The following is a 266,418-nucleotide window of genomic DNA, read 5'->3' as shown; positions in this document are numbered from 1 at the left end:
GTAATATAGATAAAAATAGAAAAAAATCCTTTTCTCCTTTTCCTCTCAAGCTACTTTCCAGAGGCAACAGGAGCTGACTATGGTTATTAATAACACTTTAAAATACCCACTCACATAGCAAGGTACCAGTGGATCATGCCTATAATCCTAGCTCCTCGGGAGGCTGAGATATGATGATCAAGGTTCAGAGCCAAACTGGGGCAGGAAGATCTATGAGACACTCATCTCCAAGTATTTAGAATTAGTGCTGTGTCTGAAAGTGCTAGACTTGAGTGAAAAAACTCAGGGACAATACTCATAATAATAGTACCACCAAAAACAACCACTCATGTTTCTAGTGAGCTTATTGTGTGCCAGGCACAATTCTAAGTACATTTACTTTCTCATTTGGAGTTTATTATGTCTTGGGATGAGTGTTTATGTTCTACAGGGAAACAATACATGGCCTAAAAAGGATAAGGTTACAAAGGTAATAAAATTCAAATACTCCTACACCAGAGCCCAGATTCCTAGTCAGGCTGATTATTCTGTTAATGCCACAAACAGACATTTTCACATGTGTGTAAAACATAGGGCATTGACATCACCATTCTCTCCACAATTGTCTCTCTTTCCTAGTCATCATCTTATTTACGTACTTAGTTTAATTTAATTTAATTTTTATTAATTTTTATGCTAGTGCTAGGGCTTGAACTTGAGAACTGGGTGCAGTCCTTAAACTTTTTCACTCAAGACTGTCACTCTATCACTTGAGACATAAATCTACTTCAAGCTAGGTCTAGCTTTGAACCCTGATCCTCAGATCTCAGCTTCCCTGGATAGCAAGGATTACAGGCATGAGCCACCAAGACCAGATTCTGGTTGTCATCCTTGACATTGCTCCATTACATTGCTCAACATAAGACACTTAGCACTTGTCTGGGAAAACACTGGCGACATTCAGAGATGTCAGCCCTTTTACCTCATGGTTGAGCAACATCTAAAGCCTCTAGCAAATGGTAATAACCCTCAGATACAAGTCAGAGGACGAATGGACAAATGATGAGAGCAACGTAAGGGTATTGTTGAGCTTTGAATCCATTGGTCACTGGTTGAGAGTTGCCTGCTTCTGGAAGGAAGGGCCTGTTCCTCTGGTCTCAGTCTTATTTCCAGAGCCCTGTGCAGGCATGCCTGGCTGAGAGGAGATGTTTATTGAGTGAGTGCATAAACGGGCCAGTGTTGAATACTTTGGGGCAGGGCATCTAGTAATAAAACTCACCCTGAGTCCTGTACAGAGGACTCAGCCCTTAAGCTGACACAACTGACCTGAATTCATAAGCAGGTAATAATATTGATGTCATGCTGACGTTTATACAGTTTTTCCATGCAGCTTTTCTCATTCTTAGGAGCTGAGGTAGAACCCACACCTTGCATACAATGAACAAGTTTTAGAAGGGCGCATTGACAAACACAGAAGCAGTTCAAATCCTACCTCTGATATTTATTAGCTGTGTAGCTTTGAGCATGTGACTTACCTTCTTTATGGCTTCAGTTGCTCTCCTGTAAAATTAGGATAGTAAGAATATTTATCTAACCAGGCTCCAGTGGCTCACGCCTGTAATCCTAGCTATTCAGGAGGCTGAGATCTGAGGATCACAGTTCAAAGCCAGCCAGGCTTTGGGAGTCCATGAGACTCTTATCTCCAATTAACCACCAGAAAACCGGAAGTGGCGCTGTGGCTCCAGGGGTAGGGTGGTAGCTTTTGAGCTGAAGAGCTCAGAGACAGTGTCCAGGCCCAGAGTTCAAGTCCCACAACAAGAGAGAGAGAGAGAGAGAGAGAGAGAGAGAGAGAGAGAGAGAGAGAGAGAGAGAGAGGGGGGGGGGGGGAGTGGTCAAATTAATGACAATATGAAATTCTCCATAGTTTCTCTCTCCTGCTCCATAAAGCCAAATGTACTTCTGTATGAAGTATCATACATGTTGAGCACAGAATAGATTCTCTTTACTTGTCCTCATCCCTGAGTGCTGTTCTAATTTGTTCTTAGTTTCCTGGCAGTTAAAACACGTGCCTTTCTGGGTCTGGGCAATACTGCCAAATACACATAATCTCTTTTAATACCCACCTGCTGAGTGTACCAAGTCCCTTTCCCCTTGTCATCCTCCTCCTCTATGGAATCTTCTCTCCCATTCCCCTAAGTGGCTCAGCGTCATCTTATTCAGGAGGAGAAATGCCAACCTCTGCAGCTGTTCTGAAACTGTGTGCATGCCAACACTTATCTTTCCTCTCTTCCCCCAGGCTTCATTCAGCCAGCCGGCCTGTACTGCTTCTGTCTGTCATGGATGGCTGAGTGGCTGTTGTGAGCTTAAGAAGGAAATGTTTAAAATTCAGAAAAATTCCCGGAAAAATGCCTGTTGTTCTGTTTCCCCCTGCCCCACAGCCTGTTTATTCCTGGTTAATATCATTATTATTCTATTGTGCGACAATTGTGTGTGTGTGTGTGTGTGACAGATTTCAATACAGCTTTCAACACAACATTCGATGAAAATATTTTGAGTAATAATGCTAGAGGGCACTGAAAAGGCGGGTTCTGTTTTTAATAAAGTCAATAAATGAAAATGCAGGACTGGGAATGCAGCTTAGAGGCAGAGTGTAAACTTCACACCATGATTTATCTATACCTTCCCTGTCCCTGGCTTCATTTCCCCTTTCTGCTCCTACAAGCCCTATCTTTGATTCTGCCTCATTTCCCTTTCCTTGTTCCCTTAGTGATGGCTTCTTTCACCAGAATTCTCTAAGCTCTTCTCCCTTCAGCGTCTTCGAGTCCATTTTTCCTCCCAAATCGTTCAAAAGCGCACTGGTCAGTGGAAGGGACAAAGGTCTTCAATGCCTTTCAAAGGGCAGCTAAGAAACAGTGTCTCAGTCCAGTTACTAGTGCTGGGAACCCCACTGCTGGGGTAGCTGCCAGTTACGGGAATTCAGCCTCAGGCCTCACATTCTGCCAGCTCCCAGAGCCAACCATGCACCCGCCAAGCCTTCATCCCCCTGGGTAATACCTTATGGCTTCCATCATGTTAGCCAGAACATACCCCGAGAAATTATATATGGGAAACATGTAGCTCATAGGGTACGGGATGTTTTCTTTCCCCTCTCCCCCCTTGCTGGTAATGAGGGGCAGAAAAATACTCATGGGATAAGATCACTGAGCTGTTTCTACTTCTCTATGGGAATAATGTGTATTTTGAGAAACCTACTGCTTTAAAACACATAGAATTATCAACTATGTTATATTAGGATTCTGTCGCATGTTCTTAATAGTTATATATCTAAACATATTAAGCTCCCGCTGACATCTGTAATCCTAGCTTTTCGGGAGGCAGAAAGTTGAGGACTGTGGTTCAAAGCTACCCCAAACCGAAGAGTCTATGAAACACTTATCTCCAATGAATTACTCACAAAAAGCTAGAAATAGAACTGTGGCTAAAATGGTAGAGCACCAGCCTTGAGCATAAAGCTGAGACAGGACCCAGGCCTTCAATTCAAGCTCCAGTATCAGTGTACACACACACACACACACACACACACACACACACAATTAAGATTCAAAGATAAATTAGATATCACGAATAATTTGAATCAAGAAAGCATTTAGCATTTGTCTTCTATACAAATTGTCATACTATGAGTAACAGAAGGATGTTTTGGTCTATAAGTAAAAAATTTCCAGGTGAGACATGTTCCCAACAATTTAGGAAAATGCTATCTTTGCCACCAGCCCATTCCTAAATTCAGACAATCACGTTTGTGCATGCAGCTACTGCTTCTAATTTCAGATGAAAAATTCCTGCCATTCAAAAGCAGAGCCATTTGTGTATAATTCATGAACCTCTTGGGTTCCTTTAAAATGAAAAGAGTTACTGAAATACAAGTTATTCTTGTCACCATGCCAACAGCATGCTCACAACCTCAGCTCACAAACACACTCTGTCCTAAAGCCAAAAGCACATACCCTCACACGTTTCTCCATTTCCTTCTAGAACAAGCCTCCTTCACGTACCATATCCCTTCTCAGTAGTATATTCTTCTCTCGTCCTTCAGTAAGCTGGCTGGTGCACACACACACACACACACACACACACACACACACACACACACACCTCCCTCTCATTCCCCAAGGGCTGTGTTATGTGTGTGTGCCTGTGTGTGAATGTCTGAACTGATGACATATTGTGACAGAACACGCAAGAGAGTGAGGCACAGCCTCAAAGCAATGCAGGTCACGGCAATAGGCTTTATATAACTCAGAGCCACAGAGAGACCCAAAATAGCAGCCTCCCGCTGCTCAGTTAGTCTCCTCCATCAACCAGGGATAAAATTAGAGCCGGCGCTGACGCGCACCTGCGTGTGCAGAGGGACTCCAGGGAGACAGCGAGAACAGGCTCAACACTGCCATCGGCCACGTAGGCTGCCAAATTCTTCAGACCCAATCTGTCACCAGACTGAGCTGTCTGTGTGTGTGTGTGTGTGTGTGTGTGTGTGTGTGTGTGTGTGTGTGTGTGTGTGTGCTCTGAAGAGAAGAACATAGCAAAGGAGCTGGCATGTCAAAGCTTCAGGCCCAGGAGGAGCTGGCAGCCAGGAGCCAGGCTAGGAGAGGTTGGGAGAAGGGTGTTCCAGGCTTTTCAGGAAGCCTGGTTCCATACTACTGCTCATCTTATTCTCCAGTTCTTTTCCTTCATCCCCACATCAATTATCTCAGGTCAATGCTGGGTCAAGGTTGGCCTCTTTAAAACTTCATCCTGCAAAACAAACAAGCATTTCTTTCAGCCCAATGAAATGTACAATCTGGAAATGCAAAGGCTCTGGCCAATAAGTTGAGAGAGACAACTGGGGGAAAGTTCTAGAATGTTCTAGAGGCTTCAGCCTGCACCTTGTCTGGAAGCCAAGCTATTGCATACATGGGGACGCCACGATGCTGCTCAGGGGTGTGATGGGCAGAAATGCTGTCCAGCTGCAGCTTGGGGGTTTGTTTTTCTGCTTGAGAGAAGGTAAGGCAAAATTTCTTCCTCCCTCCCCCTAAAAATTGAATCCCTGCATTCACATGATCTCAAGTATCCTCCATCATCCTATACTAAGACCTGCAGTGTTCTGTTATCTATTCGTTTGGGGACTTTCTGTCCTTGGCAGATGTTTCAATAGGTGATAACACCGTAAACCATTTCACATGAAAGCATTTGTGATTTCTGAGCTACATTTACGGTAAAATTGTAGGATTTTAGGAAGCCCAGAATCTCCATCGTATCAACTTCCAAAAAATTAGACAATGCACAGCTGGGCACTGGTGGCACAAGCCTGTAAATTTAGCTCTTCAGGAGGCTGAGAGCTGAGGGTGGCATTTCAAAGCCAGCCTGAGCAGAACTTATTCCTAATCAGTGAAAAGCTGGAAGTGGAGATGTAGATTAAGTGGTAGAATACTAGTCTGGAGTAAAAAAGTCAAGCAAGAGCACAAGACCTTGAGTTTAAGTCCCAGTACAAACACACACACACGCACACACACACACACACACACACACACACACACACACAAACGCGCGTGTGCGCACACACAAAATAATCTAACTTTTTCTTTGAGACTGAATAGCTAAATAGCCCTGGATGACCTCAAATTTACAATCTTTCTGCCTCAACCTCTTTTTTTTACACCACTGCTAGGTCTGGTCTTTAAGTCAGGGTCTTGCGCTTTCACTAGACTGTTCATTCAGCGTGTCACTATCACTCAGGCTATACCTTTAGTTTTGGCTTTTTGCTGGTTAATTGCAGATAGGAGTCTCATGGATTTTCCTGCTCAGGCTGGCTTCAAATCATGATCTTCAGAGCATAGCCTCCTAAGTAACTAGGATTACAGCTATGAGCCACCAGCACCATGCCTGCCTCAAGTGCATTCACTTGGCTTGCACTAACTTTTAAAACAATGTTCATTTTTTGCCAGTTCTGGGGCTTGAACTCAGGGCCTGAGCACTGTCCTTGGGCTTTCTCAAGGCTAGAGCTCTACCACTTGAGCCTCAGCACCATTTCCAGCTTTTTTTATGTATGTGGTACCAAGGAATCGAACCCGGGTCTTTGTGCATACTAGATAAGCACTCTACCACTAGGCTAAACTCCTAGCTCCAAAACAATACTCACTTTTATACAGTAGTTTATCAGTTTTAAAAAAAAATCACCTGATTAAGCAGGGCGGGCGTGGTGGCTCACGTCTGTAATCCTAGCTACTCTGGAGGCTGAGATCTGAGGATCAAGGTTCAAAGCCAGCCTGGGCACAAAAGGATCTGAGACTCTTATCTTCAATTAACCTCTAGAAAATGTGAAGTGGGGCTTGGCTAAAGGCTAGGATGGTAGCCTTGAGCTGAAGAGTTCAGGGACAATGCCCAGTCCCAGGGGTAGGGCAGTAGTCTTGAGCTGAAGAGCTCAGGAACAGTGCTCAAGCCAGTTCAAGCCCCATGACCTACAAAAAAAAAAAAATCACCCGATTAACAGGGCCACATTCCTCTTAGGCTTCCTCTTCTTAACTCTTTTCTATAAACCTTATGGCTTCTTGGACCTTCTAAAACTTCAGACTTTGTGGGTATTTCTCCCTTTCCTAACTTCCCCCTTTGCTCTTTATTTTTGTGTTGATAGAGCAGCTCTCTGGCTTCTTCTGGTCTTCTCCATCTGCTTACTGTTTACCTTCTCTGTACCCATCAAAGGAATATTCAAAAGCCGATTTCATAGGGAAGTTGTATTCCCCCTTCCAAGTCCAGACAAGAGGAATGAAGGAGAATGTAGATACTCATCTTGAGAGGTTATCAGTGCCATGACATCCTGGTGGGTGAGGTTGACACCCTTGGAGAGAAAGTTCTCAGATTTTTCTAAAGGAGATGCGGATGGGGGAGGAGAGAAATGGAGTAAAGGATAATTGCCATTAGACACTCTTTGTCTTCAACCCATCCTGCAAGGTGCATGGCTGCCAAGCAAGTGGAAGCCTGAGATTGGTCCCTGCTAACAGCTACTAAAATGGCCTGGGCATGGTGGCAAACTCCTGAAATCTCTGCACCCAGGAGATTGAGCAGGAGGATGAGAGTTCAAGGTCAGCCTGGGCTACACAGTGAGATGATATTACAAATGAACCAAGCAACAAAAAACAGAATAGGGGCCTCAACAGCACAAATTCAAGGAACTGGATTCTATCATCAACTACCAATCACCTAGAATTACCCCCACTTCCACACATCCACACCTTCACAGATGAATGCTTCCCACAGATTCCTTGTGGGTTCCTGAGCAGAGGGTCTGGTTAAGTCATGCCTGGAACCCAGGACCTCTTTCTAAGCTGCTAATCGTGTCATTTGCTCCGTAGCAATAGAAAATCGGTATCACTTTCTCTCAAGTATTGATAGAATTAATCCTCCTTTAGGCCTCTCACATATGATTGTGCCAGTTTTATAACCCTTTTCATACTATGTTCTACCCGTTTCCTGCTCACCTACATACCCAGCCTTAATATTCTTTGGATCTGATTCTGAGAGTCTAGAAGCTAATAGGTATAGAGCAATAGATTTGTTGAATTAATAGCTTGAAAACTCCAAATGCTTTCGATCTTTATTCATTCAGTGTGTGTGTGTGTGTGTGTGTGTGTCTGTGTCTGTGTGTGTCTGTGTCTGTGTGTCTGTGTGTACACGTGTGTTGGTACTAGGGCTTGAACTCAGAGCCTCACACTCCTGTTTAACATTTTTTGTTCAGTGCTATCTCTCTACCACTAGTGTCACACCTCCACTTCTAGCTTTTGAGTAAATGAAGAATCTCTTGAATTTGTCTGTACTGGTTGACTGGATACTTTTTGTTCAAAGCTAGCGCTCTACCACTTGAGCCACAGCACCATTTCCGGCTTTTTCTGTGTACGTGGTACCGAGGAATCAAACCCAGGGCTTTATGTATTCTAGGCAAGCATTCTACCACTAGGCCATGTTCCCAGCCCTTGCCTGGATTTTTGTATGGGTGTGTGCCAGTCCTGGGACTTAAGCTCAGGGCCTAGGCTCTACCCATGAGCCTTTTTGCTCGACACTAGTGCTTCACCACTTGAACTCTACTGAAACTCTACTTTCTGCTTCTTGGTAGTTACTTGAAAATCAGAGTCAATGGAATTTCCTGCTCAGGCTGGCTTCAAACCACCATCCTCAGATCTCATCTTCCTGAGTAGCTTAAATTACAGGTATGAGCCACCAGTGTCTGATCCCACTGAGTATTTTAAACAGAGGTGCTTTATTTATTTTGGGACAGGGCCTCGATATGTACCCCAGGCTGGCCTCAAACTAGCATCCTAAGAATTGGATACAGGTAATTGATTGACCACTTTTCTTTTCCTTCCTTCCTTCCTTCCTTCCTTCCTTCCTTCCTTCCTTCTTTACTGTCTTTTTTCTTTTTGTATGCTGAAATTCAACCCAGGACTTGAACATGCTAAACAAGTACCCTATCACCAAGGTACATCCCTAGCTAATTCAATTTTTAACGTAATACATTCCATTGGAGCCTCTGAAACAAGATACTGTTCTCTCTTTTAGCTTTAGGTTCTAATGTTTCTCTCAAATGTTCTGGGATTATCATATACTCCCTGACATCTTTTAAACAGCCTGTACTAACATGAATTAATCAGTTCTGGGCAGCCTATGAGGTCAGTGTTTATGTATCAAGGCCCCAGTGCTTGCCAAACTATTGTCTCTCTTAGAGACTTCTAGCATGTTTCCCGAAGTATTCCAGAGCACTAGTGATGCCCTAGGCAGAGCATGTCTGCCAGACTTGTTAGCCAGCAGCCTCTGTATGTCATATAGAAGGCATTAGTTCATGGTATGTGTGTTGCCCCATTGCAAGCTGGGTGTCGGTGGCTCACATCTGGAATCCTAGGAAGATGAGATCTGAGGACGGTGGTTTGAACCAACCCAGGGAGAGTCCATGAGAGTCTCATATGCCAAGAGGTAGTGTTAGTCTTGAGCAAAAAATAACTCTGAGTTCAAGCCCTCAGATCTGTACAAACACATTGCCGTCAGGCACTGGTGGCTTATGGCTATCATCCTAGCTACTCAGGAGGCTGAGAGCTGAGGACTGAGGTTTATAGCCTTCCCAGGCAGGAAGATGTGTGAAACTTTTTTTTTTCCTTTTTTTTTTTTGTCAGTCACTGAACTTGATCTCTGGGCTTGGGTGCTGTCCTTGAGTTCTCAGCTCGAAGCCTTGAAGTTAAGCTTTTGTTCTTAAGGTTGGTACTCTATCACTTGAACCACAGTGCCACTTCTGGTTTTCTGGTGGTTAATTGGAGATAAGAGTCTCATGGACATTCAGACTTTCTTGTGCCGGAGCTGGCTTTGAACCATGATGCTCAGATCTCAGCCTCCTGAGTAGCTAGGAGAATAGTCATGAGCCACCAGCGCCTGGCCTGTGAGACTTTTATCTCCAATTAACCAACCAAAAACCAGAAGTGGCACTGTGGCTTAAAGTGGTAGAGTACCAACCTTACGCACAAAAGCTTAACTCCAAGCCCTGAGTTCAAGCCCCACAACTGACAAACAAAAAAAACATATTGCACTGGTTAGTATATAGATGGTTTCAGTCCAGAAACCCGGTCATTGCAACTATAGATGACCCTAGAAATAGAGAAGAGGCCTGTGAGGTTGACCTGTCTGATTCCTGACTCATCTCCCCATGGACACCTTCTTTATTGAATTCATTGGTCAGAGAAAATTTCTTCAATAGAGGATGAAACTTTTTATTTGTCTCTGTATAAAAGGATTTATGGCACAAACACTTCTACTTAGGACCCTGGAAACACCCAAAGAAGGCCCACATTGCCTTTACACCACTTTATCACTTTCCTTAGATCTTAGTAAAGAAGAGAAAAACTTTCTCACAGATTAGGGAGTCTAAGCCAAGACATTGGGCGAAACAGAAGAGGAAGCAGCCATGCTTGGCAGGTACTTCCCTGGACTTTTGATTCAGACCATCCTGGGGCATTCTGGGTATGAACACCTTTCTTCTCTCTGAGCTGGTTTTCTTGAATGTAAAAAGTATGTTAGAATCCTACACAGCTCCTGGGAGTGTATTACAGTTTATATAGGACAATACATGTAAGGCAAGTAGTTCTAGACCTGGCATACAACCACACAGTATCCTTTAGCTGTTACTATCATTTGATCTGTAATCAGGCTCAAAGGGACTTTTTTTAGGGTTTAAAGAGCCACCTCCATGCTGATCAACATGTTGGGGGTCTCTGAAAATTCAGTGGGTTTGACAGACTGTTCATTGTAAATCGTTGCCCAATTGCCTCGCCCTTTGTCTGGGAGTGTCAAGGAAGGCATTTGGCAAGAACCCCAGGAGTGAGACAATGGGTGTGAATGAGAGAAACGGAAGTCTGGTTTGGAAGCCAGCACCCACAGTAACCACCCATGAGAACACCTAACCTGATCACTGATTGGGTCATTGATTTGGTCACTGATTGGTGGCTGTGCCTTCTCTCAGATACAGCTTCCCAGGAAAGTTTTCATTAATGACCACAAATTCAACAATGTGTCACCAGGAGGACAGATGTCATTGGCAATCAAGGGCTCCCTTGAATTAGTTCTTGCTTTGATCTTCCAGGACCAAATCCTAGGTTATCTTCTGATGTTTTTCTACCTCTGAGAGACTCCAGGTCCTTATCTTTCAAAGGGGCAGAATTATTGGGAGAGTTGAGATAACATGCAAAGAGTCTAGCCCAGGGCCTGGCCTAGTCCATAAATGCTAGGTCTTCCCTCTGCCCCTCCTAGATTTCTGCCACTCCCCTTCCTTGTCTCCACACTGAAGACAGTGGGCCATGTTACCTGAGGATGACGCCAGTTCTTGATTACTTGATATTGCCACACATCTGGCCTTATCGCCAGTTATCCACTACGAGCCTGGCTGCCCTCTGCTTCACCTGGCTCCTCCCTGCCTGGTGGCTTCCCCTGACAAGCTGGGACAATGGTGAAGGATTGGATCAGGTCACATGGGAGCATGGAAGTTGATGGAAAAGGAGGGTTCTCACTTAGTGTTCTAAATTCATGGAAAAGGATCGCTGTAAAAGTGTGTACGTATGTATATGTCTGCAACATACAGCCCTGAGCAAGCCTGCCTCCTTAGGGCTCATGCTCCTGAGATTCCTGTGAGTGGGCTGCCAGGTCCTCCTGCCAGTTCCTGTTGTAGTACCCAGCCTTCGTCTCAGACTTATAGTTGGGTTCCTCCTCCTCAGCTCATCTCCTAAGAGTTGGTTTTCCCATGGGTTGTATCTTCAGCCTACCTTGGTCACCCTCTATATGTGACCTCAACTGCAACTATATTGATTTCCAGTCTATCTGTCTAGCTCAGACCCTCTGTCTACAGATCTGGATACAACTGTTGCATCTAGAACACCTCCATCTAGTAAGTCCCCTAGACTTAGGACATGTAGTATGTGCTCAATAAATTGTCAAGTGCTAAAATTAGGCCCACGTTGCCTCTATCAAACTGTTTTGCAGGGGGCCAGGAGCATGGCCTAGTGATAGAGTGTTTGCCTAGCATGCACAAAGCCCTGGGTTCGATTCCTCAGTACCACATACACAGAAAAACGCTAGAAGTGGTTCTGTGGCTCAAGTGGTAGAGCACTAGCCTTGAGAAAGCCCAAGGACAGTGCCCAGGCCCCGAGTTCAAGCCCCAGGACTGGCAAAAATTAAAAATAAATTGTATTGTAAGCCAAGCACTGATGGTTCACACATGTACTCTTACCCACGCAGGAGGCTGAGATCTGGAGATCATGGGTTGAAGCTGGCCTTGAACAAGAACATGGGTGAGCCTCTTATTTCCAATTAACCAGTGGAGAAACCCCAAAGTGGAGCTGATAGTATGATAGGGTGCTATCACTCAGCCCCCAGGCATTGAGTTCAGGCCCCAATACTGACATTAATTAATTAATTAGCTAATTGGCCTGACTGGGGTTTTTTCCCCCCATCAAGCCTGCCTAAGGGCTAGCTATGATCATATCTCTCCAATAATTTAAAAAAAAAAGCACTGGCTCCCTGCTGTCTGTGGATTGAAGTCCAGCCTCCCTAGCATACCACGTCTAGTGCTTGTCTCTGACTTTGCTCCAGATCCACTTGCCCTCTGCACCCCTGGCTGCGCAAACAAAACTGCTGATATCAACAGTATACTGTGTCCTAACATATGGCACGGCATGCAAACCAGAAACCCAAACACCACCGTAGGCATTAATTCTAGTTCATGTCTCTCCTTTGTTCCTTTTGAGTTTGTTTTGAGACAAGGTTTCACTGTGTAGCTTGGGCTGGCCTGGAACTCAAAATCTTCTTGCCTCAGCCTCTCAAATGCTGGGATTACAGGCATAGGGCACATGTCCGATTCCTTCTTTAGTGTCTCTTGGTTGTAACCCCTTATCAATCTGCAATCCATCACCCGCATTCAGGTCATCATTGGCTCTCACTGCAGCTGCTTCTCAAATGGGGATCTGACTGGACTCGGCTGCTTCCTTCCAGTCTGTTTTAACAGAGACTATTTCAAATAAAGAATTATTAGCTAGATCTAAAGTTTTCAAATAGGATAGTGCAAAGAAAAAGGGAACAGGTTTCAGGAAGGTCAAATCCCAAGAAGATCTAAGGACTCTTCTCCCTCCTACCAGAAGGAAGGAGTTGGGGTTGTTCATTTAGCAGCCTGGAGGAGGGCCTGTTGCCATAGTGATGAAACAACTAGCTTGCTTCCCAGAGTTTCTGGGTCTGTCTCCTGAGCATCTCTTTGCCTCTCTTTCCAGCACAAACTTCTTTACCCAAGCTGAGAGACTCAGCTCTCACATTTTTGTGCTTTTCTGCACGTCTCAGGAATGACTTGGCAATGGGCTACGGTATAGCTAACGGGGCAAAGAGCACTTGTCTGGTGTGCAGAGTTCAAAAATCTCCAGCAGTTGGGGTTGGGGGGAGGCTCAATGAGAATTCTAATGACTTGGAAACTTTTCTGATCATTGTCATTTTGTCACAGAGGTCTGTGGCCCTGAGGGCTTGTCTTGCTGTATTATTAGTGTCAGTTTAGTCATCTAGACCTCCATGGGGCAGAACAGATTGTCCCCTTTTCCTCTGTGCCTCTCCAGGGTTCAGTAGAATGCCTGGTGCAGTCTGTGCTCGATACATTGCTAAGCGTTAAAAATGGCTCCTCATTTACCATTCAGGGAAATGCTATCATTTGCCTGGTTTCTCAGAGAACTCATCCTTCCTAAGGGCCATCTCTGATTCTATCTCTCCAATGAGCAAAAAGTCTTCCATGGCTCCTCATTGTCTGAGGGATTAAGTCCAAACTCCGGAGTATACCCTATCTGGCGCTTGTCTGACCTTCCTAGCAGGCTCATTGCCCTGGGTGCACCCGGACTCCTCCCATGCCTGGCCACTCAGTACTTCCTCAACACTTTGGACTTGCTCCCTCCGGATTAGAGTTCACACCGCCTTTACCTGTGATAACCCCCATCTCCACTCCCAGTCCTCAAAGGTATTTCACTGGCTACCTTCCTGCAGATGGGGTACCCAGGTAGAAACTCAAGCATTTCATAGGACTCTGTGATCGCTGGGGGGGCTTAGACCTTTCTGGTCTAGCCTTTTCCCTCTTCTTTTTCTTCTTTTTGGTGCTGATCCTGGGGCTTAAACCCAGGGCCTTCATCTCTCCCGGTTCTTTTTTGCTCAAGGCTGGCTTTCTACCACTTGGGCCATATCTCCACTTCTGGCTTTTGCTGGTTAGAGAATCTCATGGATTTTTCTGGTCAAACAAGCTTGGAACTAGGATCCTTGGATTTCAGCCTCCTGAGAAGCTCGGATTAACAGGCACAATCCTGGCACTCAATCTCCCCCCTCCCTCCCCACACATTTTTAAAAAAATTATTTTTTAGAGCATATCTCAGACATCATAAGTCCAGTCATCATTGGAGGTTAATAAGTGTTATTCTTTTCCTACTTTACACAGAGCTTCTAATTTAATATCTGGTCCCCAGTAGATAAGAAATGTTTATTGAATTAATTAGGGGAAAATGTCATTTAACCACTTAGAAATTTATCCAACAAATATTTATTGAGAAATGGCTATGCCACTGGAAAGTGATTCTGGTGAGAATACACAGAGAAATAAATGAATGGATGATGGAATTTTGAAAGCCTAGTACCTGTAGACATGACACGAAGCCCATTAAGACAGGCAAATCATGAAGTGGTACTTGGCACACAGGTCAGGGGAATCCCCTCTGAAAAGACCACCTTTAAACTACAGCTGTGGGGAGCTGAGTGGGAGAAGCTGTCCAGATGGAAGAAACAGCCAGTGTAGGGTTCCTGTATCTACTGCCCGCCTGCTGAACTGAGAGGCAGGGGAGGGCAGCGCGACTGGAGTGAGGGCTAAGGAGGAGGCAGAGCCACATCCCGTGGAGCTTTGCAAGCCAAGGGAAGGAGTTTGTGTTTGGTGAAAGGTCTGTTCATTGGGAATCCATTGAAGCCTTTTAAGCAGGAGAGAGTGATTTCATCTGTTCAAAGATCATTTGGGCTGTGTGGGAAGATGTGAAGGACGAGGGAGGGAAGACGGAGTGTTGAGTGAATTGGGTGTCCGTGGTTGGATATGGAAGTGAGGAGAAGGGTAGAGGAGGATTCCTGAGATGGGAGGGTCCTCTGATAGAATGGGGAGCACTAAGGAGGAAGGAGGGCATCGGGAAGTGCCAGTACAGACAATGCCAGATGGAATCTGCTCTGCCCGTATGGCTTCGTTTCAGGGGAATCATGGCACCCTTAGCTTCTTTCTCTGTAAAATGCACATGTAATACCCTCTCTAAGAGTTCTTGCGAAGGTTAATGAGCAAGTGCGGGCACAGTGAGGGGGACTTCTTAGCCACTGCTCCTCCCTGGAACACACCCGGCCATTCACTGGCCACCCAGCCACCCGCCACACACCTGCCAGCCACAGTCTGCCTGAGGACCCACCCAGGAGAGTGGGTGGATTGCTCTCCCTCCCCTAGAAGTCTCCAACAAGAATCTCACTCACCTACTTGTTGGAAAGGTCTTGCACTTTGGGGATTTTGAAAAGGCAGGGCTGGCCCCATGGGGAAATGCTTGCCCCAGGGCTAAGGTTTCTTGGGGTGAGACAGACCAGAACTCCTGGGTAAGCTAGACATCCCCCAAAAGGGGTGCAAGGAAGAGAGGAGCCAGAAAAGTGGGAGACTATGGACATGACTCGTCTGTTGCATGGGAGAGTCAGAGAAAAAAGGACCCCCAGCAACTACTGCTCTTTCTTCCTTCCTAACCCCATGACCCCATGAGCACAGAGACCTCAGGATGTGGCTCCACTTGGACTTAGTGAAATACTTCTGGACTTCCCATAGCAGAACTGTGAGCCAGGTGCCCAGGCTCACACCTGGAATCCTAGCTACCTGGGAAGTGGAGGTCTGAGGAAATTGGTTCTGAGCCAGCCTAGGCAGGCAAATTTAAGAGACTTTTAATCTCCATTAACAAGCAAAAACCTGGAAATTAAGTTGTGGTTCGAGTGGTAGAGCACCAGACTTGAACTCTACCACTTCATTTATATTTGGAGAGGACAGGGGGAACAGAAATGAAGGGACAAAGAGTGAACAAATGCAGCTACAGTACTCACTAGATACTATGTTGAAAATGAACTATGCAACTTATAGGTGAGGACAGGAGGGGAAAAAAAAGAGAACAAGGGGGTGGGGGAAGGGAAAGTGGGAGAAACACATGGGAAGGGGTATCAATGTTTATCAAGTAATGTACCCATTGGGGCCGGGAGTTTGGCCTAGTGGTTAAAGTGCTTGTCTAGCATGCATGAAGACCCGGGTTTGATTCCTTGGTACCACATACATAGAAAAAAGCCAGAAGTGGTGCTGAGGCTCAAGTGGTAGAGCTCTAGCCTTGAGAAAGTCCAGGGACAGTGCTCAGGCCCTGAGCTCAAGCCCAGGACTGGCAAAGAAAAAAAAAAAGTAATGTACCCACTACCTGACAAATGTTACTGTAATCCCTCTATACATCACCCTGACAATAAACTACAACAACAACAAAAAAGATATCCTATCTGAAAACACCAACTAGGAATATGGCTTAAATGGTAGAATGTTTACCCTGAGTTCAAACATCAATATCACCCAAAAAAGTTAATGAACATGAAATGATGTCTTAAAAATGTTTTAGATTTTTTTGAACATTTTTTTTTTTTGCCAGTCTTGGGCTTGAGCTAAGGGCCTAAGCACTGTCCTTGGATTTTCTCAAGGCTAGAGCTCTACCACTTGAGCCTCAGCACTATTTCCAGCTTTTTTTTTTTTTCTGTGTACATGGTACCAAGGAATCGAACCGGGGTCTTCGTGCATGCGAGGCAAGCACTCTTACCACTAGGCCAAACTCCTGGCCTGTTTTAGAAATTTTTTTTAAAAAGTACATAATCCTACATGGGATATGAGCATATAGCAAGCTCTTTTTATGTTAATTTCACACAAAAGCCATTTTACTAACAGCTATTTTCACCATTTTTTTTTTTTTGCCAGATCTGGTACTTGAACTCAGGGCCTAGGCACTGTCCTTGAGCTTTCTCAAGGCTAGAGCTCTACAACTTGAGCCACAGCATCACTTCTGGCTTTTTTTTTATGTATGTGGTACCAAGCAATCAAACCCAGGGCTTCATGCATGCTAGGTAAGCACTCTACCACTAGGCCAAACTCCCCAGCCCACCATTTTATTTTATTTTTTTGCTAGTCCTGGGCTTGAGCTCAGGGCCTGAGCACTGTCCTTGGATTTTCTCAAGGCTAGAGCTCTACCACTTGAGCCTCAGCACCACTTCTGGCTTTTTCTATGTATGTGGTACCAAGGAATCGAACCCGGGTCTTCATGCATGCTAGGCAAGCACTCTACCACTAGGCCAAACTCCCAGCCCCATTTTATTTTTTTGAGGCAAAGTCTTGCTCTATAGCTCAGGCTGGCCTTGAACTTGTGATTCTTCTGCCTTGACCTTCCAGGTATTGAGATTACAGGTATTTACCACACTCACCTCAAATTTGCCTTTAAATGATATGGTTGTTGTTGTTGCCAGTCCTGGGGCTTGAACTCAAGGCCTGGGTGTTGTCTCTAAGCTTCTTTTGCTCAAAGCTAGTACCACTTGAGCACAAAGCCACTTCTGGCCTTTTTCTGTTTATGTAGTACAAAGGAATTGAACCCAGGGCTTTGTGCATGCTGGGCAAGCACTATACCATTAAGCCACATTCCCAGCCCATGATTTGGGTTTATAGATTCAGAGGCATTTCCTTCCTTTATTTCCCTCTTTCTTCTCATGGCAACCTACTCCCCTAGTACTCTGTAAGATGTTTCCTGCATTGACCCCACACAGGAAGCTACATCCAGATCCTAGACCCCAAGACAAACAGACATGTATTTCCTCTTCCTAAAGGGGAAGCAGAAGCTCCTGGTGTGCGGAGAGCAGGGTGAGCCCTGTCTAGACCACCATCCAGGGGGAATTCTGTCCACACAGTTCCCCATGGAAATCCCCAAGTCCCAAGCAGCTCTGCTGACTCAGGCTGCTCTCCTAGGGGTGCCTGAGCCCCAGTCAACCTGTCTTTTGCACACACCCATGTTCCACCCTTCCTGGGTTCAGGGACATCGTCCAGTGGAGAGTTTGTTTAGACAAGGTAAAGGCTTGCATTTGTCTCCTTGATTAAGCCATCTGTCAGGACCAACTTTGGGCCCTGCCTAGAATTAATCCTCTCCTCCCACCTCTGGGAACAGCTGCTAACTAGAGTGAGTTCTGAAGGGATTCAAAGATCACATGCACTTTAGCACAATAGGCTGTTTGCCTATTGAATGAAGACTCAACCCTAGGCAATTTTCAACTGTACACAATTTGCCAGCATGTATTTGGCAATGTCTAGTGACATTTTGGATTGTTATGACTAGAGGTGTGTGTGTGTGTGTGTGTGTGTGTGTGTGTGTGTGTGTGTGTGTGAGAGAGAGAGAGAGAGAGAGAGAGAGAGAGAGAGAGAGAGAGACCACTGACATAAATATGTAAAAGCCTGATATGTTGCTAAACATATACAAAATGGCACATAGTAACACACAGACATACATACATACACTCACACACACACATCTCCACTTCCACCAGCCAAAGAATTGCCCAGCTTTGGTTTTTTTTGTTGTTGTTGTTTTTTGTTTTTTGCCAGTCCTGGGCTTGAGCTCAGGGCCTGAGCACTGTCCTTGGACTTTCTCAAGGCTAGAGCTCTACCACTTGAGCCTCAGCACCACTTCCGGCTTTTTTCTATATGTGGTACTGAGGAATCGAACCCGGGTCTTCATGTATGCTAGGCAAGCACTTTAACCACTAGGCCAAACTCCTGGCCCCCAGCTTTGTTTTTAAAGTGTTATATTTTATAAATATTGATTTTCTTTTGAGAAAAAAAAAGAATTTAGCTTACTCCTATAATCCTAGCTATTCGAGAAGCTAAGATCTGAGAATCAAGGTTCCAAGCCAGCCAAGGTAGATGGGAAAGATTCTTATTTCCAATTAGCCAGCAAAAATCTGGAATTGGAGGCTCACATGCTAGGAAAAAATAAGGAGAACATGAGGACCTGAGTTCAAGATCAGTATTATTTATATATGTACAGTTGTAGGCACGCACGCGCGCGCACACACACACACACACACACACACACACACACACGCGCGCGCGTACACACTAGCCCAGGCAGAAAAGTCTGAAAGACTGTCTTCAATTAACTAGCAAAATGCTGGACTAGAAATGAAGGGGTGAGATTTATGGGAATATGTTGTAAACATGAGAAGAAATGTAATAGTGAAATCCCCTTCTGTATAATTAATGTAAGTTGATTTAAAAAATATACTGCAATGGAGGTGAAGCTGAAAAGGTAGAGTGTCCAAAATTAAAAAAAAAATGAGAAAGGGAAGAGAGAAGAAGAGAACTAGATTCTGGCATTTAATTTTGCTCAAACTCTTGAGCATTTTGTGATTAGATACAATCTTAACTAGAAATCTGACAAGTGAAGCCAAGAGTAGAATCTGATCTTGCCATCTTGATTCTTATGACTTTCTGGCACCACAGAGATAGCTCTTTGATGGCATCTAAAAGTATAGCACCAGAGAACAGTTATTTTTCAGTGACCCAGTAGGGCTGGTTCAAGGCCCACCACAGACACCAAAATCTAAGGGAGGAGTTCAAGTTCCTTATATAACATGGCATATTTGGGCTGGGAGTTTGGCCTAGTGGTAGAGTGCTTGCCTAACATTCATGACAACCCAGGTTTGATTACTCTGTACCACATACAGAGAAAAAGCCGAAAATGGTGCTGTGGCTCAAGTGATAAAGGATTAGCCTTGAGAAAGCTCAAGGACAGCATTCAGGCCCTGAGTTGAAGCAAAAATAACTAACTAAATTAATTAATTAAATGGCATATTTGCATATAACTTGTGCACATTTTCCTGGATACTTGAAATGATCTGTAGATTATAATATTTCACACGATGTAAATGCTAAGTAGTTTTAAGCTGCCCTGTCTAGGTACTCATGACAAGAAAAGGAAAAGTATGTGTAATCAGTACAATGTGAATATTTTTACAAAAATGTTAATTTTTTACCAATATTTTCAATCTCCAGTGGAATTCATAGGTGTGAAGCCCACAGATACAGAAAGTAAATTCATTTTTTTTCCCTGTTAGTGGTACTGGAGTTTGAACTCAGGATCTTGCTGGGCAGGTGAGTCATGTCTCAGCCCTTTTTTTCTTTAGTTGTTTTTCAGTTAGGGTCACACATTTTTACCTGAGGCTAGCCTTGAACCCTGATCCTCCTACCTTGGATTTCCACATGAACATGATCTTCACAGTTATGGCCTTCCACAGGAGTTCAATGTGTCCAGTGAGAAGCACAAAAAATAGAACCGTTGCCTCAAGGCTGACCTTGAGGAGCAATTCAGAGTGGAGAGATAGATGCAGGAAGAGAAACTAAAGAAGGAAATAACTAAGAACTATGAGAGAGCTGAGAGGGTTAGAGGCCCTGCATTTAAGACCCAGAACGAGTGGGAGGAAGAGGGGGGAAAGGAGGAGGAGATGGGGAGGAAGAAGGGAAAGAGCAGAAGGAAGGGAAAGAAGACCCTCTTATGCCTTTGTTGTTGTTAAAGACAGTCAAAAGATGTCAGAGTGTCCTTTGTACTGAGAAAAGGATTCTGTGATGTAGGGAGACCAACATGCGAAGTCTCTATTTTAGTGGTATTATAGTTTGAACACAGGCTCTTGCACTTGGTAGAGAGGAGTCATACCGTCAGCCTGTTACTGCTTTTTATTAATTTTTTCCTCTGGGCTAGTCTGGACTACAATCCCCCTCGCTATGCTTCTTGCATAGATGGGGTGACAAAAGTTGAGTATACATCACCACACTCAATATTTTGCTGTGTGAGATGATGTCTCCTAAACTTTTTGCCTAGGCTTGCCTCAGTCTCTTCACTCCACAGTTAGACTATAGGCGTCCAGCACTCACTTGGCTTCAACCATGTGAGTTTGCCCATTATCATCCTAGTTTTAGATCTGAAAGTCCCACATCCTGGACTCCATTTTCTAAGGTAACAGAATGGCAAAGATGTACTAAGTCAAAGCAATTTTCTTAAGCTAGACACTAACTGGGGCACCGACACGAATAGTTCAGCAGTCAGCAGTGTTGATACACTTGCTCCAAGAGACCACATTTAAACCATCAGGCTGGATTTGCCATATCCTCTGGGCATGACCCTGGCCTAGATACAAGCCAAGGTTAATAGACGTGAGCTAGTTGGATCCAGTCTTTGAAAACCTTTGATCACGTTTAAGGTTTGGGATCTAGAAGCATTTCCTATCATAAAATTCAGTTGGTCAAGGTCATGTTTGGTTCAAGCACTGTTTCTCTCAATTGCCTTCACCCAAGCAATTGCTTTTACTCAAAAGTCAGCTGTCAAAGTAGGGTTGATGGCCTCTCAGAAAAGAAAGCAAGCTTCAAAACTGACATACCTGACAGGAAGATCAAGGAAAATTAGCTCTTCTCATCAAAGCTGGAGATTTATGTAGGGGAAACTGCTGTAATTTGGGGATTATGGCAAGCTCTGGAGCCCACAGATTTTCTGAAGGCCAAATGGAAGGGGGAAAATAATACCAGGAGTGACACCGATCGAGCTTTGTGTGTGTGTGTGTGTGTGTGTGTGTGTATGTCAGTGCTGGGACTTGAACTCGGGGCCTGGGCATTGCCCCTTGGCTTTTTCACTCAAGGCTGGTGCTTTACCATTTGGGCCACAGCCCTACTTCTGGCTTTTGAGTGGTTATTTGGGGATTTGAGTCTCGGGCTTTTTTCTGCCTGAGCTGGCTTTGAACTGTCATACTCAGAGCTCAACCTCGTGAGTAGCTAGGATTACCACGAACCTACATTACAAATTGATGTGTTAAATTGAGAAGTAAAATAGTTTTTGTTAGCAACTGTTGAAAAAAATTCTTCAATGTTGTGGTATGGTGTTTGGAATAGAGGAAAAACTGGAAATGATTTTTCATGGTTTTTTTTAACATACTTTTGGTTTTTGCCCATTTCCTTTCAGCTGGATGCCAAAAGCTGGCAGCTTGTGGGTTAATTTCAAGCCTGTGAATGTGTTTTGTTTGGCCTATAGGGTATTTGTTGACATTTGGATTTAGCTGGCAACATTTAAAATCCAGGAGATTCATATTTTTCAAAAATAATTAAAACCTAAATTTCCTGTCATTTCTTGAAGAGAAATTAAAAAGAGGAACTGAGGATCTGAGGCTAAGAATCTACATGGCAACAGTTGGGCAGCTCTGAGCAGCAGCTGCCCCTTTTGGTACTTCATCCCCTACTCTACCCCACCCCAGTTGGCTCCTCTCCTGTCCTTTGCCTGCGAGGCCCACCCCGAACACTTCCAGAGAACAAGGCTTCCCAAAGGCCTTGATCATTAGTTCTGAACCACTTGCCTTGCCCTGTTTCCTGCCCTATATCCCAACATGTTCCCCAACCTCAGAGGTTCTGACGTCACAACTCATTTCCTGTTTGTGGATTCGACTCACCCCCCTGGCCTGATGCCGGGCACCATTCTCTCAGGTTACCAGGGCTTCCTGCCCACGTCACCCCTGCCCCCCCCCAAACCAGAAAGACTCACCAGTATTCCACGCAGCTGGCAACCACAAAAACCAAACCCACTTGGTTTGTTCTCCCTTTCTATCTGTTTCTGCTCTCTTTCGCACCCCTCCACTTCTTTGAGAGCCTACCTGGTAGATACCTGCAGACATTTTCTCCTGCTTCCCTCCTTGTACTCGTCAGAGTTCACCTCTTCTTGTTTGGACTCATGGCCACCTTCACTTGTACCTCATATTAACAAACTTTCCAGCTCTTCCACGTGACAGTAGCTCATACCTATAACCTTAGCTACTCAGGAGACTGAGATTTAAGGCTTAAAGCCAGGCAGGGCAGAAACATCTGTGAGACTCTTACCTCGAATTAGCCACTAAAAAGCTGCAAGTAGAGCTGCGGATCAGGTGGTAGAGCAGTGACCTCAAGCAAAAAAGCTCAGGAACAATGTTCAGGACCTGAGTTCAAGCTCCAGGACCAACACACACACACACACACACACACACACACACACACACACACACACACACACACACACACACACAAACATACACACAATCTCCAACTCCATCTGGCTCCAGTCCAGTGAAATGAATTAGTCAGTAAATGCTGGCTGTTTGTGAAGAAATCGGTAGCTTAACACAATACAAGTTTATTACTCATATAACAATCAAATGTGAGTTTTCCTGTTCTGTAGGTGTCTTAGTCCATTTCCTGTTGCTTCGACAGAGTACCTGAGGCTAGGTAATTTATGAAGAAACGACTCATGACTCTGGAGGCTAAAAGTCCAAGGGCATAGGGGACAGCCTCATGCTACTTCAAGCCCTGTGTACTTATGAGAGAACCATGAGCACCTTTGGAAGAAACAAGGGGAGTTAGGCTCAATTTATGACAAACTACTCTCATGAGAAAGGCATTGTCCCACTTGACTTTTTTTTTCCTGGTCCTGGGGCTTGAACTCAGGACCTGAGCTTCTTTGTACTTACGGCTAGAGCTCTACTTGAGAGACACCACCACTCCGGGCACTTTTTAAAAGCAGAGATCTGAATTTAGGGCCTCATGCCTGCTATGTGGACCCACTACCACTTGAGTCACTCTTGACCCCTTCTTGCTTTATGTTTTTAAGATAGGGCCTCATGGTTTTGTTGGCCTCAAATAGCCATCCTCCTACCTACAGCCTCCCAAATAGATCACACCTGTGCATCACTGCATCCAGTTCTTTGCTTGGGCTAGTCTTCAACCATGACTCTCTTGATCTCCTTCCTGAGTCACTAAGGCTATAGTCGTGAACCACTGCACCTGGCATAAGTAAACTGTAAATAACCAAATCACCTCTACTGACCCGCCTCCCAATACTGCCACAGTGGCATCAAATGTCAGCCTAAGTTTTGGAGAGGACAAATATATCCAAAGCATAGCTGACTCCTTTCAGCTTAATGTGACTCCACATTTTCTGAAGGCCTCAGAATCCTCTTTCCTCTGAGTGTGTGTGTGTGTGTGTGTGTGTGTGTGTGTGTGTGTGTGTCCAACTGCAAACATGCATGCTGGTATTGGGACTTCAACTCAAAGCCTTCACTTTTTCCACTCAAACTGGTGTTCTACCACTTGAGCCACAGCTCCACTTTTGGCTTTTCGTGGGTAACTGGGTAACTGGAAATAAGAGTCTCAGGAACTTTATTTTTCTGCCAGTTCTGGGGCTTGAACTCAGTTCCTGGGCACTGACCCTGAACTTCTGTTGCTCAAAGCTAGCAACTCTACTGCTTGAGCCACAGCTCCACATCTGGCTTTTTCTGTTTATGTGGTACTGAGGAACCAAACCCAGGACATCATGCACTCTACCACTAAGCCACATTCCCAGCCCTCTTAGGAACTTTATTGCCTGGGCTGACATCAAACCAGAATCCTCAAATCTCAACCTCTTGAGCAGCTAGGATTATAGGGGTGAGTCACCTGCACCAGGCTTCAGAATCCTTTTTATCCAGCCCAGTGGAAATCTCCACCTGCCACGAATTACACCATCACTTCCACAGTCATTTCCTTGGTGACAGCTATTAATGTAGCCCTACCTGAGGGAGAGAAAGGAAGAGTAGTGGGGAGGTTCGCTGCCAGCGGCAATGTCATGTATCACGTAACAGGAGGAAGGCCTGAGCTTCAGCACCCAGCACCCAGACCAGCTAGATGCTCACCTGCTGAGCTTCCTAGCAAAGCTGGCAGTGGCTCCCATCAGGAATGAGAATGACACTGCACATTTTTCTCAAACTCTCCATGGCAACCGACAGCAACTTAACTCAGCCTTTCCTAGCCATCAAGTTCTCAGGGTTGAGGTGGCCTGAAGTATAATGGAGCCTGCACTCACACATAAATATCAGGTCTCTTTTTCTATCTCCACAGCTAGGCTGAGCCCCCTTTCTCCTGCAGTTTTCTCCACATGACAAGGAAAGGTGTCTGACAGCTGCCTTTGAGTCACATCCTCCCGATTCCAAAAGGCAAAAGTCCCTTCTCTTTCAGCTCCAAGGGTTAACAACCACAGAAAAGACTGACTAGCCTGGCAGGAGGATGTGAGTTCCTTTCCTCCTACATTGAAATGGGTGAAGGGCAAGGCAAAGCATTAAGTACCCGACCTAGCCAGACCACTGTGGGCTGGCCAGACCCTGAGCCTCCAATTCAGAATCCGGGAGCAGCCTTCTGAGCCCTATACATGCTTGTTATGCATGACTATAGTTTTTGTTTTTGTTGTTGTTTGCTTGCTTGTTTTCTGGGTTGTGTGTGTATGTGTGCTTGGGTTTGTGCATGTACTCATGCACATGTGTGCAAATCCTAGGGCTTAAACTCAGGACCTCGGACTCTTGCTCAGTCTTTTCTGCTCGTGGCTGGTGTTCTACCACTTGAACCACACCTTCATTCCAGCTTTTGGCTGGTTAGTTAGAAATAAGAGTTTCTGAGATTTGTTTACCCAGGTGCCTTCAAATCATGACATTCAGATCTCAGCCTCCAGAGTAGCTACACCTGCAAGAGTGATCCTGCAGAAATGCTAGAAAGTGGGAGTTAATTATGTTAAATAAAGGTAGGGACTTGAACTGAGGGGTTATGACTTTATAGAGAAGCTAGCCATGTGCTGGTGGCTCACACCTGTAATCCTAACTACATAGGAGTCTGAGATCTAAGGATCATGGTTCAAAGCCAGCCTGGGCAGGAAAGTCTGTGAGATTCTATTCTCTAATTAACCACAAAGAGCTAGAAGTTGACCTGTGGATCAATTGGTAGAATGCTAACCTTGGTCACAAAAACAGTTCAGGAATAGTACCCAGGCACTGAATTTAAGTCCCGGGACAAGAAGGAGGAGGAGAAGGAGGAGGAGGAAGAGAAAGAGGAGGAGGGACCTGAGCTAGGATACTCTGTCTTGGGCTGGGAGTTTGGCCTAGTGGTAAAGTGCTTGCCTAGCATACATGAAGACTGGGGTTCGATTCCTCAGTACCACATACATAGAAAAGCCAGAAAAGCTCAAGTGGCAGAGGGCTAGCCTTGAGAAAGCCCAAGGATAGTGCTCACGCCCTGAGTCCAAACCCCAAGACTGGCAAAAAAAAAAATAGGATACTCTGTCTCATCACATGAAACCTAATATCACCTGAACTATGACCTGGGCAAACCATTATTCTTTTATCCATTTGTTTATTTTTGTGACTGTTTGTTTGTTGTCATGGGGCTAGAACTTGGCTACAGCCCTACCTCTAGGCCTGGGCCCTAGGTGCTGTCCCTGAGCTCTTCAGCTCCAGGATACTGCCCTACCCTTGAGCAAACCCCACTTCCCATTTTCTAGAGCTTAATTGGAGACAAGAGTCTTAGGTCCTTTTGTGTCCAGGGTGGGCTTTGAACCTTGATCCTCAGATCTCAGCCTCCTGAGTGGCTAGGATCACAGGCGTGAGCTACAGGAGCCCGTCGCTCAGCTCATTTTACCACTGTTTTTGTTTTGAGACATGCTGACATCATATGTCCCAGGCTGGCCTTTTATTCATGGTTTTACTGTCTCTTGCCTCCCAACTACTGGGATTATAGGCATATGTCAACCTATGGCTTAATTTTGCTCTTTATAAGTTACTTCATCTGAAGTGGTAGTACAAACTTGTAATCTTAGCACTTGAGAGGCTGAAATAAAAGATTTCAAGTTCAAGACCAGTCTGGTCTATATATTGAGTTCTAGGCCAGTCTGGACTCTGAAATACTATGGCTACAAAAAAAAGAAGCGTGGCTCAAGTGAGTAGAGCGAGAGGAGAGGAGAGGAGAGGAAAGGAGAGGAGAGGACTCAAGAGCCAACAGCAAACAGGATTTGCTAGAATTCATGATGTATAGCCAAGCACTTCTGGAATTAGGTAGCACTGGAAAGCTGCCTTGCCAGGTTTGCTATTGAGACCAGCCACTCTCTAACCTCTTTCTTCCTTTAATTGCCACTTGGGTTTGGTTAGATTCTTCTCTATGAATACGCTTCTCATTTTTTTCTTGCTAAGTCAATGGCAACTATGTTATATGTATAGAGACTTGTTTTGTGTTTATACACTATGATATGCAAAGTGAAAAGACTCGAAACAGTTTCACTATTGATTTTTTTAGTAAACTATTCATTTTAGAATAATTTTAGGTTCACTAAAAATTTTCAAAAGTAATACGGACAGTAGCACGTATATACTTTTCAAAATTTAGGTACTCTTAATGGTAACATTCTTACATTAGTATGTTATGTTTGTCAAGGCACTGAGAGCCCATGCTGATAAGCCTAGCCTAACTACTCAGGAAGCAGAGATCTGAGGACTGTGGTTCAAAAAGGAAAAGAAAAGTAACCCAGATAGAAAAGTCTATGAAACTCTTATCTCCAATAGCCAGCAAAAAGCCAGAAGTAGAGATGTGGCTCAGGTTGTAGTATATTCACCTTAAGTAGAAAAAAGGAAGACTGCAAGGCCCTGAGTTCAAGTCCTAGTACTAGCACACAAGGACCCAACACTAGTAGGTTACTTATGCTTTCTATTCTGACTTCACAAGCTTTTCTGTGTGTGTGTTTGTGGAAGGGGGGGGGAGGTAGAGTTGGGGGGGGGGATGGTGGTGTGAGATCATTCCAGAATACCACTTTGCATTTAATAGCTCTGGATTTTTAAACCTCTTTGATCTCCAAGCATGGCAATTCAGTCTCTTTTCCCCCTTACTGCCAAAGTTCTAAACATTCCATGGTCCATTAGCACCTCCACTAGATTGTGAGCAAAGGAAGGAAACAGGTTTGAAATGCAAATTAGCCAAATGTTGTTATTTATTAGTTTGTAACAGTTAGCTCAGTGGCTAATAAGGCCAAGGTTATTGGTTTTGTAAATGAGTCAGCTGGCTTCATAATGACAAGGGGAATTTTGTTTCTTGGCCATTATTTGCACCTCAAACCCTATGCAATTTCTCTTTAGATGCAATCCCTTTGTCACCAAGAGGAAAAAGCACACGTGCCTTTCCCTTTACCTGCTGCTGAAGTGTGGGTCACAAACCAGCAGCCCCCATGTCTTCTGGAATTGTTAAATGAAAGTGCAGTGTCTCGGCCCTTCCCCAAACCAAGAGTCATAATCTATACCCTAACAAGATACTGTTTTGGTTTTTTTTTTCAGATCAGACTAATCTTTTGTATTTTATCAAAGCTTCAGGTGATTAGGAATCATGGCTATGATATTTTTCATTGTGTTTTGTGATCTATATTACCATTTGCTCTCCATTGATATTGCTGGAATTTCAAAATTGGCCAAGTACTAAACATAGTAGTCAGTGGTAGAACTCTTGCCTGGCATGTGTAAGGCCCTGGGTTCTAACCCCAGCACAGAGGAAGAAGAGGCAATAAAGGGAGAGGAAGAGAGGAAGGAAGGAAGGAAGGAAGGAAAAGAGGAAGGGAAGGGAAGGGAAGGGAGGAAAGGGCCCATCTTTGTTATCATAGAACATGTAATTAAGTAAAGAACAGCAATGACAATGACAGCAAGAACAATTAGATGATGAGACCTAGCCAGGAGACAAAAGACAAGCTAGGGGCCCAGGAGTTTGGCCCAGTGGTAGAGTGCTTGCCTAGCATGTAAGAAGACTGGGGTTCAATTCCTTGGTACCAAATACATAGAAAAAAGCCGGAAGTGATGCTGAGGCTCAAGTGGTAGCAGGACTGGGGGGGGGGGAGGGAGGGAGAGAGGCTATTTTCTAGATTGACATATTTGAGCTGCAGAAGAGTAAGCTGGAACTACTTGAAAGGAAGAGGAACATACTGGATGAGAACAGAAAAACAAATCAAGGATGGGAGACAAGGGAGACACGGTGGTGTGCAAAGTGCACCACAGCTACAATATTCAATGCCATCCCAGGGAATTTGAAATGGCAGGTGGGCAGATTTTCTCTCCTCTGTCTTCATCAGGATCCTCAGTCCGTATTATGGAGCATCACACTGGGCCCCATGCAATGTACAAATAATAAATGTTATGTATGAATTCCAGTCTGGACTGGTTATGTATTGTAGTAATCCAAAGAACTAGAGAGAAGGAGTGACAATACATGGGAGGCCTCACAAATATGGATCGAGGTTCCCTGGGGTGGAACACTGCAAAGGGGAGTGGGCAGCTCAATTTTCACAGTTCACCTCATGCAACACGTGTCCCAGATATGCCACGTGAAGCTGCTGCAAATTTTGCTCTGCTGGGGTTTAGTCTTGCTTTGTTCTGGTTTCATTTTATTTTCCTATTCATCTCTTTTGTAATGGGAATGTTTTACTCGGTGCCATTTTATTTTGCAAGTATGTAACCTATCTCTGGATTTTTTTTTTTTTTTGCCAGTCCTGGGGCTTGAACTCAGGGCCTGAGCACTGTCCTTGGGCTTTCCTAAAGGCCAGAGCTCTACCACTTGAGCCACAGCACCACTCCTGGCTTTTCTCGGTGTATGTGGTACCGAAGAATTGAACCCAGAGCATCGTGTACCTGGTAGGCAAGCATTCTATTACTAGGCCAAACTCCGGCCCCTTGTCTCTTGATTTTTACAGTGCTTTTCTGTCAGGAATTTGCCTCGAGTATTGGTGGAGACTTTTAGCCATACTGGAACAGTTATGACTTCAAGGACTCTTAGTATTTTGGATTCTTAGACTTAAGGCATTTTGCGTTGCACAAGGAACATGAGCCTTTGAGGGCCAGGGGACAAAGTGCTATAGTAGTCATTCATTCATTTATGGTAGTACTGGAGCTTGAACTCAGAGCTGTCCCTGAGTTTTTCTCTCAAAGTTACCATTTGAACCACAGCTCCACTTTGGGCTTCTTTACTGGTTAATTGGAGATAAGAGTCTTACAGACTTCTCTGCCAAGACTGGCGTCAAACTTTGATCCTCAGATCTCAGCTTCCTGATTAGCTAAGATTACAGGCAGGAATTGCCATAGCCCTGCTAGTGTGAAATAGTTTAGATCTGAATGACTCTTCTGCCCTACCCCACCCCAAGGCCCATGTATTGAAAGTTTGGTCCTAATTGATGTTGCTATTAAAAGGTAATGACATTTTTACTAGGAGACTCCTTATGGGAATAACTTAGAACATGGAGGATGCACCCTTGAAAGTAGGTAGGCTTGTTCTGAGACCAGGTCTGGCTATGTATCCCAAGCTTGCCTTGAACTGTAATCCTTCTGCCTCGGATTCCCAGGTGCTATGATTACAAGCATGCACAATCAGGCCTGACTCCTTGAAAGGGACATTGAAACTCTGGCCCTTTTCCATCTCTTTCTTTTTGTTTCCCCCAGTCACTGTGATGAGATCTAGAGAGAGGTGAATCATTTCCTCTGCCTCGCATGGCTACCGTGGTGTGCTGCCTTGCCACAGGTCCAAAAGGAATGCAACCAAACAACAATGGACTGAAAACTCTAAAGTTGTGAGCCTAAATAAACTTTTCCTACTTGTAAGTTGTTTAGCTTGGGTATTTTGTCATGCCCATGGAAAATTGACCAAAATAGGAGACCAGGCTTGCATTCATACAGGGCAGTAGAATACGTCAGTATTTACCAGGGTGCCAGCTAAAGCATCCTTTAATAAAAGTGTACATGAGTCCCATAGAGGCAGAAGGTGCTGCCAGCATCAATACTGGGCAGATTACAGAAGGCAAGTTCATTTTCTATTGCTCCGTAACAAACTTAGTATCTCAGAATGACACCTAATTTATTAGCTTACAGATCTGTGAGCCAGAGTCTAGCCAGTTCACCTGGCCTCTCCAATTAGATTCCCATAGGGCTAAAACCAACATATCAACCAGGCTGGACTCTTATCTAAAAGCCCACAGGAAGAACAGATTTTGAACCCCAATTTTTTTTTTTGTGGCTGTCTATTCAGATTTCTGCTTTGTTATTGGCTGCCAACCAGGGTCTTTTTTTTTTTTTTGACAGTCCAGGGGCTTGAACTCAGGCCCTCCCACTGTCCTTGGGCTTTCTCAAGGCTAGAGCTCTACCACTTATGCCACAGCACCACTTCCAGCTTTTTCTATGTATGTGGTACTGAGGAATCAAACCCAGATCTATGCATGCTAGGCAAGCACTCTACCACTAGGCCAAACTCCCAGCCCTAGGGCCTGCTTTTATTACTAGATGCCACCTGAGTTCCTTTACAAGGAGACCCCTCATCTTCAAAGAAAACAATAAAGCCAGGAGCTGGTGGCTCATGCCTGTAATCCTAGCTACTCTGGAGACAGATTTGAGGATCAAGGTTCCAGGAAAGGAATATCTCTAAACTATTTTTCTTTTTTTCAGTCATGGGGATTGAACTCGGGGCCTGAGTGCTATCCCTAAGCTTCTTTTGCGCAAAGGCAGCACGCTACCACTTAAGCCTATGTGATTGGGTCAAGCCAGATGAATAATCTCTATTTTTAACTCTTCTGTGCCATGAAGCATAACAATCTATTCACAGGAATGAAATCTCAATAGGACATTAGAACATCTCGCTGGGATATCTTTGAAAAACCACTTTTGGTTTGGTTTGGTGCTGGGTTTGAACTCGGGTCCTGGGTACTGTCTCTGAGTTCCTTTTGCTCAAGGCTAGCACTCTACCATCTGAACCACTGTTGCACTTCTAGCTTTTTAGTAGTTTAATGGACTTTCTGCCTGAGCTGGCTGTGAACAGTGATTCTCAGATCTCCACTGGGCTTACAGGCATGAACCACAGGTGCCCAGCTAGGATCGCTTTTTATTTTGTTAGTTGGATGGCTGGTTGTTTTTAATGTTTTGAGATGGTGTCTCACTATGTACCTAGGATAGCCTTGTAGTCATGATCTTTCTGCCTCAGTTTCCTAAGTGCTGAGATTAAAGACAAGTAGCTCTACTCTCAGCTTTAAGAAGGGTGGCAGTTTGGGGCTGGGAGTTTGGCCTAGTAGTAGAGTGCTTGCCTAACATGCACGATGACCCAGGTTCGATTCCTCGGTACCACATACATAGAAAAAAGCTGGAAGTGGTGCTGAGGCTCAAGTGGTAGAGCTCTAGCCTTGAGAAAGTCCAAGGACAGTGCTCAGGCCCTGAGCTCAAGCCCAGGACTGGCCAAAAAAAAAGAAGGATGGCATTTTGTATTCGTTACTCTGACAATAAAATACAATTTTTTAAAAAAAGTTGGCATATCAGAAATTTTGGCTTTAACAGAAACTAGGAACAAGATGGAGGCTTGAAATTCTAATTATTAGAACTTTGTCAGCTACCAGAGTCCCCAAAGAGACTTGTGTGAGGTTGAAGGTAGAGTTTGCATTTTCATAAATGCCAGGTTAGTCAAGTCAGGAAGTGGACTTGGTGCCAACTGCATGCATTCAAGGAATGTCTCATACTCACCTATGACTTCTGTGATCCGGGAGGTCCTGATGATCTATAGTTACTTCTGGGACCAATGTCTTCCTTTCCTTCAATTAGGTTAGAATCTTCTCTTTGAGGGCTGGGAGTCTGGCCTAGTGGTAGAGTGCCTGCCTAGCATGCACGAAGACCCGGGTTAAATTCCTTGGTATCACATACGTAGAAAAAGCCAGAAATGGTGATGTGGCCCAAGTGGTAGAGCTCTAGCCTTGAGAATGGGTATTGAGAAGGCTCAAGGACAGCACTCCAGGACTGGGGGAAAAAAAAGCTTCTCTTTGAGTTCCCACATAATGTCTTCTGTTGCTTCTTCTGACAGCTCAGACCCTTTGTCTGGGCATAAAACTTGCTGCAGCCTTTGTGGGAGCTATAAAGGGTCTAACTACAGGGGTTTTTTTCCTCTCTTTCTTCTCTTCCAACTTCCCATAACTCACTATTTCCTTCTTCTATGCCTTCAAGGAAGCAATTTTGTTCTTTCCTGTATTGTATGCAGAGAAATATCACTTTCTCCAATCCCAGCCTTCTTAGCAGATCTGATTATTTGGCTAAAGCTTTGGTGTCTCCACTGGTAGAGATCTACCAGATTCAATTGTTACATCAAGACCACCCTCCTCTCAAGCCTTTGTCTCCTACTAGGAGTGAGGTTGTGGCAGTTTGGTTGGTTGGTTGGTTGTTTATTTGGTTTTGGTTTTGGTTTTTGTTGTTGATTTTTCTTGGAGCTTCCATGTTATGGATGGAAGTTCTGGGCACAAGGAGGAAGCAGGATAGTACCTCCAGGGGAGGCTACAGGGAACTGAAGAACTAAAATAGAATCCAGATCGCAGTGGAAGGGGAACTTCTTACAACTATAAGAACAAAGGAATGAAGCCTGTATTCGGGAGTGAGAAATGTGCACAGAATTGAGCCTCAAAGGAAGATTAAAATTAAAGTCAAGCCACGCGTGGTGGAACATGTCATCCTACTTACTCAAGAGGCTCAAGTAGGAGGTTCACAGTCTGAGTTCAGCCCAAGCAAAGTTAGTAGGAGACTCTAACTGAACAAAGATGCAAATAAAAAAGCAAACGGAGCCAGGTGCTGCTGGCTCCATGATCCTCGCTACTCTGGAAGCTGAGATCTGAAAATCATAGTTCTAGGTTAGCCCAGGCAGACAAATCAAGGTGATTCTTATTTCCAATTAATCAGGTGAAAGTGGAGGTGTAGCTCAAGTGGTAGAGCACCAGACTTAAATGCAAAAGCTAAGTAAGAGTGTGAGGCCTTAAGTTTAAGCCCCAGTACCCTCACACCCTCCCTTCCCTCATACACAAAGCAGAAGGACAGAAGAGGGTGTGGCTCAAGTGGTAGAGCACTCCATGAGCAAATTCAAACCCTGAGATGAATCCTTAAGTTAACCAAGGAAAAAGCACTGCTTTCCAAGCAGCCCTGTCAGTGGAAAAAAAAAAACCAAAAACAAAAAACAGAGAAAAACCTGTTTGGTTATTTCCTGGCCAATCACCGGAGCTCTTTGAAATTGAGAGCTGGCACATTACTTGCTACGTGTTGGGTGTGGGAGGTACCTAGGAGACTACTTGTAAAAGGCCCCAAGCAATACAAGGCTATTACTTTCAGAGGCAGCAAGGTGTCAATAAAATTTTGGCACATCATGTCAATTTCTGCCACCAAGGTCACTTGAATTGACTTAACCTATGGTTGCAAGTATATAATATGTGCCTTCATATTATATAAAACCTGACACACACACACACACACACACACACACACACACACACACCTATCCCCTTCCAATTTACACACAAATAAAATTTCCTGGCCGCATAAGAAACTGTTTTGGACCGGGAGTTTGGCCTAGTGGTAGGGTGCTTATCTAAGCATGCACAAAGACCCATGTTCGATTCCTTGGTACCACATACATAGAAAAGGCCGGAAATGGTACTGTGGCTCAAGTGGTAGAGCTCTTGCCTTGAAAAAGCCCAAGGACAGCATTCAGGCCCTGAATTCAAGTCCCAGGACTGGCCGAAAGAAAAAAAGCAACTGCATTTCTTTTTCTCTTTTCCAGAAATTTTCTTAGTTCATAGAGGCAGAGCTACCACTGACAGGCCATATGCTGGATGTGAACAACCGGCTCTCAGTATCCTTTGCCTTGATCCTGAGCCTTCTTACATTCTAAATGCTGGAGCTGTAAACTATACTTCTTAGACCCACTGGAAGTTAGGGTTTTAGATGATTCTGGTAAAGTAGATACACTCCTAAGAGATCTTGGATGCAGAAGGCAGAGATGGCTGAAACAAGATTTCTGTTCCAAATGCTTTGGCTCTGCAATCCTAATGTGTCGTGTGGAGGTGATGTGGAGATGCTATTTCTTTTTCTTTTTTTTTTTTTTGCCAGTCCTGGGGCTTGAAGACAGGGCCTAAGCACTGTCCTTGGGCTTTCCTCAAGGCTAGAGCTCTACCATTTGAGCCGCAGCACCACTTCCAGCTTCTTCTATGTTTATGTGATACCAAGGAATCAAACCCAGGTTTTCGTGTATGCTAGACAAGCACTTTATTACTAGGCCAAACTCCCAGCTCAGGATGCTATTTCTTTTCTTTTCTTTTCTGGTCAGTAATGGGACTTGAACTTGGGCCTGGGTGCTGTCCCTCAGCTCTTCAGCTCAAGGATACCACCCTACTCTTTAAGCCACTGTGCCACTTCTGGTTTCCTGGTGGTTAATTGGAGATAAGAGTCTCACAATTTCAGTGCCCAGGCTGGTTTTGAACCGTGATCCTTAGATCTCAGCCTCCTGAGTAGCTAGGATTACAGATGTGAGCCACCATGCCCAGCTCAGGAATGCTATTTCTATATCGACAAGTGTCATGATAAATCAGTGACCAGGAGCTGGAGGTGGTACTTAACCTCTGGATTAGGCCTTGTAGTGGAGGAATTATATGGAGGAATTTCAGGTGTCCAAGAACACAGGTATCCAAGATAAAGCTTAGTTTACAACCGTCCTAATAATTACAAAATTGTGAATCTCATTTTTGCTGAAGATACCCTAGACATTTAGTTTAGTTCCTATACTGAACTTTGACTTCTGAAGCAAGATGACATATAAAAAGAAGGAGTTTTTTCTTTCCTTTTTCTTTTTGGCCAGTCCTGGGGCTTAAACTCAGAACCTTGAGTGCTGTCCCTGACCTGAGCTTCTTTTGTTCAAGGCTAACACTCTACCACTTGAGCCACAGTGCCACTTCCAGCTTTTTCTGTTCATGTGATATTGAGTGCATGCTGGAGAAGCACTCTACCACTAAGGCACATTCCAAGTCCCCACCCAACCTTTTTTTTTTTTTTTCCTTGTAAGCAAACTTTAATTTTTTTTTTCCTCCTCAGAGTTGACTATTACTGGGACCACAGCCTCATCTCAGGCTTTTTGGTTAATTGGAAATGAGGGGCTCATGGACTTTCCTCCACAGGCTGGCTTCAAAGCATAATCTTCAGATCTTAGCCTCCTGATAGGTAGAATTGCAGTTATGAGCCACTCGTGCTCAGCTTTAAAAAATACAATCAATACCCAAAGTCTGATGACCTGAGGGGAAGGTGTCTGGAATCACCTACCTCTTAGAGACTTCCTCAGCATAGTGTTCCTAAATGGTGGTACTTATGTGTAGTGGTACATGAGAGGCTGTTCTGTAATACATGGCTGAGTATTACACAATTTCAGTGAGTGCTTGTTTTTATATGTACTCGAAAACAATGGAAAGTAACTGCGTATCAGAGCAAACTAAATGAATCAGTAAGTTCATGAAAATTATTGTTTATAACAAGGCTAGAGTGGATAATGATTGCTACGGCAAAACATGTTAATTAATTTAATGGAAAATAAGAAATAAACAACAGATGGATGGCACACCAATCTGGCAAAAATCACAAGGATCGTATTGAAGTGACTGCAATTTGGGAGACTCTTAGTTACTCATTCAATGAGGCCCCTCGCTGCAGGAATGGGGAGGAATATACTGGAATTAGAAGTCCTTTTCTTCTACCTGTGTCAGGTCTCCATTCCCAAAGACCACTGTTCATTCATTCACTCATTTAATTTATGTCAATACTCAAGGCCTCACGCGCTCACTTGACTTTTCTTTTCCTCAAAGCTGCAGCACTATTACTTGGGCCACACCTATAGTTCCGGCTTTTTGTTAATTAGCAATAACGCCTTTAATCCTAGCTTACTCAGAAGGCTGAGATATGAGGATCAAGGTTCAAAGCCAGCCCAAGCACAAAAGGACCTGAGACTCATCTCAATTAACCTCTAGAAAACTGGAAGTGGGGCTTGGCTCTAGGGGTAGGACGATAGCCTTGAGCTGAAGAGCTCAGGGACAGCGCCCAGGCCAAGTTCAGCCCCATGACCACCCCTCCCCCACCCAAAAAAATAAACTTTTCTGCCTGGACTGGCTTTGAATCTTTTTTCTTTTTTCTTTTCAGTTGAAATCTGGGCCTGAGGGTTGTCTCTGACCTCTTCAGCTCAGGGCCACTGCCCTACTCCTTGAGCCACAGCGCCACTTCCAGTTTCCTGGTGGTTAACTGGAGACAAGAGTCTCTCAGACTTTAGTGCCCAGGCTGGCTTTGAACTGCAATCCTCAGATCTCAGCCTCCTGAGTAACTAGGATTACAGGCACGAGCCACCATGCCCAGCTCTGGCTTTGAATCTTGATCCTCAGATCTCAGCCCCCTGAGAAACTAGGATTACAAGCATGAGGCAACAGTATTCAACTAGACCAATTTTTTTTTTAATTTTAGAACTCCAGCTACACTGGAAAGGCAATAATGTTGTGATGTCTTAGAACACCCAAATCTGTGGGTTTTCACATGCCAAGACTCCACGACCCAAGGGTGGGGAAGAAAGGAGAGGCTGCAAAATGAGCCTGGCTCCAGGAACAGTATGTTTCAGTACACAGCCATAAGTTCAAAAATACCAGACTTGGGTGTGTTTGTTATGGAGACGTGCTATAATGCAAGGGAGGTCATAGCCTGGGATTATTGTCCTCAAAGGAAAAGCTGACAACATCATCTCCCATGCATCCTTGTCAAGACCTCTCAGCCCTAGACATACTAACAAAATGAAAGGACAGCTAGGAGCCACTGACCCTCTCTGTCCTTGTTTTCATCCTAAAGACCTCAGAGGAGATCCTACAGATACATGACTCAAAATGTAATGAGTACAAATGGCAATTGCCCAGAAGCTATGCCTTGATAATGCTTAACTGCAACAGCAAAGAGATAAGAGAAACTAGAGGACATTTAGAAAAAAAGGTCTAAGAGGTCAGTTGTTTAAAAGGGCTGATCTACAAAACACTGTCTAGCTACTATAGAATAATCACCTCAAATGGACAATGACTGTTTGTTGTTGTTGTCTTGTTGTTTTTGTTTTTGGTCAGTCATGGGACTTGAACTGTGGGCCTGGGTACTGTCCCTGAGCAATTCAGCTCAAGGCTAGCACTCTATCATTTGAGCCACAGTGCCACATCCATTTTTTCTGGTGATTAATTGGAGATAAGGGTCTCATGGACTTTTCACCAGGGCTGGCTTTGAAGTGTAAACCTCAGATCTTAGGCTCCTGAGTAGCAACTATTACAGGCATGAGCCACTGGCACCTGGCTGAGTGTATGTTTTAAAATCAGAAATTCCATAAAATACTATAAATTTCATGCAGGTGTGGTGGCATGAGCCCATAGTCCTGGATATTCAGGAGACTAAAGCAGCAAGACCACTTGAGTCTAGGAATCTGAGACCAGTCTGAGTAATACAGTGAGACCATCTGGCATGATGTGACATGACATAGTATAACATGCAATACTAAAGACCATGCAGAGTTTTCTGATTCCAGTGGGAGATAAATTCCTATTGTCAACATCTTTTTTTTTTTACCAGTCCTGGGGCTTGGACTCATGACTGAGCAATGTCCTTGGGCTTTCTCAAGGCTAGCGCTCTACCACTTGAGCCACAGCACCACTTCCAGCTTTTTTCTATGAATATGGTACCAAGGAATTGAACCTGGGTCTTCATGCATGCTAGGCAAGCTCTCTACCACTAGGCCAAACTCTAGGCCTGGTCAACATTTTTAACAAACTATCCTGATGGTTCTAGTGGTTCATCAAGTATACAAACTACTTTCAAGTCCTTGAGCTTCACATATCTACTTGATTCCTTCCAGTCCTTATCACTCTACCCTGAGTCATTCCTTTCATAATAGCTGTCCTCGAGTTTCTATTTTCTCTCCTCTTCTTTCTTCTTTCTCTTTTTCCTTCTCTTCCTTTTCTTCCTTCTCCTTATTCCTCTTTAGCCTTTATTTCTCCCAATACTGAAGCAAACTCAATGATTCTAAAGACAGGAAAATCCATTTCATAGAAGAAAACAGAATTTAATATCCCTCCTCACCCCGAAAAAAAAATCTCTTGGGAAAAGTTATTTTACCTCTCAAAATATCAATTTCCATACCTCAAAAAATAAAGGTTAAGCTGGGCGCTGGTGGCTCATGCCTTTAATGCTAGCCATTCAAGAGTCTGAGATCTGGGAATCATGATTCAAAACAGCTTGGGCATTTCCAGCTTACCACCAGAAAAGCAGAGAAGTGGATCTGTGGCTCAAAGTAGTAGAGCACTGACCTTTAGCAAAAGAGCTCAGGGACAGTGCCCGAGCCCTGAGTTCAAGCCCCATTATTAACAACAACAACAACAAAATGGAGGGAGAGAATAAATAAATGTGCCTGTGTTACTGAGTTGTGAGGATTAAATACAGCTTTTGATCCATACCTAGTGATATGGGATTTATGTTGATGGTATCTATTCTTGTGTATTTTTTGTTGTCAGTCATGGGGCTTGAACTCTGGGCACTATCCCTGAGCAATTCAGCTCAAGGCTAGCCCTCTACCACTTGAGCCACAGTGCTACTTCTGGTTTTCTGGTGGTTAACTCGAAATAAGAATCTCAAGGACTTTTGCACCAGGACTGGCTTTGAACTGTGATTCTCAGATCTCAGCCTCCTGAGTAGCTAGAATTACAGATGTAAGCCACTAGCTCCTGGCTGATTGTATCTTTTCTATGTTCAGAAATGTCCAGTGGCTACTAGAATGTATAAGCCCTCCTGTGTGCCAGCATGAATTCTTTTAAAATACTGTCTTTATTTCTGTAGAAGTCCGGAAAAGCCAATCAGATTCTCTCCTGGGGATATGAACTGTGAGGAGAAATTTGGAGCTGAACTACTGAATTCTGAGTCATAAATTCATCCCCTGGAGATCCCCTTCTGCCTGGTCAGTTCTGCCTTCAATTCTACATACTTCTCAGTGTCTTTCCAGAAGATTGCCTCTTCTTTTTTAAATTTTTTTTCACTTAACCCAGAATTATTTCCTGTGTCCTGAAATCAAGAGCCCTAACAAACACAGTTCCCCACTGACTACAGAAAAGTTCTCATTCTGCATTACAGACTTCACATTCTTATTTCACACTTCACGCCCTTGTCCTAACAAAGCTTTAAACCATGAGTATCAAACTTCTGCAAACTGGCTATGAGATTGTCTGTATTCTATAGGAAATGGAAGGAATCTACTAGATGTGAGGCCCAAAGCTCTGCACTGCAGGGCATGATAGACTTGGGCCGAATTCCATCAAGGATGATGCCTGATGTTTAAAAATAAGGAAAGACATTCTACCATTTAGAAATAGTTACCAGAAACTAAGACAAGACAAAAAACATGGTAAAACATGAATTTAGGGGTCAGGGTACTTTAAAAGTACATTCTAAATAAACATCAGGAAGCAGAAACATGTTTCAGGGGGTGGGTGAAGGGAAAAAGCACAGAAATGGAGGGAGGAAGGATGAGCAAATAAATGTAGTCATTATATTCAATGCACATTAGGCAAAAAGGGAACTATGTCACTTCAGGATAAGGATGGGAAGGGGGAAATGAGAGAGAAGAAAAGAAGGGATGAGGGGCCGGGAGTTTGGCTTAGTGGTAGATTGCCTGCCTAGCATGCACAAAGACCTGGGTTCAATTCCTTGGTACCACGTATGTAGAAAAAAGCCAGCAGTGGTGCTATGGCTCAAGTGGTAGAGCTCTAGCTCAGACCTTGAGCCCACGCCTAGGACTGGCAAAAAATAAATAAAATAAAATAAAAAAGAAGGGGTGATACTGACCAAGAAGCATTGTACTCATAACCTAAATTATAGAATTATAACATCTCTGTACATTTACTTAATAAGAACAACAATAAATATGTTCTAAATATTCCATTCTATTCCTTTAGCTAGAAATTAAATTTGGAGGCTACGTTAGAGGATATAACTAACCCACTGATTCTCCATGAAGCCAGCTTGCAAATTGATGTTCATGAAAGTTATTTGTATCCTCAGAAGTTCCTGAGGACTTTCATGGGTGCTGTTTCCTGAGAACTCAACTTACACGTACTATATCTACTTATATATTTTGCAAAAGAAAAATAATGTAAATTTTTAAAAATTATTTTTGTGCCAGTACTAAGGCTTGAACTCTGAGCCTTAAGGCTAGGCGTGGCTTTTTTTTTTTTTTTTGCTCAAAACTCTGCCACCTGAGCCACACCTCCACTTTCTGATATTTTGTGGGTTAACTGAAGATGAGAGTCTCATGGACTTTTCTGTCTGAGCTGGATTCCAAACCACAATCCTCAGATCTCAGCCATTACTAGTAGGTAGGATTACAGGCATGAACCACTAAGGCCTGGCTTCATACGCAAATTTGTAATGGATCAGAAATAAAATAAGAAACAAGGTTACTTCTAGGTTGATCAGGTGGTAAGACAGGTAGAAAATTCTTTTTCCCTTCCTTATTTTCCCTATTCCCTCTGCCAAGTGATTAGCTTCAAAGACTAATTTGCCATTGCTAACCGGGGGTGCGTTCGCCGGTTTGTTCTTATTATTATTCCCTGAGAGGAAAGAGAGAGGCGGTGATCAAAGTAATTTCTCCAAAAACAATGCAGAGAATGAGACTTCCTTAGAGTCTAATAAACTGAGCTTGATATCCTGCTCTGGAACTTGTTAATAGCTTATCCTCAGGTAAGTTATTTCCCCTCTCTAAAACTCAGTTTCCTTATCTTTGAAACGGGGACCATAAAACTGGCTATTAGGATCAGCAGTTTGGCCTACTGGTAGAGTGCTTGCCTAACAAGCACAAAGACTGGGGTTTGGTTCCTCAGTACCACATTCATAGAAAAAGCCAGAAGTGGTGTTGCGGTTCAAGTGGCAGAGCGCTAGCCTTGAGAAAGCTCAAGGACAGTACTCAGGCACTGAGTTCAAGCCCCAGGACTAACAAAAGAAAATAAAATGTAAAAAGTGGCTGTTAGCCCCAAGATCCTGATTCTGTTGGCCCAGGGTGATTTGAATCCTTGGAAATTTATTCACAGTATCCAAAAGGTGTTATTGTGAGGATCAAATTTATGAAAAACTCAAGAACAGTGTTTGGGACCAAATCAGCACTCAATGAATGTTCCTGTCCTCTCTTCAGTGCTCCTTCCTTACTCTCATCTGTCCAGTTCCACTTTAGACCTTGAATTACATTACAAATAGGTGTATATGTATATGTATGGACATAAAAACATAAATTTTAACATCTCAGCATTTCTTACGTACTTACTCATTTATTGAACAAATAGTTACAGCAAATCCATTGGTGCCAAGCACTAGGACAAAGTTGTCATGGAATTACCATCCTGGATAGGAGCATTCCCAGTGAGAGGAGAGGGATAAATGTGGGGAAGTAGCACTGTGTAACTTATGCAAGTGAGAGATTGATTGATTGATTGATTGATTGATTTGCCAGTCCTGAGGCTTGAACTCAGGATCTCAGCACTGTTCTTGGGTTTTCTCAAGGCTAGCGCTGTACCGCTTGAGCCACAGCACCACTTCCAGCTTTTTTCTATGAATATGGTACCAAGGAATCAAACCTGAGTCTTCATGCATGCTAGGCAAGCACTCTACCACTAGGCCAAACTCCCGGCCCATATTTTATTTTTCATTGTTATTATAAAGGTGATGTTCAAAGGAGTTATGGTTACATAAGTCAGGTAATAAGTATATTTCCTTCTGGACAGTGTCACCTCTTCGTCTGTTCTCTCCCAGTTTTTCCCTCCCACTCCCACCCACATGTCGTATAGTTCATTTTCCACATGATATCTAGTTACTACCACTGCTGCATTTATTCCCTACATTTCTGTGCCCGCTCCACTTACCCTTCCAAAAACAGATAAATACACTAGACAAAGAGAAAAGAAAACAAAAACAACAAAGAAAAAAAAAAACCTGTTCCCATGTCCTGGAGTTCATTCATTTTGGTAAATACTATTTTATATGATCAGATGAAGCGTTAGCATTGTCTTTGTGTTCCTTGCCTGAGAGTATCCTGCTTTAGTTTCACTGTGTGGGAATGCCTACAGCCCAGTTTACATTCTTGTGTTTAGATCTGGCTTCCACCTATGAGAGAAAACATGGCCATTCATGTCTCTGAGCTTAGTTTTGAAGGCCAGGAAGTCCAAGGTTGAGGGATTCTCATCTGGCCAAGGCTTTCCTGTGCCATTGCAGAGGACAAGAGAGCATGCTTGTTCCAAGACAGAGAAAGAGTCAGAGACAGAGACAGAGACAGAAAGGAGGGAAGGAGGCATAACTTACTTTAAAAAAAAATTAGGAATCTACTTCAACAGTGAAACTAGTCCATCCTTGACGGCGGGGCCCTCGTGACTTAATCACCCTTTTTAGGGAACAGTGTTGGATATTGTCCTCAGGGCCTTCATGCTTCTTCAGTCTCTTTCCTTTAACTGGTTGTTTTTGAGGTAAGGTCTTGTCCGGGCTGGCCTTGTGTCACTACAGATGACAGGCCTGTGCCACTGTGCCCAGCCATTGTGGTTTCCCTGCAACTGGATAACAGACGTGTATCACTGAGACATCTCTAGAACTTTTCTAGATCTCCCTCCTTTTCTTTTCCAGGACTCTCTCCTTGGGCTAGCCTTGAAATGCACTCCTCTCATCTCTGGTTCCCAAGTAGCAGGGAGTACAGATTTGAGCCACCATTCCGAGAAATCACCTCTTACAAGTTGGTGCTTTAGGGGCTGGGAATGTGGCTGCGTGGTAAAGTGCTTGTCAAGCATAAATGAAGTTCTGGGTTCAATTCCTCAGTACCACATACACTGAAAAGGCTGGGAGTGGCGCTGCAGCTCAAGTGGTAGAGGACTAGCCTTGAGCAAGAAAAGTGAAGGAACAGTGTCCAGGACTGGCAAAAAAAAAAAAAAAAGTTGGTGCTTTAGGGATTAAATTCCCAACACGTAAACTTTGAAGGAACACATTCAAATCATGTCAGTCTTGAGAGTGCATCGGAGCCTCCATTCAGAAGATTAGGCAGGAATGCCTGGGTTTGGCAGCCTTGGAATCACCGATCTGTATCTCCAAGAACAAAATGCAGTCACCTAGGACACTTTACAAAATCCCAAGACTCCACTGCCAATATAAACAAACAGAATCAGAATTTCATAGATGGAAACCACGGTGTTTTATTGCATCCAGTATGGACACCATTAATGTCTCATGAACTCTCTGGGGCCTAGGTCCTCTGACATCCTGTTACCCACTATGTTCTTTCCCAAATGAGCTGAAATCAGTCTCTATACCTACCCTTTTACAGTCAGCCAGCTCCTCCCTCTCTCTTCTACTAGCTATCTCTCCCTCCATCCTTATTTCCACACAAGGGAATTCTTGACAGAGGAGAACCCAAATCTAAGAACTTTGGACTGGGAAAGGAAGGGTGCAGGGATTCTTCTTCTTTGTTATTGTTCATGTGTACTGAGGAATTGAACCCAGAGCCTCATGCATGCTAGGCAAGCACTCTACCAGTAAGCCACACTCCCACCTCAGGGCGCAGGGATTCTGACCTTCCCCTTCTCCTTGCTATCTCATCTAACAGGCTGTTGTACCCAGAGCCACTGACACACGTTGCTGGAAGTGGGGTAGCCTTGCAATAGCTGTGAATGAAACATGAACTGGTTCTGTCTTCACCTACCTAGTCCACTTGTTTTACCAGAGAATTTTAGAACTTTAGGGATTGTAGCATAAATAAATTCATTCTAATTTAACCATAGGTTGGCAGGGAGGGAGCCAGATGCTAAATATAGTGAGTTCTAATTTTCTAAGGCATTCCTAGAAGTATGAGACGAAGGGAGGGAATTTGTTCACCTACGTTCTGGCAGTCTCTGCATTATGTAATTTATACTCCATACAAGCTCTGTAAAACAGATGCCTTTGAAGATTCTGATTTAGAAATTAAGGAACTGAGGCTCAAAAAAAGTAAAGGAAGTAATCAGAGACACCCAGCCAGTCAGTGCTGAGGGCCCAGTGAGAACCAAGGTTGACCTCATATCAAAACTCATGCTTGACCCAGAGCTGGACTGCATGCCCTTTTGGTACTCCTCTCTAAAATGTTCCTTCAACAGAGGGAGAATCTTCATTGCCCCGTTTCTCCTGTGACCCCATTAAGCCCAGGAAAACTGGGGGCCCAGCTTTCCCATTTCTGACATTCCTTGTCTAACACTTAATAATCCCCCTTTCCTACTCCACTCAGTGCCTCCACCATCACCTAGGCCCTTATAGCTCTTCTGCTCTTCCCTTCCACGCTTCCTACAAACTGAGGCCAGTGGGTTAAGAAAGAACTAAACATGGCCTAACACCAGTGGCTCACACCTGTAATCCTAGCTACTTAGGAGGCTGAGATCTGAAGACCGTGGTTCAAAGCCAGCCTGGACAGGAAAGTCCATGAGAAGCTCATCCCCAATTAACGACCAGAAAACCAGATATGGCTTTGTGGCTCAAGTGGTAGAGCTGATAGCCTTGAGCTAAAGAGCTCAGGGACAGCGCCCAGGCCCAAAGTTCAAGCCCCATGACCTACAAAACAAAACTAAACAAGAAAACTAAACATTTCCATTTAAAGGTTGCCTTTTACTATTTTGATTTGCTGGAGAGGTGAAAGAAGGAACTTTTTGTGTTTATGTGGATCATGGGGCTTGAACTAGGTACTGTCCCTGAGCTCTTCAGCTCAAGGCTACCACTCTACCCCTAGAGCCTCAGCCCCACTTCCCATTTTCTACTGATTCATAATTGGAGATAAGAGTCTCATAATCTTTAGTGCCTGGGCTGGCTTTGAACCAGTATCCTCAGATCTCAGCCTCCTGAGTAGCTATGATTACAGGTGTGAACACTGAGCCTGGTGGAAGGAACTTTTTTTATTGTCTGTGCCTCGACACATTGTTTTGGATACTATGCTTGTGGTTTGTGTACTGATTCCTCAACATGGAGTGTGTCCCAACTACTTCAGGCCTGCAGTGATCTTTTCTTGATAGGTTGAACCCACCCAATTAGCATTTACCAAAGAAAGAGACTTATCCTAAAGTGCTCTGTTGTTGCAGATGGTTATGGCAAATCACAGCCACCACTCACTCACCCCTGGTGGATAAGAAGCTATGTTTTATACTTCTCATGTGGTTCCTACCATATCCAATAGATATTAGTTTTTAAGATAGTCTTGGCCAGGTGCTGAGGGCCCATGCCTATGATCCTAGCTACTCAGTAGGATGAGATCTAAGGATCATGGTTCTAAGCCAGTCAAGACAATTTCTTATCTCCAATTAACCATCAAAAAGCCAAAATTTAAGCTGTGGCTCAAGTGGTAGAGCACTAGTCTTGAGTGAAAAAGCTAAGGGACAGTGCCTCGGACCCTGATTTCAGGCTCTACTACTGGCATACAAACAATACTACTTCTACTACTAACAATAATAAATGTAATAATAATGATGCTAATAATAATAACACTATAGTCTTGTCTTCCTGATCATCTGACCTTATTATAGTAGGCAGGGACTACTTAGTGTACCTGAAAGGCAGTAAACTTTTGGTTCCTTGAGCTCGTCTCTATCCACACCCCTTGTGCAACATATCTTTGTTAATTCTATAACACTTCTAGTCAGCATTCTTCTCCTCCCACAGTGAAGCAAACTCAAGACCAGAAAAGGAAAACAACCTACTACAACATAAGGCAGTGGGGAGGGGGCAGAAATGGGATTCAAAAGTAGGTGTACTGTGCCAGGCCAGAAAGCATCAGAATATGTTAAGTGTCCAACTGTTTGCTTCATCCCTACCAGACTTCCACTCTCCTGGGTGGAGACTGAGTTCCCTATACAAGGCATTTGCATAGTAAATGTTTGCTCAGTAAATTGTCAAAGGAAGTTTACCTTGATTATGGATTGGGTGAGAACTGGTCCTGGGGAAGAGGAAGTGTTTACTCAGTGATAAGGCCTGTGTGCCCTATGCCCGGGGCCAGTAGGATGGAGGCAGCTATGCCAGCCAACATGAGACAACCTTCCCTGACAGAGGCTGAGAATTAGGGGCAGCCAAGAGACCTTGGATGTGGAGGGGAGGCTGGGAGCATGTGATTCTCTCCCCACCCCCCCACACCAGAAGTAGCTATTGAGATTGTGAAGGAGAGGGTTGCCTGAGGCTTATGAGAGGAGGCCAGCCAGAGAGGCTGTGAGAGGGAAAGCCTTTAGATAGGGTGCAGAGGAGGGATGGGGGAGGAAGGTCGGAGGGCAGATGTAGGGCTTAAAGGAACAAGTAGAAGACCTATGCCAGGCCTCTGGTAACTATGGTCTTTTTAAAAAATTATTATAAAGGTGATGCACAAAGCATACTCCTGTCTTGCTCATGTTTTTGTCTTCTCCCTCTGGACCACTTGCATCAGAATTACCTAAAGAGTTGGCTAAAAATATTAATTTCTGGGGGCTGGAGGAATGGTTCAGGTGGTAAAGCATCAGCCAAGGAGCAAAGGCATCCGTTACTAAGTCCCTATCTTAGACAAAAAATTTATTAATTTCTGTTCTTTCTGCCCTAGCTAGCAGTAACAGTACTGTATCAACAAACCAGTCTTGCTCTAACTGTCTCTCTAGGAAATTCCAATGTGCATGAAATATTAATATCCCATACCATGCTGGGAGCTACAAAACCAATTCCTGCTAGATCCTTAGATATCTTAGTTTTAATAAAGCTGATGACAGGCAAGAATTGAGTATATGGTCAAGAGGTCTGAATGCCTGAAATCTATCTTGAATGCCTGAAATCCAAGCTCTGATGCCCACTGACTGTGTAACTTCAGTCTAATTTCCTGTGCTTGTTTCCCTGTATACATGAGGGTGATTAGAATGCATACTTCTTCAGTCTATAGTGAGAAATGAATTAAATAAAGCATAGAAAAGGCTTAGAACAGCAGGGTACTGGTGGCTTACACCTGTAATCCTAGTTCTTCAGAAAGCTGAGATCTGAGGATTGTGCTTCAGAGCAGGAACAGTACATGAATGAGACTCTTATCTTTAATAAATTACCAAAAAGAGCCAGAAGTGGAATTGTGGCTCAGGTTGTAGAGCACTAGCCTTGAGCAAAAGAAGCTTAAGGACAATGCCCAGGCACTAGGTTCAATCCCCAGTATTAGAAAAAAGGCTTAAAGCAAAATCTGGCACATGTATGCACACAGCAAAGGTAAGTTGTTAATAGAACAGGTTGCAGATGGCTTCTTTGCTCACTATCTTCTTAGATCCCTTCCTCCCAGGAGTATATCCAGATCTTAAAGTGAGATGACAAAACACAACTATTAGTGGATATAGGCTCATAAGAAGTCAAGGAGCCAGGAGCCAGTGGCTCACGCCTAAAACCCTAGCTATTCAGGAGGTTGAGATCTGAGGATAGTGATTCAAAGCCATCCTATGAGACTCTTACCTGTAATTAAGCACCCAAAAAGCTGGAATTGGAGCTGTAGCTCAAGTGGTAGAGCACTGGCCTTGCCTTGAGCACAAAAGTTCGGGGACAGTGCCCAGGCCCTTAGTTCAAGGAAAGGTGCTATGCTTAGTCTCTGGCTTCACATTTTATAAAGGTATCAGGTATTCCAGAGTCTGGTTAGCGTGGCATTCCCTAACTTCCTGTGTAGATCATATATGTGTCCTTGGAGAGTCCATGCCATTAAGACCTTGTTAGGATAATACTGTATTGTTAATTCCCCCCTCCCCCAAGAAAGAACTGGTTTCCTCTAATGACTTTGCTTGGTGGTCTCATCCCTGACCAATATGTGGGCAGTGGCTCTTGACCTCTGGTTTAGAGACTCCAGTGGTTCCTTCCTCATAGATGGGTCTTCTGCTTTCAGGACATAAGTCAGAAGCTGTCATTCAAAATGCAGAAGTTGGCCATCTGTGGAACTGACAAAACTGGTTGTGGTTTATGAAACACCAAATGTTGGAGAAGTGTGTTTTTTGCAAAGTTATTAATACTTCCTTTGTCCATGTGCCTCAGTGACTTTCTGCAAGGGAGGAGGAAAAGGTCCAGCTCTCCCCTGTGCCCGTGGAGGGCACTTCCTCCTGCTCTGGAGCCCCGCTTCCCATTCGTCCCTCTCCACCAACCCTTGAGCTGGGAGCATGTGGCCTCCAGAGGAATGACCTTGTCCTCAAGCTAGTATTGCAGGCATGTCATTCCCAGAGGACACATTTTGTGTTGTTTTCTAGGTGAAAAGGTGACAGTACTTCAGCAGGAGGATGGAAGATGCAAGTCAAACAGGGGACATAATATTTATTGAGAAAATGCTACCTGAGAGGTTAGGTGCTAAAAAGAAGGATGCCTTTGTTTTCATACCTAGATGCCCACTGGGTCGAGGGATGCCCTGATGCTCAGGTGGCATACCATACTAATTACATCAGGAAGTCTGGATGTGGTGGCCAGATATAAGTTGTTGGTTTTGTTGCTGTTGTCATTTTTCTGGTCCTAGGGCTTGAACTCAGGGCCTAGGTGCTATCCCTGAACTCTTGCTCAAAGCTAGCACTCTACCACTTGAGTTACAACTCTACTTGCAGTTTTTTTTCTGTAATTAATTGGAGATAAAAGTCTGACAGACTTGCCTTCACAGCTGACTTTGAACCACAATACTTAGATTTCAGTCTCCTGAGTAGCTAGGATCACAGGCATGAACCGCTGGGTTGTTTTTTGTTTTGCTTTTGTTTTTTAGAGCCCTAGATGATTCCACTGTACAGCAAAGCTAGGGAAACACCAAAATATGCCGTTCCCTAGTACCATGCCTAGATACTGTTTTCACACTTCTATGTTGGCCATTGATAGTTTGGGGGTCTTTTTACTTGGTGATTAATTGGAAATACGAGTCACCCCTGCCTAGCTCATTGGTAGCTTGTTTTCACAGCTGTATGGGTGGCTCTGATATGCAGTTCTATTGGGTAATAAAGGAATAATAGTCCTCCACACATCACCAAACTGCCTGGACCTTTCTCCATCTGTGTACTCCCTCTCTTCAACATGGACTTCTTGTGGAAAGAGAATAGTTTTTAGCAGATTTCAAGCTAGGGGTGGTGCTAGACTTGAGATACTGACCACTTTGTAAGAGAAAAAATAAAACAGTCTCAGGACTAGCACTGATGGTTCACACCTGAAATCTTAGCTATTCAGAAGTCTGAGACCTTAGGGTTGAGGTTCAAAGCCAGCCTGGACAAGAACATCTCTATTTCCAATTAACCACCAAAAAACCAGAGTGGAACTGTTGCTCAAGTGCTTTTGAGAACTAGACGAGCAAAGAAAACTCAAGGACAGCACTCAGACTCTGAGCCTAAGCCCCATGCACGCGTGTGTACACACACACACACACACACACACACACACACACAGATAGAGACAGAGACAGACACAGAGAGACAGAAACAGAGACAGAGAGCGTGCCTATTTCAGAACCAGGAGCAAATGCCTGTATTAGGTAGTTCTCCACTCCAGATAACTATACTTTTGTTTTGTTTTTTTGGCATGGGGCTTGAACTCAGGGCCTGGACACTGTCCCGAACCCTTTTGCTCAAAGCTAGTACTCTACCACTTGGAGCCACAGGGTTTTTGAGTGGTTAACTGGAGGTAAGAGTCTGATGGGATCTTTTTCTTTCCTGGGCTGGCTTCAAACCACAATCCTCAGATCTCAGTCTCCTGAGTAGCTAGGATTACAGGCATGAGCCACCAGCGCCTGGCCTAGTAACTACATTTTTTTAAGTCCCAGAACTCTTGGAAGTCAGCTGAGCCCTCCCTGCAGAGAGAGAGCTTCAGGCAGCATGGTGCCTAGGAGCAGAGTGTAGCTAATGTTGATGCGAGACATTTGGATCCCACATTCCCTCTGGAACCACTTCACAGGGTCCTGAGTCATATCCCCATTTCTTTCTAAGTCCTTTTCTCCCTTCTTCATGGCACAAATGGCTATGGCATAAGGCAAATCAGGGATCTCTAAAGTCCCTCTCTTACTATATCTCTGGCCCTACATCCTCTTCCCTTAGAATTCCACTTTTTGTCCCTCAGTTCTTTTAATCCTGCTGGTCCAGTAGATTTCTTTTTATCTTATTCCTGATCTCATGTTCACCTCTCCGTACTAGGCTCCATGGCCGATATTCTTCATGAGGAAATGCAGCATGTGGGGAAGAGGAAGTGCCCCCCTTCTAGAACTTGTCCTTTCAACTTTGGTTTATTTCTAAAGCATGGGAGTCCTAGTGATGACTCATGTGATGGTTTTCTGACACTTGTGCTTTGGGGATGCATTTTTGCTTGTATCATCTCTAGAGTTTTTCGCATTAAAAATGGATACATATTTGTGAAATATAGTATTTTGAAATATATATTCAATGTATAATGATCAAGTGAAGACAATTGCTATATTCACTTTTTTTTTTTTGCCAGTCCTAGGCCATGAACTCGAGGCCTGAGCACTGCCCTTTGGCTTTCTCAAGGCTAGAGCTGCACTACTGGATCCATAGCACCATTCCCAGCTATTTTTCTATATATGTGGTACTGATTTTTTTTTTTGCTCTTGTTAAATACACACTTCTTTCAGTTCACATGCATCTTTAAAAGGACTTTGAGGGCCGGGAGTTTGGCCTAGTGGTAGAGTGCTTGCCTAGCATGCACGAAGACCCGGATTCGATTCCTCGGTACCACATACATAGAAAAAAGCCAGAAGTGGTGCTGAGGCTCAAGTGGTAGAGTGCTAAGCCTTGAGAAAGTCCAAGGACAGTGCTCAGGCCCTGAGCCCAAGCCCAGGACTGGCAAAAAAAAAAAAAAAGAAAGAAACCAAAAAAAAAAAAAGGGACTTTGATCCTGGTGATTCAGAACTTACAGGCTGGAGCATACACAAGGGAGCTAATTGCCATAGGATGTGAAAGAATTCATATTTCCCACTGAGAAGGTAAAGGTATAGTATCATAGGAATCTGGATAGGAAGATAAATCTTATTTTGTTCTGTTCTATTTTTCCCAAACAACATAAAGTGAGAGGATCCTAGCAGATGCTGTAAGTTTTGGTATTAACTACTAACATCTCCGTATCTGTTCTGGAACACTTATTTAAAATCTATGTAAAAACCACAAATGTACTTTGAGTATAAATGTGGCTAGAGAAAGATTACTCAGAAATCTAAAACTTTTTAATAGAGCATCAAATAATAAATACTATGTTTTATCAGATGTAATGGCAATTGTGTCTGAAGACTGGTCTACAGTAAAAATTTCTCATGTCTGTTTTCATTTATTTAAGTAGTTTTACCAAGGGGTTTCAATTCAACAAGTCAGATTATGAGTATAATTTATCTTGATCAATGTCACCCTTTCCATTTTTTTACCCTATCTTTCTCAATCTGAGGTCTATTTTCAACTCTATTATTGACTCATTATATGGTTTGAGGTAAATAAGTTAGCAGCTTTGGACTTCAGCTTCTCCATATTAAAAATGGTGATTAAAATACTGCTAGATAGAGGAACTAGTATTTATTGAGCAATACTCTATGTTCAGCCCAGCACAGGATGGCTTATTCCTGTAATTCTAGCTATTCAGAAGGCTGAGATCTGAGATTTCAGTTCAAAGCCAACCTGGGCAGAAATACCTATGAAACTCTCAACTAACCATCAAAAAAGGTGAGAAGGGAGCTATGGCTCAAATGGTAGGGTGTTACCCTGAGCACAAAAGCTCAAGGACAGCCCCCAGGGCCTGAGTTCAAACTCAGGACTGGTTCCCACCCCCATTCTCTTTCTCTCTCTCCCTCGCTCTCTCCCTCCCTCCTTACCAGGTTCTATATTGTAGTAGCTCATTCAATCATACACCAAATCTTCATTAAGCATCCACTATGTCTAGGATGTTGTACCTGGTCTCAAATATAGTAGGCCCAAAACAAAGCCCTTATTCTTTTGGCACTTAAATTCCAGTGGGATAAGGCAAATAAACAAGAAATGAAGCAAACAATATAGTGACAACTGTTATGCAGGTAATAAAAGCAAATAATATGATAGAAATAAATCTAGGGACAGGGTTACTTAATGGACAGACTGCAGGATCTAGAGTCCACAAGACAAGATCTGAGGAAGAAAGGTCCAGGGAGAGGGTAAGTGTAAAGATTTGGGTGCAAGAGGACCTTAAACTGTTCAGAAGGCCAGATAGCTGAAGAAGGTGAACAAGTAGGGAGTATGTGAAGTCTTTACTGGGTAAGATGAGATTAGTGAAGTAGCCAGGAGCCAGACCACACAGGCTTTTAGATTGGTTTTATTTTCATTTTTTGGCAAGTGCTGGGGCTTGAACTCAGAACCTAGGTGTTTCTGAGCCTCTGAGCCTCTACCACTTAAGCCACAGTGCCACTTTTGGCTTTTCTGAGTTGTTTATTGGAGGTAAGGGTCTCACTGATTTTTGTAACCAAGCTGTCTTTGAATCAGATCCTTTGATCTCAGACTCCTGAGTAGCTAGGATTACAGGTGCCAGCCACTGGTGTGTAGAGAGGCTTTTCTTTTTGATAGCACCAGAATTTCAACTCAGAGCCAGAGAACTCCTCACTTAGCTTTTTTGCTTGAGGCTAGGGCTCTATCATTTGAATCAGAGCTCTACTTCAGGCTTTTTGCTGGTTAATTGGAGATAAAAAGTCTCATACATTTTCTGGTTACGGCTGGCTTTGATTTCAGCCTCCTGAGCAGCTAGGGTTACAAACCTGAGCCACTGACACCCTGGAAGACTGTTTTCTTGTGTAGAAGAGACCTTTTCCATAAGGGGTCAAATGGTAAATATTTCATGGCTCTCTGTCACGGTTTTCTCTGGTTCCTGCTCTTCCTCTTTCTTTCTTTCTTTCTTTTTTTTTTAAACAAGCCTCTTAAAAAATAATAATAATCTTACCTCTTGGGCAATACAAAGACAGGAGGTTCTTTGTCAGATCTGACCTGACCTAGCAGATCATAGGCTACAAACCCTTTGCTGGGAGAGAAACTGATTAGCATCTATTTAGCACACCAAACTGATAAGACTTCCTGAGGAACTGGCCTTGTGTGAAGAAAGGGAAATAAGGAAGCAAGGGTAGTCACAGGGACCAGGTAGAAGGTTTACTTAGTTGGGAAGACATGGATTTGTTCATTTGGAAGTGGGAAAGAAGTTAGAAGTATGAACTGCCTGTAAGTTGTTTAACTAGAACCCAGCTAGGAACTCCATATTGACTGGAGCTTTGGGCTAGGTGAAAGATGGAGAGCCACATCCAGAAGTTTCATATGGACAGATTCACTTCAAGTTAAGGGATTAAACAGCATTGCCTGGAGAGCAGCACAAATATTCTGGGACTAGGTATTGGAGGCTCCAAAATTTGCAGGGCCCATAAAAAAAAAAAAAGTCCTTGGATTTACTCTCTGGGTCAGAGATATAATACATTACAAAATTGCCAAATCACTTCCCAAAGGGATCTTTTGGATCTTCCCAGAATCCATCTTGTCTTAGCTAGGTAAACACACAGTGTGGGAGAAGACATGAACAGGCAGGAACATTGGAAGAGTCAGGGATCCGGATGGCTTATGAGCTTACAAGTAGGTGCTGGGGAGACTTTCGCTAACACTGAAGGATTAGACTGGTTAAAGGTGACAGAAGAGGCCCCTATCCACAGAATCACCAAGGGAGCTTGTTACAAATGGTGTGTGTGTGTGAGTGAGAGAGAGAGAGAGAGAGAGAGAGAGAGAGAGAGAGAGAGAGAGAGAGAGAGAGAGAGAGAGAGAGAGAGAGAGAGTCCTGAGGCTTGACCTCAGTTGCCTGGGTATTGTCCTTGAGCTTTTTTTTGTTCAAGGCTAGAGCTACTACTTGAGCTCCACCTCCAGCTCTTTAGTGGTTAATTAGAGATAAGAGTCTCACGGTGCTCTCATGTGCTTTCCTGCTCTGGCTGGCTTTGAATGATGATCCTCAGATCTCAGCCTCCTGAGTAGCTAGGACAATAGGTATGAGCCACCCTTACCTAGCTCAGTTGTTGGGGTTTTTTTGTTTGTTTTTGTTTTTTGGTTTTTTTCAGTCATGCTTGAACTCAGGGTCTGGGCACTGTCCTTGGATGCTTTTTGCTCAAGGCTAGCTAGCACTCTGCCACATGAGCCACAGCACTACTTCCGGCTTTTCCTGTGTATGTGGTTCCAGAAAATCGAACCCAGGGCTTCGTGCATGCTAGGTGAGCACTCTACTAGGCCAAATTCCCAGCCCTTTAATTATTTTTTTTTGAACTTGTTTTTAAGGTAGGTTCTAACTTTTGGACTTTTGTATCCATCCATTGTTCAGTTTTAATAATTCTCCAAGTCATTTTGTCATTTTAGTACAAATATCCCCTCACCTCTGATTTACCTGAAGTCATTTTCTGCCTACTGACCTAACACAATCAATTCTTGCCTGTAAATTTCTACTTTTCCTTGTTATTTGAAATTGAGATTGATCTCTCTCCCCTACCAATTATTGCTGTATGTATGTATGTATGTATGTATGTATATATATATATATATCACCATAGTTTCTTTGAATTGGTCTCTAATAAGTGTTACAAATGACTCTTTAATACCAGGAAAGTTCCTTGGCTTTTCATATCCTCTAAACTTCCTTTCTGTAAAATGTCCAGACTGTTTCACAACTTTTTGGAAAATATCAAGTCACTAAAATATGTGAAAAAAAAGCCCAGCACACCTGTAATACCAGGATTCAGGAAGCTGAAGCCGGAGGGTTGAGACTTCTAGACTAGATTGAGCTACATAGCAAGACCCTGATTCAATGAGGGGGGAAAAGTAAAAATATCTCAAAATATATCCACCATTCTGTAATATAAGATGAAGATGGAAAAAAATGTAAATACCCATACTGGCATGTCATGGACCACAAATCTCTTACAAATAGTCAGTAGAGCCTCAGGACTCTGCAGAGTAAACCATGAATTAAATAACTGTACTGTTTCCCTCAGCATTGGCAGGGAAAAGGCCAATGCAAATTAGCAGGGTGTACTCAGTAGAACTAGCAATCTTATCTCAGATCAGGGATAAAACAATCAAACCAAATGTTCCTAAGTGGATACCTCATAAAATAATTATTATAGGACATTAGTCAAATTTAAAAATGTTTAACAACTCCTTTATATTTGTTCTTGTTTTGTTTGTAGTTTAGTTCCAGGAACTAGATGGACATAATAGAGTTTAAAAAAAAACAAAAACCAGCCAGCCCAGTGGCTTCTGGGTGGCTCATTCCTGTAACAGTAGTTCCTCAGGACGCTGAGATCAGAGGATCATGCTTCAAAATCAACATCTATAGATAAACTGAGAGATTCTTAGACCCAATAAACCAGCAAAAAGCCAGATGTGAAGGTGAGGCTCAACTGATAGAGAGCCAGACTTGCACAAAAAGCTAAGTAAGAGGCCTTGAGTTGGAGCCCCGATAATTAACAGAGTATGTCCATGTGTTCACACACATATTCATTCAGGTTTATAAAATCAGGTAGATCATATTTCTGAGTATTTCTGCTGATACTCAAAAACAGATTGATCAAACTGGATAATTTTAAGCATAGACTATTGTGTACTCCTTGGGTTTATTTCTTTTTTTGTTTGTTTGTTTTTTGCCAGTCCTGGGCTTGAGCTCAGGGCCTGAGCCCTCTCCTTGGACTTTCTCAAGGCGAGAGCTCTACCACTTGAACCCGGGTCTTCGTGCATGCTAGGCAAGCGCTCTACCACTAGGCCAAACTCCCGGCCCTATTTCATTGTTTTTAAGAGGTAGGAACTGGGCTTTTTCTCAGGCTGGCTTCCAACTCTTGGGATCAACACATCCTTCTGCCTCTACTTCTCCAATTAGCTGGGACTACTGATGTGCACTGATGAGCCTGGCTTATATTACTTTTATTCATATATTCTTCAGCTTTTAATCTGTGGTAGTAGCATCTCAATAATGATTCGCTAAATAAGCATGTATAATATACATACATAATAGAATGTCAGCACACCATGTGTACTCATCTTGGCTGAAAGAATGCAGGACTGCCATGCAAATCTGCTTGCTATACATTAGCCTATTTAAGCCACAAATAGTGAGTGCATTTGAAACACACTTGTCTCCCATGGCAGTAGTAACGTGGTAAATTGTATTTTATATCCATTTGTCAGACTGGGCCAAAACATGGTATTTTATTCAACTTAAATACAAAATTAAAATTTTCCTCAAATATAACCTGGCATAGAAGACACTCAATGTTAAACGAATAAAATTCCACAAAGGGTGAACAAATGTAGCAGCGGTACTCAGTAGACACTGTGGAAACTGAAGTATAGGACTTGTGGGTGGGGATGGGAGGGGAAAACTGGGAGACAGCAAGGCACAAGGTGTCATTACCTGATTTATGTAACTGTAATCCCTCTGTATATCACCTTCATAGCAACAGTGACAAATTAACATAAATAAATGAGATGCCCGGGGAGAAAGCCCCAACTCTAAGGCCCAGGGGTCTGAACCAGACGCCTGGCATTCATTCATTTGGTGACCTCTGTATCTTCTTCTCTTAAGCTATCACAAACTTTCTCCTCCACACTTTTCCTCTCCAGTCCTTTACTATCCCGGCCGCGGTGTCTTGGCTCTTCCGCGCCCCGTCCGCGGGCGGGCGGGCGGGCCCAGCAAAGGACCTTGTGGCTGTTCCCTATTGGGCCTTGGTTGCTATGGTATCTCGGGCCTTAAAAGTCTCCCCGGGGTAACTTCCGGGGGCCAAGATAACTGCTTCCGGGTCTGCCCATACTTGCCATGGCCGCCTCCGACGTTCTGAACCGCCACGGAAACCAAGCTGGAGCGGTCAAATCGAGGTACACCTGTTTTCACCACGAAGCCTCCTGGCCGGGACAGGGTGCCGCATCCTCTCCCCGCTCTGACATCAGCTGCTGTCCATGCTCCGCGGGTAGCCAGTCTCCAAAATGGCTCCGATGGCATCGGAAGGTCAGAGGTGAGTCACGTGGGAGCTCCCGGTTCCGGCGTGGCCGCGGCCCCGGGTGGAGAACGCGTCTCCGGCACCATGTCTGGTTCGTCCGACCCGCTGGCCTGGCTTTGCCCTCGCCAGTTGGCGTGGCTGTTTCTCTTGCTCCTCGGCCCTAGCTCGGTCCTCGCCATCTCCTTCCATCTGCCCGTTAATTCCCGCAAGTGTCTCCGCGAAGAGATTCACAAGGACCTGCTAGTGACGGGCGCCTACGAGATCACCGACCAGTCTGGGGGCGCCGGAGGCCTGCGCACCCACCTCAAGGTGCGGCCGCCGGGGCGGCGCGGCGTGGGAGGGAGAGGCGCGGAGTCCGGGACGTGGTGGGGGGGGAGGGGGGCGCGGAGTGGGGACCGCCCCCTCCTCGCGGGGATGGCGGGGCGGGACCTCCCGGGCGGGCTGCGAGGCGTCGGCGGAAGTGGCGGCCAGCGAGCCCGGGGCCGCCTGCGCGCCCGGGGCCGCCTGCGCGGAGAGTGGTCGCCGGGACCCTAACTGCTCGATAGGTCTGATAACCAGAAGAACCCTGCGTGTTGAGGATTCGGAGGAATTGACGTTAGGCCAAAGGGTATTTTACTGGGAGGTAACAGAAGACAATAAAACCTACCGCGAATTGATAACATTTTTTTTTTTATTGGGTTGTGTGCCCCCCTCCCTTCCTGTGCTGCTTTCTTTCGTACACTAGCCTAGGAAGTAGATATGGGTAAGGCTGGGGCTGGGGCTTAGTGGTTAGAGTACTTGGCTAGAATGCCTGAAGCCCTGGGTTCGATTCCTTAGTACCACAGAAAAATTCCCACGTGGCACTGTGGCTCACGTGGTAGAGTGCCAGCCTTGAGCAAAACAATCCCAGGGACAGTGCCCAGACCCTCAGTTTAAGCCTCTGGACTGGCACAAAAAAGGGGGGGGGCGGGGATAGGTAGGTGATTTGACAAGTGTGTAAACAGGCTCAGGTAGAATAAACTGGTGTTACAGATGGAATTGTCGATGGAGCCATACTGTAACTTTATTCTTTTATTCTTGTATATAGAATTCGCAGAATTGAAGTCCACCATTCCTTACAAAGTGATCTTATTTTCCATACCTTTCTTTGACTTGACTAAGTCAAAACTGGACCCTTAGATGGCGACTACTTCTCATAGTGCTAGTTTATCTTTTTTCATTAGAGTATTAGTATCCAGAAGACAGGAGTTACTTTCATATTCATGTTACTGCCTGATTTCTGGTAAGCACTCAGTAAAACTAGGACCATAGTGAAATCTCCTCATTGGGACATGGTACTGTATCCTTTCTCCCCTTTGAAATTATTTGCTGTAAATTCTTTGCCTGGAACCAGGAATAGTATGTGAATCTAAAGATGTTGAAGAGCCTTAAGGATGTTCAAGAGCATTTTTTGTGCTTTTACAGGCTGGCATTTCACTGTCACTCCGTTACTCTCCTATGTCTGTTTTCTACTAAACCAGTTTAAATGACTACTGGGGATCCTAGACCCAAATACAAAGTTGACAGCAAAGAAGAACTAATTGGACTTGATAAGCAGTGATGATGAATGGGAGTGGTAAAGACTTAATTTGGAATGCTTTTTTTTTTTTTTTTTTTTTTTTTTTTTGCCAGTCCTGGGCCTTGAACTCAGGGCTTGGGCACTGTCTCTGAGCTTTCTCAAGGCTAGTGCTCTACCACTTGAGCCATAGTACCACTTCTAGCTTTTTTCTATGTGTCCAGTATCAAGGATTGGAGTCCAGGGCTTCATGCATGCTAGTACTCTACCACTAGGCTACACTTGCTGGCCCTCCAGTTCTTTTAAAACAAACAACAACAAATGGCTCTACTGTAGTACTACAAGCTGGTCTTAAATTTGTTATATAGCCCAGACTGTCATGGAATTCTTCATCCTCCTGCTTTAGCTTTTCAAGTGATAGGATTGCAGCCAGGGTACCATCAACACTCAGCAGTACTCACTCCCTCCTCCCCCCCAGTCCTGGGCTAGAGCTCAGGGCTTGAACACTGTCCTTGAACTTTCTCAAAGCTAGAGCTCTACCACTTGAGCCTCAGCACCGGCTGAGACTTTTTTCTATGTATGTGGTACTGAGGAATCAAACCCAGGTTTTCACATGCTAGGCAAGCACTCCAACACTAGACCAAACTCCCTGCCCAGTACTCATTTTTTAAGGAGACTTGTCATGCAAGCACATGGGCCCTTTCATATCTGATTTTTCAAATGAAATTTGAAATCTAAATTTTGATGTTCATAAAACATTAATCAGGCTCGATGATGACAAGCATAGATTATTGTATAATCCTTGGGTTTTATTATTTTGTTTTTTCTTTTTGTGTCCTAGGGCATGAACTCAGCGCCTCAGTCCTGTCCTTCTGCTCTTTTGCTCAAGGCTAGTGCTCTGTCACTTGAACCACAGTTCCACTTCTTGCTTTTTGGTAAATTGGACATATCAGTCTCACAGGCTGCTGAGGCCGGCTTTGAACCTCAGATTATAGCCTCCTAAGTACCTAGGATTAGGATTATTGGTGTGAAATGTCGGTGTCTGTTCTTAAGAGATAAGTCAGGGCTGTGTTCATCAGGCTGGCTTCCAGCTTCTGGGATTAAGGCCCTTCTGCCTTGGTCTCTTGGTAGCTGGGACTCTGGGCCTGGCTTGTATTCCTTATTTATCTTCATATATTTCCAGCTCTTAATATATAGTGGTAAGTATCTCTAAAGTGTCTTTCATCTAGAGTAATCCATTATTCTTATGGCCTCCTTTTAATGCTTGCAGTTGTTTGTTGTAATCAATTGCCCTTGAAGGACACCCTACATTTTGGATTTATCTTGTTTTCTTTTGGATGTATCATTTAACCGATTTAGCCTTCCCACCATTTCTTATAAATTACAAAGACAAAATTAGATTCAGTTTTATCTTTTTTTTTTTTTTTTGTGGTTGTAGAACTTGAACTCTGGGCCTCAACATTATCTCTGGACTCTTCTAGCCCAAGGCTACTGCCCTACTCCTTGAACCACAGCACCACTTCGGGTTTTCTGGTCTCGTGGTTAATTGAAGATAAGAATGTCAAGGATTTTAGTGCCTGGGCTGGCTTTGAACCATGATCCTCAGATCTCAGCTTCCTAAGTAGCTAGGAGCCACCGCACTGGCTTCAGTTTTATCTTTTGGTCAGAATACTTAATGTGGTATCAGGATAGGAACATACTCTATTTGCATGCCTCTTTGTGCTTCTAAAATTGATGGGCATGTTCAGATGTATGGTAGGGTCTTAATGCTACAGTAATGAATTACCATAAACTTAGTGTCTCATAGACATTTAGAGGTCTGGAGATCAGAGTCCTAAAATGAAGGTATCCCATGGGCTGTGTAGTCCTTCCTTTGTCTAGCTTCTGTAATTATATGCATTCTTGGCTCTTGGCTAATGATTTCCTCCATCTTCAAAATCAGTGACCTACTGTTAAATCTTTCTCCCCTTTTTCTTTTTTTCTTTTCTTTTCTTTGCCCATTCTGGGGCGTGAACTCAGGGCCTGAGCACTGTCCTTGTGCTTTCTTAAGGCTAGAGGTCTACTACTTGAGTCACAGCTTTTTCTATATATATGATACCCAGGAATTGAACCCAGGTCTTCATGCATGCTAGACAGGCACTCTTAGCCACTAGGCCAAACTCCCTTTCTCCCCTTTTTCTGTCTCCTTCTCTCCCTCCTTTTTTTCTCAGAAAATACCTGATTCTCTTGCCTCCCTTTTATAAGTACCCTTATGGTTACTCCATCTCTAAGACCCTTAATTTAATCAAACCTGCAAAATCCCTTTTGCAGTAAAAACATTAACCAGTTTTGGGGGGTTAGTTTTGAGGGGGTCTTCATATATCTGCCTACCTACGTGGTGGAAACAACATGAAGGCTCCATTATAAAGTTTCCCATTAAGCTTTGACTTATACATTGCCTAATGAATTAATTTATTCATTAAGCTTATGAGAAGATGACTGAATCTAGTTATTCCACATTTAATAACTAGAATCATTCTTAAGTTTATTAGGTCTATTTAATTGTCTATACATGGTTAGATAAACAGTTTTAAAGAATTCCACATAGCTGTATCGGGAGTTTGGCCTAGTGGTAGAGTGCTTGCCTAGCATGCGCAAAGACCTGGGTTCAATTCCTCGGTAGAGCCAGAAGTGGTACTAAGGCTCAAGTGGTAGAGCTCTAGCCTTGAGAAAGTCCAAGGACAGTGCTCAGGCCCTGAGCTCAAGCCCAGGACTGGCCAAAAAAATAAAATAAAAAATGGCCAGGCACTGGTGACTCACGCTTGTGATCCTAGCTATTCAGGAGACTGAGATCTGAGGATCATTGTTCAAAGCCATTCCAGGCATGCAAGTCCATGAGACTTATCTGCAGCTAAATACTAGAAAACCAGAAGTGGTACTTTGGCTCAAGTGGTAGAGAGAATGCTAGCCTTGAGCCAAAGAGTTCAGGGACAGCACCCAGGCCCAGTTCAAACCCCACAACAACAACAACAAAAAGCAATAAAGGGTTGGATGCATGACTCAAGTAGTAGCATCTAGCCAGTGCATGGCCCTGAGTTCAAACCCCAGTACTACCAAAGGAAAACAAGATGTGTGTGTGTGTGTGTGTGTGTGTGTGTGTGTGTGGCAATAGATCTATTAATTCTGGCATACTAAATATAGGATGTATTATACGGGAAAAAAGGAAGTCATAGGGGAGAAAGTAAGAGAAGTGGTTACACTATCCAGAAAGAAATATACTCAGTACCTGACTGTTCTCTGCATCACCTCAACAAAAGCAATTATTTATTTATTTATTTATTTTAGCCAGTCCTGGGCTTTAGCTCAGGCTTGAGCACTGTCCTTGGGCTTTCTCAAGGCTAGAGCTCTATCACTTGAGCCACAGCACCACTTCTGGCTCTTTTCTATGTATGTCGTACCAAGGAATCAAACCTGGGTCTTCGTATATGCTAAGCAAGCACTCAACCACTAGGCTAAACTCCCGGTCCTAACAAAAGCAATTTTTTTTTTTTAAGTAAGTCATAGTATACTTAAAAAATGGTCTCATGTATTCAAAACATGTATACTTAGGAAAAAAAGTTCAGAAGGAGAGCACTGAACTTATCGGTAACTAGAGATGAGGAAAGCAGGGGGTTTTCAAACCATAAAGAAACATAAAAAATTTTTAAATTTAACAAACAAGATATCACTAAACAGCTCAGGGTAGCCTAGAATTTGTAATCCTCTTGCTTCAGCCTCTTGAATACTGGAATTACAGGCATCTACCACTGAATTTGGCAAAAATTTTACCTTTTTTTTGGGGGGGGGGTGGAGGTATCAGTAGTGAGGCTTGAACTCTGGGCTTGGGCACTGTCCCTGAACTTTCCAGCTCATGGCTACTGCTCTACCATGTTGAGCTGTAGTGCCACTTCCAGTTTTCTGGTGGTTAATTGGCGATAAGAGTCTTACAGACTTTCCTGCCTAGGCTGGTTTTGAACATAGATCCTCAGATCTCAACCTCCTGAGTAGGTAGGATTACAGGTGTGAACCATCAGCGCCTGGTTAAATTTTACCTTTTTCTTTTCTTTTTTTTTTTTTTTTTTTTTTTTTTTTTTGCCAGTCCTGGGCTTGAGCTCAGGGCCTGAGCACTGTCCTTGGACTTTCTCAAGGCTAGAGCTCTACCACTTGAGCCTCAGCACCACTTCCGGCTTTTTTCTATGTATGTGGTACCGAGGAATCGAACCTGGGTCATCATGCATGCTAGGCAAGCACTCAACCACTAGGCCAAACTCCCGGCCCCGTAATTTTACCTTTTTCTTCTCCAGGGGTGGGGGCAGTTCTGGGGCTTGAACTCAGGGCCTAGGTACTGTCCTTGGACACTTTTTGCTCAAAGCTAGCACTCTGCCACTTGAGCCACGGTGCCACTTCTGGCTTTCTCTGTGTATGTGGTTTCAGAGAATGAAACCCAGGGTTTCATGCGTGCTAGGCAAGCACTCTACCACTAGGCCAAACTTCCAGCCCTAAATTTTACCTTTTTAATGAGCATTTATTTTGAAATAAAGAAAAAGACCATTGTCAGGATAGCTAGAAAAGTACAATAGTTTGTATCCTCTTCTTTTCCCTTATTAGGGCTTGAACTTGGGGCTAAGTAGGCACTGTACCTCTTGAGACACAATCCCCCATGTATTTAGCTTTACTGGGGTTTGAACTCAAGGCATTGCATCTTTATGATAACTTCTGAAGACTTTAGTTTCTAGGAAGTGGGATAATGTATAAAGTAACTTAGAGGGGCACAGTAACCTTCCTTGGGTTTTTTGCTGTGAGTTACTGGCTGCTGGTGGGTCTTAAAGCCATCGTTCCCATATTTTTATGCAGCCAGCAGCATAGACAGTAGAGCCCTCTGTGAAATGAGCCAATTGGCCTCACACCAGAATTTGGGCTTCCAAACAAGCCTCGGACATGAGGGAGGTTGATGTCATCTGCTTTATCCTGTGCCCCCAACCTCATTGTTCAGTATAACATGTGGGAAATCAAGAGACTAGTTGTGAAGAAAGAACAAGGCTTTGTTTGTGCCTAAAAGGGTCATGCTGGAGGTTTTTACCGTAAATAACTTTGGATCAGTATGAAAAAAAACAGTTTGATCTGGCTTCACCCCCGCAATAGTATTGTTAGGACATTCTCATTCCCTTCCTCCCTTCCTCCCCTTTCCTTTCTCTTTCCTTCTCTGCATCCCAACCTTCCCCAGTGAAGAGTGATGTATTGCCTATGTTAAGTTAATGTAGCAAATGCTGATAGAGCAGGAAGAGAGCATCTATCCATTATCTTACCAGTGCCTGGAAATTTTCCATTTCTGGTTTTCAATGTTTCTATCAAGAAAGAAAAAAAACAGACTCCTTGATCAACTAAAAGGAAATATCCATGGTGAACTATTTTATATCCCTTCAGCTTTTAAATCTTACTTCTGCCTCCTTCAGGATTTGCCTCTCCTCTCTGCTCCTCCTCCTGCTCTTCCTCCTTCTCCTCTCCCCCCCCCCATTTTTTCTTTCCTTCATCTCCCCCTTCCCTACCTCCCCCATGCAGTAACCATAATCATTTGGTTTGGTGAACACAGCTTACTTTAGCTAATCTGTTAGTACTGGTAGGATAGAACTACAGTTATTTAATAAATATTTACAGAGTTGTTAGTTTTCACTAACAATCATCATAGTAACTTTTAACTGAGTGCCTGTTATATGAACTGCACCTAAGGAAGGCTGTACATAGCTGTGATTTGAACAGATCAGAATCAGACTCAAGAACTTACATTGTACTGTCTCTCAAAAGAAGAAGGCTAGGTGTTTCTATTTGGTTCATTTTTTATTTTGTATTAGAGCTTCTGTTCAGGAACTACAGGTTGGTGGTTTCAAAATAATTGTATACTCCATATTGTATCACAGATGAATCATAAACTGAAGAAGACACAGTGCAGGAATTAAATCCTTGCTTGTACCGAAGCTACAAGATGACTGACCTCTGCTCTTCCCAGCAAAGACATTTTGGTCTTTTGTTTCTTTTTTTTTTTTTTTTCCTTAGTACAAAGAATTGAATCTAGGGCCTTGTGCATTCTAGGCTATACTTGAGCCATGTCCCCAGCTCTGTTTTTCATTTTTTAAATCAATCGAGGGAGAAATACTCTTGGACTATTAGGATATAGAGCTGACCTTAGTGAATAAAAATGTTGTGCAAATAGGAAAACAGACTTGCCACCTCACCTGTGGTTTGTATGTCATCTTACATAAGTAAGTGTAGACTTGTCAATAAACTATTTGCATATACCTCAAAAAATATGTGGTCCCCATGGCTTCCTGAGAGGCTGAGAATGGGAGGACTATGGTTTGAGGCCAGCTCAGGCAGAAAAGTTCACAAAACTCCTCAGCCTATAGCTGGGTGCATTGGCACAGCTATCCTTAGCTGCACAGGAGACCGAGATGGGGAAGACTTTAATGCCCCCCAGCTTGGACAGAAATGTTTCGACCCCTTTGTCTCCACAAAGGAAAGCTGTACCTACTGGTGTGTACCTGTGGTCCCGGTAATGAAGGGAAGCCTAAAGTAGTTGGTGGTAGCTCTGCAAGTGACAGGGAGGGAAGAAGACCTACCTAGAAAATGACTGGTCAAAAACAAGGCTAGAGGCATGGTTCATCTGTCCTGTGCCAGCCTAGAAAGCTTGATACCCTGTGTTCAGACCCCAGTATCAACACACACACACACTGTGAAAGTGCTTGTTTATTTGGCTCTGGGATTACATTTGAGAATCTGGAGATGTATGTGTATTTGACTTGACTTTTTTTTTTTTAACTAATTTTAGAAGTTGGAAATTGATGGAAGTATAGTGAAGGAAATATGGTTCTCACATATCTAACACCCAATATCCTTGATTGTAAAGATAGTGAATCGTAGTACATCTATCACAGTGATCCAGCCAATATGGATATAGTGCTATTAACCCAAGTCCATACATTGCGTGTGTCTGTATGTGTCTGTACTGTGGCTTGAACTCAGGGCCTGGGTACTGTTGTTCCTTGTTTGTTTTCACTCAAGACTGGTGCTCCACCACTTAACCCAGGGCTCTGTTCTCTACATTTTGCTGGTTAATTTTAGGTAAGAATCTCACAGACTTTTTCTGCCTACGCTGGCTTTGAACTGTAATCCTCCAATCTCAGTTTCCTAAGTAACTAAGTAGAATTAGAGGTGTGCAACACTAGAACTTGACTCTTTTGAAGGGCTCTCATGGTATAGCCCATGCTGGTCTCTTTATGTAGCCCAGGTTGGCCTTAAAATTTTGATACTTGGGGCTGGGAGTTTGGCCTAGTGGTGCAGTGCTTGCCTAGCATGCACAAAGACCAGAGTTCAATTCCTCGGTACCACATACTCTTACCTTGGACTTCTGAGTAACTGAGATTATAGGTGTACACCATACCCAGCTAGACTTCATCCTTGGTCCAGATTTCCATGGTTTTTGTTGTTGTTGTTGTTCCAGGATCCCATCCTAGATACATTACATTTTACGTATCTGTCCTTGGGCTACTTTAGTTTGTGCCTGTTTCTCTTTCTTGTTTTGAATACCTTTCTGAATTTGAGAGGGACTGGTACAATGTTTGTGGGCTGACTCTCTATTGGTATTCTCATCATATGGTAGATCTGAGCCAAGACCACAGAGGTCAGCTGTCATTTTCATCACATTGGGCTATACTTGCATCTTTAGTAAGACTAGTTAAAAATGATGACTTTCCTAATAAATTAATGTTCATGTTCCAGGAAAATTGTCTTTGAGATAAATTGGTTAGCTTTCATCAGAAAACAAATGATGTGGAACCCAGCTTGTTTCTCTTTTATAGTCTTTTTTTTAAATCTTGGCTTCCAGAAAACTTGCTTTATTGTGCAAGTCTCATTTGTTCACTTCAGGCACTTGAAACACCTGTTTTTTCCTCCTGGTGACCTCCATTCCTCCTAATTGATTTTATTGACCTAAGCTACTTAAAGCTCCTTTTATATGAAGAGGGTTATTATAACTTGAATGTTTTGGTAAAAGAATTGGGTAGGCTTGAGAAATAGGATGTCAAGAACCTTCTAGTCAGTTCTTACCATGGTCCAAGAAAATGCAGTTCTAAGTGGGTTTATTTTCCTAGTGATCTCTTTTCTATATGTGACAATTTCAATATGAGCATTCACATGTTCTTTACATCAGCTACTCTGCGTATACAATTAACACCTCTTCTATTTCTTTTTTTGGGGGGTGCGGGGGGGTCAGAGGGTGTCGTGGGGCTTGAACTCAGCCTGGGTGCTGTTTCTTAAGCTGTTCAGCTCAAGGCTACCACCCTGCCCCTGGAGCTACAGAACTGCTTCTGTTTTTCTAGTGGTTAATTGGAGATAAGAGTCTCACAGACTTTAGTGCCTAGGCTGGCTTTGAACCGCAGTCCTTAGATCTCAGCCTCCTGAGTAGCTAGGATTATAGGTGGGCTCCATTGCTTTTTAAGATATGGACTTTTGTTTGCTTTTCTTGAGAATCTTCTAGAAACTAATTTTTACTACTTCCCATTCTTCGATGTTCTTTCTTTTTTTGCCAGTCCTGGGCTTGAGCTCGGGGCCTGCGCACTGTCCTTGGACTTTCTCAAGGCTAGAGCTCTACCACTTGAGCCTCGGCACCACTTCCAGCTTTTTTTCTATGTATGTGGTACCCAGGAATTGAACCCGGGTCTTGATGCATGCTAGGCAAGACTCTACCACTAGGCCAAACTCCCAGCTCCATGTGCTTTTTTATAGCTTAATATTGCCTTTACTTAAATAACTTTACATAGTGTAAGAATTTTAATTGTTTTAAAAAAAGTTTTGAGAACTTGCTTCTATATAACATAGGGAAGGCAACTGGTGTTTACCATGTAGCCAAACTAATTTTGTTTTTTAGTTCTGAGGGTCAAACTCAGGGCTTGTACATGATTTTAAGCTCAACCACTGAACTTCATTACTAAACCTTTATTAGAATTGTGTGTGCATGCATGTGCGTTCATGTGCACATGTGTGTGCGTTCATGTGCACATGTGTGTGTGCCATGCCAATCCTAGGGCTTGAGGTCAGGATCAGGATCTGGGTGCTGTCTCTGTTTTGTGTTCAATGCTAGCACTCCACCACTTCAAGCTTTTTTTGATGATTAATTGGAGATTTCCTGCCTGATCTATCTTCAATTAAAATCTTCAGCAAGGGACTAGGAGTTTGGCTTAGTGGTAGAGTGCTTGCTTAGCATGCGTAAAGACCTGGGTTCAATTCTTTGGTACACATACATAGAAAAGCTGGAAGTGGTGCTGTGGTCAGGTGATAGACTCTAGCTTTGAGAAAGCCCAAGGCCAGTGCTTAGGCCCTGAGTTTAGTCCCCAGGACTGGCAAAAAAAATAAAAAAAAAAAAAATTCAACTCTCAGCCTCCTGAGTAGCTAGAATTACAGGTGTGAATCACTGACATTTGGCTCTAAAACTGTTTTTTGAAGGACATGTTTAATGTCAGGAGAAAATAAATTATTTTGTTCTTCTAGAGAATAACGTAGTTGGGCAACTGTAGGCTGAATCCTGTCAAGCCTGTTAAGTTGTTTGTCCTAGGTTGGTGACCTGGTCACCCTTGCCTGAGGGAAGGGTATGATGAAACCAGTGCTTAGTCCCTGCTGTTCTGTACTAGTTTCACTCCTCCCCTCCCCCACCAATCCTGGGTCTTGAACTCTAGGCCAGGGTGATATCCCTGGGCTCCTTTAACTCAAGGCTAGTGCTCTACCACATGAGCCACAGTGATACTTCTGGCCTTTTCTGTGATTGATTACAGATAAGAGTGTCACAGACTTTCCTTCAGGTTTCTAACCATGATCTTCAGATCTCAGCCTCTTGAGTAGCTAGAATTACAGGCACGAGCCACCAGTGCCCAGCTCTCATTTTACCTTGAACAATGTTTAGCAGCCTGTAATTTCTACTTTTTTCCTTAAAATTTGAGTTCATGAGCAATTCTGGATGCTTAATGTTTACCTGAATTTACCTTGGAGAAGTAGTGTATTGTCTATAGCTTCATTTATAAGCATCAAACCAGATTAGTTTATAGTATGAAATGCTACCCTTCCTATAGTTGATCTTCCGCCTCCCCCCGCCCCCCCAGTCCTGGGGCTTGAATTCAGGGCCTGGGTACTGTCCTTGGACACTTGTTCAAGGCTAGTGCTCTGCCACTTGAGCCACAGCACCACTTCCAGCTTTTTCTGAGTATGTGGTACTGAGAAATCAAATTGAGGGCTTCATGCATGCTAGGTAAGCACTCTACCACTAGGCCATGCTCCCAGCCACTAGTTGATGTTTTCTGAGCTTCCTCTTAAGTGCTCCTAAGAGTTGTAATTGCATTTGTGGGATATGGGAGTAGGAAAGTAAGTGCTAGAGTGGGTGAGCTGATCTGAAGAAAAGAGTGGTAGAACACTGTTGACCACACATTATTTTCAGATTTGATTAGTTCTCAGACATGTTTGCCATGTGTTAGCTAGTGTTCTCTGTTAGTCTTTTTTTTTTTTTTTTTTGTCATGGGGCTTGAACTCTGGGCCTAGGCACTGTCCTTGAGCTCTTCAGCACAAGGCTACCACTCTGCCCCTTGAGCCACAGCACCACTTCCTGTGTTCTGGAGGTTAATTGCAGGTAAGGGTCTGGTTTTGAACTGCGATCCTCAGATCTCAGCGTCCGGAGTAGCTAAGATAACATGTGTGTGCACCACCAAGTCTGCCTTATTAAGTCCCTTTTTTTTTTTTTTTCCAGTCCTGGGATTGGGCTCAGGGCTTGAGTACTGTCCTTGGGCTTTCTCAAGGCTAGAGCTCTACCACTTGAGCCTCAGCACCACTTCCGGCTTTTTGCTATGTATGTAGGGTACCAAGGAATTGAACCCAGGTCTTCGTGGATGCTAGGCGCAAGCACTCTACCACTAGGCCAAACTCTCGGCCCCTTAAGTCCCTTTTTTAATGGTCTTTCTCTAAGTTGATTATTCAGAAAAAGTATCTTCCGAGCTAAATTTTCCCTTGTAGAAGTCAGCTCTTGCTGACTTCAGGATCTTTCTGTTGTGGCTGCCTGCTGATTTCTCAAGGTAAGGATGCAGTCTAGGCAGTACTGTTTTTCACATGGGAGGACACAGCTCTGATTTGCCCTGAATCAAAGAATCCAATATTAACGTCTGGCATTCCTCTTGACATTTCTCATATTTGCCATCTCCTCTTCCCTGAGTGTCTTTTCCCCTATTCGTCCTTTGATTAAGATTGGTGCTGTGGCTCAAGTGGCAGAGCTCTAGTCTTGAAGAAAGCCTAAGAACAGTACTCAGGCCCTGAGTTCAAGCCCCAGACTGACAAAAAAAAAAAAGGTTTCATCCTTCAAGACTCATTGCACTGCACCAGGAGTTTGGCCTAGTGGTAAGAGTGCTTGCCTAGCATGCATGAAGACCTAGATTCAATTCCTTGGCACCACATACATAGAAAAAGCCAGAAGTGGTGCTGTGGCTCAAGTGGTAGAGCTCTACCCTTGAGAAAACCCAAGGTTAGTGCTCAGGCCCTGAGTTGAAGCCTCAGGACTGGCCAAAATGACGACAACGATGACGACTCATTGTATGTTACTACAAGTATTTTCTGACCCACCATAACAGGGTACCTGTCTGTGTACCTCTCTTTAGTAGAGCATTCTTTACTTTGCAATGAAGCAGTCTCAGTTCTTTTTCTCCATTTCACTTGGTATAATTGATAATAGAAATTATATATATAAGTTCCAAGTAAGCAACTTGCTATCTTCATATGCATTGTGAAACAATTACCAAAATCAAGTTAATTAACATTTCATTGCCTCATATAAACAACCAAGAAGAGAAAAAGGAGCCCAGCCTCACTAATCATCAAGGAAGTACAAATCAAAACCAAAATGAAAATGCTGTTTTTTTAATCCCTCTCCTCATGTAGGATAATAGTCTTAGGCCCTTTGAAGACAGGAACTGTCTTATTCATTCTTTGGAACCAGTGATCAACATAGATCTAGATATTTTAAATATTTGATAAAATATGACAGAAAATACTAACTGCTATTAGAGATTTTAGAAGATGTATCTAAAAGCTTTTTATTAACACATTCCTTCAAATTTTTCAGTGGCAATTTTCTTTAGTTATTATGGAACTTCTTTAAAAAGTAAATAGATTTATTACTGTTTTTGTCCATACCTTTGATATACCTTATTGTGGAAAGTTAAAAAAAAAAAATAAGAACAGACAATCTCACCAGGCATTGGTAGCTAACACTATGTGTTCGGTACATTGAGATCTGAGAATCTCCAGCCTGGAGTAAAAAGGCATTGAGACTTGTATCTTCATTTAAACCAAAAGCCAGAATTGAAGGTGTGGCTCAAGAGGTAGAGAACCAGCTTGAGTGAAAAAAGCCAAGCAAGAGCAAGTTCAAGACCCATTACTGGCACACACACACACAAAATTTTAGAAAAAGCAATCTCATCATTCATAATTAACTACTGTTAGCAAGTATTTATAAACATGTAACTTAAATGGAGTACTGCTCAATTTTTGAATTTAAATATTCAAATAATTTAAATTTAAAAGAATTCTATTTTAACAAATAGTATCAGAATATCTTCTCTAACATAACAAAGCCACTATTGTTGTGTCTCATTGCACAGTAATTTCCATCTTAGATCATGAAATATGCCTCCCCTAACCTCCTACTCAGGGCTTCATGCTCTTGCTTAGCTTTTTGTTCAAGACTGATTCTCTACCATTTAAGTCACACTTCCATTTCTGGCATTTTACTGGTTAATTGGAAATAAGAATCTCTTGGATTGTCTGTCTGCCCAAGCTACTTTGGTGCCAGGATCCTAAGCCTCCTGAGTAGCTAAGGTTACCAGCATGAACTCCTGGCACCCAGTGAAATCCACTGGGATCAGATAGCCATGTGCTCTTAACTGGCATCCAGTGTCTGTTTGGTGGTGGTGGTGGTGGTGGTGGTCGTCGTGGTCGTGGTCGTGGTTGTGGTTGTCATGGTTGTGGTGTTGGGGCTTGAGCTCTGGGCCTGGGTGCTGTCACTGAGCTCTTTACATCAAGGCTAATGCTTTACTACTTGAGCCACAGCACCATTTCTAGTTTTCTGGTGGTTAATTGGAGATAAGAGTCTCACATACTTTTGTGTCTGGATTGGCTTTGAACTGTGATCTCAGATCCTCAGATCTCAACCTCCTGAGTAGCTAGGATTATAGGTATGAGCCACCAGTGCCCAGTCTGGATTTTATTTTATCTTCCAATCTAGTGCCTCTCTTTGTGAATGGTTGGAACATAGTTATCCTACAGAAAACTGTTGACTGTCTTTTTGTAGCTAAAACTTAAGTTTCTGTAAGTATCCTACCTCAGTGTTACTTGCTGACTTCTTACTTTTTGATTTTAGATCACAGATTCTGCTGGCCATATTCTGTACTCCAAGGAAGATGCATCCAAGGGAAAGTTTGCCTTTACTACTGAAGATTATGATATGTTTGAAGTGTGTTTTGAGAGCAAGGGTAAGAAATCAGATTGTTTCTGTGGTTTAGTATCTTCTCTAACTCTAGTGCTTCCTGCTGTAGTCACATATAGTATCATTTTGTAGCTCTAGAGCAGTTTTTCTTTTTCTTTTTTTCTTTTGATAGTCCTGGGGACTGTATTCAGGGCCCTGGCACTGTCCTTGGGCTTTCTCAAGGCTAACACTCTACTACTTGAGCCACAGTACCACTTCTGGCTTTTTCTGTATATGTGGTACTGAGGAATCCAACCAAGGGCTTTGTGTATGATAGACAAGGACTCTACCACTAGGCCATGCTCCCAGCCCTATCTTTCATTCTCTTTTTGAGCCAGGATCTTACTTACTATGTAGCATTGGCTCACCTCAACTCATGCTCCTGCTGCCTTAGCCTCCAGATTGCTAAGATTTCAAGAGACCTATTTTCAATACTGAAGTTTCTATTAAGTAAATACAAAATCAAACCACTCAAATCTGAGTGATTTGACAACATTCAAATTTTCAAATTTTTTTTTCAAAATTTTACAGCATTCTTTCCAAATGTGGAAATGTGTGTTTTCAACCTAAATTAGTGCCCACTGTTGATCTCTATGACAGTTTCATACTTGTGACTTGTTTTATTTCCCAGTGCATTAAGCCTATGTTTTCTCCTGTTCTAGTCCTCTGTGGCACCAGTTGCAATATCTGTGTGCCTGCTCAGAGTTGTCTGCCACCAGCATGTTCTTGCTTTCCAGCACCCACACAGATAGGCTTTGTCTGGAATGTTTGTGATTTTAGACTGAGCCAGGAATTTTCTGCTGCTGAGTAGGGGGAGGAGTTGTAGCTGTTTCCCTTTATTGAGTGGCTAGAATTCGGAAGAGGGAGGGTAGGCGGGTGATTTCCCGGAATTTTAAGTATTTTGTACAATGAATCTTTTGATTTCTTTCTCAGGAACGGGGCGGATACCTGACCAACTCGTGATCTTAGATATGAAGCATGGAGTGGAGGCAAAAAATTATGAAGAGGTATATGCTGTTTAACATCCAGAGGAGGCAATTGTGTGCTGGGCTATGAGCTTATGTGATCTAATCAGGTCAGCAGGCTAGTTAGTCTTTGCCCAGAAGGCTATGGCTTTCTCAGCAGTAGTAATTACCAGCTGTGATCTTAGTAACACAAAAAGATGTTTTAACAGGCTCGAACAGTAATTCTGGTATGCTGTCACCCACTGGGCTGAATAAAACTGTCCTGTACAAGTATCAATATGATAAGCACTCAAGCATATGCCATTAGATTAGATCTTTTGGGGGCAGAAGCCAGATATTCATGGCTACAATTTTTGTTGTTGTTGTTTTGTTTTTTTTTACCAGTCCTGGGGCTTTCTCGAGGCTAGATTCCTACCACTTAAGCCACAGCAGCACTTCTGGCCTTTTCTGTGTATGTGGTACTAAGGAATCAATCCCAGGGTTTTGTGTATGTTAGGCAAGCACTCTTATCTCTCCTCTACGCTCTCCCCAGAGAATTTTCTAAGAATGGTAGGATAGGAGAAATTGCTGTCTTTGGTCAGGACTTTGGAAAGGAAATATCCTAAAATGGGAAAAGATTCCAAGTGTTTGCTACTTTAGGAAGTAGCATTACATTGTAACTTTTTGGACCTTTTTTCTCTTTTGTTTTTCTTGTTCAAGAGGTCAATTGAATGAAATTGGGTAAGAATTATTTGGAATTAGGCTGGGAATGTGGCTTAGTGGTAAAATGCTTGCCTACAATGCATGAATCTCTGGGTTCAATTCCTCAGTACCACATACACATAAGAAGCCAGAAGTGGCACTATGGCTCAAGTGGAAGAGTTGATAGCCTTGAGCAAAAGCAGCTCAGGGCCAGTTACCAGGCCCTGACTTCAAGCCCCAGGATTGACCAAAAACATAAAACAAACAGACTTATTTAGAATCAGTAAATAGGAACAAGTGATACAGTAATGAGTAGAAGATAATCCCTGGTAGAGATTTTTCTTTTTTTGCCAGTCCTGGGCTTGAACTCAGGGCCTGATCACTGTCCTTGGGCTTTCCTCAAGGCTAGCACTCTACTACTTGATCCACAGCACCACTTCCAGCTTTTTCTATGTATGTGGGACCGAGGAATTGAACCTGGGTCTTCATGCATGCTAGGCAAGTAAGTACTCTACCACTAAGCCGAACTCCTGGCCCCCCTGATAGAGATTTTTGAATGGCTTCTTTTTCCTGGGCTAATAACTTAATTAGAATAAATCAAACGAGAGGCTCTTAATTTGGTTAACATAGCAATACATTTTTAAATCCTGTTGACTAAAGACTCTTAGTTATATGTAAGTAATGTATGTTAACATGCTGTTGTGCAATAAAGTACCAAGAAAAATGTAGTTACTATAAGGTTCAAGAATAGGTTAAAAAGGTAAAAAAAAAGAATAGGTAAAAAGATTTTCTGTGTTATTATTGTTGCTCTTCTAATTTATGAGCCATCTCTAAATCGGTGCCTTGAACATACCAGATCTCATCTAAATAGGCAATCATTGCCTTCCTACTGTATGAATTTACTCCAACAAAAGTTGGCATCTCGGTTGCTTTGCATAAAGAATGATGTGGACATCACTGTCATATCACATTTTACTCAAGCACTGTACCACTGAAATACAACCTCTGCTTCATTTAGCATTTTGAAACCTCTTTACCTCCCAGAATTTCTTTATTCTTTGGACTAACACTGGGAAAGGCTATATTTGTTTTGACCTTATGTCTCGCCCATAGGGGAATCCCTAGCAAAAAGGAAACTACATTGCTTCCTTTGCCTGCTTCCTGCTTTGGATGTCTGGCACGTCCTAAGCTTTTCTTTATGTACGTGGTTACAACACAGCTTTGAGGTTCTGCTTCCTAACCAAGAGTTTGTCTCCACTGCTGTTTAATGACCCTTTCTTCCAGCCTCCAGCAGCAGACCAGATTGAAAAGAAGTTAGACCAGTTTTTTTTTTTTTCCTTCAGTCTATGACTAGGCTTCCTTGAACCTTGCTTAGAAATAGCTGTAAAGAGGCCAGGAGCATAGCCTAGTGGTAGAGTACTCACCTGGCATGCACAAAGCCCTGGGCTCCATTCCACGGTAACACATACTCAGAAAAGCAAGAAATGATGCTGTGGCTCAAGTGGCAGAGTACTAGTCTTGAGAAAAATGTGTCCAGGGACAGTGTCCAGGCCCTAAGTTCAAGCCCCAGGACTCGCAAAGAGAAAAGAAACAGTTGTAAATTTTTCCTACACCAGTAAGACCCCTGACAAAAACATGGATTATGGAAGTGTTTTCTTCACTGATTAATAGCCAGAGTGCACTGAGCATATATGTAGTGTTTGAGGCAATTGATTTTAGGCCCTTAAGATAATGGATAACCTTTATCCCCAAAGCATTAGAATACTTCAGCATTACTACTCCAGAAGGCAGCGCATGAATTTTCTTCACTTCCACATATCTCTTCCTCAGATATGTGAGTTGTAGTCCTCAAATCCTTATGTACTCAAATATAGTAGTCAGTATCTTTCATGTTGAACCAGGGTCTCACTATGTCCTCAGACTGGCTTTCAACTCTGTAGCCCAGGTTGGCCTCAAACCCCAGTTCTCCATCCTTAGCCTCCCAAAGTGTTAGGATTACAGGTGTCTTAATAGCTGGACACAGTACGACAGTATCTATCTAAAATGTTATGGAGACAGACTTAACTAGTATATATGAAATATTAGCAATACCAATATGAAATGATACCACACTGGTAGATATTTTACATGTTATAAAGAAGCATAAAGTCTTTCCAGGTGCTGGTGGCTCATGCTTATAATCTTAATATCTAGGAGGTTGAGATCTGAAGGTAGTGATTCAAAGCCAGTCTAGGTAGGAAAGTCTGTGAGACACTTATCTCCAGTTATCGCCCCCAAAGGCTGGAAATGAAGCTGTGGCTCAAGTAGTAGGCCACTAACCTTGAACACAAAAACTCAGGGACTCTGGGCAAGAGGGTGCATGCCTGTCATTCTAGATACAGTGGCAAGTACAAATAGGAGTACTACTATGCAGACCAGCACTCGCATGAAGAAGAGGAAGTAAACCGTTGTCTCAGAAATAAGCAGATGGGGCCAGGAGTTTGGCCTAGTGGTAGAGTGCTTGCCTAGCATGCACGAAGACCCGGTTTCAATTCCTTGGAACAACAAACATAGAAAAAAGCCAGAAATGGTGCGGTCGGCTCAAGTGGTAGAGCTCTAGCCTTGAGAAGACCCAAGGACTGCACTCAGGCCCTGAGTTTAAGGCCAGGGCTGGCAAAAACAAATAAGCAGAGCAAAACTGGCACGTGTGCTCACACCTGTAATTCTAGCTACTCAGGAGGCTAAGATCTGAGGATTTCATTTTGAAGCCAGTCCAGCAAGAAAGGCCATGAGACTCTTATCTACAATTAACCACCTGAAAAGTAGCAGTGGCTGTATGGCTCAAAGTGGTAGAGAGCTATCCTTGAGCAGAAGAGCTCAAGGATAGTGCCTAAGCCCTCAGTTCAAGCCCCAAAACCAACAACAAATGAGTAAAAATAAGACTAAATGGTACTACTAGCTTTTGTCTGCCACCAAAAGGTTAAGCAACTTTAGTTTCTAAATTTGTAAAATGAAGTCTTGCTCCAACCTCTGATTTCTTAAAGTATACATGCATCAAGCAAGTACCACCCCCTAGTGGAGAAACTGTGGTATATAAACATTTTCACAGCCTGCCTTTATCAAACTGAAGTGGACAACATGCTTATAGCTGTAGAAGTGAGTAGGCTGGCATACTAGTCTGTCTTGAGGAAACGAATCATCTGGCATTCTTGAAAATAATTTGAGAATTAAATTGAATCTTCAGAAGAGCAGAACAACAGCCTGGGAATTTTGGTAATGAAGTCAGCTTCTTAAGGGGTGTGTGTGTGTACATGTATGTGTACGTGTACGTATGTACATATCATTCCCCTTGTCTCATCTTGGGCTTGACTTCAGAGCCTTGAGCTCTTCCTTGACTTTTTGCTTTTCTGCTCAAAGTTGATGCTTTATCATTTAAGCTATGTGTGGTCGTACTTCTAAGTTTTTGGTGGATAATTAGAGATAAGAGTCTCATAGACTGTTCTGCCCAAGAGGGCTTTGAGTTGTGATTATCAGGTGTCTGCCTCCTGAGTAGCTAATATTACAGGCATGCATCACCAATGCTTGGCTTGATTCTTTAAGCTTTTTTATGACTCTATAAAAAATCTTGATTGAAAGGCCGAGAGTTTGGCTTAGTGGTAGAGTGCTTGCCTAGCATGCATGAAGACCTGGGTTCAGTTCCTCGTACCATATACATAGAAAAAAGCCAGAAATGGTGCTGTGGCTCAAGTGGTAGAGCTCTAGCCCTGAGAAAGCCCAAGGACAGTGCTCAGGCCCTGAGTTCAAGGCCCAGGACTTGATTGAATGTTGAGTTTGAGAATATTTACCAGGGTTTATTTTAAATCTTAACCTGGAAAAGTAAGGCTGATGACAATAGGAAAGCTACAAAGCTTATTAGTCAAGTTTAACTAGTCAGACAACCCAAAAGGCCTGATGCTTCTGGCCTAGTTATTATAGCTTGTTTGGGATTATTCTCTAGTTTTAGAAAGGATTTGTTAGCTGGTGGCTCATGCCTATAATCCTAGCTAGTCAGGAGACTGAAATCTGAGGATCAAGGTTCAAAGCCAGCCCAGACACAGAAGGACTTGAGACTTTTATTTCCAATTAACCCCTAGAAAACAGGCTTGGCTCAAGGGTAGGATAGTAGCCTTGAGCTAAAGAGCATAGGGACAGCACCCAGGCCCAGGAATATGTGGTAGCTTGAGCTAAAGAGCTCAGGGACAACGCCCAGTCTGAGTTCAAGTCCCATGACCCATCCCCCCCCCAAAAAAAGAAAAAATAATTTGTTTTACAGTAATAAGATAAAGTAGAAGGATTTGGGAGTTAAAGATTCAAAATGTGGTTCTTCTCAGCCTTTATGCTTTAAAAAACTATGTCCTAATCCTTAGGCAATACTTTTGATTGGGTACTAGGGTGGAAATGGTGTCTAGGCCCACTATAGAAGCAAGGATACTTCCCTATCCTTTTACCCATTGTAAAGAGTATACAGTTTTTAACATCTCGAGGCTGATTCAGTTAGCCCCTTTATGTCTTTCATTCTCCTTAACATCTAAAAGTAGATATATTTATTAATCTTAATTCCTTATCTTTAACTATCCTGCTATAATTTCCCTCTAGACAGCGTTAGTTCCTTTTAATTTTAAAAGAGATTCAGAGGATTAGTGATCCATCTTTAGTAAGCTAAAGGTGGTTTGTTTACCTTAACTAGAAGAGGAAGACAAAAATTGTATACCTGTCTATCTTTTTTTCTCTTTCCTTATCATGAGCCTTAAACTCAGTGCCTGAGCACTGTCCCTGAGCCTCTCTGTGCTCAAGGCTACCACTCTACCACTTGAGCCACAGCACCACTTCTAGCTTTTTCTGTTTATGTGATACTGGGGAATTGAACCAAGGGCTTTATGCATGCTAGGCAAGCACTCTGCCCCTAAGCCTTCTACATTCCCAGCTCCTGCCTTGTTTAGAAGGCTACAGAGGAAATTCAGATGGAACCAAATTCAGTTGACAGGCTACCTCCGTCAGGACCAAAAGACTTCAGAATTGTTGTTGTTGTTATTTTTTTTCTAATCCTGAGGCTTGAACTCAGGGCCTAGGCGCTGTCCTTGGACACTTTTTGTGCAAAGCTAGCACTCTGCCACTTGAGCCATAGCACTACTTCTGCCCTTTTCTGTGTATATGGAATGGATGAATCAAACCCATGGCTTCATGCATGCTAGGCAAGCACTCTACCACTAGGCTATGCCCCAGGCCTCAGATTATTCTTTAACTTGTGAGATTCTGGTCTTGGTTCAGTCTTGCCAGTCCCTGTTACCAGATAATGGGTACGATATTCTCTCAGTTTCACAGTTTCCATACAAAATCACTGTTCCTTGAAAACAGCACATGAAAAGAGGTTTTACAATAACAAAAGTTTCACACGGTGGAAGTTTTATCAAGAATTTAATTTAGAATAACATATGTATGTGTTGCTTTTGCCTATAAAAATACTGTAAAGATTAGGAATAGTTGTTTTTAGTCTATAATCTACAGTTTAGCCATGCTTATGAGGACCGAGTTTAATTCTATCATGCTTTTTGGGTTTTAGGCTTTAGCTGGTTTCACTTCCAGTTCCTTTTAAGTTTCTATATAGAGAGCCTGAAATAATTGATGTCTAAGAAGTTTCAGGCCACTGCCTTTCTACTATCTCATTCAGAAAGCTTTGGGGGAGAAGGATAGAGGAGGGAAGACAGTAACAGACTGAGGTTCTGCTTGTGTATGATCTCTTGTATTATATGTTTTTCCCCCAGGGGATTTTCCCCCCTATATCTTTTTTTTTTTTTGCTAGTCCTGGGGCTTGAACTCAATGTCTGGGCACTGTCTTTGGACACTTCTTGCCCAAGGCTAGTGCTCTGCTACTTAAGCCACAGCACCACTTCCAGCTTTTTGCGGGTATGTGGTACTGAGGAATCAAACCCAGGCCTTTGTGCATTCTAGGCAAGCACTCTACCACTAGGCTATACTCCCGGCCCCCCTTGCATCTTTCATGAAATCAAACATTGACTATATTACCCTAGATTTTTGTCAAACCTGGCAGTTGGGGATTTTGCTTAGTGAATAACCACTGGTTAGATATTATCCCCACATGAGCTATTCTGCAGCTGCCTGTGCCCCCCCCCCCCCAAAATGGATTACCACTGTGAGCCACTGGTACTAGGCTTAAATATAAACTCAGTTTCTCCCCCCCTCTCCTTTCTCTCTGTGTCTGTCTGTCTCTCTGTCTCTCTCTCTCTCTCTCCCTCTCCCTCCCTTCCCCTCTCCCTCTCCCTCTCTCTCTTCTCTTCTCTTTCTGTATTTGCCTGTCTCTTTTTTTTTTTTTTTTTTTTTTTTTTGGTGAGGAAAGTAAGCTCTTTTGCTCAAGGCTATCTCTCTACCTCTTTCAGTCATAGCGCCACTACTACTTTTCAGGTGGTTAATTGGAGATAAAAGTTTCATGGCCTTTTTTTCTGGGGCTGGCTTCAAAATGAAATCCTCAGGAGCTCAACCTCCTGAGTAGCTAGACATATAGATGGGAGCCACTAGTGCAGCTTTGCTCTGCTTATTTTTGAGACAGCTGTTCACTTCCTCTTCTCCACGCACGTGCTGGTCTGGATAGTAGTACTCCTATTTGTACTTGCCACTGTATCTAGAATGACAGACTTGCCCAGACTTTATTGTAAGATGCGTATCTCACTTTTTTTTTTTGCCTAAGCTTCCCCGAAACTGATCTCAGACATGCACCACCATGCCTACCTGTTGGTTGAGATGATGTCTTGTGAACTTTTTATTCAGTTTGTTCTCAAACTACAATCCTCCTTAATAGCTGGGAATTACAGGAGTAAGCCACTGGTACTCAATTTACATTTTAGTGGTATTTGTAATTGAACCCAGAGCCTAGTGTATGCTAGGAAAGTACACTATCACAGAGCTATATTCCCAGCCCTTTATCACCATTTAACAGCTGTATCTAGTGTTATTTTTATTTTTTATTTTTTTTTTTGTCAGTCCTGGGGCTTGAACTCAAGGCCTAGGCGCTGTCCCTTAGCTTCTTTTGCTCAAAGCTAGCATTCTACCACTTGAGCCACAGCACCATTTCCAGCTTTTTCTGTTAGTGTGGTACTGAGAAATTGAACTCAGGGCTTCGTGCATAATAGGCAACCACTCTACCATTAAGCCACATCTCCAGCCCCTCTAGCTTTATTATAAACAATATCTTGTTCTTCAAGATACTGTCTCTTGAAAAATAGGTCAGTAAGTCTGGTATTATGGTGCATACATGTAATCCCAGCACTGAGGAAGCCGAAGCAGGAAGATCTCAGTTTGAAGCCAGCTTGGGCTACAGAATAAGACTCACTCTATGGATGATTGAATAAGTGAATGAGTAAATTATTTAATGAACTACTCTTAAACCCTTTCTGTTTATCCTGTGTTAATTGCTGTTAACAGTTAATAGAACAGTGTAGAAAATACAGGACATAAGAGATGAAAAATGGGAAATTTTGTAGGTAAGGTATAGCAAAAATATGCTGTGAAGAAGAAAACATAGAAAAAGAAGTATTCAGGGGCCGGGAGTTTGGCTTAGTGGTAGAGTACTTGCCTAGCGCATGAAGACCCGAGTTTGATTCCTTGGTACCATATACATAGAAAAGCCAAGAGTGGTGCTGTGGTTCAAGAGGCAGAGTGCCAGCCTCAAGGAAAAAGACCAAGGATAGTGCTCAAGCCCTGAGTTCAAGCCCCAGGACTGGCAAAAAAAAAAAATTTATTCAGGTCTGGGAATGTGGCTTAGTGGTAGAGTGCTTGCCTAGCATGCATGAATCCCTGGGTTCATTTCCTCTACCACATTAACAGCAAAAGCTGGAAGTAGAATTATTCTTTTCTGGTATAAAAGAGGGGTTTGTTGTTGTTGTTGTTTCCTTGTATTTTTGGTCATGAGGCTTGAAAGAGTCTCAAGGACTTTCCTGCCCAGACTGGCTTTGAATCACGATCCTCAGGACTCAGCCACCTGAGTAGCTAGAATTACAGGAGTGAGCTACTGGTACCTGCCTAGTTTTAAGATCTTGATGTCTTTGATAGTATCCTATTTTATTTTAGTTTGCTTTTGAGATAGGGTCTTGTTTTGTAGCATGTCTTGACCCCCCTCACAAATCTCCTCTCTTTGTTTCTTGAGTGCTAGGATTACAAGTATACACTACCACATGAAAAAGTTTATTCCGTTTTAACTCAAGTCATGAGCCAGGTGTACTAAGCATCTATAATCCCAGCTACTTGAGAGGCCACAGCAGAAGAGGATCCCTTGAGTCCAGGGGTTCAGGCAACAGAATAAGACCCTATGTCATTTTTTTTTTTTAAGTTTCTAAAAAAAAAACAAACAAGATTAGGGCGGGGAGTTTGGCCTAGTGGTAGAGGGCTTGCCTAGCATGCAGGAAGACCGGGTTTGATTCCTCGGTACACATACATAGAAAAAAAGCCAGAAGTGGTGCTGAGGCTCAAATGGTAGAGCTCTAGCCTTGAGAAAGTCCAAGGACAATGCTCAGGCCCTGAGCTCAAGCCCAGGACTGGCCAAACAAATAAATAAATAAATAAAACAAGATTAATAAAATAAAGCATGGAATAATGAAATATTTGTTCATGTGATATGTGCTTCTACTTATTAGTGTTTCTCATATCATCATCACACAGGGAAGGCCTTAGAAATTTCCTTTTTAAAAATTAACATATAATAGTTATGGGGGTTCACTTCTGAGAATGTTATACAATGCATTCCAATCAATCATACACATGCATCCATAGTTGTCCATTACCCCTCCCCCTTTTTTCTTTTTGGGGGAGTGAGACAGGGACCTGCTGCATATTCACGCTGACTTTAAACTGGCAAACCTTCCTTAAAAAAAACAATTGCCATAGGTTTCATTGTTCTGTTTTCATACATGTAAACAGTCTGCTTCAGCCACATTCATCTTCATTTTCTTTTGTTGACTAGCTGTGTCGTTCTTTAAAAAGACAATTTAAGGGGCCAGGAGCTTGGCCTAGTGGTAGAATGCTTGCCTAGCATGCACGAAGACTCAAGTTCAATTCCTCAGTACCACATGCATAGGAAAAGCCACAAGTGGTGCTGTGGCTCAAGTGGTAGGACTCTAGTCTTGAGAAAGCCCAAGGACAGTGCTTAGGCCCTGAGTTCAAGCCCTAGGACTGGCAAAAAACCAAATAAGAAAAAACAAGCTGGGCTTAATATTTGACTTTTCATTCCTATGTGCTATTAGAAATTCAGTGGCTGGGTTTGACCTAAGGCCTGGCAAGTCAGAATTGAGGCCAGCCCTGGGCAAAAAGTAAGACGCTATCTCAAAAATAACTAAAGTGTGGTTTTACCTCCCAATCACTTTGGCATCCATCCTCTCTCATATTGTTACCTGCATCACAACTGAAGGGTCTCATCACAGAATTTCAGTGTTAACATTTCATTCAAATAGTTTTGATCTTATTTTACAGAATGTAATTGTAACATAGTTATAAATCAAAATGAACATTTTTTAGGGCTGAGGCTTTGAAGGTGTTCTTATTTGACTATAATAAGGTTAATAACTTACTGCCAAAGAGTAAATAAATTCATGTTTTTAATCTTAAAAAGTAAAGCAAGGGCTAGAGGCATAGTTCCAAGTAGTAGAGAGAGCACCTGTCCGGTAGAGGCTTTGATTTCTCTCTTCCTCCCTCCCTTCCTCCCTTCCTGCCTGTTTTTCTCCCTCCCCCTATCTTTCCCTCTCTCCCCCCTCTCCCCCCTCTCCCTCTCTCCTGTCCCTCCCTCCTTCTCTCTCTCTCTCTCTCTCTCTCTCTCTCTCTCACACACACACACACACACAACAAAATTGTTAAATGTGCTAGGATACTTGACAAGAAAGAATTTATGTCTGGTAAACTTGTTTTGTTTTAAAGATTTACTATGTTGCTTTCTTAATTCCTTTCTTTTCTAGATTGCAAAAGTTGAAAAACTCAAACCATTAGAGGTGGAGCTCCGACGTCTAGAAGACCTTTCAGAATCTATTGTTAATGATTTTGCCTATATGAAGAAACGGGAAGAGGAGATGCGTGACACCAATGGTGAGAGGAAGGCAACTTATTTCTCAATAAGTGAACCAGGAAGGACACAGATCCCTAAATATTAAATTCTGGAGTACCCTTTACTCAGTTTTGGAATAGCAGGGTGTGGTATATGGAAAGAAAATTTCTTGCTTCAGTGCCATTGCTGTTGTAGATTCGCCTGGATAGATTTTCAGGAGGATGGATTTTTTTTCCCCCATGATATGCACTGACATTTTCTGTTGGCCTATAGGCCAACAAATAGATACCACTAATCTTTGTAATTTTTTGTTTTCAGTGTTGGGGATCAAACTCAGGGGCCTGTGCATATTAGGGAATCACTTTGCCACTGAGCTATCTCCCCAGCTCTTGATTTCTTGAGTTAATGTCTCTAGGCAAGGCTGGCTTTGAACTGACAGTTCTTTGCCTTCATCTCCCGAGTCTCAGGATCGTAGGCCTGTACCACAACACCCAGCTTTTTTTTTTTTTAATGTTATTATATAGGTGGTGTACAGAAAGGTTACAGTTACATACTTCATTTTGGACAGTGTCTATACCAGCCTTTTTCTTTTTTTTAAATCTGAAATTTTACTCTTAAACTAGGGACAGGATGAAATTAAATCAGTTGTCTTTCTAGACCGTAGAAATTAATCGATTACTCTGTAGTTAGTATTAGCCATCTGACTAGGCTCACTTCATTAAATTTCCAATGTTTTTGTTTTCTAGAGTCAACAAACACTCGGGTTCTGTACTTCAGCATCTTTTCAATGTTCTGCCTCATCGGACTAGCCACCTGGCAGGTCTTCTACCTGCGTCGCTTCTTCAAGGCCAAGAAGTTAATTGAGTAATGAGGCCCAGTCTCCTCCCCACTTGTGTGTCAGTCAGCAGAACAGCACTGGGACATGTGTGGCCTAATCCAATGCCATCCTACCACTAAAACCATCAAGGCAGTGGAGCTTTCTTGCAAGACCTGATCTTTTTGTGTGGGAGGACCCGGGGTGCTACCTACACCCAAAAGTCAGTAAGGGACTTCTTTTTAACTTGGTAGGATTTGGACTGGTTTTGCAACAATAAGACTATTATTAGAGTCATCTATGACAAAAAAAAATAATGAGGTAACCTAGATAATGCCAAAGCTAGCATTTGTCCCGGGTTTCCTCATGTGATCTGTTTGAACCATGTTTGCTTTCTTTTCCCACTTGTACTCCCTGCTTGGGCTTTCACTCTAGTTCTTTTACCAAGAAATGTATGACCATGTCAAACTTGTTTCATATTGATTGTCTGTCTTGGGCTTCCTTGTGAAAACATCCTGAACTTTCTCTTTGCCCTTAGGTGAAATGTTTACATAGCTTCTGGTGATGTCCTCTCAGAATTTTATGTCCCTAAAAGGGTCATGGATATGACACCTCATCATAAAAGTGAGCTTTGAACTGTAGATAAACCCTTAAAGAAAATCTCATTTCATACTATTAAAATATTTGTGCTCAACTGCTTGAACTTTTTTCCTTTCTTCTCCGTGTTTAGTTCTGTGCAGTGTTCTCATGTGTAGACTTCATGTGACCATTGCACAGTTCAGTACAGTCCATCACAGCCCCATCATGCCGCCCATTTACACCACAGTCACTCTCTTCCTTACCCAGTGACTTCAGCCTCTGCTATCGCTACCCTGCTCATAAGGTCCTATAATTTTGTTGTTTCCATGTGTCATATAAATGGAATCAAACAGTGTATAACCTGTTGAGATTGGATTTTTTTCAGTCAGCATAATTCCTATTAAATCCATTGAAGTTGTTGCACATATTGGTAGTTTGTTCCTTTTGGGAAGAGGTGTTGCTGTCCCTGAGCCTTTGTGCTCAGGGCTAACACTGTACCACAGCTCCACCTCTGGCTTTTTGGTGGTTGATTTAGAGAATAGAGTCTTATGGACTTTTTCTGCCTAGGCTGGCTTCAAATCACAGTCCTCAGATCTCAGCCTGAGTAGCTAGGATTACAGGTGTGATAAGCCCCCACTGCCTGGCTAGTTCCTTTTTATTACTGAGTAATATTCCTTCCATGGTGATGGATATCCTACATATTGTTTAGCCATTTTCCCACTAAAGGACATACGAACTGTTTTTTTGGGGGGGTTATTTTGTCCTAATAAAACTTCTCTGAACATAAATTTTCATTTCTCTGAGCTAAGTGGCAGGACTTGTGTTCATTTTGCAAAGAACTTCCCTACTCCTAGAATAGCTGTAATGTTTTACATTTCTACTAGCAGCATGTCACTGGTCCAGCTCCATATCCTCACTAGCAGGTATTAATACTGTCTTATTCTTTTGAAGGGGTGAGCATAATGTTACCATAATTTTAATTTGTATTTTCCTAACAGCTAAGCATGGTTAGACATCTTTTGTGCCCTTGTTTACCATCTGTACATCCTCTTCAGTGAAATGTCAATGCCCTTTGTCTATTTTCTTATTGGATCATTTCTTCTCTTTACTGTTAAGTTCTGAGGGTTTTTATATATTTTAGACACAAGTTCTCTATTAGATACATGGTTGCTTGAATTTTAACATCAAAAAAAAGTATAATTTACTGAATTTTCTTGTAGGATCAATCACTTAATGTTTTATCTAGTGAAATGAAATATAAAATGGAGATCTAGGAAGGTCATAAAAGAATAAATACTTGAAAATAAATACTTGTAATGAAATGAAAGCCAAGAATCACCTACGGGAGTTTTAAGTGCCTAAAGGCGAATACTAATATACAAAAAAGAAATTATGGGGCCAAGGTTATAGCTCAGTGTTACAGAGTTTTGCCTGTCGTGAACCAAGCCCTAGATTTGATCCTTAGCACCCCCCAACACATATACTCTTAAGTGAAAACAAATGATCGTGTTCATAATCTGGAAAAATCCTGGCATTTATAATTTCTTTCTAATCCTGTTGACTGTTATAACTTGCCTAGTTACAGTGACAAGAATTGCAGGATTTAGGCCGATATCAATTTCAGTAAAGAAATAGAATATTAAACTTGTCAGAGAACAGTGGACATTCTCTGTGTTGATTTGGAGGAAGTATGAAGATGAAAATCTCAGGCTATTCTGTTAATGTTACAATTACTGTGATCAAAAGGTTGCCTCTTTCTTTTTAAACTTGTAAATTTATTTTTCACCTTATGTGGCATAAAAGTGGTTCTCATTAACCTGTGCCGCACTGCCATCTGCTGTTTGAAGGTGGAAGATACTGCTTGAGAACTTGGCAGTGGATTCCTTGCCAGGAGTGCAGTTGTTGAGAAAGTCTTTTCTCCAATGTTACATATAATAAATGATAGAGAAGTGATTCAAGTGGGGAAAAGAGTAAACAAATTTGTTGGTTATCTTTAGACTTTAAATGTGAAATCCTAAACTGCACGATTAGCATAGTAAGAGATTCCTCCATATTTCTGACCTGTGCCTTTCCCCCTTTAAGAAGCAATGAAAGCTACTTGCTTAGTTCTGCTTTGATGTCTAGGGTAGGAAGGAAGAGAATATTTTACTATTGGTGTTTTTATTCCTAAGTATGACTCTAAACTTAAACTTTGTGAACTGAAATTATTTCATTTCCTTTTACTCATGCCAAAAAAAAAATTACCAACTTGAACATTTGTACTTTTTGGGAAAAAAAAGTGGGGGGTGTTAATTGATACTAACCCTGATTTCATCTAGAAAGTAAGAGTATTTGCCTTTGACACCAGGCTTGCAGAAAAACAAATCAGCATTAACAAAAGGATGTTACATTTTCCTTCATTTTTAGCTTAATATTCAAAATGATTTGTATAAGTGAAACAATGCAGTTTCAGTAAAATTTGTTATACATTGTCTTGAACCCCTGTCAAAACCATTTTTCTGTTTGTTTAATGGATATAGACCTGCAATTTACACGGCTTTACTTGTAAGTGTTGAATTGGAGATTTTTCTGTAAAATTTCTCAAATAAAGGCTAGCAGAAACCATACCAGGTGTATTTTTCTGATAAAGTATTTCATTTGATTAGCAGTAATCTCCATGTTTCTAGTTTGGGTTTTTTTGTTTCTTTTTTGTTTTGTTTTTTGCCAGTGGTAGGCCTTGAACTCAGGACCTGGCTCGGTCCCTGAGCCTCTTTGTAGAGCCACAGCACTACTTATGGCTTTTTGTTTATGTGGTACTAAGGAATTGAACCTAGAGCCTTATATATGCTAGGCAAGCAGTCTACCAGTAAGCCACATTTCTAGCCCCATGTTTTTTTAAATGACACCTGATAAATTAAAAGTTACTGTCTTTAATTTACTCCAGATGGGTAAAGTTAATATGAGCTAATAAATGCATATTATATATAATTTACGTTTATAGTAATAATTATAAGTCAGACTGACTAGGTTTCTGTAAGCCCACGATTTCAAATAACTTTTTTTTGAAGCCATTATTATAATTATTGCTTCAGAGAGCCTTTTCCTTGCTCTCATTCCTAAAATATTCCTCTTGGGACCTGGCTTTTTGTTCTATCACATCTATGCAAACAAAACCTCACTTCAGGAAGTAAAGACCATTTCCTCTTTTCTTTCTCAACTGAAGCAAGCACTCTATACCACTAGGCTATGTACCCAGCCCCTCTCACTGATATTTTCTTTTTCTTTTTTTTTTTTTTTTTGCCAGTCCTGGGCCTGAGCACTATCCTTGGACTTTCTCAAGGCTAGAACTCTACCACTTGAGCCTCAGCACCACTCCCAGCTTTTTCTATATATGTGGTACCAAGGAATCGAACCCGGGTCTTCGTGCATGCTAGGCAAGCACTTTAACCACTAGGCCAAGTTCCTGGCCCATCTCACTGATATTTTCGAGAACATAATTTAGCAAAACTTATAAATTAATTCTGTAGTCTCAGAATTATTGTATACTTGTTGGATGTTAATACAGGTTTTATAAGTCATTCAGTCTATTCCACTAATGTCCACTATGTGAGTCACAATTTAAATTTTTATAGTGCCACATTAAGAAGGTTAAAAAGAGAGGATGGGAGTTTGGCATAGTGGTAGAGAGAGTCCTTGCCTAGCATGCATAAAGACCCGGGTTCGATCCCTAGGTACCACATACATAGAAAAGGCTGGAAATGGTGCTGTGGCTCAAGTGGTAGAGATCTGGCCTTGAGAAAAGCCCAAGGACAGTCCTCAGGCCCCGAGTTCAAGGCTCAGAACTGGCCAAAAAAAAAGATAAAAAGAGCCAAGTGCCAGTAACTCATGCCTATAATCATAGCTTCTCAGGAGGCTGAGGTCTAAGGATCATGATTTGAAATAAGCCCAGGTAAGAAAGGCCCTGAGACTGATCTCCAGTTAATTAGCAAGAAGCTAGAAGTAGAGGTGTGGGTCAAATGGTAAAGCACCACCTGTGAGCAAAAAAGCTAAGGGAAGCATTCAGTGCCCTGAGTTCAAGCTCTAGTTCAGCAACCAAACAAAGTAAACTTAGGAAAATAAAATCAAACAATAAATGGGGCTGTGACTCAAGTAGTAGAATGCTAGCCTTGAGCACAGAGAGGCTCAGAGACAGCCTCCAGGTCCTGAATTCAAGCCCCAGGACCGAAAAAAAAAAAAAAGAAATTCTGTATTCTCATAAGATGCAATAGATTTTTTTCTGTTAAGCTTATATCTAAGCATTATAGCTAGAACAATTCATAAGTTAAAGCTAGTCAAGGTACAGAAAATGAGTTCCACATTGCAAAGTTACTGGAAAAAGAAATTTTTAGCTTTTGCAAGACCTCTGTTCAATTTCATGGACTGAAAAGTCAATATATACTTCGTTATGAATAATAGGGGTTGCATTCTTTAAAATTATACAGAGCTATCCTGCTAAACAGAACAGTTAGCAAAATTAAGCAAAGCTAAAATCTAAAGTTATTAGACAAGAGGTATCTTTTTTTCTTTTTTCTTTTTTTGCCAGTCCTGGGCTTAAGCTCAGGGCCTGAGCACTGTCCTTGGACTTTCTCAAGGCTAGAGCTCTACCACTTGAGCCTCAGCACCATTTCTGGCTTTTTTCTATGTATGTGGTACCAAGGAATCCAACCCGGGTCTTCGTGCATGCTAGGCAAGCACTCAACCACTAGGCCAAACTCCCGGCCCCAAGAGGTATCTATTTTTGAGGTCTCTTTTAAGGAATAAAAAAACCTCTACCTGGAATGATCTCCATTCTTAACATTTAGGGTATTCTTGGGGGAAGCCTTTACGTGCCCACCAAGTATAGCTTGGAAGGATCCCCACTTAACCACTTTGACTTTTTTGTTTTGTTTTTGGTTTGGTTTGGTTTGGTTTGGTACAGTGAGGAGCTTCAACTCTGGGGCCTGATTACTGTCCCTGAGCTCTTTAGCTCAGGGTTAACACTACCACTAGAACCACAATGCCACTTCCAGTTTTCTGGTGGTTAATTGGAGATAACAGTTTCAGGACTTTAAGTGCTTGGGCTGGCTTTGAACTGTGATCCTCAGATCTCAGCTTACTGAGTAGTTAGGATTATAGGCATGAGCCACCAGTACCCAGCTTTTCCAGATATCTCATACATGAATAGCATTTACTGGTTTGTTCTATTTTATATGCACTGTGAGCTCCACAAGAGTAGGAACTATGTTGTATTGTTATATCTAAGCAATCACACGTGTTAGTACTGTTCATTTCAGAGTGAACTCCAAAAACTACCTGTGTAATCTAGAGCCCCAGAAAGAAGCCAACAAAGAATAACATTCATATACAGATTTTTTTTTTTGTCAGTTGTGGGACTTGAACTCCGGGCCTAGGCATTGTCCTTAGCTCTTCAGCTCAAAGCTACAGCCCTATTCCTTGAGCCACAATACCACTTCCGAGTTTTAGTGGTTAATTGGAGATAAGAGTCTCAGGGACTTTAGTACTGGGGCTGGCTTTGAACCGTGATCCTCAGATCGCAGCCTCTTTAGTAGCTAGGATTATGGCATGAGATACCACACCCGACTACAGATTCTTTTTTAAGCATTAAAAATACATAAGATAATAACCGGAGCATTCAACAACTGGGTCTTGAGCCTCTATTATCATGCCAAGCACATTTCTTTGCACTGATGGTCCATAATGAACTTAAGAACAAAACCCAAGTTCTCATGGAGCATATAACTTAATGAGTAGAGGCAGCTGCTAAAAGAGATAAGCTGTCAACATTTTATAGTAAGTGTTGTGAAAAACAAATTAAGAAATGATGTGACAAGGTAGAAGAGCTATATTACTTTGGATTGAATATAAAAGAGCTAAAGTACTAGAGAAATGTGAACTCAGCCTTTATACCACTATCCCATTTTACCAATTCTGTCTTCCTCCTATATTTGCTATCCCTGTCTGCTTAACTAACACCCTAGAATGAATATCTTGAACTACATCTTTACCAGTCATATCTCAACGAATCAAGGTTTTTCAATGTTCCCCAGAGGGATTATTTTTAATCTGGACCCTGTTCTAAGTGATAATGGTCTTAGCATCTTTCAGGATATAAATTGGGTCCTACTTGATCTCCCTGCCTCTAGTCTTGATTTTGTACTGTGTCATAAGAGTTATACCGGGAGGGGAAGGTATTAAGACTTCCCAGAATAATTGGGGCTCCTTCACATCCTACTCTTTCATGGTTCCAGAGCCAAACTGCAAAGTTCAAATTCCTAGCCCTTTCTTAATCAGCTTTATCACATTTTGCAAGTTAGCCTCTCGGTATCAGTTTCTGAGAACTTAGCATAGTGTCCAGAACATCATACTTAACACGTTATGTTAACCTGCAATGTAGGTCATATTCCTACAGGTTTATAAATTGGGGGAAAGTTTGTAGGCAACGTGAAGCTGCTTAAGGTTACGTGACTTATGAAACACTGGTTGGGTGCATTTCAGATCCCTTGACGACTTGACGGCAGGGAGCATCCTCCTGCAGGTGATCCATTCTTAAATAATTTCTGGCACCCAGGATGCAAAGAATGCTTCCTGAGAACAGATGGCCAGAGATGGGGACCACGGTAGCAGAATGCTGAGTCGGTGGGCCGGGAGAGCTGACTTAAAGTATCTTCGGGATTGTAAGGAAGGTGGAGGGAACTAGAGTTGCCATCGACAAACAGCAGAAAGGAAACTATTTCGGCTTGCAATTCCTATGGCTGTTATTCTGGCTCAGGCGCCAGGTCGTCGCCAGGTGAGGCGGGACGAACTCTGGACCTCAATCAGAGGACAGAGGATGCAGCAAGGGAAGCAGAGAAGCTGTAGTCAGCAGGCCCCGGAGGACATCTTATCTGCGACGCCTTCGCCCCAGCGAACGAGAGCCCGGCGGTTCCCGGCGTCCTAACCCCGCCGCGGGCCAGGATTCCATCCCATCCTCCGCCAGGGCCCCGAAGGCAGGAAGCCCAGCCAGGGAACCGAGGCGGAGGGAAACGTCGCTGGGGCCGGAAACGCCGAGACCGCTTCCGGGTCAAGGGGCAGGAGCCACCATGGAGCCTCGTAGAGGCCGTAGGGCCGTCGGAACCGCGAACGGGCCTCTCAAGTGAAGCAGCCGCCGTGCGGTCAGCCCCTCCCGAGACACGCGGGCCGGTGTCCCGGAGCGCCAAGGCCGCCGCCATGTCGGTGCTGGGCGAGTACGAGCGACACTGCGATTCCATCAACTCGGACTTCGGGAGCGAGTCCGGGGGTGGCGGGGACGCGGGCCCGGGGCCCAGCGCCAGTCCGGGGCCGCGAGCCGGCGGCGGCGCGGCGGAGCAGGAGGAGCTGCACTACGTCCCCATCCGCGTCCTGGGCCGCGGCGCCTTCGGGGAGGCTACGCTCTACCGCCGCACCGAGGTAGCGGCCCTCGGCCCTGCGCCCGCCCCAAGGTCCCCCCCCCCCGCCCCCGGCCTGCCTGGCTTGGCGGCCCCCCGGCCCAGCCCGCGTCTGGAGCCTCCTCTCTTGTCGTTCAGACGCCCGCTGAGCATGTCTCGGGGGTTTCCGCACATCTGGTGCATTGACTAGATCACCCATTTCTGCTGCCCCGTTTTGTCAAAAACGGAGTCGCTGAGCAAATCACTGAAGCGTCTCTGACTTGTAGTCTTCCCCGTTTATAAAAAAATGGACTTAATGATGGCTACTTAAAAAAAAAAGCCAGTTTTAAGATTATTTTGAGAAGCAAATGAAGGCGCTTTGCAGACTGTAAATTAAAGCGTTGTAAGAACGAAAGGTATTGCCCGAACTTCCTTCCTCTCTAGGTCTCCGTGGTTGGGTTGGGGAAGAGGAGCATAGCTTCGAAAACTGGCCACATCCGCAGCACCTTTGCTAGTTCCAAAGTGATCGATCTCCTCAATCGTTCTTCAAAAATGACTAAGAAGATTGCCCTGTGTTGCTTTCTTCATTAGCATTTACCCTGCAACTTCCAGGCATGAAAAATGCTGTATTGGTGTGTTCTTAACTGTTAAGAGCAACCACTGCTTTGAGAACCCAACTTAAGCAAAGTGATCCCCTCCTCACCTTCATCCACATTCATATTTATGCATGTCCTTTGGAGACTCACTGATTCCCAAATTAAGAATGTGTACTGGTTTAAAACCCTGCAGTGCCAATTCTACTTCCAAAAGTTAACCATAAGTTGGATTTGATCACTAAAATCTGAAAACCCTAGCTTTAGGGCAAACATTTAATGAGAACTTGCTGAGGTGGCTGAAGGTGATTCATGCACTGGTGATCCAGCTGTAGGGCAAGAGTCTGTTCCAAGCCAGCGTGTGTTATTTGATTTGATTTTCTGTGCCAGGGAAGAACTTAAGGCCTGTGAATGCTAGGTAAATACTCAACCATTGAGCTACACCCTCTCCCCCCTCCTCCCTGCAGCAGCATATGTCTAAGGCTTAAATTAAAGATGGGATATGCAGTAGTTGTGAGCAAGTACTTCAAATGTGCTTTTTTATTCTAATACACATTGATAGAGTATTTCAGTCAGCCTTTTGTTAAAAATTTGCACTCAGTATAAGATGAGCACTGATGTTGGTATTTTCCGGAGAATCTCAGTGTATTTGAGCGACCTACCTACTTAAAGTTTAGAAGTAAATCTTAGACTAGAACTAGTTTCACATTTTTCTTCACATCCTATTTCATTATAATCATGTTGAACTTGGTTACTAGGATTGTTTTGTGTTGTTGTTGTTGTTTTTGGTGGGTCACGGGACTTGAACTTGGCCTGGGTGCTGTCCCTGAGCTCTTCAGCTCAAGGCTACCACCCTACCCCTGGGCCTGGGCATTGTCCCTGAACTCTTCAGCTCAAGGCTACCACCCTACCCTAGAACCAAACCCCATTTCCTGTTTTCTAGATGTTAATTGGAGATAAGAGTTTCAGGTTCTTTTGTGTCTGGGCTGGCTTTGAACCTTGATCCTCAGATCTCAACCTCTGAGTAGCTAGGATTCCAGGTGTGAGCCACCACATCTGGTTGAGATAATAGTTCTTTAAAAGCATAATCTGCCTTTTGTTGTTGTTGTTGGGTTTTTTTGTTTTTGTTTTTATTTTTGTTTTGGTCTTGAAGTCAGGGCCTAGACTCTGTCTCTGATACAGATGATGCTACTTCTTTTGAGTAAATATAATTAAATTTAACTCAAAACTAGTAACCAAAGCATTATATGTATCACCAAGTATTTATTAGGTCTATGAATTAACAAAAACTTTTCTGGAGGGGCTTGTATTGGGGTTTTAACTCTAGTCTTGGACTTGCAAGGCATGTGTTCCACCACTTAAATCATACCTTCAACCCTGTCAAGGTGTAATTACAAGCAACCCTTTTCCTCAAGGTTCAAATTCAGTGAGATGTTAGCCACATAGTAAATAGTGCTTCAGATGTTAATGTAAACAAATGAACAAGAACAGACATTATCATTTCAGTGTTTGCTGAAAATTAAAGAAATGGTTTCATTCATTAAATGGATAGTAAAAAAGTTCATCAAAAATTTCCAGCCAGGTGCTGGTGGCTCACATTTGTAGAGATTTGAGCTTCGGTATTTAAAGCCAGCCCAGGAAGCAAAGTCCCATGAGACTCTTACTCCAATTAGTCACTCTAAAGAACCAGAAATGGGGCTCTAGCTCAAATGGTAGAGTGCTATCCTTGAGCAAAAGAAATCAGAGACAGCTCCCAGACCATGAGTTGAAGTCCCAAGTCCCACAGCTGACCAAAAAAACAAATAAAAAACAAATTATTTAAAGGCCTGGCAGAGGCATTCAAAAAAGAGTGTTATATAAGTGAGGATGCTTATGAGCTGGGAAGAATTATAGGGATAAGGAAAAGGAATAGACTTGAGCTACAGATAAGTTTTTATAAATAGAGGGAAATGATATGCAAAAGGATTAAAGACTGCAAGGGTGCTAGCTGGGATACAACTTATTCTTATCCAGAAACGATGTATAAAAATAACTAGTGAGGTCTAAATTTATAAAGTCAGACAAGTTTAGCACTTCCATTTTACAACAAGTTATTGATATTTGTATACTGTTCTCTTCTTCCCCAAAATTCTAGCCATAATGCAGCATGACTACCTATTTGGGTTTTTTTTGCTTTTTGCCAGTCCTGGGGCTTGAACTCAGGGCCTGGGCACAGTTTTTATAATGGTATGTGCTGCTTTTTCTTTTTTTCACTGCTCTAGGCTAGCACTTGAACCACAGTGCCACTTCCAGCTTTTTCTGTGTATGTGGTACTGAGGAATCAAATCTAGGGCTTCATGCATACTAGGCAAGCACTCTATAAATAAGCCACATAGCCACATTCCCAGTGCTGATGCCTGTTTTATAGCCTCCCCTTTTAGTAGGATTTTTGAGGTCTGTATTTTTCCTGGTAATGACATGATTCAGATTAACTGCAATCTTAATTCTAAATCAACTGTAATTTTTTTGGGGGGGTAAGGCTACTGCACTTACCGCTTTGAGGCTTGAACTCTGGGCCTGGGCACTGTCCCTGAGCTCTTCACCTCAATGCTACCTCCTTACCCCTTGAGCCACAGCCCCGCTTCCTGTTTTCTAGTTGTTAATTGGAGATAAGAGTCTCATGTTCTTTAGTACTCTGGCTGGCTTTGAACCATGATCCTCAGATCTCAGCTTCCTGAGCTAGGATTACAGGCATGAGCCACTGTGTCTGGCCCATTTCTGGGTTTCTGTGGACTAATTAGAGATAAGAATCTCAAACTTTGCTGCCCTGGCTGGCTTTGAACCTGCAATCCTCAGGCCTCAGCTTGGATTATAGACATGAACCATCTGCATCCAGCTTTTAACAGTAATCTTAATGCTTTGTTTTCTCCAGTTCTGCAGTAAATTACTAGGGCTCAATTATATGTAGAACTCTTAAAGACTGTATAAAGGAAAAAGGAAAAGTCAATCAATCTTTGCTCCTCTAGGAAGTTTTCTTTCTAAACTTATAGGTATGGATTCTCTTACTGCCAAGCAAGAGAAACATACAATACACCATTACTATGTTGCAGGATGACTCACTGGTTGTGTGGAAGGAAGTTGATTTGACCCGACTCTCTGAGAAAGAACGTCGTGATGCCTTGAATGAGATCGTTATTCTGGCACTGCTGCAGCATGACAACATTATTGCCTACTACAATCACTTCATGGACAATACCACCCTGCTGATTGAGCTTGAATATTGTAATGGTAAGGTAGAATTTGGTGGGACTTCCTCCCCAAGTTATTTTCCTGCCCATACTTATTTGAGGGGAAGAGTACAAGAAAGCATATGCCAGGATAAAACTTTAAATGGATTTCTCAAGTCAAAAGACAGATGGTTGAGACCTTGCAGAGTTATGAAGAAGTGCTATACAAGTAAGGGGATGGATTCTTTCTTATAATCCTAAAATCAATATTCAAATTAGTTTTTCACATTTATTTTTCATGGCTTTTCATATTGAAATGACATTAGTTACATTAGTTACAAATTATAGATATAGTATGATTTAGATACACAGTATGATAATTAATGAAGTCATATTTATTTATTTAAACTTCAGCTAAAGCTGCCCTATTGAGAAATGGTCCCATAACTGAATAAATATGGTTGTAAATCACAAGCTTATTTTTCTAGTCTGTTTCTCTGAACTTTTCTTTTGCCAGTCCTGGGGCTTAAACTCAGGGCCTAGGCACTATCCTTGAGTGTTCTCAAGGCTAGCACTCTACCACTTAAGCCATAGCGCCACTTCCGGCTTTTCTGTGTATGTGGTACTGAGGAATTGAACCCAAGGCTTCGTGCATGGTAGATAAACACTCTATCAAGAGACCACACTCCAGTCCCAACTTTTCTTTTTTAATTGGATAACATATCTTGCTTAGTATCTCAGACTGGCCTTGAATCTGTGGTCCTTCTGTCTCAGCCTTTTGTGTACTGAAAATCAGGTATTTGCTACCATAACTGTTTTCATTTTCTATGTAAGATAGCAGTATTGGTTAGTTGTTAAATCAGGCCAACTTACATCCCAAGTTCTACTGCTTTCGAGCATTGTAAACAAGAAAATTTTGCCTTCATCTTCATCTTAAATTGAGTTTATTGATTACAGTGTCTACTTTTTAAGCATTATAGTAAATGAATGTGTCAAATTTACAGCATGACTTAGTATGTAGCAAGAGATTTATACCTATTAAACTATTTGTTACCCTTGTTATACAAAGAGAAGATCTAAAACCTTTTCTGAGCAATATGCTAAAGATATAGTTTTGGTTTTGGGGTTTGTTGTTGTTCTTGTTGTTGTTGTTGTTTGCCAGTCCTGTAGCTTGAACTCAGGGCCTGAGCACTGTCCTTGAGCTTTCTCAAAGCTAGTGCTCTACCACTTGAGCCACAATACCACTTCTGGCTTTTTCTGTGTATGTGGTCCTAGGAAATCAAATCCAGGGCTTCACGCTTGCTAAGCAAGCACTCTACCACCAGGCCATACTCCTGGTCCCTAAAGATATAGTTTCTATCAGCACTTACAGCTTTACTGTCTAGACTCTTGTGATTCAGAATTGTTTATGCTTCTAACTTACATAAGATTGTGTCACGTTTTTCCCCCCTTGCTGCTAGTCCTGGGTCTTGAATTTAGGGCCTGGATTCTATCCCTGAAGTTGTTTGTTTTTCTCAGGGCTAGTCTTCTACTTAATCCGTGGTTCCAATTCTGGCTATTTTTGGTAATTAATTGAAGTTGAGTCTTTTGAACTTTCCTGGTATTATTGGCTTTGTACCATGATCCTCAGATTTCAACCTTCTGAGTAGCTAGGATATAGGTATGAGCATCAACACAACTTTTTTTTTTTTTTTGGCCAGACTTGGGGCTTGGACTCAGGGTCTAGGCACTGTCCTTGGGCATTCCTCAAGGCTAGCACTCTACCACGTGAGCAACAGCACCACTTCTAGTTTTTTCTGTGTATGTGGTACCAAGCAATCCAACCTGGGTCTTTGTGCATGCTAGGCAAGCACTATACCCCTAGGCCACACTCCAGCTCACGACACAACTTTTTGAAATAGCAAGTCTTAAGTGGTTAACTTCCTTTGTAGTTAGGAAGTTCTAGAACAAATGATAGTTGTTAGAATTATGAGTTACTAAGTTAGAGTAGAAGAGAAGTTGTAGGACTTTAGCCCAGGGTAAAGTATAAACTGTAGCTGTGGGTAGGAAATAAAATGAATCATGATCATTTGCAGTCTGTGCAAAGAAAGAGAAGCAAATTCTCATTTAACCCACAGGGGGAAAAAATAGTAAAAATTTTTACTAATGATTTTTTAGTAGTGATTGGAAAATCTAGGAGTACCCCTAATTTTTATTTATTTATTTATTTTTTTTTGTGGGTCATAGGGCTTGAACTCAGTCTGGGCTCTGTCCCAGCTCTTCTTGAGCTCTTCAGCTCAAGGCTACCACCCTACCCTGAGCCAAGCCCCATTTCCCGTTTTCTAGAGGATAATTGTAAGAGTTTCATGTCCTTTTGTGCCCCTAAAATTTTAGAAGCTTTTTTAGTGGGAAGTGAAAATAAATAACCTGTATATAAGAAACAGTGCATCACAGATGTAACCCAAACATTTTAGTAGACCTACTTGGAGAATTATTACAAACCGATTGCAGATTTCTTAAAGTTCTACTAAAGAAATTTAACTTTGAAGCTGTTTCACAAATAGTCTTTACTTTTATTTTTTGGTAAATGTCATACTTTGGCATGAGTGATAGTATGCCTATAATCTCAGCTACTCAGGAGATAGAGACAAGGAAGATCAAAAGTTGAGGCCAGCCCAAGAGAAATAAAACCAAAGGGTTGGATACGCAGCTCAAGTGAATGTCTAGCAAGTATGAAGCTCTGGTTTCAATGCCTAATACTACTAAATTAATTAGTTAATTAAAATATCATACTTCTCATTTTTTTTGCATTTTTTATTATAATTAGTAAAAGGGTTCATACTTCTCATTTTTAACTGATTTTTTTTCCAGAAAGGTATTTCTAACACAGAAATAGAAAGAGTAGCTTTACACCTGAGTGAAAAACCAAGAGGATAGAAGTCATTTCCTTTGGAAAGGAAGCAGAATTCTTCATGTTAGCTGTTAAAACCCTGTAAGACTAAAGATCCAAGCTTTGATTTATGAAGCATTCAGGCCTGTTTTTTTTCTTGTTGAATTGCAGGAGGAAACCTGTATGACAAAATCCTCCGTCAGAAGGACAAGTTGTTTGAGGAAGAGGTAATTTATATGTTTGTGAAAGGAAACTGGAAATTATAATGTTTAATTCTGAATTCTGGTTCTGTATTTACTCTTCCAACAATGAAGAGTGTCTTTTTCCTTTTGTTCAGACTCCCTCCAGGCTCTGGTATTCATGAGAAAGGAAACATAACAAGGAAGCTGTCTATAGCTCCTTCCTAAACGTTTTACCTCCACAACATGATTCAGTATGAGCTTTCTTTCCTGGTTCTATTACTGCATACTGGTATGCCCAGTTTTCTATGCCTTTGCATTTTTCCTGGGTTTCTTTCCTTGAGTCTGCTTACCATACTATATTTTGTAACTATATCTGAACTATATAATGATGACCTGCTTTTTCTTCTTTCCTCCACCAGTTTTCTTTGTCTCCTCAAGCAAGCGATGTCAAGTCATGTTGATTTATAACCTCTAATTGCAGCTTCCTTTGCTTAGTGTGTGTGTGTGTGTGGGTGGGTATGCATTCGTGCGTGCGTGCGTGTGCGTGTGTGTTTATTTTAATGGAGTCTTTGCTTCCAATGTAAATATATTTTATGTTTGCAGATGGTGGTGTGGTACCTTTTTCAGATTGTTTCAGCAGTGAGCTGTATCCACAAAGCAGGAATCCTTCATAGGTAATAAATTGTAAAAAGTTGTGCAGTAGATTCTTCCCTACTAATCTAATCCCCATTCTGGGTACTTCCTATTAGCATTTTTATCTTCTTTTTTAAAAAATTGGTCAATTATGGGGTTTGTACTCAGGGCCTAGGTGTTCTCAAGGCTAACACTCTACCATTTTGAACCACAGCACTACTTCTGGTTTTCTGGTGGTTAATTGGCGATAAGAGTTCCTGCCTGGGCTGGCTTTTGAATTGTGATCCTCAGACCTCAGCTGCCTAAGTAGCTAGGATTATGGGCATGCACCACCAGTACCATCCATTTTAATGTTCTTGATTAAGGAGTCAAGGTTTTTTTTTTTTTTCCCCAGTGATAAAAAGGGTAGGAAAAAGTAAGTGTTGACAGATGTTATCTTCACTTTCTGAAGTTCAGTCTTTGTTGTTGTTGATTATGGAGCTTGCACTCTGGGCCTGGACACTGTCCCTAAGCTCTTCAGCTCAAGGTTACTGCCCTACCTCTTGTGCCACAGTGCCACTTCTAGTTTTCTAATGGTTAATTGGAAATAAGAGTCTCACAGACTTGTGGCCTGGCTGGCTTTGAAGTGCGTTCCTCAGATCTCAGCCTCCTGACTAACTGTTTTCAGATGTGAGCCACCAGCATCTGGCAGTTCAGTCATTTTTATGATCTACAAAGAATCTTCTCAGTAACTAAGTGCCACTGATTCCTAGAATTTAGTTCATTAATTAATTGCTGTTAAGACAAGGGACTCAGATATAACTCAGTGACAGAGTACTTGCCCAGCAGTACAATGTCCTGGGTTCTATCCCCCCATACCAATAAGAAAAAGGTAAGAGGACCCAGAGTGTGGCCTTGTGGTACAGTGTTTGCCTAGCATGCACAAAGCCGTGGGTTCTATTCCTGGGTACCACATAATCAGAAAAAAAAGCCAGAAGTGGTGCTGTGGCACAAGTGGTAGGGTTTTGTCCTTAAGTGAATCATTAACCATTGCTAGCAACTAATAATACCAGAATTTCGTTTTATTGGTTTGTCCGCTATTGCACACTGTTACTTTCTTCTTCTTCTTCTTCTTCTTTTTTTTTTTTTTTTTTTTTGCCAGTCCTGGTTTGAGCTCAGGTCCTGAACCACAGTACCACTTCTGGCTTTTCTGTATGTGGTACCAAGGAATTGAACCTGGGTCCTTGTGCATACTAGGGAAGCACCACTCTACCACTAGGCAAACTCCTGGCCCTTGTCCCTGAACTTTTGCTCAAGGTTAGTGTTCTACCGCTTGAGCCACAATGTCACTTCTGGCTTTTTCTGTGATGTGGTAGTAAGGAATTCAACCAGGGCTTCGTGCATGCTAGGGAGCACTCTACCACTAGGCTCTGCTCCCAGCCCCTGGATTATTTTATTTTGTTTTATATATGGTAATACATCTTCAAAAGATTAGTCAGTGACTTTCTTTAGGTAATCTAAAACAATCTAGTTATGTTGTTCTCCTGTCAGATTATTCGAAACTATGACACCAGGCAGGTACTAAATTACCTGATATCAAAATTCACGGAATCCCAGGCACATTCAGGGGATTGTTGGGACTGATAGCTCACATCTGTAATTCTAGCTACTTAGGACTGAGATCTGAGCATTGCATTTTAAAGCTAGCCCGGACAGAAAAGTCTGTGAGACTCTTTTATATCTAATAGACTACTCAGAAAAAGCCAGAAGTGGCACTGTGGCTCAAGTGGTAGAGCGCCAGCCTTGAGCACAAATGACTCACTGACAATACCCAGGCCCTGAATTCAAACCCCTCTACCACCACCCCCCCCCCAAAAAAAAAAAAACAACTCAGGGAATAAATATTGTTGGATACTCAAAAGTGCCTTACAGGATTATAGTTGACTGGGACACATCTGTTCAATCTTTTCTTAACAGCATCAGTGGTATGGGTGATAGTCTTTACTGTCAAATCCTAGAAAATAATATGAATTCTCTGCCTTTACTCCCTAAGTTCTCTCCTTAGTGTTAAAAAGTTTGTGAAAGGGCTGGGAGTTTGGCCTAGTGGTTAAAGTGCTTGCCTAGCATGCTCAAAGACCCGGGTTCGATTCCTTGGTACCACATACATACAAAAAAGCTGGAAGTGGTGCTGAGGCTCAAGTGGTAGAGCTCTAGCTCAAGCCCAGGACTGGCCAAAAAAAAACAACAACAACTTTGTGAAAACTATGTTATCTCTCATCATTTCTACTGTCCCTTGGTTATCTCATATTGTTACACTATCTCATATTGTTACCTGATATATCAGATATATTTGTATTTGGTTATCTGAAATTGGATAGGGAACGGGGGAAAACAAGATGAGGGGTGGGGGAGGGGGGAAGGGAAATGGGAACCATGACATGTGAAAGGGTATCAATGTGTGGGAATTAAGGCACCATTTATCTGGCAAATATCATGTAACCCTTCTATTAATTACAATAAAAAATATATTTAAAAAAAGTAAAAAAAAAAAGTTTGTGAAAGTGGGACAATTAGGACCCTTTTTATTCTGTACTAACCCTAGGCTGGGGGATAGGAATGAGAATTGTTATAGTGACTTAATATGCAGTATCTTTTTTCCAGAGATATAAAGACATTAAATATTTTTCTGACTAAGGCAAACCTGATAAAACTTGGAGATTATGGCCTAGCAAAGAAACTTAATTCTGAGTATTCCATGGCTGAGACGGTGAGTATAAATTGCTTCTCCCCCACCCCACAACTCTGTAAGATATAACTATGCACAGTAAATCTTGCTCAGTTTTCCAGTGTTCTTGCACATTTTACATATTACTAATTCAAGCCTTTAGATATCTTCTGAGTCTATTTGTCATTTTTATGAGTAGATGTTCTTTCCAGATTTATTGTCTATGTCACAGCTTTGATCTTATAGCTTTTCCCAACACCTATTAGACACTTTTCTAAAAGAAACAAAATGCTGTACTTTTTTTTTCTTTCAGCCTAACATCTTCAGTAGATTTCATTTTATTTCCTATTTAATGTTTGAAGCTATGGTGTTGGATGTTTCTTTGTGTTTCCTTTGAATGTTGCTTCTGGTTCAGAGACAAGTCCTGCATTGCAAGCTGGGGCTAATGCCAGAAAACAACCTGTTCTGTTATATATGGGTTATATTGGAGAGCTAGTTCTCTTCTTACCTGATTTGGAGAAAGACCATTGATTAAAAAGGAGACTTAAATTGATATAAGTTGGTGATATTATCTTTTAACAATTTATAAAACCCAATTATTACTCTTCTGGTTTTACAGTGCTCCTTAAAATAACTTGGAAATGTAAGTTAATAAAGTTAACTTCATCTTTGATAATACTAAGATAGTCTGTAGCAATTTAAACATTCAGTATTTAGAGTCTGTTTCAGGAACTCAGTTGTATGATGGTGACCAAGTTAAGCTTCTAAAGAAGCAATTGTGTCCTTATATGGAATTTTCTTTTTTTTTTTTTTTTTTTTTTTGCCGATCCTGGGCTTGAGCTCAGGGCATGAGCCCTGTCCTTGAACTTTCTCAAGGCTAGAGCTCTACCTCTTGAGCCTCAGCACCACTTCCGGCTTTTTTCTATGTATGTGGTACCGAGGAATCGAACCCGTGTTTTCGTGCATGTTAGGCAAGCACTCTACCACTAGGCCAAACTCCCGGGCCCTGGAATTTTCTTAAGAGTAATCTGAGTTGACTTCTTTTTAGCTAGTTAGATGCAATGAAGGAATTATATGAAAAAATACAAATGTTATATTAGCCATTTGAAAATTGCTGATTAAAAATATCAGTTTTATTAGAATTGCTGGAGCATATGTTGTCTCTTAATTTTTGGAGTGTTTATACAGAAGGTTTTTTATGTTTGTTTTTTTTGTTGTTGTTGTTGTATTGGGTCGGTTATATGGCTCAAACTCTAGGCCTGGGCATTGTCCTTGATTTCTTCAGCTCAAGGCTAGTGCTCTACCACTTAAACCACAGCCCCACTTTATACAGAAGATTTTTATTTCCAGTACCTTTCTTTGTGGGTTATTGTTTTTTGTTGTTGTTTTTGTTTTTTTGAGACAGATGTGGTATGTAACACAAGTTGGCTTTGAACTCAAGGTTCTTTTGCCTCATCCTTCCAAGTCTGACTAGGATTACATTGTAGGCATGTACCACAATATCTAGCTTCAAACCCTATTTTTGTTTGTTTGTGTGTTTGTTTGTTTGGCTGGTTGGTTGGTTGGTTGGTTGGTTGGTAGGTCAGTCAGTCAGTCATGGGGCTTGAACTCTGGGCCTGGGCACTGTCCCTGAGTTCTTCAGCTCAAGGCTAGCACTCTTCCACTGGGACCACAGTCCCACTTCCGGTTTTTTTGGTGGTTGATTGGAGATAAGAGTCTCAGAGACTTTCTTGCCCATGCTGGTTTTGAACCACGATCCTCAGATCTCAGCCTCCTGAGTAGCCAGGATTACAGGCATGAGCCATCGCGCCCTCCGGGCAGTGGGGCTTCTATGCCAAGTATGCTTGTTCTTAGTTCTACTCTGACATCCTAGGGTCTGCTGGGCTGATTGTGTTGCTTCTGGTTCAGAGACAAGCCCTGCACTGCAAGCTGAGGCTAATGCCAGAAAATAGCCTGTTCTGTTATTATGGGTTATATTGGTGAGCTAGCTCTCTTCTTACCTGATTTGGAGAAAGATCATTGGTTAAAAAGGAGACTTAAATTAATATTAAGGTAGTGATATTACTTACATTCCAGTTAGAACTTTTAACCCCTTTATTCAATTGCTATTTCCCCAATGCTATTATTTGACTATTCCCCATTGGTGAGCTTTCAGTATGACTCTGTCTATATGAAGTCTTTAGTGCACCTTGAATGCTATGTGAGGCCGATGTGAGGATTATGAGCAAGCCTATGTAGGATTCACAGAGCTATTGAACCTCCCTGGTCAAACAGTGTTTTCACCACAGATTATCCTTTTATAATTTGATTTGTATAAAGTTTCTTGTCATAGTAGCATCATCTCAAAACTACTTCACAATCTGTTAATGAGTGTTTTATGGCTATTCTTTTTTTTTTCTCTCTCTCTCTCTCTCTTTCTCTTTTTACATTGTACTATATAGTGGGGTTGCAGTTTTATTCGCCAGGTAATAGGTGCATTACTTCTCACACATTGATACCCCTTCTCATGTTTTTGTCCTCATTTCCCTCCCAGCTATTATTTCTAATTCTTGGAAATTTTAATTTAGCTGTTAAACTATTAATTTAGTTGCCTCAGAAAAGAAGTTATCTTTATTTTCTTTGTGTTTAGCTTGTAGGAACTCCATATTACATGTCTCCAGAGCTCTGCCAAGGAGTAAAATACAACTTCAAATCTGATATCTGGGCAGTAGGTTGTGTCATTTTTGAACTACTTACACTGAAGAGAACATTTGATGCAACAGTAAGTTGGTGAATTATCCCCATATTGTAAATGGTACCTGTTGGTTAAGTGATCGTTTATCTTTGAACTTCTGACTTCTTTTGTCAGGTCTTCAGGCTCGTTCAGCTTGCTAGCTCACAGTTGGCTCTAGCACTTGAGCCACACTTCTATCTCATGCATGAGCTTCTACATTTTTGTACATAAATCACCTAGAGTCAGACATTGAATTTGTAGTATATTAAAATGTAATAGGCCATATTTATCTCCAACTTGCATTCTTCATTGAAATGATCATAATCCAACAGTTTGAGTACTACACTTGAATTTATTGACTAATTTTAAAACTGGCTTTAGGATCACCTATTTGATATTGCAGTTAAAAATAAGTATTGTCATTTTCCACACTTCATCTACCCCTTTCTCTCTCTCTCTCTTTCTCTCTCTCTCTTTTTTTTTTTTTTGTTAAAACCCCGGCTTTTTAAGCCTTTTTTAATGGGAAAAAAAAATCACACTGTTATCAAAAACTCTTTAGTTTTGTACAACATGTCTCTCTAGGCATTTTTTTTCTTTTTTTTTCATAATAGTGTTCTTTAAAGAACATTGAATTTTTTTATTTTTTTATTGTTATTAATAAAAGGGTTACATGATATTTGCCAGATAGAAGGTGCATTAATTCACATACATTGATACCCTTTCACATGTCTTGGTACCCATTACCCTCTCCCCCACCCCCTTTTTTCCTACTTTTTTAACTAAAAACACGAAGCACATTTTGTTAAAATGCAGGTTGTTTTTTTAGCAAGAAAGAGTCAGGGAGAGGAGACAGTCAAGCAAACTCCTAGACAGTACTGGTGCCACCACTCCATGGGCTGCATGTTGAGTAGCTGAAATAAATATATTCCCATTCTCTATCAGCTAAGCAGGAATATGTAGACAAACCATTTTATTTATTTATTATTATTTTTTTTTGTGGGTCATGGGGCTTGATCTTTGGGCCTGGGCATTGTCCCTGAGCTCTTCAGCCCAAGGCTATTGCCTTACCCCTGGAACCACAGCTCCACAGCCCCTTTTTTAGTGATTAATTGAAGATGAAAGTATCACAGTCTTTGGTGCCTAGGCTGGCTTTGAACAGTGATCCTCAGGGATCCTCAGATCTCAGCTTCCTGAGTAGCTAGGATTGTAGGCGTGATCTACCAATGACCAGCTTCTGTGACATTTATCAACCAAAAAACCAGAAGTGGAACTGGGGCTCAAAGTGATAGAGTAGTAGCCTTGAGCAACTTTGCCAGTCCAGGGGCTTGAACTCAGGGCCTGAGCACTGTCATTGGGCTTTCTTAAGGCTAAAGCTCTACCACTTGACCCACAACACCATTTTTGGCTTTTTCTATGTATGTGGTACTGAGGAATCCAACCTGGGTCTTCGTGCATGCTAGGCAAGCACTTTACCACTAGACTAAACTCAGGTCCATTAGACAAACTATTTCTTTGATCCTCTGTAACATTATTTATAACATGGAAACAATATGCATCTCCTTCACAGAACTTTTCTGATATTTTCTGTGAAAATCTCAAATGTAACATAATGCAAATTCATCAACCTTTCATGAAACCTGTTTACTTTTCCAAATCCTGAAGTTTATTTTGGTGTATGGTGTCATCTAATTCTCCTGAAAGAAAAATAACTTTCAGGGCCTGGAGTTTGGCCTAGTGGTAAAGTGCTTGCCTAGCATGCACAAAGACCCAAGTTTGATTCCTCAGCACCACATATGTAGAAAAAAGCTGGAAGTGGTGCTGTGGCTCAAGGGTAGAGTTCTAGCCTTGAGAAAAAAAAAAAGTCCAAGGGCAGTGCTCAGGCCCTAAGTTCAAGCCCCACAACTGGCCAAAAAGAAAAAGAAAAATAACTTTCAGAGTCAGCTAGACTTTGATTAAAATGATGGCTCCATTCTTTTTCTGTGTAATTTTGGGCAAGTAACTTTGTATCTCTAAGTTGCATTTTTCTGTTGTACAAATTGAGTGATAATAACTTTAATGTGATGTAATGTTAAGGATTTAAGAGGATCACATATGTAATATGCCTGTCTATAATGATCTTACAGTAAAATGGTGATGGTGTTGCTAATGTGATAATACTATAATTCTCACCTTGTAACATGCTTTGTCTTTTGTGTTATTTATTGTTTTGCCTGTTACTCATTATTTGGATGTATACATTAGTAGGCAAGAGAGTTAAGGTCAAGAAGCTTGGATAATCATGCTTTCCTGTTCCTTGAGATTCAATCCATGAGTCAGATTATAATCAGAGCAACATGCTATTGGCCACACAATCATAGTTTTGAATTCCATGTTGACTGGTTAGCTTTATTCCATCTGATAGCATTACATTCCTAGTCTCTCACTGATAAATACTAATAATTATAAATTTTAATCAGAGCTTTTGTGGACCTATTAAAAGTTCTTTAAATAATGGCCATAAGTCCCTGCTGTAGATTATAATATATTATTATATAACCAGAAATAATGCAGTTATGATTCTCTCATAGAATCCACTCAACCTGTGTGTGAAGATTGTGCAAGGAATTCGGGCCATGGAAGTTGATTCCAGCCAGTACTCTTTGGAATTGATTCAAATGGTTCACGCATGCCTTGACCATGTAGGTAAAACTTACTAGTTTTAGTGTCAATTCCCACCTCAAACCACCCAAAACCGTATCATCCTCCCCAAGGAAGAATGTGTACGTGGCTATACCCAGAATAAACATTGGCAATTCATGATAGTTATACGCCTCAACAAACACAACATTCCTTTATTCTGTAGGTATTAATTTGTGAGACAGTTTTGATAGCTAAATTCTGCTCCATTTTTTTTTGGTGGGGGGGGGGCCAGTCCTGGGCTTTGGCTCAGAGCCTGAGCATTGTCCTTGGACTTTCTCAAGGCTAGAGCTCTACCACTTGAGCCTCAGCACTCCTTTTGGCTTTTTTTTCTATGTATGTGGTACCAAGGAGTCAAACCCCAGTCTTCGGGCATGCTAGGCAAGCGCTCTACCACTAGGCCAAACTCCCGGCCCCTCTGCTCCATTTTTTATGGCATGATTCATTTCTAAAGCTGGGTGTTAGTGGTTCATACCTGTAATTCTAGCCACTCAGGTTACTGAGACTTAAGGATCTTGGTTTGAAGCCAGCTCAGGTTGAATGTCCATGAAACTCTTATCTCCAATTAATATAGTGAAAAGCTGGAACTGGAGCTGTGGCTCAAGTGCTAGTATATCAACCTTGAGTGGAAAAAGCCAATTGAGAGTATGAGACCCCTCAGTTCAAGCCTCACGACGAGCATGGGAGGAGAGGAAAAAATTAATTTCTTTAACTTGATTTTTATAAAAATCATAGTGATAATTTAATATCTACAATATATAATTTAATATATACAAAATGTATATAGTTCTAATTCTGTTACTATGTATATAATACTAAATATTATTCAAAGTATTGTCAGAGAATCACTGATGCTACAATCCCCAATGGGTAGAGGTATTACAAGTAAAAGTGAACATTTCTGGGGCCCTCCACATGCCAACAGAATGTCAGGATAAAACCAGTAGTTTTATTTGTGATACGTTGGTACTATGTATATTCTGATGTGAGAGCTCTTCTAATTGAATAACGCTGGTACATTGTAGAACCTCATTCATGTACAGTGTTGATAATGAGAAGCATTAAATGTGGAATATGACAAATTGCTATTTTTAAAATAAGGAATAATATGCAGAAATCTTTAAATACAGCCTTCTTAGAGGAAAAATAATTCCTGATTAGATCCTATATTACTCATCCCCTTTAAGTGAAAATTAATATTATTTTGCTTTCTTAGGATCCTGAGCAGAGACCAACTGCAGATGAACTTCTGGATCGTCCCCTTTTGAGGAAACGCAGGAGGTGATGTACAAAAATCATCCCATTGTCTTTCCAGAGATGGTTGAGAGTAGTACAGGAGTATTTCCTAACTTAGAGTGCTATTTTCTATCACCCCTGTTATAATCGTAGCTACTTGGGAGGCTGAGATTTGAGAATCACGGTTCAAAGTCAGCCTGGGCAGAAGTCTATGAGACTCTTTAATTAGCCACCAAAAAGACAGAAGTAGAGCTGTGACTCAAGTGGTAGAGCACTTAATCTGTGTGTGTGCCTGTGTATGTATATATGTTTGTTGGTCATAGGGCTTAAACTCAGGGCCTGGGTGCTGTCCCTGAGCTCTTTTTGCTCAAGACTAACACTCTACCACTTGGAGCCACAGCTCCACTTGTGGCTTTTGCATGGTTAATTGGACCAAAGAGTTTAATGGGGACTTTTGTGTTCAGGCTGGCTTCAGACTTTGATCATTAGATCTTAACCTCCTGAGTAGCTGGCATGAGCCAGCAGCACCTGGCTTTAGAGCACTAATCTTTTTTTGTTTGTTTGTTTGTTTATTGCCAGTCCTAGGGCTTGAACTCAGGGCCTGAGCACTATCCTTGAGCTTTCTCAAGGTTAGTACTCTACCACTTGAGCCACAGCGGCACTTTGGCATTTTCTGTGTATGTGGTAGCAAGGAATTGAACCCAGGGCTTCATGCATGCTAGGTAAGCACTCTACCACTAGGCCAAACTCCTGGCCCCTAGAGCACTAATCTTAAGCAAAAAAAAAAAAAAAAAAGCGCAGGGATAGTGTGCCCAGACCCCCAGGTCTAGCAGAAAGCAACAACAACAACTGGAGGAGGAATCAGAAAGATAAAAGATAAAGTGGTTTGAGAGAAAGATAACAAGGGCAGGATTACATTTAGGGCAGCTGGTAAAGTAAATGGAGATGTCCATCACATGCATCAGAGTATCATGTGTTTCTTGTTTCAGCCTCTGTTTCTCAGAGATAAAAAAACAAGTGGCCCCAAACCACTGGCCATTTTGTATCTAATACCAGGCCTTAGTAACTGAGTTTATAGAGGTATTTTCCTAAAAGTATTGTCATATTGTAGGATGCTTGTGGTCAATAAGAGGATTTAGGGGCCAGGAGTATGGCTTAGTGGTAGAGTGTTTGCCTAGCATTCATGAATCCCTGATTTTGATTCCTCGGGACTACATATACAGAAACAGCCAGAAATGGCTCCGTGGCTCAAGTGGTAGGGCACTAGCCTTGAGAAAGTGCCTAGGCTATGAGTTCAAGCCCCAGGACTGGCAAAAAAAAAAAAAAAAAAAGGATTCAACTTAAGTTGAGGTGAGATATGTTGCAGTTTAGAAGTCTGTTATTTTACCCATCCTTTTTTTGTTTGGTAGAGAGATGGAGGAAAAAGTCACTCTACTTAATGGACCTACAAAGAGACCAAGGTAATGTTCAAATGATTCTATATATCCTCGCTTCCTACCATGGAGCTCTTAACTTGGGCCCCTGAATTAGTTGATCCCATTAGCCTTTAAATCCTGTCAGGAGTCAATGTCTACTTAAATGTCAGAGAGTCACTTCTGAGGAGAAAACCAGAAATCACCCTCATACTAAAGTGGATGTCATTCCATGGAGAATGATGGGAAATATAGATGTTACAGATCATACTGTAATCTGTGATGAAGCCCCGAGGCAGGCTTTGCAGAGCAAGGGTTGAAAGAGCATTCTTTCTCAAACCACAGTTGTCAGTATAATCAGCAGCCTTCTTAGGTACTATTTGCATCTTCAATGTGCCTTTGTTCTGGGGGTTGTTGGCAGGTCAAGTACGGTGACTGAAGCACCCATTGCTGTTGTAACATCACGAACCAGTGAAGTCTATGTTTGGGGTGGTGGGAAATCCACACCCCAGAAACTGGATGTCATCAAAAGTGGCTGTAGTGCTCGGCAGGTGTGCGCCGGGAATACCCATTTTGCTGTGGTGACAGTGGAGAAGGAACTATACACCTGGGTGGTAAGTGAAGCAGTGCTGTCAGCCTGGTTGCTTACTGGACCCAGTCTGTTCTAAGTATTTGTTAGTTTCCTGTGTTTCAGGACTGCAAGAGGGAGTTTGAACATCAGCCCATGTGAAAGCAAGGATTTGGTCTGTTTAGTTCATATGTGCCCTGGAAGGAAGGGAGGGAGGGAATATATGTTTAAAATCAAGCTGCCATTTACAGTTAGATGATTTCAGATAAATTTGTTACTGTTTATTAACATTATTATGATAAGGGTCAGTACAACTTGTGTCTGTGCAAATAACTTTGTTAACAAAGCATATACCATGTCAGGAAGCCTCTTAGACTGTCACCTGTAATTGGAGATGACTGGTATTATCCTCCATACCCATACACATTTTCCTTTGTTACTGACTAGATTCTGCCCTGCTCCTCTCCTTGCTGTCTATTTCCTTATCTCCCTTTCCTCACTCACTTATCTACAATAAAGCTCTATTCCCTGCCATTCAGCTGAAATGGGTCTTGACCAAATCATAAATTGATAAAGCAAAATAGATGCTTTTTAATCCTTGCTTGCCTGGACTTCTCAGCAGCCTTTGATAGAGTTGACCACTCCTTCCTTCTTGAAGCTTTGTTCAATGTTCTCTTGGTTTTCTCCTGTCTCTTTGGTTATGTTTTCTCAGGCTCATTTCAGGCTGCTTATTTTCTCTCTGAAAGAACTCCTCCACCCTCTCAGTGGTTTTAGATACCTTCTCAGTACAGAAACTAAGTCTTACTCACTGCTGTAGCCCCAGTATGTGAGAGTAGACATGCAAACTATTTAAATTGTTGAAATAATGAATGGTTTGGCTTGTTCTGGAATGATGACTTGCCACTATTTCCTAATACTTACCCCCTTAAAGAATTAGCCCCTGGGCAGTTAACAGAAATAGAGTGAAATTAGTGCTTTAAAAAACCATTTATAGTCTGGCACTAGTGTCTCCTGACTGTAATCCTAGTTACTTAAAGACAGCCCAGGCAGGAAGAAGTCCATGACTCATTTTTATATCCAATTGGAAGCAAAAATCTGAAAGTAGAAATGTGGCTCAAGTGGTAAAGTACTAGCTTTGAGCAAAAAAATAAAAGCTCAGGGACAGTTCCCAGGCCCTGAGTTCAAGTCTCAGGACTAGTATTAAAAAAAAATAAGCTGGGTTGTGGCTCATGCCTGTAATCCTAGCTACTTAGGAAGCTGAGATCTGAGGCTCAAGATTCAAAGCCAGCCCTAGCACAGAAGGACATGAGATTCTTATCTCCAATTAAGCTCTAAAAAGTAGGAAGTGGGGCTTGGCTCAAGGGTAGGGTGGTAGCCTTGAGCTGAAGACCTCCAGGACAATGCCCAGACCGAGTTCAAGCCCCATGACCCACAAAAAAAAAAAATTAGGTATGTGACCTAGTGGTAGAGTGCTTGCCTAGCATGCACAAAGACATAGGTTCGATTCCTCAGTACCACATATACAGAAAAAGCCAGAAGTGGTGCTGTTGCTCAAGTGGTAGAGTGCTAGCCTTGAGGAAAGCCCAAGGACAGTGCTCAGGCCCTGAGTCCAAGCTAGTTACTGAGGAGGCTGAGTTGTAAGGCTCATGGTTGAAAGCCAGCCCTGTTAGGAAAATCTGTGACACTCTTATCTCCAGCTAACCACCAGAAAATCAGAAGTAGAGCTGTGGTTCAAGGTGGTAGAGTGGTGGCCTTGAGCAAAATAACTCAGAGACAGGGACCAGGTCCCTGGTTCAAGCCCCACAACCAATTAAAAAAAAAAAATTATAGGGGCTAATAGTGTAGCCTAGTAGTAGAGTGCTTGCCTAACATGCGAGAAGCCCTAGGTTCGATTCCTCGGTACCACATATATAGAAAAGGCTGGGTATAGTGCTGTTGCTCAAGTGACAGAGCACTAGCCTTGAGCAAAAAAAAGTGTCCAAGGACACTGCCCAGTCCCTGAGTTCAAGCCTCAAGACTGACAAAGAAAAAAAATTATTGAAAGATTTATAAATGAGTCATTGAATGGAAATAATTATTTATATATATAAAACTGTTGAAAAGTCATGAGGCATGTACTGTGTAGTAGTTTCTTTGATATAGCAAGATTCTTTGTTGCTTTTTTGTGATTCAGAGAAAACTAAAGTAAAACTCCTAAAGGCTAGACTCTTGTCGAAATCAATCAAATTATACTTTATGATGGATTTTTCACCATCTTCCATGGTTAAATATGTAGTTTTACATTAGACTTGAAGAACAAAGACAAAATTGGGAATTTATCCTATTCATATCCTAATGAATATGAACATGAGTACTTTTATTTTTTGCCAGTCCCAGGGCTTGAACTCAAGGCACTGTCCTTGGGTTTTTCCCAAGGCTAGAGCTCTACCACTTGAGGCACAGCACCACTTCCTGCTTTTTCTATGTATGTGGTACCAAGGAATTGAACCCTGGTCTTCATAAATTCTAGGCAAACACTCTACCACTAGGCTAAACTCTCAGTTCTGAACATGAGTACTTTTAAAAATCTTTACCTGTTGGCAAAGCTTTTTATACTGCATAGTAAACAGTTCAATCCCCTTACCCATTATATCCTTATTCTTTTTGTATTATTTCAAAATTAACTAGCTTTTAGTGTGAAAAGTTACAACTTCACAACCTCTTCATTTCACAGAACATGCAAGGGGGTACTAAACTCCATGGTCAGCTGGGCCATGGAGACAAAGCTTCCTATCGACAACCAAAGCACGTGGAAAAATTGCAAGGCAAAGCTATCCGTCAGGTGTCATGTGGTGATAATTTCACTGTCTGTGTGACAGGTAAGCCATTAGCAACTCAGGGCCTGAGCACTATCCCTGTACTTTTTTTTTTTGTCATCAGTCATGGGGCTTGAACTCTGGGTCTGGGCGTTGTCCCTGAGCTCTTTAGCTCAAGGCTACTGCCCTACCCCTTGAGCAGCAGTACCACTTCCAATTTTCTGGTGGTTAATTGAAAATAAGAGTCTCTCATTCTTTAGTGCCTGGGCTGGCTTTGGGTCGAAATCCTCAGATCTCAGCCTCCTGAGGCTGGATTACAGGTGTGAGCTGCCGCACCTGGCTTGGTCCCTTTACATTTTTGGTCAAGGCCAGCACTCTACCACTTTGAGCCACAGCTCCACTTCTGATTTTTTGGTGGTAAATTGAAGATAAGAGTTTCACAGACTTTTCTGCCTGTGCTAGCTTCAAATTGTGGTCTTCAACTCCTCAGCCTCCTGAGTAACTAAGATTACAGGCATAAACCACCAGCGCCTGGCTGTTTTAGATAGGATTTTATAACAACAAAAAATTCAAAAAATTCAAAGAACCAAAAGACGTGAAACAAATTAACTCATTGATGACATTCCCAGTTTACTTTGCTATGAATTAGGAATAATGAAAAAGGAAAAGTCAGGTGTATATTACAGGTTATGATGTGGACTAAGGAGACATTTGTTGTATTTGGAAAATAGAAAAAGACATTTTGAAAATAGGAAAATAATCTACCTATTGACACTATGGATAGCACAAAATTAGGACCAAAAACTTAATCTGGTTTTGGTCTTATCATCAATATATGAAATCTTAGTGTTTCTCTTTTTATCTGTAAAATAGAGAGCTCTAGTAAAAATGTTAAGTCCTTATAAACCTGAGAGTACTACCTTTTTTTTTTTTTTAACACTTCATAAAACCTAATGCTGGTGGTTTATACTTGTAGTCTTAGCTACTCAGGAGGCTGAGATCCAGAGGATTACAGTTCAAAGCCAAACTGGACAGAAAAGTCTACAGATTCTATCTTCAAAACTACCAACAAAAAGCCATGCTGGCTGCATGGCTTACATGATAGAGCACCAGCTGAGCAAGCAGAAGGCCCTGAGTGCATACTCTAGTGCTGGGAAAATAAAAGCAACAAAAAAAATCTATTCATAATAGTAATATTATATGTGACTCCTTAACTAGAAACAGCTTTAGACATATATTGTTTATCATTTGGGCTTCTGATGGAATCATCTCACATGAGATCTTTGGTGGGGAAAGTCTTCATTCCTTCCTTACTCAGCTTTCATTCTTCTGATGAACTGTTTTTCTTCCTTGTGCAGATGAAGGTCAACTCTATGCCTTTGGATCTGATTATTACGGCTGTATGGGGATGGACAAAGTTGCTGGCCCTGAAGTTCTGGAACCTATGCAGCTGAACTTCTTCCTCGACAATCCGGTGGAGCAAGTCTCCTGTGGGGATAATCATGTGGTGGTTCTGACACGAAACAAAGAAGTCTATTCTTGGGGCTGTGGTGAATATGGTAGGTATAGCCCAGGTATACAACTTGATTTTGGGCTGTGTGCATTTAAGCACTTCACATAGACTCTGAGAAGTGTTCAGTAGCAGAATCATACAGACATCCTCATTGAGGAGATGAAGAGCCTCATCATAATGGCTTTCTATCTTATGTGTGTTTCAGGACGTCTAGGTTTGGATTCAGAAGAGGATTACTGTACACCGCAAAAGGTAAAGTCAGAAGCAGCTTCTTCCTAAAGCCTGTATAAATCATGTAACCCCTAAAAATATATCCTTTCGCCCATATCACTAACTCCTCATATTAAAGTGTTTATTTCTGAAGAATTTCCTGTTCGGAAAACTAACAATCTAAGACTCCTAATTCAGCTGTATGTAGTTGTGTAATTAAATAAGTCAGAAAGTTGAGTAGATATAGATACCATGAATATTATGGTATCATATTCCAAGTACTAGAACATATATAGCAAAAAAAAAAAGTCACATATAGCTGAACAGACTGTAGATAATACAGGAAATCAATATGCCTCCTAACCCATGACAAACATTTTCCCTTTTTATACAGCTGAATAGTAGTTTTTGCTTAGATTAGAGATCATGTGGTCTGAAACATCTGACTACGCTCAAGACTATCAGAGTTGGTTCTCTGAGCTCACAGGATCTCAGCTTAGTCACATCCCTCACTCCCTGAGGCACAGGTTTATACCCATTAGAAGATTGGCCATCAAGCTGGGCACTGGTGGCTCACACCTGCAATCCTAGCTAATCAGGAAGCTAGGTAGTAGTTCAAAGCCAGCTAGGTATGAAATTCCATAAGACTCTTATCTCCAGTTAACCATCAGAAAACCAGAAGTGGCACCATGACTAAAAGTGGTAGAACACTAGCTTTGAGCTGAAGAGCTCAAGGATAGTATCCAGGCCCACAGTTCAATCCCCATGACAGCCAAAATGAAAGACTGGCTATCATTCACTATACTGCTTACTGTTGCCAGATTTTATTTACATTCTAAACATTAACTGATGTTGTAGAGACCATTCTCAGTGGAATTCATAGCTGTTCCTTTTCTCCTAAAGAGTCTGTAGTATAAACTTGAGACTCCTATTTCATAAAGAGCAACATGGCCACATATGTCACCCTTTCATTCTTCAACCCTGTGGAAGGATGTATTTGGAAGTCTACTACTCTGTCACTTTGCATGTGTGTGTGTGTATGTGTGTGTGTAAGTCTTGAAGCTTGTTTGTGTTGTAAGTGCTAAATCTTGAACTTAGGTTCCTGAGCTTTTGTGATCAAGATTAGCAGTCTACCACTTGAACCACAGCTCTGCTTCTGCTTTTTGTTGGTTAGTTGGGGATAACCCAGAGTCTCAAAAGTCTTTCCTACCCAGGCTGACTTTGAACAGCAGTTCTCAGATCTTGGACTCCTGAATAGCTAGGACTACAGGCATGAGCCACAGACACCCAGCTCTGTCCCTTTTTTAAACTGTATTTTATTATTGGGGTAACATATAGTAGGGTTACAGTTTCATTCATCAGGTAGTGGGTACATTACTTCTTGAACATTGATACCCCCTTTTTTTTAATTAACAGATCAGTGGGCTAGAGGCATACTATGTCCGCCTAAAAATCATGAGGTCCTGAGTTCAAAAATTCCAGTACTAACCAAAATTAAGACCAGATCAGGATCCATTCTTTAAATGTCAAGGCCCTCTCCATCTCCTTAGACAAAGCAGTGAGAGATTAAAGTCAATCCTTTCCTAGCACTTTTAGTGCTAGTTCTCTGAATTTTCTTTTCCAGAGAAGTAAGACCTGTTGCTAAAACAGATCTACAGAATTTGTCTATTTAATAGTTGTCCTAGAACTGCCTGCCATCTTTTCCTTCATATTTTACAAATTGTGTTCTGTGTTACAATGAGTAGCTTTCAATCTACTGAGCAAATCTAAAGAGAACAGACCAACCGTATTTCCCTATGATCATTCTTCTGAATGTACCAGGTCATTTTGTGAAAGTCTGAGGGGTTTTCCTAATATGAATGAAGTAGTTGACATTTTTTTTTTTCTGATTTATTCTTTCCTTGCAGGTGGATGTTCCCAAGGCCTTAATTATTGTTGCTGTTCAGTGTGGCTGTGATGGAACCTTTCTGCTGACTCAGTCAGGGAAAGTGCTGGCCTGTGGACTCAATGAGTTCAACAAACTAGGTCTGAATCAGTGCATGTCTGGAATCATCAATCATGAAGTGAGTGCTCCCTTGGTGTCCTGACCACATTGGCAGAACTACTGTAGAGTATCTTTGGAATGCTATTATTGGTTAGTGACCATGTAGTTTGATTTAAGACTAAAGTAATACTCTCACACACATTGTATTCATCAAAAGAAGATAGCCACGAAAAAGGTACATACAATATGATTATAAATGTGAAATTCAGCAACATTCTAAATAAATGATGACACAAGTAATAGATGTTACTTCTTGGAAGAGTGTGAGTCTTAAAGAAGTGAGAGAGTTACCCATTATTTCAGCTGATGGGAATGGCTATGTTATAGCTCAATAAAATTGTAACGAACAGAATTGTAGAATTCAGGTTCTATCCTTATTAAAATTGAAACGAGAGGGTGGTGGGTGGGGGGAGGGTAATGGTTACCAAGACATGTGAAAGGGTATCAATGTATGTGAATTAATGCACCTTCTATCTGGCAAATATCATGTAACCCTTTTATTAATTACAATAAAAATATATAAAAAAAGAAAAAAATTGAAACAAGAAAATTACTGTGAAAAAGAAACATTCTAGTGACTGGAAATGTAGCCCAGTGGTAGAGTGCTTCCTAGCATGCACAAAGCCCTGGGTTCAATTCCTCGGTGTCATATAATACAGAAAAAGCCAGAAATGGCACTGTGATTCAAGTGGCTGGGCAAAAAGTGTTTAAGGACAATGCCCAGGCCCAGAATTCAAGCCCCAGGACTGGCAAAAAACAAATATTCTAATATGTTACTTCCGTGGAGAGATTTTTAGATTTATTGTTTCCAAATTATTATTAATTAGGTAATTGCCATTCTACTTCAAGGACATCACCAAATTAATCAATGATAGTAACTCATAGTTTCTCTTTGTGTAATGTAATGACTTTTTGTCATTTTTTTTTTTTTTTTGGCCAGTCCTGGGCCTGGGCACTGCCCCTAAGTTTCTTTTGCTCAGGGCTAGCACTCTACCACTTTAGTCACAGTGCCACTTCTGGCTTTTTCTGTTTAACTGATACTGAGGAATCAAACACAGGGCTTCATTCATGCTAGGCAAACAACTAAGCTACATTCCTAGCCTTTTTTTGTCATTTCTAAAGAGTCAGGAGACATGAATTTCCAGCCAGGTAGCAGTGGCTCACACAGTAATTCTATCTACTCAGGAGGCTGAGATCTGAGGATGGCAGATCAAAGCCAACCCGGGTACTAAGTCTGTGAGATGCTTATCTCCAGTTAACCATCAGAAAACCAGAAGTGGTTCTGTGGCTCAAGGGTAGAGCACTATCCTTGAGCTGAATTGCTCAAGGACAGTGCCCAGGCCCAGAGTTCAACCCCACAACCAACAACAACAAAAAAGAGAAACATGAATTTCCTCACCTGATGAAAAAAATGAGTTAGGTTTTTTTTCTTTTTTTTTTCTGTTGGTTGTGGGACTTGAACTCTGGGCCTGGGCGCTGTCCCTGAGCTCCCCAGCTCAAGGCTACCACCCTACCCCCTGAGCCACAGCGCCATTTCCAGTTTTCTAGTGGTTAATTGGAGATAAGAGACTCATGGACTTTAGTGCCTAGGCTGGCTTTGAACCACGATCCTCAAATCTCAGCCTCCTGAGTAGCTAGGATTACAGGCATAAGCCACTGCACCTGGCTTAGAGTTGATTTTTAAGTAGTCTTTAAAGTAGTGAGTCTTAGGAGATTACAAATTCAGGGCAAGGCTGAAGAGTGTCAATGAAATTTAAAGGTTTATTCAGAATTACTACTTGATTTTTTGTGTGCTATTGAAACCCTAGATTTATTGTGAAGTTTTAGCTTATGTGAAAGTATTTTTTCTGTGAACTCAAAAGATCGTATGGTTTTTTTGTTGTTGGGTTTGTTGTTGTTGTTGGTGGTGGTGGTGGTGGTGGTGGTGGTGGTCTTGGGGCTTGAACACTGGGCCTGGGCGCTGTCCCTGAGCTCTTCAGTTCAAGGCTAACCACCCTACCCTTGAGCCAAGCCCCACTTCCATTTTCCAGAGGTTAATTGGAGATAAGCCACTGCGCCCACCGGGCTCTTTTGAATTTTAAAATGTAATGAAACACTATTCTGTGAATGAGATTAAATCTCAGTAACTGATTACTTTTGGCTAGAAAGATTCTTATGATTTAATTCTTTTCCTGCCTTTGTGAGGTATGCAGAATATATAACCAAAACAAATGTTAAGAATTTCAAAAAAAATATATCTTCTACAATGATGTTCATGAATTACACAGTTAACTCTGAATATAAAAATGTGCTGTCAGAAAGTCCTGCTTCGTATGCTAAATTCTTGTTTCCATGTTGAGCTTATTTCTTTTTGTATCCTATTAAAGATGACAAGCTTCTGGGCACTTAGTGACATGGTTTGTTGAAAGACCTTTTGGTCACCATGACCTTTTCCCATTCTCAGTTTAATTTCACTCCATTTTTATTTCATGGATCTTTTTGTATTTTACATATTTCAGGCATACCATGAAGTTCATTACACAACCTCCTTTACCTTGGCCAAACAGTTATCCTTTTATAAGATCCGTACCATTGCCCCAGGCAAGACTCATACAGCTGCTATTGATGGTGAGTTGACTGGCAACTGTATCTCATGAATTAGGAGCTCAGGCTATGAAGTATTAGCTTTTCATAATAATACATGTTCTGACAGCTGTCTAATATCCACATTATTTGTGTGTGTGTGTGTGTGTGTGTGTGTTGGTCCTAAGTCTTGAATTCAGGGCTTGACACTGTCCCTGAGTTTCTCTGCTCAAGGCTGGCAAACTACCATTTGACTAGAGCTCTAATTCCAGCTTTTTCAGTTAGTTAATTGGAGATAAAAGAATCTCACAGATTTCCTACCTGGCTGGCTTCCAACCACAATCCTCAGATTTCAGCCTCCTGAGTAGCTAGATTACAGGCATGAGCCTGGCCACATTTTGGGGATAATCCCTATAAATGCAAGACAAATGCATACCTTAATAAGAATCTTATCCTTACAATTTCTGACTTTTGTTGTCTTTAAATGGTCTGTATGGTAAGTATTACAAGTTAGACAGTATCCTTTATCCATGTTAAAAATACAATTTTGGAGAGAAAACACAGTTTTCTGTCATTAGGTTCAACTGATTACAATTTCTAGATAGCCTAGCAACCAAAGGTCCAGGATCACATGGCTAGCATCCCAGTAATATCTTCTGTCAACTAGAAGTTAGTGAATGGAAGTCTGTATAAGCTGCATTTTCCTTCTGTTCCATGAACCACCAGAGCTTAATTACTTTTGCTTCTCTCTTAGAGCGAGGACGCCTTTTGACCTTTGGCTGCAATAAGTGTGGACAGCTAGGTGTTGGGAATTACAAGAAGCGTCTGGGAATCAACTTGTTGGGTGGACCCCTCGGTGGGAAGCAAGTGATTAGGGTCTCGTGTGGTGATGAGTTCACCATTGCTGCCACAGATGGTGAGTCTATGTGTCATTTCATGTTTTTTAAATAAATGGCTATGTTTTAATTTTTTTTTTTGCCAGTCCTGAGGCTTGAACTCAGGGCCTGAACAATGTCCTTGGACTTTCACAAGTCTAAAGCTCTACCACTTGAGCCACAGGCTCCACTTCCAGCTTTTTCTATGTATGTGGTACCGAGGAATCGAACCCAGGTCTTTGTGCATGCTAGGCAAGCACTGTACCACTAGGCCAAACTCTTGGCCCGTTTTAATTCTTTTGTTTTTGTTTTTGTTTTTGCCAGTCTTGGGCTTGGGCTCAGGGCCTGAGCACTGTCCTTGGACAATTTTTCCTCAAGGCTAGTGCTCTGCCACTTGAGCTATAGTGTCACTTCTGGCTTTTTCTGTGTATGTGGTTCTGGACAATCCATCCAACCCAGGTAGGTCTTTGTGCATGCTAGGTGAGCACACTACTGCTAGGCCATGCTCCCAGCCCCTAATTTTTCACTTTTTAATTATTGTTTTAATTGTCTTTAAGTAGTTTTACAAAGGAGTTGCCATTCAACAAAGCAGTTATGACACATGTATCTTGATAAAGGTCACCCTTTCATTCTCACTATCCCTCCTATGTTTTAATTCCTGCCTGTGAAAGGGAAAGACTAGTTTTGTATAACTAGATCATAGTTTCCTTTTTTTATTTGTTTGAAATTGGAGATCACCACCTGAAATATAGCATTTATTTATTTATGTATTGTTAGTCTCCCCATCTAAAAATGCCAGTTCCAAAGAAGCAAGGACTTTATTTTGTTCAGTGCTCAATCACTTAGCCTTGCCTATCATAAAGTACATTCCCAGTACATGTTTGAATGAGTGCCAGTACAAAGATAAGTAAATGAATGACAGTACAGAACAGCAGTAGACACTTTTGCCTAGAGGCAATCAGGAAAAATTTGGGCTTTATATAGGGAAATAATCGGCTTTATTTCAATTTGTACATTGTAGGACATTTCTTTACTTCTAGGGTATAAAGAGAAGTCCAAGAGTTAGGAAGCCAGCATTCTGTTAAAAATGGTCTACTGTCTATTTTTTTTTTTAAGATAATCATATTTTTGCCTGGGGCAATGGTGGTAATGGACGTTTGGCAATGACACCCACTGAAAGACCACATGGCTCTGATATCTGTACCTCATGGCCTAGGCCTATCTTTGGATCTCTGCATCATGTTCCAGACTTATCTTGCCGTGGCTGGCACACCATTCTCATTGTTGGTAAGTGTTTCATACATATGGGCTTGGGGGTACCTTTGTAAGAATTGACCTATAAGTACTGTTCACATTCTTGGAAACAGAAGTGTCACGAAGCAAGAGCTAGTTGTGTTAAATTTTTTTTTTTTTTTTTTTTTTTTTGCCAGTCCTGGGCTTGAGCTCAGGGCCTGAACACTATCCTTGGACTTTCTCAAGGCTAGAGCTCTACCACTTGAGCCTCAGCACCACTTCTGGCTTTTTTCTATATATGTGGTACCGAGGAATCGAACCCGGGTCTTCATACATGCTAGGCAAGCACTTTAACCACTAGGCCAAACTCCCGGCCCCTAGTTGTGTTAAATTTTATAATGGTCAGGGCCAAACTAAATGGTAACAACTGTAACTTTTGAGCTTTGCCATTTCTTTTTGTTTTGTTTTGTTTTCTGGTGCCAGTCCTGGAATTCAGGGCCTTGGAGCATTTTTGCTCAAGGATAGAGCTCTGCCTCTTGAGCCACAGTTCCATTTCTGGCTGGCTTTATTTATTTATTTATTTACTTATTTACTTATTTATTTTTTGTAGTTTATTAGAAAAAAGACTTGCAGGCTTTCTTACCTGGGCTAATTTCAAACACAATCCTCAGATCTTGGCCTCCAAGATGCTACGATTGCAGATATGAGCCACTAGAGCCCATTTCAGTACATGTTTTAAAAGAAAAGCTTAAGTCATAAATGCTTTTGCATAAAGATGACTTTGTTTGGACTTAATTTTAAAAGCCTTGGCTGAACATCAGAATCTTTTGGAGAGTTGTTACAAATTCTAGTTCTGACCAATTAAATCTTAACTTCTACAGTGTTACTTTCCAGTGTTTCCCAGATGATTCTAGTGGGTAGCAGGGGAGTGGAACATGCAGTTCTCTGAACGTACTTAGAGTAGCTAGTGGTATTTAACTAATGACATTAATTACTAAACCATAAGTAATCATACAGATAGATAGATAGATAGATAGATAGATAGATAGATAGATAGATAGATAGATAGATAGATAGAGAAAGATAACAGTTATCTTCCACATTGCCTCCTTATAGTTTCCTCTTATTGTTCTTGCCTGTCTCTGTACAAAATGCTTACCTACTGAATATTTTTCCTCAGAGAAAGTATTGAATTCTAAGACCATCCGTTCTAATAGCAGTGGCCTCTCTATTGGAACTGGTAAGTAGTGATACCTCAAGTAGCAGTAGTTTTTCTCATATATGGATCTTTGGGTTAGAGTCCATACATTCTCTAAAGCTGAAAGGAAATAAGAAGTGAGGGCAAATGAGGGGAAGTGAAGAATACAGTGACTAGAAAGGAGGATCCCATTTTGGTAAATTTCGCAATAACTCATGACTAGCATTGTCAGAGAGTACATATGGAAGTAATATGACGTATATTTTTTCTTTTTTTCATTTCTTTTGGTTGGTTGTGAGGCTGGAACTCTGAGCCTAGGTGCAATTCCTGAGCACCTCAAGGCTCAAAGCTACCACCCTGCCCTCCTGAGCCACAACCCCACTTCCAGTTTTCTGGTGGTTGATTGGAGATAAGAGTCTCACACTGATTTGTTTTATTTTGGTTTTTTTTGTGGGTCATGGGGCTTAAACTCTGAGCCTGGGCACTGTTCCTGAGCTCTTCAGCTCAAAGCTACCACCCTGCCCTTGGGCCTGGATGTTGTCCCTGAGCTCTTCAGCTCAAGGCTGCAGCCCTGCTCCCCTGAGCCACAGCCCCACTTCCCAGTGATTAATTAGAGATAAGAGTCTTACTTTCTTTAGTGCCAGGGCTGGCTTTGAACAGTGATCCTCAGATCTCAGCCTCCTGAGTAGCTAGGATTAAGGATGTGAGCCACCAGTGCCCAGCTGTATTATTTCATTACTGTCCTAGGGGCCAAGGATTTCCTTTACCCATTGTTTTATGATACAGTTCTAAGAGCATTCCATTCTATAGAAGTAGTCCTTCAAAATAAACCCTTAGTTGAGAGCTGGTGGCTCATGCCTATAAGCTGTTCAAGAAACTGAGATCTGAGGATCATGTTTAAAAGCCAATTTGGGCAGAAAAATTCATGAGACTTACCTTCACTAACCACCAAAGACTCTTAAGTGGAAGTGTGGCTCAAGTGGTAGAATGCCAGCCTTGAGCAAAAAAGCTCAAGAACAGCACTTCAGCCATGAGTTCAATCCCCAGTACACATACACACACACAATAAAAACAAAAGCAGGGCAGGGAGTGTGGCCTAGTGGTAGAGTACTTGCCTAGCATGCATGAAACCCTGGGTTTGACTCCTCAGTACCACATACACAGAAAAAGCCAGAAGTGGTACTGTGGCTCAAATGACAGAGCACTAGCCTTGAGCAAAAAGTGTTCAAGGACAGTGCCCAGAACCTAAGTTTAAGCCCCAGGACTGGAAAAATAAATAAATAAATGTAAAAAAAACATGAGCAATAAAAATTATGAGCAAGGGAAAGGGTTACATTGTCTAAAAAGAAAATGTACTCTATCTCACTTATGTAACTGTAACTCCTATATAATAAATAAGTAAATAAATCAGCTAGACTTTCAGCATAGTTAGAAGAGTCAGCACATAGCTCTCAAAAATTTTCCTTTGGCCACTTCTTTCATGATTATCTTCGTGTTCGGGTCTATTCCAAGAAACTGAATCTGTGTTCTTTTTGGTTGTCTACCTATCAGTCTATTCATTATTAGAACCAGTTCTGATATATAGAATCAAACATGATAACACAGAATAAATGCAGATTAATCCCTTAAAAAGAAACAATAAAAAATCTGATACAGTCTTGCTGAGCTTTAATTTATACATACACATACACTTAGCACAGCATTTATTGGTTTTCTGAAATTGCTCAGCATATCAGTTGGTACATATTAATGCCTGTCAGATAATTAAATACCTCTTTCACTAAATATATTCTTTTGCAGCTTTGCTGGAACAATATTTCATGGAAAAAGATAATATAAAGCAATAATATAATATAAAGTTGGTTGACCAGGAAATGTAAACTCAATAGTATAAAATTAATAAATAAAATTAATCTAAATAGCCTAGAACAATGCTTAGCCAATGGTAAACACTCAAGAAGTAGTTGTTGAACAAAAAAAAAGTGTTATACCCACAGGTTGGACTAGGTTTTATGTAGGAATGGAAATAAACACCATCCCTAAGTATTTTCCTTTTCTTTTTCCCCTTTTGTTTTTGGTCGGTTGTAAGGCTTGAACTCTGTACCTGGCTGGACCCTGTCCCTGACCTCTTCAGCTTAAGGCTAACATTTTACCACTAGAGCCATAGCAGCACTTCCGGCTTTTTCTATGTATGTGGTACTGAGGAATGGAATCCCCGCCTTCATGCGTGCTAGGAAAACACTATACCACTAGGCCAAACTCTTGGCCCAGTATTTTCTTTTTCTTCCTTCCTTTCCTTGTTTCTTTCTTTCTGTCTCTCTCTGTCTCTGTCTCTCTCTCTCTCTCTCTCTCTCTCTCTCTCTCTTTCTCTCTCTCTCTCTGTCTGTCTCTCTGTCTTTCTCTCTCTCTCTCTGTCTCTCTCTCTGTCTCTCTCTCTCTCTCTCTCTCTCTCTCTCTCTCTCTCTTCTCTCTTTCTCTCTTTCTTTTTTTGCCAGTCCTAAGGCTTGAACTCAGGGCCTGTACACTGTCTTTGAGCTTTCTCAAAGCTAGCACTCTACCACTTAAGCCACAGCACCACTTCCAGCCTTTTCTGTTTATGTAGTACCAAGGAATCAAACCAAGGGCTTCATGCATGCCAGGCAAGCACTGTACTGATAGACCAAACTCCAGGCCCCCCTAAGTATTTTCTTTTTGGGGGGCGGGGGCTAGTCCTGGGACTTGAACTCTGGGCCTGAGCTCTTTAGCTCAGGGTTACCCCTTGAGCCACAATGCCACTTCCAGTTTTTTTGGTGGTTGACTGGAGATAAGAGTCTCATGGACTTTAGTTCTCGGGCTGGCTTTAAATGACAATCTAAGAGTATGTAAGTACATGATAACATGAAATGAAGAGGAAATGGTAAATACAAAATCAGTAATGCTAGGTGTTGGTGGCTAATGTCAGTATTCCTAGAGGATAACAGTTAGAAGCTAGCCCCTCCAGTTAAGTCTGTGAGACTACCTCCAATTAACCACTAAAAACCCAGAAGTGAAGCTGTGGCTCAAGTGCCAGTCTTGAGCAAAAAGCTCTGGGATATCACTCAGACTCCAGGTTCAAGCCCCAGACCAGCACTCCTTCTACCCCCTGAAAAATCAGTAATTTTAATGAGTAGGAGACTAGAGGAGGAAGATGCAGTGGCAGATCAGCAGTATCCACTGACAGTGAGTATTCTATATCGGCTCTTTCCAGAATAGTAGCACTAAACAAAAGCAACTAGTATGACTGAGGAACTGAATTTTTAACTTTATTTAAATTTCAATCATTATATGCATCAAGTGACTGCTATCAGGGATAGCCCGGCTCTTTTAGTGATGGCATTTCATATGTCTTTTTGAGCATCAAATAAAAAATTGCACATGTGTTTAAGTTTCAAATGTAATATAACTACTTTTAAGTAGTTATACAAGTGGATTCCAGCTCAGCATGTCAGTTTATGACATTGCAACTCGTCAGCATCACCCCTGCCATCCAGTGCTCCTAACCACACCCATCCCCTCCAGTTACCTGGTTCCATTTGAACTCTTCACGCTTGCTTGGCATTTTTTGCTCAAAGCTTATGCTCTACTACTTGACCACACCTCTGCTTCTGACTTTTTGCTGTTTAATAGGGAATTAAGAGTCCCCCTGGCCAAGCACCAGTGGCATGCCTAGCTAGTCATGAGGCTGGCATCTGAGGATCAAAATTCAAAGCTAGCCTAGGCAAGAAAGTCTGTGAAACCTTTATCACCAAATTAAACAGCAAAAAACTGGAAGTGGTATGAGCACCATGCTTGAGTGAAAAACTCAAGAGACAGTGCGTAGGCCCAGTTCAAGCTCCAGTAATAGCATGTGTGCACATGTCCACGTGCACACACACACGTCTCAGATTTATCTGAGACTGTCTTTGAGCTGCAGTCCCTAAATTTCAGGCTCCTGAGTAGCTAGAATTACAGGTATGAGCCACCAGCACCTGACTTGTAACAGTTCTTTAAAACCATTTAAAATCAGGTCCTGGTACTTATAATTGTTTACTCAGGTGGTTGAGATGTGGAGGTTTGAAGCTTAAAGCCATCCCATTAGAAAAGTCCACAAGACTCCATCACCAAAAGTAGCTAGCAAAAACTGTATTGGAGGAATAGCCCAAGTGATAAGAGTATTAGCCGAGCATACAAGCTGAATGAAGGGGTGACACTACATTCAAGCCCTAAAACTGCCAGAAAAAGAAAAAGCTATTTAAAGCTAAATAACAAGCTTCAAGAGTTTGTTCTGTTCTTCTTTGTAGTTGGGCAGCTTCAGTTGAATCACAGGCTCACACAGTCAGTCCTCAGGCCTATGTATTTGGGGATGATAAATGGCCCTTTGTATTTAACCTTAAAATATGCCATGAACTTTTTTGTTTTTGTTGGATGACTTGTTTTATCTTTAGCAAATGCATACTTTTTATCAGACTCACATTAAAATTGAATTTTATTTCCTAATTAACGAGTCTCCGTTATGATAGCTTAGCATTATTAGAATCAACAATCATATTTTTTAAATTCATACAAGTCATCAAAGAATGTAATGCTCATATTTGATGAAAAATTCATCAGTATTTCTCTCAAACAGCATTACCAGTGGCAAATTTTTCTGGCAACTTTAAGAAATATTTGGCTCAAATACATTTTTTGTCTGTCATAGGACTTGAACTCTGGGCCTGGATGTTGTCCCTGAGTTCTTCAGCTCAAGGCTACTGCATACCCCATGATCCACAGGGTCACTTCTGATTTTCTGGTGGTTAATTGGAAATAAGAGTCTCACGGACTTTGTGCTCACTTCAGCAGCACATATACTAAAATCAGAACGATACAGAGAAGATTAGCAAGGGTCTCACGGACTTCAGTGCCTGGCTGGCTTTGAACCGTGATCCTCAGATCTCAGCCTCCTGAGTAGCCAGGATTACAGGCATAAGTTACCACGCCCAGCTGTTTTGCTCAAATATTAAAGAACTTTTTACAAAAGACAAATGCTAATGGAGAATGCTAGACTATTAATGTATCTGCTAAAGACAGAGAGTAAGCATGGGCACTAGGATTGTCAAACTGTGGTTAAGGGGATCGTTCGGTAATGCACTAGAATGTTGGCAATCTGTTATGTATACAGAAATGTCTAATTGCACTCTTGCCAACCCACTATGAACCTTTCTAGGAGTACAAGGGGATATCAGATGATAAGTCTTCCTTGTTGCATAGCAAAGCTCTCTACTTATATGCCATGTATTCACCAGTGGTTCACAGCTCTAGCCCAGGAGGTGGTGGTGGTGGAGGCGGTGGTGGAGGAGAAGAGGATAGTCAGCAGGAATCGGAAACTCCTGATCCAAGTGGAGGCTTCCGAGGAACAATGGAAGCAGATCGAGGAATAGAAGGGTTAATCAGTCCCACCGAGGCCTTGGGAAACAGTTGTGGGGCCAGCAGCTCCTGTCCTGGCTGGCTTCGAAAGGTAAGTCCTTGGCAAGCTCTAGAAAAATGTTGTCAGAATATGTTTCCTATGTCTTTTAAATTGTTCTATAATAATCTAGGCTTCTGACTTCTACCTGGAAAGAAATCACTAAAACTTTAGTCTTTCTTCTTTTTCTTTCCAGTAGGAAGAGGGTTTTTTTTGTTTTTTGTTTTTTGCCAGTCCTGGGAACTGAACTCAGGGCCTGAACACTATGCTTGGGCTTTCCTCAAGGCTAGAGCTCTACCCCTTGAGTCACAGCACCACTTCTGACTTTTCCTATGTATTGAATCTGAGTCTTCGTGCATGCTGGGCAAGCACTCTACCACTAGGCCAAACTCCTGACCCAGAAGAGATTTTTTTTAAAAATGTTATCATACTCATATTACTTAAGTGAATATAAATTAATGTAACCTATCTTGAAGGCAGTTTGTATAGGGCCTATATGCAGAGATAAAGCTCAGAATTTTTGTCCTGTTTATAGAAGTGGAATGTCAGAGCAGATGAAATGCCCTACAATAGAAATACGGTTTATAAAAATAGGTTAAACAGTAAAAAATGATTATGAAACTGATTATTTGTAATGAAAGTCAGTTACAGTATAGCTTGTGGAAGAGGATAAAATATATGTTGGTAAGACCTTTTTTCAGAAAATATGTGATTTTTTTTTTTTTTTTTTTTTTTTTGCCAGACGTGGGCTTAAGCTCAGAGCCTGAGTACTGTCCTTGGACTTTCTCAAGGTTAGAGCTCTACCACTTGAGCCTCAGCACCATTTCTGGCTTTTTTTTTTTCTATGTATGTGGTACCGTGGAATTGAACCCGGGTCTTCGTGCATGGTAGGCAAGCACTCTACCACTAGGCCAAACTCCCGGCCCCATATGTGATCATTTTTAACTGTTGATAGTTTTTCTTATCTTGCTTTGCCCATCTCTGTAAATGTTCTATAGTGTTGATAGTTTGTGAGATCCTAGTTTAAAAGAACCCACAGATTTAAAACTCCTTATCCAGTCAGAGGCCTATGAGCAGAGAAAGCAGCACAATTTCAGCTCAGCCTCTGGCAGCCTGACAGCCAACCTCCCTGGCATTGTCTTTAAGCCTTCTACCTGGCTGAGTAGCCTGTGTAGAATAAGAGTATTGAAGAAACATATCAAACACTCCATACTACTCAGATTTGCACTTTAAATTGTATCACTTGTATGATGGATTCTCAGGGTGGGAATCCTGTCCTACACCAGTAGAGGGTGCTGATGTCTTAACAGAGTAAAAAGCGAAAACGAGAAAGGCGTTCGGGAGAAAGTTAGAATGTTATAACTGATAAATTTTCTTTCTCTGTACCTAGGAGCTGGAAAATGCAGAATTCATCCCCATGCCTGACAGCCCAGTTCCCCTAAGTACAGGATTTTCAGAATCTGAGAAAGATACACTACCCTATGAAGAGCTGCAAGGACTCAAAGTAGCCTCTGAAGCTCCTCCAGAACACAAACCCCAAGTGAGAGTCTGGGTAACTGAGCTTTCTACATTTGAATCACAGCTCTCCTGACCTCATCGTGTCTCTAGCCTCTTTGGTCTTCTGTGGCTGTCCTGCACAAAGCATTGCACAGCATATCCTGTAGTCTTCAAAGCTTCTCTCTGTCCAAGAGTAAACTAATTGCTTTGCTGACAGGCTAGTACTTTTCTGCTCAAGGCTAGCACTTTACCACTTTGAGCCACAGGGCCACTTCTGATTTTCTGATGGTTAATTGGGGATGAATGTCATGGACTTTTTACCCTGGCTGGCTTTGAACTGTGATCCTCAGATCTCACCCTTCTTAGTAGCTAGGAATACAAGTGTGAGCCACCAGCATCTGGCTTAGGTTACTACCTTTCTACACCAGATAATTCTGTTTTCTCTCTGCCTCAGAAATACCAAAACTGAAATCCAAAACTCCAATTCGTTTTTCAATCCACTGTGGTGGGTTAAAGAAGTATAACTATAATAAGTAATATTTGTAGTCTTATGAGGGAGCAATACATGTACACCCCACCTTGGAAAATGTTTTCATTTTACACCTCAGTAAACCAAAACAAAACTAGAGTACATTAACTCTTTGTATATGGTCACATGCTAATTATTTTATGCAATCCATATAGTCTCTTTTCTTTTTTCTTTTTTTTTTTTTTTTTTTTTTGTAGTTGTGGGGCTTAAACTCTGGGCCTGGGTATTGTCCATGAGCTCTTCAGCTCAGGGCTATTGCCCTACTCCTTGAGCCACAGCGCCACTTCTGGTTACTTGGACATAAGAGTGTCATGGACTTCAGTGCCGGGGATGACTTTGAACCATAATCCTCAGATCTCAGCCTCCTGAATAGGATTATAGGCATGAGCCACCGTGCCTGGCAGTCCATGTAGTCTCTTTTAACACTGGACTCTGGCCTCGCAGCACAAAAGCAAACACAGAGGTTGAATATCTTTTATGCAAAATGCTCAGAAATTTTTGTTAGATTTCAGATACTAGATTTTTAGAATATCTGCATATACATAATGATATATCTTGGGGCTGGGACTCAAGTTTAAACACAAAATTTATATGTGTTTCCTAGATACCTTATATAAATACCCTGAAGGTCATGATGTACAATATTTTAGTATGCCTGTTTTTTGTTGTTGTTTTTATTTTTGTTTGTTTTTGTTTTTTGTTTTTACCACAACCTATCTCATGAGCTCGGAGGTGACATTTTCCACTTGAAGGCATCATGTTAGTGCCCAAACTTTAGAACATTTGGGATTTTCAGATCAGGGATGCTCAAACTTTTAATACATGATGAGTGAGCATGTCTGTGTTTCATTATGATGATGTACAAAATCAGTAGTATGCCAAAATTTGTCCAGTCCTCTGTTGACTCTGGCTATACACAAAGTATAGAAAAATCTAGATAATTAGAAACCTTTCCAGGAGGTAGTAAAATCTTTGATGAACATTTTAATTCCTAACGGTTAACCTTGAATTGTGTTGATTAGAGTCCTATTTACTGAATACTTCACATCTTTCCTGCATTGTTACTTGTAATGTTTTTGTTTTTATTTTTGTTTTGCCAGTCCTGGGGACTAAACTCAGGGCCTGAGCACTGTCCTTGGACTTTCCTCAAGGTTAGTGCTCTACCACTTGAGCCACAGCACCAGTTCTGGCTGTTCTGTGTATGTGGTACTGGAGAATCAAATCCTGGTCTTGGTGCATGCTAGGCAAGCACTCTGCCACTAGGCCAAACTCCCGGCCCCTTCATTATGTTTTATGAATCCTAATCCTTTGAATCATAGTGTCCTGGTTATAATCAGGATTTAATGTCCTCACTGTGATCAGAAATGCTTGTTCCAAATAATACTTTTTTCCATTTTAGCAATTTAAATGAGAATATATTGATACCTTCTAAAGAGTTTTTACAGGGCAGGGCATGGTGGTATATGCCTATAATCTCAGCATTTAGGAGGCTAAATTAGGAGTTTATGAGTTCCAGGCTAGCCTGAGCTATATAAAAACACCATATCTCAAAAAAAAAAAAAGTGACATATATGGCCTAGGTGTGGTGGCTCACGCCTATAATCCTAGCTACTTAGGAGGTTGAGATCTGAGTATCGCAGTTCAAAACCAAACTGGGCACTAAAGTCTGTGAGACTCTTATCTCCAACTAAACACTAGAAACTGGAAGTGGCACCCTAGCTAAAGGGGTAGGACAGTATTCTTGAGCTGAATAGCTCAGGGACAACAGCCAGGCCCAGAGTTCAAGCCCCATGCCTGACAAAAAAAAATGTGTGTGTGGGCCAGGAGTTTAGCCTAGTGGTTAAAGTGCTTGCCTAGCATGCATGAAGACCTGGGTTCGATTCCTCAGTACCACATGTAGAAAAAAGCCGGAAGTGGTGCTGAGACTCAAATGGTAGAGCTCTAGCCTTGAGAAAGTCCAAGGACAGTGCTCAGGCCCTGAGCTCAAGCCCAGGACTGGCAAAAAAAAAAAATAATGTGTGTGTGTATGTTTGTGTGTATATACATATATACATGCATACATACATATGTACAGTTAAGAGTTTGTGCATATATAATACATGTATATATATGAATATGTATGTGTGTATATTCTAGAATGCAGAATATACGTGTATATGTACGTCTGTACATATATGCATAAACATCTTCACAAAATCCTTCAATATAGACTATTCCCTAGCGTAATGGGCATTAAGACACTGAGTATTGCCTTACCCTATCAATGCCAGCTGCTGTCAGAATCCCAACGTGTTTCATTTCTCTTGTGTGTATGTCTTCTATCCTGTTCATTTTAAGTTAAAGTCTGTTGGGTTGGGGAACTGTGGCCTGCAATGTCTCCTTCTTGTCTGTAGCCACCTCAGCTGACTCCTGTGGTACCCTGCGCTGAGAAGGGGACACTCCTGACTCCTGCCTGTTCATGCAGTGCTCTGCAGGAGGAGGTTGAGAGGTTGCAGGGGCTGGTATTAAAATGTCTGGCGGAACAACAGAAGCTACAACAAGAAAACCTCCAGATTTTTACCCAGCTACAGAAGCTAAACAAGAAATTAGAAGGAGGACAGCAGGTGAGAGCATTAAAAGAGTAATTCAATTTCTAAGTCTGGTTTGAAAAATCCCAGAAACAAAACACTGAGTACTAAATAGACTTACTTCTTTGTAAGTCCCCTTACAATGATGTAAGTGTTATCATTAATCTCAGAAGCCTAGGGCCTTGTTGAGGCATCTGGACTGAATCATTTTCACCACTTAATTTCCTTTGGGCCTTGTGTTGGTTTCTTGTAGTTCTTATATGAAAGATTTAAAACATACTGAACACCTGTCAACCCACCATCTAAACTTGAGTTAGTATTATGTTGCTATGTGTGTTGCAAGAATATCAATATCTATTTTTCTAAGTCACCTTAAAGTATGTCATAAAAACCATGAAGTAGATCAATTAAGGTTAACTGTCATATCCTCAATTTTCATCTAGCTACTAGGATGGTAATTTGGATTTCCCTAATTTTCTTTTCTTTTTTTTTAGTGGCCTTTTTAAGACCAGAAGCCAGTTAAGAATCCCCCGTTCTACGGGGCCGGGAGTTTGGCCTAGTGGTAGAGTGCTTGCCTAGCCTGCACAAAGACCCAGGTTCAAATCATCGGTACCACATACATAGAAAAAAGCTGGAAGTGGTGCTGTGACTCAAGTGGTAGATCTCTAGCCTTGAGAAAAATCAAGGACAGTGCTCAGGCCCTGAGTCAAGCTCCACGACTGGGGGGTGGGGGGGTAGAAAGAATCCCCTGTTTTATATGATTATGTCTCATTGTAATCTAGAATAGTTACATTCATTACTATGACATTTTTTCTGTTGTGGCACTAAGGTTTGAACTCCAAGCATTGTGTTTGCTAGGCTGGTGCTCTGACATTTGATTTACACTCTCTGCCACATCACTTATTATTATCTTAAGTAATTGTATAAAGGGGTTTCAGTTCAGCATGTCCGTATGTGAATACAGTGCATCTTGACCAGTATTACTCCTTCCATCATTGGCTTGTTAATAGCTTGAAGAAAGAGCCAGGTTAACAGAATATCTGGTGCTCTGGATTTGTCTCTTTGGCCCAGAGTATTGTTGAAATTGTTCTTCTGTCACCTTGTCTTTTTCTGAAAACTGGAAATTAGTCTTAAAGCTTAATTGTATTCGGGTGGAAAATAATTTTTTTGGAAAGACACTTCAGAGGATGCTATTGTGTTTGTTTTGTTGTTGTTGTTTGTTGGTTTTCTATTTTTGTCATTCTTGGGGCTTGAACTCTGGGCCTAGCCTCTGTCCCTGAGCTCTTCAGCTCAAGGCTAGTGCTCTACCACTTGAGCCATGCCATACTTCCAGTTTTCTGTTGGTTAATTGGAATTGAGTTGCAGGGACTTTGGTTCCCAGGCTGCCTTTGAACCGTGATCCTTAGATCACAGCCTCCTGAGAAACTGGTGTGAACCACCAGTGCCTGGCTTGCTGCTGTCTTTAAAGAACCTTGGTACCATTCTCAATCATCTCAGCTTAAAAGTAGGGAACCTAGCCAGGTGTGATAGCTCACACCTGTAATCCTAGCTACACACGAGGCTGAGATCTGAGGATTGTGGTTCAAAGCCAGCCTGGGCACTAAAGACCATTAGACTCGTCTCTAAATAACGACTAGAAAACTGGAAGTGGGACTTGACTCAAGGGGTAGAGCGGTAGCCTTGAGCTGAAGAGCTCTGGGGATAGCACCCAGGCCCTCATAACCAACCTTATAGCCAACCAAAAAAAAAAAGTACAGTCCCAAACAGCCTTGACTAGGCAGTACTTTCGCTAATGTGAGACTGTTTTTATCTGGACAGGTGGGGATGCATTCCAAAGGAACTCAGACAGCAAAGGAAGAAATGGAAATGGATCCAAAGCCTGACCTAGATTCAGATTCCTGGTGCCTCCTGGGAACAGATTCCTGTCGACCGAGCCTCTAGTCTCCTGAGTCTACACAGCCCCTAGAAAACTGGGATCCTAAGAACCTCACAGCACACTTACCGAATGCAGAGAGCAGCTTTCCTGGCTTTGTTCACTTGCAGACAAGGAGCGCAAGGCGGAGGCTCGGAAGCACTTTCCTTGTACATGTGGAGAGTGGCATTGCCTATTAGATAGGATCTAGGAGTGAGTTCATTACTTTGGAGAATGGAAGGGCCCCAGGCCCTGGCTTTGTCATCAGTGACTGCCATAGCAACAGCAGCTCTGTACCTCATCTGTTGATCCTACCTTTAAAGAGGAACACAGTGCTCACCTTAATTGCGCTGGTAGCAGCTCATATGCCATTTATCATTTTCAGCATTGATTGGAAGCTGCCGTGGAAATTCAGCACCAGGCATTGCCCCTCTGAGTGGGGGAGGGGAAGTATAAAGCTGCATTGGGCTGGGACCAGGCTTGGTCCTCCCTGTGTCCTCCTGTGTCCAGTGGCGAAATATCTGAGCCCTCTGAGGAGCCCTGAGTCCAGGAAAGCTTGTTCAGTGGCGTCAATCTAGTGTTCGTTTCAGAAAGTTGGGTTACTTTGTGCAGCTAAATACTTTTAAGAGGAAAAGTGGGCTTAGATTGTTTTTCTCTGAAGATTGATTGAAATGTCATCAGTGAAGAGTAGAGAAAGGGCAAGTCCCTCCTATTGCACAGCTATCCTTTCAGCTTGTGGCTGGTGCAGGCATCCTCCGGGCTCTGGAGGATGCCACCAAGGAAGATGTATCTGAGAATTGGGTTGGGGACAGTAGGTAGAGCTAAGGAAATTATGAGGCAATGGAGCTCCTTCCTCAGTGCCTGCACTTGGTATCTAGGTGACGCTGAGTTTCTACTCCTATGAAGGCTTCATGTGCCTCTGCCATCAACTCTTAAGGGTCTAAGATCTCAGCAGCCCTCGCCACTCCCTTTCTGAATGTCTATAGTCAGTATTTTTCCCCTTCTGGTGTGTTTTGAAGCCACACCGTACATAGTGAATCTCTTATCATCTTTCCTATTTGAGTGGCCCAACACCAGCACCAAAACCTGAGTGTCCTGGAAGTCTGGCAGAACCGAGAGTGCCTGCCAAGTAAACGGACATTGGCTATAAGCTCTCCTCTGATGTGTCCTTGAAACCAGGAACAAGCTACCTTTTCCAAACACAATTGTGTCCTGGAACCACCAGGCTATATATGCAGAACTTAAGTCAAACATTTGATGGCTACTAAGTATGTGAGCCTGGGGTTTCCATCAAGCCTTATAAAATGTTCTGTAGTGTTTGTCTCATATCTCTGTTCCCTACAACAGCTGGATCCTTTTACCCAACCAAAAAAAAAATTATCTGCTTTATATTGCAGGAGGACATATGCAGTGGAAATTTTGCCATTTTCCTAAACCTGGTAGTGCAAAGGCTGGTGCTTGGAGGAAACCCCATTCTGGTGTGGGCACCTCTGTCCAATGGGATCTTCTTTGGTTTGCTATCCCATTGTTTTCTCAATTCTGAGAAGCACAGTACAGTAGTACTAACATATTCACCAAAGCCTTTTCCTCTAATAAGGGATTAAGGTTACAAGGTTGGGGGCCTGAAGTTGGCTATCAGTCCCCTGACAGTGGGTTTTGGTTCATCATGTAAATGAGACTGGTGTTCATAAGGACTGACTGGCCTTTGATGTTCTTGTGTCATACTCCCCGTCTCAGCAGGCCTGGGAGGCAGGGTGAGTTTGGGTATTGTTGATCATAAGGACTGCTTCTGCTCTGAGCTGAGGGACATGGCATGTGCTGAGGCAGTGAGGTAACAGTGAGTGTTGGAGACAAGAACCCTGGTTCTTGTTGCAGAGGAGGGGGAGTCAGTCCCAAGCAGTAGAACATAGTGATGGTTTTCTTCCTATGTTCTGTTGGGAAGTCTTAGGCTTGATGTGAATCTGGCTGAGTAAGTTCTGTGCCTTAGAGACAATTTGCACTTTCCCTAATTGTGCCTGGGATAGCCATATGATTTTTCCCCACCAAACAGCTATGCAAACAAACTAGTTCAAAGGTGGTAGCCATGCCTTAGTGTGAAAGCAAGCCTGCCGACATGCCTTTGAATCGTTTCCTGTAGTTAATTTTAAGTTTGTCCTGCTTTTCTTTATGCTGTGCTAGGTGTTTTAAGTTTTCCAGTAGTATTGCTTTTGAGTTACAGTATAACCTGCATTACTTTGCGCCTACACTTTTGCTACAGAACCAGCTTATTGTTAGCCAGATGCTGGAAAGGTTGAGGGTGGAGTGGTTTGGCATTTCTGTTTTCAATAAACGTTTAAACCCTGACTGGTATGGTTCAGTCAGTCTGTGTGCACACCTCGGTCACATTCTAAGTCTTTGTGAACCTTTAGTTACATGAGTCTTTGTATAAATAATAAATGTTCCTTAACAGAAACAGCACGGGACAAGATACAGAAATAATCTGCTCTTCCAATGCCTCATTCTTGCCAGTGAAGTCACTTCTACTGCTAGAACTTTCCCCAAAGACCCCTGAAAGTGGGGGTTGGGGTGGGGTTGAACTATTGAAAGCAGATCCATTCTCTTGAATGTCCAGGACAGGGTGATCATGCCAGTTTCTTTATATAAAACTTTCCTCAAAGAAGCTGAGCTGTACTTGGTCTTCCTGGTATACCACAGACAAGTTACAAACATCTCTTGGCTGAGCATCTTGCCGAACTTTAAAGGCCTTCTAAAACTCAAATTTCATTTGGTTTATCTGTTAGGAAAAATAGTAAAGAATGACTTGGGGACTGGAGGCAGGTCTCACTGAAGTAGTAAGACTGCCAGCCTTGAGTGAAGAAGCTGAGTAGAGCAAAGCCCTAAGTTCAAGCTCTAGCATTGGCACACACAAAAGCAGCAAGAATGGTTTTTACACCAATGTACTTAAATGAGACTCGTAAGGAAGTATTAGTCATGATGGCATCAGTAGGGACGGAACACATTCTTCCCTGCTGCAAAGCCAAGTCATTATTGCTTTCATGACTACACAAGTAAGCGCACAAATGATTAAACGCAGAGTCGTGAGGTCAGGGAGAAGAGCCCGTGTCCTGTCACCTCTGCTGCTGGTGGTGGCTTTCAACAGTGATCTGTTGGGCTGAAAGCAAATCATGACCAGCAGAGCTGTGTGGCATGGAGCAGGAAGACGTTATCTCAGTTTTCAAGATCAGTTCCATGTGAACCTCACCAATGAGATTTTTTTCCCCAAAAGTTTTTTTTTTTCTTTTTTTTTCCCCCAGTCCTAAGGACTGAACTCAGGGCCTGAGCACTGTCCTTGAGCCTTCCTCAAGGCTAGTGCTCTACCACTTGAGCCACAGCACCACTTCTGGCTTTTTTTATGTATGTAGTACCAAGGAATTGAATGTGGGTCTTTGTGTATGCTAGGCAAGCACTCTGCCATTAGGTCAAACCCCCGGCCCCTAGCTTAACTTTTTGAACTTGAAAATGTATATTTGCACTAAATGTTCTTGGATACAAGCAGCATTTATGTATCCTCTGCTGTCCTTTTTCTACCTAAGACAGTGCTTAGTAGGAAAAAAAGGTCTTGGGCCTGGAGTTTGGCTTAGTGGTTAAAGTGCTTGCCTAGTCTGCATGAAGACCTGGGTTCGATTCCACGGTACCACATACATAGAAAAAAGCCGGAAGTGGTGCTGAGGCTCAAGTGGTAGAGCTCTAGCCTTGAGAAAATCCAAGGACAGTGTTTAGGCCCTGAGCTCAAGCCCAGGACTGGCAAAAAAGAAAAAAAAAAAAGGTCTTACCTCTTCCCAAAAAGCCAAGTCAAATTCAAAAGACTAGGGGCTGGGAGTTTGGCCTAGTGGTTAAAGTGCTTGCCTAGCATACATGAAGACCCGGGTTCGATTCCTCCGTACCACATACATAGAAAAAAGCTGGAAGTGGTGCTGAGGCTCAAGTGGTAGAGCTCTAGCCTTGAGAAAGTCCAAGGCCAGTGTTCAGGCCCTGAGCTCAAGCCCAGGACTGGCAAAAAAACAAAAAAAAAAATTCAAAAGACTAACAAAGTCAAGGCCTCAGCACATGCATATCAAAAGGAACACTAAGACATTGACTATTCCATTTCTTTGGGAGCTAAAGAAAGAATAACTACCACTGTATCTATAGATGTAGCATTTATTCCCTGGAAAACCCAGACCTGTGACTTTAACATCATCTAGGTCTGACACTGACTCTACATGCTACCATCCCCAGGAGAAGCAGCCACTAGCTCCGAACTCCACCCGCTATGCCCTGTACTGGTCCTGTGTTTCCAGAACCTCCAGTTTTTTAAGACATTCTCCATATCCTGTTTTTCAAATGTTGGAACATGTTTATAATGCTGCGTAGCCAAATAAATTAGATCTCTGGGGCAAAGCTGTCTACAAATTGCTCTGTGAGCTTAGCCACAACTTATTCTTGCCATCCATTGCTTTTAATGTCAAGTGTGGAACTTAGTGTATTTCTCATTAAATTTGCTGGGGAGGTGGGATACATTTTGAGTCAAATACCTTGTCTATGAGCTATCCTTATTTAAATCTTTTTGGTTAAGTTCCTACAATTCATTGAGGGCTGAACTTATACTAGGCACTTTTCTACATAGAAAATTTAAAAGATCTGGTCCTGCCCTTGCAAAGGTTACTCTCAGGGGCATGGGACACTGATGTGCCTCTGCTTGCTTTGATGATAGACTTGCTCTCTCATTTAAAAACTCACTCAGCCCCCTCCCCCCGGTTTGAGAGCAGACTATTAGCATCTTTTTTTTTTAATCCAACATATGAAACTCATTAGAAAAGAACAAGTTGAAGTAAAATGTGTTTTCTCCCCATTCCTACCCTGTTACGTACATAAAGATGTTTCCTTTATTAACAGTACACCACAGGGAAGGTTTAAAATACATTGGTGCCCTTACATTATGTACTTTTATAGGCTTTTGGCCAGGACCATGCCTCAGGGAGGCCAAGATAGAGTTACACTTAATAAGGTCTTAAAATGCAATCTTACTATCCTCTGTTTTCTTCTGGTGCTAGGGATCGAACCCAGGGCTTTGTACATGCTAGGCAAGCACTCTATCACTGAGCTGTAGCCCTTAGCCCTTCATTATTTTTTGGAAGAGTTATCATCTGTATGACTATAGTCTCCTGACCCCAACTCACCCAGTATTCTGAATTGGCATGAATGGGAAGGACTTAAACAGACATTGGACAAGCCGACACGGTGGCTCATGCCCGTAATCCTAGCTACTCAGAAGGCTGAGATCTGAGGATCAAGGTTCAAAATCAGTCTGGGCACAAAAGGACCTGAGACTCTTATCTCCAATTAACCTCTAGAAAACAGGAAGTGGGGATTGGCTCAAGGGTAGGGCAGTAGCCTTGAGCTGAAGAGCTCAGGGACAGTGTCCAGGTGGAGTTCAAGCAGCCCCATGTCCCACAAAAAAGAAAGAAGAGGGCCTGGAGTTTGGCCTAGTGGTTAAAGTGCTTGCCTAGCATGCATGAAGACCCAGGTTCGATTCCTTGGTACCACATATAGAAAAAAGCCGGAAGTGGTGCTGAGGCTCAAGTGGTAGAGCTCTAGCCTTGAGAAAGTCCAAGGACAGTGCTCAAGCCCTGAGCTCAAGCACAGGACTGACAAAAAAAAAAAGAAAGAAGAAAGGAAACATTGGACAAGTGATGGCCAGAGGCACTTCACTAGCACAAACCCCAATCAGGCTTGCAGGAAGGAAACTTTAATGCAGCCTACTTACGATTCATTGTCCTTCCCCATGTTGTTAGGGTAAAAACATAAGGCACACGAGCAAAGGTGGTGATGCAAGGGGAAGCTGGGTTTTCTTGTTTCTTGATGCCTACTGATGGCTTTCTCCTAGTAAGTAGAGTTTAGCTCTGCAGGCAAACATGGATTCTGGAAATGTTCTATTTTCTTCCTGCTTTACCTCAAATATATTTGGCTCCTGTCTACTGCTGAAGAGAAGCAGCGCTTTGGGAACTATGTGTAGTGGTCTCGCTGTCATCAGCTCAGCTCTCGTGCTTCCGTGGAGGTGGAGGGCGGTTCTTGATGGTCTTACACTTGGGGATATGTCGTTCAGCCACCTTAGGAGCAAAATGGCGGCTACAGTGAGAACACTGAACATAGTCTGGATTTTCTGCTGGCAGGATTGGAGGCAAATCTGCGGGGTTTCCACCTTTGGCAATTACTTGCTGGACTTCTCTGGCCTGACGGAGCGTACGGATGAAAGATTCATGCTTCAGTCTCCAATTGCTCTTCCGAGGAGGTTCAACCTGCAATATAAAAAGAATACTGGTCCTTCAGCAGGGTATTTATCTTGTCTTTTTCCTGAGTATACATAAGAATGACAGTTGGAAGTTAAAAGGGTTACTGATTCTCAAGAGAACAGGAAGAGAGCAGCAGTAATATCTTGCTTGTCAGAGCAGAGGTACAGACCAAGAAGGAATACTGCTGGGAAATGAGCCATTTTCCCAGCAAAATGCCCGAGAAGATAGTGCTTGGAAGTACTTGATGGTAGAAAAGCAGAAGGTGCAGGCTGAAAAGCTGGCACCCAGGCCTTCTCTCTGCCTTGTACATCCAAAGGTCCAGTACCCTCACAAGAGAACTGGGACTTGTTCTCTCAGAAATGGAATTGGATGGGTTTCAGACACAGAATCCAGACAGGATGGAGAACAAGATTAATCTCTGGGCTGAAATGGGGATTAAGTTCAAGTATACATTACAAATTGTGGAACTTTCAGCCTTCTCCAAACTCAATTTCCAGAGTACCCAAAACACTGATATCCTCTTGGTTTTGTTTTTGTTGTTTTTTTTTTTTTCTTTTTCCTTTTCCCTTTTCTCTTTTGTTTGTTTTTCTGTGCCATCCTGGGACTTAAACTCAGGGCCTGGGCACTGTCCTTGAGCTTTATTTCACTCAAGGCTAAACTCTACTACTTGAGCCACAGCTCCACTTGTGCCCAGGCTGGCTTCAAACCACAACAGATCTCAGCCTCCTGAGTATCTAGGATTTCAGGAGTGAGCCACACCAGTGCCTAGATCTGACACCCTCTTCAGAAAAGGGGAAAAAAAAAGAAGAAGGGTTCTGGCCAGGAGTTTGGCCTAGTGGTAGAGTGCTTGCCTAGCATGCACGAAGATCTGGGTTCAATTCCTCAGTACCACATACATAGCAAAAAGCCAGAAGTGGTGCTGTGACTCAAGTGGTAGAGCCATAGCCTTGAGAAAGTCCAAGGACAGTGCTCAGGCCCTGAGCCCAAGCCCAGGACTGGCAAAAAAAAAAAAAGAAGGGTTCTCCAATGCACAGAATGATCCAGACACTGACCTAGGAGGGCCCAATCACTCACTATTTAATCATCTTTTTTTTTTTTTTGTCAGTTGTGGGGCTTGAACTTTGGGCCTGGCTACTGTCCTACTGTCCCTGAGCTCTTTAGCTCAAGCTACCACTCTACCACTTGAGCTACACCACCACATCTGGTTTTGTGTTGGTGCTTCAGGGACTTTAGTGGCAGGGCTGGGTTTGAACTGTGATCCTCAGATCTCAGCCTACTGAGTAGCTAGGATTACAGGAGTGGGCTACCAGCACCCGGCTAATAATCTTAATATGAAAACAGTCAATAAATCCCACTTAAGCTTAAATATGAATGGACAGACAAAAGCTCTATTCAAAAGACCTTAAAAAGGGGCCGGGAGTTTGGCCTAGTGGTTAAAGTGCCTGCCTAGCATGCACGAAGACCCAGGTTCGATTCCTTGGTACCACATACATAGAAAAAAGCCGAAAGTGGTGCTGAGGCTCAAGTGGTAGAGCTCTAGCCTTGAGAAAGTCCAAGGACAGTGCTCAGGCCCTGAGCTCAAGCCCAGGACTGGCAAAAAAAAAAAAAAAAAAAAAAAAAGACCTTAAAAAAAGTACACTAAAGCTCAGAAAGCAACAATGAGAAAACCTTTTTTAATAGGAAAACACAACAAAATATATACTAAAAGAGACTGTGACTATAAGAGGAGTAGACTATGAAAGAAGAACAACCAAAGAAAAACTATTATAAATTAATGCTTTGACAGTTTGAAATTAAATAGAACTTTTTAAGTAGTAATGTCAAGAAATTTATCTGAGGGCCAGAAGTTTGGCCTAGTGGTAGAGTGCTTGCCTAGCATGCACGAAGACCCAGGTTTGATGTACCACATACATAGAAAAAAGCCAGAAATGGTGCTGAGGCTCAAGTGGTAGAGTTCTAACCTTGAGAAAGTCCAAGGACAGTGCTCAGGCCCTGAGCTCAAGCCCACGACTGGCAAAAAAAAAAAAAGAAAGAAAGAAATTTACCTGAATGGGCAAAATGATGAAAATGGAAAGCTCAAAAGGCCACTGTACTATGTTCATGTGGAAGCTAGACATAGGAAACATTTATACACATAAAGTATGGTTCTAACTGTGGGAAAATGAAGAGAGTGGGAAAGGGAAAGAAAAAAAGAAAGATAAAAGATAAGATAAATAATTCCAGAATACAGTGCAACTATGTATAAAGATGACATAAGGGGAATATCAACAATGTTGATCAATAGGAGATTTCGGAGGCAGAGAGTGAGAAAGCAATACAGAGGGTTATTCTGAGCAAAACATAATACATGCACATCTGAAATGCTATAGTGAAACCCCTTGGTGCAAGTAATACACCCTAAAGAATAAAGAGATAGCCAGGCACTGTGGTTCATGCCTGTAATCCTAGCTACTCAGGAGGCTGAGAACTGAGGATCAAGGTTCAAAGCTAGCTGGAGCACAAAAGGACCTCAGACTCTTATCTCCAATTAACCTCAAGAAAATGGGAAGTAGGGCTTGGCTTAAGAGGGGTACGGTGGTAGTGCCTGAGACAGCGCCCAGGCCGAGTTCAAGCCCCATGACCCACAAAAAAAAAAAAAGTGTACGGCTCCTGACTTCCTGACTTCAAATGCTTACAGCGAAGTAGACAAGAGATACAAGTTTTCTGGAAGTTATGTGAAGATTCAAGGATGTCAAAAAGCCAGGAACAGCTAGGCGTGGTGGCTCATACCTGTAATCCTAGCTACTCAGAGCTCAGGGACAATGCCCAGGCCCAGGGGTAGGGTGGTAGCCTTGAGCAGAAGACCTCAGGGACAGTGCCCAGGTGGAGTTCAAGCCCCATGACCCACAAAAAATAAATAAATAAGTAAAGCCAGGAACCAGTGGCTCAAGCCTATAATCTTAGCTACTTAGGAGGCTGAGATCTGAGAATCACAGTTTGGAACCAGGCTAGGCAGATAAATCTGTGAGAATTTTATCTCCAAATAACCTACAAAAAGCCAGGAGTGGTGGAGTGCCATCTGTGAGTGAAAATATCAAATCAAGAATGCGAGTTTCTGAGTTCAAGCCCCAGTACCAACCCTAACAACAAAAACAAAAGGGTGTGTGTGGGAACTGCTTGTTCTTTTTTTTTTTTTTTTTTTGCCAGTCCTGGGCTTGAGCTCAGGGCCTGAGCACTGTCCTTGGACTTTCTCAAGGATAGAGCTCTACCACTTGAGCCTCAGCACCACTTCCGACTTTTTTCTATGTATGTGGTACCGAGGAATCGAACCTGGGTCTTCATGTATGCTAGGCAAGCACTTTAACCACTAGGCCAAACTCCTGGCCCCTACTGCTTGTTCTTTTAAGTACACTAGAATAACAGATATAACCAACTACTCAGCTCGCGAAGGCACAGGGCTCTAAATAAGACATTTCCAGGTCCTTTCTGCCTTTGTGGCCTCAGTTCAGTACTTTCTCTCAAACTAAGTTCTACAAAGCTAAATTGACTGATCATAGAAACCCAGTAGGTTTGAATTTTTTGTTGTTTCCCCCACATCCCCATCCTCTTCATGGTTAATATACTCAAGAATTTATGAAATACAGTATTCTTTTAGTTTCTGGCCAAAAGTAAACCACTATGACAGATTTATGGAGAGGGAATTCCCAATGGATTATTGGGTTGACCAAAAAGAAAACACAAAAGAATAGTAATTCACCATACTATCATTTCATCTGCCGTTAATTGTTGACCTCTTGGAAGCTAGATGTTAGAGAAATTACTCTGAGCATGGGAGGAACTTTCTTTGTGTGGATCCCCCTACATTATACCAAAAGGAAAAAAAAAAAGATGTAATCTACATCTGCTAGCGGCCATCACATCATGGTGAGTGTTTAAGGGGCCCAGCAAATGCACACATCAACCAGCTGGTTAGGAGGTTCCAGCACAGAAGAAGGAGCACTGGAAAGAAATCAAAGCAAATGTCTCACTCTCTCTCTTAGAATATTAGAGTCAGATAAGGCCTTTGAAATCATATGTCCTTAGCGTTCCTCAACCTTGATCAATTTGTTCTCTTTACTATCAATATTTTCTTTTAAATTCAAGATCCCTAGACATTACAGACATAAGCACACTAAAAACAAAAACAAAACATTAAAACAAAAGCATTTTGAGAAACACTCATTCTACAAACCAAATGGCATTAAGGGTCGATCTCTTCCAGAGATGTCCAAATGTACATGAAATTCTCATGAACTTACCACATAAGTGTCTTGTAATCTTGTAAGCTTTATTTTTTTTTCCCCTCCCATTATGGGGCTTGATGAACTCAGGGCCTGGTTGCTATCCCTGAGCTTCTTTTTGCTAAGGCTAGCACTCTACTTCTTGAGCCACAGTGCCACTTCCAGCTTTTTCTGTTTATGTGGTACTAAGGAATCAAACCCAGGGTTTCATGTATACGAGGTTAGCACTCTACCACTAAGCCACACTCCCAGCCCAGCCTTTACTTTTTACAATCTGATTTTCCTAAAGTGAGGGACGTTCTGAAAGATAATTCAAAGGAGATCTTTTACCCTCAAGATGTGTACACTTTAAACAGAGAGAAGTATACTTCCAAATTTAGCTGTGTTTAACATAGTTACTAGAAAGGCATACTAAAACCCAACTACTCTTGGGGAGGCCTTGGGGAGGTGAATGCAGCTAAAGGCACACATAGTAACAGCTCTATTCTGGGGTGATGTCAGGGTATGTGTTGCAAGGGGGAAAAAAAAAACAGTGCATGCTTACCTTATAAAATGATAGGGTTTTTATTTTTTTTTCATGATATAAAAATTTTATGTGGTAAACATTAACTTGCTAATCAAAAGGACATAAATTTGTCTGTGTAGATTTTATATTCATCCCAACTTGATCTTGCCATTTAAACCTGGGACTCAGGTTATTTGATATGCTCTAGCCTTGGAGAGAGTGTGTGTGTGTGTGTGTGTGTGTGTGTGTGTGCGCACGCCTATGCATGCATATGTGTAGTGTCTTTTTTATTTGATAAAATGAGAGTTCATGAGATCTTTGCAGTTGTGAGGATAACACGAAAAGCTCCTGTCAGCTGGGCATGGTGGCTCACGCCTGTAATCCTAGCTACTCTGGAGGCTGAGATCTGAGGATCAAGGTTCAAAGCCAGCAAGGGCACAAAAGAACCTGAGACTCTTATCTCCAATTACTCACTAGAAAACAGTAAGTGGGGCTTGGCTCAAGGCGAGTAGGGTGGTAGCCTTGAGCTGAAGAGCTCAGGGACAGCGCTCAGGCCAAGTTCAAGGCCCATGACCCACCAAAAAAGAAAGAAGGAAAGAAAGGAAGAAGAAGGAAAGAGCTCTTGTCGCCATGAGTGGCACACAGTAATAATCAAGAACTGTTCATTCTCTCCTTCAACCTCCATGACATAAAGTTTCCCTAAAGAAAATTTGTGAGGACATAACAGGCCCTTACAAGGACCCCTACGCAAAGGCAAATCTAGGTGGCTCTTATTACCTTGACTGCAGCTGGCCCCTTCCAGTTCAAGTACTGCTCTAGTTCTGTGCCCTTAGCCCGGGCCCTGGAGGAGTCAAACACTTTCCTCTTGGACCCCTGCATCCTGCCACAGACAGCAGAATGTCTCTCTAGCCTGAGCAAGAGAAATGTGCGTCCACAGTGGCTGCACTTGCCCAGATCGGGCTTCTCAGTGGAGCTGCTAGAACCTGAGGAGCCTGGGGTCCTGGAGAGGCTAGAACTTCTGCTAGATCCTTGAAAAGCACTACTGGTCTCTTCCAGGGGCGGAGAGTTCTCTGAAGATGCTCTTGAAGCTTGAGCTCGGATTTTGTTATTACTCGCCACCAATTTTTCCTTTTTGAGCCTCTGGATTCCATAACCAGCCAAGTGGAATGGAGTAGAATTCTCCTGAGGGCACCCCCATGTTTCCTCCTCTTCTCCGTCTCTGCTGAATGCCTCCTCAGACCCGAATTCTGGGGAGAAGACAGGTTTGTATGTGGTGTTGCCATTACTACCTTTAGTTCTCCTCCTGGAGAGTATCATTCTCTGTAGCTCTTGGTCTTCATTTTCCTTGGCCTGTTCCTTTTCCTTCTGGATCCTTCTGAGTCCCTGCTCTGTCTTCTTCAGCTTTTCCCTCAGGAGATTCTCCTTTCTTCGAATTTCCTCCCCTAAGCTCTCCCCTGCAGCTTCAAGCCTTTGGATCTGCATCCAGTCAGTCCTATGGAGGTTTGCCATGGCTTCCTCCTGCAAGGTAGCAAGAGCAGAAGAGTTCGCCCAGTCCCTCAGACCAAAGCTGCCATTTGAGAGCTCTCTTGGCTCTGAGGATCTTGGGTAGGCAATCTGGTCCCCATCGGCACCAGCCTCACCTATACTGCGAGACTTTCGGTGGACCATGGGTTTCAGTGGGTAGGCCCGGTCTACCCCAACTCGCTTCTTTGGAAAGGGAATGAAGTCCTGATCATTTGCTTTGGGATACCGGGATTGAGGGCTTGATGAGTAAAACAAAGTCTTTCCTTGGCTCTGGAAATCACTTCCCGAGTCTCGCTGGCTGTTTCCAGCACCGTGGAGATAGGAATAGGTCCGGGTTTTTGTGCAGGTGCAGGTGTTCCATTTGGGGTGAGTGTAGACATTATCCAGTGTTGGCCCTTTGTTGCTCAAGGACTTCTGCGGGAAATTGTTTCTCAGGTGCCCCACCGGGGTCTGCTGGGGAGAGTCGCCTTGGTCATAAGGGTCTTGCTTGGCTGAGTGGAGTCCTGGAGCTTCTGTTTTATTATGTGGGAACATAACGCCCACAGGCAGCTGTGGAGCCAACTGGAGACCAGCCATGCAGGGCCTGGACTGAAGCCTAGGGGAGATTTAAACCAGATACATGTGAAGGATTTGTCTGAGGTTCCCTCCTGTCTGCTAAAATAAACTGTTTCTACATTTGCCTTATGCATGAAACTTTTTTCCTAGAGACAGTGATGCTGGATCTGGCCAGAACAATCAGCCTTTGATAAGTTGTATTTCAGACCCCGAGGTTATCAAACTGTACTTGACACAGGTGTTCCTGTCATTTTTTTGCGACAGTTCCAGTCGTAAACAAAAATGCAGTGGCTGAAATGTTTTAGCCCTGCATTAACAAGCAACTTCCCCTTGCTGGCACGTTTCTTCACCTATTAACTGAGTCCAGCCACGCCATTTCACAGATGAGGACACTGGCTCAGAGGTACTAACTGGCATAGAATTCTCAAGTTCTTCCTTCTGCTGGAATCAAAAGAGCACCGGAGACGGTCAAGGGCAGGTGCCTGGAAGGGGGAGGGGGGTTCAAACCTTCACTGCAAAAGGGTGGCCCCGATAATGGGATAACCCCAGGGGTGGAGGCCACCTGACCTCATGGCCGCGGCCTGCTTTAGATCGGGATCTCTCAGGTCCTAGTTGGTCCTTGGATCAAGTGGGACCTCCTCACTTGGGACTCGGCCTTGGGGACAAGCGCTCGGTCTCCTGCCCGTACGGGAGGCCTTCGGGAGGCCTTCGGGAGGTCTCCCCGCCCTAATGCGTACCTGAGGCTCTCGGGTACCGCTCCAGCTCCGGGAAAGCCCCAGCATCTAATTTTCCAGACTTGACCTTGTCAACCGACCGCCGCGCAGGCGCTCTGAGTCTGCCTCGGTTCTTCCCGTCGTTGCCAGGAGACGAGAGTGCGTGTGCGCCGAGCCCCGCCTCCACCGCGAGGCGCGCGCAGGCGCAGTCCACCGCCCTCGTGGGGTGGGTGGGTGGGGTGGAGAGGGGATGCGGTCGGGCCCCGTGTCACTGGACGCTATGTCCAGCCAACTCTGCAGCTCAGCGCTGCCCTTCCCTTGGGAGACGGGGGAGGGGGGAGAGAGAGGCTCCATCAAAGCAGAACTTGTCTGAGAACAATGCTCCCAGGCTTTGGGGTGTGCCCGGGTGCTCCCAGCCCTTGGGGTCTGGCGAAGGGTGGAACCCCGAGATGTGCGGCGGACTCGCCCCGCCGCAGGGTTCCGGTGTCCGCCCGGCTGGCGGCGGCGGGCCTGCTGATAGCCGTGCTTAGCGCGCTCGGCTGCTCCCTGCGGGCCCCAGGTATGGCTGTCGCCTCTCCCGTGCCTTCTTCCCTCCTGAGTCCCCCGCAGCTTGAGAGCTGATTGTTTTTCTCTGCGCATTATCTTTCAGGGGATAGTTTCGAAGCCTGTCTTAATTATTTTGTTATTGTACTGCTTTACTCTCACGGGGTAAATCTGGCTGGCTGTACCAGGAATGACTCAGCCAAAGGCAACGATAATAAAGTTAACTACCATTGACAATAATCAGCATAACTTGGTTTCCCCACTAACCGATACTCTAGAACTGTCTTGACATCAGAAGAGAGTTTGTTTGTCTTCTCCACGCTTGGGTTCCTTGGGGTAAGCTGTTTGGAACGGGCAGCTCACGTTTCCTGTAACTGCTCAAAAGAACTCTGCACGTGGAAAAGAACGCAGGCAGCAGCGGTTGGGCGGGTTAATACTTCAACACAGACTACAGCTTTTAAGTGTTAACTGAGAAAATCCTTGCTGGGCCCTCAGTTGTTTCAGTCCTTGTTTTCATGCCTAACTATTCTGCCTTCTTCACAGACCAGCCTGGGCTCTGTCCCTGAGCTCTTCAGCTCAAGGTTACCACCCTACCACTTTTGAGCCACAAAGCCATTTTCTAGACTGCTTATTTGTGGGTAAAAATGCTAAGAGGTCGTGCCCTGAGTCCAAGTCCCAGGAATAACACAAAAAAATAAATAGAAAATAAAGTAGATAAAAGTTACATGAGGAAATATGTCTTCGTGTTCTCTTATTTTTGTTGGTGGTAGGGCTTGAACTCAGTGCCTGGGTGCTGTTCCTGAGCTCTCTTGCTCAAGGGCCACTGCTCTACCATTTTTGAGCCACAGCTCCACTTCAAGTTTTCTGGTAGTTAATTGGAGAAAAGCATCTCACAGACTTTCCTGCACAGGCCGTCTTTGAACTGTGGGCCTCAGACATAGCCTCTTGAGTAGCTAGGATTATATTTTCAAATATTTCCAAGGACCACATTTAATCCAACTCCTCTTACCTTGTAGCACTAAAGTTTTCTGATGCTTTTACTCTGTATCAAGAAACTATCATGGAATGATTAATATTCATGGCTATCATGGCAAACCCATCTTACCTTGCAGACTCTACCAACTTATATACTTGGATAGAGGCTTACATTATAAAGAGACAGAATATGCACACCCAATCTAAAGAGGAGTAATAAATGCAAACTCTTCTTTATACACATTCCTAATCATAAGGGTAGCTGAATTCAAATGTCCACAAGTCAACTCTAATTTTTTTACCATCCTTACCCACAAACCCCTTTGACAATTCCCTTTTCCAAAAATAACTGATTTGAGATTGATTGATTCAGTTGAGATTCTGAAACCATGAGGTAAGTTATTCATTCATTAGTTACTCAGACCTTTTCTCAGTACAGACGACGACTCTGATGGCAGCTTTCAAAAATCCAGGACAATTAACTCCATCTGTATGTACTATACATTCGCTCTTCTGCTACTGACTCCAGAGTAACCACAGAACAAATTGGAAGGGAAGCGAGAGAGAAAAAAAATAAGACAAAAAAGGATGTGACTGTGTGTCTTTTACTTTATTCGTGGAGTTTGTATTTATTGTCTGCATTCCACACCTCTAGAATGCAAGTTCCTCCATAGGGAGATTCAGCCTCCTAACCCAGCAATGTGCATGGGGGACACAGTAGGCCGTCAGTCGGTTTTCACTGAATGAGTGAGAGTGTCCCCAGGACTTCGTCTAGACCTTTCTCGTCAAGAGAAAATGAGAAGAGGGGTTGTGGGCTTAGAGATTAAAGCATAGCTCCATCTTGGTTTGCGAAGGCCCAAATCAAGTTCTGGACGGATCCTCAATCCAAGACTTTGCTACAAAGGTAGAGCTTGCTGGTCCTGAAGTTCCGCCCTCCAGGCGGGCTTGGAGCCGAGGCTCCACCTCTGATTGGTCAGAAGAAGGTGAGCGGCATGAGAGACAGCGAAGGAGGAGCCAGATTCAAAACTTCCGGGAAGCGGCGGTTTGCGCGGTTTGGGGCGGTTGGTCCGGTGGTCGCGGGTGTTGTGTGGTGGAGAAGAGGGTGAGAGCCCGGGAGGAAGGCCCTGGGGCGAGCTCCCCGCGTCGCCTCGTCCTCAGATGTTAGGGGAAGGGCATCCTGGGCCGCGTGGGCAGGGAATGGAGGGGAGGGAGCAGCGTTCGCACGGCCCTGTGGAGGTAATGGGGTAGACGGGCCCTTGGCCCGCACGGCCTCCCTCCCCGGTGTCTTCCGGACGCTTCTCACGCCGGTGACCTTAGGTCACAGTGGAATGGATGGAGCAATCCTCGACCTTTTCTATTTTCCCGGTCTCTTGACAGGTCCGAGCATGGCAGAAGGGGACACCTTGGTATCAGTGGATTACGAAATTTTTGGGAAGGTGCAAGGGGTGTTTTTTCGCAAGTACACTCAGGTATGTGACCCACAGGCAGTGATGAGCGTGGAAAATAAAAAAGAGAGACCTGCTTCTGGCCATCGTGAACTGGAAAAGGCAGGCTGATCGGTAAAGAGGTGCATGGTTGTAGCAAAGGCGATGAAAATGTTTTGAGAAGGGTAAAACGATGTCAATGGAAGAGTCTCCAGCTGGTAGCTAAAAGTTGTCACCGAACATCTATTGACGCATGTTAATGTTCTGTTTTGTTTTTCCTCCTCCAAAAAGGGAGTGTCCTGTTGTGGCATCATCCAAGTCACATATCTGATAGGAAAGCCACCATTCTCTAATAGATGGCATTTAGGTGAATGGATTCTTGTTGATGTAAATTATGTAATTGTTTCCCCTGTGTCGATGTAAATTATGTAATTGTTTCCTCTGTGTGTGTATGTGTGAGAAAGAGAGACAGACAGACTGACTGACTCAGAGCCTGGGTGCTGAAGGCTAACACTCTACCACTTGAGTTACAGCCCCACTTCCAGCTTTCTGGTGGTTAATTGGAGAATCTCATGGACTCTCCTGCCCAGGCTGGTTTAAAGAAACAGGATCCTCATCTCTTAGCCTCTTGAATAGCTAGAATAATAGACATGAGCCTCCAACACTCAGCAACTTTCTTCTTTTTTTTTCCCCCACTTTTTCTAGCTGAAATTTCTCAAGTTAAAAATGTTATCCATTCCATAATAGTAATACTAGCATGGATTCCGCTAGAGTAATATGGAGTATTTGAGGAGATGAACTGTTGACAACTCTGTCTGTGGTAGTGTTACTAATCTTCCCTTCACATTCACACACAAGGACAATCTTTTGCTTTCCCTAGGGGGATATCAGGCTATGGCCTGCCAATGTATGTCATACTTTACGATAATGACTTAGGGCTGTAGAACTTTATTTATTTTTCCTTTTTTGTTGGTTGTGCGGATTGAACTCATTGTCCCTCAGCCTTTTGCTCAAAGCTTAGTGCTCCACCACTTTGAGCCACAGTGCCATTTCCAGTTTTCTGGTGGTTAATTGTATATGCGTCTGAAGGACTTTTCCTGCTTGACATCCTTTGAACCATGATCCTCATATCTCAGCCTCCTGAGTAGCTAGGATCGCAGGTGTGAGCCAGCATCCAGCTACCACAGAACTTTATAAGCGTTGTATTGCTGGGACTAAACATGGTTCTTCAAAATAGAAATGTCAGTTGACAATAGCTCTTATTCTAATCATTTGTAAAATACTTTCTTCATGCTTTATGTGCATTTGAAGCACCTGTTGAATTGCTGGAAGTCATAGCAAAAGTTATGTTCCAATTAACTGTGCTTACAGTTATATGTAGCAAGTACCTTGATTTAATAGATGGCAATGACATCTTCAAAGATTAATATAGCCAGTGACTCATGTCTAATTGTAGCAATTCTGAGATCTGAGGATAGAGATTTGAGGCCAGTCTAGGCAAAAAAGTCTTAAGAGAGCCTAACTCCAATTTACCAACAAAGTGCCAGACTGGAGCTGTGGTTCAAGTGGTGGAGGACCAGTTGTGATTTTTTTTTAATATATATATAGAGAGATAGATAGATATTATTATTATTATTTTTTTTTTTTTGCCAGTCCTGGGCTTGGGCTAAGGGCTTGAGCATTGTCCTTGGACTTTCTCAAAGCTAGCACTCTACCACTTGAGCCTCAGCACCACTTCCGGCTTTTTTCTATGTATGTGGTACTGAGGAATTGAACCTGGGTCTTCGTGCATGCTAGGCAAGCACTCTACCACTAGGCCAAACTCCCAGCCCCATCCAGTTGTGATTTTTAAAAGCTGAATGAGACCTGATTTCAGGCCTCAGTAACCAGAGAGAGAGAGATTAAATTGTTCAGGGATACTGGACACAGTGGCTCACGCCTGTAATCTTAGCTACTCTGGAGATCTGAGGATCAAGGTTCAGAGCCAGCCTGAGCACAAAAGAACCCAAGACTGTTATCTCCAATTAACTTCTAGAAAACGGGAAGTGGGGTTTGCCTCAAGGTTAGGGCAGTACCCTTGAGCTGAAGAGCTCAGGGACATTGCCCAGGCCCAGAGTTCAAGTCCCATAACCAACAAAAATAAAAATAAAAAGTTCATTCTTTAGTTGTGGTCTTTATTATTGCCTTTTTGCTTGTTTTGGCTTAGCTTGCTCTTTTTTTTCATATATTTTTTATTGTAATTAATAGAAGGGTTACATGATATTTGCCAGATAGAAGGTGCATTAATTCACATACATTGATACCCTTTCACATGTCTTGGTCCCCATTCCCCCCCCCTCCAACCCCCTTAGCTTGCTCTTTTTGTTTTTGTTTTTTAAGTTTGTCATGGTGCTTGAACTTGGGGCCTGGGCACTGTCCCTGAACTTGTTTTGCTCAAGGCTTGTGCTTCACCACTTTGAGTCACAGTCTCACTTCTGGTTTTGTCCTGGTAGTTAATTGGAGATAAGAATCTCATGGACTGTCCTGCCCAGGTTTTCAACTGGGATCCTCAGATCTTAGCTTCCTGAGTAGTTAGGATTACAAACGTGAGCCATTGGCACCCAGCTTACTATTCTTTTTCTTGTGCTGTAGGGCTAAATTGTATATTACTGATTCATGGAGACTTAGTTGTTTTTATGTGTGTGTGTGTGGTGGGGGGGTCATGGGTTGAACTTGGCTTGGTCGCTGTCTCTGAGCTCTTCAGCTCAAGGCTACCACCATACCCTTGAGCCAAGCCCCACTTCCCATTTTCTAGAGGTTAATTGGAGATAAGAGTCTCAGGTCCTTTTATGCCGGGCTGTCTTTGAACCTCAATCCTCAGATCTCAGCCTCTAGAGTAGCTAGGATTACAGGCGTGAGCACCACACCCAGTGAGACTTAGTTTTTTAATTGAATATGAGAGTCGTTGATGGTGTTTATATTCCTTAAAATGTTAGCAGAGGCCAGGCATGTCTGTCACCTTAGCACTTGGAAAGCAGAGGAGGATTGAGAGTTTGAGGCCAGTCTGGTCAACAAAACATTTACACACACACACATACACACAATCAGGAAAAAAAATGCCAGATGACTATTAAGAATGCATATGGACCAGACGGGGTGGCTCATGCCTGTAATCCTTACTACTCAGGAGTCTGAGATCTGAGGATCAAGGTTCAAAGCCAGCCCAGGCACTAAAAAGTCCAAGAGACTCTTATCTCCAATTATCCACCAGAAAATGGGAAGTAAGGCTGAAGCTCAAGGGGTAGGGCAGTAGCCTTGAACTAGAGAGCTCAGGGACAGTGCCCAGGCACAGAGTTCAAGTCCCATGACCGATAAGAAAAAATAAAAGAATGCATATGGTTATTAGGAAGAATTAACTTTTTTGGAACTTTTTTGAATTAAAAAACCTGTTCGCGTATGTAGATAGATAATTGAAACTGAACATGTATTAGTAATATTTTGCTACTATTTTAAAAATTAGAATTGAGGGCACAAAAAACCTGTTAGAAATTATCATTCTCAACACCAGTCCAATTTTGGAATATTTTGTTTGTTCTTAAGACTTCAGATAACTCATATTGCAAGTTATTTGGCTGTAATAATCTTTTTCTCAAAACTACACAATCACGCTGGTAGTTATTTACCATATATGGCAAATAACAACTAGAGACAGCCAACTCCCCTCTGTTAATATGAAGCAGAAGAATGCAGTTGTTACACAGTCAGTTGGATATGGCATCTTTCTCAAAATCCATTCTCAGCATTCTTCTTTTATGTTTTTGTCTCTGACAGTAATGCATGCTATAGGTATCTCTTGGCTTCCTTCATTCCTTAATTCCTTTCTCCCTTACACTTTATTTGGCTGTATTATCTTTTTGTTTGTTATGCCAACATATCTTTCCATTGAACATAACTGGTTTAATGGGTACTTCAATACTGCATCAAACATTTTTCTCTGCATAATGTTTTCTTTGGCCGACTCCAACATTTTCCCGTATTTACTAGGTCATTACTCTGGCATTTGGATAGGCAGTCATGTTAACTCCTGTTTTCTTCTTCGCTCTAACCCCTTCTATTATAGATTATCAATTAATGACTTATGGTATTCTTATTGTATGTTTATACAATAAAATTTTCTCTAAAATAGCATTACCTTTGCTAAATGTTTAATTTTGCCTAAGCTTAACAATTTAAAGAGCACTGAAGAACCAGTGGCTAAAACCAGCCACTACTATTAGTTGGTCTTTATAAATTCATTCCACTTTAAAGATATTGTTATTACTGAACTGGAAGAAAAGAGTGTCTTGTAAAAACTTGATGGTTATGTAGTCTCATGAATGCTCAGCATTTAGAGGCTGCTCACAGCTGCATTTTTTTTTCTCTCTAAGAGAATGACTGAAAGAGGCTTTGATTCATCATAAATATTTTGGGTTAGGGGTGGGGGAAGGGAAATGGGGACAAAAACATGAGAAGGGGTATCAATGTGTGAGAAGTAATATACCTCCTACCTGGCAAATGTAACTGTAACCCCTCTAATACATTACCCCGACAATAAAAAAATTAAAATAAAATAAATAAATAAATAAATATGTTGGGTTAGACAGTTTCTCTACACTAGAAAGGATGGGTGAGTTGCCCAGGGAATTATGAAATGCTCTTTTAATGATTTTTAAAAGATATAATGGACATCAATTCATCTGGATTTATTTAGGTGTGGTTCTTGTTAAAGAATCTGATAACTTCATGATTTTTCTTTTTAAACATACCCAGTAGATCTTTGATTAAGAAAAATGAAAAAAATAGGCAAGGTACAGCCCAGTATTCTGGGAATATCCAGTATTCAGTCAGCCTTAGGGAATAATTTTGAAAGTATCTGTTTTGGACTTAAGTCTAAAGACTTAACCACATTTACCACATAGTGAAAAATTCTAAAGATTTCAAATGTCTGGGTTTTAGAGAATTGAAGAAGGACATGAACTCAAGTGGGCGACATTTGATGTTAAAATCTGCAGTGAGATGCTCTTGCTGTCTTTCTGTTTTGACTTTTCTGGACAATGTCAAATTAGTTTCAGCTTGGTGTGTGGCCAAGATTCTGGCAACAGATTATAGTCTCACTTTGTTTTGTTCCGTCTCACTGGATCTCTCATTCTCTCTTTTTCCCCTTAGGCTGAAGGTAAAAAGCTAGGATTGGTAGGCTGGGTACAAAATACTGACCGTGGCACAGTGCAAGGACAACTGCAAGGGCCCATCTCCAAGGTACGCCATATGCAGCAATGGCTTGAGACAAGAGGAAGCCCCAAATCACACATTGACAGTGCAAACTTCAACAATGAGAAAGTCATCTTAAGGTTGGATTACTCGGATTTCCAAATTGTGAAGTAATGGCCTAAATTTTAATTAAGATAATTTCAATTTTCTAGAAGGCTGGACAGAACTATCCTGTGTTCAATATTTGTAAGTTATTTTAGTGTAAGATATTTGGCTGTTTAATGTTACACAAATAATAGGAGTACAGCTGTACAATTCTCAATAAAATCACTTAAGAACCTTTTGTTTATAATACTTTTTAAATCTTTAATGATTTTCTTTTGGAGGAAAAAAGATTTCGGGGGTAATTTAAAGAAAAGCAGGTTGGGAATGTGGCATAGTGGTAGAGTGCTTGCCTAGCATTCAAGAAGCCCTGGGTTCAAGTCCTCAGTACCACATACACAGAAAAAGCCAGAAATGTGGCACTAGTCTTGACAAAGCCCAAGTACAGTGCCAAGGCCCTGAGTTCAAGCCCCAGGACTGGCAAAAAGAAAAGAAAAGCAGTAGCTTTGAATCTTTCTTTAAATGATTTCTTTAGGAAATTACATCCTTAAAAATGAACAAATACCAGGGCCGGGAGTTTGGCCTAGTAGTAGAATGGTTTCCTAGCATGGGTTCAATTCTTCCTCAATACCATATAGATAGAAAAAGCCAGATGTGGTACTGTGACTCAAGTGGAAGAGCTCTAGCCTTGAGAAAGCCCAAGAACAGTGCTTAGGCTCTGAGTTCAAGTCCCAGTACTTGCAAGAAAAAAAAAAATAGAACATACGGGCTTGGTGGCTCACGCCTGTAATCCTAGTTACACAAGAGGCTGACATCTAAGGATCAAGGTTCAAAGCCAGCTCGGGCACAAAAGGACCTGAGACTCTTATTTCCAATTAACCACTAGAAAATGGAAGCGGTGGGCTGGGAGTTTGGCCTACTGGTAGAGTGCTTGCCTAGCATGCATAAAGACCTGGGTTCAATTCCTCAGTACCACATATATAGAAAAAAGCCGGAAGTGGTGCCGAGGCCCAAGTGGCAAATGTCTAGCCTTGAGAGAGTCCAAGGACAGTGCTCAGGCCCTGAGCTCAAGCCCAGGACTGGCAACAAAAGAAAAAAGAAAATGGAAGTGGTGCTATGGCTCAAGGGAAGGGTGGTAGCCTTGAGCTGAAGAACTCGGGGATAATACCCAGGCCCAGAGTTCATGATCCCCATGACTTACAAAAGAGAGAGAAAGGAGGGGGGGGGGGAAGGAAAGAAGAACAAATACCAATTCAGTTTCCATGCAATTCAAATGATTTTTTTTTTTTGCCAGTCCTGGGCCTTGAACTCAGGGCCTGAACACTGTCCTTGGGTTTTCTCAAGGCTAGCTCTCTACCATTGGAGCCACAGTACCACTTCCAGCTTTTTTCTATATATGTGGTACCAAGGAATCGAACCCGGGTCTTTGTGAGTGCTAGGCAATCACTCTTAGCACTAGGCCAAACTCCCAGCCCCCAAATGATTTTTTGAGTGATTACTTTTAGTATTCTAGAACATCGACCAATATTCCTGTCCTCTGAGTAAGAAATACACAGAAAGTAATACTGTGCGCTAAATGGGTATTCTCCCATCCCTTTATATTCGAAATTCCTGATCCCTCAAACCTCTGAAAGTGTCTAGAGCTAGTGCCTGTAAAGAAGATAGTAAAGTTAATGAGGTTGTTAGTGTGACCATTTCTTGAGTTCAAGTCCAAAATAGACATGTTAATCCTTAACGTCCTGGCCAACTCACCAAATATATTACCAGAAAGTTTAGAGTAGTTAAACAACCTCAGTCCTTGTGTTTGGTTAAAAAAAAAAAAAATTGAGGCAAGACACGAACATAAGGATTACTGAAAAGTTCAGTAGAAAAGATATGGCAGAGCTGAGTGTGGTGGCTCATGCCTATAATCCTAGCTACTCAGGAGGCTGAGATCTGAGGATCAAAAGCCTGCCCAGGCACAAAAGAACCTGAGACATCTACAATTCACCTCTAGAAAACAGGAAGTGGGGGTTGGCTCAAGGGTAGGGTGATAGGCTTGAGCTGAAGAGCTCCGGGACAGCGCCCAGGCTGAGTTCAAGTTCTATGACCCACAAAAAAAAAAAAAAAGATATGTCATGTGGCATATGCCATGTGAGAGCATAAGGACACTTGCTGCAGGTAAGGTAGCAGTTCAGCCCTTCTCTGTCATATTGTACTGTCTTCCTCATTACAGATCTTGACTTTGGGTTAATAGGAAAGATTGAATGGCTTTCTGATTGTTGAGTCTCCTTTCTGTTATCTGTAAGATTGAGATGCCAAAGATTTACTGTTCTGTTCTTCTTTTCTCATTCTTTTGTGGTTTTATTCCCCCAGTTTATTTCAATTGTCAAGCGTGTTTTGGTTTATCAGTTTACCTTGCCATCTGTAAATTCTATGGGCCACACTTCCCAGATTGGCTACTTTTCCATGAACTCATCATTTGCATGGGCCCTGATGCAATCCTTATACAAAGAGGAAAAGTAGATACAGACGTGAGAGCACATAGAGAAAAGACCAAATGAAGATGGTCATGTTCAAGCCAGACAGAGGCCTCAGGAAAAATCTCTGCCAACATTTTAATCTCAGACTTCTTGTCTCCAGAACTGAAAGTATAGTGCTGTTTAAGCCACCCAGTCTGTGGAATTTTGTCATGGAGCCCCAACAAACTAATATAAGCAATAATGAGAATTTTGCTGCATCAGCCCCCGAAGTCTGCTTTGATTAGTGATTCAACAAGTATATAGTAAACACTTGCTGGTTTTAAAACTTTGTCCTAAGTTCTATTTTTTTAAAGTAGAGTTTCAGTGAAATTAAGACAAAGTAAAAGCCAAGTATTGATGAACAATTCCCAAAACATTCTGCTTTCCTTTAGTTAGGAAATGGCTGTGCTGGCATTGGGAATATACCAAAAAAGTCAATAAAGAGAGTCCTGGTGTCCTCATTTGTAAATTAAGACAGCTGAGCTAGTACTCAGTGTTTTCCAGCTCTGGGAAACATTAATTCTAAGATGGAAGACTCTGGGTTTATTCACTGAGTGCCTACCATAGGCCAGACACTGTTCTTTGGCCACCATGATAAAGCAGTAAAACAGACAAAATTCCTGCCTTCTTAAAGCTTACATTTCAGGAATGGAAAACAATGAAATATACATTGAAATAAATATTAGTAGGTACAAAAGGAATAGTGAGAAAAGGAAAAACAAGTAACTAGATCCTACAAATTAAGTAAAGTGAGGGGGTGGATTGAGAGGGTTGGGTAAGTGTTGGAAGGAGGGACACTGATCAAGAAGCACTGTATTCATAAACTGCTTTGTTAAATGGCAGCCCCTTTGTTCAACTACTTCAAGATTAAAAAAAAGTCAAGAGAGTAGGCAAAAGAAGGAAGAAAGTGAAAATGCAGTTATGAATTCAATGCATGTCCTTCAAAATTAAAATTGAGGGAAGGGGTGGGGTTGGAAAGAAGGGGGGAGAATGTTGAAAGGGGTGACATTTATCAAGACACAATGTACTCGTAAACCACTTTGAATGGCAACGCCTTTGTACAATTAAAGATGATTTTTAAAGATATGTGTTAAAACAATAACAACTAGAAACAAGCCCTTCAAACCATGCCAAAAGGGCTGGGAATGTGGCTTAGTGGTAGAGTGCTTGCCTAGCATGCGTGAAGCCCTGGGCTCCATTCCTCAGTATCACAGAACAGGAAAGGCCAGAAGTGGGACTGTGGCTCAAGTGGTAGAGAACTAGCCTTGAGCAGCGCCCAGGCCCTGAGTTCAATCCCCAGAACTGGAAGAAAAAACACATGCCAAAAGAACAGGGTTGGAGCTCTTGGGTGCCAGTAGCAAGGGACGCTTAGGAAGTACACTTCCGGTTGGCAACACCTGGTGCGCGTGCGCAGTGGGACGCCGCGCAGGAAGCGCGCTTGCGGCGACTTCCCCTCGGAAGCGCGTGCTCGCGGGCGCGCACGAGCCTCGGGATCCTCCGCGCGCGCGCGCACGCGCCTGGAGTCCGCAGCGGTTGGTGGTCGAGTCGGGTGGAGGTGATTCGAGGTGACTTGGGGGCTGGCACGCCGCGCAAGGATGATTCCGGGGACTCGTCTGACACCAGGAGGGCCCTGGTGACCGTAGCGGCCAGCCTTGTGGAGCCACACGCTCCGGGGCCCCGGGAGACCCCCGCGCCGGGTCGCTGGGTGAGAGGGGGCGGGGCGGGGCCTAGGCCCGGGCGGGGCGGGGCGTGCCGGGAGGTCCGGCCCCTGGGCCCGCGCTGCGGCCCGGGAGGTCCCTGTGGTCACCACCCTGTTCGCCTCACCTTCCCTCGCTGCGGGCTGCCAAGTGCACAGTCTTAGCTCCTGAAGTTCTGCAGTTACAGCCCCGATTTTCCCAGGCTGGGAAGCCCAGCCCTGCCACCCGCGAGAGGCCCAGGCCTGCTGCGTGCTCGTTTAGAAGAGATGGGCACCTTGTACGGTGCTAGATTCTTACCTGTGAGAAAAACTTAACGTCCGCTTCAGACAGCGCTATACCACCATCGTCATTTTCAAGGTAGTGTGTGCTCGTATGTCAAGACTGGAGGTATTACTGAAAAAGAATATCAAGACCAGGAGTGTGGCCTAGTGGTAGAGTGCTTGCCTAGCACGCACGAAGACCCGTACCACATACATAGAAAAAAGCCAGAAGTGGTGCTGAGGCTCCAGTGGTAGATCTCTAGCCTTGAGAAAGTCCAAGGCCCTGAGCTCAAGCCCAGGACTAGCAAAAAAAAAAAAAAAAAAAAAAAAGAGTATCAATAAGCCGGGCGCGGTGGCTCACGCCTGTAACCCTAGCTGCTCAGTTCGCTGAAATCTGAGGATAGGAGCACAAAACACAATGAAACTCTTATCTCCAGTTAACCACTAGAAAAGGGGAAGCGGGGATGTGGCTCAAGGGATAGGGCAGTAGCCTTGAGCTGAAGAGCTTAGGGACAGCGCACCAGGCCCAGAGTTCAAGCCCCATGACCAACACATCCTTGGGCTTTCTCAAGGCTAGAGCTTAACCACTTGAGCCTCAGCACGGTTTCCAGCTTTTTTCTATGTATGTGGTACTAAGGAATTGAACCCCTTTTGCATGCTAGGCAAGCACTCTACCACTAGGCCAAACTCCTGGCCCTATTTCTTTTTTTTTCTTTTTGTTATTGGTCCTGGTGCTTGCAATCAGGGCCTTGCATTTTCACCTGACTTTTTATTTCATAGCTGGTACTTTAATATTTGAGCAATTCCTCCAGTCCAGCGTTTTTCTGGTTTATTAGAGATAGCATCTTCAGAACTTTCTGCCTAGGCCGGCTTGAAACTCCCAATCCTTCACGTTTCAACCTCTAGGGTAGCTAGGATTACAAGCATAGACCACCAGAGCCCTGCTGTATTAATTTCTCCTATTGCTCCTCCTTCCTACCAATGATGTCTTTACAGTTCATTATGCATGTTTCTAAAAGTCATGGTTATTGTATAATGTATAAATGTTATGAAACTAGCTTGGATTTTTTTCATGAATAATTTCTAGCAAATGTTTCTTAGTTGAATTTAATTTAGCATCTGGTTTTGGTGAAGTGGTTAGGATTTCAAGTTCTGTCTTTACAGGTCAACATCAAGTATAATTATGATTCAGTTTTAGGGCATGTGGGACTTAGAAAGGAGCAGTGAAAATGATGAAATTACAGATGCTCCTTTGGATGTTAAGTTCATTGCACCTGGCATGAGTTTTGTGATCTGCCTAGAAATCAGAGGCTAATTTTATTTCATTTCATAATTTAGCTTAATAAAGATTTCATTTACTTCAAATTGTATTTTTCTATAACACTTGGGTGAAAATGGGTAATACAACATAACTGGAGCTTTGATAGTGTGTATGTCTGTTTTTTTTCTTCCCAAAGGCAATTATTTCAACTTAGAGAAGGAAACCAGTACCCGACGTTTTCACCACCTTTCTACCTGCCATGATCAAGTGCTTATCAGTTGAAGTGCAAGCCAAATTGCGGTCTGGTTTGGCCATAAGTTCCTTAGGCCAATGTGTTGAGGAACTTGCCCTCAATAGTATTGACGCTGAAGCAAAATGCGTGGCCATAAGGGTGAATATGGAAGCCTTCCAGGTTCAGGTGATAGACAATGGATGTGGAATGGGGGGTGATGATATAGACAAGGTGGGAAATCGTTATTTCACTAGTAAATGCCATTCACTACTGGACTTAGAGAACCCAAGGTTTTATGGTTTTCGTGGAGAGGCCTTGGCAAGTATAGCTAACATGGCCAGTGCTGTGGAAATTTCATCCAAGAAAAACAGGACAATGAAAACCTTTGTGAAACTGTTTCAGAATGGAAAAGCCCTGAAAGTTTGTGAGGCTGATTTGACTAGACCAAGCACAGGAACAACCGTAACAGTATATAATCTATTTTATCAGTTACCAGTACGGAGAAAATGCATGGATCCTAGACTGGAGTTTGAGATTGTTAGACAAAGGGTAGAAGCTCTTTCACTGATGCACCCTTCCATTTCTTTCTCTTTGAGGAATGATGTTTCTGGTTCCATGGTTCTTCAGCTCCCTAAAACCAAAAATATATGTTCCCGATTTTGTCAAATTTATGGATTGAGCAAGTCCCAAAAGCTGAAAGAAATACAATTTAAATATAAGGAATTTGAACTTAGTGGCTATATCAGCTGTGAAGCACACTACAATAAGAATATGCAGTTTTTGTTTGTGAACAGAAGGCTAGTTTTGAGGACAAAGTTGCATAAACTCATTGACTTTTTATTACGAAAAGAAAGCATTATATGTAAGCCAAAGACTGGCCCTGCCAACAGGCAGATGAATTCAAATCCTCGGCATCGGTCTTTCCCAGAGCTCTATGGGATATATGTGATCAATGTGCAGTGCCAGTCCTGTGAATATGATGTGTGCATGGAGCCAGCAAAAACTCTCATTGAGTTTCAGAACTGGGATACTGTCTTAGCTTGTATTCAGGAAGGAGTGATAATGTTTTTAAAGCAAGAAAAATTATTTGTGGAATTATCAGGTGAAGATATCAAGGCATTTAGTGAAAATAATGATTTTAGTTTATTTGGTGCTACTCTGCAGAAGCACGTCTCCTCTCATGAGAAGAGTGACCAGGCCAGTTTCCAGGAAGCATGTGATAGTATTTTGGATTCCTGTGAAGTGTTTAATTTTCAGTCAAAAGCTGTGAAAAGAAAATTTACTGTAGAAAACATAACCACAGAGAATTCTAGGGAATCAGAAGCTACCAGAAAAAAAAGAAATGACTCAGATGACCCAGGCCAAAGTAAAATAACAGAGTTGTCTCTAAACAACAGTGACGGCTCTTGCTTAGAATCAAGGATGTTGGAACAAGAAACAGTTGAATTATCAGAATCTAGAGAAAATGAGAAACATCAAAAACATTACTTGGAACATAATGCTTTAGAAAGCCCATGTGGAAGCAGTTCACAGACCTTTTCAATCCCTTTTCAGACACGTCATTCTGAGGAGAGTAGAGTAAATGGAGAAATACAGAAAGCTTGTAGTACTGTTAGTGGCGCAGCCGCCAACGTCTGGAATAATGGACTTGAAGATGAGCTAGAGAAATTTAAAGATGCTACTGAAATGGACTGCAAATCCCTGCCTTTTGGGTCAACATTATTGAGAGTACATAGTGCTGAGAGAGAAAAAGAGAGAAAAAGAGAGCCTCCTAGTTATGGGGAAAAAAATGTTTTCACTTATGGGCAAGTTAAGTTATGTTCCACTGGCTTTATAACTCATGTATTACAGAATGAACAATGCAAATCAACTGAATCAGAACATTCTTTTAAAAATTACAATCGACCTGGCTCTCATACCCAAGAAACATTTGGAAACAGAACACATCATTCAGTTGAGACTCCAGACTGCAAAGAGATAACCAGCACTTTAAGTAAAGAATCTGTTCAACTACCCAACAAAAGTTTTTGCAGAACACATCCCAGTTATGGACTAGAGAATAAAGCAACAACAGCTAGTAAAAATTTTTGTCTTTTTCAGAAAAGTAGTACAAAATCCTACGCAGGTGGCTTATTACCTGAGACACCCTCCTCTCTTGAGTGGTGTAGACATGTTGCAAGTGATAGTAAGAAAACAGATAAGTTGACTGGTTCTTCCAGACCCATAGTCCACAGGAAACTAAGCTTGAGTTCACAACTAGGATCTTTGGAGAAATTTAAAAGGGAATATGGGAAGATAAAAAGTCCTTTGGCCATAGAAGTAAAGGAAAATGTTGAAGTCAGGATCATTCCCAGCCCTCAAGTTGAACCTGATAGTTCACTGAAAGACAGAAACCACTTAGACAAATCTGATGTTTGTAAAATTACCACTCTGAAACATGGTGATTCAAATGATGGCTGTCAACCAGTAAGTCACATCCTGTGTTCAGAGGAGTTTCCACTCTCTAAAGAAGAGGATTGTTTGGAACAACAGATGCCTTGTTTGAGAGAAAGTCCCATAACTATAACAGAGTTCTCTCACTCTCACAGAAAGCTTTTGGATGTTGAGAAGTCACCCGAATCACTAGCCTCTAAATTATCCAGACTGAAGGGTTCTGAAAAAGAGACTCAAACAGTGAAAGAGATGAGCCATTTCAATGAACTTTCAATTTCAGATTCCAGTAGGGAAAGCAGTGACTTGTGCAGTGGGCTAACCCTAGATTTTTATGAGTTACTTAAAAATGAGCCTGAGAAAACAGAGAGCAGTATCCTCCCAATGTCAGAATTTGTCACACAAGACCAGCCCTTCAATAATGATGGGGAAACACATTGTGACAGTGATACAGCCAAGAATGCTGTGATACCAGCAGCTCTGTTGGCATTACCCTGTAAGGATACAGTTACCAGAGACAATGCTAGTGTCCTTATCAGAGCTTCAGAGCAGCAGACAGGAAGTCCTGACTCTCCCAGTCTGATGGTAGTGAGTCAACTAGAAAAACCCTCAAACAACCAAAATGGGATATATTCCCAGAGTGAGGCACCTAAAGCAGCAGGAGCTTATAGGGAAAATAGGTCAAGTACGCCTTTGGATTGGCAGCAGCATTTTGATGTAGCACTGGGCAGAATGGTATATATCAACAAAATGACTGGCCTTAGCACATTTGTTGCTCCTACTGAGGACATTCAGACTGCTTGTACTCAAGACCTGACAACTGTGGCTGTGGATGTCCTTCTTGGGAATGGTAAGTATGTAATGGGCACTGATCTGAAATGCTTTCGGAGATAGGAATGATGGCCCAGGAACAAGGTAATTATTGTTTAAAGAGATGTTCATAGGGCCGGGACTTTTGCCTAGTGGTTAAAGTGCTTGCCTAGCATGCATGAAGACCCGGGTTCGATTCCTCGGTACCACATACATAGAAAAAAGCCAGAAGTGGTGCTGAGGCTCAAGTGGTAGAGCTCTAGCTTTGAGAAAGTCCAAAGTCCAAGGACAGTGCTCAGGCCCTGAGCTTAAGCCCAGGACTGGAAAAAAAAAAAAAAGAGATGTTCATAATGGGCTGGGAGTGTAACCTAGTGTACTGTGCTTGCCTAGCATGCATGAAACCCTGGGTTTGATTCCTTGCTACCAAATACATAGAAAAAGCCGGAAGTGGTGCTGTGGCTCAAGTGCTAGAGCCTTGAAAAAACCTGAGGACAGTGCTCAGGCCCTGAGTGCAAGCCCCAGGACCAGCAAAAGAGAGGGTGGAGGGGAATGATCTTAATAGACAAAACAGTTGAAGGATTTTTAAAAATGTGTGTTTTATAGTATACAGATTCTAGAGAGCCAGTCATATTTGAAAATAGAAATCCAGGCTGGGTATCACTGGCTCACGCCTGTGATCCCAGCTACTCAGGAGGCTGCGATTTGAGGATTGCAGTTTGAAGCCAGCCAGGCAGGAAAGTCTGTGAGATTCATAGCTCCAGTTAACCAGCAGAAAGCTGAAAGTGGAGTTGTGGTCCAAGTGGTAACCTTGAGCAGAAAAGCCCAGGGGCAGCACATGGGCCCTGAGTTCAAGCTCCAGGACTGCCCCCCCCCCAAAAAAAGAAAAAACCCAATGTAATGAAAGACTGATACAGAATGTAAGTATACATGTATATGTTGCTAAGATGATGTATGTATGCATAGCCCAGGAGTAAATGATCCGTTTGACTGAAAATGGTACTGGTATAGTCAAGAAGACCCACAGTGTCCCCTATTCAATTTTCTCATGTCAAACACATATCTCCCAGAAACTTTCTCTATCTAGCATTAGCTAACAGCTAGAATTCTATAATCTATGATGGTTTTTCAGTAAAATCTGTGTCTCAGTACAATACTAGTTTATGAACTTATTTTTCCCCAAAAAAGTAAGACTTGATCATAATATTTTCAATTTTTTTCAAGTATATATTTCCATAAATATGCTTTTCAAGTATACATTATATAATAATCCACTTGATCTGATTTTGGTACATGAAGATGCCCAAAAGAATAATAATTTGGCAGTTAGATCATACCACACACAAAACTACATCAGAGCCTAGACTGGGACTCTAGGTTCTGAGGTCTCCCTTTAGCATTGAAAGTGACATTCTTTTGGCGGTGTGTTGAGAGCCACATGTTGGGAGATGGTAAGGCTGATTGCCATTTGGCTATAATCTTGGCTTTTGCTAGGAAGATAAATATTAAATCTATGTCCACATTAAGAATCTTGAATGTTGCAAAAGAATGTAAATTGTATGAATATAATTATAAATCAACCTATAATTTCCTTTTAGGATTACTGTCTCTGGCAAGAGACTTTGACTTATTTAAGTTTAAATAACCCCTTTATTTATTTATTTTTGCTATTCCTGGGACTTGAACTCAGGGCCTGAACACAGTCCTTGGACATTCCTCAAGGCTAGTGCTCTGCCACTTGAGCCACAGCACCACTTCCCGCTTTTTCTGTGTATGTGGTACTAAGGAATTGAAGCCGGGTCTTTGTGCTAGGCAAGCACTCTACCACTAGGCCTCCCTACCCCCACACCCCCTTTTTTTTTGGTTTTGGTTTTATTTTTGTGGTTTTTGGTTTTATTCTTTTGGGGACAAAAAATCATTATTGTAACTTTCAAAGTATTCAATAGGAGTACATACTTTTCCTTCAGTATTGCTCTTGACTATGGGGTTGCTCTTAAAGCAGCTTTATGTGCTTTTCAGTCTAGGTCGTTTCATGTCCTGGTTTGTACAGAATGCTTAGCTGAGGTACAGCTAAGGCACCAGCACCTCGTCTTCCTGTACTGCAGCTGCTTCTGTTATGGTGCCAAAAAACTAACTGGATAACATTAAACTGAGATGGTTCTTGCCAAAACATATATTCAAAATAAACATTTGCTTCTGTTTAATAAATCTAGACCGTCAAAACACACAACTTTCTAGATTAGCATTTCTTATAGTGAATATCTGAGGATTATGTTAACTCACAATTTAACAATGAAAAATATTTTTTGGTACAGAAACAAGTTTTCGGAAAGGATGGTTCTTTAGTACTCCTTGTTCATGTGAAATATTATCTTACTGGAAATGGCTTACGTTCAGCATGTACAATAGGATACTGGAACATGGTCGACCCATACATGCAATACATTACTAAGAAATACTTTTGTTGTATAGAAGAAGATATCTATATGTGTGATTTTAAGTGGTGCCAAGTCTCTAAGCCCTGGAAACAATTCCTTTAGAAATAATCATTTGCCAGGTGCTGGTTGCCTGTGCCTGTAATTCTAGCATACAGGAAGCTGAGATGTGGGAAGATCTGTGAGACTTCTTTTTTTTTTTTTTTTTTTGCCAGTCCTGGGCTTGAGCTCAGGGCCTGAGCACTGTCCTTGGACTTTCTCAAGGCTAGAGCTCTACCACTTGAGCCTCAGCACCATTTCCGGCTTTTTTTTCTATGTATGTGGTACCGAGGAATTGAACCCGGGTCTTTGTGCATGCTAGGCAAGCACTCTACCACTAGGCCAAGAAATCACCAGAAAGTTTGAAATGGAGTTATAGCTTTGAGCAAAAATGCTCAGGGAAGGACAAACACACACACACACATACACACACACAAGTACAACTTTTGTTTTACTGTTTCTGGAGCCTTGTACATGGTAGACAAAGCACTTTACTACTGAGCTATATTCCAGACCTTAAAAAATGTGTTTAGGGGCCAGGAGCGTGGCCTAGTGGTAGAGTGCTTGCCTAGCAAGCATGAAAACCGGGGTTCAATTCCTCAGTACCACATACATAGAAAAAAGCTGGAAGTGGTGCTGTGACTCAAGTGGTAGAGCTCTAGCCTTGAGGAAAAAGTTCAAGGACAGTGCTCAGACCCTGAGCTCAAGCCCAGGACTGGCAAAAAAAAAAAAAAAGCCAAAAGTGGTGTTGTGGTTTAAGTGGCAGAACTCTAGCTTTGAGAAAGCCCAAGTATAGTGCTCGGCCCAGAGCTCAAGCCCCAGACTGGCAAAAAAAAATAAACAAATAAAATAAAAAATTTTTAAAATGTGTTTAATTCAGTTCTTTCTATTATCAGTTATACTATTTTACCTTGTACCTCTCAGTGTATCCAGTTCTTGTCCAACAAATTTGTTTTTTAAATAATAGCTTCATTGTATTTTGATCCTGTTCAAACCTGTCAAATTCAACATTGTTTCCAAATCTGAAATAATTTAAATTCTTCAGAGAATTGGTAGAATTTCAGCCAATCTTATCCGACTTTGGAGTTTGAAATGAGAGTCTTTCATTGTTGATCTTTTCATATATTCATTTAGGATTTGTTGATGGTTGCACTGTGCTGTTTGTTGCATTGTGGGTAACTTTCAGCATTTCACAGTCTTATTGAGGAGAAGACAACTATGTAAATATAATTCTAATACAGTGAAATAAGTGTTAAGAGACATATTGAGGATAAAATGCAAAAAAAATAATGGGGGATTTGCAAAGGTTCTACTAAGTTGTAGCTAACTGTTAAAGACAACTCTATGTCTAACACAAGGTTTTTCTGGGTAAATATATATTGTAGGAGATGTAGCAGCATCCCTGACCTTTATCTGCTAGATTCTGCTAGCACCATTCACCCAAGTTATGACAACAAAAAAAAGTCTCAAGCTACTGCCAAATAGCCCTCGATACAAAACTATCCTTGTTGAGAATCACTGTGACCTAGGTCTCCATTCTGTCTGGTTTAGATGGGTATTTAGAGAGAACATTTATGTAGATATTTACATTAGCAGGTTAGTTTCATTAAAGAACTGGTTTTCCATGTAATGCTTGGTAATCTTACATCTTCATTTTATGGAGGAAGTTTTATGTAATTTAATTTTTAATAACCTATTTGTGTATTGAGTTCAAATGTCTAGGCTTTTCTTTTTTATATTTAGGGTCTCAGTACAGATGTCATCCTTTCAGAAGCGACCTTGTTCTTCCCTTCCTTCCAAGACCTCGGGAAGAGAGGACTGTGTTGAGACAGAATATCGGAGGTGGGAGCGATAGCATGGACTGTGGGGCCACCTAGCCCTCCCCGTACCACCTTCTACAAAAAACAAAGGGCAGTTGCATTGTTAAGCTTGATCAGTGCCAGCTGTGTCTTCCTGGAGCCAGGAATTCCCCATGGCCCTATTTCACAGCAGAACTAAGTAATTCAGTGCATGCATTTAGATCAGAAATTACTTTTCCAGACTTGAAGTCAGTACTGTGATTATGCATAGTCTGTAGTGGGTTGTAATTGGGAAAATGTTTCTTATTTTAAAGGTTAGAGTTTCATTCCATATTGCAACAGTTTGATCTAGGCAAAACTCTTGGAAGAAAAGCTACAGACATCTATTTTTTTATTTCAAAAAAAAATAGATAGGGTATACTTTTACCTCAGGTTAATAATTTTGTTGTTTTTTTGTGTTTGGTTTTGTTTCTTGGCAGTACTGGGATTTGAACTCAGGACTTGTGTTCTAGTTCAGCTTTTTCCACTGGAGACACACTCTACCACTTGAGCCACACCTCAACTTTTGGCTTTTTTTTTTTTTTTTTTTTTTTTTGGCTGATTGAAAGAGTCTTATGGATTTTTCTGTCCTGGTTGTCTTTGAACTACCTCTCTCAAATCTTAGCCTCCCGAATAAGTGGGAAATACAGGAATGAGCATCAGGGCCCAGCTTGTTTCGTGTTTTCGAGACAGGTATGCACACCATCTTCGATGAAGCTAGTGAGCTAGAGTTTCTTCAAGAGGTATATTCTGAAATATCTCTTATAAACAGTCTTTTCAGTAACTTATCAAAACAATTTATAGATACAACAAAATAAACATTTCTAGAATGTAGGAACCAGCATCTCTGATCTTTGGCCTTGAGGCTGTACCTAAATAGGACAGTTTTCCTTGCCCTTCCCTTTTTCCCTCTCTCTTCCTGTCCATAGTTTTATGGATTGAGTTTGGGACTTCAGCATGCTCAGCAAGTATTCTGCCACTAGTGGATATTCGTATCCGTTAAAAAAAATTACAGGTATACATTATCACTCAGCTCCCTGTGGTCTTGTTTGATGTTGTTGTTGCAGTTCTGGGATTTGAACCCTGAATTAGGGCTGGGAATGTGGCTCAAGTGGTAGAGGTAGACTGCCTGCTTAGCAAACATGAGTTCAAACCCAGAAAGCAAGCAAGCAACTGGAAAGAGAAAGTGGGGGTGGGGGGGAGAAGGGAGGGAGGGGTAGAGAGAAAGAGAAAGGAATTGAACACAAGGCTAGGAAAGTACACGTACCATTTGAGCCCTTCCAGGGGTTCTTTCTGTTTTCTTTTACGTTTTTCTTAATCTAGTTGTACAGATGGCTCCATTTTGACTTGGCCCTGTGTCTGATTCCAGCGTTACCTGTCTCTTTGCCCTAGATGCTGTTGCTGATGCTGTTGGTGGTGAATCACTAAAGTCTTTATTTTCAGAATGGGACAATCCAATATTTGCCCGTTACCCAGAGGTAGGTCTAAAGTACTTTTCCTTTCTTTACCTATTTTTGAGCTTTATTTAAGCTGGATATGGGCTTGACTGACTGATTATACTAATTTATAATTATGAATAGAAGCTAGGCATGTTCCCAAATGTTTCATTTGGAAATTGATGTTTAATATTGAGAGGATGAAGCTCAGACATTTTGAATTAAACATGTGTCATCAGTGTGTGAATAACAAATGCATTTTAATGAAATATTCAGGATGATGATAATAAATGGCTATCTCTAGATAAAGCATTGAGTCTTCTACAGCAGGAACAGTTCATCATTGGCCTAGATGCATGTGATTTCCTCAGCGTGTCATCACAGAATGTATTGTGTGTGAGTGACGGTGGGTAATAGATGAGCTTTTGACTACTGATTCTTTAGTTACCTTTTTTTTTTTTTTTTTACAGTCTCGGGGCTTGAACTCACGGCCTAAGCTCTGTCCTTGGGCTTTCTCAAGGCTAGAGCTCTACCACTAGAGCCTAGCACCATTTCTGGCTTTTTTCTATATATGTGGTACTGAGGAATCCACCCGAGCCTTCATGCATGCTAGGCAAGCACTTTAACCACTAGGCCAAACTCCCGGCCCTAGTTAAGATAACTTTGAAGACTCTATGGAGCTTCCGCAAACTATTCTGAAACAGTATTGATTTTTGTCAGCAATTTTGTTCATAAAACATGTTATGGAATGGAGCTTTGGCTCAGGTGGTAAAGTTAGAGTCTTTGAATCAGTTTCCTGAATTCAGCCTACTTCTAGTAGTTAAAAGTGAATATTTTTAAAGGACTTGAAGATCCTTGGTGAACAAAACAGTCCCACAGGCATAAACAATTCATACTCAAATGATGTGTTTGCTGGATCTTTCTAGGTTGCTGTTGATGTAAGCAGTGGCCAGGCTGAGAGCTTAGCAGTTAAAATTCACAACATCTTGTATCCCTACCGTTTCACCAAAGAAATGATTCATTCAATGCAGGTAAAAACTGACTCTTAAATCCATTTAAAGCTTGCTAGACTAATTTTTGTGAAATTTTGCTTTTTTTTTTTTTTTTTTAATGCTATCGAGTTTGAATGTTTGCCCAGCTTGCTTGTTGTGGTGGCACATTACCACTTACCACTTAAGCCATACCTTCCAGCCTTGCTTTTTGCTATAGTGTAGATATCAGCTTTTTTGACTAGCTGGTATTACAGATGTAAGCCACTGGCACCTAATGAATTTGGATTATTTAATGATGAAGACCATATTGGCCATAGCTGTTTTTTTTATTTTGTTTTATTTATTTATTTATTTATTTATTTTTGCCACTAAGGGGCTTGCACTCAGGGCCTGGGCACTGCCCTAAGCTGCTTTTGCTCAAGGCTAGCATTCTACCACTTGAGCTTCAGTGCCACTTCTAGCTTTTTCTGTGTATGTGGTACTGAGGAATCAAGCCAGGGCTTCATGTATGCTAAGCAAGCACTCTACCACTAAGCCACATTCCTAGCCTTCTTTTATTTATTTATTGGGGGGGGGGCTTGAACTCTGAGCCTGGACGCTGTCCCTGAGCAATTCAGCTCAACGCTACTGCCCTATCCTTTAAGCCACTGGCACTTCACTTTGGTTTATTTGGAGATAAGAGTCTCAGAATCTTTGCATCCTCAGATCTCAGCTTCCTGAATAGCTAGGATTGCTGGCATGAGCCACCTAGCCCTGCCTTTTTGTTGTTGTTATTTTTGTGGGTCAAGGGGCATGAACTCTGGGCCTGGGCACTGTCCCTGAAGTCTATAGCTCAAGGCTACTGCCCTACCCCTGGAGCCAAATCCCCACTTCCCCTTTTTCTAGAGATTAATTGGAGTTAAGAGTCTCTCGATCTTCAGTGCCTGATCTGGTCTTTAGTACCTTGGTTGGCTTTGAACCTGATCCTCAGATCTCAGCCTCCTGAGTAGATAGGACTACAGGCGAGAGCCACCACACACACCCCGCCTCTTTTTGTTGTTTTAACCATAGGATTTATATCATCAGGAGCAGAGCAAGGAATTAATTATAATTACAAAGATGCTCTAGTCTATGCTCCATCATGATTTTTCATCTGTTCCTGCCCTCAACCACTCTGTTTTCCCAGTTTTTATCCTCATCTTAGATGTGAATGGTATAGTGTAAAATGAAGTATTTTTTTTAATTTCTATGCAAATCAGTCTATGGTAATGTTTATTTAGTGTTGTTCCACTTATCTGAATATATGGCAGGTTCTCCAGCAAGTGGATAACAAATTTATTGCCTGTTTAATGAGCACTAAGACTGAAGAGAATGACAGAGAAGGTAAGAATAGAGTTTAGCTTTAATTAGAAAGCTAACTGAATTTCTGATAACTTTTAAAGTTACTTTTGGCTGGGCATAACTAGCCAGAGACTGAGTTCTAAGGGTCACAGTTTAAAGCCAGTAGTGGCAGAAAGGGCTGAAAGATTCAACTTTCCTATTAATTGGAAAAAAAAACAAACTGGACTGGAGGTATGGCTCAAATGGATGAGTACCAACTGTGAGCAAAAATGAGAGGCATTGGCACACACAAAAAAGTTTTGATATGCAATGCAATGTCAGTGACTTAGACTTTGGGAAACCTGATCTAAACTAAGAACATTATTAAGTAACAGTTTTTTGCACATATATAAATAAGATACACATTAAGCTATTAATAATGTTGCCTGCAGCCAGGTGCCAGTGGCTCATGCCATTATGTTTTCTTTCTAAAACAACAGGAAGTTTATATTATGAATTAGGCTTATCAGAATTTTATAGAACTTTTTGGTGGCCTACTATATTCTGAAAAAACATATAATCACATAAAATGTTAACTTTATCTCTTACAGAGGAGAACTAGAATGGAGAAGCAGATACTGGAAGAACCCATGTTGTACATGATAACATATATAGGGCATGATAATATATATACACACACAAACCAAGTGACTAAAGAATGGGGAGGAGTCTAAAAAACTGTTTGTCAAAATGAATACCAGGAAGCAGAAACATGTTTGGGGGATAGGGTGGGGACATTAGTTGGGAAGAACAAATAGAGAGAGAGGAAGGATTAGCAAACGTGGCCATTAGGTTAAATGTAGATTATGTGAAAATTGGACTACATAACCTGAGGGTAGGGATGGAAGAAAGAATGATGGGGGAGAACTATGGAAGGGGTGACAGGGATCAAGACACTCGTTCTGGCTTATGCAATTGTAACCTCTTTCTAACCCGTGTTAGAAATTCAGTTTTGTCAGAGAGGTCAGGGAAAGGATCTTGGTATGAGAATGTCAATAAGAGAATGAATAACATGGGTAACTTGTGATTTCCTCTCTGGTGCATGTAAGCAGGCAGTACAGTTGGAGACAAGTCTAGAAAAGTAGGTAGAAGCCAGATCTTAAATGCCAGTTAAAAACTTTGCTTTGGGGGCCGGGAGTTTGGCCTAGTGGTAGAGTGCTTGCCTAGCATGTATGAAGACCCGGGTTCAATTCCTTGGTACCACATACTTAGAAAAAGCCAGAAGTGGTGCTGAGGCTCAAGTGGTAGAGCTCTAGCCTTGAGAAAAATCCAAGGACAGTGCTCATGCCCTGAGTTCAAGGCCCAGGACTGGCCAAAAAAAGCTTTGCTTTGTCCTAACTACCAACTGGAAACAATTGAAACTTTTTTTTTCTTCTTGTTTGATTCTTTATATGGTTTTAAGTAGTTTATGTCATATCATACATTGCATTTATTTTCTTGCATATCTATTATTGTTATTTTGCTGGTCCTGGGGCCTGTTTCTCAGCTTTTGTGTTCAAGCCCAGTGCTCTGCCACCACTCCACTTTTGGCTTCTTATAGTCAATTGAACAGAAGAATTTCATGGACTTTCTTGCCCCAGCTGGCTTCAAACTGTAATCCTTAGATCTCAGCCTCCTGAGTCGCTAGGATTACAGGTGTGAACCACTGGTGCCCAGCTATGCCATTATTTTTTTTTCACAATACAGGATGTTTAGTATTTATTATTACAACTAGCTGCAACTCTTCCTATACTCAAAGGAGTTTAATAGTCAGCTTAGTAGAGAATGTTACTATGATTCAACACGCTGTGAAAACACGGGCGTGACTCAAGAGATGCCGCTTCACGGTAATCAGCAGCAATATATTTTAACCTGTGGCCAAAAGTGGTAAAATTATAAGCCAAGCCTGGCACCAGTGGCTCATACCTGTTGTTCTAACTGCTCAGGAGACTGAGATCTGAGGATGGTGGTTCGAAGACAGCCTGGATAGGAAAGTCTATGAGACTCTTATTTCCAATTAAATACCTAAAAAACCTGAAGTAGAACTGTGGTTCAAGTGGTAGAACACTAGCTTGGAGCACAAAAATTTAGGGACAGCACCCAGACTCCCAAGTTCAAGCTTCAGAACTAGCACGTACACACACACATACAAATTTGTAAGCTAAGAAGCTACTGTCACTGAGAATCATCTACTATGAGGAGATTTCCTTATAGGTTTGCTTTGTAGACATTCTGTCTCCTCATTTGTATTTGAGGTATGAAGACAGAATCACCTGGGAGTTCTTAGAATTTCAGAAGTTTAAGTCCTACTACTAACTCCTTATTCAAAATCTGCATTTGAGTAAGTGTTTAGTAATTCATTTGCCAGGAAAGTTTGGGCAGCCCATGTCTAAGACAGTTAAAATTGCAGCCTTAGGCAGGCCTACTTACTGCCTACTTCTCTATAGCCAGAAAAGGAAAAATGGTTTTTATCCTTAAATGGTTAGTGGGAAAATGAAAGAAAAATTGTTTTTGACACAGTAAAGTTATCTGAAATTCTTATTTTAGTGCCATAAATAAAATTTTATTGAAATACAGCTATAGAGTTACAATTGTCTGTGGCTGCTCCGGCTCAAAATGAGTAATTGAGTAGTCATGACAGAAATCATTTGGCTCTAAAAGCCTAAAATATTTCTTCTCTGTCCTTCATGGAAAACATTTCCTGGCCTCTGATGTGTAGAAGAAGTAACACTTTTTATGAGTTTCAGAGGAGCTTTCAAACCAAGGCCTGCCGACTGTATCTTGTTACCTGATAATTTTTCATTGTATTAAAATTGAATTAAGGCAGAGTAAGTATTTAAACATTAGGAATGTAAGACTTTAGTCATTTTTATAAGTTCTTATAAGTACTAATGAAGTAGAATTCTTTTCATTTAAATGTATGATCAGTGATGTACAGAGGGATCACAGTTACATACATAAAGTAGTGGGTACATTTCTTGTCAAACATGTTACCCCCTCCCACATTTTCCTCCTACTTACCGTCCCCCCCTGCCTCCCCCCCAATTGTAAAGTTCATTTCCAACATGTTGTCTTGTGGGGGTATTGCTGTTGTGTTGGTTCATCCTTTGTCCTTTGTCTCACCATTTTGTTGTTCCCCTTTCCTTCCCTAATTCAAACGAACATATATACAATACACCAGTACCCAAATCACATACAGTGACAGCAGGGGATAAACCATAGGGGGGAAAAATAACTTCACGTTGTACATTAAAAACGACAACCAGGGGCCGGGAGTTCGGCCTAGTGGTAGAGTGCTTGCCTGGCATACATGAAGACCGGGGTTCGATTCCTCGGTACCACATACATAGAAAAAGCCAGAAATGGTGCTGTGGCTCAAGTGGTAGAGCTCTAGCCTTGAGAAAGCCCAAGGACAGTGCTCAGGCCCTCGGTTCAAGGCCGGGACTGACCAAAAAAAAAAAAATACCAGTGCTTGTTTTGGCAACACATATGCTAAAATTGGAGTGATACAGAGATTAGCATGGCCCCTGTGCACAGATGACACGCAAATTCATGAAGTGCTCTGTATTTTGAAGGGTGGCAAGGGCAGGAAGAAGTCCCAGCTGGCCAACGAGGAGCTATATGTCTCCCAGATGTTCCTGCCCTGCCCCATCGCAGGCAGGAGGGGCAGCCTCGCGCCCGCAGCCGTCTGCCTTTTGTAGAGGGAATAAAGTCCTTTTTTTTTTTACCCCTAAAAACAACCACCATCAGCACCACAAAGAAAAGCCTCTTGTTTCCCTATCTTGGAGTTCATTTTGCGTAGCATTATCTCATATGGCCATATGTACATTGCTGTGGAGCTATTGTGATCATCTAGGAAAATCCCAGGCATTTACTAATTCTTACTAATCAATTGCAGATGGGGGAAACTGTGGAGTCATTGTTTCCTTGTGAAGTACAATTTTATATCTGATAAATTTAGTATCATTTTCTGCATAATTTTCATTTTTTGAGTAACTAAAGGTATAATTTTATTCCTACCCAGTATTTCCTCATATCCTATATTGCATCATTCTTCTTCCACACAGCATCATGTTTTTAAATCTTTTTCTGAGAATTTGAAACTCCAATGATTTTTGATGGTTTTGCAGGGGGAAACCTGCTGATCCTAGTGGATCAGCACGCCGCCCATGAGCGCGTCCGCCTGGAGCAGCTCATCACTGGTGAGTACCGCCAAGTGCACAACGGTCCAGCATCCCGTAGCAGAACTCATATCCCTGAAATGTCTGTTTCTTGCTGTGACTGTGTGACATAAGACATTCTGAAGTCTTTGTCCTTAGAGACTGGAAAATGCTACTGAAAAGAGAGGACAGGAGGTTCCTTGAGTCATAGGATTATGTGATAAACCTATGCATTTTCCCAGATACACCTTGTTCACCTGTTAACAAAACCACAAGTTACTAGCCACAGAAAAACTACATTGTTCATTTGGATGCGAGGTGTAAGTATTGTTTCCTGTTGTAGATGAGAAAACTGGCCTGATCCCATACACTGACTCTAATAATGGAATGCAAAGTGTACGGCTGAGCGCTGAGTAGTTTTTGAGTATTAGATTACTTTGATGATGGCCACACCTTGCATTGCTTCCTTTTAATTGAAAGTAAAAGATGTCCCATCCCTTCTTCCTTCAACTCATTCACTTTTGTTTCAATAGATTCCTATGAGAAGCTACAACCACAAGGTTCTTGTCGGAAAAAATTACTGTCTTCTGTTATAATTCCTCCCCTAGAGATAATGGTAACAGAAGAACAAAGGAGAATCTTATGGTTAGTATCATTAGGAGAATGTGATGTAATAGTATAAATTCTCATAAGAGTTTACATAACTGTTACTCCATTTTTCAGCAGAGGAAACTAAGAATCAGGAAAGGCTTATTTGGCTTATGTAAGATCACAACAATCAACCACTCCGAGGCAGGTCTTGTACCTTTGAATGCCCTTCTTTCCACTGTGTCACAGCTACTGAGTGTAGGGTAGAGTTTCCTTGATAATTTTTTCCAGCAGTTGGCTTAGAATATTCTTGTTACTTCTTGGAACAGCCACGTATTTATGCTGTGCTGTTTCTGAAAGCAAAGTTACTGCAGTAATTACTTCCATTCTGCTTTGTCTTGGTTCATTCTAGATTTTTCATTATCATAATCTTATTAAGAAAAAAGTAAAACACTGAGATTCAAGAAAGGGGCAAATAATTTAGTGTCACAGTTAGGACATTTCCCCCCTTCTGGGCCATATAATTTATTGGAAAATAAATTACTGTTTATTTCAGATTTGGAAATATGCTACTATGAATACTTTATTTCCCTGTGACAAAATTCATTTATTTATATCCTTCATTAATCTTGGCTTCTTAGTTCTGCTGCTTGAAAACATTCTTAGACCTTTTCTTTGTGCTAAACTCCTTTAAATGCAGACGAGAAGTTAGCAGTTCCTCGGCAATGAATAAAAATTACAGTGGAAGAGGTAACTGATCAAGATACATTGCATGCCAAAATGAACATGAATATGAAACAACTAATTAATGCTATTAAAACAACCTAGGAAAGAGATTTAGAAACAATTTGATTCTTTCAATGGGAAAAAAAAAATTATTAAGCAGTAACCTTCTCTTACCTCAAAGGATTTGCTCCAAGAATCCCAGTGGATGCCTAAAGACTTAGAGAGTCTGAGTCCTATATACACTCTTTTTCCTTTATGTCCTGTAACATTACTCCATAAGGTAAATCTATCTTCCATGTTTTATGCCCTACTCCTGTACTTTGGGGCCATTATTAGAGCAGTTAACTGAGAAGCAAGGTAGTATCTAAGTAATCTGAGTGATATAGACAGTGTGGATATGATGGTAAAGAATGGTTCAGTGGACAGTGGGAGATTGTATCATATTACTTATAACAGCATGCAATTTAAATTGTATGACTAAATATGTAGCTCAGTGATAAGAGTGCATGTTTAGACTACCCAAGGCCCCAGGTTCAATTCCCAGCATCAAATATATTGTTTTTGTAATTTTCCATTTAAAATTTTTGGACCACAGTCAAATTGAATAAAATCTTGGAAAGAAAAAGCCTAAATAAGGGGAAACTACTACTATTCCAGAAGGAATCTTGGTAAAAAGATCTGAAACATACACATGCAAATGAGAAAAACAATGCAATCTATAAAACTTACGGCACCTTTTAAGAAACTCTGAAACCTAGGACTGAATTTCAAGTGAAGTAATAGTTTTAAATTTGAGGCTATCTCTTTAGGTGTTACCACAAAAATCTGGAAGATTTGGGCCTTGAATTTATCTTTCCAGACACCAGTGATTCTCTGGTCCTTGTGGGAAAAGTCCCACTCTGTTTTGTAGAAAGAGAAGCCAATGAACTTCGAAGAGGGAGATCTACTGTCACCAAGAGTATTGTAGAGGTGAGTCATAGCTTCTGTTGTGGAAATTACTCAGTGACGACTGCACATTTTTAAGAGATTCTCTACATTTGTGTTTGTTCAACACATATTTATGTTACTTATCTGCAGTATGCCAGGTACTAGAAATTCAAAGATCAGTTCACCGAAGTTGAGGAGTAAGGTATTTAGATAATTACAGTCAAATTTGGCCAGAGGAGATTTATTCAGAGATATTACTATGTCCAGAGAAGAAGAGGTTTATAAAAATTTCAGTAAAAAGGCCTTTTCATTCTTTGTTTTTTGGTTTTTTTTTTTTGGGGGGGGGTGTTTGTTTGTTTGTTTTTGGTACTGGTACCAGGGCTTATTAAGTCCTCAAACATTCTGGCTCTTAATTAATTAATTAATTAATTTTGGGTGCTGGTACTTGGGGTTTGAACTCAGGGCTCTGTCTCAGTTTTGTTTTGTTTTGTTTTTTTTCTCAAGGCTAGCACTCCATTACTTGAGCCAATGCCACTTCTTGCTTTTTTGGTAGTTTATTGGAGATAAGACTCTCGTGAACTTTCCTGCTTTGTCTGGCTTTATTTTGTGTTTTTTTGTCCAGTCTTGGAGCGTGAACTCAGGGTCTAAGTACTGTCCTTTGGCTTTCTCAAGGCTAGAGCTCTACCACTTGATCCACAATACCACCTCTTGCCTTTTTCTGTATATGTGGTATTGAGGAATCGAACCCAGGGCTTTGTGCATGCAAGGCAAGTACTCTACTGCTAAGCCACACTCCTAGACCCCCTTGTCTGGCTTTGAACTGTAATATTTCATCTTAGCCTACTTAGTAGCTAAGGTTACAGGTATGAGACACAGTGCCCCGCTCTGACTAGCTTTTGCTTCTTAGTTGGAGGTAGAGCCTTGCTGACTTTTCTTCGAATGTGTGTGTATGGTTGTAGGGCTTGAACTTGGGGCCTGGGTGTTGTCCCTGGGAGCTCTTTTGCTGAAGGCTACCACTTTGAGCAGTAATACCACTTCTAGTTTTCTGGGTAATTGGCGATAATAAGACTTTCATGTCTGTATTGGCATTGAAATGTGATCCTCAGGTCTCAGCCTCCTGAGTAGCTAGGATTATAGGTGTGAGTTACCGGTACCTGAGTCTGTGTGTGTGTGTAGTCATTACCATTCAAACATTCTTTCTCCATTCTCTCTCTTGTTTCCTGAAAATCCTGTAAGATCTCATCTGGAACATTGTCTTCTCCATGTCTTTTTAAACTCTGGTATTTATCTTTTTATTAAAATTATTTTCCAGGGAACTAAAGTTCCTCTTTATCTGTTCTTTAATTATATTTTTCACTTGTGCATTGTTTTTATTTCAATATTTCACTTATTGAAATTGAAATTAATGAATTTTAGTGAATTCAATTGAATACTTGAAATTTAAATTTATCAACATAAGATTATTTCACTATTCAATAATCTTTTTAAATAAAAATTTTAATAGCTATGTCTTATTTTGTAGAGGTGATATATAGCGGGATTACAGTTACATGGCAGTAATGAGTATATTTTCAGAAGTTGTATTGGTTCTTCTTCAAATATACCTGCCATTACACTTTCTACTTCTTTCCTGCCAGCTCTCTGCAGAACATAGGCACATAGGGCTGGGAGTTTGGCCTAGTGGTTAAAGTGCTTGCCTAGCATGCATGAAGACCCGGGTTTAACTCCTCGGTACCACATACATAGAAAAAAGCCGGAAGTGGTGCTGAGGCTCAAGTGGTAGAGCTCTAGCCTTGAGAAAGTCCAAGGACAGTGCTCAGGCCCTGAGCTCAAGCCCCAGAACTGGCAAAAAAAAAAAAAAGAACATAGGCACATCAACTCAAGTCTGTCATTTTTCTAAAAATCAGAGTTACTTTAGTAACGTCTAAAATAAAACAAGATAAATTTAGTGGGTATGCCATGGGGTAGGCTAGTATGGGGAAGGCAGGCAGGGCGAGCAGTTGAAAGTCTATTGCCCTTGTTGGAATAAGAGAACATGAGTGTTACGAAGTCAGCAGTAGTGGGAAAAGAAAGGAGACACATATTGAGACCTATTTGGGGAAGTAGAATCAAGGAGACCTGATGAACAATAGAATATTCAAGGAATAAAGGAGAAAAGATATGTAACAGGGATTCTAAGGGTTCTAGCTTGATGACAGGAGAATACTGGTGCTATTGACAAAGAGGAGGAGGAGGAAGAGGCACACACTATGAGGAAAAGATTAGTATCTCAATGCAGGCACCTTGGGCCTTCAAGTATAGATATCAAGTGGGTAGGAAGATTCAGATTTTACACCAGAAAAGGAATCTGGACCATATGTTACCTATTTCAGCATTAACAGCATGTGCAGTTTGATAATATCTAAAACTAGAGAAGGCCCTGAAGGAAGTGAGGTTGTCCAGGAAGAGTATAAAAAGAAGGGAAGAGAGCAAAAGGTGAAATCTGGAACCTAGCACTGAGGTGGATACGTATTGGCAATGATCATCCAAAACCATAAGGATGATTGAGAATATCTGAAGAAAGAAGAAATCCAGGAAAAAAGTAATATTCCTTAAGAAGTAATATTCTGTAAGTTAAGGGAAGCTGTAAACAAGAAGTAGATAGCCAATGATAGCCATAAAGTAAAGCCTAGAAGTTCAGGAGTTGGGCTATTAAAGTCCTTGTCTTTATGGAATCCTTCTTTCCTTAAGGATGAAGTCTGGCAGAAGACAGAGTGCAGGGGCTGGAGAATGTGTGAAGTGGGTAGCAGGCCAAGAACTCTTTTAAGAACTGAGGCTATTGGTGGTGCTTGTCTGTTATCCCAGCACTCAAGAGGTTAAGGCAAAAGGATTACAAGTTCCAGAATAGCCTTTAGTTCATAATGAAGTAAGATCCTGTCTCAGAGAAATCAAGGGCAGAGGATATAACTCAGTATTAGAGTGCTTACCTAGCATACACAAGACTCTGGGTTCAAACCCTAGAACTGAAAAACAAAAGGACCTAGCAAAAAAGAAAAGGGTCTGACTACATGGAAGAAAAATAGGATGATAGCTGAAGATTAGACTTGTGGTAACTGTTAAGGCAGGCAGAAGGCTGAGGAAGCACTTTGATTTTAGAAGGAAGTCACTTGGGCATGTTTGCAGGCTAAGGGTAAGAAGACATTCGAAAGCAACGAGCAGTTAACAGTATAAGCATTGGGTTACCTTGATTCACCCTTTTGATCCAGTAGCCTTGGCTTTGCTTTCAGTAGAGCTTTTTTCTTCCCCACAGGGCTCAATGCTTCTTAGACTCCTGCTCCAATTCTCTTACAGCCAAAAGATAGAATCTGTTTGAGTTTTTCATTGTAAATCAATCCCTAAACTTTAACTAGAAAATTATAATGAAAACTTTTCCTGAAGTGACTTAAAAACTACTGTTAAGGAGTTTGCTTCACACTGAAACAAAGCTTATGATTTCAGAAAAATCTTGATAATATTAAGTCAGGCAGATCAAGAGAAAATGTTTTGAACTTGATTTTTTTAAGCCAGGTACCAATGGCTCATGCCTGTAATCCTAGTTACTTAAGGAGGCTGAGATCTGAGGATCACAGTTCAAAGCCAGCCTAGGCAGAAAAGTTCTGAGACTCTTATCTCTAACAAATTACTCAGAAAAGCTAGTGCTACGGCTCAAGTGGTAGAGTGCTAACCTGGGCAGTTCCTGAACCTCTTTGTGCTCAAGGCTAGCACTCTACCACTTTTATCTCCAGTTAATCACCAGGAAACCAAAGTGGGACTGTGGCTCTGGGTAAGGCGGTAGCCTTGAGCTGAAGTGCTCAGGGACAATGCCAAGGCCCAAAGTTCAAGTCCCACTGACTGCGGAAAAAAAAAAGAAAAAGAAAAAAAGAATACATAAGATCTACAGGGATATAACTGGGGAAAGCTATAGAATGAGAATTCTGTATGTAATTGACGGGAAGGCTAAGGCAGGAGGATTTTAGTTCCAAGCCAGCTGTAAATACATTGTGAGAGTGTCTTAAGAAATATTAAAAAAGAGTACTGTGAAATATATGTAATTACTTAATCTCAATAAAGAAGTCTTCAGGCAGTGGCTCACGCCTGTAATCCTAGCTAATCAGGAGGCTGAAATCTGAGGATCAAGGTTCAAAGCTAGCCTGGGCACAAAAGGAACTGAGACTCTCTTTTTTTCTCATATGTTTTTTATTGTAATTAATAGAAGGGTTACATTATATTCACCAGATAGAAGGTGCATTACTTCACCTACACTGATACCCTTTCTCATGTCTTGGTCCTCATTTCCCTCCCCCCAGGAACTGAGACTCTTATCTCCAATTAACTTCTAGAAAATGGAAAGTGGTGTTTAGCTCAAGGGTAGGGGCAGTAGCCTTGAGCTGAATAGCTCAGGGACAACGCCCAGGCCAAGTTCAAGCCCCATAACCCACAAAAAAAAAAAAAATCTTTAGAGAAAAAAATTTAAGAGACAGAAACATATGTGGAAGGAGAAACTTCTCAACCAAAGTCTTCAAAAAATAAACTTTTTGACCTGAAGGGAGTTGTCAAAAAAATATGTGGGAAGTGAAGCAACTATTTACTTAAATTTGTAATATTTGAACAAGAGACTGCGTACACAGTTGTGTTGATAATTTTTGTGTATTTATTCTTAGCTTGTGTGTAATATTACACTTGTTCTGGCCAAGATTAAAAATACAAACAGTCTTACAACAAATAAATTTGTACCTACGTGCTTGTGTTGCTGGGATTCTCTCCTTCAGGAGACATGTTTAAAAAAAGGGGGCGGGGTGGAGCCAGGCAAGGTGGCTCATGTCTGTAATCCTAGCTACTCAGGGGCTGAGATCTAAGAGGATCAAGGTTCAAAGCCAGCTGGCACAAAAGGACCTGGGACTCTTATCTCCAATAAACCTCTAGAAAAGGGATGGGGGAGTGGGGCTTGGCTCAAGGCTAAGGTGGTAGCCTTGAGCAGAAAAGCTCAGGGACAACGCCCAGGCCCAGGGGTAGGGTGGTAGCCTTGAGCTGAAGAGCCCAAAGACAATGGCCAGGCCCAGGCCAGTTCAAGTCCAAGTCCCATGACCCCACACACAAAAAAAATAAAAAGGGGGGTATTTTATAAACTGTCAAAGGGCAAGTATAACACAACTGTGGATTAATGCCCAGTTTCCTTTTGGTTTTTAGGAGTTTATTCGCGAGCAAGTAGAGGTATGCTTTTCTCTTATTTTGGATTGTTGTCCAGAGCTGCCACACAGAAAAGGCTTCATTGTCCAGTTTCCTTCTCCTGTTCATAATGCAGCTGCTCCAGACCACAGGAGGCATCCAAGGGACCCTGCCACTGACTGTCCAGAAGGTGTTGGCCTCCCAAGCCTGCCATGGTAAGAGGGGCACGGCTAGCTAATGAGTTCCTGTGTCCTAGGCCTGACGGGAGCACAGTGATTGTGAAAGAGAGAGGCATGATACCCTCACCTCTTTGTTCCCTACCGTACACCAACCCCAAACTCTCACAGCTGAGGTACCACACATTCTACACCCACTGCCCGTGGCCCAAGTCAGAGGACTTACACAGCCCCACTGATGACATCCAAGAGACTTAACAGACTCTTCTAGTCAGTCCCTCAGGCATCGCTCCACACTGAACCCAGGTATGGAACTGAAGGAGGTTCCCTAGTTCACCCCACAACTTGCCATATTTGAGTCCCTCGCACTGCCCTCACGTCTTTCTGCAGTCAGGCGGCTGGGTCCCACCGCCCCAGGATGCTTGGCCCCAAGGAGAGCCGCTTGTGCCCAAGTCTCCTTGGAATGGTCCCTTGATCTGGAAGCTGTAGACTCCAACTACACAAAGGCCATGAGCACAGTGGCTATCCATCCGCTTCACTTATCTCTTAAAAAGAGTACAATTTAAATCAAGACACTGAATATACCTAAAAAAATTACTTTTCCAAAGCAAAACACCAACCTGACTCGGGTGTAGACTTGGAAGATCAGCCCCAGGCTAGGTGAGCTGAGGGTATAGATTCATCTCAGGGAGATGAAGCAGCCTGGGCAGAGCTGCAAAAGAAAATGAATTCCTGACTAGGTGCTCATACCTTTAATCTCAGCTACTTCAGAAGCAGAGATCAGGAAGATCAAGTTAGAGGTCAAGCCTAGGCAAAAAGAACAATGGTGGGTATGATGGTTCATATCTGCCATTCCAGCTGTATGGGAAGCATAAATAGAAGACCATGACCCAGGACACTGGGAATAAATACTTTTTTTTGTGGGTCATGGGGCTTGAACTTGGCCTGGGCCCCGTCCCTGATCTCTTCAGCTCAAGGCTACCACCCTACCACTTGAGTCACAGCCCCACTTCCCATTTTTCTAGTGGTTAATTGGAGATAAGAGTCTAACATTCTTTAGTGCCCAGGCTGACTTTGAACTGCAGACCTTAGATCTCAGCCACCTAAGTAGCTATGATTATAAGCGTGAGCCACCACACCTGGCTATAAATACTTTTTTTGAAAAACAAAAATAAGAAGTTGGGCCAGGAGCATGGCTTAGTGGTAGAATGGCTGCATAGCAGACACCAGATTCTGGGTTCAATTCATTGGTATCACATACACAGAAAAAAGCCAGAAGTAGTGCTGTGGCTCAAGTGGTAGGTGCTAGCCTTGAGAAAACCTATGGACAGTGCCCAGGCCCTGAGTTCAAGCCCCAGGACTGGTGAAAAAAAAAAGTGCCAGGAGTGTGCCTCATTTCAGGTGGGTGTTACAGTAAGCTGCCTATGCAAGCACAAGGTCCTGAATTCAAACTCTAATAAAGAAAACAAAATGAAACTCCTTGCTGGAGTTGTAGCCGAGAGTACCAGGAATGTAGGTATAAGAAGAAGCTAAGAATTTCAAACTGAATGTGTAAACCTGATGTGGAGGGCACCAGAGCAATGAGAGGGCTTTGGTGTAGGGAAGGTGATGAACAGGAAATATATTATTTTCCAAACCCACGGTCAGCAATGGTTTCCCTCTGTGTACTTCACGACCTTCCGGTTTCTTCATTTAGGAGCCATTAAGTTTAACGATGCGCTGAGTCTAGAGGAGAGCTCTCGCCTTATTGAAGCTTTGTCCTCATGCCAGCTGCCATTCCAGTGTGCTCACGGGAGACCTTCCATGCTGCCACTAGCTGACCTGGACCACTTGGAACAGGAAAAACAGGTACACTAATGACTGCTGGAACAAGAGAGGCCAAGTTGGATTTCATCTTTCTTTTGTTGTCCCTGCTAATCTTTCCTAAAATGTGAACATTTTGCATGCGTTAGAAATTTCATTTAAAGCCTCACCCACCTGTTCTTTCAGCTCAAATTGAAAATAGACCTTAAACTGTCAAGATTATCCACATGGTTTTTTATTTTTCTGCCTAATATGTGTACAGACTTAACATAGCCTACATGCATGTAGTAACATAGCAAACTCACGATTTCACAGAATGTAGCCTGACTGTGCAGTTTCTTAAAAGTATGTGCTGGAGCCGGGCACCAGTGGCTCACACCTGTAACCCTAGCTACTCAGGAGGTTGAGATCTGAGGATCATGTTTCAAAGCCAGACTGGGCAGAAAAATTCATGACTGTTATCCCAATTAACCACCAGAAAACCAGAAATGGCACTGTGGCTTAAAGTGGTAGATGCTAGCCTTGAGCTGAAGAGCCCAGGGACAATGTCCAGGCCCAGAGTTTAAGCCCCATGACTGACCAAAAACAAAGTACAGCTGAAAATGATGACCTGTGATGGTGGCTGGCTAGCTCCAGGGATCTCTTTAAGAATCATCAGCAAGGGTGATGTGCACACTGCTGTAGCTTCCTCGCTCACAAACCAATGATCTGTGAGGCAGATAATGCAGTAAAGGTACTCAGTGATGTAAGGACATTTCCACCTCTTGTTACAATATTAAATGAAACAGAACATGAACCTGTAACATAATGTCCATGTTTCTGCTGCCTGCTAAAGGCAGTTTTCAGCTGCTAATGTATTCTATTTCATGCAGTTGATTATACTTATTTTAAAACTCTTTGGTAAGCCAGGTGTAGTGGTACATGCTTTTTAACCAGCACTTAGGAGGCTGAGCTAGTACTACCAGTTCCAGACTAGCCTGGAGTATATGTATAGTCAAACCCTGACTCAAAGAAGAAAAGAAAAATGTGGGCACCATTGGCTCATACTTTAATCCTAATTACTTAGGAGGCTGAGGTCTAAGGATCATGCTTCAACGCCAGCCCGGGCAGGAAAGTGTGGGACACTCTTATCTCCAGTTAACCACTAGAAAGCCAGAAGGGGCCCAAGTGGTAGAGAACTAGCTTTGACTGAAAAAGCTAAAGGACAACTTGTAGGACCTGAGATAGAGTGTAGGGAGGGGAGGGAAGAAGAAGAAAGGAAAGATCAAGGGAAGAGAAGGGGACTGAGATCCAGAGTTGGGAACCAGTAGGAGACTAAGGGTTAACAAAAAGGTCAATGGGGGTGTTTGTTTGGATTTAAAAATAGAGTTCTGAATTTGTTGACATTTTTTAGAAAGGGGAAGTGAGCTGAGGGAGAATGGCATTGAGAGTGATGTTATGGGGATGCATTATTTAATAGTGTGGAAATATCACCATGAAATTGCCTTTGAACAATTAATATACGCTAGTAAGAAAAAAGAAAAATAAGGGGAAAAAAAGTTAAAACGCATGTAAACAAGAAACCGAAATATCCTGACTCTATTGTTGAAGACGTGAGAATCTGAAGTTAGTGAGTATTCCTACTAGTCCTAAAGAACTCTATAATCTTCCTGAGCTGAAATTAGAAATCTGAGGGCCTAGGGAGTGCAGCCTAGTGGTAGAGTGCTTGCCTGCCATGCATGAAGCCCTGGTTTCAATTCCTCAGTATCACATACACAGAAAAGGCTGGAAGTGTACTGTGACTCAAGTGGCAGAGAGCTACTCTTGAGAAAGCCCAAGGACAGTGCTCAGGCTCTGAGTTCAAGCCCCAAGACTGGCAAAAAAAAAAAAAAAAATAGAAATCTAAGCCTATTTAGCAGCGCCATACCTTGGGGCACTTAGGCCACCTGGCATTTCCTAAAATGGTAGTTGAAGTTATTTTCTTCCCATAGGTTAAACCTAATCTTGCTAAACTTCGCAAACTGGCCCAGGCATGGCATCGTTTTGGGAAAGCAGAAGGCTATGATGACACAAGACAGAGCTTGCAGCAGTCTGCACCTCTTTGTGAACCACCATGAGAAGAGACTAGTGGATGTGTGAGGAGCCAGAGTAAGAGCAGCAGGCCACAGCACAGCCTTGATGGAGTCAGCCCGTGCTCCCAGCAGCCACCACCTCAGTCCTGGAGCCAGTGATCCTTCAAATGAGCAGCCAGCAGATTCCCTCATTCAACCCTTTGTACCCACAGGCACAGGATGTTGCTGAGAATACCTCCTACCTTCTGAACTTATTTAATGATAACACTTAATGATTGCTTAATAGATTGGCTTAGGTTTAAGGGGTGTGGTTTCTGTTCTTGTGGTTTTCCCAGCAGCCCTATTTGCCTTATTATAGTATGCTGATTTTACCCCAAAGGCAGTCTCTCCTTCTTGACCTCCACCTTTACCATCTGTCCTTCCTTCCCTCAGTCTTCGCTTCTCCTACCCCACCACTTCCTTACATTTTCTTTGTGGGGTTTTTTTTTGGTGGGGGAACAGTCCTGGGGCTTGAACTCAGATCCTGGGCACTGTCCCTGAACTTCTGCTCAATGCTAGCACTCTACCACTCGAGCCACAGCACCACTTCCTGCTTTGTCTATTCTTGTGGTACTGAAGAATCTGAACCAGGGCTTCATACATACTAGGCAAGCACTCCACTGCTAAGCCATATTCCCAGCCCCTTCTTTACATTTTCATTTGCAAGGCTTATAGCCTGTCTTTTCTCCTTAAAATAATACCCCTTGAAATTTTTTAGCAGAACTTTAAAATTTGAAATTATTTTAGGGATTAAAAACTATTGATAGCCAGGTGTGGTGAGGAAAAATAAACTTTTGATAAAGAGAAACTTGAACAAAGATAGAACACAAAATTTGAAGCCAGGCGCGGTGGTTCACCCTGTAATCCTAGCTACTCAGGAGGTTGAGATCTGAGGATCAAGGTTCAAAACCAGCCCAGGCACAAAAGGACCTGAGACTCTTATCTCCAATTAACCTCTAGAAAATGGGGAATAGGGCTTGGCTCAAGGGTAGGGCAGTAGCCTTGAGCTGAAGAGCTCAGGGACAGTGTCCAGGTCAAGTGCAAGCCTCATGACCCCCCGAAAAAAAAGGAACAGAGAAATTTGAAGTTCTATTCTTTTTGTTATTGCTAGTTTTAGATCTTTATAAATACAGATTAATGTTCATATTTTCAACCAGTAAAATGATGAAAAATACTATGAGCTTTTTTGTTAAAAAAATGTCTTTGTATTTTATAAAGTACTTCTTTATGTAAAAACAGTTGTCTTATAAAATTCAGCGTTCATCCTTTCAGCCTGACCAGATCTGTTCCATACTATTCTCCTTCCTCCCCCACGAGACAAAGGCTCTTTTGGTGACTTTCCAATTGTATCTTGGTTTTATTATGCTATGCTTCTGTAGTAAGAGCCTTATAATTTTACTTGGGATCAAGACTGATCTTTCTGCAAGTGCTTGTTTTGCCGCTTTTCAGTCTGTATTTCCCCAACGTGTGTTTTGTTTTGTTTTGTTCGTTTGTTTTTTTGCCAGTCCTGGGCTTGAGCTCAGGGCCTGAGCACTGTCCTGGGATTTTTCTCAAGGCTAGAGCTCTACCACTTGAGCCTCAGCACCACTTCCGGCTTTTTCTAAGTATGTGGTACCAAGGAATCAAACCCAGGTCTTTGTACATGCTAGGCAAACACTTTACCACTAGGCCAAACTCCTGGCCCCCTCAATGTGTTTTCAGATGATTTGGGGTTCAGACTCAGTTATCAAAGGGATGAGGACACTCGTGGATCACATCTGTAATCGTAGCTGTGCAGCAGGCTGATATCTGGAGGATCTTTGTTCAGAGCCATCTGGGGAGAAAGGTCTGTGAGACTACAGACTAGAGGCAAGGCTCAAGAGATACAGTGCCAGTGAGTCAGAGAAGCTCAGGGCCCCTGCAGTTCAAACTCTGGTACTGGAGGAGGAGGAGGAGAAAAGATGAAAAAAAAGGAGAAGGAGGAGAGGGAGAGGGAGAAGAGGAGGAGAAGGAGAAGGAAGAGGAGGAAGAAGCAGAAGGGGAAGGGGAATCTATAGAAGATGAAAAAAATCCAATCGGAAGTAATTTACTGCAACTGCAACTGATCCCATTGATGCCACACAGTAAGAAGTTGCATCATTTCCTGACCAGACTTCTCAAATTAGCCATTTGCTATCAGTGAAACAGTTTTCTTCACTTTTAAATACCAGAAACAAACACATGGTCATGGGATAAAGTGCTTGCCAGCTGCCCTTGAGTGAATCTTCGCAATGAAAGTACTGCCTTCATGAGCACGGGCCTCGGGGCAGGTTGTGGGTGGGGAGAAGAGGGGGCATGGGTGAACTCACGTTCCAGGGGAACCTTGTAGTTTACACAATCAGAACCCTGAAGAATAGGCACTACTGTCTAAACCCTGCCTTCCTCCTACCAAATCCAGAGGTTCCAAAGCATGGAGCTGTGACCTTCCAAGGCCCTCCAGCCCCAAGCCTCCAAACACTGCACTCCCTTGGGGCTGCGGAAAGCCAGCCTTCTGGAGAATTTAAAAAATCCTTTTAGGTTAGACCAATTTATGGAGTTATTACAATACCTCTTCTTTGGATAATCTGGTAAGATTTCAGAAGTAGTCCTCTTTTATTACCTGCTGTTTTACTGAAAGGAGCAGAGAATTAGAAACAATTCTCTGAGTTATGTCTTCCTGCCCAGCCTAACTAGCAACATAAGAGATAATTATCTTATTTTAATAATTTATAAACTCAGTAGCATGCATCAGCATCAAAACAACCCATTAGCCAAAAATATCCAATAGATTTATTGCCTACTAGAGTTTTATTTTGTTCTAGTGCTAACACCACAAGGACAAAGATATGTTTATTTTTCCTACTATGTAAAATATAAGGTGCATATGAGTGGAGAAAGTGTAGTTTCTGACACAAAACCAGACTTCTAGTTGGGTATGGTGTTGCAAGTGTGTAAACCTCACATTCAGGTGGCTGAGGTAGAAACATTTTTTTACTTGTCAGGGTAACATAGAGGGATTACAGTTACATTTGTCAGGTAGTGGGTATATCTTGAACATTGATCTCATGTTTTTGCCCCCTTTTCCCTTCCCCCACCCTTTCCCAATCATCCTGTTTTTCCCTTTCCTATTTCAAATAAACATATATATAGTATACCAGGTAACAAAATCAGATACAGTAACAATATAAGATAAACAATAAGGGGGAAAAAAGACAAAAGAAATAACTTCATATAGTACATAAGCACAATCACAAAGATAAACCTCTTGTTTCTATATTCTAGAGTTCATTTTATTTGGTCTCATTCTATATGACCTTATGTACATAGCTTTTGAGCTACTGCTAGGAGAATCTTAGATGAGTACTAATTATTACAAATGAAGGAAACCATGGAGCCTATGTTCCTTTGGGTCTGGCTTACTTCAAGGTAGAAACATATTGCTTCAGGCCTAGAATACTCAGAAGGAAAAACAGAAAGCAATCAAAGACTTTAACAGAAGCAGGCTCATAGAGAAGATTTTGCCACTGTAATTCCTATTTTTCACCCTTTCTCAGCCAACATTCTTCATTAACAGTAAAAGTTGAGGCCAAAGAAGGAAGTCTGAGAAAGTAAAGAATCTACAGCTTTTTCCTTTCTACACCTCTGATGCTTCATTGATTCAATAAATAGGAAGTGAGTGGGTCCTTTCTAAATGTGCTCGGCAAAATAATATGTGTGACAGAAAAGGATTAGTACTGGAAAAAAATTGGGGGGTGGGGGCTAAAAAAAGAGATTATCATATGACGGGTTGCTTTTCAAACCTGTTCACCCCACAGCCATTTGATAGTGGTCTCCATTTCATGCAAACATTCTCCATCTTTGCTGACATTCAGGCAGCTTGATCAAAGCTGTGGGATCTCAAACACTGCTGAAACCCACTGAACCCGTGAGCTGGCATGACACAACCAGCAGTCTGACAAAGGGAGGCTTAGCAGCCTGCCTTGACTCTAGCCTTAGAACTTGCTGTTGTTTACTTCAAAAGCAAGAGATAGCTTACAAAAAACCCCACCACAACAAAGGCAGTCAGGAGTTACCTACTGCCATTAGTCATTCATTCAACATTGCATGACCTCTTTTAACTGCAGAATTTTGTATAAAAATCAGGAACTTTTAACCATCTTGTTTTTGTTTGTCCACTACTAGGTAGTATTCTGGTAAGCCTTAATTCTAAATATAGCATTCCTTTAAAAATACTGAGCTAGAAACATGGCTCAGCAGTAGAGCACTGGCCCAGGAAGCTCAAATCCCCGAGTTCAAACTTTAGAACTACAGTAAAACAGAAAGAATCCTCAGCATAGCATTTACTAGAAACACCCAACAATGAACTGTTTCATTGTGTGAGGGAGGCAGAGCCTGAAAACTCAGTGTGTAGCTCTTACTAAATGATTGCTTAGCCATTGCACAATATCCTGTTTGGTGAATAAAAGAATGATTTAATACCTAGGACTACAATTCAGTGGCAGAGAGCTTGTCTATCATGCACAAGCCCTGAGTTCCAACTCCAGCACACCACTACTACTACTAATAGTACTATTAATAATATTGATATTATTAAAGGACTAATTATTAATATTAATTACCATTACTAAAGGAAAGTAGGTCAAATCCCATTTCGAACTAGCTTGGGGCAACAAGGGATATGTCTACAAAGGGATTTTTTCCCAAGGACAGATAGGAGAGCATAGGTGCTTCATGATAATTACATCTCGCTACCTAGTACCTTTCGTGAGGAGGCAGCTCAGATATACATAGTTCTAAATACATAGTTTTAATACAGCCACATAGTTCAGTGACAGGGCATCCTTCATTAATCCAAAGATTGTTCTGAAAAATGGTTTTGAAGTCCGTCTATAAAACTTAGGCTGTAATGGCTAACTAGCATTTATTTCTTTAAGGTATCACTTTACACTTAAGTTTTTCTTGGTGGAGTATTTTTCAAAGGCTAAATTAAGAATTTCTGTTCCTTATTCCAGTTCCAAGTACTGTGCCTTTCCTGCTCTCCACCCAGCTTGGAAGATAGAAACCGTGGGAAAAAGTGCATTGTTATCTAAGTTGGCTTATTTGGCACACACAGAGTTTCACATTCATGAAATCCTATTTCTGCTCAATCTCTTCAAGATGCAAGTTTTGTTTTTTGAGTCTCTAAGGCAGAATGGGAGGTGCACACAGAAAGGTGGACAGTGAATCCAGGAACTCCTTTCATATAAGGTCAGGTGAGCTTCTCTCCAGCATTTGCCCCTCAGACAGGAAAGGGAAAGGAGGCTTAATGAGTTTACTTGAGGTCATAAAGTGTCTAAAGAAAGTGCATTCCTGCAATTCTGTCCTAGGCACTGGAAGAGTTGGCCCAAGGAGACAGCTTCTACCCTCTGTCCTCATCCATCTCTGTCTGGGAAGGATGCTGATTCTAATTTTAGACACCAAGATGCACAAAGGACAAGTATCATGAAACATTTTTGGAGCCAGAAACAGATTGAAAGTCCTTGATTTGCTGCTGTTCTTTCTCCAAACCACACGATTGTACCCAAGTGAATTGCTGTTGGAATTGGTGCCTTCAGAGGAGACAATGGCTTGTAATTGCCAGCCATAAGCCACTTCACTGAGAAAGCCTGGGGCCTTGGATGCTTTAAGAAATAGTTGACAGACTGAAGCCTGAGTGAGTCAGACTCTTCTGGGTCACACAGCCTTTGGATCAGGACGGTGATTCTCTTTGGTCTTCCACCCCCCGCTAGAAAGGCAAGCTTAAGGCAGACCTCGCAAGTAGCTGTCAGAGGCCTTTGCTTCATAACCTATTCCCAATCGTATCTACCCCTGTGTGATGACCAAATCCTCTAGGATGAGTCCATGCGACGAACATATAGATGCCTGGGCTCCCTTTACTCAAGATACTGCTGGAAAGAGCAGGGCAGGGTGGGGAGGCAGCTTTTGTAATAATCATCGGGGTGGGGGAATTCTCCTGCTTCCCTTGGACTAGATCCTTAAATGGAAGATCACTCACATCACCTAGGTCAAAAAATACAATGAAGTGGTGCATGCTTGTTATCCTAGCTACTCAGATCCTGTTTGAGCTAGCCAGGGCAGGAAAGTCTATGAGACTCTAAAATTCACCACCAAAACCCAGAAGTGGAGCTGCGGCTCAAGTGGTAGAGAACTAGCTTTGACCAAAACAAGCTTAGGGACGGAGACAGGCCCTGAGTTCAGGATTGGCACACACACACAAAAAAGCAATCTGTAATTCTTAGTACATTTAAGAACAAAACAATAGACAAATAAAATGAGATGTCCCCTGGTTTGTTGGTGGTTTTCCTCCATTTTATAGGTATCATTCTGTTCTCACAAATAAGGGTCATATTGCTTGTATATTGCTTTGTATCTGGTGCTTGCTTTTCCTCCTCAGCTTGCTTTTAACATAATATAGACTTCTTTACAAATCCTTGAAATGTGGATGATGACATATAAGAGTTAAAGATTTCTTCAGGATTTGCATCTCATGGGATCTGACGTTAACCAACAGTAGCCAACTACTGTTATTTGGGAATGCCATCTGAATTTAATGTGCCATCTCCAGGTTTTTAAAAAAGTAACTAATTCAAATTAAATTCTGGGTAAGCCCAACAAAATGTTTCCAATCTAGATACTGTCCTATCTGAAACCTCAAATACTGTATATATATTTTAGTATTTACATAAAACATTCCACAATGGAAACTTCATACTTAACCTTTCTATTGCTGAACACTGAAGCCATACCATAATTGCTGCAATGAATAGTCTAGTATATACAACTAATCCCAGAAGTGTAGGTTTCAAATCACCTTTCAAACACAAACAATTTACATAAATCCTATTAGTAGGACATAAGAGGGAAGCTTTAAATCGATTCCTGCTATCACCCCTGAAAACTGTCATTCCAATCAGATGCAATTGGCCAGAGATGAACCTGAGGTGGTTCTACTTTTTTAAGTTTCCAGGCAATTTGGATCAGAGGCCTTGAAACCATGCTCCAGATTACTAACAAGCTATTTGGAGCTATTTCCAGTATGTCGTAAAAGGAAACGGAATGTTTTCACCTGTATTTCACTCTTGCCTTTTCTCTCTTAATTACAGCCCCACTACTGCTGTTTCTGGTCAGTCAATGCTCTGTATAATAAACAAACATGGGAACTTTTAGAAGTTTTTATTGGCACAGCCCAGGAAAAGGTGCAGGAGCCATTTCCCAGCAAAAATCTGTATCCCAACAAGGTAGTCAGTGTTATGTTTAACACACCATTGAACCAGAAAGCTGAAGTTCCTGAAGCAGATGCAGCCAGGTCCCAAAATCAGCAAGTTAAGCTCTGCTGCTCTGTTATGACCTGACAGGCAAGAAAATGTCCCAGATGTGTGCCTGGTCAGTGGTGACTAAGAAGCAGGAAACTGTGGAGGTTTATAGGTTGAGTGTTTTATCCCACATTGCTGCAGCAGCAGCAGCAGCAGCACTGAGTCTCCAGGTCTTTCTGAGCTGGCTCACGGGGCATGTGTGGCAGCTTGCGGTCAGAGGGCGTGGTCATCGGGATGGTAGAGCTCGCTCATCAGGCGGTAGATGTACGAAGGTGCATTCCCCCCAATGTTGGAGATGAAGAGGGTAATGAGCTCAGGGGGCACGTAGTCAAACACAGGGCAGTGAACACTGACCTTCTCCAGAATGTCTCCTGCAAGGAAACCACACGCACTAAGGACAAAGCTGAGGATCCTACTTTAAAAATCAAGTAGCGGGGCCGGGAGTTTGGCCTAGTGGTAGAGTGCTTGCCTAGCATGCATGAAGACCCAGGTTCGATTCCTCGGTACCACATACATCGAAAAAAGCTGGGAGTGATGCTGAGGCTCAAGTGGTAGAGCTCTAGCCTTGAGAAAGTCCAAGGACAGTGCTCAGGCCCTGAGCCCAAGCCCAAGACTGGCAAAAAAAAAAAAAAAAAAAAGTCAAGTAGCATGTAGTCTAGGCTCAGAAACGCAGCCATGATTATTTCCCTCAAGGGAAACTGGGGCAAAGCACAAACTAAAAGAGATGACTCCAAACCTTGTTTCCACCTACTAATTTTCCAGTGGCTGAGGCAGAAGGACTGCAAGTGTGAGGCCAATCTAGACTGCACAGAGCAAGGCTTGGTCTCAAAAGCAAATGAACTCCCTGCTCCTGCCTCCTGGGTACATGGCAGGATTAGGGATGGGTGTGGGCAGGAGGTGGGGGTGTAATCCCTCTTCCTTCTCTATTTCTCCCTTCTTTCCCTGTTTTGCTAAAAATATTTCCTGACCATATAAAACAAAATAACGAAGCAAAACAAAAACCTCCGCTGATGGGGGTGGTTCATGCGTATAACCCTAGCTACTCAGGAGGCGGAGATCTGAGGACAGAGATTCAAAGCCAACCGGGGCAGCAAAGTCCATGAGATTTTTATCTCCAATTAACCACCACAAAGCCAGAAGTAGAGTTGTGACTCAAGTGTAGAGTGCTAGCCTTGAGCACAAAAGCCCAGAAACAATACCCAAGCCCTGAGTTCAAGCCCCAGGACTGGCATGAAAAATCATCATCATCATCTCCAATGTTCTTATACAGCCCTAAGATAAAAGGTAGATAAAATGCAAATTCAGATGGCAAATTTAAAAAACCTAGCCCCTCTCCAGAACATCAATTTTCACACTTGTGTATGTTACTACTCTCTATCCACATGGCCGCCATTTTCCAACTGACTAAGCATATCTCCATGTCAGGACCGTGTACCAATGCCCAGAGGACTCCTCCATCCTTCACATGTCCAGTTCTATTCATTTACAACTAAGGAACAATCAGAACTGTTCTCCAAACCGAAAGTCTCTTAGCCACTTTCACAGCACCCACCATTCCTTGTTTTTTCCCTAAGACATCCTAGGACCTGACATTTTCTTGCCTGTCAACTACAGTAGAATGTGGGCTCTGGGGGGAGGGCTTTGCTCACTGCTATGTCCCCTATGACTACATACAGGGTGCTTAACAAATACTTTGCATGGGCGCGTGCGTGCGGTGTGCCAGTCCTGGAGCTTGAACTCAGGGTGTGTGTGCGCGTGTGGTGTGCTGGTCCTGAGGCTTGAACTCAGGACCTGGGTGCTATCCCTAGCCTTCCTTTTGCTCAAGGCTAGAGTCTAGCTCTACTTCAGCTTTCTTGAGGCTTCACTGGAGATGAGTCTCACAGATGCTCCTCATATCTCAGTCTCCTGAAAAGAGGCTTATAGGGGTGAGCCACCAGTGCCTCAAATATATGTTTATATTCTATTTTGTGAGCACCAACATTTTAGCTCCTGCTTCCTGTGGCAGCCAATACATCAAAATGACTCCCCACAGCAACTGAAAGCAAGGCCATTTCCCACTAAGTACTTGGACTAATCCAGTGAATTCTGAGGGATCAAATACACTATGGCCTCAACAACTTATGTAGCACACATTTACTGTAGAACAAATTAACATGGACTTCAGGTTCTCAAACACTCGAAGTGCTAGAGAAAACAGTTCTCTATAAATATGATGAATAAATAAAACTTGGCAACAATCAATCCTACTGACCATGTAAAGGCCAAAAGACAAGCACCCCTCCCCCCACACTTCTGTACCTTCTGTGAAAGGCAGGACTTCTTCAGGGGTCACAAACTTGTGAAATGAATCTTCTTCATTGGGGAACTAATAAAGAGAATTATTATTTTTTTTAAAGGAGATCTAGAAATTCTACTTCTAGGTAAGTACCCAAGAGAAGTGAAAATGCATGTCCTAACAGAAAACTTACATACAAATGCTTAAAGCAGCACTATTCACAAAAGCCAAAGGGTGTAACCAACCCAAATGCACATCCTTAAACAAATGAAAAAACTATACCATGGAGGATGATTCAGACTTAAAAAGTGTGATACACAGTAAATCATAAACAAAACCCTGAAAGTATCCTAAGTGAAAAAGTCAGACGTAAAGGGTTATGTATATTCCTTTTATATAAAAATAACCCAAATTGGCAAATACAAAGAGAAAGCAGATCACAGTTACTAAGAGATTCAGAGAAGAGGGAATCCGGAATGATTGTGATTATTTAATGAGTACACAGTGTTTTTTCTGGGAATGATAAAGTGTTCCGGAGCTAGAGGGATCTGACCAGTACTATGTAAATGTACTAAATACCACTCACTTGTACATTTCCAAATGATTAATTGTATGTCATGAGAATTTCATTTTAACTAAAAAAGAGACCTATAAATAGGTTGTTTTCAAATGCAAATAGTTTCTATCAATGACAAAATGATTCTTCCCTTAGCAACCACTGGTACTGAGGCCAGGGAACAGGCCTGCAACAGTGGCAAAACCAATGCTAGTTTCATCCTGCTTGGCATTTTTAGAAATGATTGGGGTGACAGGGAGCAGTGGCAACTTTATACAAAGGGCCACATTGGCTTTTCTAAAGCAGAAGGGCTCTAATTATCATTGGCTCAAGATTTCTGTGGCTCTTTCTAAATTCTGCTGTATCTAACCCATTCACTGAAAGTACACAAAATGAATCCCCAGCGTAGGTTTAAAGCCAAGTGTTCAAACTTATACGTGGGTTTCTTTCTCTCTGTTGGCTGCCAGCCAGAGACAGACACACAGACATACCTGTGGCGAAAGCTTAAACATGGGTGCACACACAATGAGAGGGGTGGAATGATGCTTTGCTGCCAGTGCCAAAGTGTGTGTTCCGGTCACAGCTCTCAGGGCACCATTGGCCAGGATAGTCTTTGTGCCAATGATCACCTTCAAGGCAGGAAGAAAACTGTGAGCCATTGGGGAGTAGAGCTTTAAGAGGAGCATTCACCGGCCTCAAAGGCTGAATGTTCAGTAGGCCATCTTGGCATCTTGAGGATGCCAAGCAGAGGAACGGGGATCATAGGCTCAGTGCCACAAAAGCGTAGCATTGCCAAATGAATGAATCTAGCCTGGCAAAGGAAGCTGAACTAGTGACTGCTCTTCCCTATCTTTCCTGGAAATCTATCTCCTGAGAAGCCAGGGGCCTTCATTTATCACTCATCCTTCCCCATTCTCTCTAAGGATAAAGTAGGAATCCTATAGCTAGTTCCTAAAAGCTAGCACTCTAGTTTGGTTCTTAGTCTTTCTTTTTAATGCCTTAACCAAAGGTTTAGAGGTTACTAGGAACAGTGATATAGATAAATGGAAAAGAAGTTTTATTTGTTTTTTTTTTTGTCAGTAGTGGGACTTGAACTCTGGGCCTGGACACTGTCCCTGAGCTCTTCAGCTCAAGGCTACCGCCATAGTCCTGGAGCCACAGTGCCACTTCTAGTTTCTGGTGATTAACTGGAGATAAGAGTCTCACAGACTTTAGTGCCCAAGCTGCCTTTGAACCTCAAGCCTCAGATCTCAGCCCCTAAGTAGCTAGAATTACAGGTATGAACCACTATACCCAGCTGGAAAAGAATTCTGTTAACATATTTTAAAAGTCTCAGTGTGTCCTTTCAAAGAGTGCTAAAAACTTTCTTCCCTTAATATGGACTTTAGAAAAGAAAAAGAAATGTGTGTGCATGTATGTGATACTAAGGTTTGAGTTCAGGGTCTTGTATGCTCTAACCTTGAGATGCCTCTAGTCTAAGATATCAATATTTTCTAAGTATAGCTCTCATGAATTTAGTAGGCACCCACCTTGTTGACTCTTGACATAACAGCAAAAATGGCAGCATCAGTCATGACAGTTGTCTCGATACCTGCTTTAGACAAATTGACGGCCATTTCATGACCCTGCAATAGGAGGGAAAGGCTGATGCTGGGAAAGAGTGAGACACGGTGAAAAGAGCTCTCCAATGAAACTGGACTTGGGTGATTCTGTGATCTAGACACACCTAGCATACCATTTCTAACCCGTAACTCACTTTTCTGCCTGTGCTGGCTATACTTTGGTGAGCTGCAAGGATGCTAGTAAATACATAATATATATTGCTACAGAGCAGCCACAAAACTGGAAATACAACTTATGTAATAAAGCATGGCCGACAAGATACTTCTAGTTCATCGTTTTACAACTTCCTGCATCCTTACATATTTCTTTTTTGAGATCTATTATTTACTTAAGGACTGAGTGAGATCAGATCAAGTACCAATTATTCCCCAGGTAATTAACCCCCCTTTTAGGTTCCTAAAAGAACAATATTTCTCTCTCCTTGCTTTTTAAAATTAAACCCATGCTTAAAAAATATTCATAGGGGGGCCGGGAGTTTGGCCTAGTAGTTAAAGTGCTTGCCTAGCATGCACGAAGGCCCAGGTTCGATTCCTTGGTACCACATACATAGAAAAAAGCCAGAAGTGGTGCTGAGACTCAAGTGGTAGAGCTCTAACCTTGAGAAAGTCCAAGGACAGTGCTCAAGCCCTGAGCTCAAGCCCAGGACTGGCAAAAAAACAAAAATAAAAAATACCAAGACGGGTGGAGGGTGTGTGGGGGAGGGTAATGGGTACCAAGACATGTGAAAGGGTATCAATGTATGTGAATTAATGCACCTTCTATCTGGCAAATATCATGTAACCCTTTTACTAATTACAATAAAAAATAAATTAAAAAAAATAAAAAAAAATAGGATAAACTGCCGGAAATTCCCTTCATTTTCTATTTCGTTTCCAATGTCTCACTGACTTATCACTTCAGAGTTGCCGTGGACACCACCCCTAACCCACCCTTTTTCCCTTCTCCATCTGTCTTAGAAACTCCAGTAGTTTCACTTACCTGGCAGAAAGGAGCACACTCTGCTACAATGACATGGAACTTCCTTTTCCGGGCAGCCTCTTTGAGGAAAGCCTCGACTGTTCTGGAGAAGCCAATGGTCATGATCACCTCATTGGAGTGGATGTGTTCCAGGGCCTGGGCTGCAATATTCTCTGTTGTGCCTTCTGCAAGGATGGTTTTAGAAGAAAATATAAACTGCTACATCAGATAGTTACAATACTTTGAAGAGGGATGTCTGCTCTTTCCATTCACTATCCAACTGGCAGACTCATGGTATCACAAGATGAAATAAAGCAATTTTTTTTTTGCCAGTCCTGGGCTTGAGCTCAGGGCCTGAGCACTGTCCTTGGACTTTCTCAAGGCTAGAGCTCTACCACTTGAGCCTCAGCACCACTTCCGGCTTTTTTCTATGTATGTGGTACCGAGGAATCGAACCCGGGTCTTCATGCATGCTAGGCAAGCACTTTAACCACTAGGCCAAACTCCCGCCCCGAAATAACTCAATTTTAAACAACCACTCCCCTGGGACCCTCTACTTCCAAGTTCTCAGTCTGTTCTCTTTCTCAAGAGTATTCCTGCTTATCAGCTACCTCTCCTGCCACCAAACCAGTGCTTTATAGTTGCTTCAGAAGAAAAGTTCATGAAAGAAAAGAACTCTGGTAAATCCTAAAAGCCTGATTGATGGGGTAAACAGATCTTCCCTCCAAAGAACTCTTTCTCCACACGGTGGCCACAATACCTCCATCAGAGCAGGGAGAAAGAGATGAAAATTGAGGAAGGAAATTGAAAACAGGTTAAGGCAGATAATACCTGGCTTCTTCATGCTCTGAAAAATTTTAATTATAAGGGAAGTCTGTAGGTCTCTTGGGTCACAAAGACAAGGAAGGTGAAGATGATATGTATGTGTGTGTATAAAAATTCTTCAGGAAGCTTGGTGGGGAGGGTCTGGCAGGTATGGTTTTCAGGAATTCATTTTCTTTAAAGCAAAAACTAAGCTCTGCCCTAAGAGTTTCTGTCATAATGGACATGCAGTTGTGAAGGGGGATTCTGGAAGGGAACATCATGAGCGTTACTTCAGTCCTGTGGTTCCTCCTAATCAGGGTGGAGTCAAAACCCTGGGTACCAAGCCGGATGACAGATAATCTCACCCATCACCGCCTTGAGATCTCTTACCCAGCTCCACGAGCAGCTCATTGATCGCCTCAATGATATTGGACTGAAGCTGGGCATAATGGAAACTGAAGTCCTCGCTCAGGCCTCCGGATGTCAAGAGTTTGTGCAGAGACTCCTGCTGATCGCTCTCATCACTGCGCCCGTGCAGTCTAGGGAAGGAATAAGATCCACGCGGGGAAGTGGGAAGCAGGCATTAGGGCTACGAGCACGGAGAAGACGCAGGCGAGAGGGAGGGGGAGCGCGCGAGCGCCTGGAGAGCGGGAGGGCTGACCTGCCGTACTCCTCCCGGATGATCTTCAGCACTCTCCGCACCATGTTGCCCACGGTGGTCTCCGAGGGCTGTGCGGCCGTCATCCTCCTGCCCTCTCTGCGGATCAGCGCCATCAGCTCCCCTGCGCCCCCAGAGACCGAGAGTGAGAGTCAGACGGACGGACGGACGGACGGACGGAGGGAGGGAGGGCGGGGGCCGCGCCGCTCGGCCTGAGCTCGGGCGTCCTCACCCGCGTTGCTCCAGCGGTGGTCCGTGATGATCCGGCGCAGCAACCCCAGCGTCTCCCGGGCCATGTCCTCGCTGCGCTGCCCACCGCCCCGCTTCAAGGTTTCTACAAAACCCTCGATCCTTTCGGACAACTCCGAGTCCTTCGCTGAAGCTCCCGGCATCTCCAAAACAGCCGCGGGAACGCAGGATCCACACCTGGAGCAAGAGCTCAGAGTTTCACTTCCGGGGCGGGAGAGGTCAACTTCCTCCCCGCAAGGAAAACCCCCCCCCCGCTTCTGAGGCGGTAGGCCCGCCTCCTTCCGTCTGGGCCAATCAGAGGCGCCTACTTGCCTTCGACACTTGAAATCGGAAGTGGCCTTTCCGGTTTCTCGTGAAGCTGAGCGAGGCCGGTCTGGCCGGCCTGGAGGCAGCGCTGGAGTCCCGTTGCTATGGGAACTGCAAGTTTCCAGGTCCCCTTCACCACAACAAGAGGCTACACTGGAAAAATTGTGACTTTTCCTCCTAACACAACTCAGCCACCATCTGGTCTCCTGATGGACGCTCTGAATGAAATTCACAGTGGGGTCTAATACAGCAGAGGCCGTCCTCCCCCCTGGACGGTCGGGAGTAAGTACAACTGTGGCTCAAGTGATAGAGCACTAGCCTTAGCAAAAAAAAAAAAAAGCTGAGGACAGCACCAAAGCCCTGAGTTCAAGTCTCAGGACCATCCGCACACACAAAAAATTTACTTGAGGGGCTGAGAGTTTGGCCTAGTGGTCGAGCGCTTGCTCAGCATGCATGATTCCCCGGTATCACACATACCTAGAAAAAGCCAGAAGTGGGCTGGGGCTCAGGTGGTGGAGCTCCAGCCTTGAGAAAACCCAAGGACAGTGCTCAGACCCTGAGTCCACGCCCAGGACTAGCAAAAAAATAAATAATAATAATAATTTACTTGAGGGTAGAGATGGGAGGAAAAAATGGTGGAGAACGATGGAAGGGTGACATTGATCAAAATTCATTGTACTCATAACCTGACGTGGAATTAGAACCTCTTTATATGACTCCTTAATAATAAAAAAAAAACTTTTTAAACTTATTAGCTTGTGTTTAAGGGAATTTCATTGCCATGTTTCCACACATTTTAAATATATTCCAATCAATTTTGCTTCTGTCACTGGGAATTCTCAACTTCACATGTATATTTCATCAATATAAAATATAAATATACACACATACATACATACATATGAGTGTATATGCATATATGTAGATACATAGGCATGTGTGTATAGATATGAACAGTGACTATATCTGGGTATTATGATTATAGGTTTATCAGAGACCCTTAATTGTCTCCTTTTCTATAGAATAGTATATGCTAACGCAATGTATTTAAGAAAACAGTCACCTAAAATGAAGACTGCATTTCCCCTTCTCCTTAGCAGGCAGATGTAGCCAAATGACTGGTTCTTACCAATGGAATGGTGTGGACATGTTGTTCTGGGAGAGCTGTGATGGATATTTGTCTTTGCATCCCTTTCTTTTTCTTGCTTTCTGCTTTGCCAGCTGAGATGATGAAGACGCTGGCCATGGGGTAGAGATGGCAGAGCAGGGAGCTGGTAGAAGTATGGCTATCCTGGGGTCTTAGAGGAGTACTTTCCCCACAGCAGCTGGATTATTTGCCTTTGGACTTGTATGTCGCTGAGAGCAAAAGAAACATGGATCTTGTTAAAAAGCATTGCTGTTTTAGGGTTTTAATAACTTGCAGTCACACCCAATCCTAAGAAAAATGAATTATTTAAAAATTTTAATTCATATATTATTCTGAATTTTCACACATATTTACAAGAAACATAGCCCATTTATAACCAGAAATAAAAGTTATTTATAAGAAAAAAAGAAACTCCTCAGTTCAGTAGATTTATGATATTTCTATATCATAGAAATTTCCACTGAAATTTCCAGATATCCCCGAAGTGTCTCAATTACAAACATTCTGAATAACTGTCTAGTTAGATAAGTTTCCTGTACTGAATTTGGAGATCAGATGATTGGAATGAGGCTGATCAAAATATTTGTGTCTTCTGTGTAGTAAAGGCTCTCTTTTAGGCCATGGGATCACTTCCTTTTTCCTGAAAGCCTTTGACTCAACACTTGCGAATGTGTCTGCATCACTGTTTTCATCCTTCTCTGATTGTTTTGGTGCATAAGTCATGTCTCTACGCAACCTGAGAACAAGTGCTATTGTAGTGGACACCTGTTGTTTTTGTCTACCCTGACCCCCCCCTTCCGTTGGGAATTACCCCTCCTTGTTCCGTGTGGTTTGGGTGGAACTATCAATCTCAGTGCCTCCTGGTGCTCCAAGGGGTCTTTAACCGCAGCCCTAGTACACCACCTAGAACTGATCCATCATTCAGTCTCCATGCTCATGAGATGTGACAACCGTTCATTTCTTCCAGTAGTTGGTATATAGATTATAAACAGTTGACTTTAAACTGCCAGAGGCCACCTTTCCTGCCTTATAGTGAGAAATTGTCTGATTTGGGAGAGAGGCTACTGCTCCAGAAGAAAGCCAAGCAATTATTACAGGAGAAGCAAGCAGAATCAAGACCTAGAGCAATAAAGGGCAAATGAACTAGCCCTTTGAGTCAGGCTGATGGAGGCTCTTAGGTCTAGCCATGGCTGAAGGTAGTACCCTGTAAAGCAGCTCTACACTTTGTCTTAACTCTTTGCTTCTGGAATGTTAGTTAAACTTTTCCTTTATCCTTCAAGGAGTCCAACCAAATTCTCAGCCAAGGTCTGGGCTCATTGTGTGACTGCTTCTGCTAACCTAGCAGTGTAAGTTGATCTAAATGTGTGTCTGTATTTCTGTGAAATCTTGTACTTTTGAGCTTCCCTACCATTTGAACATGGTCAATTGCTAGAAATTTGGAGAAAAATTTGAATGGCAGGCATAGATAGTGGTATCAGGGAGTATGATTAAAAAAATAAAATACAGGGCCAGGAGTTTGGCCTAGTGGTTAAAGTGCTTGCCTAGCATGCATGAAGACCCGGGTTCGATTCCTCAATACCACATACATAGAAAAAAGCCAGAAGTGGTGCTGAGGCTCAAGTGGTAGAGCTCTAGCCTTGAGAAAGTCCAAGAACAGTGCTCAGGCCCTGAGCTCAAGCCCACGACTGGCAAAAAAAAATAAAAAAAATAAATAAATAAAATAAAATACAATGCTTCCCTATTGTCATCCTCCAGTGGTATTAAAATTTACTCTTCATAGATAAACAATATCAATATGTAACTAATGTATTATCCAGCACCTTTATACCAAGCATCAAATGGAATACATAAAAAAAGCCTCCTATGAGGGGAAACAGTGGGGAAAAAAAAAGCAACATTGTCCATTAGTTTACCAACTTTTGTCTTTTAGTTAAATACTTTATCTCTTATTCTATTTATCCATCAATTCATTTGGTCTTTATAACAGCTTTATGTGAAATACTAGTTTTGATTAGCAGTTCTAGTCTAAGGGAGAATGTACCAAGCACATAAGTAGACCAAAACAAACAGTTCATGATCCTGAAAGAAAAAGTATGGAGACCAGTTATCCTTTCAGCTATAGTAGAGTGGTATTGATTGTTAAACCTCAAGTCTGCGTCTTAGAAACTTAGGCACCTGTCGCTCTTGCCTATAACTCATGACCTGATGATCATAGTTCAAAGCTAGCTCAGGCAGACAAATCAGTGATACATTTATCTCTAGTTAGTCAGCAAGAAGCCTGAATTGGAAGGTAGGGCTCAAATGATAGATCGCCACCTTCAGAGAAAAAGCTAAATGAGAGCTTGAGGCCTTGAGTTCAAGCCCAACTACTGTACAAGAAAGAAAGGAAGAGGGGAGGGGGAAGCTGGGCAATCTTGTTTGTTGATAGAAATGGCAGTGGCAGGAGGATGTGAATAGTCTGGAAATTCTGAAACATTGTGGCAATGTTGATCTTGAAGTAGGTCTGATGCCCAATATATGAGAGATTATTTTTCATTTCCATTGAAAGTGATCCCAGTGCATCTAGTGAGAACCTGGTTGTAATTTTAAAGAAGGATAATTGAGGGAGAAATAATGCCAACTTCCATTCGGGAACTCCTGTCTTTCAAAAACCCTCAGTCATTGCAGTCATCGTCTCCACTCAAGAATGGATCATCACAGAGCACGGCACGCTAGTGCTGCAGTCTGGCTGCCCATGCCCTTGTTCCAGAAGCTTCCTGCCCCTCTTAATGCTTAAGTGACACTCAGTGCCTGACTTGCAACAGAGGCTGATGGCAGCTCGTGGGGCTCACCCTCTCCCATCTGGCTCCCCTCTGTCCCTGGGTTGATGCCTGTGGCCAGAAATATCCTGACAACAGACAGTCATTGTCTAAGTTGGGAGTGTAGTTTAGTAAGTGGTTCTTGTTCTGGGGTGTGTGTAGGGGACGGAAGGAACACAGTTCTTTAGCTGCTCTCAGGATTGAGCAAAATGTGGGAGTGGGGATAACTATGCTGAGATCGGAAAGTTCTTTCTCTTCTCAACCGCCCTCTCTTCCTTAGGCTGTGTGAACACAGGGAAGAGCCTCCCCTTGCAAAGTACAGATTTTTGCCAGAGACTTTCTATGTGTGACCTTTAAACCTCTCAGGGTTCCACAGGGAGGTAAGATTCACTCATCAGAGCCAAGATTCAGAGAGGGTAAGTGGTGTGCCCAGTCACATAGCTAGTAGGGACAAACCATAGCTTCTAACCCGGTGTCCAGAGACTTGCATGGCTCTTCTTAGACATGGAACAGCATCCATGCCTCCATACTAGATGGAGAGGAAAGCGCTTTTGGGGTCAAACAGGGGTCAGGCTTCTACCCAATTCTCTTCCTGTTGTTGGTGGTAGAATTTCAATGGCCCTATCCCTGTCATATGTCTATGGAGCAGTGAGCCTCCATTAGCCAAGCTGGCCTCACTGTGATGCCCAGAACACACCTAGTGCACTAGGATGGTGAGGGAAGAGCCTTGCTTGGCTCTGACTCCCCCCTGTCAGTCCCTGGCCCTTCAGAGGAGAGGGCAGGAAAAGCTCTTCAGCTACCCGGGTGCATGGCTCCACAAAGCCCTGTGGGAAGTTGTACCCCGTGGGAAAGCCTCGGTCCTGGCCAGCCAGGGAGCCACGATGGTGCCGCCTCCTACCCACGCCTTGGCTCAGCAGGTTCCCAAGTGGCTTGACTTCCTCCCTCCTGCCCCCACCCCCCTCAATCCCCAGGGAGCCAGGAAGGCCACTGGCAGAGTTGTCCCAGTCCTCAAGTCCCACAGACCTCTCCCAATCTCTTCTCCACACAACCCAGGCTTCCCCAGAGGGAGTGAGAGGGGAGCTTCCCCAGGGCCCCCCGGCCCCTAGGTCTATTTAGGGATAGTAGGCCCCATCCTCTTGCCTTCCCACCAAGCAAGAGCACAGACTTCACTCTTGCTGCAATAACAGGGCTTTGGGTATGGACTGTTGTTTTTGCAGCTGGACTGGGGCGGAGCGGCAGCGGGAAGGCATCTTGGGTACTGGCCTTCTGAGAAAGCCCCGAACCCACATTCCCACTAAGACCAAGGCAAGGGTGCCCCTTCAAGCTGAGCTCTTTCTGGGGAGAAGGAATCCTGAGCAAGATCTAAGTGTTGGAGGGCAGGCAGAGAAAGCCAGCTGGCAGGGCCGCGGACCTAGGGGAACCTGCAAGTCTCAGGCCGGCTGTGAGTCACCCCTCCCCCTGCAGCCTGTGGCTCTCCCTGTTGCTAACTGCAGCTGGACCCATCTCCCAGGCCCCTAGGCCCCCAGGCCCCCAGGCCCCACACATATCTGGGAGATGCTGCAGCAAGCTTCTTTAAAACAAACAGCAAACAAAACAAACAATTTCATTTACTAGGAGGACAAGGTTGGAAACTAAAAAAGAATAAAACAGACCACTCAACATCTCTGCCCAAAACTATTTATGATGAACGTTTTGACATCTTTCTTTATAACCTGTGTATGTGTGTGTGTATGTGCTCACACACCCACTTCTGAAGCTCCACTTCTGGCTTTTGGAAATAAGACTCTCACAGATTTTTTTTGCCTGGGCTATCTTCGAATCACAATCCTTCAATCTAAGCTTTCTGAGTAGCTAAGGTTATAGATATGAACTACCAGCACTGGGCTTAATCTATCTTCTTAAATTGTGGCAAACACATAAAATGTACCATTTGACCCATTTTATCCATTTTAGCTGTGTACCCAGTTAAGTATACCCATATTTTTCTGTGTTATGGCTGGAATATGAATTCTTTGTCTCCAGACACCTACACTGAATGTTTGGTCCCCGGCTAGCTGTGCTGTTCTGGAGGGTGGATGGAAACTTCGAGAGGTATGGCCTAGCTGGAGGAAGTGGGCTACTGGGGACTAACCTTTAAGGTTAAATCTGGTATCCAGTCTCTTTCCTCTCTCTGTTTCCTGGCCTCCATGAGGTGAGGTCTCTCCTCTACCGCATGCTCCTGCCACCATCTTGTCCTACCCAAGTGCATGGGGCCAAACAACCATGAGCCCAAGGGCTCTGAAACCATGAGCCAGTATAAATCCTTCCTACCCTAAATTGTCCTTTTAGGCATTTTTGTCACAGCAACTCAAAAGTAACCAACATACTATGCAACCTCTGTTACAACCATCTCCAGAACTTCTGTCATCACATGCTGAAACCCTGTTCCCATCAGATATTAATTGCCCCAGTCTGGAAGCTACCCTTTACCTTTCTGATTCTGCAGAACTGACTATCCTCATACCTCATATGAGGAATCATATTATATTTGTCCTTTTCTGTCTTGTTCATTCACTTAGCATGGTTTTATGTTTCATCTAGACTGTAGCATGTGCCAGAATTTCCTTCCTTTTTAAGGCTGAAATCACTGTGTCATTTTTTTTGTTTTTTCCTTCATAATCTTGTTTTTAACATGATAAAGTTATACTTTGTCAGTAGTGAGATACCCTGATTTTTTTTTGGTGTTGCTAGGTCATTAAAATGTTTTCCTAAACATAATTTTTATTTTATTTTATTTTTATCTTTTTTTGCCAGTCCTGGGCTTGAGCTCAGGGCCTGAGCACTGTCCTTGTACTTTCTCAAGGCTAGAGCTCTACCACTTGAGCCTCAGCACCACTTCCGGCTTTTTTCTATGTATGTGGTACTGAGGAATCGAACCCGAGTCTTCATGCATGCTAGGCAAGCACTTTAACCACTAGGCCAAACTCCCAGCCCCTAAACATAATTTTTAGTTGTTGCTCTTTAATAACTTGTACAGATGGAATTAGAGCAATATAATTAATGACTCTCCTACCATTGGATAAGAATGTATTGTTTATCTATAATCATAAATGACTGGTATTTGAACTCATAACCTCCAGCTTTCTAGGCAATACTTACCACTCTAGACATATCTTCATCTCTTTTATGCTTTTGATTATTTCTCAAAAAAAAAGTCTCACATTTTTTGCCAGCCTCAGATAACAAACCTCCTATTTATGCCTCCTGGGGTAGCCAGGATTACAGGTGCATACCACTAAATATGGCTATTGGTTAAGAAGAAGCCTTGCTAACTTTTCATTTGGATTGGCCTCAAACCTCAGTCTTCCAATCTCCACCTCCTGAGCAGCTAGGATTGCAAGCATAAGCTGTACTCACTTGGCTACCTGGTTTTTGTTTTTTAGTCATTTTTCAGATAGGATCTCATATTCTTGCCCTCACTAGGCTTCAACTAAATCCTCTTACTTCTGCCTCTAGAGTAGGTGAGATTAGAGACAAACTGGTGCTTGTTTTTGAGAAAAGTTCTTACTAACTTTTAATCTGGGGGGATATGCTGGTTTCAAATCATGATCCTCCAATGTATACTTCTCAAGTATCTAGGATTACAGGTATGTGCTACCATGCTTGGCTTTTGTTGACATTTTGTTTTGTTTTGGGTCAGTCCTGGGGCTTGAACTCAGGATCTGGGTGCTGTCCCTGAGCTATTTTGCTCATGGCTAGTGCTTTACCATTTGTTTGCTTGTTTTGGCTTTTTGATGGGTCCTAGGGCTTGAACTCAGGGACTGGGCACTGTCCTTGGGTTTTCCCAAGGCTAGTGCTCTACCACTTGAGCCCCAGCACTACTTCTGGTATATGTGGAACCAAGGAATCGAACCCAGTGCTTCATGCATGCTAGGCAAAGCATCCTACCACTAGGCCATGTTCCCAGCCCAATGCTCTACCACTCTGAGCCATAACTCCATTTCTGGTTTCTGAGTGGTTAATTGGATATGTGAGAGCCACCAGTTCCTGACTTTGTTGACTTTTTTTTGTCAGTTGTGGGGCTTGAACTCTGAGCCTGGGTGTTGTCCCTGAGCTCTTCAGCTCAAGGCTACCACCCTACCCTTTGAAGACAGAGTCACTTCTAGTTTTCTGGTGGTTAATTAGAGAGAAGAGTCTCACAGACTTTGTTCCCTAGGCTGGCTTTGAACTGCAATCCTCAGATCTCAGCCTCCTGAGTAGCTAGGATTATAGCTATGAGCAACTGTGCCTAGCTGTTGACATTTTTATTTATTTACTTCTTTATTTTGTGGGTCATGGGGCTTGAACTCCACCTGGGCACTGTCCCAGAGCTCTTCAGCTCAAGGCTATTGCCCTACCCTTAAGCCAAGCCCTGATTCCCATTTTCTAGAGATTAATTGGAGATAAGAGTCTCAGGTCCTTTTGTGCTGGGCTGGCTTTGAACCTTGATCCTCCGATCTCAGCCTCCTGAGTAACTAGGATTATTGATGTGAGCTGCCACACCACTGTGCCCAGCTTTGATGACATGTTTAAATGAGTCATCCTGCAGCCCTGCCTGTCCTTTGGCATTTCAAACAGTTTCTAGGGGAAAGTGACAGACCTGAAATTACCCAGCAAACTGATCGACATTCCTCAGTCTCTAATCAGTATCACCTAAACCGTCAAGGGAAATGTGAGCTTGTTCCTTCCTTTGCTACTTTCAGCAGTACCTGAGTACTGCCTTCTGGACACCCAGCGGGCACCTGTCACTGGGGAGTTAACAGTACTGATTTCACCTTACCATTCCCTGGAGAAAGGTGGAGACCACCTCGTGAAGATCTTTAGGAGAGCCAATCATTTTCTTCCAGTGACCTTAGTAGGCTAGACAGTATGGCTGAGGTGATGTGTTTCGATGGGTATGGGCAAAGTGGTTCAGAGGAACCACTGTGGGAAATAGCTCAGAGACCATCTAGGGCAAGGAAGCAATCAATATGTGAATGTTTGTGTCTATCCGTGTGTGCACGTGCGTTCACATACATGCAAGACGCAGACACATACATGCGCATGCACACACACGCACACGCGCGCGCACACACACACACACACACACACACACACACAGTCTCCTTTGTAGATATGGCCAAAATTTGGCCCAGGGCCATTTCGAAGACCCCTTTACTCCTTAGCCAACCCCATAAAGAGGAGTGCTGGAGAAATAATGCTATTTATGGGGAGGGTTTGCTCTCAACTGAGTCCACCGACTGCCTGGACAAACCCCACACCACAGGGACTTCTGTGGTCCCCATTTTGCTGACTAGGCTTCTGAATTCCTCGGCTACTTGGTCAGGCATATGGCAGTATGCAGCAGAGCTGAGTGTTGTAGTTAGGTCTCTGTGTCTCTAGAATCTGTCTCAGGTTCTGGCTCTTCTCCCAAGGGCTCTGCTGGCACCTCAAGTCTGGGGAGAAGAGAAAGGAAGGCTTCAGACCAATGACGGTCTATAGGATGTGACTGGGCTCTTCTCTCTCTGTCTAGCCATGCCCAATCTTAAGCTAGAGACCTCTGACCTTGTGGACTGATGAGTGCTTTATGCCCCCCAGGGACCTGGCTGGAACAGAAATGGGGACAAGTTGTGGGGTGGGGGAGGGGAGGCAGCCTGGGACCACACTGTACACAAGGGCTTGATTATATTACAGGCTCTGCTCTTTGGGAAAATATGTATCACAAAATCATCTTGTTTTGGACAATCTTGTATCTCAGAGACCCAGAGCCAATAAAAACATGGACTGAGGAAGCAGAGCCAGCAATCTTGAAGCCCACAGGTGAAGTCAGCCCTTCTGGGATGGAAGAAGGAAGCCCCAGTAAATTCTCAAGTAGGAAACCGGAGGCTCAAGTCTCCTCAAGTATGGTCTGAACACAGGCTGGGAAAATTCCTGTATCTACCCATAAGATCTACAGATCTGAGGGGCTCAGAGCCCCCACCCAGCTCACCCTCTGGGGTAACCCTGGGGACTCACACACCCTCAGCCCCAGGTGTCTCCAAGATCTGGGGTCCGTTCCTAGGTTTTATTCCTGAGCCTGAGGAGCAGGCTCTGAAACCATCCAGTGGGAGCATGCCAGGCCCGGTGGTCAGAGCACCCTACAAGGCAGGAGATGCTACTCAATATGAACCACAGTAGGGAGGAGACAGCCTTGGGTTTGTTTGTTTGTTTTTTTTTTTTTTCCAGAACAAGATTCCCTGTGGGGCACAGGGCAGAGAAGTTAGAGGGCTCAAGAATCGGGGACGTGCCTGTTTGGCTCAGCTCAGGTCAAAAGGGCAGCCTACTGGTCAGGCCTCCATCAGCCAAAGCCAACACAGGAAATGCCAGGCAGACCTCAATGTCCGGGCACCTAATTTGCTCTGGCTGGCAGGGAGTGCCTGCCTTCCTAAGCTCCGTCGTTGGCAGTGCCAGCTGAAGGGCACAATGGCATCAGTGCTCAGGGGATTCACAGTCCTGGGCCTGTCTGCATGGGCTCTCAGCCTCGCGTGGCAGGAGGAACCCAGCAAACACATAGGAGACAGCAGGCAGCAGCAAGGGGAGCCAGGCGTTACCCTGGATGGCGGCCACTGCACTGTTGTTGGGATACAATTTCATGCTCCTTCGAGGAGGAGCGCGGTGAGGGGTCATCCCCTCCTCAACGACGCCCCAGGAAGGAGACGACGGGCAGACAGTTGTTAAAGCCATGCTGCCGCCGCCACCGTGGTGATTAAGGCTGCAGTAATTGGCCTCACAGCCAAGCAGGGGTCCAGGCTTGACAGCAGGCAGCTACCAAGGTCTGCTGGGGAGGGGAGGAGAGGAGGGGCCTAGTGTTTAAAGGCCTGTGCTGGGGCTGTGTGTGTGTGTGTGTGTGTGCTGATCAGATTAGCTTGTGACACTCAATACTCCTCCCAGGGAGAGAACTGTGGGGTCAGTAGTGGATGGTGGGCACAGGGGAGCCAAAGGGCTACCCAGGCTTCTTGTATATAGGGGTACTATGCAGAAGTGGGTGAGTAAAGGTAAGTACTGGTGGCTCACGCCTGTAATCTTAGCTACTCAGAAGGCTGAGTTCTTAGTATCACAGCTCAAAGCCAGTCCAGATAGGGAAGATGTATGAGAATCTCTCTTTTTTTTTTTTTTTTTTTTTTGGTCAGTAGTGGGGCTTGAACTCTGGGCTTGGGCACTGTCCCTAAGCGATTCAGCTCAAGGCTACCGCCCTACCCCTTGAGCCACAGCACCACTTCCAAAGTATGTGACAATCTTATCTCCAGTTAGCCACCTGAATACCGGAAGTGGTGCTGTGTCAAAATGGTAGAGCTTTAGCCTTGAGCAAAAGAGCTCATGGACAATGCTCAGGTTCTGAGTTCAAGCCCCATGACTGCCACTACCACCACCAACAAAGAATGGGTGGGGGAAGGAGTGCCCCCTCCACATGGTCTATGCTGGGCCCAAGACCACTCTACAGATGATCAGTGACCGCCAGCCAGGTCACATGGGGGACTCTCAGGAAAGGGGGTAAACATAGTGGGGGGACACATAGGTAAACTCTATGTGTCCAGGCTCACCTGGCACCCAGCTCAGAGAATAGATTTGCCAAAGATATCAGCAGCTGACCAGCTGAGATACCTTGAAAGTCTGGGTGGTTGGTACCTGTAGAAGCATTTTTCCAGCTAAAGACCCCTCAGTCTTGGCCCAGCCTCTAAGAGAGATAGCCCTTCTGCCATCTCTGTGGACAGCTCCTCTTCCTTGGCCTTTACCCTCTGGCATTGCTGTGGGAGTCTAAGTGAATATGTATGTATTCTCTGCCAGGAGACACTACATCTTTTCCTCCCTGGCCATCCTCTACGCTCAGGCAGCTTGGTGGACTCATCTCCCTTGGAGATCCCAGGCGGGGAAGAAAGAGGCTTAGGAGCGAGTGTGGCGGTCTCTGGGTCATAACCTTTACAGAGGTGACTTATTTACATTTCACTCTGAGCTGGCTTCCCACTGCTGAGGCCCTGCGTCCCTTCTCTAAGGGTTTCCCAATCCTCTGTGTGCAGGTGCTGGTTTCAGGCTTCCTGGGACTTGACTTCCCTGGGGCTGGACATGCTAGAGGCCAGGCAACTACAGATGGCAGGAAGATGAACAAAGATAGCCCTAGAGGGGAGAGCGTAGGCGCATCTGTCAGCATGTGTAGACAGTGATGTTAAGAAGTGAACCGAGAGGCTCAAGAAGGACAGTCCAGGAGAAAGGCTCATGGTCCAGGCTGTCCAAGGCTGAAAGGCAGTCTTGTCCTCTTTTGCCAGGTTTAACTTGAAAACCCCTCTACTGCCAGCTGCCCAGACCTGGCTCTGCCCAGGCCTGCAGGGCCCCAAGGCCTCTATGCCTGCAGAGCACAGACTTCTGGGATCACTGGAGAGGAGCCTGCTGCATTCCAAAGGGACCTTGCAACTCTCCTGGCCCACTGCTCCAAACTCACTCCTTAGCTCCCTCTCCTATCCCTCTGCCATCGGGGGTTCTAGCTCTTTTCCCCCATCTCATCTACGTTCTCAGGGAAGGGGCTAGAGGCTGTAACAAAATGAGAACAGGCTTGGCTGTGCAGCCTGCGAGAGCTATTGAACCTTCTAGAACCTCAGTTTTCTTGCTTTCAAATGGGAATGAGAACTTGGCACATGAGGTTTACAGATGTAAATGTCTTGAGGAATGAAAATGGCAGCATGTAATAAACACAGAAGATGTTCTGGAAGGATGTCCAGACATTGCTACTGCATATTGCCAGTAGTCATTGCACCGGGTGCGGGGGAGGCAGGGGGGGACAAGTGTAATGGAGATGGAGGAGAGATGAATTCTCACTTCTTCGTTCATATACCTTGTTATTAGTATACTTTTAATTTTTTATTTATGTATTTATTTTTGCCAGTCATGGGGCTTGAATTCTGGGCCTGGGCACAGTCCTTGGGCTCTTTCTGCTCAAAGTTAGTTTTTCTTTTTTGGTAATATTGTGGATTGAACCCAGGCTGGAAAATACTCTATCATTGCACTACATCCCAATCCACTTATTTATTTATGCCAGTCCTGGGGCTGGAACTCAGGGTCTGGACACTGTCCTTGAGCCTTCTCAAGGTTAGCCCTCTAGCACTTAGCCACAGCACCACTTCTAACTTTTTCTGTGTATGTGGTAACCAAGGAATCAAACCCAGGACTTCTTGCATGTTAGGCAAGTACTCTACTGCTAGGACAAACTCCTGGCTCCCCAACCCCGTTATTTTAAATCTTTATTCTGTTTATCTTTGTTTTTTACTGGCAGGATTAGGGTTTGAATTCAAGTTTCCATGTTTGCTAGACAATTATTCCATATTCCACCTCTTGAGTCACACCTCTTCAGGTTCTTTTCCAGATAACATTCTATTTTGTAGCTGAGGTGACTTTCAGACTCAGATCTCCTACTGAAGCCTCCATGTAGCTTGGGATTTCATACATGCCCGACTGCCCTGGCTTGCTTTTGAGATGAAGGTCTTGTTAACTGTTTTGCTCCGGTTGGCCTCTAACTAAATTACTCCCAATGTTAGAAGTATAACATTAAGCCACTGTGCCCTCTTTTGTAATTTCAAGAAGTAAACTCACGTGTTGAATTGAAACCCCTCCGTACCATTACTTAAATGATTTTTTTTAATTTAAGAAAAAGGTGGGGGGCCGGGAGTTTGGCCTAGTGGTTAAAGTGCTTGCCTAGCATGCATGAAGACCCGGGTTCGATTCCTCGGTACCACATACATAGAAAAAAGCCGGAAATGGTGCTGAGGCTCAAGTGGTAGAGCTCTAGCCTTGATAAAGTCCAAGGACAGTGCTCAGGCCCTGAGCTCAAGCCCAGAACTGGCAAAAAAAAAAAAAAAAAAAAGTAAGGATTTTATTTTGCAAGGTTATTGCCAACTCAAAATGTTAATATGTATTTGTCGGATGGATAGGCGGATGAATGGATGGTAGATGGGGTGGGGTGCAGGTCCAGTGCAGGTCCCATACTGGGACACACAGCTCTTTTCCTCTTCTGAAACTCTGTCTCAGCCTCCACCTTCTCTTCCTGGAGGGCTTAGAACAGCAGCATTTCTGGAGCAGAGTAAGAGAACCCTGTGGCTGTGGCTCTGGGCCACAGGAGGACATATAGGATGCATGGCTGTTGCATCCTTGACCCCACCTCTCTCCTACTTGTCTCCTGGATGCAGTGGCCACTGGCAGGCCACTAGGGCCGCCCACTGCGCTCAGCTCAGGACCTGCTTCCAATTACCCATGAAATCTGAGCTGGAAGAGACCTATTAAAGCCCCATTTAGTTTGATCCCACTGGAGGCCAGGGATCTTTTCCGGTGACATCCCCCTCCTTGTCTGACTGTGACTCCAAGCCCTTTGGATGTTATCTCCTCTTGGGTCAATATTGTGACAACTCCAGCTGTGACCCGGGCCACCCTGGAGCCAGAGCTGATCTGAGCCAGGCGCAGAGGGCAAAAGGGGGCTTCAAATCCAGTTCCCACCCACCCCGGGGCCCCCAGAGAGGGCTGAGCAAGCTCACCACACACTGTCCTCCTCTTTGTCCCTCTTTTCCAGCCATATAGCAAGAGACAGCTACCTCTGCCCAGAGCCCAGCCAGCCTGCACCTCATTCTTTAGCTTGGCCTGCAGGTCACCTAGTAATTCTTGGGCTCACCTGTTCACCCTACGGAAAGTTTGTACTGCTACAAATCATCTTTCCTGTATTCCCAGCAGTGCCCAGTACACAGTTGCATATTTCATAACACCCCATTACATAAGAAATAATAAATAATGGTGATTAATGATATCCTCCCCTCATCCTGGGCTCCTCTGGGTCAGACCTCCCAGGGAAGGCAGAGGAGAAGGAGGACAGGGCACAGGAGCACTCTCACTCTCCACCTCTCTCCAAGGACTGCTGCATATCCCCACCCCTGGCCACCCCCTAGAGAATAAAGGGAAGCCCCCAGGAAAGGAAAGCCCTTATGGGGACCGCAGTAAGAAGTGGGGGCCCCCAAAACTTCTCTGATCCTGCCCCTGTCTGTTGGCACTGGCCCTCAAGACCACCTGGCTAGAGGGAGGCTGTCCTCAGAGGTGGGAGGTCCAAGCTGCACTGCAGAGATCAGGCAAGGCTGGGCTGCCCTTTGGGGGTGGCCTGCTGGGAGGACCTGTGGCTTCTATCCTGAAGTCTAGAACAGCAGAGAAGGAGCCAGGACACATTTTGAGTGCATGGCCAGGTCAGCCACTGGTAGGTAAGGAGAGAGCAGCAGGAAATGAAGGGTGCCCGATAGTCCTCCTGTGCCTGTAAGACTCCCCGCTGGCCCCTTCAGTATGCCAAAGCCTAGGTGCAGCGCCAGGACCATGGGGGTGGGTATTTCTTTTTTTTTTTTTTTTTTTGCCAGTCCTGGGCTTGAGCTCAGGGCCTGAGCACTGTCCTTGGACTTTCTCAAGGCTAGAGCTCTACCACTTGAGCCTCAGCACCACTTCCGGCTTTTTTCTATGTATGTGGTACCAAGGAATCGAACCCGGGTCTTTGTGCATGCTAGGCAAGTACTTTAACCACTAGGCCAAACTCCCAGCCCGGGGGGGGGGGTATTTCTAAAGGCCAACAGCAGTTAGGTGGGGTAACATGTACCTTCAATTATAGGACCTAGATTTCGAAGCCAAGGCTAAGATCCTATCTTTCCAAACAAACAACTAATGGTCATTTGGACATGTCCTGCCCACTGCCTCTGTCCTTCTAGTGGGTAGATAGGGGTCCTACCCATCCTTTGCTTCTTGGGAGACATTCAATTGGTGAAGCTTGCTTTCCTTAGTTCTCTTTTTCCCCTTTGTGTTTTAGCTTTTTTTTTTTCTTTGCCAGTCCTGGGCTTGAACTCAGGGCCTGAGCACTGTCCTTGGACTTTCTCAAGGCTAGAGCTCTACCACTTGAGGCTCAGCACCACTTCCGGCTTTTTTCTATGTATGTGGTACCAAGGAATCCAACCTGGGTCTTCATGCATGCTAGGCAAGCACTTTAACCACTAGGCCAAACTCCCTGCCCCAGCTTTTTTCTGGTTAACTGAAGATGCAGTTCTTCAGACTTGTCTTCCCTGGCTGGCTTCAAATCATGATTCTTTATGTCTCCACCTCCTGAGCAGTTAGGATTATAGATGCAAGCCTTTGGGGCTTGCTACCCTTTCCTTTGTCCTAACTTTATTTATCCTCAGTTGTCCTGGATGTGCTTTGCGTTTGTTTGTTACAAACAGGGTCTCATTATGCAATGCAGTCTGCTTAGTGCTAGAAATCTGCCTCCTTTTCCTGAGTGCTGGGATTCCAGCTGCGCTCCACTGTACCACTGGGCTGTCCCCTAACTCCTTGTTATACTCCAAGCCTGCATTTTGTTCCATCTAAAATGGTTTGCATCATCAACCCTGTCCTCAGACCCCTTTCCCTGTGCCCCCCAAATAATCTAGTCCTTTGTCCCCCTAAAGGAAACCACAGATCTGGCACACTGGGTATGCTGATCTGTCACCATCCACTGACGGGCACAGCATACCCACCTCCTCACAAGACCGAGAGTGATCATATCTGAGATCCAGAGAACATCATTAGTTCATGCTGGACATATCCTGCACCCTCCTAATCCTGCTTGCCAGCATAGTAGGGGACAAAGTCTAAGGGCTAGAGGTTAGAAGGCAACCATAGGGCCCGGCCCCCACCACTCCCATAGCCCTCATAGCCACAGCCTCACAAGTGTAACATTTGATTGCACATAGGTGTGTTATGAGCTTTTAGCATGCATGTGTAGGCTGACATGCATACACATAGTCATATAGGCACAGGTACATTTACTCTCAGGCACTCCAACACACACACACACACACACACACACACACACACACACACACACACACACACACCCCAGGTCCCATAAATGTATATATGCTTGCTCTTTTCATGAGCAGATGTGTGGCCATCCAGCACCATAACTTTATGTGTACACACTGGGGTTAATAGGAGACTGGAAGCTACCACTTACTACAAGTTTATGGAATATTCAGTAGGAATTGCTCAAAAACTCCAAGTCTAGAGATTGGGGCAGGCTGAAGGGAATGGAGGAGGTGCAGGGGCCCCCAAGGGGGCTTTCTCCCAGGCCCTTTGGGAGCCTTCACGCTTGTGGGAAGAGAATCAATAGGTAAGTTTGTGGTCATCTTTGCAGAGGGAGCAGACATCCTGAGCAGGGCAGTGGGATGGGGAGGGATAGAGAACACTCTGGAACAATGTAGGGCATGAGGAAGCTGAAGGGTACAAAAGGGCTTCATGCAAGGGGAGCCATGGAACATTCTGGAGCAGGACCCTATTGGGGTTGGGAAGCTTTAGTCACGTGGTACCTGCCATGTGCTTTGGGCAGAGGGAGTCCAGGGAGGACATGATTGGCAGTGCGCGTGGGGTGCTGGGACTACTTCCCATTTGCCAAAGCCTCCAAGGATGGAGCAACGCTGTCCAGACAAGGAAGGCCAGGACCAGTGCCCTAAGGTAAAACCGGAGGCTGGGTGTCGGGAGTGGGGACGCTGTGTGCTGTGCGGAGCCAAGCACGGGGTGTCCTGAACATCCTATGCGTGTAAATCCCAGAGTCCAGGCAGTTATGACAAAGTCCCCAAGGACAAGAAAGAAGATGCTGTGAACAGTGTCTGGTGCTATCCCAGTCCCTGCTGGCCTGACCCCAGGGAGAGAAGCTGTTCTGAGGGAGCCATCCAGGAGGATACAGGCTGTTCCAGGGCCTTCTGGCTCGCTTGTAGAGGGACTCACTCAGGTCTCCAGGGGCAGTGGCCACTTGTTTCCTGCCCCAGATAGACAGCAGGTAGGGATACACAAATTACCTGGCCCTGATCCTTACACACTCCATCCCCCCCCAACCTCCACACCCCCCCTCTCTGGGAAACTTTTTCCAAAGACAGTTCAGCCAGCTGACACCACCATCCTGCTGAGGTTCCATCCCATCACAGCCCCATCTCCTGCCTCCATCCATCAGAGCGGGAAACACCACATCCCAGCTGTCTGTCCCAAATCCACCTGGAGACCAGCCAGCTTGGCTGAAGCCCAACATAGGCCAGATCCCAGGAGACACTGCCGGGAAGAGGCAAGAACTGGAAGGAAGCAGCTAGACCAAAGAGAGCCCCTTTTTGGGGCCTGCTTCCTCCTGGCACATCATGTAGCTGCCCACTGCCACATACTTTTAAGCCCCTGGCTGTGGTTCCAGGCCTTTCTGGGCAGTCCTAGAGAGATGCAAGTTGTCATGACAGCTAGTAGTTGGACTCCACCCTGATTGCAAAAGGCCTAGAGGCCTGGCTCAAGCCCCACCAGGAAGAGAAGGAAATCTGACTGGGAACCTGACTGCAGAAAGAAATGTGGAGACCCTCACCCAAACCTGCTTTTTCCTTCTCCAACCCTCTCATGCTAGCAGCTTGTTTCAGCTGCAGCTGCTAAGGCTCCAGGGCCAGCATGGGGCCAACAGGTGGGGAAGGTAATGGAGGCTGAGCTGATGGGGGCCTCGGACCACTCCACACTCCCAACTGCTTGCCCTCCAGGCCCCAACCCCTGGTTCCAAAGTGCATGCCTCCCTCCATATCTGCTTTACCTTCCCTTCCAGCTTCCACTGGGGAGATGCTTTCCTATTGCCATGGTAATGGGATGGGGCCGGGAGAAGCCCCCTCCAGATGTTTGCCACATTTTACACAAAAATCATCTTGGCCCCAAGTGACCTGCAAACCCCAGAGTCAGTCCGTAAAATTCCAGGGGACACCTACCTGAGGAACTGTCCTCAAGGACACTTGGTCAGAGGGAAGGAGACAGGAGAGAATTTGAGACTAGAAGCCCATTGTTAGTGACTTCTGCTGAGAAAGGCATGTGAAGAGCTGCTCCTGTGGGGGGACCAGGGACGAGAGCATTATGTCTGATAGAGGTTGGGAAGGGTCAAGGGCGTGAGCTTTGGTCAGACACTGAGCTTGTCCCTCACTGGCTCATGATTCCTGTGGAAAATGGGGTTGCTATTGTACGTACTATTATTATTTTTGTCTTTTCTTTTTTGGTACTGAGGATCGAACCCAGGATGTTGCACTTGCTATGCAAGCGCTTTGCCACTGAGCTACATCCCATCCCCTCCTATTGTTGTGGTTGGTGTTTTGTGCTGAGACAAGGACTCACTACCTCAGATTCACAATCCTCCTGCCCAGCCTCAGAAGTGCTGGGATTACAGGTGTGTCTTACCATGACTAGCTATGCTAAATTACTCTTCAGTAAGCCAACCTGTGTCAAATATTTGAGCAGAGGTCCTGGCGCCTATAGGTTGCGATTGCTAGGGGAAGCAATTACTACTCTTATTTTCTGAGCTTAGATTTCCTTGTTTGCTGAAGGAATATTACAACATATGACGTCCCTGTCGCCATGAGGATGGAGTGGAGTGAGACCCATGAGGTGGCAAACTCAGAACCAGGTCCTGCTCCAAAGTCTGCTGCCCCTCCTCATGCCCTAGTCCTATGCCTGGCTCTGCAGGAGTCTTCAAACCAGGCATCAGGCTCAGCCAGGCAACAGGTGCAAAGGCTGGCAGGGCACAGGTGCAGCCTTGCCAGGGAAGTGGGGGGGGGCGCTCCTCCTGTTTCCTCCTCATACTGTTTCCCCCACTCCACCCACCCTGCTGGCTAGGCAGCCTGAGCCTCCAGGAAGACCAGGCAGAGGGAGGCAGTAAATACAGCCACGTGCAGTCAGGGTGCTGAGTAAGCACCCCACTTCCTGCCCTCCCCAGCAGCTTTAGCAACTGTGACAGTGAGCAGCTCACAGGGCTTGCTAGGTCAGGAGCTGAGACCCAGCAGAGTCACTTCCCTGAATTGTCCTCGTAGCTACTCCTCTTCCTCTCTCCAGCACACCTGGATGACCTCGAGAACCACAGGGTGGCCTGGCCATGTCTACAAGTACCATCCTGGGTGGCAATGGGCAACCAGGCCTCACCAGGCCAGGAGGCAGGGCCTTGGATAGCCACTTATTCTGGGGGTCTGGACTCTGCCCAAGGCTCAGTCTGAGTTTTGGCCCAGGCTCTCTGCGCCTGAGCCAGGGAACAACATGAGTGTCCACTCTACACCAGGCCTGGGCCCTGGCCACCCTCCTGCTGCCCTCCCTCCCTGCCAACATCTCTCACTGTCTTGGTGGGCTTGGGGTATAAAAGACTGTGGCAGATGCACAGCCAGAAGAAATGCAATGGCCAATGTGAGTCACAGGGGAAAATGCTCAATCAGACCAGTTGATAACCAAGGAAACGTGTCCAGAGCCAGTCCTGAGACGTGAGGGACTGCCATGTGTGGGATGACATAAGCTAAAGCGAACCCTTCACAGGGACAACAAGCATCAAAACCCTTTGATCCAGAAATTCTACTTCTTTTTTTTTGCCAGTCCTGGGCTTGAGCTCAGGGCCTGAGCACTGTCCTTGGACTTTCTCAAGGCTAGAGCTCTACCACTTGAGCTTCAGCACCACTACCAGCTTTTTTCTGTGTATGTGGTACCAAGGAATCGAACCTGGGTCTTCATGCATGCTAGGCAAGCACTCTACCACTAGGCCAAACTCTTGGCCCCCAGAAATTCTACTTCTAAGCAGAGTAAACACAAGAAAAAACTATGCAGAAAGAGACTCATTGCTGTATTGTCAATGGTGTCCAGTTATGGGTGAGCTTGAAAAGAAATATTTGATTGAGTAGAGGTAAGTATTCCCTGAGCACATGACCGCTGAAAATGGTGAACAGTGACATTCTCAAACGTCAACGTGTATAAGAATCCAGGTCTTAGGGCCTGAACTCAGGGCCTGGGCACTGTTCCTAAGCTTGTTTTCACTCAAGTCTAGCATTCTACCACATAAGCCACAGCACTTCTTCAGGCTTTTTTGGTAGTTTAGTGGAGATAAGAGTTGCACAGACTTTCTTGCCTTGAGCTGGCTTCAAACCACAATCCTCAGATCTCAGCTTCTTGAGTAGCTAGGATTATGGACAAGAGCCACTGGCAACTGGCTAACTTCATGTATTTTTAACAAGCTTCCCAGTGAGGACAAGAGTCCCCAGACTATACTTTAAACAAGACTGTAGAATTTCTGCTACTGTTATAAAAAAAAAAATTCCAAAAGTGCAATTAAGTGAAAAAAAAAAAAGCATGCTACAAAAAAAGTGATTCCTTTGTTTTGTTTTTGATACAGGCTTTTGCTATGTAGCCTAAGCTATTATGTGTGTGTGTGGAGGGGGGAGGTCATGGGGTTTGTACTATGGGCCTGGGCACTGTCCCTAAGCTCTTCAGCTCAAGGCTAGCACCCTACCCCTGGAGCCACAGCCCCACTTCCAGTTTTCTAGTGGTTAATTGGAGATAAGAGTCTCACGTTCTGGGCCAGGAGTTTGGCCTAGTGGTAGAGTGCTTGCCTAGCATGCACAAAGACCCAGGTTTGATTCCTCGGTACCATATACGTAGAAAAAAAAAAAAAAAGCCGGAAATGGTGCTGAGGCTCAAGTGGTAGAGCTCTAGCCTTGAGAAAGTCCAAGGACAGTGCTCAGCCCTGAGCTCAAGCCCAGGACTGACAAAAAAAAAAAAAAAGAGTCTCACGTTCTTTAGTGCCCAGCTGGCATTGAACCGTGATCCTCAGATCTCAGCCTCTGAAGTACCCAGGATGACAGGTGTGAGGCACCATGCCCAGCAGCCTAAGCTATTCTTGAACTTACCATCTTTGTCCAGATGTTGGGATTACAGGCACATGGCACCATCCCTGTTCATAATTCTACTTTATAAAGAAAAAATCTAAAAGATGTACTACAAAACATGAAGACTTTTCTCTGGGTGATGAGTTTGAGTGAGGAGTCTTTTGTTTTATTACTTATGCTTGTTTATATTTTCTAACATGTATACATCAATACACACATATATTGATGCATATAGTATATAATCTGTATCTAGCATACATATACATAATATGTATTTATGATGTACCCGTTTGGATCTCTATCATATATATGTGTGTGTGTGTGTGTGTGTGTGTGTGTGTGTGTGTGTGTGTGTACAATCTAGTTTAAATTAAGGCAAAGATAATGTGTTTCACTGCTAGACCACACACCTGATATAGAGAGAATACATCTTAATTAAAGTGGAACCATGCTCAGACCAGTTATGAAAAGTGTATCTGTATTATTTTTACTATACTTATCAGAAAAGTCTTTTTGTTGTTGTTTTGGTCTTGTTTTTCAGCACTGGGGATTGTGTCTGCTTGGCAAGAGCTCCAGTTCCAGCTCCTTAAAGGTATGTCTGATGACATAATATTTCCTTTGAAATGTTTAAATTAAACATATATATATATACACACACACATATATATACACATTAAATTGGATGTGGTGGTTCAAAAAGCTGAGGGAGGAGCACTTTAAGTTGTAGGCAGCCTGGGCTATACAGAGAGGGATCCTGTCTCAGAAAGGAAAGACAGGAGGGGGGGGGAGAAAGAAAGAGAGAAAGCGAAGGAAGGATGGAAAAGGAAAAGAAAGGGAGAAAGAAGAAAGGAAAGGGAAAAGGAAGGATGTAGAGGAAAGACAGGAAGAGAGCAAGGAAGAGGGGGAGGGGAAGAGGGAGGGCGGAAAGGAGGAAAGAAGGAAGAAAGGAAGGAAGGAAGGAAGGAGGGAGGAGGAAGGGAAGGAGAGAAAGAAGGAGGGAGGGAAGGCGCAGTGAAATGGAGAGGCAGTATGTGGGGAGGAAGGATGCTGAAGGCTGGTCCCTCCTTTGAAGTCTGACCTAGACCTAGGATCATCTGATGGAATCCACCCCCAGGGACTTCCTTCAGGCCTAGGTGTCCAGCAATCACTAGTGTCACCAACCTGATCTTTGGATTCATATGACTAGTGTTTAATTTCTACCTCTTACTGGCTGGCTGAGTAACCTGAAGCAAGTTACTTAAGCTGTCTGTGCTGCATTGTTCTCATTGCTAGCATGGGACTAATAGTAACTAACCTCTTGAGCTGGGGATCATAAAGATCACAAGCGAGTAGAGGGGACCAAACACAGGGCTACGTGAACACAGATGACAAGGAACTCTGAAAGTTCCTGGAAAAAAAAGATTCAGTGATTCAGGTCCTGCGTGTCATCAACAGCATTCGACTCATTGTTTGAGGGAACTGGACTCCCTGGAGCTTTCCTGACACGAGTCACGTGCTGGCTAGATAGAGTCTACTTGCAGATGTTGGCTTGCATACCCAACTCCACCTCTATGCCTGCCCATGCCCTCCCAGCTCTATCTCATTACCTCCGGAGAGGGCTCCCTTAAGGCCTCTTGGGCTCTAGACTTGAGGCCCCACTCTTGGAGATGAGGGGAGCTGAAAGTCAAGAGGATTTCTAAAGCAGCAGCCAAATGTTCTTTGACTCATAGAGGAGCCTGAGGCCTGAGGGGCCAGCTGGAGGTCCACTGTCTGTCTGTTGAAGCCTCTGCTAGACTTTCTGGCTCCTCTACCCCTGGGAATCCAACCATAAGAGGAACTAATCTGGCTCCCCTCTGCACCTCTTGCCCCCAACCCAGTTTCCTTCCTGTGCTCCCTGGGAGAAGATGAGAGATGGGGAGGGAGGGATGTGTCTGGAGGAAGCTGGTCCAGCTTGGCTCTGCTACAACATCTGCATCCTTAACAGTGGCCTCCCCACTCCTGCTTCCAGCTGGGAGGGGATGGGAGAGCCACAGCTCTTCCCAGGAGAGAGAGGTCTGACTCACTTCACAGAAGAAGCCATGAAAGAATCCAGACTTTCCCCTACAAAACTCATATAGAACTGTGAAACTCATTTTCTTACCTTTGGAAGGGGGAAAACAATGTAAAGTAGCATTTTAAAAAACTCTCCAAAATAACATTGGCTCAAATAACAGAGAAGTTAATTTTCCTTTCACAAAATTGTGGCTATAAGCAGACAGTCGAGGGCTGCTACAATAACTTCACAAGGTTTTTCATTTTCTTCCATTTTCATTGTCATAGTCCAAGATGGTCCTAGATGGTAAGAACAAGATCTCCTACTATCATATTTTTGAGTTCCAGAAAAATCTTGGCAGAAATCAGGTACCAGTGGTTCACACCTGTAATCCAAGCTACTCAAAAGGCTGAGATCTGAGGATCGTGGTTCAAAGCCAGCCTGGAAAGATAAGTCTATGAGACTCTTATCTCCAATTAGCCAGCAAAAAGCAGGAAATGGAGCTGTGGCTCAAAGTAGTAGAGTGCTAACCTTGAGCATAAAATCTGAGGGACAACATCCAGGCCCTGAATGAAAACCCTAGGACCAGAAAAAAAAAAAAAAGCTGGGTGCCGTGGCTCATGCCTGTAATCCTAACTTCCCAGGAGGCTGAGATCTGAGGATGGAGGTTCAAAGACAGCCCGGGCACTAAAGTCCCTGAGACTCTTATCTCCAACTAACCACTGGAAGTGGTAGTAGCCTTGAGCTAAAGAGCTTAGGAACAGTGCCCAGGCCCAGAGCTCAAGCCCCATGGCCAACACACACACATACATACACACACACACACACACACACACACACACACACACACACGAACTAGGCAGATAAGGAAGATGAGACATTTCCAGAGGTCAAACCCAACACTGTCACATACACCCACAACCCTAACACATCATGAGAGCAGGAACTCGCCAGTACTTAGTCATCAGCTTATATCTGACACTGAAAAATACTAAGAAATATTTTTTAAAAAATCGTAGTGGCACTTGGGACTTCCTCAGCCATTGTCCCTACCCAGGGCACTCTTAGCTCTGTGATCAACAGATCTAGTTTTCCTACCTTTAGGTCAGACCTTCGATCTGCTTCCAGTTGTTTCTTCAAAGTATACTCTTGGCCATGCCACTCTCCTGCTCAAGGACCTAGGATAGCTTCCTGGACCCCTTGGAATGAATTAAAGTTTTAGCCTGGTCTACAAGCTCTTTAAAATCTAACCCAGGTAGCTGGGAACGTGGCTTAGTGGTAGAATGCTTGCCTAGCACGCATGAAGCCTTGTGCTCCATTCCTCAGTACCACATAACAGAAAAAGCCAGAGGTGGTACTGTGGCTTAAGTGGTAGAGTGTCAGCCTTAAGCAAAACAAGTTCATCAACAGTGCTCAGGCCTTGAGTTCAAGTCCCAGGACTGGCAAAAGATAAAATCTAATCTACCCTTACCTGCAGGCAAACCCACCCCATCCCCATGTCCTTGTCTTTCCAGAATCCTCAGTGTTCCGCAGACAACCCATGCCTGTTCAGTTGCTCTCAACAAATGCATGTCTTCCTCCCTTCTATTCCTGGTAGACTTCAGTGTGTCCTCTAACATGCTGTGCACCTAGCAGCCCTTATCTGTGCCATATTAAACCTTCCTTTAGCCTTTGCCCACTCTGTAGATCTCAGAGTCCCTAGAACCCTCTATCTTTTACACCATGAAGGCACTTGAAAGATAGGCTATTTGGAGGATTCAGAGCTCTCACCCATTGCAGCCAATGGTGCATCTGAGACCCTAGAGGGTCAGTAATTGCCGGAAACAAGGTCTTTCCCTCTAAGCTAGAGAGGCTGTCATAGGCCATGATTACTATGATGTTGTTGCTGGTACCACTCTTCTGGAGCTGGTGCTGAGAGGCTGAGTAATGGAGACCCCACGGGATACCCAATTCCCCTCCCCCTTCCCAGGGCCTCTGCTCTTGGATTCAGAAAACTTCTCCATCTGCCAGGGCAGGTGTAAGGGTCCTGTGTCTCTGTCATCTCAGCTTCCCTCTCTGAAGTACAGGCAACAACTAACCAAGGCTGACACTACAGGAAGTGATCTTACAGGGAACAGACCAACCTTCATCACAAGGTAAGATCAAATTGTTTGCTTTGGTTGTACCATGGTTTGAACTCAGGGCCGCATGCTTGCTCAATTGGCACTCCACCACTTGAGCCATAGCCTCAGTCTACCTTTTGGCTGATTAATTGGAGATGGAGTCAAGTGACTATTTCTGCCTGTATTGGCCTTGATCCTTGATCCTCTGGGTCTCAGGCTCCTGAATAGCTAGGATGAAAGGCAGGAGCCACTGGCACCTGGCTACAAGATGATCAAATTCTTAATAGTAACTGTCTCTCAACTGGAGCCATCTCTGCTTCCTCGTGGGCCTAGCACAAAGAAAGTGACTAAGATGTGCGGGTCCCCCACTCTCCCACTGTCCCTTCAAATCCTTGTCCTGTGGAAAGGGGAGGTCTTCAAGATTGTCTTCAGCCCTGGAAGGGAGAGGGATAACACAGCAGGCTCACTTTTCTAGGTTGATGACCTGTCGGGTCTGCTAGACTGTACAGATAAGCTGGCTTTTCTGGTCCTCCTCCAGGAAACAGTCAGACAGCTGACATTATTAAGTACTGGGTGATCAATTTCTGCTTCTCTGGTTACACCACACAGCCAGTTTCCGAGATGGGAAAGAAGAAAAAAAGAAAATAAGAAAGCAGGAAAGACTTGGCTAAGATCACACAGCTCGTGAGAAGCAGGCTCTCCATCCAGCCCAACACAGCCTCCTTTGCCCAGCCTTTACTGGTCCTCGCCCCTGCTCCCTGCTCCTCCTGCTTGCTGGCTGTAGGAATTTGCTTGAACTATTTCACCACTCGGAACCTCCATTTTCTGACCCAGAACACAGAGGTGATATTAGTCCCTCAGAAGACAAAACCAAGATTTCCACGTGTCCAGCGTGGAGAGTGTCTCTGTGGCACAGCCACCAACCCCCAGCATCCCTCAGGCCACCCAGTGGATCCAGGGGAGGACAAAGAGGTGACCTGCTGTCTCCACCCTGAGACTGACAGCAGAGCCTTCCAGCTGTCTTACAGAGGCGGGATGGTTCGAGATCTCACAGGCTCTCAGGTTCTCCAAAGGCTCCGTTCCACATGGCCGCTGATTAGCTACAAATACCTCCCCCTCCTCCTGTATCAATTACTCAACAAAGAAAAGGGCAATTGTTCCTGAGGAAGAAGGTCTCCGGGCCCCTCACCCCAGAGCAGCTGAGAGACATCACCGGGATGAAAGAGCGGTGAGAAGAAGGAGGACAAAGCCACAGGAAATAGGGATGCGGTAGGTCCCTGGCAGGTGAAGAGCCAGCCACTCGAGCGAGCAGCAGACAGCAATGCAAGGCTCAGCAGGGCCACTGAGTGATGATAACAGGAGGAGGGGGCTCCAAGCCAGCCCATGAGCCCAGAAGCCCCCAGCTGCACAGAGGCTGTCCCCCTCCATGGGCAAACACTGCACCTCTGGTGCCAGCCTCCGGATCACCCCAGTGCGCCCTATACTCCTGGTTCCAAATGTCTTCCTTCAGAGTGTCTGGGGTTATCCTGCCATGCTGATCCTCGGCTTCTAGAAAAGCTCAAGCTGTCGAGGCTAAAGCCTAGAAGAGTCTAGAAGGAGTCCAGAAGACTGATAGTGGCCTGCAGTGGCCTGCAGAGGCTCCCTGTGCCCTTAGGGGTCCGGGACTTTGCTAGGCCTTCCATTTACAGGGCCAAGCATGCAGAGCCCCCTCTGCCATTCTTCTCAGTACAGCTGAGACCAGCTGGCATTTTCACAAAGGGCTTTACTAAATACTAAGGGAGAACAAAAGGGAAATAATTACAGAAAACATGAAAAACCCAGCCCTGGCTGCCAAGTTCCCAAAATACAGGTTTCCATTCCTTTGGTGACAACACGTCGCCCCAGAAGCCTGGGACAAGGTCGTGGGCACCTCGCCTGGTTCTCGGTCCTATTGGTAGGTACCATCTTGTTTCCCACCCTGGGCTCATCTCTTGGCTCCGTTCCCATTCAGCACCACCCCAGGCCTCCCACTGAGCTCTGGTCTCTTGGGCAGAGCCATGAGCCTTTTCCCCTGGGAGCTGTTACGACTGTGGTGACCACCACAGCATACGATTACTCAGTAATGAGAGGTGGTTCTCCCAAACTGACCCCTGCCCCACAGAGGCCCACCCAAGTTGAAAGGTCTTCAGTCTGGTTTAGGAGGGGGTCCTTTTTCTGAAGAGCTGAAGGTATTTAAGAGTGGTAGATTTGGGATAGTTTCTCTGTGGGGACAGGAAAGAGTCCCTGAGGACTGGCCCAATCTAATGCACACCAGTTAGGCCTCTGCTGTGCATCCTAGTAGCCAATGATCCAGGAAGCCATTAGATACTGCCTGAAAGAGGTGATGGCCAGAGGGAGAGTGGCTCAGGGCTGGGTCTACAGGAAGAAGAGACTGAGAAGCTAACCAGGCATCTCTATGCTGGTGATGAGGTAGCTGTTGGCTGCTATAGCATGTCCAGTCACTGAAGTGAAAAGGCCCTTGGCCCCAAATGGCTCACAGAGCTCTCTGCAGGCCAGGAAGGACGGAGGGACTTCTTAGCAACCTCTGGCCAAGTTTCTGGTCCAGAGCTCAGGGATACAGTCAGGAGAGGCTGGCTAACCAGGACACACTAGAGAACACCTCTCCAGAACAGTTGCTGCATGCTTATTACAGAGAAAGTTACATTATCATTACAGGAGGGGAAAAGTTCAGAGAGTAAAGACTTGGAAGAGACTAGAAAAAAAAATAGGGAAAATGTATCAGTGAACTTTTTTTCTTTCCTTTAAAATATTTTTAATTGTTATTATAAAGGTGATCTATAGTTATATAAGTCAGGTAATGAGTACATTTCTTTTTGGACAATGTCACCCCTTCCCTTGCTCTCTTCCAATTCCCCCCATCCCCAACCACAAATTGCATAGTTCATTTTCAACATAGTATCCAGTGAATACCTCTGCTTCATTTGTTCACCCTTTGTCCCTCCATTTCCATGCCTTCTCTTATATTTCTTTCTTGCACCCCCCTTTTTGGGGGGCTATTGGGGAGAGGGTGAAGCTTTATCACTGTAGGAAACCTACCTCAGAGCACACAGGCAAGGCCTCATGGCTGCCAGCATTTCTCCAGGCCAGCTTCACACATAGCAATGCATTTGCCCAAGTCCCTGGGAAAAATCACTTCCTATGTGGCTTCTCCTTCCCACACACCAACCATTTAATTTGTCAAGCACCCATTCTGCATGGTGAGGGAAAGACCCAGCCAGGTTCTAGATGTCATCTCTATCTGTAAGGTACTTGTGGGCTGGTTGGGGATAGAGTTCATGATCACTGGCTAGAGCTGTGCAGAAAAATCTAGGCTGGATTCCTAACGATAGCTAAATGACTAAGAGCAAAGTACTTATATCCTCTGGGCCTTTATTTCCTCCTACCCCCTTCAAAATGGGAATTCCTAATGGTTTGGGGGTAGAGTACAAGGACCGAGATTTGATCCCCTAAACCATCAAAAGAGAGACTAATTAAAACCTACCTTATGGAGCCAGGTACCAGTGGCTCATGCCTATAATTCTAGCTAGTCAGGAGGTTGAGATCTCAGGATCATGGTTCAAAAGGTCAGCCAGGATAAGAAAGAAGTGTATTTTCTTTTTCTGTCTCTGTTCCTGCTGTCAAGAACTCAGCTCTGTAAGGATAACATGTTTATTTCTCTGTGAATCCAAAGTTGAACCAAAGCATACTCATCAACTCCCACTACTGTGTCCTAGGGAGTAAGTGCTGACATGATTCCCACTGTCTAGGTAGAAGGAGTAGGATGAGACATCGGAGGCTGTGGCTCAAGGCTATATGGCTGGCCCACAGTGGAGACCCAACAAGCAGAAACAGAACTATGATATACCTGCCCAGGGTGGAGGTGGATAGGAACTATTGAAGCTGCAGTAATTTGGGAACCTGCATGGTTTCCGCCACCTCAGCTACCTTTGCAAATTCATCTCCTGACCCAGGAAGCCAGATTTAGAAAGGTGTGGTCTAAAATCTGGTGAGATGCATTTGGGAATCACAGACTCCACCCAAGGCATGAAGCTCACTCCAGAATGAAGATGTTGCAGCATTCCCAGACATCTGCTCAAATAGAAATGGCATTGGGACATTTGTATCACATCCCCAGTGCCTAATGGAGGGCCTGAAATAATTAATAATTACAATAGAACTAAGGTAACAGGTGTTAGATTCCCCCCAAACACATTAATTAATCTACACACAAGTTCACATCCCTTTACAAACACCTGTAGGCAAATATCCCCAACATGTGTGTTCAAAATATCCAGACAAGGATATGCAATAGGTACATATGCACATTTGTGCACAATACACACTTATGCTCACTGAATAGATGCAGTTATCCATAGGTGCTTACAAAGGATATGGACACCCATAGACACACTTACTCGCCCATAAACACACCTACTCGTCCTCAGTCCCCCACACCCGCTCCACCATGACTCAGGAACCAGGAAAGAATCTGTCTACCCTACAATTCTAGCATGTTGTTAGAGCTTGTGAGAATGTTCTTTGCTGCCCCTACTTAGTTGGCCTGTGACTGGCCCCTGGCCCCTGGCCCCTGGGACCTCCAGGCTCAGGACAGGACAGGGAGGTGCAGGCAGGCAGTATCTCTGGCAGCCCCTTGTGGGTGGGCTGCCCACAGCGGATGCAGAGGTCATCGGATGCAGAGGTCATCGGGGTGAGAGCCAGGACTGCTCTGGCCTCCCTGCCTCTCACTGGAATGTGAGCTAGAGGGCCAGCCACCTCCCAGGCCCATATCCTCCCCCAGGGCTACCCACCAGACACAGTGACTCTGAACCCTGCCACGTTTTCTTTTTGCAGCGGGGAGTGCTGGATACAGAGGGTCGTGAGGGTGGTGAAGGTAAAGAACAACTGAGCACAAAGGGAGGGGCCTGTGTGGTACACAAGCCTGTCCAAATCACAGGACACACACACACACACACACTCCCCTGTCACCACTCTGGCTGCCCTGAATATTTCCTCCTCAGCTCACACTGGGAGGAGATGCCAGCTAGCCCACTCTCCACCCTCTGTGAGCTGGGCCAGTCTGGGCTGGCCGGGAGGGCTGCTTCCTCAAGAGGAGGTGGGGCCGGACCCCCAGCCAGGTGCCCGGAGGGTTTCCTGCGGACCCTCCCACACCTAGGCTCACTTGCTGCCTGCCTGAGAGGCCAAGAGAAATTCGGATGGAGCTGGAGTCACATAGCTTGGAAGTTGTCTCTGTCAGTTTCCTGGACACACACACACTCACACACACACACACACACTCATTCACACTATCTCTCACACACACACATGCTCTCTCACATACACTCACACTCTCACACATACTCTCATACACACATTCACACTCACTCTCACACACACACTCACTCACACTCTCTCTCACACACGCTCTCTCACATATACTCACACTCACATACACTCACTCTCACACACTCACACATACTCTCATACACACATCCACACTCACTCTCTCACACTCACACACACTCTCACACACACTCTCTCATACACACTCACACTCACACACACACATTCTCACTTTCTCACACTCACTCTCTCATACACACACTCATTCACATTCACTCTCTCACACTCACTCTCACACACACACACTCACACTCTCTCATACACACACACACTCACATTCTCACCATTCTCACACTCATTCACACTCACACACACACTTTCTAACACTCTCACTCACACACACTCACTCTGTCACACTTTCACAGATTCACTCTCACACACATTCTCTCACACTCACTCTCACTCACACACACTCACATTCTCTCATACACACACTCACACTCTCAGATACACTCACACTCACACACTCACACACATTCTCACTTTCTCACACTCACTCTCACACACACTCATTCACACTCACTCACTCTCACACACACTCACACTCATACACTCAGTCTCACCATTCTTACACAGTCATTCACACTCACACACACACTTTCTAACACTCACTCTCTCACTCACACACACTCTCACACTTTCACACACAGATTCACTCTCACACACTCTCACACACACTCATTCACACTCACACATTCACACACACTTATACTCTCTCACACTCACACACTTTCTCACACTCACTCTCTCACACTCACACTCACTCTCATACTCTCACACTCACTCTCACACACACTCACTCTCACACACTCACACACACATTCACACTCACACATTCACACACACTCATACTCTCACACTCTCACACACTCACTCTCACACACTCATACTCTCACACACTCACACACGCACTCATTCACACTCACACATTCACACACACTTATACTCTCTCACACTCACACACTTTCTCACACTCACTCTCTCACACTCACACTCACTCTCATACTCTCACACTCACTCTCACACACACTCACTCTCACACACTCACACACACATTCACACTCACACATTCACACACACTCATACTCTCACTCTCGCCCACACTTTCACACACACTCATACTCTCACACTCCCTCTCACACACTCACACTCCCTCTCACACACACTCATTCACACTCACACTTTCACACACACTCATACTCTCACACTCACACTCACACACACACTCATTCACACACACTCACATTCACTCACACTCACTCACACACTCACACACACACTCCCCAGGAGCGCACGTGTACGCACGTGTAGGCAGCGCGCAGACCCAGGCTAGGCCGGCGGCTCCGGGGCTCGCGGTCTTCAGCCGTCACACGGGGTGGAGGAGCCCCTTCTCCTCCGGGCCGGCCCGGGGGGAGGCGGGCACGCAGGGCTCCCCGGGCCGGCGGAGGCCCCCAAGTCCCGGGGCGGCACCTGGACGGCGGCCGCGGGCGCCGCACCTGCCGGCCCCGCCCCGGGGGCCCTCGGGGGGGGGTGGGGGCCCGGCCCGCCGCTCCCACGCCCTCCGGGGGTCAGGCGCTCCGTCCCGCCGCGGGTCTCGCTCGGCGCCGCGGCGCTCGGGGCCCGCGCTCGGTGGGCGGGGCGTCCCGGGGCCCCGCCCCGATGCACAGCCTTGAAACCCGGCCGCCGACCGGCCCCCCCGTCCACAAGGGAGCCGCGGTCCGTCCGAGCGGGAGACGGCACCTTCCGACTCCGGGACTCCGGCCCGCCACGAGAGGAGCCCCGCGCCGCCCGACCCGCGGGACGGCTTCCACCGGGTCCCTAGCCACAGCGTTACCTGCGTCCCGCTCGCCTCCCCCGCAGCTCCCCACGGATGCTCAGGCCCCGGCGGGGCCCCCGGGGCAGCAGTGAGAGGGACCACCCCGCTCGTCGCCCGACGCCCCTCCAGGGGTCGGCATGCTGATTGTCCCCTGGAGTCCACGCGCTCCAGACCTCTGACGAGATGCTAGCCATGAGACTGTTCACTTGCTTTCTGCAGCTCCTGGCTGGGTTGGCGCTGCCTGCTGTGCATCCCCAGGTAAGGACTCACCCTCTCTGGCCTGGCGCCTTGGACCATTCGCGTCCCAGAGCCCCTCCAAGAAACAGCACCTCCTAGGATGTGAACACATTTCCTAGGGGTCAGGCTGGACCCGTCTCTTTGGGGACGAGACCTCAGGCTGGGCTCTCCTCAGCTCCAGGGGGGCTGTCTTGGTGGGGGCAGGGAAACCCACAAAGACAGAGGAAGGTTTTCCTGTCTAGCCCCTGGAGCCTTAGTGGCTTTGCTCAAAAGTTTCTGTCCATGAATCCCGGGCAATTCCTGGCCTTATGGTCAGCGTCAAGGCTCCATGACCAGCCAGGCACCCCCAGGACCAGGACCTCTGACCTGACCTGCTGGGGAGGAAGCTAGCTGAAGAGGCTGGTATTGGGGAGTCTAGGTCCTGCCCTCACTGGGGTTCAGGTCTGAACCAGGGGCTCCAGTTGGCTGGGGATGAGACAAGGGGTCCTGCTGGGTGTCTCTCCTGGGTGAGTGGCTGGAGGTCCTGAGTGCAGGGCCTGGGGAAGTGAGCAGGGTCCTTTTCCCAGGAGCTGGGTGAGTCTGGCTGGGAGCCAGACTGGGCAGTGCAATCTTGACAAAGCCAATGAACTCCCTCTCCACTGTGCTACCCTGGCAGTCCCCGCCAGCCCCAGGCCAGGAGTGGGTGGGCTGGGCAGCCGCCTGGCCTAGCAGCCCAGTCATCAGCCTGCTTGCTGCAGGGCTGGCCAGAGGTGTAACGTTACCAGCAGCCTGCAGCCTGCTCCAGCCCCTCAGCCCCCACCAGCTGATCACCTCCCCCTGGGCTCTGGCTCCCAGCCAAGGCGGGCTGTACAGGCTCAGCACAGCTGGCCTGGGGGTTGGGTAGAAGGGAGACCCCACAGGATTGCATTATCTTTGGGATACAGGGGGCTTCCAAAAGTCTTCAGCCTCTCAGGCCTTTCCAAAGAGTAAACCGAGGCCAACGAGAGCTGGAACTTACCCAGGGTCCAGCTGGTTTTAAGTTGCACCTGTAAAGAGGCAGCTCTCAGATAGGACAGAGCATTTGTGTGTGTGAGTGTGTGTGTGTGTGTGTACATAGGATAGTGGGGGTTCAGAAGGGAATATACATGCGTGTATGAGCATACACACACACATGCCCCACAAACACACCCTTATCTCTGCACCTTTCTATCCACAGCAGAAGGCCCTGTCTGCTGGGAATGGCTCATCAGAAGTAGAAGGTAAGCCAGCCAGATTGGGAGAACACATGTTCAGCCCCTCCCTTCTTTCCTCTCAAGTTCCCACAGAGGATGGGAAGGAACTGGCATGAAGAGTGGGTGCAGTATGATTGCAAACTGGGGATCGATCGTCTACAAGCTAGACATCTTTGCCAGGGCCTGAGCGATCCACCCGTTGTGACCCAGCAGTCCTAGATATCGTCCTAGGCCAGGTCGCCCTGCACACAGAAAGCAGATCACCATAGCTAGAGGTTTGTCCAGCTGCCTCAGAGCCCCTTCCTAACTAGCTCTAAGGGTACGGATGGGGTCTTGAAGGGCAAGGCAGGCACTGAGTCCAGGAGCCAGACTGGGGGTCTGGGAACTAGATGAAGTGGGCAGGCAGTCAAGAGGATCGGGTGGGGAGAAGGCCCCTTTCCAGCAGCCCAGCCCTGGTGGAGTTGCAGGGCTCTGACCAGGCCTTGCCATTGATTACAAACAGACAGAAGGCGAGTCACGCCCTCCTTGGCCCCTCCATTCCCCGCCCTATGTTGCATCCAGAGGAAACCTTCAAAGGGCAACAAGACCTTTGCCAAAGAAACATACATGCAGAAGGCAGGGGCCCGTGCCAGGTCTCGCGACTCTCCCCTCCCTTCCTCACCACTTCTCTGAGATGAGAGGCTTCCCGTTCCCCCGTACGAGTGGGAGTGGGTAGGGACCAGCTCACACACGGTATAAGGGACATCTGTGGCTTGGAACATCCGCTGGCCTTCCCCACCTGGCTATCCTCTTGTCTGCCCTGGTAGCAACCTCTCCTGGCCAGGCCTAACTAGGCCTTCCTGCTAAGGCCCAGACGCTTTGGCCACTGAATAGAATCAGTCTGAGATTTAGCTGCCCTTGACTTCATTGACTCCTCACTGGAATTGGCCTTCTGGACTTGGCACAGTGTTATACTCTCTGGAACTTGGAGAGGAAGCCATCACCACCTCCACCGCTGTAACTTGCCTTGATGCTTTTAATGTAGTTCAGCCAGTAGTTCCCAAAGAAGTCTTGCCTCAGTTTCCTCATCTGTAAAGTGGGAGCATTAGATTACTTTGTATCAAAAGCTTTGTGTGAGCGTGTGTGTGTGTGTGTGTGTGTGTGTGTGTGCACTGGTACTGGGGCTTGAACTCAGGCCAGGGTGCTGACCCTTAGCTTTTGTGTTCAAGACCAGCCCTCTGATCTCTGAGGCACAGCTCCACTTTTGGATTTCAACTGATTGGCGCGTGACGAGAGTCTCACAGACTTTCCTGTCCAGGCTGACTTTGCGCTTCCATCCTCAGATCTCAACCTCCAGCGTAGCTAGGATTATAGGTGTAAGCTCTTTTTGAAAATGCCTATTTTTATTTAGGTTGCAGTAGTTATTCTCTAGGTCCCTAGAGGAGAGGGGGTGTGTGCACCTCCCAGGATCCTGGTGAGGGGATTGGAAGGCAGCTTGCTGTCATCTTGATCGATCAAGGGCACTACGTGATGGCCAAGGAGGCACAAGGAGCTAAATTTAGACCCGGTATTTTTTAAATCTGAAAATGCCATCCTCTTCTGCTCACACCAAGCAAGTGACAGTGTGGCCCAGCTAGGGATGCGGCTTTCCACAACCGCCCTTCTTTCCTTGAGTTGGGCACTCACTGTCATTCCATCTGACCACAGGACTGGGAACTGGGAAGCTATTTGCATTCTCTATGCTTTACAGCCTGAGGTTCAGAGAGCTGTGGGGGTCACTTGCCCTCAGGCACTCTCCAGAGTATCTGGCAGGACTCATGTGCCCAGCCCTAGGCCTCGCAGTTGCCTGCTGGTGGAGCCGGCGTGAGCAGGGCGTCCTTTGTGGCTGCCTGGCTGGATGCCCTGCCAGTGAGTGGATCACCTGCTGGGCGCCTGCTGGTGGCCAGCCTGTCCAGAAGCTGGCTCTCCGCTCTCTCCCGGGTCTCCTCTATTCTGGCTAGTGGGAAGCTGGGGATCCAATGGCTGCTCACCCACAGGGCTGGAAAGAGAGCCAATAGCCCATCCACAGCCTCAAGAGGGGCCTTTAGAGGGACGGCCCAGCTCTGGCCAGGAACAGCCTCGGGTTCCTCTCACCCCACCCCCACCCCAACCCAGAACAGGTCTGAGGCTAGCGGAAGTGTGCGGAGGAGCAGCTGAGCAGAGAGCTCCGCCACATCTGGGAGCGGTCACTACCCTGCCTCCCCTCCACGGCCCCTCACCCAGCCCCCACACCCAGTCAGGGGCCTCCACACATGAATTGCCCTCTTTCTTAGCAGCTGCCAGGTAAAGCAGGCCCTGGCCCTTCTCCTCCACCCCTTTCCCACATGATCTAGCCACCTAGGCCAGAAAGCAGCAGGCTTCAGGATCTTGAAGTCCTGTGAAGGAAGCATTTACTTGATAGGATGTGGGGAAGGGGCGGGAGCAGGGTGAGAAAGGAAATCCCAGTCTCTGCCGCTAAAGCCCAGCCGGCTCAGCTCAACCTAAGTTAATGGCTTTGACAGCCCGGCTGGGTGGGAGTTTGCTTGCTGGATTGGAGGGGACTGGTGTGCCCCTTTTTTTCCTACTATTGTCTCTCCCTGGCAGAGGGGTTCGAGGCAGGAGTCTAAGTCTTCCACAGTGCTTTGGTAGCTGGCTGCTCCTCTGCTTCTATTTATGTTTCCACAGTAGAGATGAAGCATTCAGAGTGGCCCAGGGTTTGTGAAGGTTTTTAGGCTACATGCACAGTTGCTGGAGCTGGTTGGTGCTAAAAAGGTGTTCTCTGACCCCTTACTGCAAAGTCAGGCTTCCCCTGGGCTTCAGGACTGCCTGGAAGAGACTGCCATAGTTCCCATGGAGGTTCAGAGAGCCTGTCCAATGGCTTGGTGAAATAGAGTTAAGGAGCTTCAGGATCCCACCGAACCCTGGTCTAGTCTGAGTGCCCCTAAACAGATGAGGGTAGAATGAAGCTGCACACATCCAGATAAGCGGCATGTATAGGCCTCAGCGATTGACCCAGCGTTTCTACGTGGCCATGTGTCTCTCGGGTGTTTTCCACCAGCGTGCAGCCCTTCCCGAGGGCCTCTGTTATGACTGAAGTTTATTTTTCTTCTGAGACTACCAGGAGACACACGTCCTCATAGGCTCGGTGGAATGGACCTTGGCCCCATCTGCCTACCTCGGAAGTAAGAGGCTGCTGGGAAAGGCCATGGCTCCAATGCTAAAGTAGCAGAGATGGTTCCAGATGACCCAGTTTCGTGTCATCCTCCATCAGCTGCTGATGACTGCCAGGCAGGAACAAGATGACCCAGGCAGGGGATGTTTCTCGGCCCATAGTCTCAAGGCTGGGCTGTATTGTGTGTGCAAGCACAATCTGTCCCAACAGAAGGACCTTAGCAACCATCTATTCCTAGATGCTTCTTTTTTCCCCATCTCAGGAAACTGATATACCCAGAAAGGCTAAGGGACCTCCTTAAGGTCACACAGCCACTGTGGGGACTGAAGCCAGATGCCCTACTCTGGCCACTTCCTGAAGCCTTCTGCTTGGGTCCTGGCCTAGGCGATCCCCTGAAGGAGCAGTGTCTTTTGAAGAATTCCAGATCATCTTCCAAAAGACCCCATCACTACCACAAAACAGACACTGCCCAGGCAGGACAGCCACTGCCCAGGTCAAGGCTTTTCCTGGTAATCCTCAGTGAGCATCATCTAATCAGTCAGGAGTCACTTAGCCTGTGTTTACGGAGACCTGGCTCCTGTCCTCACAGAGCCTCAATTTGGCTATAATGGGGGAGATAAGAGCCACCAGTGATGAAGAGGTGAGCCAGAGCCATGCTGTGCTCTCAGGAGGAACAGCAGTCCTGGTAGAAATCACTGGGAGAGGCAAAGGGAGGAAGGGACGAGGGAGATGGGCTGCAGGCGGAGTAGCTGGCACCGAATGGGGACATAAAGGAGACATGTTAGTTTTGGGGATCAGAGAGTTAAGGGGAAAGTCAACTCTCCCTGTGGGACTTCTGGGGAGCCACTAGGCTCCCAAAGCTCCAGAGAACCAAGGTAAAATCAGGTACCTGAGTAGAGAATAGCACCCAGAGTTTGGGACTCAGAGATTCTGGGACTGGGACCCAGCAGAAGAGATAAGGGATCCCAGAGGGCTCCCATCAACAGTTCAGAGCAGAAGGGGCTCTGTATAGGGCTCAACCCAGGGAAGCCAGGAATGGGGTGTCATGGGGTGAGCTCTTGCCGGCCTAACCTAGCTTTCCTCCCTCCTTGTAGTGGTGCCTTTCCATGTAGTGTTGGGCCGCAGCTACTGCAGGCCAATGGAAACACTGGTGGATATTCTGACTGAGTACCCCAGTGAGGTGGAGCACATATTCAACCCTTCCTGCGTCTCCCTCATGCGCTGCACTGGCTGTTGTGGTGACGAGCAGCTGCACTGTGTTCCAGTGAAGATGGTCAATGTCACCATGCAGGTAAGGAGTTCTCTTCATGCCACTTCCTAACCCACAGCCCGGAGGTCCACAGAAAACACTCAGAGGCAAGCGAAGGTCCCAGGACTGGAACCCACTGCTTTCTGAGTCCCCATCATGGCTCTGAGCCTGCTCATGTGCATCCTGACCAGATTTCAACCTTTGTCTTCTCACAGATCCTGAAAATCACCCATCAGCTTGAGTTGCAGGCCTCCATGGTGGAGCTGACGTTCTCTCAACACGTGCTCTGTGAATGCAGGTAGGACGTTGGAGCCCGAGGCAGGGACAGGCCCCATACACTTAGCAGACTTCTGCAGAGCTAGGTCCCAGGGCAGAGGTGCAGGCTACTAGCCCTACTGTAGGCTGCACTGGCTTTCCTGGTAAGTAGTCCTGAATTGCTGCCTTTTGTTTTGCATCCCCACCAGCCAGTTGGCATGGGGATTTGGCTCCAGAAACTGGAGTACAGCTGCTGAGATGCTACAGGGGAAGCGAAAGACTGAGTCCCTTCCAGACTTGTAAGGACTCCTGCATGTTGTCCCCGCTCTTCTGAAATGAGAGGCAGCTGCTCCAGTCCCCTGGAGTAGGTGCCTGGATTCAAAGACATAGCAAGTCTGGACTTGGTTCTGGACTAGACTGAGGACCCATGGGAAGGGGCAGAGTGGGCTGAGATGTGGAAGGAAAGACAGACAGATTCCACTGGGAGAAAAAAGTGGAAGTAAAGGACACATTGGTTTCTCTCCCCCTCCCCTTTTTTTGTGTGTGTGTGAGTCCTGGGGCTTGAACTCTGGGCCTGGGCCTTGCCCCTGAGCTCTTCAGCTCAAGGTTACTACCTTACCCCTTGAGCCACAGTGCCATCTCCAATTTTCTAGTGTTAATTGGAGATAAGAGTCTCACAGACTTTAGTGCCTGGGCTGGCTCAGATCTCAGCCTCCTGAGTAGCTAGGATTAGAGGAGTAAGCCACCACACCCGGCTAGACACACTGGTTTCTTCACAATTGCAGTACCCATCCCTACCCCTCTCTAACTGTCTGTATCCCAGGTTCTTGAAACATGGCTACAGGACATGGCTGTCAGCTAGGTTCAGGAAGAACAAACTGGGCTGAAATACTGATCTTGGGCATCCACAGGGCAGTAGCAGAGGTATCAGACTTGAGATTCAGAGCCCACATGGGGTAGGGGAAAGGGGACCATTCTTTATCTACTGTGGCCAGCCCCACATGTGTGGCCACCTATGTTTATTGAGTGTCTATTGTGTGCCAGGCACTGGTCTCTACATTTGGATAAACAGGACAGACCAGGTCCCTGCTCTCAGGGCCAACCTACCCCATTGTCTAGAGGAACAAACCCAGGTTTAATGCAGTTCCATGATCTGCCATAGCAAGTGAGTATGGCAAAAAACGGCTACTTTTGGCTGTTACTACATTTTCCTGTAGGCTTGCCCCTGCTTAGTGCCCAGGACTCTGGCTGCTCCCATTGAACTGAAGCCCCAGCTCTGTGCCCTCACCACCATGCCAGTATTGGGAAGCCTGTCTCAACCTGTTTCCTCTCCACCAGAACTTAGGTCATTCACGTTCTTTTTTTTTTTTTTTTGCCAGTCCTGGACTTGAGCTCAGGGCCTGAGCACTGTCCCTGGACTTTCTCAAGGCTAGAGCTCTACCACTTGAGCCTCAGCACCACTTCTAGCTTTTTTCTATGTATGTGGTACCAAGAAATCAAAGGCCAGCAAGCGCAAGACCAGCACCCTACCACTAGGCCAAACTCCTGGCCCTTCATTCACGTTCTTGAATTCAGGCTAGATGGTGAACTTTACCTTCTACCTCACCTTTGTCCTTATAGCCACAATTTTGTGGTGAGAAGAGTCAGGTTCCAGCAGTGTCTGACTTGCCCAGTCTGCAGAGATACAGCCAGGCATTCACAGGGAAGGGACCAGCCTAGCGCAGCTGACCGCTACCATGCACCACACACTGCTTCCAGAGAAGACTGAGGGCAGATCTCCATCCCGTGGACCAGGCAACAGAGGCACTTTTATTTTCACTTCTGGGCCAGTAGCCATAGCCTGGGAGGCAGAGCTAGGACATAACTGGTGACCAGACAGCTTTTACCGCCCCCACTCACTCGCTTTGCAGCTCCCAGGAGCGGGGTGGGGGTGCATCCAGACAAGCAGCCTTAGCTGGCAGCCGCCATTGCTCTTTCATGGCCTTACCCATCATCTACTATTCTTAAGAAAAACCTCAGAATGCCCTCTAGAAGGAAGGGAAGAAGTGAATAGAGAAAGTGAAGCAGCCGAAAATAAGACTCAAAAGATCCTAGGTTTGATGCCAGGAGGCTGAGGCCTGCAGAAGCATGTGAGAAGGAACCCCCCTGGGGAAGGGGTGGGGGTAGGGTGTCTAGGGCCTTCAGCTATTGCTCCTTCACCAGCTCTATGCTGCCCTCTAGTGTCCCCAGAGTTAATTACCCAACCAGCACTTAGAAAATCGGAGTTGGGTGTGGGGGGGGATTTGTGAAGGAAGCCTCCAGTAAACTACTCTCTGGATTCTCCCTTCTGTTTGTTTCTCTAGGCCTCTGGAGTTGACAAAGCCAGAAAGGTAAGTGAACAAATGGGGTTCTGGGCTATTCTCAGGCCTGCCAACCCCTTTCCTAGTATAGGGGCCCTCAATTATTTGTCCTGACGCTTTTGGCTTATTGCAGGAGGAGACCCAAGGGCAGGGGGAAGAGGAAGAAAGAGAAGCAGAAACACACAGACTGTCAGAAAGCCCACCTGTGAGTGTGCTGGGGAGGGGGGGAACCCAGGGATGGCAAGAAGGCTGCCAGTGGTCAGGGAAGGGGAGAGGCAAGATACAGAAAATCTTGGGATCCTGAACAGGGGCTGCATTCAGGAAGCCTGAGAGAACCCTGGCTCTTACCTGGCCTGGCCCAGTACACTGTGTAGTCTAAAATCATTTCTTTTTGTAAAATGACGAGACAAAGCACCCACCAAGCATTTGAGGGTCCTGGAAACATTTACCAAACACTTCCTGTGTGCCAGGACATCAGCCAGTAACCATGGTTCCTGCTCTTCCAGTGATGAGAAGTTACCTAGAGAAGGTGCAGCCCTTCCAGGCTTCTAGGCTAGTGTTTCTGTCCTGGGGTCTCCTTCCTTCTCCTTCTCTTCCCCATGTTGCTTGTCCACCTTGGCTTCACACCTGAGGGGCAGCAGACTGGAGCTTCAGGTTTGAGTGTGGTTGGGAGCAAAGGTTTAGGGAAGGGAACGTGTAGATCTGTGAGTACAAGTAGTGAAAATAGAGTAAATCGAGTACACGCCGATGCTTCTTCAGCTCCAAGACAGGAAGTAATTTCATTTCATGATATAGGACTGTTTGCCCAGTTCTGTACCATGAGCCATTAGCTCATCCATGGGAGACTTCTCCTTCCATGAAGCAGGATTCAAGGAAATCCAGTCCTCCAAGTCTGGTGCCCTCATTTTTGCCCTGCCCAGGTGCCACTTGCTCAATGTTAGGCTGACATTGAGTCCGGCCCCTCACTTTTTATTTTTGGTGCTGGTCCTGGGACTTGAACTCAGGGCCTGGGAGCTGTCCCTGAGCTCTTTTGCTCAAAGCCAGTGCTCCAGCACTTGAACCACAGCTCCACTTCTGTCTTTTTGGTGGTTAATTGGAAATGGGTCTCATGAAGGACCAGAAGTCTGACCTAGTGGTAGAGTGCCTTCCTAGCATGCATGAAGACCTGGGTTCAATTCCTCGGTACCACATAAATAGAAAAAGCCTGAAGTGGTGCTGTGGCTCAAGTGGTAGAATTCTAGCCTTGAGAAAGCCCAAGGACAGTGCTCAGGCCCTGAGCTAAGGCTAGGACTGGCAAAGAAAAGAATAGTGAAAATACATATTTGCACACCTTTCCTTAATAATTACTTATTTATAATTGTGTGTGTGTGTGTGTGTGTATGTGTGTGCCCATGTGCCAGTACTTAGACTTGAACTCATGGCCTTGAGCTTGCTTAGCTTTTTTATGTAACTGATTGTTCTACCACTTGAGCCATACCTTTACTTCCAATTTTTTGCTGGTTAATTGGCGATAAGAGCCTTACAGACTTTTCTTCCTGAGCTGGCTGCAAACCTTGATCCTTAGATCTTAGCCTCCTAAGTAGCTAGGATTATAAGTATGAGCCACCACCTTCTTTTTTCTTTTTCTTTTTTTTTTTTCTTTTTCTTCTTTTTTTTTTTTTTGCCCGTCTTGAGGCTTGAATTCAGGGCCTCAGTACTGTCCTTGAGCTTTCTCAAAGTTAGCACTCTACCACTTGAGCCACAACACCACTTCTGGCTTTGTGCATGCCTCGTGAGCACTCTACCACTAGGCCAAATTCCTGACCCTACCTTCTATTTTTAAAGACTTTATTTCTACTTCATTTTCCCCACAGAAGTTCAGCCTAATTTAACATTATTTTAATTCTCACAAGCCTTTTATTTATTACCTTATGATGTTTACTGGCCACAAAGATGATATGTGAATGGATTATTTTAAATTTCCTATGAACATAAAATTAAATTAAATTTTCTCCTGGAATAAATTATCAGAATCGTTATTAGTAGTCCCTCTTGATCAAAAGGGCACAAATATATCATATTTTAATAACTGAAAACATGAAAAGGCAATCAATCTTACCGGGAAAGCATCTCTAGGAGATGAATAGGTGACTGCTTTTCAATTAGTTAATGAATCAGTTGATGGATATTACTTCCTCTGCCCCACCCCCACTCCCATGCTGTTGGAGACAGGAGTCAATATAAATCCTGGTCCTGTTTATTACTTTTTATAGATGAGAACGGAGTAATTATGCTCATGTAAGTAAGTAGATGGGGCTGGAGCCATTTAATCACTGGAACACCTTTGAAGTATTTGCCAAAATCTTCACAGTGATCTGAACAAAAAATTAATTACTCTGTGTGTGTGTGTGTGTGTGTGTGTGTGTGTGTGTGTGTGTGTGTGTGTGTGTGTGTGTGTGATGGGGCTTGCACTCAGGGCCTTGTATTTTTGCTTGGATTTGCTCAAAGCTGCAGCAGGTCTACCACTTAACCACATCTCTTCTGGCTTTTTACTGTTTTGTTAGAGTTTTGTCTGACTGGCTTGGTTTTGAACTTTGATTTTCAGTTCTCATCCTTCTAAGAATCTGGTGTTACAGGCATCAGCCTCCAGTGTCCAGCCAAATAGTACGTCTGATGACACACTCTCTGATAATTTACTTAGGTTGCTGTTCAGTTTTGTTGAAAGGCTTAGAAACTGCCTGGCTTGCACAAGGCTTGATTACCCCGTACTTAGCCATATTGCCTTTCTCAACATTGACACCAGTGTCTCAAATTATCCTTCTGTTTCATGTGCTTTTCTCTCACAACAACATACTTGTGCAGAATTTGGCATGGCAAGATGCATCTCTTCCTTTCTTAAGGGAGAAGGGTAATTGCAGATGGGGCAGTCGGTCTCATACAAACAAACCATATGAAAGCAGCCTATATAAAAAGGCTGAAAATGGTTTTGGGGTTTTTTTTTGCCAGTCTCGGGGCTTGAACTCAAAGTCTGTACACTGTCCCTGAGCTTCCTTTTGCTCAAGGCTAGCACTCTACCACTTGAACCATAGCACTACTTCTGGCTTTTTCTGTTTATGTGGTACTGAAGAATCAACCCCAGGGCTTCATGAATGCTAGGCAAGCACTCTCCCACCAAGCCACATTCCCAGCACCAAATGGATTTTTTTTTTAAACCACTCATTCTTAGTCTTCATGAACACCTGTTATATGATGCCCTACTGAGTTCAAATGAGACTCTGATGTTGGCTAGCTGTGTAATCTTAAGCAAGTTCTCTGGGCCTCCTGTGTGAAGGAGCAATACTAATGCCTTCCTCTGGGGTATTGTTTAGGGTAAATGATACAGAATTTGGTGCAGTGCTGAACTCCTGGGTACGCGCTGGGTGAGGGGCAGGCCGCAGCTGCTTGTCGGTGTTGGTGCAAGCATCACTCCCTCTTCATCTTCTGCCCCCCATAGGAAGGGACCCTGCCTTCCACCATGTTACTGATACCCTGTCCTGTCTGTTTGTTCTCTGACAGGGGAGGTGACTGGAGCTAACCAGCTCCTTGGAGGAGAGACCCCATGCCCAGCTCGTATATTTATTACCGTATCCTCAGTGACCTCCTGCTGGTACCTACCCTCTATTTATTAGCCAACTGTATCCCTGCTGAATGACTTGCTCCCTCCAAGACGATGGGCAGGGAGGGACAGGACCCTCAGGAATTCAGTGCCTTAAACAGAACGTGAGAGAAAAAAAATGAAGCCAGCCACAGACCTGTGGAAGCTTCAGCTTGGGAAGAAGCAAGACACATGGCTTTGCAAGGGGCAAGCAAGGGCGCAGAGGTCCCAAGAGTCCCCAGGAGAATGAAGAAGAAAAGAGAATGACCTAGCCCCAGCTCTCCCTGGACAGCAGCTCTTATCCTGAGAGCTCCTGCCCAAGGCGGGACTTCGGGTGTTTGCTCCCACCACCATGGCCCTGGCAGAGTGGACAGCAGGCAGCCAGTGGAAAGGATCCAGCCATGTCCTCTCCATCTTCCCCATTCTGGCAACAGCTCTTCACCCTAAAGACTCGGACACTCACTTCTGCAGAGCAGTGCCTGCTGTGGGTTTTTGCTGTTCCTTATTCTCTATCACATTGTGCCACCTGCTCCTTCTGGAATATTGTTCCAGGAAGGTGCCACCATCCTGCCCCCTCTCAGGGACACAGACAGTGACCTGGAGCTGACCAGATTGAGGCTGCACAAGGAGCAGCTTGGCTAAAGGGACTAAAAGAGAGAGGGCCATGTGGCCCTAGCCCCATGGCTGTGGGAAGTGGAGCGAATCCCCAAGGCCCTCTGCTCCACCAGCTTCCCTTGTGGGCCGTCTGACTGCCAAGCTAGATTCTCTTGAATAAAGTATTCTAGTCTGGAAGCAGTGTGTCCTGGAAGTGAGTCTGATGGTACAGAAGAGATAAGGGAGGACGGGGGAGATCAAAGAGCACAGTGCTGTCTCTGAGCCTCAGTTTCCTCATTTCAAAAAGCCTAGCATGGAACCAAGCACTAGTGTCTCATGCCTATAATCCTAGCTACTCAAGAAGTTGAGATCTGAGGATGAAAAGTTTGAGGTCAACCCACACAGGCAAATTTACTCAGAAAAAGCCAGAAGTGGTTCCGTTACACAAGTAGTATAGCACTAGACTTGAGCAAAAAGAAGCTCGAGGGCAGAGCTTAGACCCTGAGTTCATCCCCAGGTCTAGTACACACACACACACACACACACACACACACGCAGCCTGACATAGAGAGGGCATGTCAACATTCCTGACAATATGCAGGCATTCTCCTTTCTTTTGGATAGCTGAGGAAACTGAAGCCAAGACATCAAAATGGCTGGTGAAGAACCAACAGAGCAGTTAGCTGGGCATCAAGCCTGTCTTTACGTGTCACTGGTCAAGTGACCAACACTGTTTTCATCTGTAACCTAAGTGGCTTAGCTACAAGGCTCCTCAGGGTAAACATTTTCCGTGCTGATCTCGTCAGGGCTGCCTTTGAGAGCTGCCTCAGCTCCTAGATCACTCTAGGGTTTACTCCCATCCAAAACAAGGGGCTCCCAGGTACACTCTCACCCCAAAGTTGGAGAGAGAGGCCTGACTTAAGCTGTCTTTGAACACCATCAAATTCAAGAGCACATCCCCCTTCCCTCCAAGGATTCCCCACGTCCAGACTCTGGAGCCCAAGTGAGTGGGGGCCTCCAGACTCCTCAGGCCCTTGGGGAGTCATCCTGGGCGCCAGGCCACTGAAATGCAATGTCTCCCATGTCCACAGCTCTGGATGCCTGGAGCTGCTATTACCTTCTTCTTACCTCCCAGCTCTGCCTTCTCTAATGCTGAGGCATAAAAAGTAGTTCTACTTGTTCTGATCCCGAGATTCTTGCTCTCAGAGTCCCTTCTACTTCTGATCTGCAAGATGTGTATGTCTTTCTGTGTTCCTTATGTTGGTAGGAGTGGGTCCCCACATCTCTCCTTGGCTCAATTTTCTCACTTAATGCTGAAAACCACAGAGACCAGGCAGGGGCCCGGCCCAGGCCTGGGAAGGTGGCCTTGGATGGTCGTCAGGGTGGGGTGGTTCTCTGCTCAGGCAGCTGCCCTCTATGGTCTGTTCACTGAGGCCTGGGTCCCTGAGGGAACATGTTGGTGAGAATGTGCTGCTGGCTGGTGATCAAGGCAGGGTGTGAGTTGGTCCCAGGGGACTCACTTTACAGCAGAAATTTCCTTTCCTGCTTCTCAATGTTTTTGGCTGCAGCTGTTCTGAGCTATTGCCTTTGACCCACTGAGCTGAGAAAAGCTTGGCCCTTCCCTTTGGCCAGACTCCTGCTGAGCCACCAAGACTCCAACCCAGTCCTGTGGCATCTCCAAGGTTTCAGCTACTGATATCGCCTATTGAGAGTGGTCTCCACCCTCCCAGGCCAGTGACCTGTAGAGATGTAGACAGAAACCTGGAAGCAAGGGGCAGAAACCTCACCCCTGACTAAGGGCCCAAGGCAGAAACATCAGGATGAGCCTGTTCAACCAAGCTGAAACTTCTTCACATCATTCGATTGTCACATTTATGTACCACCACATGGGTCGCAGATGCTACTCTGTGCACCAGGAGCATTCAGGACTTATCCTCAAGGTAAGAGAAGGCCCCCAAATGTGTCTGGAGGACACAGTGTCTTCCAGCTGCTGGTAATTGGACTCGAGGAAAAACACTCTTTAATACCCCATATTAAAAAATAAATAAATAGGGGCCAGGAGTTTGGCCTAGTGGTTAAAGTGCTTGCCTAGCATGCATGAAGACCCGGGTTCAATTCCTCGGTACCACATACGTAGAAAAAAGCCTGAAGTGGTGCTAAGGCTCAAGTGGTAGAGCTCTAGCCTTGAGAAAGTCCAAGGACAGTGCTCAGGCCCTGAGCTCAAGCCCAGGACTGGCAAAAAAAAAAAACAAAAAAATAAATAAAAACCTATTTGCCAACAATATTTACTAAGAGATAGCTCAAGACAGCTGTGGCAGTACAAACCAGTGCTCAGAGGTGGAGGCAGAAGGATCTGGAGTTTGAGAGCAGCTTGGGCTACTAGATAAGACCCTGTTTTCTTCTCCCCTAAAGAGGAAAGAAGAAAGAAAATGTTTTGTTGCCCAGACTGGCTAGACCTGGCCTGAAGATGGCCTTGACATTTTTCAGCTCTAAAGGAGCTTCCTCTTCCACTTCCTTTGGATCTGAGCTAATCTGGCTGCTTTGATCACAGATGTGACAGAAGGGACCTTCCAATGATTTCAATCCTTTTTTTTTATTTTTCAAAAGCACTGATGCTCCTAACTTAGTCTCTTGGGATTCTGGGCTTTTGGGAAGTCAATCAGCCTGAGGTTACTGTGTTAGGATGCTCCAGCTGACCTCCTAGAGATGGGGAGACAATGAGCAATGCTACACGGTCCCAAACTCCTTCAGCCATTGCACGGTCATCTCAGCCAAGGCCGCAGAATTGTTGGATTTCCTAACTCACATAAACCATGAATGTGATGGTTAATCTTGATTGTCAACTTGATTGGATTGACAAACGAGGAGATTAACAAAGGGATCTCTGGGTGTGCTCACCTCGTGATCTAATCTAATGGATGGTTTAATCCATTGATGGCTTAAAAATTTCAACAGATGTTTGGGAGGTAGTCACCTGAGGAAGGTAAGGCCTACTGGAAGGGAGTAGGTCACTGAGGGCATTATCTTGTCTTTCTTGGCTTCACTTGACTTCCTGTCCTCCATGAGGTAAAGAGCCTCACCACCAAAATGGTTTACCTCACCACAGGTGGAGATTTGACAGAGCCAAGCAGCCATGGACAGAATTCTCCAAGTCAAAAGAAATTCTTCCTCCCTTAAGTTGTTTCTGGAAGGCATTTGGTCAGAGTATGGGTAAAATAATTAACACAAGATACCATAACAGATTGTTTTGAGTTGGTTTGTTATACTACAATAGGTAACTGGAGAGAAAGGAGAGAAGGGTGAAGGGTGAAGGGTGTTGGGTTTGGGGGGAGTTACACTAGGGCAAGAAGTTACCAAAAGACTTCCCGTGGAAGTAACAAACATTTCTGATATGTGTAACATCATGATCCTGTGAAGATGAGATATAAGAGCTCTAAGCTGGGCACCAGTGCCTCACAGCTATAATCCTAGTTACTCAGGAAGCTGAGATCTGAGGAGATCAGTTCAAAGCCAGTCCAGGCAGAAAAGTTTGTAAGACTCTTGTCTCCAATTAACCAGAAAAAAAGCTGGAAGCAGAAGTGTGGCTCAAGTAGCAGCCTTGAAACAAACAAATGAACAAACAAACAAACAAAAAGCTAAGCAAGAGCATGAGTTCCTGAGTTCAAAGCTCCAATAGTGGCACATACATGTGTGCGTGCATAAAGCCTACAACAAAACAAAAATGATGCCGGGAACAGTGGCTCACATCTGTAATCCTAGCTACTCAGGAGGCTGAGATCTGAGGATCAAGGGTCAAAGCCAGCCCAGGCACAAAAGGACCTGAGACTCTTATTTCCAATTAACCTCTGGAAAATGGGAAGTGGGGCTTGGCTCAAGGGTAAGGCAGTAGCCTTGAGCTGAAGAGCTCAGGGACAGTGCCCAGGTCAAGTTCAAGCCCCATGACCCCCACACACACAAAAAGACAACTTGGGAAGTTGAAGAACTATGGGGAAGCAGCACAACGATGATAACAGTGATGCCCTCATGTTTGTTGACTCCTATCCATGTAACACTGGGCAGAGACTGAGGCAAGTGGAGATCCTAAATGAGTAGGATTACACAGAGAAGAGTATGACATGGCCTCCGCTTTAGAACATTTGTTAAAAACGCTAGAGATGTCACTCCATGGTAGATTGCTTGCCTAACACAGTCCTGGGTTCAATTATCACTGCAAAAAAAGAAAGAATGAAAGAAAGAAAAAGTGAATGAAAGGACTTTGATTATAATTGGAAAGAAAGGAAACATGACATTGGGCTGTGCAGTTCCAGAGAAAGGTGAGCGGTGGACATAGACCCAGGGTTAGACAGAGAGGTCTGACGATGGTGGGAACTGGGCTCTTCTGCATACTGGGACTCACTGGCTTTTGTTAAAACAGGAACTTAGTATGGTCTTAGAATTCGGGAGTGGGAGAAATTTTACAGAATTCCACCTCTCGTGTTACATACAAAGGACGTGAACCGTGTTGCCCAAAGCCATGCAAGCTAAATGAGCCAGAATTTTCAAGTGGACTCTTAAGGACTGAGGTGGATTGAAAGCTTTCTGCCCCTCACCCCAAGCCCTCCTTTAGCTGATGGAGGATGGAAAAAAAGTGCATCCTCCTAGCCTGAGAAGCAGCCCAGACCAGCTGCGAGGTGGGATCTGGGTGGGTCAGCAGAAAAGGCCCCTCCACAGAGTCTGGTGGGAAATCAAGGCTCCAGACAGGGCGGTGACAGGACAGAGCTGAGCTATGGAAAGATGGCTGTCTGTCAGCACCAGCGCCCAGCAGCTGTTTTCCTCGAGGAGCCTGACCCTTCCCTTTCTGGAGGAAAGCCCTAGCGTCCCTCTCCTCGTCCCTCTCTTTGACAGAGGCACATGAGGCCCCACCTGGGGGGCGGGGAGAGGACTCCCAGCCAAAAGGGTAGATTGTTTCTAATCCCTGAGGTTATTTCGTTACCATGGAAACCACCAGGCCCCAGGCAGGTAGGGAGGAGTGTGAGGTTCCCTCACCAAGTGGGACTGTGGGGTATCACCTAGATGGTGGGATAGGTGTGGCCCCCCACCCCCGTTCCCCCCATGAAGTCAGAGAATGTTCACTTCTGCAAGGCCACTGCAGCTTGTCCGAAGGAGTCAGTGCAGAAAGCTATGTCAGCTTTATGTGTGATTTCCCTGTTCCTCTCCTCCAAGGCCCTGTTCCCCACCCCCACCCGCAGACTGGGCCACCCAGAAGTCACCAGCAGGCGAGTAGTAACAGGAGCTCTTCGGTGCTGACACCGCCCCAGCCCACTGTGACAGCTTTGGTGCTTACAGACGTGGGACACCTGGCGGCCCAGCGGGGGATCAGAGGTTCAGCCTGGAAAAGTGGGGGCTCTCTCAAAGCATTAGGCCCTTCTTCCTCTTAGTCCTCAGTACTTCAGGCTGCTCCTGAAGTCTGTGGTGCCTCCTTGTTTGCTGGATACGTCCTGAGGGTGAGAAATCTGCCTCAGAAATTCCCACCCCAGCATCTCGGAGGGTCAGGGGCTGACACCTAGCCACGCTGGCTTCCGCATGGACACAGAAGCTGAGGTTAAGGGAGGGAGGCCCGGCAGGCTGAGCTTCACATGTAGTTCCCCATGCATTGGCATCAAGCCTGTGGAGTCCCAGAGGTCAAGATGCAGGACAGAGAGAGCTCCGCCAGAACTAGGGTGAATCCTGAGGCTGTCCTCCCAGACAGACCGGAAATACAGCTTCTCACCAGGGCCTGAGCTGATGAGCGCTGAGAACGTCTCTCATATCCAAATCCAGGAGGCTCTGGGTGTCTCTGGATCCTTCATTAAAGACTGGCTCTGGCCAGTAGGGATTAGTTTCAGCAATGATACATGGCTGTTTCACTCAGGCTTTATCTTTGTGTATGTGAATTTTTCTGCCACCCACTGCTCTTTCCCTTGAGAAGAAAATATTCCCATACTCAGGAAAGATTGTTATGTAGCTATGATAACAAGAAACCCTGAGGGCCAGTTTTAAACAGTTTATATGGCCACCTGGTTCCGTAACCAGGCTTCTGAAATCCACACTCACTTAGTAATAGGCCCATGCTACTAGAAACAGCCAGATGGCGAAGGCCTCACTGGAATAGCCAAAGATCTACCAACAAAAGGTGACCCTGAACTCCATGCTTCCCTCAAACCTCTATAGGAGTCTCTCTTCATCTGAACTTCCCAGGTTTCAATTGTTCATAAACATCCAATTAGAGGCCGGGAGTTTGGCCTAGTGGTAGAGTGCTTGCCTAGCATGCACAAAGACCCGGGTTCAATTCCTCGGTACCACATACATAGAAAAAAGCCAGAAATGGTGCTGAGGCTCAAGTAGTAGAACTCTAGCCTTGAGAAAGTCCAAGGACAGTGCTCAGGCCCTGAGCTCAAGCCCATGACTGGCAAAAAAAAACCCCATCCAATTAGAAAATACAAAGTGGAAAAAAAATCCCAGAAACACAAATGTGTTAAGTTCTGAACCATATGCTATGCAGAGCAATGTAGTGAGATCACATGCCACCCCTCCCTCTCCCACATAGATGGGACTCAGCCCTCTTCAGTGTATCCACACTGTATGTACTGCCCGACTGTTGGTCACATGGTAGAGCTCTCAGTCAGCAGGTGGATTGTGTTATGGTACAGTGCCTTTTGTTTGGTTGTGGGACTTGAACTCTGGGCCTGGGCATTGTCTCTGAGCTCTTCAGTTCAAGGCTACTCTGTTCTACCCCTCGAGCCACAGTACCACTACCTGTTTTCTGGTGGGTAATCGGAGATAAGAGTTTCTCGAACTTTAGTGCCTGGGCTAGCTTTGAACCATGATCTTCACATCTTAGCCTCCTGAGTAGCTAGAATTACAGGCATGAGCCACTATGCCAGGTTTTTTGTTGTTGTTGTTGTTTTTCTTTTTTCTTTTTGCCAGTTCTGGGGCTTGAACTCAAGGCCTGATTACTGTCCTTGGGTTTTCTCAAGGCTAGAGCTCTACCATTTGAACCACAGCACCACTTTCAGCTTTTTCTGTATATGTGGTACCAAGGAATCAAACCTGGGTCTTTGTGTATGCTATAGGCAAGCACTCTAACACTTGGTCAAACTCCCGGCCCTACAGCACTTTTTTATAGGGATGGGTACCAACTGCTGTTTTAGATTGTTATTGTTTATGTCTTTCCTCTGTATTTCCCTCCAAAACCTTTTTTAATAGTCTGCCACAGATTCTTCCCAAATCCAGAAGAGAGGCAATGAATTATTTCTTTTTTCAGCTTTGCTGTAAGTGTATACTAGAATCAGAAGGAGGGAGCTCTTAATTTCCCACTTTGTCTTCTGCCAGATCCATCCTGGGAGACTTACTGTTGAGAACTCATGTGTCCTCATGGAGACCATCTACAAACCCAGGCCCTGAGTTCAAGCCCCAGGATTGGCCAAAAAAAATGTTATTATAAAGGTGATGGACAGAGGAGTTATCATTTCAAAAGTCAAGTAACGAGTACATTTGTTTTCAGACAATGTCATCCCTTTACTCTCACCCAGTTTTTTCCCTCCCATCGCTGCCTACAGTTACAAAGTTTATTTTGCCAACATGGTGTCTACTAAGTTCCACTGTTGCATTTCACAGTATGATTTTTGTTGTTGTTGTTTTGCCAGTCCTGGGGCTTGAACTCAGGGTCTGGGTACTGTTCTTGGACACTTTTTACTCAAGACTAGTGCTCTGTCACTTGAGCCACAGCACCATTTCTGGCTTTTTCTGTGTATGTGGTACTGAGGAATCGAACCCAGGGCTTCGTGCATGCAAGGCAAACACTTTATACTAGTCCACACTCCTTAACCCCACAGTATTTTTAAGTACTGAACTAGACCGCATCATTTGGGTACCCATGGGTAAATGAACTGATATATTGGTAGGTAGCTATATTGTCCATTTTGTTGTTGTAACTAATGATCCTTGTGGATATACCTTTTCCTTTCTCTCTCTCTCTTTCTCTCTTTCTTTCTCTTTCCTCTTTCTCTTTCTTTTTCTCTCTTTCTTTTCTCTCTTTCCTTCCTTCCTTCCTTCATTTCTTTCTTTCTTTCTTTCATCCTGGGGCTTGAACTCAGGGACTGGGCATTGTCCCATACCTAACATTTTGTGCTGAAGGCTAGTAGTCTACCACTTCAGCCATAGCTCTACTTCTGGCTTTTTGTGGTTAATTGGAGATGATAAGAGTCTCACAGATTTTAATGCCTGGGCTGGCTTTGAATTCTGATCCTCAGATCTCAGCCTCCTGAGTAGCTAGGATTATAGGCGTGAGCCACCAGTGCCCAGCCAGCGAACACATCTTTGTATGTACAAGTCTCTCCCTTCCTAAATATAGCAATGGCAGCCAAATTCAAAGCCATCCCTTCCTCCACACGTTCACTCTCAAATTGCTTCATGCAACAAAAAACGATTTCTTACGCATACTTGAGTCCAGTTCAGGCCATGGACTGGAGGAGGGGATCCCTTATTTCCAAGAAATCCAAGCTCATGCAGACTGTGTCCAGATCCCTAGGGCTAGATGAAAGGTCGAGGTGAATTATACACTGGCTTTTGAAGCTCCCACTGGAAATCATATTGGCCTTGTCCATGAGTACTTCAAAGCAAGTCCTATGACTCACCCTAAAGTCCAAAGGAGTGGGGAAGTGAGCCACTACATGCCAGGACAGCTGCTCTGCAGATCCCAAAGCTCCAGCACAAGCGTGGGTTTCTGGTAGATAACCCGTTATCAACTGAAGAAGGAAATCCATAGACTTGTTTAGAGTATTAAGGGTATTACGCAAGAGTTCATCTTTATCATGAATGACTCTTAACTTTTATCGAGCTTCAGGCCATCTGTTTGATCAGTAAAGATCTCCCTCCCTTCATTTGTCAAGGTATTTATATACATCTTATCTCTGCCCTCTCCAATCACTTTTCCTACTTAATTCCTTTTATGGAGTGTGTGTGTGTGTGTGTGTGTGTGTGTGTGTGTGTGCGCGCACGCACCCTCATACTGGGGCTTGAACTCAAGGCCTGAGCTTTTTCACTCAAAGCTAGCACTCAACCACTTTAAGCCCACAGTGCCACTTTCAGTTTTTTGAAGGTAAGAGTCTCATAGAATTAGCCGGGCGGGGGCTCATGACTATAATCTTAGCTACTCAGGAGGCTGAGAGCTGAGGATCATGGTTCAAAGCCAGCCCGGACACTGACAACCATGAGACTCTCCAATTAATCCCTAGAAAATGGGAAGTAGGGATGTAGCTCAAGGAGCTGACAAACTCAGGGACAGCACCCAGGCCCAGAATTAAAACCCCATGACCCCCCCCCCCCCCACACACACACAAAGAGTCTCATAGACTTTTCTACCTGGGCTGGCTTCAAACCACAATCCTCAGATCTCCTGAGTAGCTAGGATTACAGGCATGAGTCACCAGTCCTTTGCTACAGGCGATCTCTTTCTCTCTCTCTCTCTCTCTCTCTCTCTCTCTCTCTCTCTCTCTCTCTCTCTCTCTCTCTCTCTCTCTCTCTCTCTCTCTCTCTCTCTCTCTCTCTGCTAGTCTTGGGGCTTGAACTCAGGGCCTGGGCACTGTCCTTGGACACTTTTTGCTCAAGGCTAGTGCCCTGCCACTTGAGCCACAGCACTACTTCTGGCTTTTTCTGAGTATGTGGTACCGAGGACTCAAACCCAGGGCTTCGTGCATGCTAGGCGAGCACTTTACCACTAGGCTGTAGGCTATGCCCCTGAAACTACAGGTGTTACCTCTTAAGCAATACTCTGTGACATACTCTGTTCTTGACATTTGGGTATAGCAGTGAGCAAAGCAGACAAAGCTCTCCACCTGTGTGGATCTTACACTGGGACCAGAAAGAAAGGAAACACACACACGAAAGAAAGAAAGAAAGAAAGAAAGAAAGAAAGAAAGAAAGAAAGAAAGAAAGAAAGAAAGAAAGAGCGAGCTCCACTCCAGAGCAGGTAGGGCACCGAGTCCCGTGGAAGATAGAAGCAGGGCAGGATGATACAGACTAGAGGCGTTGGGACTGGGGGAAGTCATCAAAGGAGTCCCAGAAAGTCACTGCAGGGTAGTGACTCCAAACAGGGTAGGGGTAACTGGGCAGATTTTTGGAGGCAGGGGCAGCTGTGGGGCACAAGCTCTGGAGTGAGAGGTGCTCCACGGTTGAGCGAGGCTGGTAGAAGATGAGAAGGAATTGCAGGGAGGTTGGGGAACCGAAGACTTCAGACGCCTGAGGGGTAACATGGGAGCCTGTTCAGGGTTTTGAGCAGAGGAGGGATGGGATTTGCTTTGGCAGCCCCTTTCCAATTGCACGTAGGGCCAAAGAATCTAAACAGACATTTCTGTAAGGAAGATATTCAAATGGCCAATGGACACATGAGACAGGCTCAATATGGTTAGCCATTAAGGACGTGCGAATTAAAATCACAGTTCAATACTGCTTCACACCCTCTGGATGACTGCAGTCATAAAGACAACAACAACAACAACATTTGGCAAGGATCTGGAGAAATTGGAACTTTCCAAAGCTGATGAGGTTGTAAAACAGGCAGCTGTGTTGGAAAGCAATTCTGGAAATTTATCAACAAATTACACATAGCGTTACCGTATGACCCAGCAATCCACATCTACATACACACTCAATAGAATGAAAATGTGTACATAAATGTTAATATTAGCATTACTCAAATAGTAAAAAAGTGGAAGCAACACAATATCTATCAACTGATAAATAAATAAAATATAATATACACACACACATGCAATGGAGTATTACTCAGCCACAAAATGAATGAAATACTTGCCATAACACAGATAAACTTTGGAAACATTAGACAAAGAGAAAGAAGCTAGTAACAAGAGGCCACACATTATATGATGCCATTTATATGATGATGTCACGTAAACGATGAAGTCATTTTGTAGGAAATTTTCAGAAGAGGCAAATCCATGGAGGTAGAAAGTAGAGGGAGAGGTCTATTGGGTTTTTGTGAGGTGAGGATTTATCAACTGCTCTACATTAGACTATGAACTGCACAACCTTGGGAAGAACCAGTGTATAGTTTGGAAGATATTTATTTATTTCCAGTTTCGGGGCTTGAACTCAGGGCCTGAACACTGTGTGTGGGCTTTCTCAAGGCTAGCACTCTATCACTTTAGCCACAGCACCACTTCTGGCTTTTTCTATGTATATGGTACTGAGGAATCAAACCCCAGTCTTCATGAATGCTAGGCAAGCACTCTACCACTGGGCTATTCTCTTGGCCCTTAAAGGATATTTTAACAGGAGAAATTTGATATCAACAGGATGTCAATAAAAATTGAACATAGGGGGGCCGGGAGTTTGGCCTAGTGGTTAAAGTGCTTGCCTAGCATGCACGAAGACCCGGGTTCGATTCCTCAGTGCCACATACATAGAAAAAAGCCAGAAGTGGTGCTGAGGTTCAAGTGGTAGAGCTCTAGCCTTGAGAAAGTCCAAGGGCAGTGCTCAGGCCCTGAGCTGAAGCCCAGGACTGGCAAAAAAAAAAAAAAAAAAAAAAAAATTGAACATAGGGTAGGGGTGGGGGAGGGAAATGGGGACCAAGACATGAGAAAGGGTATCAATGTTTGTGAAGTAACGCACCTTCTACCTGGTGAATATAATGTAGCCTTTCTAATAATTACAATAAAAATATATGAAAAAGGAAAAAATTGGACACAATGAAGGTGTGGCTTTTTGATATAATACTTGCCTAGCAAGTGTAGTACGGGAGTTCAAACTCCAGCACTGCCACTCCCCAAACTGACTGTAATGGAAAACTAAGACAAAAAAACCCCCTCAAAACTTAGTTTTTGCTTCTCCCCTGAAGCTTTGTCTACTGGGAACTTTCCTCAGTACTGGGGGAAAACGAAAGAGTGGCAAGGTGGAGGAAAAAGAATCAGAGCCAGGTACAGGTAGCTAAGATCTGAGAATTATGGTTAAAAGCCAGTCCATGCAGAAAAGTCTGTGAGACTCTATTTCCAATTAATCACCAGAAAACCAAAAGTGGAGCTGTGGCTCAAAGTGGTAAAGCGCTACCTTTGAGGAAAAGAGCTCAGGGATAGTACCTAGGCCTTGAGTTCAAGCCTCATGACTAACAAGAGAGAGGAGAGAGAGAGGGGTGGAGGGAGGGAAGGAGGGAGAGAGAGAGGGAATAAGAGTAAGTGGAGAGTGGAGGAGACAGGAGGAGGAAACGAAGAGGGCCTGGAGAGGAAGGGTATGGAGAGACTGTAATTGCCTGCCTGTCTGGATGTTCTTCATCACTCACCACGAAAGGAAGATGATCCCCAACTTGACTAAAAGTAGTTTCAGAGGAATTCTGGGAGAAACTTATTGAAGACAGTTTAAGAAAGAGTTCCTGAGAAATAGAAAGTTTGATGCTTCTTTCAAAGAGTTTCCCTGCAAACTCAGGGCAGTAGGTAGAGGAGAGAGTATCTTTTATTTTGTTTTCTTGTTTTGATAATTATTTTTTTTGCTAGTCCTGGAACTTGAACTCAGGGCCTAAGCACTGTCCTTGGGCTCTCTCAAGGCTAGAGCTCTACCACTTGAGCCACAGCATCACTTCAGGCTTTTTCTATGTATGTGGTAACAAAAAATTGAACCTGAATCTTTGTGTATGCTAGGCAAGGACTCTACCACTAGGCCAAACTCCCAGCCCTACGATTATTTTTTTAAGAGACAGAGTCTCACTGTGTTGCCTTGGCTGGCTTGCAATGCCAGGTTCTGTGGATCTTCCTGCCTCAGCCTCCCCAGAAGATAGGAAGAACTGTCAGTGCTCACCACAGATTCACTGTTTACCACCTTGTAAGGGTTCAAGGAGAGACATGAGGGTAAGTAGAGGCAAAGAAAAGTTTATTAGAATATGCTCCCGGGTGAACCTTCTGGTTGGGAGCAGAGAGGTCCGGAGCCTGAGCAGGCTGGGGTTTTTATAAGCAGGAGAAGAAGAAAAATATTTGAGCTTGTGGTGACTGTGATTCAATCAACATCATGCAGGTGCAACTGAGCAGGTACAATCTGCATTGTGCAGGTGCAGTGGACCGCAGCCGTTTATCAGAAGGGGAAGTGGCCTCTGCTGCCACTTCAGTTGCCCTGACAACCCCCCCCCCAGGCCCCACATTCCGGCCTCTTCGATTGGATACACAGGGCAATGAAGTCGACTGCTATTTCCTGCAGAAAAGGGGTGTAGAAGGGGGCTACATGCCCGTTGTTCAGGGCACTGGAAGGGCCGAGGGCAAGCGGGTGTATGGGTGAAGAAGGATTGATTGTCCCTCGGGTCACTTCCCGGATGCCGCTCTGTATAAGCCTTAGAAGGCATGGGCAAATATAAAGAAAAGATGAATTAAAATCAATGGGCCTGCTAAGGGTGGCAGCCACCTAGCAAGTGGGCTTTGGAATCAATCCAGGACAGACTCCCTGAACTGTTGGTGTTTAAGTTCCTTCTTTAGCTTACTCAGGGCCTCCATGTTCTGTTCTACCAAACCTGATTCGTGGATGTAATAGCAGCCCTGTTCCCCTAAGAATAGGCAGGTCTCTCTCACCTTTTTCGGCTGTTAGGAGGTCCAGGGCTCGGCAATTCTAAAGATCAACCTGCGCTAGGGAGGTGATGTAGGAGAGGGTTAAGGAGATGGGAGCCCATTATAAAGGACAGAATGTGGTGGACTGGCTAGAGATAACCAGAGACTAGGGCTGGACTGGGGTGGTTAGCAAGTAATTCTCTTGATCTCCCGGCTCTGATTAATTGTTAAAGGGTGGGTGTAGAGTGACTCCATTTAGAATGTGGCATCATCTATTTCCTCCTCTCCATGGTTCCTCATTATAAGGTCTGAACTCCTGGGGTTTTAGGTGCTTGTTGCTGGGATGGCTTGTCCCAGTTGGCATTTGAACCCAAGGCCTGGGGACTGTCCCTGGGCACTTCTGCTTGAGGCTAATGCTCTACCATTTTGAGTTGTGGTCTTGCTTCTAGCATCTAGCTGGTTAGAGATTTTCTTGAGCCATGCTTCTAGTCTGGCTTTTTGCTGGTTAGTTGGAAGACAGAATTTTAGAGAGATTTTTCCTCTGCCCAGGCTGGCTTTGAACTGCAATCAAAGGAGTCTTTGTCACAGAAGCCTTTTTTCATTTCCGATTAAAGTAACAAGGAGACCAACAGGAACAGAGCTCACCTGTAACTTGTTAAAGATTGACCAGCAAGTAGAGCTTTGCTATGACAAAACTCAGTAGATGTAAACAGCCAGTGATTAAGATTTTTTTTTTAAACTAAAATAACAGCTTCTTTTGGCACCAGCACTGTGCCAAAAATCTAAACTTGGCAGTTTACTACTTGGCATTTTTTTCTCATAAACCCCTCTTGATCTAACTTGTGGGGGTTTAACATTACCAACAGTAAAAGAGAACACAAATAAAAGTCCCAGCTTTCGTGGACCTGACTTGTGCCTTCTGTCCTGAGTCAGCAGGCTTTAGTTGTATATGATGGAGCCAAGGAGAGGATTCCACTTTTACCATGGGGGTAGAAGTCAGGATGGTCCAGGCAGAAGAGATTGCCTGGATCTGGGCTAGGCTCTGGTGGTATCTTCCAGTATCGCTGGATAGATTATCATACCTCCTGCTGGGTTGTTTGCAAATTTCTACAGACTGGTTAAAAACATTTGAAATATCCCAGGATTTTCCTGGTTGCCTTCTCTGGATGCGCTGGCTTTATCACAGCTGGTTAGGAACAGAGCAGGATCTTATCTTTTTGGGGGCCTGTTGGTGTTAGCAAAGCATTT

The 266,418-nt window shown here is 43.8% G+C and overlaps 7 protein-coding genes, 1 non-coding gene and 1 pseudogene across 13 annotated transcripts; 7 read left to right on the top strand and 2 right to left on the bottom strand.

Annotated features, from left to right (window-relative positions):
• The first annotated feature begins 57,377 nt into the window (after positions 1-57,377).
• On the top strand, positions 57,378-88,141 carry Tmed10 (transmembrane p24 trafficking protein 10). Its single transcript, XM_090344504.1, has 5 exons — positions 57,378-57,649; positions 72,334-72,445; positions 73,372-73,445; positions 84,059-84,185; positions 84,891-88,141. Exons 1-5 carry the CDS (start codon positions 57,425-57,427, stop codon positions 85,010-85,012), a joined length of 660 nt encoding a protein of 219 aa, XP_090200630.1. The 5' UTR covers positions 57,378-57,424; the 3' UTR covers positions 85,013-88,141.
• A 4,481-nt stretch (positions 88,142-92,622) lies between these two features.
• On the top strand, positions 92,623-138,447 carry Nek9 (NIMA related kinase 9). The gene is made up of 22 exons (XM_090344503.1): positions 92,623-92,980; positions 96,620-96,797; positions 99,777-99,832; positions 100,391-100,461; positions 103,061-103,166; positions 105,754-105,885; positions 108,405-108,515; positions 109,730-109,794; positions 111,159-111,209; positions 111,583-111,775; positions 114,443-114,587; positions 115,883-116,083; positions 116,243-116,289; positions 118,155-118,310; positions 120,790-120,898; positions 121,608-121,769; positions 122,845-123,015; positions 124,142-124,201; positions 129,442-129,653; positions 130,990-131,151; positions 134,019-134,228; positions 136,011-138,447. The coding sequence occupies exons 1-22, from the start codon at positions 92,762-92,764 to the stop codon at positions 136,131-136,133; spliced, it is 2,940 nt and encodes a 979-aa protein (XP_090200629.1). The 5' UTR covers positions 92,623-92,761; the 3' UTR covers positions 136,134-138,447.
• LOC150054710 (U6 spliceosomal RNA) lies at positions 128,983-129,041 on the top strand (annotated as a pseudogene).
• A 3,402-nt stretch (positions 138,448-141,849) lies between the features above and the next one.
• On the bottom strand, positions 141,850-150,208 carry Zc2hc1c (zinc finger C2HC-type containing 1C). Its single transcript, XM_090344500.1, has 3 exons — positions 149,996-150,208; positions 147,957-149,298; positions 141,850-142,421 (listed from the first exon to the last, which is right to left on the bottom strand). The coding sequence occupies exons 2-3, from the start codon at positions 149,277-149,279 to the stop codon at positions 142,158-142,160; spliced, it is 1,587 nt and encodes a 528-aa protein (XP_090200626.1). The 5' UTR covers positions 149,280-149,298; positions 149,996-150,208; the 3' UTR covers positions 141,850-142,157.
• A 28-nt stretch (positions 150,209-150,236) lies between these two features.
• On the top strand, positions 150,237-158,491 carry Acyp1 (acylphosphatase 1). Of its 2 annotated transcripts, none has more exons than XM_090344501.1 (3): positions 150,237-150,530; positions 152,867-152,958; positions 158,098-158,491. In XM_090344501.1, the coding sequence occupies exons 1-3, from the start codon at positions 150,350-150,352 to the stop codon at positions 158,311-158,313; spliced, it is 489 nt and encodes a 162-aa protein (XP_090200627.1). In that variant the 5' UTR covers positions 150,237-150,349; the 3' UTR covers positions 158,314-158,491. The 2 variants fall into 2 exon arrangements, with proteins under 2 accessions (XP_090200627.1, XP_090200628.1); XM_090344502.1 differs by lacking the exon at positions 150,237-150,530 and adding an exon at positions 152,517-152,591.
• Positions 158,492-162,486: 3,995 nt separating this feature from the next.
• Mlh3 (mutL homolog 3) lies at positions 162,487-192,530 on the top strand. 3 transcript variants are annotated; one of them, XM_090344497.1, is made up of 13 exons: positions 162,492-162,796; positions 164,157-167,472; positions 171,647-171,745; positions 173,134-173,219; positions 174,104-174,208; positions 175,459-175,531; positions 179,638-179,709; positions 180,201-180,312; positions 181,791-181,950; positions 187,114-187,137; positions 187,229-187,307; positions 188,965-189,116; positions 191,042-192,530. In XM_090344497.1, exons 2-13 carry the CDS (start codon positions 164,220-164,222, stop codon positions 191,165-191,167), a joined length of 4,341 nt encoding a protein of 1,446 aa, XP_090200623.1. In that variant the 5' UTR covers positions 162,492-162,796; positions 164,157-164,219; the 3' UTR covers positions 191,168-192,530. The 3 variants fall into 3 exon arrangements, with proteins under 3 accessions (XP_090200625.1, XP_090200623.1, XP_090200624.1); XM_090344498.1 differs by lacking the exon at positions 171,647-171,745; XM_090344499.1 differs by lacking the exons at positions 187,114-187,137; positions 187,229-187,307; positions 188,965-189,116; positions 191,042-192,530 and having other exon boundaries at positions 162,487-162,796; positions 181,841-181,922.
• On the top strand, positions 178,976-179,079 carry LOC150054706 (U6 spliceosomal RNA). The gene has a single exon (XR_016537751.1). It is a non-coding gene; the product is annotated as a U6 spliceosomal RNA (small nuclear RNA).
• Positions 192,531-198,355: 5,825 nt separating the features above from the next.
• On the bottom strand, positions 198,356-205,835 carry Eif2b2 (eukaryotic translation initiation factor 2B subunit beta). 2 transcript variants are annotated; one of them, XM_090344495.1, is made up of 8 exons: positions 205,616-205,835; positions 205,387-205,507; positions 205,116-205,264; positions 203,943-204,106; positions 202,871-202,966; positions 201,833-201,970; positions 200,809-200,875; positions 198,356-198,881 (listed from the first exon to the last, which is right to left on the bottom strand). In XM_090344495.1, exons 1-8 carry the CDS (start codon positions 205,773-205,775, stop codon positions 198,724-198,726), a joined length of 1,053 nt encoding a protein of 350 aa, XP_090200621.1. In that variant the 5' UTR covers positions 205,776-205,835; the 3' UTR covers positions 198,356-198,723. The 2 variants fall into 2 exon arrangements, with proteins under 2 accessions (XP_090200621.1, XP_090200622.1); XM_090344496.1 differs by having other exon boundaries at positions 198,356-198,878.
• A 33,011-nt stretch (positions 205,836-238,846) lies between these two features.
• Positions 238,847-251,768, top strand: Pgf (placental growth factor). 2 transcript variants are annotated; one of them, XM_090345392.1, is made up of 7 exons: positions 238,847-239,202; positions 240,377-240,419; positions 244,656-244,852; positions 245,026-245,108; positions 247,408-247,434; positions 247,538-247,609; positions 250,939-251,768. In XM_090345392.1, exons 1-7 carry the CDS (start codon positions 239,128-239,130, stop codon positions 250,955-250,957), a joined length of 516 nt encoding a protein of 171 aa, XP_090201518.1. In that variant the 5' UTR covers positions 238,847-239,127; the 3' UTR covers positions 250,958-251,768. The 2 variants fall into 2 exon arrangements, with proteins under 2 accessions (XP_090201518.1, XP_090201519.1); XM_090345393.1 differs by lacking the exon at positions 247,538-247,609.
• Positions 251,769-266,418: the final 14,650 nt, after the last annotated feature.

Source organism: Megascapheus bottae, chromosome 14, assembly GCF_031878675.1.
Source record: "Megascapheus bottae isolate mThoBot1 chromosome 14, mThoBot2.hap1, whole genome shotgun sequence".
In the NCBI taxonomy this organism is placed as follows: domain Eukaryota; kingdom Metazoa; phylum Chordata; class Mammalia; order Rodentia; family Geomyidae; genus Megascapheus; species Megascapheus bottae.
Note: the sequence above shows the minus strand (reverse complement) of the source record. Positions and strands in the feature narration are given on the sequence as shown.

Excerpts from the sequence above, each read along its gene's own strand:
- Mlh3 (XM_090344497.1), top strand. The coding sequence starts at position 164,220 with ATGATCAAGTGCTTATCAGTTGAAGTGCAAGCCAAATTGCGGTCTGGT. Across the intron at positions 167,473-171,646 it reads GGATGTCCTTCTTGGGAATG|GGTCTCAGTACAGATGTCAT; the intron begins GTAAGTATGTAA and ends TTTTATATTTAG. Across the intron at positions 189,117-191,041 it reads ACTTGGAACAGGAAAAACAG|GTTAAACCTAATCTTGCTAA; the intron begins GTACACTAATGA and ends TTCTTCCCATAG.
- Acyp1 (XM_090344501.1), top strand. The coding sequence starts at position 150,350 with ATGCTCCCAGGCTTTGGGGTGTGCCCGGGTGCTCCCAGCCCTTGGGGT. Across the intron at positions 150,531-152,866 it reads CTGCTCCCTGCGGGCCCCAG|GTCCGAGCATGGCAGAAGGG; the intron begins GTATGGCTGTCG and ends GTCTCTTGACAG. Across the intron at positions 152,959-158,097 it reads TTTTTCGCAAGTACACTCAG|GCTGAAGGTAAAAAGCTAGG; the intron begins GTATGTGACCCA and ends TTTTCCCCTTAG.
- Tmed10 (XM_090344504.1), top strand. The coding sequence starts at position 57,425 with ATGTCTGGTTCGTCCGACCCGCTGGCCTGGCTTTGCCCTCGCCAGTTG. Across the intron at positions 73,446-84,058 it reads AGGCAAAAAATTATGAAGAG|ATTGCAAAAGTTGAAAAACT; the intron begins GTATATGCTGTT and ends TTTCTTTTCTAG. Across the intron at positions 84,186-84,890 it reads GGAGATGCGTGACACCAATG|AGTCAACAAACACTCGGGTT; the intron begins GTGAGAGGAAGG and ends TTTGTTTTCTAG.
- Nek9 (XM_090344503.1), top strand. The coding sequence starts at position 92,762 with ATGTCGGTGCTGGGCGAGTACGAGCGACACTGCGATTCCATCAACTCG. Across the intron at positions 108,516-109,729 it reads TTCACGCATGCCTTGACCAT|GATCCTGAGCAGAGACCAAC; the intron begins GTAGGTAAAACT and ends TTGCTTTCTTAG. Across the intron at positions 116,084-116,242 it reads TTGGGGCTGTGGTGAATATG|GACGTCTAGGTTTGGATTCA; the intron begins GTAGGTATAGCC and ends TGTGTGTTTCAG.
- Eif2b2 (XM_090344495.1), bottom strand. The coding sequence starts at position 205,775 with ATGCCGGGAGCTTCAGCGAAGGACTCGGAGTTGTCCGAAAGGATCGAG. Across the intron at positions 205,265-205,386 it reads ATCCGGGAGGAGTACGGCAG|ACTGCACGGGCGCAGTGATG; the intron begins GTCAGCCCTCCC and ends TTCCTTCCCTAG. Across the intron at positions 204,107-205,115 it reads TGAGCTGCTCGTGGAGCTGG|AAGGCACAACAGAGAATATT; the intron begins GTAAGAGATCTC and ends CCATCCTTGCAG.
- Zc2hc1c (XM_090344500.1), bottom strand. The coding sequence starts at position 149,279 with ATGGCTGGTCTCCAGTTGGCTCCACAGCTGCCTGTGGGCGTTATGTTC. Across the intron at positions 142,422-147,956 it reads AGGGGCCAGCTGCAGTCAAG|GTTGAACCTCCTCGGAAGAG; the intron begins GTAATAAGAGCC and ends TTTATATTGCAG.
- Pgf (XM_090345392.1), top strand. The coding sequence starts at position 239,128 with ATGCTAGCCATGAGACTGTTCACTTGCTTTCTGCAGCTCCTGGCTGGG. Across the intron at positions 240,420-244,655 it reads TGGCTCATCAGAAGTAGAAG|TGGTGCCTTTCCATGTAGTG; the intron begins GTAAGCCAGCCA and ends CCCTCCTTGTAG. Across the intron at positions 245,109-247,407 it reads CACGTGCTCTGTGAATGCAG|GCCTCTGGAGTTGACAAAGC; the intron begins GTAGGACGTTGG and ends TTGTTTCTCTAG.